The sequence below is a fragment of the Dama dama genome, chromosome 12 (assembly GCF_033118175.1).
Source record: "Dama dama isolate Ldn47 chromosome 12, ASM3311817v1, whole genome shotgun sequence".
Lineage (NCBI taxonomy): Eukaryota > Metazoa > Chordata > Mammalia > Artiodactyla > Cervidae > Dama > Dama dama.
Genome location: NC_083692.1, coordinates 41,222,145 through 41,489,893, shown reverse-complemented (window position 1 = coordinate 41,489,893; position 267,749 = coordinate 41,222,145). Strand labels below are relative to the sequence as shown.

Below are 267,749 nucleotides of genomic sequence, written 5' to 3'. Positions count from 1 at the left end.
AAAGGAAATTGCTATTAAGGATGGAGAAGACAATGGCAACCCACTCCAGTGCTCTTGCCTGGAAACTCCCATGGACAGAGGATCCTGGTAGGCGGCAGTCCATGGGGTCGCTAAGAGTCGGACACCACTGAGCGACTTCACTTTCACTTTTCACTTTCATGCATTGGAGAAGGAAATGGCAACCCACTCCAGTGTTCTTGCCTGGAGAATCCCAGGGACGTCGGAGCCTGGTGGGCTGCCGTCTATGGGGTCGCACAGAGTCGGACACGACTGAAGCGACTTAGCAGCAGCAGCAGCAGCAGCAGCTATTAAGGAACTGTGGCCAAGCATCTACTGTTTTGTCAAACAGAGTTTAACAGTTTTCCTTATTGTCAGACTTTTTAGAGCTTCTAATATCCTAACATATTTTGACTCTCCATAAAGGGAAAGATTTATTATAATGTCAGGCAGCAGTTCCTCAACATGTTGGACCATGAAACACAGAATTCTCCAAATTTACTTGGGCATAGAGTGTTTTCTCTGTGGAAAAACTATGAATATCCTGGGAAACCAGTTTTTCATGTAATGTGCATCAAAACATGCTGCTTACGCAACGAAGGTCCAGGAAGATGGGACACAAGGGACACTTGGACTGTTCTAACTCAGAGGTTCTCAACCAGGAGTGATTATTTCTCCAGGGGACATTTAGCAGTGTCTCAAAATATTTTTTATTGTAACAAATGGAAAGGGTGCTACTGGCATCTCATGGGACAAGACCAGAGAGGCTGCTAAGCATCTTACAATGAACCAGACAGCACCCCTCAACTATCAACAATGCCAAGGTTGAAAAGCTGGACTGACTTAATATCAGGATGTTTGATTAGTCCTGAATGGGTTCAGGGCCCCAAGCAGGCTCACACAGTGCAATCCATGCTCTTGATTTCTGTTTCTGGCACAGGTTTAAACATTCTCTAATGTTCCAGAGTGAACTTATCCAGACACATCCAGATCCTCTGGATAAAACAGGCCCTTCTCCCCCACATCCCCTGGGGAAAAGGATGAGGAGAGTTCATCCGGAGCTTCCAATCACATGCCAGTGCCTCCTCCCACGAGTCCAATTTATTTTCTCCCGTCACATGGGGAGGCGTGTGAGAAGCAAGAGGACAGGGAGGTACCTCTGGGAAGGGCTGCTGAGTGAATGCTCCAAGAAAAGCATGAGTCAAGTGCTTACCGAAGGCCTGGGGAATGAACCGGTTTTACCCTAACCACACAATGGACTCAAGCAAGAGTGGTGAAGACAACACTGTAAAGTGGAATCCAGCTGCCTGCCCTGGTGAGCGGCGTTCCAGAGCAGAGGCATTGAAGCCTCTGCTTGTTACTCTAACCTCTTCTCAGGGAACAGCTGCCCAGACCATGCCCCTTGGGCAGATGCAGGGAAATGCTTGAGCAGCGTTTGTATTCCTAGACAGGAGTGTATATGTATGTTAATTGTTCAGTCATGTCCAACTCCTTGCGACCCTGTGGACTATAGCCTGGCCAGGCTCCTCTGTTCATGGGATTCTCCAGGCAAAAATACTGGAGTAGGTTGCCATTTCATTCTCCGGGGGATCTTCCCTACCCATGGACTGAACCCAGGTCTCCCCACTTTGCAGGCTGATTCTTTACTGTCTGAGCCATGGAGCATAAAACTCCTACCTACACTGGATTACTCTCTTCTTTAAGTCATATCTGGGTTTGCCTAGGAGTGAGGAGATCCCTGGATTCATTTTAAAACCAAGACCATCCTGGCTAATCTAAGGAGAGTTGGTCTACTATTATGCATAGACATAGGGAGACTTATTAAGTCACAAAAAGAGGGCCCTTTATTATATCTAATTGAATTAATGAAGTATTGATGATTATGTGGCTATGACTGAGTTAGATGCCTTGATAGATACCTTGATTGATCACGGTAGTCCTGACCCACACATGGTTGTGTATTGAGAGTGTGTAACTGGTTTGCTTGGAACTCAAAACATTTTCCCAAAGAAATCACATTAAAGTGTTGGTTATACTTCCAAGCGAAATGAAATGGTAGGTACCCCACCCCCGGCAGGAAACAAAGCTGTTGGAAATGCAGTGGTTTATCTACCTGGGCAGACACTGCTGCTGTGATTTCCCCTTGTTTCTGGGAGAAAGTGCCTATCACTCAGGATAATAGGTACACAGTCACAGTTTCCTGATCTTCCTGACTCAGGGACCAAACCGGGGTCTCCTGCATTAAAGGCAGATTCTTTACCCTCTGAGCCACCAAGGAATCCCCCTCCTAACACATGCAAATGAGTACACACATGCATGCCCACATGCCCACATGTATGCATGTGTTCTATTTCTTTTCTTTTTTCAGTGAAACCAAAATTAGTGAGCTCTGATTGTAGGAGAAAATTGTCAGTTGTGTGAATATCAGTACTCCACCCATTCCTTTAAAAATGTTTTGAGCAATAATAGATTACAAAAGTTTTCAGTTAAAATAATGGTTGCTAATTTTATTGACTGAAGTATAGTTGATTTACCTTGTTGTGTTAATTTCTCCTGTATATCAAAGTGACTCAGTTATATACATATATACATTCTTTTTTATATTCTTTTCCATTATGGTTTATCCCAGGAGACTGGATATAGTTTCCTGTGCCATACAGTAGGACTTGGTTGTTTATCTATTCTAAATGTAAGGCAGTAGTTTGCAAATAGTAACCCTGAATTCCTTGTGTGTCCCTCTCCTTTTCCCCACTCCCCCGCCACAACCACAGGTCTGTTCTCTGTGTCTGTGAGTCTGTTTCTGTCTTGTAGATAGGTTCATTTGTGCTATATTTTAGATTCCACATATAAGTGATATCATATGGTAGTTGTCTTTCTCTTTCTGACTTATTTCACTTAGTATGATAACCTCTAACTGCATCCTTGTTGCTGCAAATGGCATTATTCATTCTTTTTTATAGCTGAATAATATTCTATTATTATTATCATCTTCTTTATTGATTTATCAGTCGATGGACATTTAGGTTGCTTCCATGTCTTGGCTGTTGTGAATAGTGCCACTACGAGCATGTATCTTTTAAATTATAGTTTTGTCTGGATATATGTCCAAGTGTGGGATTTCTGGATCATGTATGTGGTCTGTTTCTTACTCAAACTCCCACCCCAGTGGGACAGTGTGAGAATCAAGGTTTCTTCTGCTGGGGTGTTCAGATCTCAGGTAAACATATCTCCTATCCTTCAGATACTGATGACTGTGATGGAAAGCCAGCAGACTCCCTAGAGACTGTCAAAGAGAAACACGGGGCTGACAGCCTGTGACTGGGGACATTGTGAACTGAACCCAAGGCAGAGTTTCCAGGATATAGGATCTTTGATATGAAGAGAACCAAAGAGATTCTTGCCCCTCCATCCTTTGCCTTAAAAACTAAGAAAAACCCTGGGGGTGTCCCCTACTCACAATTCTACTTTTGAAAAATAAATTCTCCAAGGAATGCTTTGTTTTCTGACCAAAATAGCTAGGCTTGCTGAGTTGGGAGTGATGGAACTCCTGAGACAGAGATTGCCAAACTTCACTGCCCCCACAACACCACAGACCCTGCAGCTTCCCTGCAGCTGGATCTCCTCTACATGGAAAATAGCAAGAGGGCAGCACCACCAACCACCATCAGCCTCTACCAATTATCACCGTACTTACCTCTACCAGTTGCAGAGGGGGCTGCCTTGCTCCTGGCCATTTTCTTACCTCTGTAAATGTTCTTAAGCCTCAAGAGCTGTGAGACCACGTCCTGTGGGTGTGTGATGGTGATAGAGGGGGAAATACAAAGGCTTTGCTGAAAGATTTCATTCTGGTGTTTCATGTTATTCTGGCCACAGATGTCTACTGGACTATTTAAATCTCTTTTCTAACCTGGAAATGCCAATTAATTCTCTCAAGGCCATGCTGCTTTTTGCAAGGGCCTCAGGTGTCCAGAGCGGGTAGATGTGCTCTGGATATTCAATTATTATATTAGTAATGCATGGAGTATGTTGAGTGGTTCACATGTTACAAAATGCTCTTTTAAGACTTTCTTAGACTCCTGTAGCCTCAAAAGCCTGGGCCATCTTTCCCCAGCACTGTCCCAGCCCTGACACCTGCCCCAACTCAGCTACTGGTGTTGACATTTCAGCAGTTTAACTCACCAGATAGATGCTTTCTCCTTCCCATCAACCTTGATTCTCTTTTTCTCAGATTTCCACTTCCTTCCCTTGTTCTCTTCTTCCTCTCCCTCACCACCCCCCCATCGTTGGTTGGCATATAGCAAGCTCTGCTTTTCTATCTGCAACAAATATTTTCTGATTGCTAAGCCCTCTAATTAGGTCCTAATGATACAACAGTGAATAGACAGAACTGATCCCTGCCCTCCAGGTGTCTTCAGTTTAGTGGTTCCTTTACTGCCAGACTGACCAGGGTCACCAGGGCTGCAGCATCTTGCCTCCCCTTTATTCACAGAACTTAGGGCTGGGAGGGATTCCTTCACCACCACCCTCATTTTATTTTACACAGACACACACACTCACGTACATACACATGTGAGTGTTCTTTCTCTTTTTTATTTCTTCTAGGTCCTTATTAAACATTTCTTGCATCTTCTCAATCTTTGTCTCCAGGCTATTTATCTTTCTCAGTCTTTCAGTCTTTCCTCCTTTCCACTGTTTAGATTTTTTCCTAATAAATCCCATATGTTTTTAGGGGGAAAAAAAAATACTTGTTTGACCCTGTGAGGACAATAGCACAGCTATTCCTGTACTCATCTAATGGAGGAGGAAACTGAAAATAAATTTGATTACTATTCAGATTTATCCAGTGGCAGAGATGAGGTTAGAACCAGGGTCTCCTGGGTTCAGTATCTTTTCACCAAAAATAAAGTAGTCTTTTGAAATATTCTAATTGTCTTTAACAAGAATACTAGAGTGGGCTGCCATTTCCTTCTCCAGGGGATCTTCCTGACCCAAGGATTGAACCCGCGTCTCTTGCATTGGCAGACAGATTCTTTTCCACTGAGCCACCAGGGAAACCCCTTTAACTAGACACATCATTCAAAATAAAAAAGTGCACAGTGAAAAATAAGAATATTCCCTGCTTATCAGCTGTTTCCACCCTCCAAATGCAACTTCCTGGAGATACAGCCTTCCGGAGCTAAACTAGGCACATGCCAGCAATGTATATGGGTATGTAAATACATAGTGTGTGTAAACATAAATGAAGGACTGCTTTTATTCGCTAAATGTGTTTTCCACCTCTGCATGTGCACTGCCTTCCATAAGCATCAGTTAGGCTCATATGGCTGGGAGGAATTACATGCACACGCTCTGGAGTCAGGCGGATCTAGGGCAGAAGTGGCACTGATCATGTTCATGTTACATAAGATTTCCATGAGCTTCCATGTTTTCATCTGACAAATGTACATAATAACACATAGGTGAGGCTGCATCTGTAACGTGTTCAGAACATAATACATGTGCTTGATAAATGATGGCTGTTTCCTATGTGCCTACTTTGTGCAGAGCTGTGCTGGTACAGGAGAAAGGAGATGAGTAAGGTAAGATGTTGGCCCTTGAAATCCTTATTATTTAAAATAGGGGAAAGGAGATCTAATAAGCAAACAAATTATATAGCAGAATGAATGGAAGCACTCAATCAATGTAAAGGATAAGAGCATAGACTCCTCTAGATTCAGAATTCTGGGGTTCAAATCCCATTTTAAACAAGTTATCTTTCCCTGAGCTTTTTTGTCTACAAAACAGAAGTAATAGAGTTGGAAGGATTAAGTAAAATAATGCATTTAAAACAGTGTCTGGCACATGATGGACATTCAATAGTGATTTTAATAGTTATAGTACCTAATTCTACATATGAATAAATGCCATAATAGAAATATCTACCACAATAGGTGCCAAGGTAGCAAGGGGAGAAGGCAGCATTACGATGAAATGAGAACCACGACTTCAACCCCTCCACTGGGACTCCCACCTGCCGGGCCCTGTTGCTGGCATTTCACCTGCATCCTCACACTTGAAGCTCACAGCCTCCCTGTGAGCATGGCCTTAACCCCTGTTCATAGAAGGAAACCAAGGCAGAGGCAGAAATGGCCACTTCACTCTCATCCTCCTCATACCACTGGGATCCCCAAATAAGAAAGTCACTAAGACTAAGACATCAGGGACCGAGGGCATTTCCTGGATGGCATCTCTCCTTGCTCTCCAGCCATGCATTGGGTCCTGCTGTGGCGTGGGACTGAAGCAGGAATGAGGTGACTGTTCTGCATGAGGGACCAAGCGCCAAATCTTGAGGCATACCCATGGCCACTCACAGCTGTGATAGACGAAAATGTGCCAGACCTGGGACCCACCCAGCTCAGGAAAATTGGGATTCCATCTACGCCTGCTCTTGCCTCCCCAACATCTAAGTTTCAAGTGGAGATTGGAGGGAAGAGGGGGAGAGACAGAGACGAGGAGCAGAGATGGGAGTAATTGGGCATCTTATTAAAGGAGGGGGAAGCAATCCAAGGGAGTCCTTTCAAGGGGCTCCCTGGGCCACTGCTGTGATGAGTGCCAGTTGTGAGCAGCACCAGCATGGCTCGCACGGAGGTGGCCCAGGGGGGTGCCGAGTTGGCAAAATATCAGAGTCTAGTTTCTGTTGCTATCATCACTGTTGTTAATGTTATCATGTAATCATTTATATGACACCTTTTAGTTTATGAAGTACTTTAAAATTTAATTTTGGCTGTACTGGGTCTTTGTTGCTGTGCATGGGCTTTCTCTAGTTGCAGTGAGTGGGGGCTACTCTGATAGCAGTCACAGGCTTCTCATTGTGGTTGTGGAGCATGGGCTCTAGAGCGAGGGCTTCAGTAGTTGCAGTGCTTAGTTGCCTCATGGCATGTTGAATATTCCCAGATCAGGGATGGAACCCGTGCCCCTGCATTAGCAGGCAAATTCCCAACTACTGGACCACCATGGGTATAAAAGTCCTACTCAGCACTTTTGTACCCATAATTTAAATTTATTTCAAACATGCTTGTAATGTTTATGTACAGTTGGGGTATGTGGGTGTGGGGAGGCTGGGAATGGCTCTTTACCACTGCTGACTCCTCACTCTTCTGTTTTCTACCTTCTACAGTAGACTGGGAAGGTATTATTAGCCTAGTTTGAGCAAAAAGGACAATCAGGCTGTGAACATTTAAGTGTCTTGCCCAAGGTCACAGAGCTTATATGTGGCCAAGTCAGGGGGTTGATCGATAGAGTTCTTGTGGTAACATGCTGTGATGCTCCATGTTGATACCCTATGAGACCCTGCACAGATTCTGCCCTGTACCAAAGAGCCTCTTGGTGCTACATTCTTTACCAGCTTAGACTAGCTTGTGTCCCACAGCCTACTAGGCCTGAGGGAATAAGATTCTCATTGGCATATCTGAAATCTTCTAATGTGTTCTAGGGACACTTCCCTTACCTAGGTTTTGGCACCTCTTTTGGGCTCAATTGTGTTTCCCCCATACTCATATAGTAAAGCCCTAACCCCCAGTGTGGCTATATTTGGAGATAGGACTTTAAAGGGATAATAAAGTTTAATGTGAACCTAAGGGTAGAGTCCTAACCTGATAGGATACACTTCAGTCACTAAGTCACTTCAGTCATGTCCCACTTTTTTCGACCCTATGGACTGTAGCCTGCCAGGATCCTCTGTCCATGGGATTCTCCAGGCAAGAATACTGGAGTGGGTTGCTGTGCCCTCTTCTAGGGCATCTTCCCGATCCAGGGATTGAACTCAAGTCTTTTATGTCTCCTGCATTGGCAGGTGGGTTCTTTACCACTCGCGCCACCTGGGAAGCCCCAATTTGATTGGATAGGTGTCCTTATAAGAAGATGAAATACCAGCATGCTCTGTCTCCACACATGCACAAAAGAAAGGCCACATCAGGACACAGTGAGAAGACAGCTATCTGAAAGTCAGGAAGAGACCTCTCGCCAGGAATCAACCCTGCCAGCACCTTGATTTTGGGCTTATAGGCTCCAGAACTATGAGTCTGGTGTTTAAGCCACCAGTCTGTGGTATTTTGTTACGGCAGTCTGAGCACTGTGCGCTCTAATACAGCTCCCATGACCTACTCTCTACCTTCCCCCTTCACCTTAAGGCTTGGCGTTTATGTGATTTACATAAGTAATCTCCTAGCATTTTCCCCATTATTGTGTAAACTCTTTTGTCTCTTTTTTCCTCACCTTCTAAACCCAAATCCTTCAGATTAGACTAACTCAACTGTCCTCCATTATTCTGTTTCTTATCAGAAAAAGCTTTTCTTGGCCCAGTAGGTATTTTCTTTATAAGACACTAGATCTCTTTTCTTCTCTGATTCTCTTACAGTTGCCCATGACTTATTCAGTGTTGGTAGAACCATACGTACAGATGTAGAAACCTATGATCTGGAGGCTTGGCTCTGCCGTCTTCTGGCAGAGGGCCTCGATCAAGTTTCAGGAGTGCTAGAGTAAATGAATGAGTGTACTTGAACAAGATGCACCAGTTGGAAAGTGCTAGTCAAATGCACAGTGCTGTTGTAGTTGATGGTGGAGGTGGAGGTGAAGGTGTGGTTGAAGTGAACTGCTTGGAGGAGTGCCCTCACTGATTTACCCATGGACAGGCCATCTTTGAGGAGCTTTACGAAAAGCATCCCTGTGAAACTCTGAAAGAGCATTGCTGATGTTCACAGAAGGGCAGTGTTAATTTTCACAAAAACTTTCAAGAGAAATTTCTAGAGAAATAGCTTGTGATCCTGAGAAGCAGGTTTGTTTTCATCAGTGAATACCAGGAATCGTGAAAATGATCATGTTTCCCCCTTTGCCTGGGCTGCTTGGAAACTAGGGATTAAATTGACAGCCTGTTTCTAGAAAGTTTACTTGCCCCTCTGTCAAACATTTTATATATTAATACTATCACCCCTGCTGTTACCTTGATCTCCTTGTTTGTTCTCCTCACTTGGTTCTTCAGTGTATTTATTTCACAAGTTAATGGATGAACATATTTTTTAAAAGACTGAAAGAACTCAGTATTACAAAGAGCAGGACTTAAAAGTATTCATTTATTATTTTATGTAGTAAAATATAGTGTAGTAATTTTATATTTGTGTAAGCAGCCTCAAATTCATTTGGAACAATATTAGGAATACTCAGATTTTAAAAAACAAATGAAGAAAAAAAAACTTCATTCGAAAGTTGACTACCATGCTAGGTACATTTGCGTAGGCTTTCTCTTTTAATTCTAACAGTAAGTGAGCAGCTAGGCTAAGAATGAAACTCAGGTCTGAGATTTATAGTTTGTGTGTCAGCTCATTTATTCATTATTTTGCTGTTGTTTTTAACTATCTCACCTCTCCAGAGCAAAAGGTAAAATTACAAAATTGAGGTACAACTAGAGATAGATATATATAGAGAGAGAATGTGTGTGAGTGTGTGTGTGTGTGTGTGTGTGTGTGTGTGTGTGTGTGTGTTGGGGGCTGGAGGAGTTCGTGAATTGCTCTATGTTACACTTACTCCTCACTCTGCTTCAACCCCCTGAAATCATTCAGGAATTTGTCCAAAAGCCTTTTTTTTCTGCCTTAAGTGCCAACAGAGACCTGGAGCAAGACAGCTGAACTTGTGCTAGTTCCAGGCGAAATACAGCAAAGGCCAGGTGGAAGCACGGTAGCCTTTAACCTCTGGCCATTGACCTTCCGCTGTTGATCAACAGGCGGCAGCTATCAGGCCAGAGCACAGGGGTGTCCGCTCTCTTTTGGGAAGAAGCAATAGCAGCGTCTATACTGCTGACAGCTAGTTAGGGTCTGGTGAAAAGAAATCTGTTCACCACCTATTCCTGCTCTCCCCACCCCAACACAGGCAAATTCTTACTGCTCTGTAACATGTTTGTGGGCCCCTTCAGAGTCACTGGTTCCAGTAATTCACACTGGCCTTCCTCTTCTTCCTTGGCCCTGGTCAGAGGATGCAGCTATTGACACAAATACTGACTGATCCCCCAACTAGCAGGCAAGCACATTGCTATTTTCATCTGAATTTCCAGCATCTTGGAGAAAGAGCTTGGCCATTCCTATCACCAGATCCCCGAGGAGGGAGGAGAGCCTGGAGGCTCCTTCTGTAACCTTCCTTTGACTTGGACTCAAAAGACAAAGGTGAACTTGAGTGCCGTTGGGACACAGCTTCCCTTTATGCCGCCACCAGGCCCCGGGGCGGCCTCCTCTCCAGCACTGAGGCCCTTTTGTCCCGACGGGGCGCCCACGGCCTGACTGCCCACACTGTTCAAGCGCACTTTCAGCTCCCTCTCCCCCTCCCCCGTGGGCCGCTGTGCCTGGAGAGGGGCTTTTGAGTTTTGGGAATGCACACTGGCCCTTTTCTTCTCTGGGCGCCTGCAGCTTTGATGCTGCGCGCCTGGCAGCCTGGCGCTCCGCTGCTCTTTTTCAGGGAGGCCGTGCGAAAGCGCGCACAGGGCGCTCCTCGCCCCGGGTTTCCCGGGAGAGGCGCACAGACCCCGGCACCACCCGCGGAAGCGGCCTGGGAGGAGCCCCGCCCCGTGCCAGAGTTCATATGGGAAGCTGATCACTCAGCTCTCTTTCCAGAACTTGTACACAGACATCCTCATTGACCCAACTCATTCTCTCTGTGATCTTAAATTTCTTTCACTCTATTATTAAAAATTTCCAAACGTGCAGAGAAGCTGAATAATACAGTGGATACACAATACCCATTACCTAGAGTCTGCAAGTAGCATTTTGTATGGAAGGGTTTAGCTATAAGGGCTATCACTGCCCTATGGGGGTGTGTGTGTGTATAGAAACTCAAATACCACCACCTCTGTTAAATTATGGCACATTTGCATAATGGTGTGCATGTGTGTTCAGGCGAGTGGAACTTGTTGCCACCCCATGGACGGCAGCCCGCCAGGCTTCTCTGTCCATGGGATTATCCCTGGCAAGAGTACTGGAGTGGGTTGCCATTTCCTTTTCCAGGGGATCTTATCTTCCCCACCCAGGGATCAAACTCCTGTCTCCTTCAGCTCCTTCATTAGCAGGCATATTGTTTTACCACTGAGCCACGTGGGAAGGCGGTTGCATAATGGTACCACACAGCAGTTAACATAACATTGTACATTTAGTGACATGGAAAAATGTAGGGTTCTTGTTAAATGGGGAAAAAAAAGCGGTAGGAAATTTTATGCACAATATTATGTTATTTTTGAAAAAATGTGAGTAGGGAAACTACCCTGAGGTTATATATTACAATATTAGCAAGATTGCATCTGAATTATTATATGAATGAATTTGATTTTCATCTCTGGCTTGTTTTTATTTTTTTCAATGAAGTACTTCTATGTAAGGTGAGAAAATGGATTTAAAACATGTATGGTCAGCTCAAGAGGCTGACATGGCTCCCTTTCCAGCAACATTTATAGTTAACAGGAGTCCTGGGCTGCTCCATCTCCTATGCAAATCCAGCTTCATCTCTTGTCCTGGCCATTTAGAGCTCTACCAGTCCTACCCAGGTTCCCAAATATGGGCACCAGGCCCTCTTTCCCTTCACTGTCCCCACTTTTCTGCAGCAATCTAGATTAGTCCCTTTCATCACAGACTCGTCAGACAGGGAATTTCTCAGCCACTGAAGAATAGAGTCCTAACATGCCATTCACTTCTTGCCCCCTCCCCCCTCCTTCTCACACCCCAGCCCTGGAAGATGAAATTCCTCTTCTTTAAGAGAAGGCCAGGGCCTAATCCAGGGGCTCTATGCTGCCTGTGGGCCCCAAGTTCTTTCTTTGTGAGAGACCTGGTCCCAGTTAGACACCCAGGAGAGGCACTGCTTTAGTGTGGGTTCTTCAGGAAACTTTAGTACCAGCTGGATAATATTTTCATCACCATACAAAAAATGGTGCTTTCAGAGACAACAGCAATAAGAGCTCTCTTTGTACACATAGTTTTAGTTTAGTTATTTTTAGTTCACAAAGTAAATTCAAATAATTTTATAGTGGTTCCCAGAGCACCATCAAAAATCATTTGGAGATGGACAGAGTTGCCAACTTTTATTTTATTTTGTCATGTAAAACCATTTAAAATCTACCATTTTTTTATCATCATTACTTCAGAATAGAAAAGACATTTTACCGCACACAAAAAATAGAACAAGCTTGAATAAATAAATAAACCCAGGATTTAAATTTGACTTCATAAAATCCTTACTATATAAGATACACCTCTCCATCTATATACATTTAATATTATTACTATTTCTTTATAAACTGCAAAAGCTTTTTCACAAACACAGGCTTAGGAACCAACATTTGGGAACCATTTTTCCATTGTGTTTGATGCATATGATCAATTACTTGCAAGTGAGGAAACTGAGTTTCAGAGATTATCTGCTCATAAGTGGTTGAATGAAGACTCAAATTCAAGTCTTTTTGATCCAGAAAGAGCAATTTTCTCCTCTTCCAGATTGTGTCTGTGTAACCAGGCTGCCTTTGTGGTTATTCCAGGAAATAGTTGACAGAAAATATCCCTGATTTGCTTTTTCAAAGCCTTGGCTAGACTTGGGTCACCAGAGTAAACTCAGTGGATCAAATTTTATCTTCGATCCAAAAATAGCTCATCGGATGGTTAATACCGTCCTTAGCCTTTCAGAGAAGTTCCTCCCTAATTTCATTATTTGCTTTACCAGCAAAACTATCCTTACAGTTGGTTTCAAGGATAGGAACACATATTAGACTTCTAAACTACCTGTATGCATCTACTAACTGATGCCTGAAGACCTTCAAGTTTGCTTACTTACATTGATGTGTTTGAAAAACAGATCATTAAAAACTTGGGAATAGAGTAAAAAAAAAAAAAAAAGTGAACAGTATATCCTTTTAATATTATAGAGAAGCCTTGTTTAACAGACTTAACCAAGAATTATTCAATAGTCGAGGGAATGTAGCTGTGTGACTTGGCTTTTTACTATTAATTAAGGGCTGAGACTCAAGTTACATGTTAACTTGTAGGCCTTGTCTAGAATAGAGGCAAATAATTTTTGTCCAGTAGAAAAGATAACCCCAAAGGTTATGGTTTTATGGTCCTGTAGAACATTAACAAGTTTTGTCCCTAACTTGGCAGACTTAGTTCATTACACCTTTCCCACTAGACTATACAAACTCCTATTCTTCCAATCCCCATTTGAAACAACCTTACCATACAGTTAGTTCCATCCCTCAGTTTTATTCAGTTTAACAAACCACAAAAAATTTATTTAAAGGCAGTTACCATCAATACCACTTGAAAATAGTATCAATTATTTTCCTCAGTGTGAATGAGAACAAATTTGGAGGGTCTGAGGAGGCTGAGGGAGAGGTTACCTGACGGGAAGGGGAGATTAGCTAAACTTGTTAGGACAGTTGCACCAGAATACCTTCATTTTTTCACATAGTTCCTTTCTCCTTAAGCATGGCCAGGAGAATGGCATCCTAGAAACAGAATTTACAAGGAATAATGACTGGAGAAGAGGTTGAAAATTTAGTTAGGGCTAGCCATGCTGAGGAACTAGAGTTTTATCATATATATCATGAGTCATTAAAGGTTTAAATCCAGGAACTGATATGATCATATTTTTGAACTAGAAAGATAATTTGGTAAGAGTATATTGGATGTGTGGAGGGAGAGTCTCAATGAGAGATGACCATGGTTTGACCTGTAGGTGAATACAGGTGAATGGAAAGTTGAGTATAAAATCAAATGGATGCATTGGAGAAGGAAATGGCAACCCACTCCAGTATTCTTGCCTGGAGAATCCCAGGGACAGAGGAGCCTGGTGGGCTGCCGTCTATGGGATTGCACAGAGTCAGACATGACTGAAGCAACTTAGCAGCAGCAGCAGCATTCCAATCTCTATAAGAGTTTTCCACACTTTGTTATGATCCACACAGTTAAAGGCTTTAGTGTAGTTTATGAAACAGAGGTAGATGTTTTTCTGGAATTCCCTTGCTTTCTCTATGATCCAGCAAATTTTGGGAATTTGATCTCTGGTTCCTCTGCCTTTTCTAAACCCAGTTTGAACATCTGGAAGTTCTCAGTTCACATAATACAGAAGCCTAGCTTGGAGGATTTTGAGCATAACTTTACTAGCATGGGAGATGAAAGCAATTGTCCAGTAGTTTGAACATTCTTTAGTACTGCCTTTCTTGGGAATTGGTATTGAAGATTGAGCTTTTTCAGTCCTGTGGCCACTGCTGAGTTTTCCAAATTTGCTGGCATATTGAGTGCAGCACTTTAATAACATCATCTTTTAAGATTTGAAATAGCTCAACTGGAATTCCATCACCTCCACTAGCTTTATTGGCAGCAGTGCTTCCTAAGGCCCACTTGACTTCACACTCCAGAAGGCCTGTCTCTGGGTCAGTGACCACACCATCGTGGTTATCTGGGTCATTAAGGTCTTTTTTGTACAGTTGTTCTGTGTATTCTTTTCATCTCTTCTTGATCTCTTCTGCTTCTATTAGGTCTTTACTGTTTTTGTCCTTTATTGTGACCATCTTTGGATGAAATGTTCCTTTGGTATTTCCAATTTTCTTGAAGAGATCTCTAGTCTTACCCTAGGATTACATTTTGTCAGAACTCTCCACTATGACCCGTCCTTCTTGGGTGGCCCGACATGGCATGGCTCATAGTTTCATTGAGTTACACAAGCCCCTTTGCCACTACAAGGCAGTGATCCACAAAGGGGAAATACTTCCATATGTATCTTTAAAAGATGAGGACTTTTGGGGGGGCATAATTTAGGGAAAATTTTAAGATGTTCTAGATCAGAACGTATGGGCTCAATATCTACTCAGCCTTGCTATTGTTTAGTACAGCTTCTACCTTGGACCTCTGTTCTAATAATAATATGTGTCTGTCCAGCCCTTCGCAACGCTATGGACTGTAGCCTGCCAGGCTCCTCTGTCTGTGGGATTCTCCAGGCAAGAATACTAGAGTGGGTTGCCATTTCCTCCTGCAGGGAATTTTCCTGACCCAGGGGATCAAACCCATATCTCCTGCATTGGTATGCTGGCTCTCTACCATTGAGCCACCTGGGAAGCCCCATCTCACAATGATAGCCTGCAGTTTGTCACACACCCATTGAGACCTTACAGTAATGCAGTGTATGTGATAGACCTTATCTTCCTTATACAGATAAAGAGAAATTGAAGCTCAGAGAGGTGAAGTAACTTGCCCATATTTCTAATAGTAGTCCACTCAAAGAAATCTAGACTTTTAAAATCATTCTTCCAGCCATTGCCTGCTGCCCAGTCTGAAATCCACTCCATATTTTGTATTTGCTACAGTAGCACTCCACTCCTGGTATCAAAATCTGTATTAGTTTTCTACTGCTGCTACAACAAATGACCACCAACTTGGCTTAAACAACAGAAATTTACTATCATACTAGTCTACACATTAGAGTAGAGATCTGCCATAGGTCTCACCAGGCTGAAATCAAAGTGTTGGCAGGGCTGCGTTCCTCTCTGGAGGCTTTGGGAAAGCATTCAGTTTTGCTTTTTGTTTTTGCTTATTTGGGTTGTTAGAATTCAGTTCTTTGCAGCTGTTAATTCTAATATTCCTATTTCATTGCTGGTTGTCAACTGAGGGCCCTTCCTAGCTTCCTTGACTCATGGCCAGCCTTCTTCTTAAAAGCCAGTAACATCAGGTTGAGTCCGTCTCATGCTTCAAATCTCTCCTTCTTTTTGTTTTAAATTTCCCAGCTCTTACCGTAGCTGGGAAGGGTTCTTTGCATTTGAAAGCCTCATGAGCTTAGATTGGGCCCACCAAGATAATTACCCCATCTCATGATCTGTAATCTTAATCATATTCTGTGATGTGATTTAGAGTAGGATATATATATTTGGTCTAAAACTTATAGAATTCCTTGGGCTTTCCCTGGCTATCCAGTGGTTAGGATGCCACACCTCCAATGCAGAAGATGAAAGTTCAATCCCTGGTAAGGGAACCAAGATCCCACATGCTGTGCCGCGTAGTCAAAAATAAATAAATCCTATAGAATTTCCTAAGTGATAAGAGCAGCAAAGCTCTCTTTTGTCACATTGATGTGGTGACTTTTGGAAAGTACCTCATTAAAGCGGTAGAGGTTTGGAACTTTAAGTTCCAGTCCTCAACCTCTGGGGAGGAGGGAAGGTCTGGAAGTTGAACAGATTGCCAGTGACCAATGATGTAATCAAGCATGTCTATGTAAAGAAGCCCCCATAAGAACCCAAAAGAATGGGGTTCTGAGAGCTTCCAGACTGGTGAACACCTGGAGATTTTGAAAGAGCGGTGCACTCAAAGACAGTATGGAAGCGCCATGCCCTTTCCCCACACCTTGCCCTATATATCTCTTCAATATGGTTGTTCCTGAGTTATGTCCTTTCATAATTAACCAGTTATCTAGTAAGTAAAATGTTTCTTTGAGTTCTTTGAGCTGCTCTAACAAATTAATCAAACCCAAGAAGGAAGTTGTTGGGACCCTCAGTCTTTAGCTGATCAGTCAGAAGCACAGGTAGCAACTTAGGCTTGGGATTGCCATCTGAAGTGAATGGCAGTCTTGTGGGGACTGAGCCCATAACCTATGGAATCTAATGCTATATCTGGATAGATAGTGTCAGAATTGAGTTGAATTGTAGGATACCTAGCTGGTGTTGCCAAGAGTTGCTTGGTGGTGTAGGGGAAGCACAGCTCCTGCACGTACTGGAATCTGGTCATTAGACCACCTTTTACATTTGCAAAGTTTCTTTTATCATGTTTCCTATATTAGGAAGTAGATATCTTTTGGGGTCTTTAGTCTGCCTACCATATTGTCAGCATCCCTATTTGAACCCAGTTTGGTCTGACTACATTCAGACTTTCTTCACCAGACACCATAGTCATTTCATAATGACCTAGAGGCTCTGTTTATTGTGTACCCTTGTTCTTGCCACTGTATTTGTATCAGTGCTTTGGGCTGTAAGTAACAGGTACCAACTAACCAAGAGCTGCTTGAGTTGCTTAAACCAGTAAAGGTTTATTTTTCTCACATAATGACATATTTAGAGATGATTACTATTCTTTTTACAGTGATTCAATAATGCAGTGATGTCAAGTCCATAGGCTTGATAACTTGGCTGATCTTTCCTTCATGATTGCAAAATGGCTGCCATAGCTCCAGACAGTGCATCCACATTCAAGACAGGAAGATGTAGGAAAACGGAGGGGAGGCTCCAGTTCTCTCGGCCCCTTTTATTAGGAAATCAGATGTTTCCTCAGAAGCCCCCATAAAACTTTCATTACATCTGACAGACCAGAATTGTGTCACATGCTCTCACCCCCTGCCATTGCAAGGAAGCCTGAGAAAATGAGTATTTAGTTTTTCCTAGTGGAGATGGGCAAAGGAAAATAGGATTGGAATGAAGTTCAGATTAGCCAACTTATAATGCCAAAATTTCAGTTGGTCTAGGACCCTGTCCTTGGCTCTCTTTTGCCAATCCACAATTCAAATTGGTATCCTGCTCCTGGGTCAGACACCTCCTGATGACTGACCACCTGGCCAATACTCACTCACTCCTTGTAAGATATCCCTGACCCCAATTAACCAGTTAATACCGCCATCTGGGTACGTCTCCTGTTACTGCCTGCTGCTGGCCCTGGAAGCACCTGGCTGCCTTTCAGAGGCCTAGAGACTCCACCAGTCCCTTTGGCTACGTACAGACAAGTTTCTATTCTGAAAGCACCTGTTTTTAAATGAGTCATTTTAAAACTTTGTGTGAGTGCACATATGTGCAACATGGTACACATTCATGCAGAAAAAAGGGGAAAATGGGCCACATTGACCAAAGACATTTTAATTCTATGGTAGCTTTAAATTCCATCTAGGTAGAATTTCAAATGGGTATATCTTTCCTTTTCTCCTTTGCCTTTAGCTTCTCTTTTTTTCTCAGCTATTTGTAAGGCCTCCTCAGACAGCCATTTTGCCTTTCTACATTTCTTTTTCTTGGGAATGGACTTGATCACTGCCTCTTGTACAATGTCATGAACCTCTGGTCATAGTTCTTCAGGCACTTTATCAGATCGAATCCCTTGAATCTACACCCATTTGAATGCAGGGTTCCAAAGAATAGCAAGGACAGATAAGAAAGCCTTCCTTAGTGATCAATGCAAAGAAATGGAGGAAAATAATAGAATGGGAAAGACTAGAGATCTCTTCAAGAAAATTAGAGATACCAAGGGAACATTTCATTCAAAGATGGGTTCAATAAAGGACAGAAATGGTATGGACCTAAAAGAAACAGAAGATATTAAGAAGAGGTGGCAAGAGTACACAGAAGAACTATACAAAAATGATCTTCACAGCCCAGATAATCATGATGGTGTGATTACTCACCTAGAGCCAGACATCCGGGAATGCGAAGTCAAGTGGGCCTTAGGAAGCATCACTATGAACAAAGCTAGTGGAGGTGATGGAATTCCAGTTGAGCTATTTCAAGTCCTAAAAGATGATGCTGTGAATGTGTTGCACTCAATATGCCAGCAAATTTGGAAAAGTCAGCAGTGGCCACAGGGCTGGAAAAGGTCAGTTTTCATTCCAATCCCAAAGAAAGACAATGCTAAAGAACACTCAAACTACTGCACAATTTCACTCATCTCACACACTAGTAAAGTAATGCTCAAAATTCTCCAAGCCAGGCTCCAACAGTATGTGAACCGTGATCTTCCAGATGTTCAAGCTGGATTTAGAAAAGGCAGAGGAACCAGAGATCAAATTGCCAACATCCAATGGATCATCAGAAAAGCAAGACAATTCCAGAAAAACATCTATTTCTGCTTTATTGACTATGCCAAAGCCTTTGACTGTGTGGATCACAACAAACCATGGAAAATTCTGGAAAAGATGGGAATACCAGACCACCTGACCTGCCTCCTGAGAAATGTGTATGCAGGTCAGGAAGCACCAGTTAAAATTGCACATGGAACAACAGACTGTTTCAAAATTGGGAAAGGAGTATGTCAAAGCTATATATTGTCACATTGCTTATTTAACTTACATGCAGAGTACATAATACAAAATGCCAAGCTAGATGAAGCACAAGCTGGAATCAAGATTGCTGGGAGAAATATCAATAACCTCAGATATGCAGATGACACCACCCTTATGGCAGAAAGTGAAGAAGAACTAAAGAGGCTCTTGATGAAAGTGAAAGAGGAGAGTGAAAAAGTTGGCTTAAAATTCAGCATTCAGAAAACTAAGATCATGGCATCTGGTCCCATCACTTAATGGCAAATAGATGGGGAGACAGTGGAAACAGTGTCAGACTTTGTTTTTCTGGGCTCCAAAATTACTGCAGATGGTGACTGCAGCCATGAAATTAAAAGGTGCTTGCTCCTTGGAAGAAAAGTTATGACCAACCTAGGCAGCATATTAAAAAGCAGAGACCTTACTTGGCCAACAAAGGTCTGTCTAGTCAAAGCTATGGTTTTTCCAGTAGTCATGTACGGATATGAGAGTTAGACTATAAAGAAAGCCGAGCACTGAAGAATTGATGCTTTTGGACTGTGGTGTTGGAGAAGACTCTTGAAAGTCTCTTGGACTGCAAGGAGATCCAACCAGTCCATCCTAAAGGAAATCAGTCCTGAATATTCATTGGAAGGACTGATGCTGAAGCTGAAACTCCAATATTTGGGCCACCTGATGCAAAGAATGGACTCATTGGAAAAGGACTCATTTCCCTGATGCTGGGAAAGATTGAAGGTGGGAGGAGAAAGGGATGACAGAGAATGAGATGGTTGGATGGCATCACTGACTCAATGGACATGAGTTTGTGTAAGCTCCGGGAGTTGATTATGGACAGGGAAGCCTGACGTGTTGCATTCCATGGGGTTGCAAAGAGTCGGACACAACTGAGCGACTGAACTGAGGTAGAAATTCTTTTGAAAATATTACTATAGCAGAGAAACTATTTTCTATCACAATATCTATTATCTTCTCCTTCCCCAGTAACAGACTTTGATTTTATGTGTAGCAGCCATGTACCCAGACAAATGACTTCTTCATTCTCAGATAAAGAAGACTTATTTTCTCTTACAGCTAGTTACAACCATGTGACTCAGTTCTGGCTAATGTGATGTAAGTGGAAACATTGTATTGGGCTTCCAGGACCTTTCTTTAAAGAGAATGGGCCTTCTTGGTCCTTTCATCCATTTCACTGCCTGGAGTAGAGGTGAAATAGCTGGAGCTCTATCTGCCAGTTTAAACTATGAGGAAAAGAGATATACTTTAAGGATGGCTGAGAGCTGACACTGTCCTTGGACTTCCTACCTCCAGGGAAATAAATTTTTTTGTTCAAGCCTCTCTTATTTAGGATTTTTGTGTTATTTGCAGCTGAACCTGACCCTAAGTAACTCATCTACTTTTTGTCTACATGATGTCTAACTCTACATGGCGCTTTCATGTATATTATCCCATTTTCAACAGATAGGAGGATATCCATTTTCCTGTTTCTAGGTGGTCCTGATTCCAGGAGAGTCAGTGAGGGCCAACAGCAACCATTAGAGAGCTGTTTACCTACCCAGGTTGAAGACTATGGGAAAACTGGAAATATTGGGTTCAGCAGGTAAAAAGAAGATGTTGTTTTCAGAGTTAATGACAACTCTAGGGGAAACTCTGCCTCCATTTTTTGAAGCTAGGCTCTGATTGTTGGAAACCGAAGGCTTTTTCACTACCTCACTTCCTCATCTTTAAAATAGCATTGGTCTCTGCCAAGAACTTTGAATATAAATATTGTCTTGTGGAAATTTTTTTTCTAAAGTAGAGCTTCACCAATGTTTTCATTTCTCACTGATTGGCTGTTGGACTCATCCTTAGTGAAAATTCTTCAGGAGTAGGTATTGCCCAAAGACAGCTCTTCAGGAGTACATCTGCTTTGTGATAGACATGGTATCCATGGCTGGATTAAGAGTCCTAGTGCTCTGATGCCACCTGCTGCACTTCATGCCAAGGTAGCAATTGGTCCAGGATCTCCCACAGTTATTTCTGTCTTGTTCGATTTCCACCTTCCTCTACTCTCTAGCATGTCCTTCCTCTACCCCAGCTCCCACATTGGGTTCTCTTCCAAAGTTGGGCAGGCATTTTTGCCCAGGTCCCCTTCTCCCTCACTCCTCTAAGAAACCCTAGCAGGACCTGGCTAATTCTATCATGGCCCACCCTGACCCAGCACTTCCTTGAAACTGCCTGTTATACACAAGGAACCCAGCCTGGGCAGGCTGTCCCTTCAGGTGACATTTTGATTCACAGCAAGGCACCCTTGGAAGGGGTGAGTTGCGTGTGTCTCAAAGCAGAGGCGGCATCCACAGTGGTCTAAGCAGAACCTTGCTTTCCAAGGGTGGTGATGAGAGGGGTTAATGGACTCTGATGGTTTAATGACAATCATCATTTTCTCGTCTATTATTCATATTTTCACTCCTGGCAGTCCTGTGAGGTATTTTGTGTGAATTTTACAGATATGCTCTGCGAAGAGGAGAGGGGAGCAAACACTGACAGTGAGCGCCAGGCCTGAGTTAGGGTGTTGCACACACTGGCTGCCGTCACAGCAGGGGAAGGCAGGCGGCTGTCATGAGTCAGCACTTGGTTCCACGGGAGACCCACTGCGGGGCCTGCACAAGCCAATAAATCAGAGCAGCTTACTTATAAACTAGGAACCTTGACTGTGTCTTCTGCAGCACAGAGATGACAGGCCTAGGATCTAGGGTTGGGCTCACTGGCGCCCTGGGAGGCAGCGGAGTACAGTGGCTGCAGCACAGGCTCTGCAGCCAGGCAGAGCTGCTGGAGGGAGCCTGGCATCATTGCTCAACAGTCAGGGGACCTTGGCCAAGTCACTGAACTTGCTCTGATCCCATATTCCACATCTGTAAGGCGGTGATGAAAACAGTGCCGGTCTTCAAAAGTTGTAATGATTGAATGTGAAGGAAGGTAAACTGTCTTTTTGTTCCGTATTTCTTTGGTCTCATTAATATTATTTTCATTGTTACTAATCGAAGAGGATGTTCTGACATCCTGGGAAAAAGGAAGTTATCTGCTTTGCCCACCCACCCACCTGGAATGGGGATCTACTCAGTTAATGAACCTGCTCTGAGGTTGTTGGGGCAGTTTTTCAGCTTCTGCCTTTGGGCTGAAAGCTGCCTGGCTGGGCTGGCTGAGCCTCTAAGGCCATTCCCCACTCCCCAGTTGCAGATCTGGTTTCTTTCACCCTCATGAAAGGCCCAGGCAGAGATGACTATGAAAGCCAAGATTTCCAGGGTCCTCAGGGGCAGAGAAGCAGACCACAGAGGCCATGGCTGTTTTCTTACCTTACCTGGTCCCACCCGGTGCCCCTCCCTCCTCACCCTTTCTGGGACTCATTCCTGAAGGACAGGGACTGGTCTGAGCCCCCGGCCAGAACAATGCCTGCCTGGGTGAGCAGGCTCTCCTGGGGTACCCCGTCCTCAAGGCATGGAGTGAAAATCGCTCAGTCATGTCCAAAGCTATGAGACCCCATGGACTAATACATAATACAGTCTATGGAGTTCTCCAGGCCAGAATGCTAGAGTGGGTAGCCTTTTCCTTCTCCAGGGTATCTTCCCAACCCAGGGATTGAACCCAGGTATTGACCCCAGGGATCGAACCTAGGCATGAAGACCTCAGCAAAGATTCACATCAGCCTGGTGGGCTCCTATTGTTCCTTCCTTGTCCAGGCCCATGTGAATGTTAGGACATAGTTTCTTTGAACTGTGCTGGCTTCCTCAACTTCTCCTGTGCTGTGCTTAGCTGCTCAGTCATGTCCGACTCTTTGTGACCCTATGGGCTAGAGCCCGTCAGGCTCCTCTGTCCATGGGGATTCTCAGGCAAGAACACCAGAGTGAGTTGCCATGCCCTCCGACCCAGGGATTGAACCCAGGTCTCCCACATTGCAGGTGGATTCTTTACTGAGTCACCAGAGAAGCACAAGAATGCTGGAGTGGGTAGCCTATCCCTCCTCCAGGGGATCTTCCCAAGCCAGGAATCAGACCCGGGTCTCCTGCATTGCAGGCAGATTCTTAACCAGCTGAGCTTCCAGGGAAGCCCCAACTTCTCCGACTTTGTGCTAATTTTTCTTTCTAGTTGCCTAGGATGGTGTAGACTCTACTCTGTAGGGAGTAAGAATACCAGCTTCAGAGGCAGGTAACCCAGGTTCAAATGGCCTTTCTTTACACTGCCAGTCATATACTTGGTGAGGCAGGCAGTGTGTGTGGCGCATGGTGCCAAGTGCCCTACAGGGATTATCTCGTGAGCCCGTATAGCATCTCCATTAGGCAGCTGTTCCTGACAGATGAGGGCATTCAGGCACAGAGAGGTAAAGTAACTTTCTCAAGGCAGCATAGCATGGGATTTGTAACAACTAGGAGGGAACCCTTGGGAGAGAAGAAAAGAGGTGAGGTGGAAAGAAAAAGGAAGTTTGCTTTTACGATTTTGCTCAGAGCCTGTCTCCTCAGCCCCAAGGATGTGGAGTCCAACTGGCTTAGTCACTCCCCTCAGTTTTGTCAGGAGGAGGTCTGATGGCAGAGAGAGGAGGTCACTGAACATTGATGGGAAAATTTATGAAGATGCAAAAAGGCCTTCCCAAGGAAAAACCATTCTAACAGGTTTGGCAGACAGGATGTGAAAAGGTGCAGAATTTCTGGGGCGAGCCAGGGGGAGGGGAGCAGGAAGTCAGCGAGGATGCATTTTTAGCTGGTCAGGAGTAACCATTTAATTCTGTGTTTGGATCTCAAGGGAGTTGAGGCCATCAGAGTCATAAATACACATGAGCCTAATGCAGTTTTGCGGGCAGTAAAACAGTGAAGGTGGTGTCCCTGACTCCAGGGGCAGCCGATTTGTTTTAATTTTTGAATTAATGAGCAATTTCAGATGCAAGAGCCTTGGCCCGCCAAGAAATGTAACTTTCAGCTGAGATTTTCTTCTCTCTTCTGCTATGGGCTTTCCACATCCTCTGTGTCTCAGCACTTTCCTCTTCTCCATTCCAGAAAGAACCTGCATTTCCCCTTCTCAGCTCCTTTCCTGGATTGGTGTGTGCTAAGTCTCTTGCAGTTGTCATCATGTCTTCAGAATGCATTTGATAGGTACCGGAAGTTGCACCAGAGGGAGATGGAATCAGCAATCAATAAAAAAAGAACTATGTTTCTAAGAAGAATGCATCACGGGCTTCCCATAGGAGTTGTGTACTATATGTTCTAATATCTGTGGAACAATGGATCTAATTTTTAGTTCTTCTGCTTGGCTTTCCCAGCCATCTCAGCAAAAAAAGAAAATGGACATTTTAACCTGCTGCCCAGCTTACTGATGACTTATACTAAAGATTGCTTTACCCTTTAACCCCTTCATTGTTATCACAGAATAAAATCTCTCCCTTCTCTTCCTCCAGCTTTATTTCTCCTGGCTACTAGTTTAGTATATTTATGGTGCATGAGTCATCAAGCTGCCCTTTGATTGGATAAAAACCAAGCACCCCTGAGACCATCAGTCAATTACAGCTATTCTCAGCTTCATTCACAGATTTATTAGCTTGCACACACAGAGAGAAATTCATTCAGCAAAGTTCATTCATAAAAATTTCAACACGCTGCGTATCATCCTGCACATTTCAGCCTTCTGTTGCAGAGAGGCTTCTGAAAGCTCTGAGAGGAGTCGGAGAGGGAGGGAAGCTCCGAGCCAGGGTGGGCAGGCTGGGAGGGGATCTGAGGAACACGGAAGGACCACAAGTCAGAGAAATAATGCGGAGGAGCGCCTGTCACTAGTACTGCTGGCTTGAGGCCCAGATGGGATGCAAGACAAGATCTTCCAAGAGAGGGCAGCCATCAGGAGAAACGAACTCAGACAGAAGGGCCTTTGGCTCATATAGACATTTCCTTTTTTCCTTTTTTTTAAATGAACAATCGCTGGAACAAATAAAGGGTTAATAGGCCAGACATTGCCCCGCCCTGTGGGAACCGGAGGGAGCAGGTTTGAAAGTTCCTGTGTGCAGAAGGGAGGATGGGGGTGGGGGGCGCTAAATATTTCTGCAAGGCTCCCGCACCGCCAGCGACGCGGCGGGACCGGCTGGCTGGTTCTCCGCCCGGTTCCGTGCCCAAGAGTAGGAGGTGAGCGATCCTCGCCGCCGCGAGGCGGGGTCCAAGCTTTCCCAGCAAGGAATCCCCGGCGAGAACACCGGGTGCTGCCGCTGGGCCACAGACGGGACCGAAATCAGCTGGGTAGGCGTTTTCCCCTGGGCTGTTACCTTCGAGGACCGGGAGCCGAGGCAGGCGAGCGCGAGAGCGGAGTTGGAGAGGTGGCTGCCGCAAGTTGCACGGGGCATTGAGGCATTTGTTTTCCGTTCCGTTTATCTAGCAGACGGCGAGGCGATTTATGCAACAGTATCCTGTTTCAGCACTGCCAAGGCTATGCGAGAACGCGGTCAGGACAGCCTGGCAGGACTCGTGCTATATGTAGGACTCTTCGGGCACCCCGGGATGCTGCACAGGGCCAAGTACAGCCGCTTTCGGAATGAGTCCATCACGTCCTTGGACGAAGGCAGCCCGGGAAGCTCGACCGGGAGCAAGGGCTCGCCGCAGCCTCCTTACCCCGCCCTGGCACCTCACCTGCCCGCTGAAGATGCTGCCTTGGCGTCCCAGGAGAGCCCCACCCCATTGTGCACCTTGATCCCTCGCATGGCCAGCGTAAAGCTGGCCAACCCAGCCACCTTGCTGAGTCTGAAAAACTTTTGTTTGGGTACCAAAGACGTACCTCGACTCAAGCTCCAGGAAAGCCAGGACCCGGCTCCCAGCAGCCCGGCTGCCCCTGAAACCAGTCTCAATAGGGCCATGCCAGCACCTCCGCCTCAGCGGGACCCCCTGGGGCACAGGGCGACCTCTTTAACTCCTGACGCCTGCCCACTTCCCGGCCCTGGGGAACCAACCCCCCGGAACAGACAGGACAGACACTTTCTGCAGCACCTGTTGGGGCTGGGCATGAACTACTATGTGAGGGTAAGTCTATTTCCCTCTCTGCACTCCTTCTGCAAGGGGCATATTCTCTGCTTTCTGAAAGGGGCTGCGCATTATGCGGCCGAGTTTTAGGTTTGGATAAGTCATCATGGGGCTTCTCAGGTGGTGCTAGTGATAAAGAACCCACCTACCAATGCAGGAGACCTAAAAGACATGGGTTCAGATCCCTGGGTAGGGAAGATCCCCTGGAGGAGAGCTTGGCAACCCACTCTAGTGTTCTCGCCTAGAGAATCCTATGGACAGAGGAGCCTGGCAGGCTACAGTCCATGCATAGGGTCCCAAAGAGTCAGACATGACTGAAGCAGACTTAGCATGCAAGCACATAAGACATTGTGTAGCTGGAGGGGGTGGAGAAGGGAAGGTGGTCTTATATCAAATATCTGGCCTTTATCAGAGTCACACAACTTTTGGTTCAAGGGCATGAACTGGTGCTACATGTTAGTGTAGGTAGTTGCCAGGGGTAGGGGCAACCTCTCATAAAGAAAGCTGAGATGTCTGTGCTGGACTGAGCATTCTGTACAAGAAGAGTCAAGAATTTCAAATCTAATTAGTGATTAAGACTCAGTAAATTATACTGGCCATTGTGTTTCAGTAGAGATTTTTGTGCTGGAGGAATACATAGTGTATAAGGGACCGGAACTGTTTTTAAAAATCTAATTCAGCATTTAACAAACACTTCTCCAAACATGGCTGAGTCTCTAGTCTTGTGTTAGGAGGTAGCCTTAGGTCTTTGGTGCACACTTTTTTGGTCTTTATTGCCTACGCTGTGGCCATGGGGCCTTGTCCATGAGCCATGTGCAAAATCAAGGTCCTTATTGGCCTTGCAGCTGCCCTTTTCCATTTCATATCTGAGTAAAAGAAGATTTGGCTTCTGTTCTTCTAGAGCTCACAGTTTCAATCAGGGAAACCAACAAATACAGGTGAAATAATAAGAGAACAATATTTAGCAACATATATCTGGTGTGAGATGCTGAGGGAATTCAGGAAAAGGGGAAGGTTGTTGTGGTCAGGGATTCATTCATAGGGGAACCCTCAGGGGAAGGTGAATCTTGGAAGAGCTATCAGATCTTTATTGGCAGAAAGCAGGAGATTCCTGGCAGGGCAAGAACTGGAGCAAAGTCCAAAGGCAGATATCACTGTGGTTACTGCAGGGGAGCATCATGCTGGGCTTAACTGAAAAGAGGGAATGCTGGAGGGTAGCTGGTGGTAGAGAGCGTGGCTGGCACATAGTTGATGCTCAAACAAATATGAGTAAAATAAGGCAAATCGCAGACAGATCTCGGGTAGCTTGGGGAGGAGGGGGCAGCTGACCCAAGCTCTTAATGCCAAATAGGGAGTTTGTAACAGTCTGACTGGCAAACAGGAACCCTCATAGGTTTATAAATCAACTACAACCTGATGAAGGTGGTTTCAAAAAGACCAATCTGTGAATTTATTTGTGAAGCAGGGAAAAATTAGCAATTGGGAGGTCAATAAGAAAGATACTCTAATTTAGGCACCAGGGGTGGTAACATGGATTAATGTGAAGATGAGAGAAAATAGACGAACATGAGTCTTTGTGAAAAGAACCTCAACAGTCTTGAATGACTGAGCAGATCATTTCAGATCACCATACAAATAACAGACAGGTGAACACTTACTAAGCAGCGAGTAGACTGCTGAGCATGTTTATTGCTATTTATAGTGGCTGTGGATGATTATTGATAGAGTTGTGAGGAATGAAAGATAACTTCAGATGTAAGCCTCCCAATGGGATTAGCGATGTCAGTGATAGAGTGAGTTGGGAACAGGGTCACATTATGTTTAAAGTAATGATATCTAAGTGGTTCTAATTTGTAGGTAGCCATTGTGTAAGACTAGCACTCTGGTGAGTAGTCTGATCTGAAGGTAGACATTTGAGAGATAGCCCAATAACTGTATCACACACAGACAATTAAGATCTCAAAGAAAGTAAAACAATGAATGCTGAAAGGGTTGCAGGGAAAGCAGACTAGGGGCAGCCTTGGTGAATTGATAACAAAAACCTCCAAGGAAGATAAATTTATAGGACACTCAGCTCTTACCCTCCCTCACAGTGACACAGCTCATCATGGAAACAGTTTCATGTATCTACTAAAAGTTTGTGGGTACTTCTTACTGGTCAAGCTTAAGCATCCTCCAGGCTCTAGTGGGAGAATGTGATTCTCCTACGCCATGCTCGGCGCCTGCCTTTCCATCACCTGGACATCCTCTGTCTTCTGCTTTGCCTTTCCTTCCCTCTTGTACTTCCTTCCACCTCCCCACACCCATACACATGTACAATTTCTAATGTGGACAAGTTGCTGTGTGATCTCCATTTCCCTGGGGAGTGTCTCCACTGGCATTTTAGATTTTTAATGAGGATGCCATCTGTCTTTTTCCTGGTGATGACGATGGATCCTAGGAAAAGTGCTGACCTCATGATCTATGTGAGTCACACTATGTTGCCAATAGACAGTGACATGAAACACCAGTGGACACCTCTTTTAGGAAGTCAAATATACATGGAAAACCCTAATTTATTAACTTTTATAAAACCCTAGCTTTGAAAGATGGAAGGAACTCAAAATTTATCAAGCTCAATGCCTCCATGAGGAAACTGAAGACTAGAGAAGTGATTTCTTTTTTACGGCCACACAGGTGAGTCAAAAGAAGAGTTAGCAGCAGAATCCAGTTGCCCTGTGTGTGCCAGTCTTTGCTTCTTTCACCACCGGTTTTCATCCTGGTTGAGATTCTGCTCAGAATTCTTTTAGATGTGATGTGCACTCATTTTAAAAGATGAAATGCCAACCTGTTAATTTATAGTGAAAATTATTGTGTCAAGGAAAACCAAAATTGCGATTTCATCTGTAGAAAAATGTGCATAGGAAGAGTTAAATCAAAGGCTTCTTGATGATGATGAAAACAGAGTAGAGAAGTGAGAGAGATATTCTTTTTTGAAGAATTTATTTTATGATGATAACACTTGTTTATAAATTTCATGTGTACAACTTTACATTTCTACTTCTGTATACACTACAATGTGCTCACCACCAACAGTTTAGTTTCCATCTTTCACCATAGAGTTGACCCTTTTACAAAGCTGTTTCACCCCTGCCCCTTCCCCTCTGATAACCTCTACTATATCCTCTGTATCTACATGTTCTTTTGCTTTATTTATTTTGGTTTTTATATTCCACATATGAATGAAATTATATGGTATTTGCCTTCTCTGTCTGACTTATTTCACTTAGCATAATACTCTTAAGGTCCATCCATATTGTTGCAATTCTTTTTTATGGCTAATATTCCATTGTGTGTGTGTGTGTGTATGTGTGTGTATATGCATGCTAAGTTGCTTCAGTCATATCTAACTCTTTGTGACCCTATGGACTGTAGCCCAACAGGCTCTCCTGTCCATGGAGATTCTCTGGGCAAGAATACTAGAGTGGGTTGCTGTGCCCTCCTCCAGGGGATCTTCCTGACCCAGGGAATGAGCTTACATCTGTCTCCTGCATTGGCAGGAGGGTTCTTTACCACTGGCACTACTGGGAAGCCATGTGTGTATATATGTATATATTTCACATCTTCTTTATCTGCTCATCCATTGATGGGCACTTAGGTTGTTTCTATACCTTGGCTAATGTAAATAGTGCTGTGATGAGCATAGCAGTGCATGTATCTTTTTGAGTTAGTGTTTTGAATTCTTTGGATAAATACCCAGAAGTGGCATTATTGGATTGTATAGTAGTTCTGTTTTTAAATTTTTGAGGAACCTCCTTACTGTTTTCGATTGTGACTGTACCAATTTACATTTCCCGCTAACATTGTATGAGAGTTCCCTTTTCTCTACATCTTCACCAACACTGTTTGTTTCCTTTTTGATAATAGCCATTCTAAGAGCTGTGCAGTAATAAGAGAGATTCTTGATGGCTAGTGGACATAGGGGCAACTCTTTTCGGCAGGCAAAAGACAGCCACATATTCTACGTTCTTATCCACATCATGTGAGTGCTCCTCTCCTTGCCCAAATCTGTTTTATTCATTCTCTTATCTGTTGAGAAAATATGTACTGTAGACTAAATGTGTGACGAACTATTCCAGGCCTTAGGGACACATAAGTGAATTACGAGACCAGATCTGAACCCTCATGGAACTTACATTCCAGTGAGGGAAGCTGAGTCATGATTGAATAAACAAGTAAATATGTATGTATAAGTAAATATAATATGTCATGTGTAGTAAGTGCCAGGGAACATTAAAGCAGGGGAAGTAAGAAAGGCAGTTAGTTGACTGGAGATGGAGGATATTGTATTCTTTTTTGTATAAAAATGGCATAGTTAGAGCTCCTTTTAATCTTGTTGTCTTATGTCTTTTATCTTCATAATAAGTACTTAATTTGCCATCTACTCTAAGTTAAAGTTGACTTTAGGTTAGATATTCTTTTAAAAATGACTCTGTTTTTGGTGTTATGATATAAAATCAGTTATACAGCTGAGAATACTTTATGAATCCCAAGAAACTGTTTTTGAGTAACTTTCGTTCAAGCTCAGACCTTAAACTGCCTGAAGGTTTCTCAAGAAAAGTGGGCTAGCAAACCATTCTTTGAGAGATACCAAATTAGAAATGGACAGTCAGCCAGGGTCTGAGCAAAGTAGTGAGGTGGGTGAGGTCTGTTAAACGTGGCCACATGGTGACTTGTGTTCCCACCATAATATTACATTTCAGTTTTTTATGAGGTCTTTCCAATTCACTTTGTCTAGCAACAAACATTCATGGGGAGGTCTCCCAGGTGCCCAAGATGGTCTGTATATGGTGAGCATGGAAAATATGCAACATGACCAGTGCTCTCATGTGTAAAATGAGAGACTTGATCTCAATGACCTTGAAGGTCCCTATCACCAGCATTTTTCTTCTTCTTCCAGTCTTATTGAGATATAATTGACATATAGTACTATAAGGTTAAGGTGTACAGCATACTGCATCTGACTTATCTACATCATGAAATGATTACCATAATAAGTTTACTGAACATTCATCATCTCATATATTAATGGATACAAAAGAAAAGAAAAAGAAAAAATATTTCTTTGTGATGAGAAGTCTTAGGATTTACTCTCTCAGCAACTTTCATATATAATGTACAGCAGTCCCAACACCAGCATTTACAGGCACTAACACTCCTTTCTCCATGTGGGAGATATTTAAATATTAGTTTCCTTTCCCATATCCAGTTCCCAGATTGCCTACAACTTAGTTCAGAGACTAAATAAATCAGAGGCAAAGAAACTAACCCAGATAGAACTGCCACAGGTTAGCACAGTAGTTCTCACAATAAAACACGGAGTTAGGCTGTTTTCTCAGGGTGAGGACATGGAGACTCAAAGAGTGTATTGTCTATCCTACACTTTACAATGTAAGTAAATAGCAGACTGAAGATTCAAATCCAGGTTTATCTCACTCCAGTGCTCTTCTTCCCACCCTCTCCGCTTACCTCCAAGCAAGTCAGGCAGTCCTGCAGGTTCGTAAATGGAGTAACACAGATGAAGGACCATAATGGGCAGGAGAACTTTTTATAGGACGAACCCGTAGAACTTGCCTGCTTGCATTCATTTGCATGATTTCAGTCTCCTCACTTCAGCTTCACCCAATGCAACCATTTCCACAGACGGTATTAGTATCCTAGTGCTGTTGTAACAAGTATCACAAACCAAATGGCTTACAACCACAGACATTTATTCTCTCTCAGTTCTGGAGGCTAGAAGTCTGAAATCAAGCTATCTGCAGGGCCATGATCCCTCGAAGGCTCTAGGAGAGACTCCTTCGATGCCTCTTCTAGTTTCCGGTGGCTGCTAGCAATCTTTGACATTACTTGGCTTGTAGAGGCATCACTCTTGTCTCTGCCTCCATCTTCATGTGTCTTTCTCTCCTGTGTGTCTAAGGACACCAGTCATTGGATTAAGGCTCTCACTAAGCCATTATGGCTTCATCTTAACTTGATTGTATCTGTGAAGACTCAACTTTCTTTTTCTTTTTCTTTTTTTTACATTTCAGTGGGTTTTGTCATACACTGATATGAATCAGCCATAGATTTACACGTATTCCCCATCCCGATCCCCCCTCCCACCTCCCTCTCCACCCGATTCCTCTGGGTCTTCCCAGTGCACCAGGCCCGAGCACTTGTCTCATGCATCCCACCTGGGCTGGTGATCTGTTTCACCATAGATAATATACATGCTGTTCTTTTGAAATATCCCACCCTCACATTCTCCCACAGAGTTCAAAAGTCTGTTCTGTATTTCTGTGTCTCTTTTTCTGTTTTGCATATAGGGTTGTCGTTACCATCTTTCTAAATTCCATATATATGTGTTAGTATGCTGTAATGTTCTTTATCTTTCTGGCTTACTTCACTCTGTATAAGGGGCTCCAGTTTCATCCATCTCATTAGGATTGGTTCAAATGAATTCTTTTTAACGGCTGAGTAATATTCCATGGTGTATATGTACCACCATTCATCTGCTGATGGACATCTAGGCTGCTTCCATGTCCTGGCTATTATAAACAGTGCTGCAATGAACATTGGGGTGCACGTGTCTCTTTCAGATCTGGTTTCCTCAGTGTGTATGCCCAGAAGTGGGATTGCTGGGTCATATGGCAGTTCTATTTCCAGTTTTTTAGGAAATCTCCACACTGTTTTCCATAGCGGCTGTACTAGTTTGCATTCCCACCAACAGTGTAAGAGGGTTCCCTTTTCTCCACACCCTCTCCAGCATTTATTGCTTGTAGACTTTTGGATAGCAGCCATCCTGACTGGCGTGTAATCGTACCTCATTGTGGTTTTGATTTGCATTTCTCTAATAATGAGTGATGTTGAGCATCTTTTCATGTGTTTGTTAGCCATCTGTATGTCTTCTTTGGAGAAATGTCTGTTTAGTTCTTTGGCCCATTTTTTGCTTGGGTCATTTATTTTTCTGGAATTGAGCTGCAGGAGTTGCTTGTATATTTTTGAGATTAATCCTTTGTCTGTTTCTTCATTTGCTATTATTTTCTCCCAATCTGAGGGCTGTCTTTTCACCTTACTTATAGTTTCCTTTGTAGTGCAAAAGCTTTTAAGTTTCATTAGGTCCCATTTGTTTAGTTTTGCTTTTATTTCCAATATTCTGGGAGGTGGGTCATAGAGGATCTTGCTGTGATTTATGTCAGAGAGTGTTTTGCCTATGTTCTCCTCTAGGAGTTTTATAGTTTCTGGTCTTACATTTAGATCTTTAATCCATTTTGAGTTTATTTTTGTGTATGGTGTTAGAAAGTGTTCTAGTTTCATTCTTTTACAAGTGGTTGACCAGTTTTCCCAGCACCACTTGTTAAAGAGGTTGTCTTTTTTCCATTGTATATCCTTGCCTCCTTTGTCAAAGATAAGTTGTCCATAGGTTCGTGGATTTATCTCTGGGCTTTCTATTCTGTTCCATTGATCTGTATTTCTGTCTTTGTGCCAGTACCATACTGTCTTGATGACTGTGGCTTTGTAGTAGAGTCTGAAGTCAGGCAGGTTGATTCCTCCAGTTCCATTCTTCTTTCTCAAGATTACTTTGGCTATTCGAGGTTTTTTGTATTTCCATACAAACTGTGAAAGTCTTTGGTCTAGTTCTGTGAAAAATACCGTTGGTAGCTTGATAGAGATTGCACTGAATCTATAGACTGCTTTGGGTAGAATAGCCATTTTGACAATATTGATTCTTCCAATCCATGAACACGGTATGTTTCTCCATCTGTTTGTGTCCTCTTTGATTTCTTTCATCAGTGTTTTATAGTTTTCTATGTATAGGTCTTTTGTTTCTTTAGGTAGATATACTCCTAAGTATTTTATTCTTTTTGTTGCAATGGTGAATGGTATTGTTTCCTTAATTTCTCTTTCTGTTTTTTCATTGTTAGTATATAGGAATGCAAGGGATTTCTGTGTGTTAATTTTATATCCTGCAACTTTACTATATTCATTGATTAGCTCTAGTAACTTTCTGGTAGAGTCTTTAGGGTTTTCTATGTAGAGGATCATGTCATCTGCAAACAGTGAGAGTTTCACTTCTTCTTTTCCTATCTGGATTCCTTTTACTTCTTTTTCTGCTCTGATTGCTGTGGCCAAAACTTCCAACACTATGTTGAATAGTAGTGGTGAGAGTGGGCACCCTTGTCTTGTTCCTGATTTCAGGGGAAATGCTTTCAATTTTTCACCATTGAGGGTGATGCTTGCTGTGCGTTTGTCATATATAGCTTTTATTATGTTGAGGTATGTTCCTTCTATTCCTGCTTTTTGGAGAGTTTTAATCATAAATGAGTGTTGAATTTTGTCAAAGGCTTTCTCTGCATCTATTGAGAGAATCATATGGTTTTTATCTTTCAATTTGTTAATGTGGTGTATTACATTTATTGATTTGCAGATATTAAAGAATCCTTGCATTCCTGGGATAAAGCCCACTTGGTCATGGTGTATGATTTTTTTAATATGCTGTTGGATTCTGTTTGCTAGAATTTTGTTAAGGATTTTTGCATCTATGTTCATCAGTGATATTGGCCTGTAGTTTTCTTTTTTTGTGGCATCTTTGTCTGGTTTTGGAATTAGGATGATGGTGGCCTCATAGAATGAGTTTGGAAGCTTACCTTCCTCTGCAATTTTCTGGAAGAGTTTGAGTAAGATAGGTGTTAGCTCTTCTCTAAATTTTTGGTAGAATTCAGCTGTGAAGCCATCTGGTCCTGGGCTTTTGTTTGCTGGAAGATTTTTGATTACAGTTTCGATTTCCTTGCTTGTGATGGGTCTGTTAAGATCTTCTATTTCTTCCTGGTTCAGTTTTGGTAAGTTATACTTTTCTAAGAATTTGTCCATTTCATCCAAGTTGTCCATTTTATTGGCATAGAGCTGCTGGTAGTAGTCTCTTATGATCCTTTGTATTTCAGTGTTGTCTGTTGTGATCTCTCCATTTTCATTTCTAATTTTGTTAATTTGGTTCTTCTCTCTTTGTTTCTTAATGAGTCTTGCTAATGGTTTGTCAATTTTGTTTATTTTTTCAAAAAACCAGCTTTTAGCTTTGTTGATTTTTGCTATGGTCTCTTTAGTTTCTTTTGCATTTATTTCTGCCCTGTTTTTAAGATTTCTTTCCTTCTGCTAACCCTGGGGTTCTTCATTTCTTCCTTCTCTAATTGCTTTAGGTGTAGAGTTAGGTTATTTATTTGGTTTTTTTCTTGTTTCTTGATGTAAGCCTGTAATGCTATGAACCTTCCCCTTAGCACTGCTTTTACAGTGTCCCATAGGTTTTGGGTTGTTGTGTTTTCATTTTCATTCATTTCTATACATATTTTTATTTCTTTTTTGATTTCTTCTATGATTTGTTGGTTATTCAGAAGCGTGTTATTTAGCCTCCATATGTTTGAATTTTTAACAATTTTTTTCCTGTAATTGAGATCTAATCTTACTGCACTGTGGTCAGAAAAGATGACTGGAATGATTTCAATTTTTTTGAATTTTCCAAGACCAGATTTATGGCCCAGGATGTGATCTATTCTGGAGAAGGTTCCGTGTGCACTTGAGAAAAAGGTGAAGTTGATTGTTTTGGGGTGAAATGTCCTATAGATATCAATGAGGTCTAGCTGGTCCATTGTGTCATTGAAGGTTTGTGTTTCCTTGTTAATTTTCTGTTTAGTTGATCTATCCATAGTTGTGAGTGGGGTATTAAAGTCTCCCACTATTATTGTGTTACTATTAATTTCCTCTTTCATACTCGTTAGTGTTTGCCGTACATATTGCGGTGCTCCTATGTTGGGTGCATATATATTTATAATTGTTATATCTTCTTCTTGGATTGATCCTTTGATCATTATAGACTCAACTTTCAAGTAAGGCCACATTCATAGGTTTTGGGGGTTAAGACTTTAACTTATCTTTTTGAGCTATGCAATTCAACCCATAACAGTTCCGCAAAACATTTATTGCAGTGTGTTTGCCCACAGAAACTTTCTTGCCTGTTGGGCTCATCAGTTTTGGGTGCAAACACGATCTTTTTACTTCCTTTGTAAATCTCTTGGTATGTTCTCACATCCATCTTCCCTTTTCTAATGTTGTATCTTAATACTGAGGCTGTAGACTAGTACTGCCTATTGTCTACACTAGATGTGGTCCATGGTACTATGATGTTCCGTCTGCCCCAACTGTCTTTTCTATGGGAGAGCACTGGTCTAGGAATTGTGAGGTCTAGGTTAAAGTAGTGGCTCTGACACTAGCCAGCTGTGTGACCTGGGATGAGTCATTTCACTTCTTTATGTTCTTATATTTGAGACAAAAGTGAACAGAATGCTATCTATGATCCTAAGACCCCATGTACCCGCTCCCATTGTCTGAAATCTTCGATTAGCATCTCTTTTCTGAAGGAAGTAACTTTTCACACCTTTGTCTCAATAGAAAGGAGACAGAATGCCCTTAGCACCCTCTTGCTAACCCTGAGCTGGCTTCACCAGTAAAGCAGAAACCTTGCACTAGCGTGGGTACAGGTGGTCAACATTTTAGAGAGATGATGAGAGAGGAGTCAGGTGGAACAGTATCCAAGTATGGGATTCCAGGGAGGAGTAGAGGGCGGGCAGGTCCAGGAGGCAGGCCAGTGTGAATGACGGTGGCCAGTACTGTGCTCACTTCGGCAGCACATATACTAGATGGTGCTTTGCTTACTTGGTCTAGCCAGCGGGGCCATGCTGGAGCTTGGCATCCAATCCAAGGTCTATAGGAGTACCAGGAGTTTACCCTTCTCTGTTTTCTCTGGGAAAATGTAATAAAAGAAAAAGGCCCTGCCACATACATCAGCAGTCTAATAACTAACCTTGAAAGTGGAAGATTTCTAACCCTGGGGAACCCTTGAAGAGACTATCCAACGGTTTATGCAAAATTGTGGGACTTTGGTTATGTGGGTTAGTGGTGTGTGCACAGCTAATGGAAGTGGCTTTCGGCCTCTGCTGTTTCCCCCTTTTTTTTTTTTTTTTGGAGTTATTGTTGGATAAAAGAGACATCATACAGGTGGGAGGAAATAATTCCAGCTAAAACTGACTCTTTGGCAATGAGGGTATTATATTTTCTTACTGTTTCTTTCTTGAAGTGGATGTAGATCTGGATTCTGCTAGAACTTAGGAAAATCCTGGCATAGTTGATCCATTGTTCCTGTTCTCTTTAAAACTGCACATATCTCTTGATCTGACCAGTCCTTGCTCACCTCTGACCGCTAGAGCCTTAGTTGGAAGATGGTGTTTCAGAGATCACCATATCCAAAACTTTCATTTTGCAGTTGAGGAAAGAGGCTCAGAGATGTGAAATGACTTGCCCCAGGTCACACAGCAACTTAGTGGTAGAACCCAGACAAGAACTGCCAGTTCCGTCTGTGCTGTGCTTAGTCACCCAGTTGTGTTCGACTCTTTGCGACCCCAAGGACTGCAGCCCACCAGACTCCTCTGTCCATGGGGGTTTTCCTCGCAAGGATACTGGAGTGGGTTGCCATGCCCACCTCCAGGGGGATCTTCCCAACTCAGGGATCGAACCCAGGTCTCCTGCATTGCAGGTGGATTCTTTACCATCTGAGTCACTAGGGAAGCACAGTTCTATCTACGAAACTCTTTTTTTTTTTTTTTAAATTGAAGTACAGTTGATTTACAGTGTCATCTTAACTTGAGGTGTACAACACAGTGATCTACATATATATATTATTTTTCAAATTAGTTTCTCTTATCATTTATTATAAAATAATGAGTGTAGTCACTCTGTATATAGTAGGTCCTTGTTGGTTATCTATTTTATATATAGTAGTGAATATGTCCAACATTCTATTTTCTGCCCCTATCTTGCCTCACCTTCCCTCACTCCCCAAACTAAATGTGCTATGCCAAACATATCCACATGACTGAAATATTGAATACATGTCTTTTTTAAAGACCAGAATAAAAATGTTTTTCTGACAGGAAAACAGCCTTTAGAAAGCAATGAGAAAGAAAAGGAGATCAAGGAAGAGTGGAAAGGAGCCCAAAATGCATTGGCTTTGCCAGTTTTACCCTTTTGTTTATGGAGGTCCCTGTGGGTGGCAACGTGTCCATGTTGGACCAGGACTTGTACAACATGCATGGACTGACCTTATTTCATTCATCTTCTAAAACCCTTTGAGGTCATTTCACATATGTGGCTTTTCCTCTCACTTCCATTTTCATGTTACTTTAAAGCCAGTACCATACTTTGTCATCACATGGGTTGGATGGAAGCATCCCTGTTTCCCAGTGTGACAGTCCCATCATAAGGAGAGTGGTCTAGAAGATACACAGGGCTCAGGGGGCAAGGCCATGTCACAGTGTCTTCCTCAGAGCAGGGGTATGAGGTAGTTGGCGTCTCTTCCCCTCTCCTAAGAGTTATAAGCTTTGGATCTCAGGGTGGTCTGGTCAGATTTGCAATGAAGTATCAAAATCATGGTGACCAAAAGATGCAGGCCTCAATGTTGTGCGCAAGTAGCCACTACATTAAAAGGTTGCATCTGAAACAGAGTTTTCTGAAAGGATATTTGGGAAAGTCAAGAGGCCTCAAAGAGCTGGACTTCTGAAAACATTTGTTGAGGGGCATCATATGAGAATTTATTGATAGCATAGCAATGATGATAAGGAAGTATAAATTTGCAACCATAAACTCAGATGTACAAGTTCAGTTCAGTCACTCGGTCATGTCCGACTCTTTGTGACTCCATGGACTGCAGCACGCCAGGCTTCCCTGTCCATCACCAACTCCCGGGGCTTACTCAAACTCATTTCCGTCGAGTCAGTGATGCCATCCAACCATCTCATCCTCTGTCGTCCCCTTCTTCTCCTGCCAGTCTTTTCCAGCATCAGGGTCTTTTCCAATGAGTCAGCTCTTTGCATCAGGTGACCAAAGTATTGGCGTTTCAGTTTCAACATCAGTCCTTCCAATGAACACCCAGGACTGATCTCCTTTAGGATGGACTGGTTGGATCCCCTTGCAGTCTAAGGGACTCTCAAGAGTCTTCTCCAACACCACAGTTCAAAAGCATCAATTCTTCTGCACTCAGCTTTCTTTATAGTCCAACTCTCACATCCATACATGACCACTGGAAAAACCATAGCCTTGACTAGACGGACCTTTGTTGGCAAAGTAATATCTCTGCTTTTTAATATGCTGTCTAGGTTGGTCATAACTTTCCTTCCAAGGAGATGATTGAGGGAGGACACAGAACAAGGGCAGGAAGAAGAGGGCAGACATTTAGGACTGGGGAAAGATGGAATGAAGTTGAAGGAGCCGTTCCTGTTTGGCAGGGCAGACACTGGCAGCCAAGGATTCTGAAGGAATATGAGGCTGGAGGCAGTTCTTGGGAGGAATTGGAAATCATGTGGCCTGTGGGAGGTTCATGGGATTGAGAGAGGGAGGGAGGGAGGGAAAAGAAGGCAGAGTACAGGCAGTACCTACCCAGAAAAGAATCTGGAACACAGAGGTCATAAACCAACAGTTTAGTGACATATTTTGTCTGGTCAAATTAGAAAAAAAAAATTTTGATCAGTACCAACATTTTAAAAACCAAGAAGGTTCATATAAAACTCTGGATTTTTCTGGCTTCTTAGAAGAGCTGACAGCACTAGGCTGGCCATCCCACATGTTAACATGTTAACAGATGACTAAGTGGGCACTGATCCACTGTCCCACTCAGTTTCACTCACTTCCATCACCTGTCTGTCCGAGTCCCCAGCCACCCACCCCTCCCCTGCAAGGTGGCTGAGTTTACATAACCACCTGTGACTTTGTCTTTTATTTTCCACTTCGGAATACCTGGGAGAGAAGCTGAGAATGTCCTCTTCCTGGGCACCATAGTGGGGCTTCTTTCTTTTATGCAGTGGGACGGAGTATTGGGAATGGGTGAGACCCAGGAAACTGGGATGTGGCCTTCTCCACTCAGAGGGTCTCTTCCCATCCTAACAGAGTTGCAGAGTTTTCAAGAGTAGTGGGGCTCCAGGACTAGTGCAGGCCATTCCTATTTTGTGAAAATGTGTCAGGCAAAGTTGGTTTGTGTTATCAGTTCTTTGGGATGATGAATTTTCCCAGAGAAATAATGTCGAAGGTTGCTAAAGCTTTCTCATATGGTTGGGGAGAGGATTAAGTGGAAAAAAATTATGTATAAAGCTTAGCACAGAGCTTGTCACATGGTAAGTCTCAGGTCAGGGGAGAAGAATGAACTTTCAAAGTTCTAGGAGTGCCTTTGGGCAAAAAAAAAAAAAAAAAGAAATAGACTAGCTTCGATTTTGGTGTTTTTAACATTCCCTTTGGCATCCTTTCCCCTGGCCAGCACTGCCACCCTGGTAGAACTTTCTTCCCTAAGCCTTTCCCTATGGTACTCACCAGGGCAGGCCTGCCCTCTTCTCTAAAGTTGCCTACTATTTCTTTACTAGTCAGCATTCCTCTTCCTTCAGTACAGCAGAGGGAAAAGCATTTGCCTTTGGAAAAATATTTATTACTTCATCGAATCTTCATTGTAGTAGTTCTCAAAGTTTGCCAAGCATCAACTATAACAATTGAAAATACTAGTTAAAAGTGAAAATTTTGACCTTACCCCTCACCCTCCCCGTCCCCCCACCCCCACCCCACCCTGGTCATCCTGAATTTGCTGGTTCAGAATCCCTGAGGCGGGGCCCCAGAAATCTGCATTTTAAACAACCCCCGCTATGACCAGAGGAGGAAATGGCAACCCACTCTGGTATTCCTGCCTGGGAAATCTGATGGACAGAGGAGCCTGGTGGGCTATGGTTCATGAGGTCAAAAAGAGTCGGACACGACTGAGGGCCAGAACACCAACACACACACCCCCTATGATATTCTGATGCACAGAAAATTTGGGAACCTCTGCTGAGTCCAGCTGTGCAGTGGCTCTAAGTCAGGGATGATTTTGCTACTAAGGGAACATTTGGCAAAGCCTAGAGACATAACAGGGGAAGAGGAGGGGAAGTACTGGCTTTTAGAGACTAGAGGCCAGGGATGTGGCTAAACACCCTACAGTGCTCAGGACAGCGCCCCCATTACAGAATTCTCAGGCCCAACATGTCATTAATACTAAGGCTGAAAAATCCTGAGTCACAGGGACAGTCCATGGGCTGTGCATTTGGAGGTAATTGTGAATAAAAGAATCAACATCTGATTCAGCATTTGACTCCTAAAAATCTAACCCAAGTAACTTCTAACTTTCTCAGGCCTTCTCCTTTATCCTCTCTCTCTCTTTTTAAAAAAAATATTTATTTATTTATTTATGTGGCTGTGCTGGGCCTTAATTGCAGTATGCATGGTCTTTGATCTTCATTGCAACATGTGGGATCTAGTTCCCTTATCAGGGATAGAATCCAGGGCCCCCTTCATTGGGAGCACACAGTCTTAACCACTGGACCACCATGAAAGTCCCTCTTTTAGTGTCTCTTAAATCCACAGATTCTCTAAAACTATAGTTCACTTTCACCTCCACCCAAATAATACTGCTGTGGCTTCCATATCAGGATCTCAGATGGTGGGTATGAGAGTGAGGGCCCTTTGTTGTTATGAGTCAGTTGTACATCAGATATGTCCACACTGGCAGAAGAACTGACCTTTACTCAGGTGCTTTCTGGGCTCAATGGCATTTTTACACTGACTTGGTATCCTAACCAGGGTTTTCTACCATTACTGATACCTTCATTTCTATAGGGAAATGCCTTCAGAAGTTAAAGATAACTTACAAGTAGATTTTAAGAACAGAGCCTGTCTTGGGTTGGAAACTTCCTTTTGTTAGAGGGAAAGAACTGCTAGAAAGCAAGCAGCTTGAGCAGAAACCATGTGTGCTATAACCCCAGAAATTAGATTTTTCCCCTCAATGTCATCAGAGAATAATTTATGTGAATCATTCTTTGGGGAATGGTGAAATGTATAATTCAAACCTTTTTTTTTTTTTACCTAGTGCCAACTCTGGGACCTTGAAAGGCATTGTCCCTCCATGTCCTCTCTTCTCAGCATGACTCCTTTAACCCTGGACACAAGGCTCAGACTGATACATTGACTACAAAGTACTGTTTCATAGTGAGTTAAGTGATCCAAGGTCACAGAGCTCATCAACTGCTGAGCAGGGACTGTAATTCAGGTTTCCCTACTCCCAGGCCAGGGCTCTTTTCACTACCTTTTGTGAATAAGATGTAATCTTGCATGAGGTGGTTACAGAAAGGAAAGGAGAACAAAGATGTCCACACAAATTCCTGTAATATATGGCAGTGCTTAATAGATGACACCAAAGTGACACAAGCAAACTGTATGGGAATTCAGGGAGGAAAGGGGACTCCTTCCATTTGAGATGATTGTAGAAAACAGGGTTTCTGAGTCTTGAAAATGGATGGAGTTTCTATAGGCAGAGATGGAGGAAGAGCATTCTAGGCAAAGAGCGTGACAGGATGAGGCATGGAGGTGGGAAAGTGGAGGATATATTTTGAGGAACAGAGAGTACAGTTGGACTTAGTTGGATGATGTGTTAGGTATGTGCTAGAGATCAGAGCATGGGCTGGTGCTATAACAAAGTTGTGTTGTATCTGAGAAGTTGGGTTTTCCAACAGAAAACTGTTGAATAATTTTTGAATAGGGGAATTACAAACTTGGAGGTATGTTTTAGAAAGATTACATGGGCTGCAGTGCTCAAAGAGGACCCAGAAGAAGGGAGGCTGGAGAACAGGAGCCCAGGTGAGAAGTGGGTTGGGAATAAAGGCAGTGGCAATAGAAATAAGGAAAGATGTGAGACCCACTCAATAACGACAGGAGTAGGAAGGAAAGGTCTGGGCATCAGGGGTGAATTCCATTTAGCATGTGCTGCCTTCAAGATGACCTCAAAGCATCCAGGTGGAAATCTCCAGAAGAAAATAGGATAGTTAGGTCTGAGGAGAGGGTCTGTTGTTGTTGGCATCAAAGCCCAGGGAATGGACAAGACTACCAAAAAGTGTAGAGCAGAGAGATAAGAGTTGGGGGCATGCCACATTGAAGTCCTCTGTGGAGGAGGAGGAAGAACAGGCCTTGATGAGCAGGATAGAGAGATGACAGGGTCCTCTAGGGAGAGAGGGGAGAGAGTTGCAAGGAGAGAGAGGTTGGATAAAGGAGTATCAAACCCATAGAAGATTCAAGGAAGATGAGAACTGAGAACGAGTCATGGGTTTGGCCTTTTATCTTCTTACTCCCTGTCTCCACTAAGATATTCACATTCAACTGCTGCAAACCAAGCTTAGAGTTGGATGCTCCAAACCTCCACTCTCTCCCCTTGCCTTCTCAGGAAGTAGCATCTCCCACTTTCCAAGTCAGGACCACACACTGTGTCATACTGTACCCAGCCTTCAGTTATTGAGTCCAGTCAATTCCACCTGTAGGATGTTTCTCGTGCACCTCCATTTTTCTCCACCTCCACTGCATTTTCTAAGGAGGATGCTCTACTAGGCAGCATTTTCAAACTTAATGATCGGCTTCTTATGGAACTATTTCATGAAACACACTTTGTGAAACTCTGTAACAGTAGCTTTCAATTGAAATTAGGAGATGAATCATCATAATATGAGATATATACTTATAGAAAATAGGTACTTCAGGGTACTGGACTCTTAGAGGCAGACAACTTCTATTTGGGTAGTCAGAGAAGGCTCCCAGGGGAGATGGCATTTAAAATGGTCCCTAAGGTTGGATAGAAATCTAACCATGGGGATTATTTTTTAAAAAGGATATTCCAGATGGAGGGGACATAGATGAGGAAATATAGGTTATGTATGAGAGAGAGCACTGATTTCAGTTTGGCTAAAGTAGAGACTGCTTTGGAAAAAAAATCAGTGGATAGTAAAATTTGAGCCAGATTATATACAGCAGGCCTTAAATATCAGGCTAAAGAGTTTAGATGTTTAAGCAGAGGCATGAGGATTCATTTGTGCTAGAGAAGGGAGTGAATGGAGGTGGGGAAGCCCTTTCAAAGTTTATTGCAGAGCTAATCAAGGTGAGAAGTATCTATATGAGGGTCTTGGTAGAGGGAGTGAAGTAAAGAAACACTGGTAGAGACACTGTGGAAGAAACATTTGATGAAGAGGCAGAGAGGAAGGACAGATTCCAGCCCAACATTTTACCTCTAAAATTTTAAGGTAAAGGCTTAGGGTGAGATGGGAGGACATGCCAATAAAAGACATGGGGGATCACAGAAGGAGAAGCAGAGTTGGAAGGTGAGAGGTTTCATTGCTGACATGTGGAGTCATCTCTCCACATGTCATCATTGAAGTCAGGGAGAGTCATCTAGACAAGAGGGAGGTGTCCTGCTGGCAGGCAGAGTTGAGGGGAGGGTTAGTCAAGCTAAACACTTGAGTGTTCTTATCTGACAACTGTCTGGGTAAAGCAGAGAGATTTCAGGTAATTTTTGAGGGTGGTAAAGAATGAAGTGTTTTTTAATGTTATGTGGTAGAAGGCTTCTTTTCTGATGAAATGTTTCGTATACTGTATACTTTTGACCCTTAAGTTAATATATTTTAGCATATGTGCTGCCGAAGTGAGCACTTAAGTTAAAATTATATAAATATGCTTTTGTGTTATTGAATCAAGGCCTTTTCTCTGTTTTATACATACAATGCTTAATATCCCCTTTCGCCATTCTTGCATAAATTCTACTAGCAGTTTATCATCTGCATTCCCTCTTTCAATTTCTTTAGAGTGTGATGAGTTCTCAGACACATCTTCAAAGCAGTCTGAGTACAGAATCAGTTTCATTTTTTAAAATATCCTTTCAAGTTGACTTATACACATTTAATTTAACGTGATTTTAAAAAATCAACTTACCTTCGTAAAGTCTTTCCAAAATTTTGATGTAATTCTTAGAGAAATTATAACCTTTTAAAAAGAATCCACACTGATTTTTATTTTGTTCAATATCTACTTGTTGCTGTTGTTTTTTAGTTGCTAAGTCATGTCCTATTCTTTGTGACCTCATGGACTGTAGTGCTCCAGGCTCCTCTGTCCTCTGCTGTCTCCCAGAGTTTGCTCAGATTCATGCCCATCTATTCTGTGATTCTATCTACTATACTTGGATGATGTGATTTCAATAGCAATGACAGCTGCCATATGCAAGTGTGGCACAAATACAGTGGGATTCTTGGTGAGTTCACAATTCAAATGGTGGCAGCAGATGTAGACATTCCAGTAACCTGCTGGCTGCAGCAAGTTGGTGAAGTGGTAGCCAGTTAACAGAGTTTTATTGTAGTATTGTGTGTTAACAGTGCAGCAACTTGGTTTGTTGTTACGTCTCAAGATCCCTAATTTTTTGTTGTCACATGGAAATGCTTTGTTGCATAGTTGTAATCAATGAGCATGTTTTCCATTCTGCTTTTTTTCCTACTAAACTTGACAACATTATCTTGCCCTTGAAGAGCAGGCAGAAGGGAGACCTCACTTCCCTGCACTGTTTCAGCTTGCGGTCCTCTGTCCCTCAGCTTCTCTCCTCACTTGCTCAGTTGCTTCCCCAAGTCGGCTTCTCTCAGCTCCAGGGGATCCTGGTCTGCAGTCTAGGGACAAGTACCTCCATGTAGTCTGTAACTGGGGATGCTGAGATCATCAAGATAGACCATTTCCCCAAGGGAAGTAAGAGAGGCTTAACTAATACTAGTCACTTTGCAACAACTCAACCCGGTGTGTGGGGGCATGTCTGTCGATGTGAGCATGTATGTTGTTTTGGAAGGCAAAACCCGGGGATTTTCTCTGAATATTTCTATTAGAAAAAAACATTGGGATTACATAAATTCTGGTGTGCATTTTTGGCTGGCAGTTGGTTCATTCTTAGTATATAGACTAGCTTATTTAGGGCTAGAAAGGATAACATCATTTTAGGCTCTTGGTTTCTCTTTGATCATTCAGCTTTGCCTTAGCTTCTAGAAGTCAAAACTGATCATATGTGATTACCTTTGAATGGATTAGAGAAGGTGTGGACTTGGGGGTGATATCCTGGGCAGGCAGGATCCCCTCCCTCCTACCCACTGACCAGAATGACTTTTCTGGGGAGCACTTCGAGGCCTGGTATTTCAGCCAGGAATGGAACCTGTGGGGTGGGATGGAGGAGAACCCTGGACCAAAGACTTGAGTATTTTTATGTTGGTTTTCTTTTGGTTTTCTGAAAGGATGTTAAAGATGCTATTCAGGTGCTCTCTCCGGCAGCACATATACTAAAATTGGAAAGATGATATTCAAGCTAAATGAAGAGATATTTGGAAATTTTTTTATTTGAACATAAAATATCTTGGAAGTACTAAAAGTTTGAAATAAATGCCTAAAACTTTTCAAGGTAGTACATCCACCCCCACTGCTGACTCCCCATCACCACACATTGTGGATGGACAGCTCATGGGAGCTCACACATGCCTGGCTGCATAATGCTGGACTCTTAGAACCTGTCTGAGTTATTTCAAGTATCTCTTCTTAATCCCTTCAGATACAGAGATGAGTTAAAAAAATATGTTAACCCATCTGGAGTAGCTCTAAGCTGTTCACTCCAAAACAAAGAAATCCTTCTTCAGCACCAGATCTTAACATTTTTCTCCCCACCCCCCAACCCCCACAAATTGCAATTTGATTTTAAGCAAGGGAGAGGTGGGATCTTAGGTCTTATTTATTTATGTATTTATTTGGATATGCTGGGTCTTAGTTGTGGCATGCAGGATCTTTGATCTTTAGTTGCAGCATGCAAACTCAGTTGAGAATCTTTAGTTGTAGCTTGTGAACTCAGTCTCAGGATATGTGATCTAGTTCCCTGACCAGGGATCAAACCTGGGCTCCCTGCACTGGCAGCTTGGAGTCTTAGTCGTTGGACCACCAGGGAAGTTTCAGATCTTACATTCTTTCTGTTTTACAACAAACAGTCATAGGTTCCAAAATTCTGAGAAAATAAAGACTAAGACTTCAAACACTGCATCACTGTGCCTGGTCCAGTGATAGGAATGCTCTGTGGAGGGAATATTCAGAATGTACTGCACAGAGGGCAAAAAAAGAGGAGTGGATGGAGCCCTGCAGCAAACCCCAGCGTGATGCAAGTACAAGAGATTCTGGATTGAGGGGTGTGGTGAATTTCCAAATCTCTCTACAGAAAAGAATCGGATTTTCTAACTAGGCTGTCAGCTATGAAGGGAAGGAGCAAGAGGAGGAGGAAAGGAAAGGGGGAGGAGAAGGAAACAGAAGGATGAGGTGGGATGTGGGCAGTGACTGTGGGAGGCCCCTGGTCCTGGCAGGGAGTGAGTATTGATCTTGGAGGCCTCCAGGAAGCGTAATATGCATACTCACGGTTAATATATTTATTTATGATTTATACCCTGCTGACTTCCAGAACGGTTTAAGGTGGCTCACCTGCTAGTGAGCTAATGCTTCCTACACACACTGAGCAACCCTGAAAAATGAAAGGGCAGAAACTCGGGTGAGTCATCAGCCAACTGTTTAAGTGAGCTGTGAGCTAAGAGGGAGGCTGTTCCTTCTGAATGAGGTGCCCACGATGCTGTCAACACTACTGGTAGGAATCCTGATAAGTCAGGCTCATTTAGTTGACATCACCAGGAAATCACTGAACTTCTCAGATTACTGAAGCTTCTCCCTTTAGAAGTCAGTCTTTTAGAACTTGAAATATTTTATATGGAAACTTCTGTCTAATGAAGATTATACGCTTCTTTCTCTTCAGAGATGCTTGGTGGCTGATTGAAAAAAATTTTTTGAGAAGGAAGTGCCAGACTTTTTCCCTCTAGATCTATGTTTGATTTTTTAATAACAGTTTCATTGAGATATAATTCACGTCATGAAATTCACTTTTTAAGTATACAATTCCATAGTTTTTCATATTAATATATTCTCAGAACTATGCAATCATAACCATTGTCTGGTTTTAGAACATTTTTATCACTCCAGAAAGAAGCCACGTACCCATTAGCACTCATTCCCCATCACACTCTCCAGCCCCTAGCAGCTGCTAGTCTACTTTCTGTCTTCTGTATTTGCCTGTTCTGGAAATGTCATATAAATAGCACCACACAATACATGGCCCTTTGTGTCTGGCTTCTTTCCCCTAGCATAGTATCTTCAAGATTCATCCATGTTGTAGCTTGTATCAGTACTTCATTCCTATTTTTGGCTGAGTAACATTCCATTGTGTGGATAAACTACATTTTATTGATCTGTTCATTAGTTGATAGATATTTGGGCTATTTCCACTTTTTGGTTTTTATCACTAATGCTGCAGCGAGCATTCATGTATAAGGTTTTATGCAGATGTGTGTGTTCAGCTTTTTTGGCTCTGTATCTGTGAGTGGATACAGATTAGAATGTAACCTAACTTTTCTTCTGGTGGAAACAGAGCTCTCATCGTGGTCCTGTGCTGGGACCGTTGGACATGGGTCAGCTCCTCTCGGCTGCTGCCCCTGACCTCGGATGTGGAGTAGCTCCTCTCGGGCGCTGCCCCTGACCTCGGACGTAGGGCTGAGAGGAGCTGCCCCACGTCCAAGGTAAGGAGCAGTGGCTGCGCTTTGCTGGAGCAGCCATGAAGAGAAACCCCACGTCCAAGTAAGAGAAACCCAAGTAAGACGGTAGGCGCTGAGAGAGGGCATCAGAGGGCAGACAGACTGAAACCTCAATCACAGACAACTAGCCAATCTGATCACACAGACCACAGCCTTCTTTAACTCAATGAAACTAAGCCATGCCGTGTGGGGTCACCCAAGACGGATGGTTCATGTTGGAAAGGTCTGACAGAATGTGGTCCACTGGAGAAGGGAATGGCAAACCGCTTCAGTATTCTTTTGAGAACCCATGACAGTATGAAAAGGCAAAAAGATAGGACACTGAAAGATGAACTCCCCAGGTCAGTAGGTGCCCAATATGCTGCTGGAGATCAGTGGAGAAATAACTCCAGAAAGAATGAAGGGATGGAGGCAAAGCAAAAACAACATCCAGTTGTGGATGGGACTGGTGATAGAAGCAAGGTCCGATGCTGTAAAGAGCAATATTGCATAGGAACCTGGAATGTTAGGTCAATGAATCAAGGCAAATTGGAAGTGGTCAAACAGGAGATGACAAGAGTGAACATTGACATTCTAGGAATCAGCGAACTAAGATGGACTGGAATGGGTGAATTTAACTCAGATGACCCTTATATCTACTACTGAGGCAGGAATCCCTTAGAAGAAATGGAATAGCCATTATAGTCAACAAAAGAGTCTGAAATGCAGTACTTGGATGCAATCTCAAAAACAACAGAATGATCTCTGTTCGTTTCCAAGGCAAACCATTCAATATCATGGTAATCCAAGTCTATGCCCCGACCAGTAACGTTGAAGAAGCTAAAGTTGAACAGTTCTATGAAGACCTACAAGACCTTCTAGAACTAATACTCAAAAAAAATGTCATTTTCATTATAGGGGACTGGAATGCAAAAGTAGGAAGTCAAGAAAGACCTGGAGTAACAGGCAAATTTGGCCTTAGAACAGAATGAAGCAGGGCAAAGGCTAATAGAGTTCTGCCAAGAGAACACACTGGTCATGGCAAACACCCTTTTCCAACAACACAAGAGAAGACTCTACACATGGACATCACCAGATGATCGACATTGAAATCAGATTGATTATATTCTTTGCAGCCAAAGATGAAGAAGCTCTATATAGTTAGCAAAAACAAGACCAGGAACTGACTGTGGCTTAGATCATGAACTCCTTATTGCCAAATACAGACTGAAATTGAAAAAAGTGGAGAAAACCACTAGACCATTCAGGTATGACCTAAATCAAATCCCTTATGACTATACAGTGGAAGTGAGAAATAGATTTAAGGGACTAGATCTGATAGACAGAGTGCCTGATGAACTATGGGCGGAGGTTTGTGACACTGTACAGGAGACAGGGAGCAAGACCATCCCCAAGAAAAAGAAATGCAAAAAAGCAAAATGGCTGTCTGAGGAGGTCTTACAAATAGCTGTGAAAAGAAGGAAAGCAAAAAGCAAAGGAGAAGAGGAAAGATATACCCATTTGAATGCAGAGTTCCAGAGAACAGCAAGGACAGATAAGAAAGCCTTCCTCAGTGGTCAATGCAAAGAAGTAGAGGAAAACAATAGAATGGGAAAGACTAGAGATCTCTTCTAGAAAATTAGAGATAGCAAGGGAACATTTCATGTGAAGATGGGCTCAATAAAGGACATAAATGGTTGAAACCTAACAGAAGCAGAAGATATTAAGAAGAGGTGGCAAGAATACACAGAAGAACTGTACAAAAAAGATCTTCACAACCCAGATAACCACAATGGTGTGACCACTCACTTAGAGCCAGACATCTTGGAATGCGAAATCAAATGGGCCTTAGGAAGCATCACTATGAACAAAGCTAGTGGAGGTGATGGAATTCCAGTTGAGCTATTTCAAATCCTGAAAGATGATGCTATGAAAGTGCTACACTAAATATGACAGCAAATTTGGAAAACTCAGCAGTGGCCACAGGACTGGAAAAGGTCAGTTTTCATTCTAATCCCCAAAAAAGTCAATGCCAAAGAATGCTCAAACTACTGCAAAATTGCACTCATCTCACACGCTAGTAAAGTAATGCTCAAAATTCTCCAAGCCAGGCTTCATCAATTCGTGAACTTCCAGATGTTCAAGCTGGTTTTGCAAAAGGCAGAGGAACCAGAGATCAAATTGCCAACATCCGCTGGATCTTCGAAAAAGCAAGAGAATTCCAGAAAAACATCTATTTCTGCTATGTTGACTAAGCCAAAGCCTTTGGCTGTGTGGATCACAATAAACTGTGGAAAATTCTGAAAGAGATGGGAATACCAGGCCACCTGACCTGCCTCTTGAGAAACCTGTATGCAGGTCAGGAAGCAACAGTTAGAACTGGACATGGAACAACAGGCTGGTTCCAAGTAGAAAAAGGAGTACGTCAAGGCTGTATGTTGTCACCCTGCTTATTTAACTTATATGCAGAGTACATCATGAGAAACGCTGGGCTGGAAGAAGCAGAAGCTGGAATCAAGATTGCCAGGAGAAATATCAATAACCTCAGAGATGCAGATGACACCACCCTTATGGCAGAAAGTGAAGAGGAACTAAAAAGCCTCTTGATGAAAGTGAAAGAGGAGAGTGAAAAAGCTGGCTTAAAACTCAGCATTCAGAAAACTAAGATCATGGCATCAGGTCCCATCACTTCATGGCAAATAGATGGGGAAACAGTGGAAACAGTGGCTGACTTTATTTTTCTGGGATCCAAAATCACAGCAGATGGTGATTGCAGCCATGAAATTAAAAGACGCTTACTGCTTGGAAGGAAAGTTATGACCAACCTAGACAGCATATTAAAAGGCAGAGACATTACTTTGTCAACAAATGTCCATCTAGTCAAGGCTATGGTTTTTCCAGTGGTCATGTATGGATGTGAGAGTTGGACTATAAAGAAAACTGAGCTCTGAAGAATTGTTGCTTTTGAACTGTGGTGTTGGAGAAGACTTTTGAGAGTCCCTTGGGCTGCAAGGAGATCCAACCAGTCCATCCTAAAGGAGATCAGTCCTGGGTGTTGATTGGAAGGACTGATGTTGAAGCTGAAACTCCAAGACTTTGGCCACCTGATGTGAAGAGTTGACGCATTTGAAAAGACCCTGATCCTGGGAGGGATTGGGAGCAGGAGGAGAAGGGGACAATAGAGGGTGAGATGGTTGGATGGTATCACCGACTCAGTGGACATGGGTTTGGGTGGACTCTGGGAGTTGGTGATGGACAGGGAGGCCTGGCGTGCTGCGGTTCATGGGTCGCAAAGAGTTGGACATGACCGAGTGACTGAACTGAACTGTGCTGGGAACAAGGGCCTCAGAAGTTAATGAATGTGATGTGTTGGTTGTCTTGAACTCCAAGTCCCCATATGGCTGAGCTTTGAAAATTTGTATGTCTTTTTTTCTTTTTCTTTTACAATTTTTCAGATTCTTTCACTTAGTCAGCTGTCACTCTTTGCTTTTGATGATGAGCCTGTTTCCAGAACCCAAAACTTCAGTGTGGGTTTTTGAGCTCCTGAGAAGGCCACCTTTTACAAGTATATCTAAATCAAGAGTTGAGGGACTCTGAGAATAAGGGGGCCATGGAGCAGATTCAAATCTAATTTCAATACCTGCAGCTATATCCAGTCATTTCATAGCTTGGAGGATAGCTACTGCAACCTATCCACAGATCTGTAATTATAAGATTTAAATGTTGTTTGTTATAAGCCACAACGTTTTAGAGTGGTTTGTTAACAACATTATTGAGGCAATGTGTTTTTGTGTGTGTGTTCAGTCATGTCTGACTCTTTGTGACCCCATGGATTGCAGCTGCTAGGCTCCTCAGTCCATGGAATTTTCAGACAAGATACTGGAGTGAGTTGCCATTTTCTTTTCAGGGGATCTTCCTGACCCAAGGATTGAGCTTCTGTCTCCTTCATCTCCTATATTGGCAGGTGGATTCTTTTACCACCAAGCCACTTGAGAAGCCCCATTGATGTAACAGCTGACAAATATAGCTACTGTGAAGTAATTAAAAATCATATTTTGGATTTTTTTTAATAATTTGAGACACAGGTTATAATATAATGCTAAATTGAAATTATGGTATAATTATAAAATTATAATATAATTGAATTTATGAGATAATGTTAACTGAAAATCTCAGGATAGAAAGTTATTTTTAAAATGGCATTGAAAATATTTGTATACAGTATATACATTGTCAAAAGGAATAAAGTAACCAACATGTTAATAATGACCATTTCTGGTTGATATAGTTATGCTCAATTTTAGCTTTTTATTGTCTGTCTTGAAATAGGAGCTCAATTAATATTGGCTAAATAAAATTTGAATAAATAAATTTCCACATTAAAAAAAGGAGAGTAAACAGGCTCTGAGTAAAGGATTGAGGTGCTTTCCTAAGAGAAAAACACAAACATAAACTTTAGTGTTAACTTAATTTTAAAACATCTCTCTGGGCATTTACTTCTGTATTCTCAGCCATGTTTAGGACATTTACAGTTGTCAAGGAGGAGACTTTCATTTAAAGTGTTATTGTAAAGGCTCTGCCTTTTGGTAATAGGAATTAAAATGTTACTTTTGCTGGTATATAGGAAAATTTATTTAAGGACTCCTGAACTGATTCTAGTCCTAAACCTTTTCACAGAGCTCTCATTCGGTAGGAAGGGACCCTCAGAGGAGCCCTGACTCCTTGGCTGCCATTTGCAAAGCACAGGTTAAGAGGCCTCTGTATCACTTTGGATTAGGTTGTCACAAAGGCTCAAATAACTAGAGCTTAAACAGAACAGAAATTTACTTCTTTGCTCATGTGAAAAAAGTCCATTAGTAGGTAGACGAGAGCTACATAGTGGTCCCACAACCATCAGTAACCTAGGCTCCTTCCATCTGTGTGTCTGTCCATCTTTTAGCACGTGGCTGTCATCCTCAGACTCACTCATCGCAGTATGGCCACTAGAGTAGCCTCTATCATGTCCATTTTCTAGGCAGCAGGAAGAAGGAAGGGCAAGGACAAAAATGGTGCACCCCCAGTCTGAGTTAGCCCATTTTAAGTAGCTTTCCTGAAGTCTTGCCCGATGACATTCTCTTATATCTCACTGGCCGCCTCGCTTCAAGCGAAGCTGGGAAATGCTAGTTTTAAAGCTGGATATATTCAGGGTTCTGCTAGTATGGAAGAAAGAAGGAAAGGAAAAGGAGGGGAAAGATATAAGCAGGCCATCCAGAGTCTCTGCCCTGGCCTCCTAGGAGCTCATGGTTTAGGACAGACAAGACAAAGGCAGGTCATCACACAGTGTTACTCACAGAGCTTTACAGTGGTCTGTCCCTGGATCACTTCAAAGTGTGTAGATTGTTGAAAAGGACGATTTTTGGTAATGGTTAAACTGGCTATCTCATTTCTTCAGTGGGAGGATTAGAGGACTTTCTGGAGGATGCAGGATTTCAGAAGGATGTTAAAGAAAACAAGGCTATGAGCAGAGATCCTCTTTGGGTGTTTTGGGAGTGACTGGTCTAGAGCCATCTGTGCAATGTCACCCTCTCTTCTTGGTTTCTGTTTGTGTCCTCATGAGTGCTGTTGGTCAGGGTGTTCAGGGCCATGGTTAGAGGTTCAGAGTATAGTTAGCTGCCGGGGAAGGAAAGAAGCTTCTTGATTTCCATGAGAATCTCAAACCTGAACTAGACTCCCGTTATTAGCTATTATTGATTGACTTCTCTCTGCCCCTAGAATCTTGCTTCCTGTTCCCTCTTTTTGAGTACTTACAATGGACTATATATTCTTGTAGAAAGTCATTACTCAATTTAACAACCGATAGTACTAATGATCTATCTCATGCTAATGGACTTTAAAGGATAGTGCAGCTCTTCCTGTTTTCTTTCTCCTCAACTAAAAATGCTGAGTTTTGTGTTTTCTTTTTTTTTTTTAAAGATACATGCTGTAAAATAAGCAAATTGAATCTGAAAGTCTATTTGAGTTTCTTTCTGAAAGTGTCACTTTAAGTAATCTAAAGGCATTATTTGAGTCTGATTCACAAATCTGTCTTGGAATTCATTGGGAACTTAATGTCAGATAGAGTGAACGGGTTAGCAAATGTCTATACTTGTTTAGAGCTTTGTGACATTCTAGGACCTCATTCAAGTCACTTATTAGGAACAAATAGTCTTTTCCAGTGCAAAGGTTTTATGAGTCTAGGGTATTTATTTATTTGGCTGTGCTGGGTCTTAGTTGTAGCATGCAGGATCTTTTTAGTTGCAGCATGTGAACTCCTGGTTGTGGCATGTGGGATCTAGTTTTCCAACCCTGGATCGAACCAGAGTCTCTTGCTTTGCAAGCTCAGGGTCTTAGCCACTGGACCACCGGGGAAGTCCCTTAGGGTTTTATTTTTTTCAAATATTGACTTGATCCAATCACAATGTTTATTCTGTTTATTCTGAAACAACCCTGTGGTTGCTGAAGTGGTAGGATAATGCTACTGTCCACTGTTAACAGCGTTTCTACTTACCCAAACTTAGGCTCGGTCATGATTATTTAAAAGAATATTTAAGAATCTCCAAATACTATCCAAACATATTAAAAGGCAAAATGTTTCTTCCAGCTTTGAAAGCTATTTAATTTGGGTACTTGGGAGAATTTGATTCATTATTTAAAGAATTGCTTTGAATCTGGCCTTACGTATTTGCTGAGTGGTTTCCACTTCTGTCTCCTGGGGACTGTGAGCTCACTATTCTCTCCCCTCCTGTTGCCATCAACCTTTCTGTCATAGGAACATAAGCATGCTCAAATCTGTTCCATCCTTAAAGTAACCTCTTCCTTTAGCTTATCTTTCCTCTTTTGTTAAAATATCAAGTTCTCAAAACAAAAATAAACTACAAAAGCGCTCTGCTCACTGGTTTACTTCCTCACCTCTGAATCACATGCTAACTGTCCTACTCTCTGACTTCTGCTCTTCTACTTTACTGATATTGGTCCAAACATCAACTAAAGCCAACAGTTAAAACTAATAGTTGCCAAATTCCAGTGGATATGTTCCAGCCTCTGGCCTGTTGGTCCTCTCAACAGGCCTCAACAGGCCTCATCGGCCCTGAATTCAGTTAATGATCTCTTCCTCTGTGAAACTGTGTCCTCAGTGTCCACCATGTCATACTCTTCTGGCTGTCCTTGTACATTTCTGACTTTCATTTTGTGTCTTTAGTGACTTTCCTCTGCCTGTGCTTTACATTCAGAGTGACATCAGATAAACCACTTTATTCTTTTTAATCCATGAAAAGTAGAGGGGTTGAAATGGATAATCTCTAAATTCCTTTCAAGCCAGTATCCTTTTAGTCATATTATCAGGAGTTAGACTTCACTGAAACACTCTTGTGTTTCATGTACAAAGACGTGTAATGAGAGATGATTAACATTTGGGCTGCAGTTTTGCAAAGGCATATTGTTGGCTGCTTCTTTTTCGGAGAAATCATGAATGCTAAAAACTAGTACGGCATCATTCAGCAGTTTATCACCGAGTGGGAGACTGACTAATGTGGTTTGTGGTTTCAGCATAACTGAACAACTGACCATTCATGTAGGACTTCAGTGCTGTGACTATGAGGAAGGGTGGCGTGAGGGAGGTTCTTTGGCCACCATGGCCTTCAAACATGACCACACACTGGGCATGGGTACAGTCTTAGAGAGCTGGAAACCACTGTTGTACAGATGTTCCTACTGTGGCCATTGTGTTTGACTAAACATGGCGACTGATGACAACAATGTTGGCTTTTTCCAATTGGCCTTTTCCAGTAACATTTAATTAAATGGTACCTAGTTTTTAATAGTAATTTAGTTATGTATATTACTACCCAAGATTTCAGATTATGTGTCGAGGGCAGGATTCAATATGATAGATGGGTAAAAATTTAAGGATATTTGATGGCTGCATCAAATAGGGGGAAGGGTGCAGATACTTTTGCGGGGTAGAGAAAAATGAATAAGAGAGAGAGTTTGATAGGGTTGCTAAAGTTTGTCTACCTTGTGGTAGTATTTGCAGATGCTCTCATTTGTGAGTGTACAGTGTTCCTTCAATAAGTGTTTAATTTTACAATAAAACTCTGTGTCCTGAGTACTCAAGGCTGAGTCGTATTTGTGTGATTTGGGAGTAAGGGTTATACTTTAATTTTCTGAGGTGCTCAGAACTGAGAAATAAGGACATTAAAATCCAAAGATGTAGCATTTTAAGTGGATTATGGGTTGGCAGGAGAGACCATCTAATAACACCATCATTATTAGATTAAGTTCTTAATTAGGCAAGGATACAAATATATTGATAGGTCATCCACTAAGCCATTCTGCAAAGATGTTGCCTTGGCGATAACAGTAACCAAATTAAGGCCATAGCCAACAAGATGGTGGACATGTTGGACCATTGATACAGTGGACAGGGACCTACATCATTTACTGAGTATAAACCCAGAGTACCCTGTTAGCTTCTGTGCCAGGGCCCATCCCTGTGCTGCCCTGAATGGGAGGCACAGGGCTGCTGCCCCTTGGCACCCCTGAATGGGAGCCTTAGAATACCAGATGGGCACCCAGTGGCAGGCCTGGTAATTATATTAGCTGTATCTGTACAGTGATGGTGCTGGCATTTTGCCTCACCTTTCAGAGCAAAGGACATCCAGCAACACTCTCCTGGGAAGCAGATTAACTTCTGTGAGTCACTGCTTTTCCATCTCATTTATGATTCATGACCTGGGCTATATTTTTAGCTTGTATTTATTTGGGTCTGTGAAGTGGGCTGGTCAGAAGTGTTGTTTGGGAATTTATGGAAGCATGAGGAGAAACTGACATCACACTTAACTTTTGTTGTTGTTGTTCAGTCCCTCAGTCATGTCCGACTCTTTGCGACCCCATGGACTGCAGCACTCCAGGCTTCCCTGTCCATCTCCATATCCCGGAGCTTGCTCAAACTCATGCCCATCGTGTCTGTGATGCCATCCAACCATCTCATCCTCTGTCATCCCCTTCTCCTCTTGCCTTCCATCTTTCCCAGCATCAGGGTCTTTTCCAATGAGTCGGTTCTTCGCATCAGGTGGCCAAAGTATTGAAGTTTCAGCTTCAGCATCAGTCCTTCCAATGAATATTCCGGACTGATTTCCTTTAGGATTGACTGGTTTGATCTCCTTGCAGTCCAAGGCACTCTCAAGAGTCTTCTCCAATACCACAGTTCAAAAATATCAATTCTTTGGCATTCAGCTTTCTTTATAAAGTTCAACCTCACATCCATACTTCCCTGGTGGCTCAGATTGTAAAGCATCTGTCTACACTGTGGGGGGCCCCAGGTTCAATCCCTGGGTCGGGAAGATCCTCTGGAGAAGGAAATGGCAACCCACTCCAGTACTCTTGCCTCCCATGGATGGAGGAGCCTGGTAGGCTACTCCATCAATGGGATTTCAAAGAGTTGGACATGACTGAGCGACTTCACTTTACTCACATCCATACATGATTACTGGAAAAACCATAGCTTTGACTGGATGGACCTTTGTTGGCAAAGTAATGTTTCTGCTTTTTAATACACTGTCTGGGATTGTCATAGCTTTTCTTCCAAGGAGCAAGTGTCTTTTAATTTCATGACTGCAGTCACCATCTGCAGTGATTTTGGAGCCTAAGAAAATTAAGTCTGTCACACTTAGTCTTGGGTGGCTTGAAACTTGGTTATAATCATCAGACATTCTGTGACCATTTATCGAGAGCCTACTGCATCCCATGTATTATATGGGACTCTAAGAATACCAGGTAAATGGACCCAGTTGTTAGCCACCAAGAGCGTATTGAGTTATGCAGGCAGACAGTGAACTAGATAACTAATATACTATAGTTACACCTATCTACACCTCCAGACATATCTCTGGACTTTAGTCATATTGAATGCTTTTGAAGCACCTCTTATTCTTCCCCTTTCTCTCTTGCACATGCTCTACCTGTTGCCTGGAACTCCCATTCCAATCCTCTCCTTAGTTGCCCATCATGACTCACACCAACATCTCTTCTAAAAAATCTTCCCTGATTCCCTGAGGCTGGGTTGGAGCCCCTCCTACACACTCCCATAGCACGTTACATCCTAGTGTTTATCACACTCTATAAAAGAGTGCTCTTAATTGAGGTCCCTTCATAGTAGTTGAGGCTTATTCATCACCTTCCCCAACTAGGAGGCAAATGGAACTGAAGAGGAGGGTGAGGAACACTGTCATCCCAGGATAGTCACTGCCTTTTACTGAGCCCTTCTCATGCTCTGTCACTATGCTGAGCACCACACCTGCATCACCTTATTTGAGCCTCATAATAACCTTATGTAACAGTAAGTTATTGGCCCTATTTTATAGATGAAGAAACTGAGGCCTTAGATGCAAGTTATTTGCTCACAGTGTCACAGCTAGTACATGCAAAGCTGAGTTTCAGACCTGGCCTGCCTGATTCCCAGAGCCCATGCTCCTAGACTCTGTGGTCTGTTCCTTTTTCCCTTTCATGGTTACCATAAAGGTCAGGGTAGACTAAGTCATTCTATGGTAATAAGCAATCCAAGCATCTCAGCAGCTGAGTCAAGTTAAAAAAAAGGTTTATTTGTCTCTAATATCATGTGTCTGCAGCAAAGTGGCTCGGGTCTCTTACTGTGTGTTCTCCCTCAGAACCTGGGTTAAGGGAGGCTCTGTCTCTGTGCCTCCCTAATTGAAAGAGAGGAAATTTGAAAAAAAAAAATCACTCCCAAAGGAATAGTCTGCTTGCATACATTCACTAAAGCAGGAGCTGCACCAGCTTCAAAGGGGCAAGAGAAGTGCCATCCTACTTTGGGGTGGGCAGGTGAAAATTGGAAATACTCATGGAAATGCACTAACAGCTGTCATATAAACAAAGAAAAGAGTGGAAGGAAGGAAGGAAGTATAAAATGAAAGCAAAAGGGCATGATAGTGTTTGGAAAAATGAGGACCTTCCAGGGAGTAGGATGAAGCTTGCCTTTTTAAACACAGATCTCTAGTTAAATGGCTGTTGGGATCAGTTATTCAGTTTGTTCTTCCTGTAAGCAGCATTACTAAGGCTGCTTCTCTTCTAAACATATTAATGCCTTGACACAACTTGGGATTTCACTGGATCCATCAGCAAAGAGTAGTCAATTGCTATTTCAAAGGCAATATAATCTGAGTAGGGCCAGTATTTCAGTTCTCATTTTCATTAATGGGGACCAGTCCACCAAAATAGAGACCTTCTTTAAGAACAACAGAAAATAGCATTCTTGAATTCCTAGGATTATACTTACACAATGATAAAACTTTCTTAAAAGTTTCTTAGAAGTCTGGGTTTGGGGCATTTGCTCTATCCCCCATGGGGACTCAGCATGAGGCTATTGGTTGCAGCTTTTGAATCTCGACAGTATTACAATTGAATATAAGATAAGAGGTCCCCAAGGAGTTTCTGCCAAGAGCACATTAAGAATATTTTTTATGGAGATTTCACCTTTGTATGATGCAATTTTTGTTCCTCCAAAACATAAAGGATGATCAACTGTGTGGAACTGACTGTTTTAGGTGGTGGTTGCAGCAATAACTCTTGAGTTCCTATAAGTTATTATAGAATATAAAAACACCTGTCACCTACAAAAGATGCCTGTCTTTCTCACTCTTTCTCTTCATGCAGCAACAAGAATAATACCTATATATTAAAAAGAGAAAAGTATTTTAAGTGTTTATACATATATTGTTCTTGTTGTTCGGTCGCTAAGCTGTGTCTGACTCTTTGCGACCCCATGGACTGCAGCATGCCAGGCCCCTCTGTCCTCCACCATTTCCTGGAGTTTGCTTAAACTTATATCCACTGTGTTGGTAAAGCTATCTCCTTATCTCATCCTCTGCCACCACCCCCTTCTTTTGCCTTCAATCCTTCCAGGCATCAGGGTCTTTTCTAATGGGTTGGTTCTTTGCATCAGGTGGCCAAACTATTGGAGCTTCAGCTTTAGCATCAGTCCTTCCATTGAATATTCAGGGTTGATTTCCTTTAGGATTGACTGGTTTAATCTCCTTGCAGTCCCAAGGACTCTCAAGAGTCTTCTCCAACACCATAGTTTGAAAGTGTCAATTCTTCGCTGCTCAGCCTTCTGCAGGTGAATAGAAGAGAGATACAATGCAGTATCTTCAGTCCAGATGTTTTCAGATCCCTGAATTCATTTTCACTTTGCAAATGTCCCTGGACTCTACCCAGGTGGAGCATGGGTCACTGCAGGGAAGTAAGCATCACAGGGAGCCTTCTCTTACCTGATGCAGGTACTGTGGGGGAACTGCTATCAGCAGATGCCTCATCAATAGGATGAAGCACATCCGACTTCTTACACTAGTGATCAAAATCACTGTGCAGTAGCTTGTTATCTTTTATAGATGTAGGGCTTTGAGACTCAACGTCTCCAGGTCAGGGAGATGATGTGGAACAGCATAGCTTTAAGCAGCAAAAGATCTGTGTTCTCTCTGAACCAGCCCTGTGACGCTTGAGCAGAAGGCCGAACCCCTAAGAATCAATTTCTCATGTGTAAAAGGGGTATTATATACCTGTTCAGGTTCTGTGACCGTTTCTCACAGTTTTACTGTGAGGATCCAATGAGATAACACTTGTGAAAAGAGGCAGTGTAAGTCACTGTTCATACAAAGGCACATGATCACATAGGATGTGATTTACCTGGCTGTGCCCAGCAGCAGAGAGTCATGTCTCCCAAGAAATGAGTATAAAGTTATTCCTAGGGGGAGGTCAGAGCCCTCCAAATGCTCTCAGTGTGGTTTTGCCTCAGGGATGACCTCAAGCAGAGTGACTGTGTCTGTGCTCAGGTCTGTAGGCAGATATGAAACCACTCTCAGTTAAAAAAAATGCCCATGTGTAAGGGATTTTCAATGTGAGTAGGACTGTTGGTATGAGATACTGCACAGTTGCCTGGTGTGATATACAGATGGTTGTCATACTTTCCTTGCCCACAGACAAACAGTACTGTTTTTCAGATGAATTGAAAGTTTTCTTTTGATGCTTGTAGGCAGTTTATATCCTAAAATATTGGAGTGTCAACAAAGTGCCAACCAGACCAAGATCTTTACTGTTTACCTGGGCTTCTGGCCCTCAAGACTTTTTGTCTGAAGGATCCAGGTTGCCTATTGTCAAAGAGAAATGCTGCTTCTGAATAAACTTAAAAATGCCCTTATTAATTCTAAAAATCTCCAGGAGATTATGTTTAAGATGTTGTCAGTTCTGCTTGCCTTAGTGGGACTAGGAATGGAATTTTGAAATATAGGTGCCTCTTCATTTGCTGCTGGGGAAGGCATCTACTTAGGAGGGGAAGAGCGTCTATGAGATCTGGGCCAGAGTGATAGGGTTAGCTCCCTTCACAGCCCTGCTTTGCCTTGGACAGGAACCCTGCACATAGAACCCTGGAGAACCTTTCCTTCTTTAGGAAGGACCAGCAGAGCACACAACTTACTTTAGAAGATTCCATCTTTGTAAATATTAAGGACTCAGAAATTCCCTAGTTGCAAAGATCCCAGTGGGAATGAGTGATCAAATTCAGATTTTCAGGCTTTTGAACCTGGAGCAGGAGTTTTCATCAGGGTAGATGTTTGGATTTTAAAGATCTGTTCAGTTTAATCAACTGAAGTTTACTTTGAGGGACTACTGTATACCAGAGAGTATTCTAGTTGTTGGGGATAGAGCAGTCTTGTTGTCTGCTACTAATCTTCTAGTGGGGGAGACAGACTATCAACAAACATTGTTATAAGCAGTAAATACTCTGAAGAAAAGCAAATACGAGAGGACAGAGAGTGGTGGAGAGCAAGAAGGTGTCAGCAGCCCTGTGCTCTTGGTGGGAAGTTTCAAAGGTGCTGTAAGATCATCTTAAGAAATCAGTCATGTCTGACTCTTTGAGACCCCATGGTCTATACAGTCCATGGAATTCTCCAGGTCAGAATAATGGAGTGGGTAGCCTTTCCCTTCTCCAGGGGATCTTCCAAACCCAGGGATCGAACCCAGGTCTCCCACATTGCAGGCAGATTCTTTACCAGCTGAGCCACAAGGGAAGCCCAAGAATACTGGAGTGGGTAGCCTATCCCTTCTCCAGCAGATCTTCCTGACCCAGGAATCAAACCAGGGTCTCCTGAATTGCAGGTGGTTTCTTTACCAACTGAATTATGGAGGGAAGCCCATCTAAGAAAAGGCAGTGTTAATAGATTCTCAGACGAAAAACAAACTTATGGTTCCCAAAGGGGAAAGGGTTGGGGGAGATCAATTGGGAGTATGGAAATAATTGCTACACGTCACTCTATATAAAGTAGATAAATAAGGATTTACTGTGTAGCATAGGGAAGTAACTATATTCAATATCATGATATCATGTAATAACCAATAATGGAAAAGAATCTGAAGCTGTATACCTGAAACTAGCAGAATATTGTGAATCAACCATAGTTCAATTTTTTAAAAAGAAGAAGAAAGGCAGTGTTTGCTAGGACCACTTGTGCCTCTCCCCTTGAGGCCTGTCTCACCGAATTCCCTCTAAACTTGCTCCTCATTCCAGAGGCAGAGTCCCCTCCCCAGCGTCCACCTGCCCCAGGTTTGCTTGGATTGGTGCTGCACTACGTGGGGAAGGACTTTCCACTCCCTTCTCACATGACACACACCCAACTCAAACCCGGCGTAAGGAAGGCTTTGACCAGCTTTACTTCAGGATTGTTTTAACTGGAAATGCACCCCTTTAAGAAAGAACACATTACAGATAGTCCAGTTTGGATGCAGGTTATTTTGAGACTTCCTGAACATTATTTCTTGGCTCCTTCATTCAAATAAATCATTTATTACCCTGTAAGAGGTGCTGGGGATAGTGATGACTAAGACTCACTCCCTGCCCTTGAGAAGCGCACAGTTTAGCAGTGGGCAGACATAGACATTTAAATAGATAAATAGCAGCATCACTGGGTGAGTGCAACCTTCGGGTGTGACCAAGATATTCTGGGAGTCCAAAGGAAGAGCAATGAACTCTGCCTCAAGGGTGCTGAAGATTTCAAATACCTATAATGATCTGAAGCATTATTCATAGATGGATTATTCATCCATTCGCATATATTTCCTGAATAGTTTATATCAGGATCACACACTGCCTGCAGATATTCTTTGTTTGGCCTATTGTTGTTATTGCTTGATAATAATTCTATTGAGATATAATAATATTTCATATAATCCACCCATATAAAGTATACAATTCAATGGATTTTAGTATATTCACAGAGTTGTGCAATCACCACCAATATTAGAACATTCTTATCAACTCCCAAATCAACTCTGTAACCTGTAGCCCTCACACCCCACCCCCGCAAACCTTCCAACCTTCCTTTCTAGCTCTATAGATTTATGTATTCCAGTTATTTCATATAAATGGAATCACACAGTATGTGGTCTTTTGTAACTGCATTCTTTCCCTTAGAAAAATATTTTCAAAGTTCATCCATGTTGTACCATTTATCAACATTTCATTTCCTTTTTATTGCCAAACACAAGTCCATGGCATGATGTACCACTTTTTATTGATCTGTTCATCATTTTGATGGATATTCAGGTTGTTTCTACTTTTTGTTATTATGGCTAGTGCTGCTGTGAACATTTGAGTGAATGTTTATGTGTGGACCTATGTTTTCACTTTTCATGAGTGAATATCTAGGAGTGGAATTTTTGGACCTTATGGTAGTTCTAAGTTTAAGTTTCTGAGAAACTGCCAAGCTGTTTTCCCTTGTGTCTTTACCATTTTATATTCTCACTACCAGTGTATGAGGGTTCCAGTTTCTCCATATCTTTGCCAACACTTGCTATTTTCAGTTTGTTTGTTTGTTTAAGTTATAGCCATTCCAAAGAGTGTGAAGTGGTATCTCATTGTGGTTTTGATGTGCATTTCCTTAGTGATGAATGACACTGAGCAGTTTTTCCTGTGCTTACTGGCCATTTGTATATCTTATTTTGAGAAACGTCTATTTGGATCATTTGTCCATTTAAAAATTGTGTAGCTTGTCTTGTTACTATTGTGTTGTAAGTATTCTTTATGTATTATAGATGCAAGTCCCTTATCAGATAAATCATTTGCAAACAGGTTCTCCCATTCTGTGGGTGATCTTTTCATTTTCTTGATAGTGTCCCTTGAAGTACGAAAGTATTTGATTTTTATAAGATTCAATTTATATATCTTTTTCTTTGGTTGCTTGTCCTTTTGGTGTCATAGCCAAGGTTATGATAATTTTTGCCTATTTTCTTTAAAGAGTGTTATCATTTTAATTCCCATGTGTAGATCTTAGATCCATTTTTGAGTTTATTTTTGCATATGATGTGGAATAGAGATCTGATTTCATTCTTTTGTATGTTATTTCATTCTGTAATATCCAACTGCTCCAGCACTGTTTGTTGAAAACACTGTTCTTTCCCCACTTAAATTGTTTTGGTGCCCTCGTCAAAATTCGATTGGTGGGCACGACTGGAGTGACTGAGCACATGAAGGTTTGTTTTTGGACTGTCAATTATATTTCACTGATCTATGTCTTTCCTTATGTAATTACCACACCTATTTTGATTGTACAACTGTGTCGGGAGTTTTGAAATTGGGACATGTGAGTTCTCCAACTTTTGTCTTGTTCAACATTGTGTTGGCTATTCTGGGTCTCTTGAATTCCAATGTGAGTTTTAGGATCAGCTTGTCAATTTCTGCAAAGAAGCCATCTGGTATTTTGCCAGGAATTGAGTCAATAGATCAGTTCAAGGAGTATTGCTATCTTAACATGAAGTTCTGATCCATGAACTTGGAATGTCTTTCCAATTATTTTGGTCGTCTTAAATTTCTTTCAACAATACTTTATAGTTTTCAAAGTCTGAATTTTGCATTTATTTTGTTAAATTTATTCATAAATATTTTGTTGTTTTTAATTCTATTAATAATGTAATTTTTAAAATTTAATTTCTGGATTGTTCATCGTGACCTGTTGGTTTTAAAATTTAGGAAAATTCATAAATAAAGTCTTATTTCTGACTTCTCTTGAAAAATGAGATCTGGTTTCCTAAATGGTAACAAGGGGCTAGAGTGAGTAGCTTGGGTTTTGTCTTTCTTGTAGTCTGTATAGTTCCAGATTTGCCTGTATCTGGTTACTTTCTTCTGTCTGGATCCATTTACTCATTAATATCTTAATTATTAAGCACTGAGCTTTTGACCTTCATGATTATTCTTTTTGAAAATTAAGTTAGATGAGATATAGTTTGAAAAAAGGATATGATCTAAACCTTTAATATAATTATTTTTATATACACATCCTATCTTTTCTTATAAGTTGTTCAAGCTGCATTTTACTCATTCATCTCAGGAGCATTGGTAAGCTCGGCTCAATACTGAAGATACAAAGAAGAAACAGACACCATTCCTATTCCAAAAGAGGTACAGGCACACTGGCCAAAAAAGCCATATGGACAATTAATATTTTATAAAAGGTCTTCTGGATGTCCGTACAGTGTGCGGAGGAGGGTCCAGAGAAGGGAGTGGTCAGACTGAAGGTAAGAAAGGAGAAAAAGGTCTTCCCTGATGACTCATGGTAAAGAATCTGCTTGCCAGTGCAGGAAACTTTGATCCCTGGTCTAGGAGGATCCTGTGTGCCATGGAGCGTCTAGGCCCTGTACCACAACTATTGAGCCTGTGCCTAGAGCCTCCAAACTACAGCTATTAATCCCATGCCCCGCAACTACTGAAGCCTGCGTACCTTTGAGCCCGTGTTCTGCAGTAAGACACGCCACTGCAATGAAAAGTGGCCCCTGTTCGCTGCAACTAGAGAAAAGCCTGAGCAACAACAAAGGCTCAGCAGAGCCATAAGTAAATAAATAAATAAAATTTAAAAAAGAAAGGAGGGAAAGAGGAGAGGTTTCATGGAAGTAACTTTTTTTTTTTTTAATTTTTTTATTAGTTGGAGGCTAATTACTTCACAACATTTCAGTGGGTTTTGTCATACATTGATATGAATCAGCCATGGATTTACACGTCTTCCCCATCCCAATCCCCGCTCCCACCTCCCTCTCCACCCGATTCCTCTCGAAACATCCCACCCTCGCCTTCTCCCACAGAGTTCAAAAGTCTGTTCTGTATTTCTGTGTCTCTTTTTCTGTTTTGCATATAGGGTTATCGTTACCATCTTTCTAAATTCCATATATATGTGTTAGTATGCTGTAATGTTCTTTGTCTTTCTGGCTTACTTCACTCTGTATAAGGGGCTCCAGCTTCATCCATCTCATTAGGACTGGTTCAAATGAATTCTTTTTAATGGCTGAGTAATATTCCATGGTGTATATGTACCACAGCTTCCTTATCCATTCATCTGCTGATGGGCATCTAGATTGCTTCCATGTCCTGGCTATTATAAACAGTGCTGCGATGAACATTGGGGTGCACGTGTCTCTTTCAGATCTGGTTTCCTCAGTGTGTATGCCCAGAAGTGGGATTGCTGGGTCATATGGCAGTTCTATTTCCAGTTTTTTAAGAAATCTCCACACTGTTTTTCATAGCGGCTGTACTAGTTTGCATTCCCACCAACAGTGTAAGAGGGTTCCCTTTTCTCCACACCCTCTCCAGCATTTATTGCTTGTAGACTTTTGGATAGCAGAAATGCAAATCAAAACCACAATGAGGTACCATTACACGGAAGTAACTTTTGAATGATGATAGTTAGGGACCTTGTCCATTAAGCTAAGAAAGTAAGATCTCTTCCTGAAGACTGATGTTTTCTCCAAAGTGTAATTCTTGGACCTGCTGTAGCAGAATCCATGAGTCCTTAATAAAACACATTCTCCTGGACCAACTGAAGCAGAATTTTTCAGAACCCCAGAAATCTGTTTTTAAAAATCTTCCATTTAAGTTTCCTTGGTAATTCTGAAGTTCTCTAAAGTTTGAGAAGCTCTGCTTTAAGAAGGTGGGGGATCTATGAGAGTTTCAAGTGGGAATGAGATGTGATAGGGTGGAGTGATATCATGGTACATCTGCATTTCAGTAAGGTGCTGGCTACACTGGGAAAGGCAGATTCAGAGGGTGGGACACCAGAGACTCCTTCTTAGAGGGGGTTGTGTTCTAAATTCATCACTAGGGTGAAAATCAGGTGGAATAAAGAATACACTGGGAAATCTCTGAAATCTCTATAACACCTGTCCACCTAGGCTCAGTTCAGAGTCAATGGCTTCATCTCTGTTTGAATTTGCAGAGACGTCCCTTTTCCCTGGGGCAGAAGTCACATCTAGTTTGAGTAGTAGAGTTGGGGGCTGAGGGGCTGAGTAAAGGGACTGATCTTTTACTTTCTGCAGGTCAGGTTGATACAGTAGTTGAACTGAGTAAATTAAACATTCACATGTTGGGAGTCCACTCTATTGCAATTGAGAGACAGAGTGTGCCTAAACTAGAGCCGATTCAAGAGATGACTAAATTGATGGAATTTGGCCCCTGGTTGGATGAGGGGTTTGAAAGAAAGGGAAGAGCATGCGAACCAGAGGCTGGAACAGGTCACTGGAGTGGACAAGATCATTGGTTTGCCCAGGGAGTTTCAATAGAGTCTTGAGACTAGAAGCTACTGTAGTGAGTTGAAGCATGAATTGAAAGTAAGGAAGTGGAGACAGTGTCTCAAGGTTGTCCTTTTCCCACTTCCCCTGTTTTTAATGGGAAAGATTAGATGTTATTTAGAGGTGACAGAGAAATCCTGCAATGTCTTTAGGCCATGTTGGTGGCTTCTACCATCTAGCACAAGGGCAGGCACATTCTAAGGAAGGGAAAATACCATTGAGAAACAAGAGATTTAACCTTACTTGGTAATTAATTGTGATTCCAAGAGGTTAAGTGGTAGACTTTTATTTAATTTTTAAACTCTAAAATAATACCACTTACTTATTTTTTCAAACACACACAATACAAAAATGTAAAGTAAAAAGTAAAAGTTTCCCTCTCTCCCATTCCCAGAGGTAATATGTATCCTTCAGACATTCTGAGGATATAAGAATATATGTCCTTTTTCTTTAGATCTTTGAAGGTCATCATTCTGTAAGAGTCAGGATGAAAAGTTCCCACAAGCCAGCTCTCATTCCTGGTCTCTGAAAACCCCAGTAATAATTTCTTCTCTGGAATGCAAAGTCCAAGATACACAGGGCATGAATAGACTGTTCACCTCTCCCTAGAAACAAGTGGTTGAAGCTCAGACAGTACAAAAATATTATGACTGCCCTGGGGCAAGAAGGGAGTGCGTGAGCCGGGATCTAGGTGAGCCATCTGTCAGGTGCTGAATGGAAAGGTTGTCTGAGCGCTGTCACATTGTTACCACCCCTGATACCTTTAATAAAGGTCTTCAGTGTCCTCTCCCCATCACAGGGTCAGGTATTAGGGCGTGTCTTCTGTCTCGGGTGCCACATCCTGCTGGCCCCGGAAGAGCTTGGATCCATGCCTACTCTTACCACGGGGCCCCCAGGTGGGTCACCTTCGTTCCCACCTGGGAAGACCAAAGGAGGAGGCAGAGGGGGCAGCTGGATGACCTCCTCTCTTTTCGATTTTCCTGTCCCACAAGGCTCACACACAGGTTCCCAGAAATGAACTGCAGCCTCCAGAATAAGCCCTGATTCAGTCTCACTGAATAAGTGAAACTGAGCCAGCCACTTCCCATTAATAGGGCTTAATTTCTTCATCTATTAAATGGAATTAACCATGACTAACCTCATAGAGAGAAAAGATAAATCATCTCTTTCATGGTTGTCCTATCCTCATGGGGCTGTGTTTCTTGAGAACAGAGACTGTGTCTTTGCAGACCTACACTTAATACATGAATGAGAGGTAGGGTTAGTTTATACTGAAATCAACAAACTAAACTCCTCCTCCCTGAGGCCTGGACATCCAGCCACTGTCCGCTCGTTCAGTCAGGTACCTAAACAAAGATACAGTCTTTTCATGCACCGTGCCCTCCCTGTTTCTTCACAGCAATGGTTTCAGAGTGAAATGGACTGAGTGAGTCAATGGGAAGACCAGGTGCATCTGGGCTTCAGAGTCATTGTGGAAAGAAAATCGGGCATTGATTTTCTCCCTTCACATTGCCCTGAGTGCCTTCCACCTCACATGCCCGGGGTGGATGGGGAATGTGCTCATTGTCACGATCATCTCGGACTGTGACTCACGTTTCCCGCAGCGAGGCCGGCAGAAGGTGTGCCATTGCTGACAGACAAGTATGTGAAGCAAAACAGAGGTTTCAGTGAAGGGGAGGGTTTTGGAAACAACTCCTGGGGCTGCCTTAGAAGGAAGGGACTGAGGTGGTTATCGCCATGAAGTGGGATTAAAAACAAAACCTTACATTTATATGCAACTATGGATAAAATAGATAACTAGTGAGAACCTACTGTATAGCACAGGGGACTTCATTCAGTGCTCTGTGGTGAGCTAAATGGGAAGGAAATCCAAAAAAGAGGGGGTAGATGTGTATGTATAGCTGGCTCACTTTACTGCACAGAAGAAGCTACTACAACTTTGTAGAGCAACTAAACTCCAGTTAAAAATGAAGCACAAAGCTTGGAAGCTTCCCTCTCTCCCTGTCCTCCTCTCCTGCTCTCCACTAAAAACCTCTTCCCTTGTTAACCCGAATCCCACGGTCGGTGACTCACGTCACTGGGCTGAGAACTGCCCCGTTTGACACCCTCCCTCCCTGAGCTGTTGAGCCTCAGAGCATCTCGGCCCCAGCTTACATCCTTGCCTCTTTTCCCCCTCCCATCAGCTTTATCGCTCAGGGTTTTCCCCACCCCTGGAACACCTGGGGAGTCAGGCCCTTTCTCCCCTCCTTCCTCTCAAGTCTCTTTCTGTGACCTCATTCTACTATACTCCTTCCTCATTCTCCAGGATGGAGAGAACAGTCAGAAATTCACCTCCCTCTGCGCATTTTAAACTACTGTTGGAGCTGAAGTGTAGAAGCCTCTTTCACTCTTTCATCCAGTATTTATTGGGTACCTTCTGTCCCAGGCACTGCCCTGGGTGTTGGGAATGCCATGGTGATCATGGTCCTTGCTCTTATGATTTTACAGTCAAGGGAATGAAGACAGGTAATAAGCAAGTTAACAAGTAAACTTGATTATTAGTCAGTGGCATGATGACAAATGGGGGGCTGTGATGAAGGGTGCTAGGGAGGGTCTCTGAGGCAATGACATTTGAATTAAAACCTGAAGGATAAAAAGGAGTCAGTCTTACAGAGCAGTGGGGAGGATCTAGGCAGAGCTAGCAATGGAACAGCTCGTGCAAAGGCCCTGTGTTTGGAAAGAGGTGGCTGTATTTGAGGAACAGAAGGAAGGCCAGGGTGGCAGAGAAGTGCACAGGAGCAGGGTCACAGAGCCAGAAAACACAGGGCTTAGGTGTCAGTGCTCGAGCTCCCACGAAGAGTGTGAGGAACAGGAATCTGGCTGAGAATGGCCGGGCAATTGTCTTGACCAGACAACTCTCCCCTACACGAGACTCTAGACAACACTTGGTATACTGACCTACTCTTGGGATGTGAAATGTACAAATTTGCTGAGCAATGCTCCAAGAGTGTCTGGGGAGGCACCCCCAGCTCCCGCCATCTTTCCACAAGCAGGAGGCTGGAAGGCTTCCAGGGGAAAACTAAACAGGAAGCAGATCATTTCCATGGAGCCGACAGATCACTTTCAATCAGACCACTTGGCTCTCATTGCATTTCCGAGCTCATTCTCAGAGAAACACTCTCCCTCATCAACTGAGGCTCTGCTAAGAGGATTACTCCCACTGCCTCACCAGGCAGAGCTACACGGGTGACTACTAAGCCTGCCTCCCGAGGCTCAATGCCTCTCCATGATTCCAGAATCCAGTTTTTAACTCTCAACTTGCTGTTTCCTGGATACCCCACCAGCGTCGTTCAGTGAACAGGTCCCAGATCACCTCATCTTCCCCTCTCCTGGCTTTCTTGTTTCTGTTAATGGAATCACTGTTCCCCATGCTACCCTGGCTGGAAACGTCTGAGTCATCCTTGACTCATCCCTCTTATTCTCTAGATCAAATCAACTGCTGGATCGTGTAGTATCTATTTCCGAGATGTCACTTGAATATGTCCCCTCCTTCCCACCATCCTCCTCGGGGTGAGCTTTTGTTACTTCTCAACAGGAGCATCCTCACTTACTCCCTTGCTATTAACCCACCTTCATACTGCTGCTGACATTAGGCTCCTCAAACACAGAGTAATCCCGCCGCTCTTTCCACCAGCCTAACACGGCTCCCGCTTTTGCCACATTAAATATAACTAACTGTCTTTTAGCTTTATGAGCCTGAGTGCCTTTTCCAATACTCCAGGTTCAAGCTAGATTTACTCCTTCCTGCTGTAGGACTTGACTTTTTCTTTCCTTGAATCCTCTGAACAAATGAGGTTACAAAAAGTAGGATCTTCTTATGTTACTAAGCTTTGGGTTTATCTGCATTTATATGCCTATTTTATTTCCCTAGAATACTTGATATTTCTGTATTATTTGTCTCACATCTAGTTTTGCTTCCTCTAATTTTTGAGCATACATGTGTAAAATGCGCTGCTCTTAGAACACCTTAGGAAATAATTAAATAATTAAACTCTCACAACAGTTGTATCCCTATGTTTCTAATGGCAAAACTGAGATGCAGAGAAGTTGAGTAACTTGCTGAAGTTCCATAACTAATAACTGGCAGAGCCAGGATTCCAGTTCACACAGGCTGGCCCCAGAGCCCAAGCTCTCATATCCCTGAGCTCACATTTGTCAGGGATGACAGCCGTTTTCCTGAAACCATGTTAATAGTTTGGATTTAGCTGATGTTTCATAACTGAATTGAAGCTTAAGGTATGTGTCCACTAATGGTCAGAAATATCAATGGTAGGCTGAATGTGCAAATGTAATTTGGTATCAGGAACTGATACTGGTGTTTCCCAGGGAATCACCTCTGAAGCTGAGAACTATTTTTGTGCCATTTTTCCTACTTGTTCTTTTTTTTTTTCCCTCTTATTCCAGTACATGGGCTGTATTGAAGTGCTGCAATCAATGAGGTCACTGGATTTTGGAATGAGAACCCAAGTTACAAGGTAAGAGAACAAAAATCTGACAAGCTTGGAGGACTATAGTCTAAAGTCACAAGAGTTTCTCCCTGCAGGAGTTTCATGCAAGGCTTCAAAGGTTTTTATTTGTAAGGCTGGAAGGTAGAACAAAGCCCAGTGACCTTGTGAGTGGTTCTGACTCATCATGTGAAGGATTTCTCAATTGTGCAGCAGAGCATCTGCATTTCATATGAGAACTGATAAGATGATGCGGTCAGAGAAATAGCTGCTTTCCCAGATACTAGAAGTATTTAAAATAATATCTAGAAATAGGACATTACAGGATCTCAGACCTGTTGAAGAAGTCTCTGAAAGTAACAGGAAAAAACTTTTCAAATCAGTAAGCCCAAGCTCGTCCCATTTATGGCATCCCTGACACAAGAAGCTGTCTATTCCTTGTCTGGGTCTCTCTCCTCCATGTACAGTGAGCTGGATGGAAGAGTTGAACCCATGGAGCCTTACCCAGAGTGGCCCCAGGAAGCTTAGGGAAAGAACCAGTGTCATTATTACACAGAGTGCAAGCCAGAAGCAGAAGCAGAAACACAAGGTGTGGTTCTTTAAGGCCACATTTAAAGCATGCGTGGAAAGGGGGTAACTGAATGCTGAGACTGGTAACTGGGAAAACCATGAGGTGAGGGGCATGAAGTGAGAAGACTGGATTGATATGAATCAATATGATTCAGAATGAAGACTGGGGCATCTGTGGCGTGTGGTGCCAATGTGCAGTCCTCAGTGACTGTCTGCTTCCATGGTTGCTGGTCACCATTTCCATTATGAAGAGAGGATAACTTTTCTAGATGCTCATCCCATGGAATTCGAGGTCTGGAAAAATAGTCCTCTTAACCAAAAGGTTTGGGGAAAGGAATCATATGCTGTTTAGGAGAGTCACAGTATTAAAGACCCTGAGAAGTCCTGTGCTGTAGTTTAAAAAGTGTTAACTTCATTAAGATTCTCTAAATTTATTTGGCTCCATAGTTCTTTTTTTATTTAACATAAATAAACACTCCATGTATCTTTGGGGTTCCATGAAATGTACTTTAAGAAAGGCCATTGTGGACTTTCTTGTTTACAATGCATTCAAATCTATCTTTTCAAACTTCTCACTGATCTTTGGTACTCCCTCAGGAATTAAACAGATGAAGTCTGATTCTTCCCCACTCATCCACTCTGTATTCTTGGTGCCTATTTCAGTTCTTGGCACCTGGAAGAGGCTCAATGGATATTTATGGAATAAATGCATGGCTCCCCCTGACTACTTTCCAGGATTTGGAAATGGCTATATTTTCCCTTTTCTTTTACGGTATCAGACCCTTCAAATATCCTTTAAGTAAGGATATCCTTTAAGTAAGAGGTTTCTGGATTACTTCCTACCGTTTTAACCCTAATTTGGGCACATTTCGGGTTTTATTTCATTCTGATGATGCTTAATCTGGAGAAGGCCCTTCCTCCAATCCTGAGGAAGTTACAGATGGGAGGAAGAGGGTCACTACCCCCAGAAGCTTGGTCTAGGGGCACAGTACGAAGGAATGCCACTGTCCATACCTGAGGATGACTGTTTTTCTGTTCTTTCCCTCATACATTCATTCATTGACTTATTCTCCTTCACTGAAATATTTATGGAGTGTTCATTAAGTGCCTAAAACTTTTCAAGAATTAAGGACACAGGCATCTCTGATCTTTTAGAACTTACATCATAGCTGGGGAAACAAACTATGGCAAGGAAGCAAATAAATATACAATATACTTTCAGGAAGTAATTAGTGCCATTACTATAATAATGAAGCAGGGTAAGAGGATAGAGATGTATGGGGTGGGCTTTTAATTTCTTTTTCTAGTTATAAATATACTGTATATTTATTTAGAACACTTAGAACATACAGATAAATATGAAAAAGAAAGTCACTCATAATCTCACCTGGAAATAATGTCTACTAGCATTTTCTGCTTTGGAATACCCTTCTGATGTCTTCTTTCTTACATGGGCTTACAATGATTTTTGCAGACAATCTGAAGAATATTTGCTACTATTTCTGCCATGTTGACTGTTTTTCCTGTTTATAAATATTCACAAGCATTTTTAAATTGTGGCAGAATATGTATAAAATAAAATTTACCATCTTAACAAGTTTTAAGTACACAGTTCAATGGTATTAAGTAAGTTCATGTTGTTGTGCAACTGTCACCATCCTTCTCTAGAAGTTTTTCATCTTCTCAAATTGAAACTTTGTACATTAGATAATAATCCTTCATTCTCTCCTCCCCCAGCCCTGGCAACCACAGTTCTACTTTCTATCTCTATGAATACGACTGCTATGGGTACCTCAGATAGATATAGATAGAGTTATACACCAGTTTGTGACTGGTGTATTTCACTTAGCTTAATGTCTTCAAGGTTTAGAACTAGGTCAAACAATATAAATATTTTGAAGGCTTTAGATACCTATTGCTAGGTTGTTCTGCAGAAGAAATGTAATAGTTGGTATCCTTCCTCCCTGTCACATATCTGTTTTTTTGTTACTATCTTTTATTTTTATTGTATTTAAATTTTTTAAATTTTATATTGGAGTATAGTTGACTAACAATGTTGTATTAGTTTCAAGTGTACAGCCAAGTGATTTAGTTACACATATATCTATTCTTTTTCAGATCTTTTTCCCATATAGTTTATTATAGAGAACTGAGGCGAGTTCTCTGTTGATTATTTTATATATACCAGTGTGTGTACGTTAATCCCAACCTCCTAATTTCTATCTTTATAAATATTTATGAATTTGTAAGTCTATATTTTCCTATTGTTTAATAAATGGCAAAAGACTATTTTTTCTCTGCCATGAAGATGCAGTTTATGAATAATATATAGATCCAAGGGAAGGTGGCTGGCATAGTATCTGGATATTATTTCTTGTAGATGTGTCAATAATTCCTTGTAGATTCTGACATTGTAGATTGTGTTTTAGGCAGATTTGTGGAAGCTTGAAAGTGGCTCACTTTCCATAAAACCTTTAGTTTCCACCTTACTTTACAAATATTTACTCTTTCCTTCTCTCAATTTTTTCTTTATCTCCTCTCCTTTCTTCTTTCTACTTACATATATTTTCACATTCAGCCACTGTTTAAGTTGCTTTATTATCAATTGTCTTGGATGCTACTAATGCATAACTGTTGACTCAGGTTCAAATTGTTTAAAATTTCAATGTCACATAGTCACTGATTTTCATTTAGCTCATAATCCTACTTAATCTAAGAAAAAAAAGTTCAGTGGGCCAGGTAGAATTCTAAAAGGAAGAACTTCCTTTTGTGTGACCACAGCTGTGTCTGTGTGCTTCGTTGCTCAGTCATGTCCAACTCTTTGTGACCCCATGGACTGCAGTCCACCAGGCTCCTCTGTCCATGGGATTTTCCAGGCAAGAATACTGGAGTGGGTTGCCATTCTCCTCCAGGGTGTCTTCCCCACCCAAGGATAGAACCCTGGTCTCCTGCATTGCAGGCGGATTCTTTCCTGTCTGAGCCATGCCCACAGCTATCTCCCGACGTTTACCATCAAGCAGAAGATTAATCAGGTGTGGATGCTGAAAAACTGGTGTAGCTCATTGCTGCTCTGGATACAAACAGACGTATTCAGCCTGATGTCCTATCCATGTCAATTCATCTTCCCATCTCTATACTAGCTGGTACACTGTTCCAGTTAATAGAGAGACAGCAGTATGAAGTTCTGGACAGTAAAGGAGGATCCATGGTTAACAAACAACAGTTGGGTCAGCAGTGGAAACAGAAGAGAAAAATGGAGTCAATTCTTATCTTTAAGAGGGATCTTTCTACCAATTGTTTGGGGGTTGAATTCACAGGACCTCTGGAACATAGAAAATACTCACAGAAGAGAAAAAGAGAAAGAAAGACAAGGAGGCCATGTACTGTGTTGGCAGTTCCGGATTATACTCTTTTCAAAGCTCTTAGCAGACTTCTCTGACTTCTGATTTAGTCGCTGGGGAGCCCTTCCAATGGCTTTTACTATTGTTCCTCCACAAATTCTCACCCAGACATTTAACCACTTGACTGATTCAGGACCAGATCTTAATTTTTAGTAATCTAGTGTTTATGCAAAAGGGCAAAGGAGGAGGTTTTTCCTAATAGAAAAGAGAAAGAAGATGATTAGGAAAACAAAGACTCAACAGTGATAGTTTGTCTTCAAGATGTCTGGAAAACAATGTCAAAAGGAAATAAGAGAAGGGGAAAATGAAAACCTTACTAAGGATGACATAGTCATTCCTCTCTTTAATAAAAATGTTCTCATCATAATTTTTATTTTGGGGTGAGGGATTCAAAAATATTAGTAGGATTGTCTCATTTAATCTCCAATAAAAACTCTCATTCTAGGAATTTCCCTGGTGGTCCAGTGGCTAGGACTCTACGCTTTGACTGAAGAGGGCTTGGGTTCAATCCCTGGTCTGGGAACTAAGATCCCACCTGTCGCATGGCATAGCTTGCTGCCCCCTCCACCAAAAAAGAAAAAAAAAACACAAAAAACCTTTCATTCTACTAATGAGGAAATGAAATTTAGATTAAGTAAGTTGCCCAAAGTCATACAATGAATAGGCATAAAGGTGGAACTTTAGGCTAGCACTATAAGAATCAAGAAACTTTGCTCTTTGCTGCTATTTAATATATCATGATAGTTACATAGTATTTTCCCCTTTAATTTACTTAATGTAGAGAAATTCATTAATGTGGAACAATCATTGAATTCCTGCTATAAACTCTTCTTAATTTTCATACCATCATAGGTAGTAGTTACGTACACATTGTTAATATTTTATTTCAAATTTTTGCATCCTTATAATAAGTGAGTTTTCTTTTTGAACTATACTCATGAAGTTTTGGTTTCAGGAATAGGTTAGACTAATAAGAATGATTTTGGAATGTTTCCATATTTTCTGTGCACTGCAGCACTTTAAACAATATTGGAATTATCCACTACTTAAAAAGTCTTTGGTACTAGCCCAAACAACTCTCTGGACCTGTTAGAGTTTTACCTCCATTGTCAAATCTTCTTTTTTTTTTTTTATTAGTCTTTTCAAATTTTTTTTCTTTGGTAAAATAATTTGGATAACTTTACCTTAAAAGTTGGGTATTTTATTTAGATTTTTCAAATTTATCACAAAGTGTTGGCCACAGTATTTGTATCTAATTTTTAAATAGCCTCTATATGTGTGATTATCCTTTCTTCTACATTTCTAATCTGTATGTGATCTTTTAAAATCAGATTTGCCAGAGGTTTGCTTATACTATTGCTCTTTTGAAATAACCAGGTTTGGCTTTATTATTCAAATCTACTTGATTTTTTGTTTTCTAATTCATTTATTTCCCTTCTATCTTTAGTATATCTTTCCTCCTTTTTGTTTTAAGTCTATTTTATGCCGTTCTTTCTTTAATTTCTTAAGATTATTCTTTCATAATTTCTTTATTTTTATTTTTTATCCAGTTTTACCAAGATATAATTGACATATAACAGTGTGTAAGTTTAAGATGTACAACAAAATGATTTTATTTATATATATCATGAAATAATTATCAATAAATTTAGTGAACACCATCATCTCATAGAAATACAAGGTTGGTTAAAGAAACAGAAAAACATCTTTTTCCTTGCCATGAGAACTCTTAGGATTTACTCTCTTAACAACTTCCGTATATAATGTATGACAGTGTTATTTATCATATTGTACATTACTTCCCAAGTACTTATTTATCAACTGAAAGGTTGATACCTTTCAAAGGTTTATGCTTTTTGACTGCCTTCATCCAATTCTCCTTTCCTCCACTTCTGGCCTTTGGTAATGACAAGTCTGATTTTTTTAAATGAGTTTTTGTTTGTTTTGGCAGTATAATTGACCTACAACATTATGTTAATTCCTGGTGTATGCCAGGATAACATAGTGTTGTATAACATAGTGATTTGGTATTTCTATACATTTCAAAATGATCACCATGATAAGTCTAATGACTATTTATCGTGATTTTTTAAACAAAGATAAACAAAACAAACAAAACAAAAACCCCTAATTTGATCTGAAGCGCACAGACACACAAAAAATTATCTCACAAAAACCTAAAGCCCACTCCCTCCCTTGTATAAGCATTCACATCATGCAAAGAAGAAAAAAAATCTTCCCTCCCCCACCCTCTAAGGATGCCTTCTTCTTTGTGTCTAGTTGAGAACCTGCCTCTGATATGGAAGAAGGAATAAATTATACGTCAGGGTAAACCCAATAAGTGAAGCTGGCGGAACAGGGCTTGGTTTTCAACCCTGAAGATCAGAACTTCGTAGGGAACATGGAGGGACTATTTAGTTCATCCCCACGGGACGTAATTTATCCCAAGGGCAGGGCACACTGCTGGTGGGAGGGCCCTCCAGATCACTGTCTTACTGCACTGTCCTCCTGTATTTATTGCTTTATATATGTAAATCATACTTGGCAATAAATTCAGCCAGGCTAAGTGCAAAGCACCCAGCACAGGATCTGTCCATGCCAGGCTCCAGGAGAGCTGGGAAACAGTGGTTCGTGGTGGGTTTTTGCCTCATTCCTGTGATGGCCATCCCTGGGGGAAGGAAAAGGAGCTGTTAGAGGAAGGGTGCTGAGTGCTTCCTTTTGGGGTCCTGTCTCTGATTCATTTTCTCTAGCTGATCATAAGGGGTTTATTTATCTGCCACATTCCATTCCATGGGGTAGAAGACCCAGAGTAGTATTTTTTGGAACTACTGTCAACAGTAAGCAGGCTATAATGAGTGATTGGTACTAAGTAAGGCAGCAAGGAAGTAGAGATCATAATTCAGAGGATGTTGTAATTGGACTAATTTCCTGTTTCTAATGTTATTGCTCCTGAGCACTGATTCTGCAAATTTAATTCACTGTCTTAAAATTTTGATTCTTTGGCTTCAGCAGGACATTAAAGGCACTTCTTCAGAGATAAATGCATACTTGTGTGTGTGTGTGTGTGTGTGTGTGTGTGAGCAACCATTACATGCAAAGCAGAGCCAAAATGCAGCTGAAATGAACATTTACTTGTGCGTGAGGTTTGTAAGAAATGTGAATGTCAGGGGGAGAGTATTCTGTAGAGGTCAAATATCTGAATGTTGGGTGGCTAAACTGAGATATCTGCTTGTTTAAAGACAGGATGGGATTTATTTAATTTTCCTGAGGAATGTATGAATGAGATTGATTATAGCCATGCATGGATAAGCGTGTGTATGTCTGTGTAAAATTTGGAGTTATTTCCAGCATCTGGTGTGTGGGTTTGTGTTGACTTGTGAGGAGACCATGCAGTGAGGAGTGGGACTGCAGCCCACATGGCACTCAAAGTAAAGACTCCAGAGCGGGGATAAAGGGTTTATTAATGTGCCAGACCAGGGCACACCCCCCAGTGAAGACATTTACCGAGAGCAGTGGCAAGGAGAAAAACATCAAGAGTGTTAAAGTTTTAGTTCATAGTGGTCATGCTAAGAATTAAAAACAAGCACTTACCGGAACAGGATGTACATGGTTGGATAAAGCAAGTTTCATTGTTCATTGGTCAGAAAGGAATGTGAAGACCTCAGCAAGGGTCTGGGTTCCCAGGGTCAAGATTTATGACCTTTATCAGCTGGTGAGACCAGTTACAATGATACATGACAGTCAAATCCTCCTTGGCAGGCACTGATGTAAGTGGAAGTACTTCCTGTCACACAGGTGTAGACATCAGGAAACCCTCGTGGAGGTTTCGTGTGGTGTGTGTGTGAATGTGTGGACGATGACAACTTCTGCTAGTTTCAAGCTGTGCTGACCCCGCTTCCTCACAGCCTCTTTAGGACTGAGGTCTCGCTTCTCAGATATCTGAGATGAAATAGCCAGTTACATCCCTTTCAGAAATCTTCAAAGATACAGTAATTTTTAAAAATGTTTGCAAGCAATTGAGAAGGCTTCTGATAGGATGACAGAGTCAATACACAGAGAGAGGGTGTGAAAGTCAAGGGCTCCTTTTGTTCACAGTCATTAGCACAATGTCACATGCAGGTGCAGTTTGAGCACACGTAGGACCAAGAAATACAGTTACTAAGGCAACTCACAGAATGGAGTGGAAAAATATTTTTTAAATCAGATCTCTGATAAGGAATTAATATTCAGAATATATAAAGAACTCCTACAATTCAACAGCAGGAAACCAAACAGCCCTATGAAAAACTGGGCAAAGGACTTGAATAGACATTTCTCTAAAGAAGACACACGAATAGACAATAAGCACGAGAAGATGCTTAACACCACTAATCATTAGGGAAATGTAATAAAAACCACCATGAAATAGTACTTCACACTCATTAGAATGGTCGTTATTTAGAAGAAAACCCCAAAACAACAACAAAAAAAACCCAGAAATTAAGTGTTGACAAGGTTGCTAGAGGTTGAAACTCTTGTGCATTGCTGGTGGTGATGTAAAATGATGCAGCTGCTGTGGAAAACAATATGGCAGTTCCTAAAAAATTAAAAATAAAATTATCTTATGATCGAACAATTCCACTTCTGTGTATATATTTAAAAGAATTGAAAGCATGTACTCAGATGTTTGTACACCTATGCTCATAGCGGCATTATTCACGAACTCATAAGATGAAAGCAACCCAAGTATCTGTTGATGGATGAATGGATAAACAAAACATGATATATAACATGGTATATACATACAATGGAATATTAGCCTTTAAAAAGAAGGAAATCCTACAGGTTTTGATGACCTGGATGCAACTGGAGGGCATTATGCTAAGTGAAATAAGTCAGAGAAAGATAAATACTGCATGATATCACTTATGTGTGGAAACTTTTTATATAAAGTCCAACTCATAGCAACAGAGAGTAGAATGGTGGTTACCAAAGGATGGGGCATCGTGGGGCTGGGAAATGTAGAGCTATTGGTTAAGGAGAATAAGCTTTTGTTTTAAGATGATTAAGGCCTTTATGATCTAATGTATAGCATAGTGACTATAGCATACTAATGCAGTGACTAATACTGCATTGTATAATACAATTTAAATTTTCTAACAGAGTAGATGTTAAGCATTCTCACCAAAAAAAAGAGGTAAATATGTGAGCTGATGGATGTGCTCATTAACTTGATTGTGGGAATTCTTTCACAATATACACAGCTATCAAACTATCACATTGTATACTTTAAATGTATTATGATTTTATTTTTCAACTATATCTCAATGAAGCTGCAAAAAAGTAAATTTTTACACATGCTACAGCATGAATAAACCTTGTGTTAGTCCATTCAGGCTTCTGTAACAAAATACTACAGATAGGGTAGCTTATCAACAACAGATGTTTATTTCTAACAGCTCTGGAGATTGGATGTCTGAGATCAAGGTGCCAACATGGTGGGGTGAGGCCCTTTTTCTGGATGGCAGAATGATCATATCCTTCCTTGCAGAAGGGCTTAGGGAGTTCTGTATAAGAGCATTATCCTCCATCATGAGGGCCCCACCTTCATGACCTAATTGATTCCCAAAGGCCCCAATTACTAGTAGTATCACCTTTGGGTGTTAGGATTTCAACATAGACATTTTGGGGAGATAGAAACATTCAGCCTACTGCCAAGCTTGAGGATATTGTTCTAAGGAAAAGACACAAAAAGACAAATCCAAAGACAAAGACAAAAAAGTAGTCTGATTTCCCTTGTATGAAGTGCCTAGAGTGGTCAGATCTAGAGACAGAAAGGAGATTGGTAGTTGCCAGGGGTTAGAGGGGAAGGGGATTTAGTGCTTCATGGGTACAGAGTTTTAGTTTGGAAAGGTGAAAAAGTTCTAGAGACGAGTGGTGCTGATGATGGCATGACAATGTGAATGTACTTAATGCCACTTAAAAATTATTAAAATGGTAAATTTTATGTATGTGTACTGTATGTGTGTTTTACAACAATTTTTAAAAAGTGTTGGTTACTAGATGAGTTATATTTTTGAAGTATTCTAGGTTGTCTAAGTTTATTTTGCTGAAAGTGTGCAAAGCCAGTAAGAGAAGGACGGCTGAAGTGTCAAGGCCTGTCTCTAGCAGGTCCGGCAGCTGAGATACTGCGGGGAAGAGTGCATGTAGTCTATTATAATTTCTTGGAGCCCAACCAGAAACTATGCCGGCCAAGAGGGCTGCTGCAGGACACGAGGTGAAAGTAGTTAACAGTAGCTGATATTTGTTTCACTTGCACAGAGCTTTTACGTCCTTGCTCTCTTATGAAGCACGTGGCCACCCTGAGAGGAAGGTACTGTAATTCCCCATTTTGAGCAGGGGATGCTGAGGCTCAGAGAAGTTTTTGTGACCATCTCCAGACCACACAGCTATTTCCCTGAGCTCAAACCCAGGAACTCTTACACCAAAGCCTGTCCCTATAGAACTTAATGTTTCCTAGTGACATTGCTTTAGTTTGAAGCTAAGAAACTGCTCTTATAACTGTGGATAGACTAAGATGATGGGGGACAGTGCAGGCAGTAAATGCAGGCCTGACTCATCTTTTAAAAATCACTTCTAAGTGAGGAAACAACTCAGCTATGACCATCTCCACTGCTGATGTCAGGCCTCTGGGACATCTGATTTCTAACATGCTTTTTCACTATATTTCTCTGATTATAAAAACTAAGACTGGCTTATTGTGGGAATTGAGAAATAGGGTAAAATTAAAGAAAAAATAAACAAATCGCTGGAGGTAACTAGTAGTAGCAGTTTGGTGTAAGATTTTTCCAGTCATTTGTTTGAAAGCTAAGGCGAGATTAGATAGCATGTATTAATTTGTAACATGCTTTTATCATCTAATGTACACATTTTCTAGGTCATTATGTATGAATAGTACTTGCTTTGACCTGAGCTTTAAGGTGTAAGAAATAATTTTAAGTACATCTCCTTGCCATGGGTATATTTATTAAGAGTCTTTGGCTTTAAGTAGCAGAAAGTAACTCTGCCTAGGTAAGCCAAAAGGGGAATTTCCTGAAAGGATATTGAGGCAGCTCATGGAATCTGAGACGTGAACAATCAAACAGGTAAGAAAGATAGAGTCGGGACTGCTGAGCCATCAGCAGCAGGGCTGCAGGGATTCCCCACCTCTGGTTTTCTCAGTTCCAAATGTCAAATTCTCAGGTAGGATGGTGGCTGGGGCCCAATGCTGGGCCAGTCAGCCTTGGCCAGGACAGAGTCGCATTGTGGCAGTATGATAGTTCCGTAACACGCCAGTATTGTGCTTGTGTATGTGCTAAGTTGTTTCAGTCGTGTCCAACTCTGTGCGACCCTGTGGACTGCAGCCTGCCTGGCTTCTCTGTCCATGGAATTCTCCAAGCAAGAATACGGAGTGGATTGCCATGCCCTTCTCCAGCTCTCGTATATTGGGAAGGGCAATTACTGGGAGGAGGAAAAAGTAGCTTGTAAAATGGCAGTAGTAAATGTAGTAAAAAATAGATTCCTACCTCAAAGGGAAAAGAAGACAATAGATCAATTTCTTTGAATACCTTAAGAAAAAAAGATTGGGCATGTTTAAATCATCCCCCAAATACTCCACTAAAATTTAAGGTTTTCAGAATTGTTAATCAAAATGTTTTTATTAATTTTTGAACATAATTCAATTGACCTGTATGTTGATGCAGTGTTTGGGTATTTCAAGAAACATTGAGGCTACATGTGTAGGTATTGTGTATTTTATGTAGTTTTTATGGGATGCAGGGCATTATTCTAGTGTTTTAGGTATTTGCAGAGGTTTATAAAATGGTCATTAGTTTTGTTAATTCTCTTTACACTATCTATCCTTTGTCAGGAATGAAACTTCCAATTATAATGTTTTTTCCATGGAAAATATCCATTTTATGAAATTGTTTCTAAAAATATGTTGCAGCTGAAATCAGAACCTGCTAATTTATCCATATGAATCTACAGAAGCTTACAGATGTGCATATATTATCATATGAACACATATGCACTCTTCCACTAACAGGCAGTATACACATTTTCACTGATGTAAGTGAGACTAGTTAGCTGTCTGTCCATATCTAAGTATGGATTTTAGTGGATGGCCTCAAGTGTTTGAGGAGAAACAGATTAATTTAGAGCTTAAAATGCATGAATGTAAAAAAAAAAAATGCATGAATGTTAAAGTGTATGCATTTGGGGGCAACCTCAGTATTTTTAGCTTCAATTGCTGAATGAAATAACTTTCCGGTGATTTTTTTTTTCCTCAAGCCTTCTTTACTGTGAAGAGCCAGTTGAGAATGTATTCTGGTATCTCCCTTTTTGGCCCTTTTTGGTTTCCTGTAAAAGTCAGTACTGAATGTTTGTAATACCCCAAGCATATTCCAGTATATTCTGTGTAATTGTCACCAGGACCAAGAAACTGGGTTTCTAATTTTGATTTTGATGGATACAGTGGTCATTTCCTGGTCTGAATAATTTAACAATGCAAGTAGAATAGGCCTTTGTACCATTGCTCCTGGAAACACCAGTGCTGTGGTTGCATAGGAGCCTCCTGAGAAAGCTTAGCGTGGGCCTCAGAGTGTGTCTGGCTAAGAAGGGATTGGGTCCCTATCCTTTTCCAGTGGGGCAGTCAATCACAAGGGCTCCATCATCCATCGTCTTTGGGCCTTGAGATTCTCCCTGAAAGCCTAGTGTATGGAATTTGGCCTGGATTCAAGATACCATATATCCAGAAAAATCAAAGATACAGTTGCTTTTAGGAAGTGAGCTAGATGGAAAGCACTAAAAGTTCATTAAAAAGTAATCTCAGCCTGACTTTTCTTTGATAAAAAGAAGGCTTTGTGGTCAAAGGAAATGCTAGACACTTGGCAGTCTTTCCACCTGCCAATCAGACTTGTTCCATTTCTTATCAGGATTCTCCTTAGGAAAACTGTGAAATGCCTAATGGAACAAATGCAGGTTCTGACCCATTTACTTAAATATGGGTTGGAACTTATGAGAGCTGCACCTCCTCTAGGAAAATGTGCATTTGCATGCATGTTTGAACAAAAAAGGATATTTCACTATTAGCTGTGACAATGCAGATTTTTAAAAAGGAAAGATATCTTCTAGTTAAGTGTTTGTGCCAAAGTAAAGGGGCATAATTCTGGCAGCAACTCATTAGCAGGACTTATGGATCTAGAAACAAATGCTGAGATGGAGTTAAATGCAAATTTAACTGGGAGAATTCATAAGATCAACACATAGGGGAGTGAGGATTTCAGGTCTGGACGTGGTGGCAGACCTGAATAGTGATGCTATCAGTGATAGCATCTCAACAAATAGTGATGCTATCTCAACAGAGCCCTCAGCATATCTCCTGGATGCAGAGACCAGGCCTTTGAACACCGTACTGATTTGTCATGTCATGTCATGTCATTTGTCATGCCTCTTGGGAGGGACATGTTTATGGGCAAGGTAGCTAAAGGAGAAGACAAGTTCTGGGTAAGGAACTCGGCTGTGAGACATGAGCAGTGAACATTCCCACAACCAAGGTAATGAGTACTTCTGTTCTGAAGGGGGATCTGGGTTGTACAAGGAGACAAGGATCATACTTTGTTTCAGAGCCATAGAGCTGTCTAAACATTTACATACTGAACATTCAGAATGTCCAAGGCAGCCCACTAGGTGCCATGGAGGCATCTAAAGAAAATCAAATAGGCATTCTGCCTTTATAGAAACTTGGACTATCTGTTGCTGTATGTATAACAGACATAATTGGGCCTCTTCTACAACATGTTTTCTGTATAATTCCAGTTATAACCAGAGAGTATGCTGTTGGGTACTAGACATTGTCAAAAGCAGTTTAGACCCAGTTCTCAAAGCAGATAGACATTTTAAGGATAAAGCAAGAATTATGGACACCATTTTTTGAGGCATTGTTCAAAGCACTATCATTATTCCCACTTTATAAATTTAAGAAACTGAGACTTAGAAAGCTTTAAAAATGTGTTCAATGTCACAGAGATTATAAGAGACTGTTAAATTTTGAATTCTGGCTGTTGATTGCAGAGCTCACTCAACCAGCCTTTTTTTTTTAAATTATCATAGAAGAGTTGTAGATAAATTAGAATCCTCCACTCCCCCCCCCCGCCCCCGTTAACATTTATAATAATTTTGCACTTTTGTTTATTTATGTATCTCCCCCAAGCACTTTGTTCTGTGTCATGTACAAGATATCATGTCACTTAATGAAACTTAGTTGATATTAAAAGAAGGATTTCGGTTCCCCTCTCCTTTCAGTTGAATGCTGGTAAGAGAGACAAAGAATGGAAGGTGGTAATTAACAGTATGTAAAAGCAGTTCCATAATCTTTATGTTTATATAGTAGAAAACTCATCTCATAAAACCCAGCTACCTGTACCAACCTACTGAGCAAGACCGAGGCTAAGTACGTATAAACAATCTGTCTGTGACGATTAAAAGATTGTGTTTTAATAGGTTTTCTGCCACATACAAGCTAATAGCTGATTGTGATTCCATGGCCTCTTCCATTCATTTCTGGTTAGCTCCAGAAGAAGGCTCAGCAAACCACCTGCTACCTGATTTTGATTTTGCCATATTTTGAGCCAAGAATGGTTTTTGACTTTTTAGAAATGATTGGGGTAGGGGATCAAAAGAAGAATATTTTGTGACTTGTGGAAGTTATATGGAATTCACATTTGTGTCCGTTTAAGTGTTTTTGGCACTCAAGCATGCCCATTCACTTACGTGTTGTCTGTAGCTGCTTTTTCAGCAGCAACTGCAGGGCTGTGTTGTTGTGGCAGTCTATATGTCTCACAAAGCCTAGCAGTTTTTACTCTCTGGCCCTGGACAAAAAAAGGCATGCTGATTACTGCTATGAAGAGATTCTCAACCTAACTCAGCTCTATTGGAAACACTTGAGGGAGCTTTTAAAACTCCCAATCCTCAAGTCCACCCTCACCCACTAAATCAGACTGTCTGGAGATGAGACCCAGTCATCAGGATTTGTTAAAGCTCCCCTGTGTTTCCCCAGTGTGCAGCCAAGGCTGCGAACCACTGCCTAGAACATGAATACATTTCGAGGGGCAGATGGACTAGACCTCTCAACATCCAGGCTGCCAGATAGGGGAGAGAATGCGGGTCACTTATCACCACCCATGTGTGCAGGGGATCATGGGAACAAAGATATTCAGGGTCTTCAGATACCCTCTGATGAAAGCCTTTCCCGTGAGAAGAGTAGAGATACAGAGGACAGAGGGGAGAGGAGGAGATTATACTAAATATCTATCCTAGCACATTGACTCACTAAATTGGATACAAATTTCCCCCCAAATGGAACATAATTAAATGCGTAGCCTTCCCCACCATAGCTGCCTGGAGCAAGTGACTTAATTCCTTACTGTCCACTAACACAGCCGTCTGGGTGAAGCTGCAGAGCACCGAACCAGTCACCCTGCTCAGTGAGTTCAAGTAGAAGTTCTAGTCTACTGTGTGGTCCTTGAACTGATCTGCTTTAGAATCACCCGGGAGGCTGTTAACCTGCAGACCTGTGAAATCAAAATCCCAAGAACAGTCCCAGAAATCTGCATTTTTAACCAGCAAGACAGTTAATTCTTAAGAACTTGGAAGTTTGATCACCACTTACCTAAATGGTTATCTCAGTGAATTCTTAGCTGATATGCAGGCCAAAGTTGTCCCACCAGTGGACCCAACTGGCTAGGCCAGTTACTGATTCCTTCTAGAGGCACACACACACATTTTTGAAAAATGGACTTGCCAGATAAAATCTATAGTATATATACCAAACAGCCCATAAAACACTGAGAGTTATTTTTTTAAACAGTGCTGGGAGTTGTACACTCATGTTATCCATTACGGTCTTGCTCAACATTATAGATACCTCTATGGCAAACTGTTTCAAGTATCTTAAATGGCACCAAATTTTTCTTTTATGAAGATAAGCCTGTTTTTGGAAGTAGATAAGCATCATTTGGAATGAAATACGATGAGTAAAGTGGGTGATTATGTTGAATCTGTTTTGTTTTTTTTAAATTCATTAAAAAAAATTCTTAGGTGACCACGCTATATGATCAGTGTACTCTTTAACTTCAAAAAACATGCCTTAATAATAATTTAGACTATTTTGTCTAAAACAGGATGGTTTTAGTTTATTCCAAAGTAAAGGAGGACAGTCTTTTGGATTTACCAATTCCAGTGTGTGTTGTGTGAAATCAGCCCCATATCTCATTTTGTATTTGAAAGTGTATAAACCACATTGCATTTTGAAACATGTGCTTCTTTTACGAGAAATCATTGTGGGGATAGAAGAAGATCAGCACTTCATTTCTGTTTACTGGGGGGAGACTTGCAGGGGAGGTGCCACCATGGAGACGGGATGGTCTTTCAACTTCATTAAAGTACAATTCATGGGTTAACCTTTGCATCAGAGCCAAAGGGCAGAATCACAGAATAGACAGAACAACCTGTGTTCTGTGGTGGCTTGGGCTGGGTAGAATTGCAAATGTACTTTATAATCAGATTTTGAATAGAATTCAGGTTGAACAGAATGGTGAGATAAGTCCTAAAAGGGGCAGTCCTAAAAGGTTTGCTTTGACCATCCTGGGACCCAAAGTGCCTGCTTCCAAAATGAAAGGATATATTTTATGGGCAGCATCAACCGTCCCAGAGTGCGTGGGCAATGCCCTTGATAATAACACAAAGGGAGTTTGAAGTTTTCCATTTTCTGCTGGTCTAGGGCCATTGACTGCACTCATTGTGTGCTTATCACCATGGAGTCAGGCTCATGTTCTAAAGTGTCCTGTCTGAGACTTGCATATATTCTTGGAGGTCTTTAATTTCACCAAGCTGAACAAAATTGAACGCATAGATCACTGAGCTTTGATGTTCTGAAGGTAAAGATTTCAAAAAAGCAGGTACTAGTTTCCCTAGAACAATTGGAACAACATAAAACTAACCTGATGTGGAGTCTGAGTTACAGTCCTCACATTCATCAATAGGAAGGTGGTTTGAGACATTCAGGTGACAACTTGTCCCTTCACATTATTAACTGATTCATTTAAAGATTCATGTTGGAAATGAAAAGTAAGGGAAAATCCCTTGTGACTTTGTTCTACTTACACATTTTTGAATTCCTTTTTTGGAAAGGCTTTTTCGGGGAATAAAAGTTATTCTCATTTCCATTGGTTTGGACAAAAAGGAACTCTGTGTGTGTGTGTGTGTGTGTGTGTGTGTGTGTGTTGGGAGATGGGGAGAGTTGCCTTTAACTACTTTCCTGGGCCGTTTGCCTGGTTTCATGTGACACATTTTCTGGTTTTCCTATTTACTGAAGAACTGCCTTTTGACATTCACTAGAAACAATCTGTCCCACAGGCTCCCACCCTCCCTTAAACGCTCCACTTTGTCTTGGATTAGGATATTGGCTTCCAAATTAAAAAAACAAAAACAAAAACAAAAATACACAATGATTGGGCAACATTGCTTTCAGAGGAGCTTAACTGTTTAAGGGTTAAAGACATGGAAAAATTATAACCTAAGTACTGTAGTGGCCAGGGGTTGATGAAGAAAGGTAGCTTTGTTTGGGTGATGTTTGGGCTCTGTTAAAACAGACAAAATATCTTTTTTCGGTCTTATGGCGTAGGCAGGATTTTATATGCTTAAAAGCAAATCTTCAACTGCATTCTCATTCTCTTACATCAGCCTGCTTCTCCCCTTCCCTCTCATGTGGCAAAACAATAAACAAAGTGACCACTGTTGGTTCTCTGGGTCTCTCTCTCTCTCTTTCTAGTACAGGCTCCCAGGATGGAAATCTTTAGCCATTTAAACTCTGAAAAGTCCTGCTCCTCTAAGAGAGGACGTTTGCTGAATGTTTGCTTGCTGGAGAGTGTCCCATGGTTGTCAGCTTCCAAGGGGTTATGCAGAAATGCAGGCTGCTTAGGCAGCTGGGGTGGTGGCACCCTCATCCTGGGAGGAATCCCTGCCTCGGGATCTCTGTTTTCTTTTTCCTCAGCATGTGTAAAGTCAGCGCTTTAGATTGCAGGGAGTGGCAAGAACGCCAGAAAAGCATTGAAAGTACTATTTGTTCTGGAAAATGTTACAGTTAATCTCTTGGTCCCAGTCTAAGGGGAAGAAAAGATCTTTGAGAAGAAAGGCAACGAAAAGCAAGCACATATGTGCCTTCTCTGACTGGGGTTTCAGATTTGTTAATACTGATGTAAGCAAAGAAAACAGTTTGAGTGGTTTAAAGCAGTGGTTTTTAACCTGTGTTCTGTGGGTTCCCAAGAGGCCCACAGATGGTTTTCCAGTGGTGATACTGAGGGGCGAGAGTTGGGGAGTTGGACCCTCTAAAATTGAATAGAAATATTTGCGCAAATAGGCCTTTGTTGGAGAGAGATCTCTTAATCCTCTTTAGTCTAAAGTAAAAAAAAAAATTAATTATTTTTGGCAGTTCTTTTTTTCTATTATGATAAAATCACATAACATAAAACTTATCATCGTGATTACCATTTTAAAGTGTATTGTTCAGTGGTATTAAGTACATTCACACTGATGTACAGCTATCATCACCATCCATTCCCCTAATTCTTTTCATCTTGTAAATCTAAAGCTCTGTCTCTATTAAACAATAACTCCCCGTTCTCCCCCAGCCCCTGGCAATCACCATTCTCCTTTCCATGATTTTGACTACTGCAAGTAAGTGAAATCATGCAGTATCTGCCTATTTGTGACTATCTTATTTAACTTCTCATAATACCCTCAACATTCATCATGTTGTAGCATGTGTCAGAATTTCCTTTCTTTGTAAGCCTGAATAATATTCCATTGTATGTATGTACCACATTTTGCTTATCCATTCATCTGTCGATGGATACTTGGGTTGTTTCCATGGTTTAGCTATTGTGAATAATGCTATGAATGTGGGTGTACAGTATAACTATTTTTTTAAAAGCAAGTTCATAAGCACAAGTTTCCCCTTTTTTCTTTTGAGTTGTATATTAAGAGATTTTCAGAATCTGTGAAATGTCTGGTGTCTCAGCTGACTTTAAAGTTCTGAGTGAGTGTGCTTTGCACACACGTGTGTTCTTCCCCCGAGGGCCAGGCTCTGGATGCTGTTATTATCCCTAAGGAGATAATAAGCCAGTGTATAGAAAACAAAGGGCTGGGACATCAAGGGACTGGGACATCCTCATGAGCCTTCTCCAGAGCTGACTGCCATCACTTTGCCTCATTCCCTTGGCGGGTTACCATAGCCATACTGCATAAAGGAACCCCTTTCTATGTTGGGGAGCGAGCAGAGGAAGGGCCAATATATTTCTCCTCCTAGTCCCCAAAGCCTAGAACTCCCCCCTTTTCATGAACCTGGCAATATGGTGCCTCCAACGGTGAGTCTGCGTTTCTAAGTCAGACTTGGATTTGAATTCTGTCTCTCCCACTATCTGCTGAATTATTTAGAGGCAGTTATTAACATTCTTTTGAACTTTAATTTCCTCATTTGTAAAATGGGGATAAAATACTTACCTTGAAATAATATTATTAAGACTAAATGAGATGATGTCCATAAGGTGCTTAGAGCTGAACCTGACATATAAATAGGATGCCTCTTCATTAAAACTTGAACTCGCTGCTAGAAATCTAAAGATAGAGATTTCTAATGTGAAAACATTGCTAAATCTTGGCAAGAGTTTTTTCTTTGTGAAACTTTGGAGAGTGAAAATCAGCAAGTCTACCAAATAAACTGAAAAGAAAAATCTGGTCTTAGTGACTATGAAGATGGAGGCATTAAAGGGTAAGCTGGGAGGGGAACAATGAGAAATAAAGGTCTGTTATTACCTGTAACATGAACACTCTCTGACCTCTGCAGTTGTTGGCAAAAGAGAGACAGGCTGTGTCACTCCATAGGGACGTGCCCTCACATTGCCACAAAACAGGAGCAAAACTCCTGCTGAGGAACTAACTTGCATTCTTTTGAATATTTTAAAAGATTATAATCAACTGAACGATGAAGAAAAACAAAACACTGTTTGTTTACACCTAAACATCAATAGAATGTAAAACAGGAAACAGCAAATCACACACATTAAAAAAAAAACCTCTAAACCAAGTTACTATTTAATGCTTTTTCTATGTCCCTGTTTATACAGGATTAATTTTATATAGCTGCTACCAATGTGCATATGCTATTCCAAGTTCTTTTTTCCCACTAATTTATATAGATTCCCTCCATATTTCTATAGTCCTAATATTTAACATTGCAAGTGGCAATATTTATGTTGATTTGTTTTATGTTGGGTTTTTTTTTTACTCTAAAATGAATGTTTCTTTTACATAACTACTCAATGCTGTTTGAATAAAAATTCCTCTTTCCTTGTCAAAAACTCTGATAAGTATTATGACATTTGTCATCTTTTATATTAATACTAAGTAAGGCCATCAGCGGTGGATAAATATACCTGAAGTGGGATTATTCCCTTTTTTCTGTCAATACTGGCTTTGTAGTTTTCTTTCTGTGTGTGAAATTAATGAGAGGGGAGCAAGTATCTTACAGTTGTTTCAGTTTTTAGTTTTAAAATTATACTGAATGTTAACATTTTCCTGTTTTTAAAACCGAATTATTTCTAACCCCTTTCATGTAAATTACCTAATCAGGAAGTTGGCAAATCATGGTCCTTGGTTGAATATGGCCAGCTACCTGTTTTTAGAAATAAAGTTATTGGAATAGCTGTGTTCATCTGTTTGCATGTTGTCTATTGCTGCTGTTGATGGCTGAGTTCAGTAGTTGCAACAGAACAAAGTCTAAAATGTTTACTATCTGGCTTTATTCAGAAAACATTTTCAGACTCTAATCCCATCTCTTAGCTCTTACTCATTCTTGTTTCTACCAAACTTTGTGCTCCTGCAATATCAAAGTACTGTAGCTCTTTATAATACTGTATTATAATATATATAATAATATAGTACTGTATAATTCTTTGTATTTGAGTATCTTTACACATGCTCTTCCCTCTGTCTGAATTTTCCCAACTCCACCCTGCCAGGAAGGCTCACCCTTCCAAACTCTTCTTGAGGGGTGCTCATCCTATAAAGTATTCCCTTTATCCAAAATCACAACTTTACTTTTTGTTAGACGTTATTGACAGTTGGAATGAGAATCAAGAAAACAGTGCCTGGGAAAGCACTTCATAAAACTTATAAAAGTTACTACTTCTGATAATAGCTGTTGTTATACTTGGCAACATCAGTGTCCACTTTTGTTTATACTTTTATTTCAACCCATTTACAGGGAGCTTTTTAGACCAAAGTACCCCAACTGGCTCTCATGGAGTACAGGATCTAAGATAAGAACACCTTTCCCATAATCCTTCTTTGTTAAATACCAACAACAAGGATGCCAGGTCTAGTTATTTAGGCAATGCTGTAGGCTGATTCAGATCAATTAGATGTGTCTCATCAATTACTGACTAACATTAAGATAACTCAAACCATCAGCCCGCCAACCAAACAAAAGAGCCCAGCTCTCAGAGTTGTCTTGCTTGACTCCAGAGAACAAGGTTGGAATCCTGGAGAAAGAATAAATATGCTAAATCAAAAAGCTGCTTTATCCATTTGTTGCAGATAATTATGTTGAGTACATAGCTCTGCACTACTACATGTATAGAGCTATATATAGATCTCTATTTTTTGTCTACCTAATGCATATTTATTTTTAATGGATCTGCACTCCTTTCTCTGCATCTCCCTTCCTTTGAAAATCAAAACATCTCATAGAAAATATTTTCATGAAATCTAATATATATAAAAACTGTAATAATGTGTGTGTGTACTAATTTAATGATGATGTCCAGTGGATCCGGAAGGAGCTTAGAGATTTCCATTTGCTTTGTGAAAAGTTTAATATGTGTGTTGAAAGCCACAGGCGAAGGTTCAGATTACGCCAAGTGAAAGCTCGGGTGGTTCTGAATGCTGAGTCCCAGAGACAAAAGCTCTTAGTTATAACTGCATTTCTGGAGAGGAGGGCGCCAGTGCATTCACCACTTCCATTAAGGAGCAACTACCTCTTTTAGTGGTGCTTTTCTCTCAGGAAGTGCAATATATAGTAAGGGAAGAAAAATAAGCAAAGGAGGAAATTTGCTATTGATTTTCTTTTCTTCTGTGAAATTACATGAAAGCTCAATGGCTTGTAGCAGTAACTTAGTCAATAAGGTTCCATTTGAGACCACCTTGAAGTTTAATTCTCTCCCAATCCTTTTAAACTTCTCTAGTGTTGGATTCTTTTGTATTTAATTGTTTTTAGTGATGAGATGCTATGAAGCTTTTTATTCACAACACCACAGGGGATTTTGCTAAAGATAAAACTGTGAAATATTCCTAGACGGTAAAGTCCCATCTATCCTTTTTGGTTAGAAATCAACAGTGCTGAAAACCAACCTTGAAAACCCAAGGGAAATAGACAATGAAGGTGAATATAGGACATAAAGTAATTTTTCAGTATTAGAGAGTTGCTGGATCTTCTTGGATTTAAGCTGTGGTGAGAATAAGCTCAGTGCTCTCCTGTGGAGTGGAGGAGGCCCTTTATGTCAGACTCACCATTATCTGAGTGTACATTTTGGTCATAACAACTTGCTAACGTTTACTGAACATTTACTATGTACTTGATAATTTGCTGAGTCTTTATATGGTTTCTGTTCTATAGGGAAGCAATAAGTCGCCTGTGTGAAGCTGTCCCTGGTGCAAATGGAGCTATTAAAAAGCGAAAGGTAAATAAATAATGGTGTGGGTTTTTTGTTTTATATTTCCCTAACTATGGGAAAGAAAGATAATATTGAAATAGTTGTTTGTTCATTCCACCACATGACCCAAGGTCCAGAATAGGCTTGATTAGCTGGCATGCTATCTGAGATGCACTCAAAGTTGCTCTTCTCCTTCAAATTTTCTGACTTGCTAGATATTGTCTGAAATGGTGATGCCTGGAGGGACAGAGTGGAGAAAGCACCTCAGTCTTGCCAAGTTAGAAAAAATCTGGTTGCAGGGCTGGGTCTTTATTTACCTTTGAGCATGGCATCTCATCTCTGAAAGAAACTTCATTTTTGTTTCTGTAAAGTTAAGTTGTTGACAAAATGACCAGTTTGGGTACCTTCCAATTTCAATATGTTATAATGTATGTATTCTGCATCTTAACAATTAGGCTTTTAAGACTCCATGGCCTGTTTTCAAATGGAAACATGGGTGCTGGTAGCAGTAAGATAGTAAATGGGTAGAAGGAGCTTTTTAATGCTGAGAGAAAGCACAAGCAAGACTCGATATTAGACTTGGATTTAAACCCTGTCTCTGCCCCTAGTAATTGTGTGACCTTGAACAAGTCATTTCACCTTTTGGATCCTTGGCTTCCTCATCTATAAAATGGGAGAAAATAGCACATACTTTATAGAGCTAGGTAAGAATTAAATGAAGTGATGTGTATATCACAGTGCCTAACATGGTGTCTGAGTTACATTAAGCTTTCAATGATAATGGTAGGTAGTATTATTGTATTAGCACATTACCGACCAGGAATTTTTGCAGAAAGGAATGCCTGCGGCCAGTGATTTGTTATGTGACTGAATAATGAAACACTCTGGTCAATCATGTTTGGGTAACAAAAGATGTATTAATACGTCTCTGCCAATTATGTATTAAGTTATTAAACCTAGAATAGTTGCTTCGAAGTGCAAAGGAGAGATTCAAAGTCTCTTAAGATAGCTGTATTAGTTATAGAACTGTAGATTGTTTAAGAGAGGAAGGATTTTTAGAGATCTCCCAAGAAAAACCCTCTCACTTTGCTATCTTCTAAACTATGGCTCAAAGAGACTTGCCTTGAGTTACTAGAATGATCAAGGTCAGTGCCAACTGTCAAAGCCAGGTTTTCAGTCTCAGCTTAGTGCTCTATTACCATACCACTCTGTCTTTCTCTCTTTTTTTTTTTTGGCCACCCCACAAGGCATTTGGGGTCCTAGTTCCCAGACCAGGGATCAATCACATGCCCCTTGCCTTGGAAGCATGGAGTCTTATCCACTGGATCATTAGGGAAATCCACGCCTCGTATTTTTATCATTGCTCATTATTTCTTAAGGCTGAATCCATTGTCATTCACCCAGAGTGACTCAAGTGAGCCACCATAGTACAGGAAACTTTGATGAATGGCCCTTGAATTCTATTAGAACTACCATTAGTAGTTTCTTTGACAGAACCCATGATCTGTGTATAGCCTCTAACCTCCTCCTGCCACTCATAACCTCCTCAAATAGGAGGTTGTGACTGGATGATCCCAACAGTCTTATTCACTTAAGACTTTCTCATTTCAGGATTAGTGGGAGTCCACACTGGAAAACAAAATAAAGCAAACCAGGCTATCATCTTTCCAGAAGGGAAACATGTAAAGAAAAAAGAGAAATTATTGAGTTAATTCCTCAATAGCTAGATTTGTACATTATGTGCATGTGCACTCAGTTGTGGCCAACTTTTTGCAATCCTGTGGAGTGTAGCCCGCCAGGCTCCTCTGTCCATGGGATTTCCCAGGCAAGAATACTGGAGTGCGTTGCCATTTCCTACTCCTGAGGATTTATTGAGTACTTAATACATGCCAGGTGCTCTTCTATGCACTTTATATTTTTAATATTCTTTTTCTTCACAATTTGAAAAATTATGTTAAAGTACACATAACATTTACCATTGTAACCATTTCTAAGTGTATAGTTCAGTGAATACATTCATATTGTTGCTCAATCATCACCCCGGTCTATCTGTATTACTCTCTTTTTTTTTTAAGAAAGAAAATCATTTATTTGAATAACAGAATATATTTAGAATTGTTTGCTTCTAAAAAAGCCCATTTTCCCCAAGCCTTCACTTTGTAATTTCATATTCAGCAATTAAGTTATTTTACACAATCTAGTTAAACAATTTAATGGGAATAAGCCCATAACTCTTTTTTTATCTTGTAAAACAAAGTCTATACCCATTAAACAGTAAATTTCCATCCCTCCCCCTCTCCAGCCCCTGGCAACCACCATTCTACTTTCTGTCTCTATGATTATGACTACTCTAATTATCTCATATAAGTGGAATCATGCAGTGTCATATTGTGATAGGCTTATTTCACATTACCTCACATAATGTCCTCATGGTACGTCCATGCTGTAGCGTATGTCAAAATTTCCCTCCTAATTAAGACTGAATAATGCTTCATTGTATGTATATATCACATTTTGCTTATCCATTTATCTGTTAATGGACACTTCGGTTACTTCCATGTTTTAATGATTGTGAATAATGCTGCTATGAACATGGATGTACAAATATCTCTTTAAGTCCTTGCTTTCAGTTCTTTTGGATATATAATAAGAAGCAGAATTGCTAGCTGCTGCTGCTGCTGCTAAGTTGCTTCAGTTGTGTCCAACTCTGTGCGACCTCATAGATGGTAGCCCACCAGGCTCCCCCGTGCCTGGGATTCTCCAGGCAAGAACACTGGAGTGGGGTGCCATTCCCTTCTCCAATGCATGAAAGTGAAAAGCGAAAGTGAAGTCGCTCAGTCGTGTCCAACTCTTCGAGACCCCATGGACCGCGAAGCCTACCAGGCTCCTCGGTCCATGGGATTTTCCAGGCAAGAGTACTGGAGAGAATTGCTGGATCATATGGTAACTCTAGTTTTAGTTTTTTGAGGAGCTGCTACCCTCAATAAGCTGTTGTACCATTGTACATTTCTACTAATAGTGCACAAGGGTTTCAATTTCTTCACATCCTTGCCAGCACTTGTTATTTTCTCTTCCTTCCTACCCTCCCTTCCTTCCTTCTTTCCCTTCCTTCTCCCTCCCTCCTTCCTCTCCTCTATTGCTCCCTCCCCTTTCTTTCTTGCTTGCTTTCTTGTATTCCTTACATCCTTCCTTCTTTCCCTTCCTTCTCCCTCCCTCCCTCCTCTCATCTATCCCTCCCTCCCTCCCCTTTTTTTCTTGCTTTCTTTCTTGTCTTCCTTCCTTCCAACTAGTTATAGGTCTACCCAGATTTTCTATTTCTTTGTGATTTAGACTTTGTAGGTTTTATGTTTCTAGAAATTTGTCCATTTCATCTCAGTAATCCGATGTGTTGACATACAGTTATTCATGGTATTCCCTTACAGTCCTTTTACTTCCACAGAATTGGCAGGATAGTCCTCTCTTTCATTTCTGATCTTTCTAATTTGTCTTCTCTTTTTTCTTTTCTTAACTTATTTAGCTAAAGGTTTGCCAGTTTGGTTGATCTTTTTGAAGAACCAACTTTTGGTTTCTTTGCTTTTCCGTATTGATTTTCTAGTCTCTATATCGTTTATCTCTGCTCTAATCTTTGTTATTTCTTGCCTTCTGCCAACTTTGGGTTTAATCTATAAACTTTTTTGATTTCTTTAAATTGTAAATTTAGATTGGTTTAAAATTTTTTGTTGAAGTGTAGCTGAAATACAATATTGTGTTTGTTTCAGCTGTACAGCACAGTAATTCAGTTATACATGTGTGTGTATATTTATATTTCTCCTTCAGATTCTCTTCCCTTATAGATTATTGCAAGATATTGAGTATAGTTTCCTGTGCTTTAAACAGTAGATCCTTGTTGGTTATCTATTTTATAGATAGTAGTATATATGTTACTCCAAATCTCCTAATTTGTCCCTCCTCCCACTCCCTAAGTTAGGTTGTTGATTTGAGATCTTTCTTTCTTAGTGTGTGTTTATACCTATAAATTATAATTTATAATATTATATTATAGTTATAAAAGCACTGCTTTCCCTGTGTTTCATAAGTTTTGGCATGTTGTGTTTTTTGTACTCTTTTAATCATCACAAAAAACCCTAAGCAGCAACTTTTTCTCTTTTTTTTAGATTTGTGGTATTCAAAATGACTTGTGAGCTCAGTTAATCCAAACTCTCACGGGAGTTCCTTTTATATAAAGCATGCCCCTACTCCCAGCACTTGGGGAGAAGGGAATGTATGAGAAAAGGTCTGAGGGCACAGAATTCACTACTTACTCAAGAATTTTGCTGCATTTCAATTAAAAAAAAGTTTATATTAAAAAAGCATTCCATCTCACTTGATTTATTTAAAGTAAAATAGAAAGGAAGCGTGTAGGCTTTGTCCCATGTTTAACATGTAAAAGAAATAAATATTCCTTCTGTAACAAAATCTGTAACTTAGAATGTTGTTTTATTATTTTTAAAGCCTCCAGCTAAGTTCCTATCAACAGTTCTTGGCAAAAGTAATCTTCAGTTTTCGGGAATGAATATAAAACTGACCATCTCAACATGCAGTCTCACACTGATGAATCTTGACAACCAACAGGTAAGATTATGAGTGTCATTTATAGTTTAACATATCTTCTGTTTTTCTAGAACAGTCTGGGCATAATAAAAAGAATAAAGTTTCAGACAGTGTGCCTAAAACTTAATAAGACATGGGGGAAAATATCTGCCAAGGATTTATGTGTAACAGTAATTAGAACAACAGTATTATTAAGCCATCACTGGGATATTTAACTGCCTAATACTTGCCCCTACTTAACTGGCTTTGTTAATAAGGCACCAAGAACATAGTAAATACCATTTGGAATATACTCAAACCAGTCATTTATTATTCTCCACCACCCTGCCCCAAAGAGAAAGCAATTCCTTCATCAGACCTCACAGACTGTGTGTTGGACTGGGGATGCAGATGAAGGACAGAAGGGTAATGTTAGGGCCAGTGTTCTAGCTAACCAAAATTTAAGCAGAAAACATTTTCTTCCAACCCTTAAGATTGAAAAGCCTTCTTGAATGTTATTGTATAAACAACTTTTTCATCTTTGATGATTTATGATGCTATGGTGTGGCCGAGTTCTCATTGTAAATGTTCTTTCTTAAAAAACAGCATTGCTGAAGCAGATATAAAAGATACACAGTCACTGGGCTAAATGTATACTTTAAACTAGGACATCCTTTGACTTTTTATTTTTTAAATTAAATTCCTTTATGTATGCTAGACTCTAATTTTTCCTTGTCTAATATGTAACGAGTTGAATTTCTTAGTATTTAAGGTTTTACTCTATGGAGTGCTGTTGTTCAGGGACTCATTGAAGGTTCAGTGTGCACTTGGCACTGAAAAAACACTAAGAGGCTTTGATGTCACATACAGGTAGAAAGCCTGATTCGTCACTAACAAGCAAGTTATCTTCCCACTCAATTCTTATCATCAGTGAAATGAGTTCTTATTCATAGAGCTTCTAAGAAGATCTGTTTAGCAACAGAATGTGTCTGTGGGGTTACTTAGAGGATTAAGTAAGATCATGGCTATAAATCACACAGCACAGTGCCCTTACATGGTACCTATTATTATTTTTTACTCAAACATTCTTCCTTGAGGCCTTTTCATATACTCAGTACTGAGCAGGGAAAGCATATTGTAATACATAAAATTATAAAATAGTCAGTAACATATAAGTACAGTTGTAAACATTTGTATTTCTATTTTCTAGCCAAAAAATTCACTTGTGGTTTTGAGGTTTGCTTTACTTTTTAAATTCAAAAGCAGAATAAAATAACATTGCTTACGCAGTAGTATAAAACACCACAGAGGAAAATGTTTAATATGAAATAGTTTAAAATGGATTAATTGGGTCATAATTGGTTATCTAAGAGAGGCGTACCATTGGTACCTGACAACAGGACATTTGGGGCTGTCCTTGGAAGATGCAGCCTGTTTGGGTGGAAGGCAAAACATTCAGTCTTTCAGGTGCTTTGTCCTCAAGACATTTGTGGATGTAAAATTTGTTTTTAGTTTTCACTCATGTGAATGGTACCAGCTCTGGTACCATTGCTTTTCGTTGTATATGATTTCATTGAGTATAGGGTTGTGTTGTGTATGGTGGGGGCATAAGTTATTCTCAAAATCTCCTTTCCCTCCGCTACTGTTTTCCAGGCCACTGCAGTTAGAGCTGGTACAATACACCCATAATCTTTTAGGCAAATAGAAGGAGGGACACTGGGCACACGTGGCTTCCACCACCAGTGGTTACAGCAGAGGTGCTTTGAGGAGTGGCTTCCATCGTTTCTACAGTGCTGGTGTGGAATGAGCTGTGTTCAGCCCACTGCCAGAGTGGGGACCAAAGTTGGGATCTCACTGATACCAGGCCCAGGGGCTGATTTTTAAAAATAGTTTTGAACTATTTTGAAGACCTGGAGAGAATAGCTACAGGGGGTGGGTGGAGTTGGGGGTGTGTAAAAAAGATGTGCCACTCTGGATGCTTAAACTCAAGAAGCTTTATAGATCCATTAAAAGGGCAGCTAAAATGTCCCAGGGATAAAGGCAGCAGAAAAGTGACCATCTGGATGTAGCATGAGAAAATGATTTATTAAATTTTCCTTAAAGAAAAATATCCTTTGAAGTTCTGAGATAAATACAAATGCCACCCTCCCCCCCCCCCCCCCAATTCTAAGATATACTTTGGACTAAAATAAACAGCTTCAAATTTATAGATACATTTATACATGACAGAACACTTATGGGTCAGATGGTTCACGTTTATCTTCCGTCACTGAGAACATCAAGAATGTAACCATTTGCTCCCAGAAAATGTCTCACAGAACCTCAGAGGCAGAAAATAAGATTAAACACAGAAACACGCAATGCTTACAATTTTTAAAACTTAACATATTTTGAAATGGGAAAAAACATTTTGGAAAAGCAAGTTACAGGGTTTTTTTTTTAAGTCCTTGTTTTAAAAATTCAAGCAGTGAACTTCTTTGACATACTTTAATAAGGTTTTTTTTTTCCTTTGATAAGGTTTTAAGAAGAAATGTCAGTCTCAGTAGCTCCCATTCTATTTCTTTACTCATTTCTATGCGCCTATCACTGACTCCTTAACAGCTATTGAAACTGAGAAGGGTAATAGATAACAAGGTAAAACAGGCAGAAAATGGAGAAATCTTTTATCTCCAGGAGAGGCAATTCAAATACTAGAGGCCAGGTAGGTAATGCAAACTGTCTGGGTTCATGAAAACACAATGGTGCAAACGGTGATAGATGATGAGTGCCACTTGTCCTCCACAAGTGGGGAGAAAAGCTGGGGAACATTGCAAACAGAATACTTCCCCTGCGTAAGGGCCAATCCCATATGACTATAGATCAAGGGCTGCCAGATCTTCCTCTACTTTTGGGGGGAAAAAGATGGAAATCTGGGAGTTTTACTGCTCTCTATGAATTATGACATGTTGGTCTTTAAGAAATTAAAATTATAAGCATGAGCCAAACAAAATAGATCTGTGTCCTCAAAGGGAGCCAGAATGGGACATCTGATAGAAGCAAACATTTACATAAGTATGGATAGACCTAGAAAGCGCTCCACAAATCACACTACACTCAGAAGTTTAACTTCTCTCTTCCCCATTCCTCATCTCCACCTCTCCCTACATCAGACAGGCTTAGAATTTCCCCAGAGCTCCTTTCTTTAGTTTACTTATTTATATAGATGTATATATCTTCATTTGAAGAAGGAAATGGCAACCCACTCCAGTATTCTTGCCTGGAGAATCCCAGGGACAGAGGAGCCTGGCGGGCTGTGACTTATGGGGTCACACAGACTCGGACACAACTGAAGTGACTTAGCAGCAGCATATATCTTCATTAAATTCTCACAATTTATAAGGTTCATTCAAGTATTCTTATTTTCAATTCAGGACCCCGAGGCAGAGATTAATCTCTTGTTACAGAGCTAGTAAGCACTGGAGCCTAGGTTCAAATTAGGTAGGCTTGGTTTCAGTCTGTGGTAACTGTAATGTTTAAAAATGTTACCCTTCTCTACTTTCAGTAAATATTAACAAGTATTAATGTCAGCGGTCTCTTAAGTTACTGCCTATTTTTAAGATTAACAAACCATCAAGAGTGAGTTATAGTCTTGGTCTTTCTCTAAATGAGCCTTCAAACCTAACAGGGAGTAGTTTTCTTTCCTCTTGCTCTTGCTCCCTACTCAATTTCTAAGAGAAATAAGAGTAACACTTGTAGTTTGCAGCTATGTTTTTTTCTGAACCTATTTCCTGGCATCTTATCTGGAGATAAATGGAACTAGTCAATTCATATATATTGGTACTTTTCTTTGTCCAGAGTCCTATTAATTCACATCATACAAGCAGTTATCTATCCGCAGACTTGTACTGCATCTATAAGCTGTTTGAAAATGCAAAGAAGTGAGCAGTGGGAGACCAGTAGGATTAAGATGTAAGTGCCAGTGTTTAACCTCCTTTTTAGTCTTCCCCCATCTATCGCTCCTCTCCCGGCCAAGCTAGTGTCTGAATTATGATCATCCTTGTCAGCCCTGTACTATACAGAAAAGAAGCCCCCTCCCTAAAAGAGAGGATGACTGCAACATAAGTAAGGCTCTGAGTTGTCCTGTTATATTGGATGTATCCTTTACTGCCATAATGCAGCAAAAACATCTGGTACCTTTTTACTGATCTTAAGACATGCTAGTATACTCAGTTTCACTGGGCACAGCCTTCTAATTATATTATTCACATAGAACTTCAGCATCTTACTAACCACTAACCCCTGTGAGATGCTTACTGATTTGGCAGGTTTTCCCAGCTTGGCAAATTCTCTTATAGGAATTTACTAAGTTTAATTTACACCAATTAATTTGTAATCCGGTATTTGAAGTTGGAGCACTTTCCCTTATAAAGTCATTAAATTTAAATCATAAAATGGTTGCAATCATACAATCAAACAATATAGCAAATAAAAAGAATTAGAGAAAGTATGTATACAATTAGCCAAACAAAATACAGAGAACAAGAAATCTTTATTATCTTGAATGCTGGTGCATAACTAAAAACAAGCTTAATTAGAGGAGGAGACAGAGGGAAACTTCAGATACTGAGGTGGATTTCTGGGCAGATTTAAAACTTTTAAGGGTTGTTCATAGTGTCTTTTTTTAGATGCAGGGCTTTCCTTTTACTGGACAATGTTCACTTAAGGGTTCTTACATTATGAAGTTCAACCAGGGTCTTTTGCCTGTAAAGTTAAATGAAAAAAGAGAGCAAGTGAAACAGAAAATTCGCTAGTATATGCTGATGTTTGAAAGAGTTTGTGTTCTTTGTACTTTCACGTATATTTTACAGTCTAAATTTGAAACTTTATTAAGGACGTCTTAAGTTTTCACTTTTAAAAATGTTCACGGCAATGAATTTTCTTGAATTAAAGGTTACAGTAGCTTTAAAAATGATCAAGATACATGTACAAACAAAATCTCAGTTGTTCTTGGAAACACGTTTTAAGATACAGCACACAAAACACATACTTCTTTTGGGGCTAGATTATCCTCTGAGATACTGAAGAATACTCAGTAGAAGATTTATTTTACGCCAAAAATTTAGCCATTGATAACCACAGCTCGGATAGATCACAAAGCTTAATCTTTAAAGTTTTCTCAATATGCTTTCAGTCCAAATAACTCAAAGACATCTTATGTCCTAAGGTGGATAAATCAGTTACTTTTTCTCATACAATCATCATCAGTAGGCTCTTGTACTGGCAGTCTGTCTTGGTCATAACTTATTCTTGCAAAGCCATTCCTTACAGTGAAACATGAAAGATTATCTTTCTCAATGCAAGGAAATTACTCTGAATAAACAACAAAGTCAAAGCCATAAGTGTCTCTGGACATTCTTGAAAACAGGTTTCAACAGTACTAAGATACTTTTCTTTAACAATTTTCTTCCTTTTTCATAACTGTGCAGTCACTACCTTATTCTACTCTGCAAAAAAAAAAAAAAAAAAATTTTTTTTTTGGGGGAAGATTTTCATTGGCACAGAACTGTTTGGAATGAACCCAAATGGCAGTGGAATGTTGGGTCTCTCCTCAAGCAGCTTCCTCCTCTCTCAACAGCATTTAACTACTCTCTGTCAATGATCTCATCACAGCCGAGTTCTTCGGTCAGACGATTGACAACCATAAGTGAAAAAAGCTCTTCGATAAAAGCCAATTGATCAAACGGGGTCTTCTCATAATGCATCTGAAACCCGCCATCCAGAGCTGCTTCTCTGGCTCTGGAGGTTCTCAGAAACATCTTGTTGGCTTCTTCAAGGGCCGCTGATACTCTGTAGCCCGCACCACTGAGCGGCTCCTCTTCCGGATAGTCATAATCGTCCTCCCAGTCATCGAATTCCTCGCCCTCGTCCTCGCTCTCGAAATCAGGGCCCGCGATCTGGCCTGGCTGCTCCCCAGGGCTGGGCCGGCTAGCGAGGCCTCGGGGCCCCTGTGGCTCCGCCATTGGCTGGGCAGCCTCCTCCTCCATTGGGCCTTCCTCCTCCAGTTGTGGCGGGGCCCCGGCGCGGGAGGGGTTCGGGGACAGCTCCCGGCTCCCGCCGCCTACCTCCATATGCGGAAGATCACTCTCACCAGGAATCACATCCATCTGCAGATCGTTGCTTTCCTCATAAAGCTCGGACAGCTCGTGCATTTCAGACATAGTGCCAGCAGCTCGACCTCCCCAGAACTCGTTCGTTTTCCACAAGCTCGGAGCTACGCGGGCGTGCGGTTGTGCGCTTGCGCAAGCGCCGTGCGCTTGCGTGACCTCGTGCGTGTGCGCGACCCCCAAACACCGCCTCCCGCTCAGAGTGCTGCTCTGGGTTGGCCACTGGTAGTGCCCCCCATCCCCCTCTGGGGAACATTCCCAGCGCTAGGTGGTCTGCGCTCCGTGCGTTCGAGTTTCAGACCTAGGGCTGTGCATTGCTTGGCTTCCCCCTTACCTAACCGTTCTGCTGCTTATGATGCTATAAACTTGCAAATACTCTATATGCCTTCTGTAAGACCCCTTACAGACCCCTTACAGAAGGTGGGAAAGATTGAGGGCGAGAGGAGAAGGGGACGACAGAGGATGAGATGGTTGAATGGCATCACCGACTCAATGGACATGAGTTCGAGTAAACCCCGGGAATTGGTGATGGACAGGGAGGCCTGGCGTGCTGCAGTCCGTGGGGTCGCAAAGAGTCGGACCTGACTGAGCGACTGAACTGAAGACCTCTTAATCTTCCTCCCCTCTCGCCCCTCTCCTTTCTCGCCATCCTCTTTCTGCTGCTTCTCTTTCTTCCATCCGCAGGCAGTCGCATCTGCTCCAGGGTTTTAACTAATTTTATCTCTGCTCTAATGACCGCTAAATCTGCACCTGAAAACCACACGGTGTTCTTAACAATATATCAGCATATCAACTCATCCATCCCTCTCTTCTGTTTTTCTCGTTTAAAAAATGTTAAATTCACAAATAAGCATATTATCGGTGTTCTTTAAAAAATATGCAGAGAATAAATACTTGGGCCCGTTTTTTCCCCGCAGGAGGTGTGTGTTTACACTTAATTTTGTGTGTTTAAAATCTTTTTCCGTGCATTTATATGAATCTTTTAAGTCCTCATGGAAAAATCTTAATTTTTTTACATGTCTTATGTAATTGCATTCAACTTATAAAAAAGCAAAAAACCCCTAGATCTTATAGATTAAGCTGTTAGTATACATAGACATGTTTTCATAGAATTCTGTTTGTATAGCTATGCTGTAGTTGACCTAACTATGCATAAAGAATATCTCAAAATTTTTCCTTTTTTTTTTTTTGTATTGTATGGGTAAATGCATATCTACATGTGCCAATACTTCTCGCTAGTAAAAACCTAGAAGTGGAAAGGTGGAATTACAGGGTATGCATAGTTTAGTTTTAATAAAAGTCAAATTCCTCTGAAAGTTATTGTACAAATTTAAGCACTATGCAGTGGTGCTCAAGAATATCCACACCCCTGCTACACATGATTTTGTTGAACTTTAACAACTTCATCAATTTAATGGTGTCTTGTTTTATTTTTTATGGCCTTGATTTTTTTTGCAGGTTATCTTTCAATATGTTTATTGAACATTTGTATTACTTTTGAAAATTAAATGATCTTATTTTGGGTTTACTTTTTTTTTTCTTATTGATGTAGGAATTTTTTATAAACTTTATGTGAAAACTTTGTTTCACTTGTTGCAAATATATTCTCTTTGCCTGCTGTTTCTTGTTTTGGAGATCTTATACAAAAGTTTTAAAATGAGCTTTCACAAGTCAAATTTAAAAGTTTCTTTCCTGTATGTCTTTTTTTTTTAAAATTAGGATGGATTTGCCTACCTCAGAGAACTTAAGCATAATCTTTTATCTGTCTTTTAATGTCTATATGGCTCTTTTGTGGTTCAAACATTTATTTATAAATATCATGAAGACAGGATTTATTTTTATATTTTTTCGTATATGGAGCTGATTCAGCTGACTCCACTAATTTAATCACGTGTCCTTGTGTCTGCTGTTTGGTGCCACATTTATCATAGGCTAAAAGAGCACAGAAGTGTCAGTCCTTTTTTAGTCTTTGTAGTCTGAATTTCTATAGTTTTATAATACGTCTTAATAATAAGGAAAATCTTTTCTCTTTGTTCTTTAAAAAATTGCCTTAATTCTTCTTGCGCATTTATTCTTCCAGTGTGAATTTTAGAAGTAGTTTTAAAAGTTCCCTGAATGGCACTGATGGAATTTTTATTGGAATTGCATGAATTTATAAATTAATTTCAGGGAGAATTGACATCTTTATAATATTATCTTCTCATCCATAAAGGTGATATATGTCTTTCTGCGTGTTCATGTGTTATTTATACTCTTCACTGAAGTTTTCCGAAAAGTTTTGTGTGATTTTTATTAGGTTCTCTTGTAAAATATACCTCTCCCCTCTTCCCCACACAGTGTCAGATTGGCTGTTCCTGGTGTACGGGAATGATGTTGATCTCTGTATATTGATTTTGTTTTTAGTAATCATTTTAAACTGAAATATAAATATAGGAAACAAATATAGAATAGTGCACAAATTGTAAGTGTATAGCTTGATTATCACAAAATGAATTTGTTTGTTTTAACTACTACCCAGATCAAGGAACATCATTTGCAGGATCCCAGAAAACCACTTGTTTTCCTTTGCCCCCAAAGTCACTACTATTGTGACTTCAAACAGAATGAAGTAATTTTGCCTGGTTTTGAACTTGATATAAATTCAGCTATGCAGTATACAGTCTTTATGTCTGGCTTCTTTTGCCCAAGAAATATGTTGTTGCTGTGTAGTAGTCCCATGTTTAAATATCACAGTGATCATCATTGGGATTGTTTCCAGTTTGGGGCTATTATGAGCAAGGCAGTGATTATCTTTCTTGAGATCTTTTGGTATATCTATTTATACAGTTCTTTTGGATATACATCTAAGAGTAGAACTGTTAGATTCTGTTACACAAATTTGAAGGCAGGATTAGTCAATTGGTACATAGTTGATTTAATGAATCTTTAAAAGAGTATGACAAATAGGTCTCTGCAAATTGGTCATTACACTGTCGTTTCCAAATAAAGGAAGCCTGGAATCTCAAGTAAAAGAGACAATCTTAGCTAACTTATTCAGTTTACTTGGATAGTCTTACTTCATATTGAAACTCTTAATGTTAGCACCTTAGTAAGAATGGTGGCAAATGACTGAAACTCAAGTCAGAGTAACTTATATAAAAATAAATAAATAAACTAGAAAAAAATACATAAAAAAAAATAAAGGGAGGGGGGAAATATATTGGTTGAAGTGATGAAACAAATGTTACCCCCTGCCTTTTTACTGTTTTTGACTCTCAGCTTTGATTTTTTTCCAGAGAAAAATAATTTTCTAGCAGACTTTTCCCTCATGACAGCAAAAGATGACTCCTAGAAGCTTTGGGCTTATACTAAGATATTAAATGACAGGGAGAGATGCATTTTCTCCTATTCTCCTCATTTCCTCCTCAGATGTTGATTGTCTTTGCTGTGTCTAGGTGGATGGTTTTCTGATTGGCTAGGCCTGGACCATTTGTCTAGCTGCAAGGGGAGGGGGCAGTAATATGCAGGAAGATCAGACCCACCTGAGCCTCCTGATCTAAATAAGATTATTATAGAACTTGGATGGAGTGGTTTCCAAAGGGATGTTGAGCAGGCAAAATCAAAACAAACAAGTGTATGTACATTACTGTTAGATGGTATATAATTAGGTATAATTAATTTGTAGCATCATATGTCTTTAATTTGTGTTTTGCAGATTATTGCAAATCATCATATGCAGTCTATTTCTTTTGCTTCTGGAGGGGATCCGGTAAGTATGAATTCATTAAAGTTCTTTTTTTATAAGAGTTAAAAGAAATTTCTATGTAAAGCATGTTAACCACTACCTGTCTTTTCCAAATATCTTATTACAGTTTGTGAATAGCCATATGTAGCAGGCAGCGAAAAATGTGGGTTCTGGCAAAATATTTCCTGTCGCTGATTTTGTAAATACTTAGATTAGTGGATAAACTAATGATACTCCATTGTGTTACTAGCCATGGAGTTATCATCTGAGAAGCTTCTTGCAGATGACATCAAATTCATAAAAACAAGTATATTATACATCTGTTGACGGTCCTCCCTCAGAATTCTTTTCAACATAGAGTGCCAGGCAGATCCTCCTAATCAGTTGGATTTGGCACATGAGGGGAAGCCTATTTGCCATTCTGGCCAGCAGCCAAGGCAACTAAGTCTAATCCGAAATGAGCAACTACGTTTTCAGAAACTCATGCAGGGAATGTTGAGTTGGGGAGAGAAAACCTATTGTTCCAACTAAGAGGCCACGTGATGCTCAATTCTCATGAATTGTGCAGGTCTGAGTCCGTGCTCTCCCTCTAAGCGTTCTCTGCAGAGTAGAGGGTCATTCCCAGACCACCAACTACATCATTTCTAGGTCAGAGCAAAAGGAGATGGGTGTTGAAATGAGGAAGCCTGTGACTGACCAAGAAACACATCTGTTTAAACCGAGGGAGCAAGAGAAAGATTTTGTTCCTCTGTGACATTATGACTTTTTTTTTGTACCTACAAATGTGCAGGGATTTTACCTGATCTTACACCCAGTCAAAAATCTGCATATAACTTATTCCCAGCTCCTCTCTATCCACCCTCCATCTAACCTTCTGATCTGACCACAGCAGCAACACCAAGGGCTATGTTTGGTAGCAGAGAGCGTCAGCTTCCAGCCTGAAAAGGCCAGCACTGTCACTTCTCTTCCTAACCCTCTATAACTTGACCATCCATGAAGGAACTTGAACACTTTTGTAAAGCAATGTAAAGAGTTCTGTAAGAGCTGTGGGAAAAATAATTGTTGCCATTTGCCTTAAATTTCCCTTTTCAAGTTTCAAGAGTCGCTGTCATTTTAAAATTGGTACGAAAATCCTCAGTTACCCTAGACATGCCCTGCATGGCATCCATCATAGTTCTCCAGAATCCTAATTCTTTTTAGACTGTCTTTATGTGCCTTTATTTCTTTAAACCAGCCAAAGCACTGCCGCTACCAAAGATAGTAAAGAATTTGTGGCTACCGTGGAAAAGTTTGTACCTACTGAATTGAGGGGCACCTCTATGTTTTCTACAGGTGGAGAGAAAACTTGCTTATTTTACATAGAAAACTGGGGTGGCCAGAGCCTTGGCATTAGAGGTTCCCCCAATTGAATTTTACCCTCAGGTCAGGAAGGCAATATGGTGGAGTGCCAGGCTCTGGAGTCAAGTAGACTTGAGTTAACTTACAGTCTCTCTAAGTTTTAGGGTCCTCTTCTGTAAAATGGGAAATGACCTCCCCTTGCCTCAAAGTGTTGTGAGAATTAAGTGCAATGGTGCATGTAAACTGCTAGCATAGTGCCTGGCACAGAGTGATAAGAGATAACTGTCACCAGTATTGCTAATACATGTCTATATTTCCTTAGGACACTGTCTGAGATAATTTACAGCTTCACGGCTAATTGAGTCCAAGGGTTTGGAAGCTACAAGTTTCCATGACCTAATGTGGTACCTTCTTCCTACCAGATTCCCTCCAAAGTTTCAAAAATACTGGGTGTTCCTTCTCACCTCTTGACCTTGCTCACCCTCACCTTTACTCCCTTCTCAGAAACAATTTACTTGTCTCCCTTCAGTCGGCCCTGAAGACAGTTCTTGGTAATGCTTTTGTATCTGTATATACTTTCTCCGTCTCAAGAATGCATTATGAGTATGAGAAAATTAAATATACTTCTTATATTTCCTCCCATTGTTTGTGCTTTTAACATTCTTTAAATTCTCCCAAATATTTACAGTTATGGAATTTTAAGAGATTCTTTTGAACATGAGGAAACTGAGGCCTGGAAATATAAGAAGTGTATTTAATTTTCTCATGCTCACAATGCATTCTTGAGACCTCTTTCCCATCAACTAAGACAGCAGACAGCATTGTGCACATCATACCACCTCTTCAACTTTAAAATGGGCAGCCAAGCCCTCACAGTTGTGTCTTTGCTTCTAAATTATATAACATAAAGCTCATTGGCATGACCTTATTTTTATATAAAATATTTCAAATCTTTTGTCTTTTTGTATAAGAGAGATTTACTTAGGTATGTGTTATTTTTTAAAATAACTGAAGGCAAGTTATACTGACCCTGAGATCTGTTTCCTGTATGATTCATTGTGGGTTATTAAGTGATTGTCCTTGAGGGTATTACAAACATGGACTTTTATTTCCTGCCAGTTGATTTCATCTTCCCTCTAGAGAGTCATACTTCTAATCTGCAAGTGGTATTGTGTGTATTTTTTTCTGAGAACTGAGATAACAAAAAGCATCTTTAATTATTAAAATCTTATCATTCATCAGCATACTGTTTTCAGTAAAAGTCAAAATTACCAAGTAGCTTTTTGTTTGTTTTCACAAAGCCAGCAACACATCTCTCTTTTTTAAACATAAGTTGAAATGGTGCTGTTATATCTTCTTTTATAGTGTCTTCTTTTAAAGTGTCTTTATTTTTATACAGTTATTAAAGGTAAATTTCATTTACAGTTATTATAAAATATTGGCTATATTCCCTGTGTTATACAATACATCCTCAAGCCTATTTAAACCCAATAGTTTGTACCTCCTCTCCCCCTTCCCTATATTGTCTCCTGCTCTGGTTACCACTAGTTTGGAGTGCATCTTTTGGAATTCCTTAGGATTTTCATGGGTTCTCTATTTCAAAAATGATCTCTTCTTTCTATATATTGATCAAATAAATGCCTTTTATTTTTGCTATATTATTCCTTAAGTTGCACTGCATAAAAGCAAGCTAACCACCACAAAACCATGTCTCTGTAATCAGCTTTTTTTCTGATCTACATGGTATCTGTTTGGACAACTGGGAAATCATGTTTCACATCCTAGTTTATGACATAAACTTTGTGATTACATAAGCCCTGGTATTTCAACTTTAACACAGGAGAGTAATAGTCCCTAACCATTTTAAAAGAATATTTGTCCTAACACAGTCCCTACCTACATTCTCTTTTATTCTTAGTGATATTGTCTGCCTCTAAATTTTTAATCTTCAGATTATCTCCCCAAGGGGCAGAGAATGTAGACTCCACAATTGTTGAGTATATATTATGTATTTGTTTATGTTTCCTCCTAGGATGCTTTCCTTTGCTCTTTAAACAGAAACCTTAGCATCAGTCTTTGCCTGAATATCATACCCTAAATGTACTCTTTTATCTTTTACCAGTACAATCCGTTCATTTTAAATGCAATCATTTTCCCTTTTTTTATAGGATACTACAGACTATGTTGCCTACGTAGCTAAAGATCCAGTTAATCAACGAGGTATGGAAAGCAACTTCTAGATTTTCTTAAGAGTTGATATATACCAACTTTTGAAAGTAACAAGCAATTATTTTCAATATGTAAAGTGATGAGTATCACTAGAGTATATTGGGGGTCTAGAAATATTATGTAAATATGTGTTTGAAATAAATAGCCCTGTCAACAGAGCAAAGGAGAAAAAATTAGAGGTGGGCTTTAAATCCTTTCAACCAAAAGTCTTGTCATCTATTTACATAAATGAAAGGGAAGCTGTTTCAGTAAGGATAGATGGGCTGGCTGCCACATCCCCAGTGGACAAATGAATTGCACACAAGACCCAAATCAGTGAGGTCATGGGCCTGTAGTTGCCTTGACAAGTGTGTGCACGTGTGTGTTTATAGGTGTTAAGCCTGTGCCTTGCTGTTCAAGAGCCTGGCATGTCACTCTGAGTGTCTGGCTTTTTTCTCATCTTTTAGGTCTCAGTTTTAATATCTTTTCTTCAAAAAGACCTTCTTTGACTGATAGCATCTGCCGTCTCCAGTAGTATATGCCACTCTGCTGGGTTATAATACTTTGTTTCTCTTCTGTTGACACTTACCCTACATTTTTATCATTTTAGTTACTCACTTGTTTATGTGTTTAGTGTCTGTCCTTTCTACTAAAAGCTACTGGAGGGCAGGAACTTGTTTCTCTTACTGTTGTTTCCCAAGCACTCATCACAATGCCTTGCACGTGGTGATGATCAGTAACTCTTTTTGTTGAATGACAGAGTGAATGGAAGGGTGAGTTGATGAGTTGTCTCATCCCAGGATTTAGTAAGATTGCCTAAGAAACCACCTGCCAGCCACATTTTGTGTCAAGGGCCTGAAGTTAGGCCATTTGGCCTCTGTAGACAGACATGCTGAGTGTTGCTTCTCATCCCTGACTCTGAGATATTCACTCATTTTAGTGAAGAGTGTTAGGTTGCGCCCCCCTTAACTAGAGCCTGTTAGTTCAGCAGTACCCTTTGTCACCTCAGGGCGGAGTTTGCCGCCAAACATTCATTAAGTATGTATGGAGTGGAATTTGGAGATTCAAAGAGTTATAAAAACATGAGGCAAAAATGCATGTGGTGTACTGGTGAGCAGGGCTTCCCTGGTGGCTCAGTGGTAAAGAATCTGCCTGCCAAAGCAAGAAATGCAGGTTCAATCCCTGGGAAGATGCCTTGGAGAAGGAAATGGCAATCTACTCCCAATACTTCATTATTCTTGCCTGGGAAATCCCATGGACAGTGGTTGGCAGGCTACAGTCCATGGAGTCACAAAAGAGTTGGACATGACTTAACAACTAAGTGACAACGACAAATACTGGGAAGCAGGTGAATAAACACTTAATAGGATGCAGATTGTGTGTGAAGGGGGAAAAAAGTCAAAAAAGGACATCTAGAGGGCAGATAGGAGAGAGCTAATAAGTAGAGACAATCTTATGAGCAGATGGGTGGAGAAAGCAGTTTACAAAGCAGAGATTTAGGAAGGTTCATTTGGCAGCAGGCTGCAGTGGATGGATTCAGGGAGGGGGCAGGTCCATTTGGAAACTATCATAATTGTCAAAAATGAAACTGTGAGGACCACCTGCTGGCACAGTACCCAGCACAGAGTAGATGCTCAGTAAATGTGGCCCAAGAGAGCATTGCTTGATGAAATCGAAAGAAGAACGGGTTGTAAATACTGTGCAATACTCCTTTAAAGTAGACTCTAAACTACATAATAAAGAATGGATATTACTCAAAGAGTAGACGGGAGAGACAGGAACTAGTGAAGGAAGGGGAGTAGGAATGGAACACAACAAAGATACCAAAGAGTAACCTGTTTTAATCAAGCCTGAGCTTCCCTCAAGTTGTTGTTGTTCAGTCACTAAGTTGTGTCTGATTCTTTGTGACCCCCTGGATTTAGCTCACTAGGCTCCTCTGTCCATGGGATTTCCCAGGCAAGAAGAATACTGGAGTGGGTTGTCATTCCTTTCCCCAGGGGATCTTCCCAACCCAGGGATTGAACCTGTGTCTCCTGCATTGGCAGGCAGATTCTTTACCACTGAAGCCCTCCCTAAAGAATGGAAGTAGGCTATTTTTGGGAAGGTCTCTGAACAACAAATCCCTTTCTTTTAACCTGAAAAGGACAGGGTGAAAGGAAGAACAAATAGACCAGGAACTCTAGATACTTAGTAACTTTGCCATCAGTCACTGAATATCTCAGGCATGTCATTGCTCTTCAGCAGAAGGGGTTCAAAGATTATGCTTGTTACGGAGGGTAATGGCCTAGGATCCACATGCTTGCCGATCTCCTCACTTGCTTAAGTGAAATAAAGCAGAGAGAATGCAATGCAACTCATTCACTTTGAAGTCTGATGCCTGAGTTGCTAGAGCTGAGCTGCTCGAAGGAATTCAGGGGGATCCTGGCTCGAGGATTCTGCAAAGGCTTTTATGAGAACTGTTGACTGAGCTCATGGATGGATTTCAGAGTAAGAAGAGAATGGACTCAGAAACTCTTCATATGGAGGTTTCAGTGTTTTCTTTCTTTAGTCCCAGCCCAGGTATAAAAAATAAGAAATATGCTGGAGTCAGACAGGCTGGACAGGAATCATAATTCTTCCCCCATCACACTGTAGTCCTCAGCCAAGTTGTTTCACATCCTAAACTTCAGTTTCTTTCTTTCTTTTTTATGTTAAAAATTATTTTTAATTGGGGAAAATAACTTTACAATGTTGTATTGGTCTGTGCTGTGCAACAGCACATCAGCCATAATTACACGTACATTACCTCCCTCTGAACCTTCCTCCGCTCTCCTCATCCCACCCCTCCTAGGTAGTAACAACATCTACTTGCTAATGTTGTTGAGAGGAGTAACAGGTAATACCGAGAAAGCACGATTTCCTTTCCTGTCTTCTCATCTTTCTGTCTTCTTAGGGAAGCAGGTCTGTCTGGTAGCTAGATGACTTAGAAACATAATGTGATTTTCTTGGGCAAAAAAGTTAGTATCTCCTCATCATGTTCTGCTCCTTTTCTTGTCCCCTGGCCCCTTCTCTTATGTACCTTCTCTGCGAGAAGCCGTTCTGTTCACAGCATACCCACTGTTTGCACACCCCTCAAGTGTTAAATCCTTTCCCCTCACCTGTGCCTCTGGACTTTAGTTTCTGCACAGAGGTACTGACACAGCTCTTGAGTCCACAGATAATTATTAATTACATACTAATACACAAGAGGCTGAGATAATCGTTGTAGAAGAAAAATTATAACTGGCCACCCTGGGCTCCTCATCACAGGGGAGAGAAACAGAGCCTGTCCGATGTGCAGCAGAAGAGGGGCGCACGGGCACAGTGCCTGGAGCCTGCAGCTGCTCAGGGAGGCTCTGTGCACTAAGTGAATTCAGGCACCAGTGGAAGGAGCTCAGGGCTGTGGGTTTGGGTGGTGGGCAAAGGTGGGCTGCAGCGAAAGCGAAGAGTAGAAGTAGGCTGAGAGGGAAGAAACTGTCAAGGCTCAGAAGGCCAGCCAAAAGGTTACTGGGGGCTGTTGAAGATTTTGAGCTTTATAAAGAATTATTCTGGTTTCCACCATTCTACTAAAATTATAAAATAACTTTTCTGGCCTTTCCATCTATAAAGGTGATATTGAGGGCAGGAAAGTGGTCTGGAATTGTGGAGTTCAGTTTGGAGGACATCTCACTGACCCTGGGCAGGGCTGATGATGCTCTAAACTACATGTGCAGGAGAAGGGACAGTCTGGACAAAATTGTGAAGTAATAGTTGTTGGGAGCTATTTAGATAAGGGCATTGATAAAGAAATAGCAATCAGGTGGTCTCGAGGACTTAATCAGATATTGTATTTGATGCAAGTATCTCAATGCCTGGCTCATTATAAGTATGCAATAAACAATAGTCATTATTATTATTATTGTCCTGAGTGATTTGAAGTGGCTTGCCAGTAAAAAAAAACAGGCATTTTTACAAATAGGAAAAACAATCCAATAGAGAAAGAAGAACAAAAAAAAGTTATCGTTTATTTTGTGCTCACCACCTGCTAGACATTGTCAGGAGTACTTTCTGCATGGTCTCCTTTCATCGTCACAACAGTCCTATGAAGTAGATATTAATGTCACTGCTTTTTTAAAGAAGCAAGCTCTGGAATTGAAAAGGTAGTTTTACTAAACTCACCCAGCCAGTAAGCACCTGGACTAACTTCAAGTCTGGAGCACACACAAAAGGAGATTACCGGGCACCAAGAAGCATAAAAGAAAAGCAAAAAACTTACTAGCAATCAAAGAAACACAAATTATAAATAGATACCATATTTGTCTTTTATAAAAAGGTAAAATGTGATTTGGAGTTGTAGTATCTCCTGAATACTTCTGGTAGGAGTGTAGATCCAAATGTTTCAGAAAGCATACTGAAAATTTGCATCAAAACTTTAAAAAGTGTAAACACTTATTAAAAAGAACTTTCTTTATTTCTGGCTGTGCTAGGTCTTTGTTGCTTGCATGCAGGCGTTTCTCTGGTTGCCTCGAGCTGGGGCTACTCTTCGCTGGGGTGTGCAAGCTACTCCTTGTGGAGGCGTCTCTTGTTGCAGAGCGTGGGCTGTAGCACGCTCGGACTTCAGTATTTGCAGCGTGTGCACTCCGTGGTTGTGGCTCCCTGGCTCTGGAGTCCAGGCTCAACAGTTGTGGTGCACAGGCTTAGTTGCTCCGCAGCATGTGGGATCTTTCCGGATCAGGGATCGAACCGGTGTCTCCTGCATTGGCAGGCAGATTCTTTACTACTGAGCCATCAGTGAAGCCTGTGTAAACAGTTTTGAATCAGCGATTTCACTTCTAAGGAAATGAGACATGTACAAAGATTAAGCAATAAAGATCACTGGAGGCTCAGCAGGAAAGAATCCGCCTGCAGTGCGGGAGAGGCGGGAGACGTGGGTTCAATCTCTGGGTCCAGAAGATCCCCTGGAAGAGGGCATAGTACCCCTTCAGTATTCTTGCCTGTAGAATCCCATGGACAGAGGAGTCTGGCGGGCTGCAGTCCGTAGGGGCACCAAGAGTCTGATACGACTGAGCACACGTGAGCGCGTCACGTAAGAAAAGGAAAATTCAGTATTTGTAAATAGCAAATTATTTAAATGAATCCATAGGCTGTTCTACCATGCAGCAATTAATATTATTAAGTACAAAAAGCAGATTATGAACCAATGTGATTGGTATGATCCCAGATAATTTTTTGAAAAAAAAAATTATAAAGACATATGTCAAAATGTTAATAGTATGCAGATATGCCTGGTTAGTGAGATTTATGTAATTTCTTTTCCTTGGTGTCTGTTTTCTAAAACTCCCTATAATGAATGTTTATTGCATTTGTAAAAGAAAAAGAATGTTCTAAATCCTTGATTAAAAAAAAAATAGTGAAACCAGAAAGACAATGTTATAAAATTACCTAGTTAATTTGGCTCTTCCCGGGGCAAATGTTCAGTTGAGAGGAGAAACCTGAAGGTTTGTGGGGGCTGGGGAGAGGTTTCAGGTTTGGAGAAGCTGCAGCTTCTTAGTCCTAAAAGTGAGCAAGATGTCTGAAAGTAGAACCCAGAAAGAGGAGGGCTGAGGTCTCAGGGAATGGGAGAAAACCGAGAGATCAGTATCGACTAAGATGGAGGAAGAACACATTTCTCTAGGAGAAGATACCCGGGAATGTCTCAGACTGAAAAGGAGTTCAGGGGAATGGAGGTGGAAAATGCCATTCAGTCCAGCAATTGACAGGCTGCTGGTCACTGTGGGAACCACAGTGTCAGTGGATGGGTCACGGAAGCAGTCAGACCTCAGGGATGAGGAGAGCCTGGCTGACAGGCAGAGGAGCCCGGGCCGCATGCTAATTATCCCGAACGTTCCCACAGTCTCCCCTCTGCTTGATTCACTTTTAGAATTAGTGCCTTCAACTCAGGGAAGCTACCACTTTTTCCATCTTGGCTAGGACTTGTTAGTGAACTCCTTATTTTATAAAAGGCCTCTTCTGTGGAAAAGGTGAGCCCCCCAGTAAGAGTGTTTTGAGTTTACCTAATGACCAATACAGCTTACCCCTGTAATTGCTATAAATGAAGAATCGCTTCACTTCTTACTCCAAATGTGTGCAGTGCAGGACAGCTTGAATATTTTCTCTGAATCTAGTCTGTGAAGAGGTCCCAGTTTACCTGGACTACCTGGATATAGGCATGTCGTGGTCCTCTCTATAAAGAAAGCAAAAAACAAAACAAAACCACAAAAAGAACCCTGTAACACCAATTTAAATTAACCCAGTTATGTTATTTATGTTTATGGCTGTAAAATACATGTGCTGCTGTCCTGGCGACATTGATAAACTGTGGTCCGACAGCTGGCTAGTTGCATCAGACCGATTTCTTCCTAAGGGCTGGTAGACTCTATGCTTCAGTCCCACAGCGCCATCTGGTGGGTGACCTGAGAAGCTGCACTTTTGAATTTCTAGTTTTCCCATAAAAACCAAAAACCAAAAGCAAATGAACAACAAAAGCAAAACTGGTCTGTTTAAGCATAAAGCATTAAAGAAAGGTCTGTTATTCTTTAAGAATTGTTCTCAGCCCCTTGTCCATGACTATCCAGTTAGGAAACCAAATGAAAAAGAAGAATATGAATCTAAGATTCTTTTACATCTTACTTAATAGAGTACCTGATACTCAAGAATAGAATTGTAGGTCTGTTCACAGACAGAACATTCTTTTCATTTCACAATGAAGAGAACCCAAGTCTGTGTCTAATTCAGACATAGAGGTCAAAGCTCGGGCCCCCCACATCACTGGAAAGTCAAATTGTTTTGGGGAGAATTGGGATTTTCTATTATATGCTTGTTTTTCTTCCTTCTCATTAGCTAAAGATTGAGAAATTCTTGACCAAGCTGGTGCTTATCTGAGTTTTTGGAGATGGGTCTAGCAATGGGAATTGGGCATATTTGTATGTGATTCAAAACCCATTCCTGTCTAGGTCATGACCAACCTAAAAAAGAACAAAGAGCATTTTCACAGAGCATCACGTAAGTGGCAACAAAAGCACCACCAAAATGTGTGTGCTCCTGAAAGTGGCGAGGCTGCACAGGACACTTGCACGGGGCCAGGCATCGTGTCCAGCTGTTCCTTTCCTGGAGATAGGCACCACGGTTTTTTCTTCTCTTCCTGTTTAATCTTTAAAAAATAATATGACAGTAACACGGTTATCCAAAGGAAAGTGAAAAATCGTGTTGGTAAGCATCAGCCCAGGAAAAGGACCAAAGCTTCAAGTATCAGAAAAGTTGAGAGAAATAAAACGAGAAGTGGTAGAGGACAGTTGGTGGGTTTGGGTCATTCATTCGTTCCCATATGCCCATGTGCCTTGCCTTGTTTCTCAGAGAATTTAAAGTACTATAATCAAGGGAGGATAGGATTTCTGTAAAGCAGGAAGGGACTTCAGAGATCATGCAGTGCCCTGTCTTGGCAGGTGAGGGCCTGGGTGTAGCATACCTTATTCACATAGACTGTGGTATAATTGGCCATTGAACTGGGATCTGCATCTTATCACAGAGTTCTTTCAGCCATTGTTGTTTTCTCATCCCTCTCATGGGAGATAAACTTTGGTTTTTCTTATTTATCTATTTTATTTATAGTTGAATTTCCCACCTCTCCCACTATCTTTTCCATCTTTATCTCAAGACATCTTGTTTATCCTAAGAGAAAGTAAGATTACATAAATTGTTTCCATTTTGATTTTTTAAAATATTTGTTTTTAATTGTTGATGATTGCTGTATAATATTGGTTTGATTTCCAGCCTTGACTTCATTTTTAAGTTGACCAGGAATTTATGAGATGAAAAAAATAATTCAAGTGAGTTACCTTTTTTTTACCATAGTGTAGCACAACTATTTTTGGGCTCAACCAAAGGACACGTGTCCAAGGGCACTTTATAGGTTTAAGGATGTGAAGCCTAACCAGGAAGGAGGAGACCATTTTCACAAATGACCCAAGTGGTCATTTGTACCACTCAGTGGTCATGAAACCTTCCCCGTGACAGGGGCTCACTGCCAGTCTCACTTCAGTAGAACTGAAGATGATTTCTCACAGCAGAGTTATGAGTGTGATTCAGAGAAATCAACATTAATTGATTCAACACATACTTTTAAAACACCTTCAGTGCATTAGTCACTGTGTAAAGCTAGTGTAGAGAAAAAAGGGGGGCAATATACAATGGCAATCTGAAAATAGACCAAACATTTTCCTTTGGTAAGAAGGCTATTAATTTATAGACATTATTAATCAGGCTTTCAAAACTATAATTAGCTCCTAAGTCTATTTCAAGATCCAGGTTGCTTCTTGAAAGGGGCAACCTTACAAGAAGTGACCAATAACCCTTTGGGAGATTTGATACCTTAGCATCATTTGATTTAGTAATACCATCCCCTGCCTACACACACACACAAACCTCCCTTCCAAAAGTTCAGAGACATAAATTCCTTAAGTAAATGTCCAGCTAATTCTGAAATGAGAATTGTCTGATATTCCTTGAGATGATTATCAACATAAAGCTAGGAAACCATTGTAGGTTCTACCATAACCTACTGTTATAGGCTCTGCAAATCCAGTTAGGCGTGAATGAATTTTGTGAATGTGTTAGTTGCTCAATTGTGTCTGACTCTTTGCGACCCCATGGACTGTAGCCTGCTAGGCTCCTCTGTCCATGGGATTCTCCAGGCAAGAATACCGGAGTGGGTTTCCATTTCCTTCTCCAGGGGATCTTCCTGACCCAGGGATTGAACCTGGGTCTCCTGCATTACAGGCCGATTCTTCACTATCTGAGGCACCAGGGCTTGATTGAATTTTATTTTACTTTAAATACATATAAAATCCTTCTCACGACTACTCAGAGCCTAAAAACATGCCTTCATCACAATAGGTATCCTCCTTTCTTCAGGTATGTATCCCTTTTAGTAAAATGTTCCAGTATTGTTCCCACAGTCCCACCATTTCACAGCTTCCTTTTTATTTAATCTAATTCCCTAGGCACCCACTTAAGCCTTTCCTGTTCTCAGAAAATAGCTGACAGTTTTTACAACATTCTTGTATATTGAAAAATTGTCAAGCTTTTCCCTCATTCCTCAATTCTTCAGGCTATACAGACCAATGTAATTTTGAAAATCTCATGAAACTTATTACCGTATTTTAAGTCATCCTTGTGATTTTAAGCCATCCTTATGAAACTTCAGATTCAGTTCAGTCATATATTAAGGCCCTGAGCACAACACCATTCTCTCATCAAGGCAACCGACATTCCATGTGATGGGGAGATTAATTTATGGTCCCCTGAACACAAGCTCTGGCTTTAACTTAGCAGTAGCAGATTTGCTAATTCGCCTGTTCTGTCAGCTGCCCCCTCCACAATTTATTTCTTTAATTTGCTAGTGATAGCTAGCCCTTTCTAGTAACAGCTTTTTAGAGAAAGTATCTACAAAAATTTTAATATCCTCTGATAATATCAGTCTTCATGAAATCTTGATTTGGTGCTTATTGGAGATAGTAGGATTTCAAAGACAGGGATTCCCACACCATCACTGATTTTGAGTAGTAATGACAGGGCAAAGGGCTGGCTAGAGGAAAGGGTAGTCTAAAGCCCCTGTCTTTACCAGTAGCTCTTCCCCATTTGTGAGGGGTGCATGTAGAAAGTTATTTTGTTTTCAGTCATCCGTAGAGTACCACGTAAAGACAATGCGGCAGACATCATCTTGTCAGGTTGTTGCCCTAAAATCATCTTCTGTATTGAATTCTAGAGCTAACACAGAACATGAATCACATTATTAGTCAAGATCGGTCTGCCTTTATTAAAGTGTGAGCCCCAAATACCTGCCTTAAGACTGAAATTTATAAGTGTTTTGAAGTATCTCGTCGTAAAATGTGAATGTTTCTTCTCTTTGATGCATATGTAATATGAAGTATGCGATTTCAGAGCTGCAGAAAACTTGGAAACCTACTTCCTTTTATTTACCAGTTCATGTTCTGGAAGTATTTCAACTTTATGAAATCTTCTCTTACTGAAAATTTATTGTAATTTTTTGGTATGTCCTCTTGCAGCCTGCCACATACTGGAATGCCGCAATGGAATGGCCCAAGACGTCATAAGTACCATAGGACAGGCTTTTGAACTCCGGTTTAAACAGTATTTGAAAAATCCTTCTTTGAATCCTTCTTGTGAAAGGTCAGCCAGGAATTCTATAATTATTTGACTTAACCATACTTTGTTTTGTTTTAAAATTAATATGGAATTTAAAATGGACTAATGAAATTAGTAATTTTTTATTTACCAATAGATACAGTTTCCATACAAACTAATAGTGACATTTTTACTCTTCTTCCTTTCTTATTTGTCTAGATATTTCCTCTTGCTTTGTAATAGAATTAAAGGAAACACTAAAAGTAAGAATGGGTTGACCTTGTTTCTCTGATGTTATACAGAGCTCTGCATTAATTAGATAGTGTCATAAAATGAGCAAGAAGAAATTTCTCAGGTTTGTTTCAACCCCAGATCCCTTGCATATCAGTTAAAATAATTAAGAAAGAAGAAAATCCTAAGAATCAAATGTGTGTCGCAGGAACTCCTGTTTGCTGGTGGGTAGTGCAGATAGCTCAGCTCCAGCCAGGCCGAGGGGTAGAGCACGGCATGACTCTGTCTGCACCACAGAAAGTCCACAGTGAAAGCTGAAACCTTTCAGGCCTGTCAGACTCCACCACGTGTGGAATGCACTGAGGTCCCTGGGTGGCAGAATTCATACCCAAGAAATAAAATTCTTGGACACTTGTAAATGCATTTCTGGAAACCACCCCCCCCCCCCCCAATTTATCGTTTCATGTATCAACAAACACCAGACTTGGAGATCTCCTCTCAGAGGTGGTTTAGCATGGCAAAGAAGAGGGGCTACCAGCAGGCCTTGATGCTGAATGTTTTCTAGGGTGGCTCTTGGATTTTAGTGTTGTCTTTTCATTGACATGTAATGAACCCAACAAAGCTGTGGGTTGTCAGTGAAGTCAACGCAGTCCAAATGGACTTGATTTATTTTTTTCTCATAAGAAACTTTGACTGATTCCAGTTTGGAAGAAAAATCTGTGTTTTTTTTTTTTTTTTGCCCTATTTCTTAAAAACAATGCATGTTTACATGAATCTATCCGCTTGCCACATATGGTTCTAATATTTCTTTATGAATCACATATACTCCAGATTTGTGCAGACAAGATAGCTGGCCATAGCTCTTGTATTTTTTTTTTTCATCTTCATAAACTGAAGTTTTCATCTTCCATTTATGGTAAACTGAGCCAGGCCCTCTGCTCAGTATCTAAATTTTCTTTGAGCAAAAGCATTTCCAAAATGCTATAGTGAAAGTGGGCTGAAGAATTTAAGGAAAACTTTGTATTTTTATTCGATTGACAAAAACAACTTACATTCAGGAAGTTAGTGTGTGTATATATATATATATGTATGTATGTATATGTACATATTTTATCACTGAGAGGAGACGTGAAAGCATCACCCATGGCACTTTTTGTTGGCTTACCCCACTTTGATTGTCTACAGAAAGCTAAACAATTCAACCATCTGGTTGCTTCTATCCAGATGTTTGACATCACCTAAACACAGCTATACTCGTAAAGCATGAAAAGTTTCTCAGGATGATTTGCATGGTTCTGATCTCTCTGCATCCCCTACAGCATATGAATTCCCACCCAGCCTCTTGGGGATCCTTTTTTCTCTTACAGCGAGGAGGTGCCTGTTGATGGCCCTGCTGAGGAGAGTGAAGATCATGAGTATTATAATGAAATCCCGGGGAAGCAGCCGCCTGCAGGTGGTGTTTCAGATGTGCGGATCAAAGTTCAAGCCACAGAACAAATGGCTTACTGCCCCATACGGTGTGAAAAACTGTGCTATTTGGTAAGTAATATCGCAATAATACAATATTGCTATTGTAGCTAACATTGCAGTTCTGTCCTATCACTGAGCTTAATTTGAGGACTTCCAAATGCTAGTTTACAGAAGATATCATCTTCCTCAATACAGAGCCAGAGAACGAATCATTGTCGGAGCCTGTGCTAAGTAACTTTTACTCCTAATCCCCCAGCCTCATCCTCAGCAAGTGACCTCACATCTTACTTCTCTGGAAAGACTAGGACGGTCCAACATGTAATCCTCAACTTCATCCTTCTCTGTCTCCCATGTGTTTCTGTGTCCTCCTTGGTTCTCTTCCTTAGCTACTGTCTCCACAGCTAATCCTTCCCCTGAGCTCCCAACCCTGTTCCCTCCACCAACACTGTGCTCTTGTTCTGTCCATCAACCTGTATTTCCATTGTTATTTTTTTCTCTGTATACCAGTTCTTTCTCTTCTGTCTGCAGATAAACTTGGACTCCCCCAACCCATCTAATAATATCCCACCTCCCTGTCATCTTCCTTTCATCCACAGACTTGTAGAAAACACTGTATTCCTGCATTCACATCCACACTACACTTCCAAAATCTGAATTCTGCTTGACAGCTTGATAGAAATTTCTTTTACAGAGCTCACCAGTGGTTTTTTGGTTGTTTGGTTGTCAGTGTAATGGCTAAATCTATTTCCTTCAGTATTTTGAATCTGTTTATAGCATGTGATACCTGTTGGCTTTCTCTTCTTTTTTTAGACCTCTTCTTTTAGCTTCTAAAACATTTCCATGTCATTCATTCTGCATCTTTAGTTGCTGCTTTTCTTTCTTTTTCTTGTTTTCTAAAATTTTATTATGAATATATTCAAACATAGAAAAAAGTTGAAAGAATTACACATGAATACTCACCACCTAGATTCTATAATTATAATTTTACTCTATTTGCCCTGTCATCCTATGTAGCTATCATCCATCAATCCTTGTTTTTGATGCATTTCGGAGGAAGTTGCATCTTATCTTTTTTTGATCTTGTTTTCTTGTATATCCACCCCTGTGAAACCAAGCATCTGCTTTACTGCCATGGACTCCCTTTCTAATGCTCTGCGCTTGGCCCTGGTTTTTCCTCTGACATGCCACCTGTGTACAGACTCCACCAGCTTCTTTGTCTTTAGCCATACCTGCCTTTCCAGCTGTGATTAAACTCAGCATTTTACCTTGACTCCAAGCCAGATTCCTTTCCTGATGTGCTCAAGTTTATTAATGGCATTCTTATTTTTTCACTAATCTACAGTTTTTGGTTTTCTCACACTTCAGGCCATATATCAACTCAGTCTTTAAGACCTAGGATCCTACCATGAAAATATCTTGAATCTACTCAGCCTATATCTTTCCTATTGCAGCTTTCTAAGTTCTGGTCCAGATTTGCTCAGGTGACCCTGAAGGCCCGTTCTCTGTCTCCGGTTTCATTCCCTTAAACCCTCCTGCATGGTACTGATAGATTAATCTTTCTAAAGCATAGATAGTGCCCTTCTCAAAGGTGTCAGTGGATCCCATACTGTTACTGAAGAGAGATGTGTATATGGATAATCGAAGCCTTTGATAGCATGAGATTTTTCGAGGATGAAAAGTGAATCTGGCACACACCTCAATAGATTAGGGCTCCAATCTGCCAACTCACAGTTAGATAGAAGTTTGCTAAATGGCCAGTGTTTGTACAAGTGTCCTGGAAATCACCCTTTCTGGCTGAGCTTGGATTGAGTCCTGGAATGTGACCTCCCAAGCAGAAGCAATAACCCTCAGGGTATAGACCTTACGGTTTTGACCCCCCATACCCTAATCAGACCCACCTCTGCAGCTCCAAAACAATTCACTGGGAAAGGAGGCTATACTTCCCATTTAAAATATCAACTTCTTTTTCTCACTTTATCTCACTTCCTCTGTCAGAAAGTGGTGTTTTCTACTAAATTGTGCTGGGAGTTTTATGTGTCTTTTGCACGTTTATGAACTTACACTATGTTTGTAAATGTTTCACAATTTGTTGTTCGCACAGCCTGGAAACTCCAAGTGCAGCAGCATGTATGAGAACTGTCTGGAACAAAGCAGGGCCATAGGTAGGTACAATTGCACTTCCCTATCTGCCGCACTTCTTATTCCTTTTACGTTATGTGATCGTGTGTGGCCCTTGCTCTTTCATGGGAAAGTCAGGTGTATATAACCAAACACTCTGAGAAGCCTTCCCACCCTCTGAAAAGGTCAGGATGCCGTGTGCGTCAGTGAGAAAGCCGTGGTTCTCGCTTGCTCCTGTGTGCTCTTCCACACTACAGTTCTGCTTTATGGAGCCTTTCACTGCTTTGAATATCATGAAAGCTCTCTCACCGGAAAGGTGATTTCTCTACTCACAACTCAAGGGAGTTCCACTTCAAAGACTATCAGACAGTAAGCTAATATGAAAATTGATGCTTGTCAAATCCATTAGGATTAAGAGAAAAGCTTTATTTCTGCTTGGCAAAGGGAACAAAAAGAGATCTGAAATGTGAGAGTCCCAATTAGAAGTTCATACGCCCCATACTTGCCAGGGCATTAAATGTCTTATTACTACATATGATAATTGGCGTTGGGCACAACTCTTCCACAACACGATTGTAGGGCATAGACTATCACGTTGGAAATGTATTTTCATTAAAACATTCTACTGCTAGTCATTTTATTCTTATAAATTGTTAAAAGTATTTCTTTGGGAAGGAAAGTTTTGCAGCTTTAGAGTAGAAGATAATTGGACATTATAAATAATACAGTGGAGGATAGAGCTGGATAACTACGCTTAAGGACTCAAATTAGCAGCAGCTTGCCAACTAGAAGGTAGTCTCTTACTTCCATGGACATTTTCATATTTCTTATAGAATTTTTTCAATGTAATCCATTAATTTTATTATTTCTTGTACAGTAGGGATACTTGAGGATTTTAGTACCGCTATGATCACCACTTTCCTCTACCCTGCAAAATAAACGGAGTTATGAACTGAGATAGTATTTTAAATTTTTAAAAACATGATTCTTTCTGATGGAAATTAAAATTCCATGCCATTCTTTAAGCTTAAAATTCTGAATGCATTCTTAATAATAAAAAAGCAAATTAAATTAGTATCAAGTGTAAATGTATTTTTAAACCTGTGTTCTCTAGGCGCTGCAATTCCTTTGTTCTTTCCTTTTTTCCTTTACTCTGGAAATTCCTAACCTAGGATTTAATAGTCAGGAGCATACCACATGTGCTTTTTACTGTTGCATCCATTTTCTACCTGTGCTGAAGCTCACTTTGAGATAGCTCCGTGTCCTATTTTATCTCATTCTGTGTTCTTCATTTATCCAACAATGCACTCAGTGATCATCAGGACCTCTGTGGGTCAGGCATTGAGCTAGTGCTAGGGGTGGAGACACAACTGGCTTTCCTGAAGTTTGCAGTATAGCCAGAGGGCATACCTTAAACCAGTGCTTGCAAATATGATGAGCATTTCAAAGCCCAGGATACTGCAGGAACAAATAACAGGGAAATGTAACTTGATCTGGAGGACTAGAGAGGGTCTCCCTGTGGAAGTGACAACCAGACAAGACCTGAGAGGGTGAGTGGGGGCCCAGAAAGGGCGCGGGAGAGGGAGCAGGAGGGAAAGGAGGGTATAAATGAATACTGAAATTCCTGTGTGCCAGGACCACTTCCGTGATCACTGCAGGGAGAGAGTACAGGGGAGCCAGAGGTAAGTTTTGGATCTGGGACAGAGTCCTGTGGAACTCCAGAATGTTTCTCCCTGCTCTTCCCAGCTCATCTCCCTTCTCTCCATCATGTAGTTGTCATGGCACGCTCTTCTGACCTCAGCCACCTGGCTTCTAGGGGAACTCACTGAGTGAAAATCCTCAACCTTTCTAGAATGATGTTGAATGTGCTAAATCACAACTCTACCATCAGAAAAAAAAGGGGCAAGGCTTCCTTTCTTTTGTTTCCCTCAAAAGCTCTCACCTTGACTTTTATTTTATACTTTTGAAGTATCGTTCTCCCTAGAGCAATGCTATTTCAACTTTAATCAAGATTTTTCTTTTTGTAAGTATATCCTTGTCATATAATCTGTTGTTTCTGTTTATCTTGGTTTTATGTCTCCTTTAAATCAACAAACAATGTAACCCCTTATTCTTTCATGCTTTATACATGCCCTAATCTATTACCAGATCGAAACTCAGGAACAGACTTTTGTAATAAACACTTATTCGGAGCCTGGAACCTATTTTTCCATAGAATTAATTTTAGCCATGATGGCTGTCTCCTGGACAAGTGACCATGTTCTGCTATTTTGGTTTCCTATGCTAAAGCTTGAGTATGTATTTTGTAATGACCAATACAACAATAGGAAATTCTGTTGTAAGCATCTGTTCTTTAGTTATACTCTGATTGTGGAAGTAGTCTATGACTGATCCCAGCTTCAGTACACTGTCTTCCTTTTTGGTGGCCCTAAGGTAACAGTTCATAGCTGGGAACCTTTCAGAATCTTGGGGAGGTGACAGATGGTGTTTATAGTTTGGAAAAAACCCTCCTAAATATCCTCTTCACCTGAAAAGCACTGAGCTACTGCATTGTTTTCTTAGAAAAGCAGGTTCTAACTCCCGGTGGGAACCAGAGTACTGTCACTCCATTTCCCTAGACCTTAGCCACTCAGCCCATGGAGGGATCGAGGGACTCAACCCCTGCTTCGGGGACCATGACAGGTATCAGTCCCTCCTATTGTGGCAGTAAGGACTTTCCTAACCAGATAGCCTTTTCATCCGCAGACACCCAGAAATCAGGGGTTCCTATCTTAGGGCCTGCCTATGGTGACTTGGGCATGTGTTTAAAAGTGATCTGAAATTCATGACCAGTCTCTTAATTAAGAGGAGTTGCCAAAATAGCAAATAGACAGTTTTTATGGCTTTTCCCAGAGATTAATACGTAAGCATTTGAGAGACACCTATTCAAATATTTTAAATAAATTTTGGCTTTTTAATTCAAATATATTTATTTATTAAAATATTGACCCGAAATTTGAATTCTGGTGTATAATAAGTACTGCAGTAGGCTTCTTGTTGTTGAAGGAGTTAATTATATTATTGCCAGATGTATAAAAGATCCCTGTCCTTAATAATAAATTCCCTTGTGGAAAAAAATAATTAACAAAATAGCATACTGTTTCCCTAGCCTTCAAGTTAAAATGAAAATATTGATATTTTTAATCAAAAAGATGTTAAATTCCCACAAACCCTAAGGGCTTTCACTTTAAAACTTTGGTACCTCCAGTATACACACTATGTATGTATTTATTTTCTGCCACAAATCTTCTCTTTGGCAGATTGGATAGTTTCTCAGAGTAATACTTGGCACAAAGAACTTTGGAATGCATAATGCCTGGCATGTGTAGTTAAGCTCTCATCAACCACACACTTTACCCTAGGAAGATTTTAAATTTGGGCATGAGGTGAGTTTTTTTAAAATTTAAGACCACTTTGCTGACTTAGATATAATGGTGCATTTGAAAAACAGGAATGGTGGTTTTTAAGAGAGACTATATAGACATTGGTGCTTTTGTGTAAGCCTGTGGGATGGTAAACTTAATGTGTTCAGCTCATGCCAGTGCTCTCTGAGGGGCGGGGGCGGATGAGTCAGCGCCCTATGCTACAGGTTAACTTGAGGTTTTCAGGATGTGGTAGGGTCACATTTGCTAAGAAAGAGAAACTGGGTAGACATTCAGTCATCTGTTCATTCAGCTGACAGACAGTTTTCTTTTGACCTGCTTCATACCAGACATTGATAATGAAGAAGATACATGGATAAATGGGTTCTAGTCTCTACTCGGGACTCAAGGAATTTGCAGTCTTAAGGGGAAGACAGAGAAGGAAACAGAGACCTACAGTTTATTATGGAGTAGCACCTTACCCAGCTTGGGATGGGGACAGGGAGGGAGGAATGTGGAAGGCTTCCTGGAAGAGTGGGATTCAGAACAGAATCTTAAAGGATAAAGAGGAGTTAGGTCAAGAAACGGGTGGCAAGATGTTACGGCCGGATATAAACATTGCGTGCAGAGGCCCAGCATCAGTGAATAAACACATAGCTGAGCAGGGAGAGGAACGCCTGCTGCAAGGGGGGACCGTGCTCAGTGAGGGGCTCACGCACATCCTTTAGTTTAATCTTCATAATGTATTTTAAATCCAGCATCCCTATTTTACAGATATGAAAACTGATGTTTAGAGAGGTTAAGAAACTTGCCCTGGGTCGCACAAATAGTAAGAGCGGCCACTGGGATGATCTGAACCCAGGTCCATGTCAATTTAGAAGCAGACCTTTTACACTTTTGATCACATTCCACTTTCAGTAAATTTCTATGAGCAGCCACTCCTAAGTAGATATTAATTCAATTATGCGTAAGTTCTCTATACTAACATATTATGCATGTAATATAAAATACACAACAGAAAATTTCAGTTAGAGTTAGCAACAGACATTTAAAAAAAAATCTTGCTAATTGCAGTGGCTGAATACTATCTTTAAATAATTCTCTCAAGGCCCAGTGTACATCTGGAGCATTACTGATGAAACAGATATAAATCCACATTTTAGTCTTGATAATTTTAACTGTTAGAAAAGCCAAAATTCTGATCTAATTAGATTATTCTTGTTCATAAACTTATAATGTAGCTAAGGAGGTGCTTTTATTCAGTAAAAGAATGATCTTCAACCCTTGATTTCCTTGCAGTAATCTTTTAGCTACTTGTGAAAGTGTGCTTGTGAAAGTATTTTAGCTATTTGTGAAAGTAAGTTTAGTTTAAACCGGATCACCTAATTTATAAATCCACTTAACTAAGCAAGTAGAAACATTCATATGTTGCCAAAGGCAACAGAGAAACAAGGTGTCCCATTGCCCCTTCCTCTGTTAAATCCCACTCCTCCCTCAGAATATCCCAAGTATGGATAAGACATGGGACAGGGTGACGCGTAAGGACTGGACAGACAGGAACAAAGGAGGATCAGGTAGTAGGGCTTTAGTCTTGACTGGACTTCCCCTATTTGTTGTGTTCTTAGGCTTCCATACTTGTGTATGAGAATCATAGCACTATTCACTAAGATGCAAAATCCAGTTGGTCCCCTGAAGGGATCTAATTGGCTGGAAGGACTGATGTTGTTTAAGTGAGACAGTGGAGTCTTAATGTTGCTACTCTAGGTGCAGCCTCACGGGAATGTTGTATACATATGACCAGAGCTGTAAATGTACTTGTTTGAACAGAAAAGCAAGAACATTCTATCCTGGCATTCTCAGGACAGGACCAGTAGAGTGGTACAAATTACTTCATGCCATCAGGTAGTGAAATATGGTTCAATTATCCATTCATTCAATAACTATTTGTTGATGTCATAGTGTGTGCCAGGCATGTGCTAGAGGCAAGGGCTGCAGCTGTGAAGCAGACAGACAGGATCTCTGTCTTCATGGAACATGCAATCTAGAGGCAGTACAGATTTTAAGAAATATAATAACAGAATAGAGTTAATTACTCTTGTGATACGGGCTTCAGAGGAAAGCAGAGAGACATAGTCTATAGTCTGAGAAGGTCAGGGAACGCTCTCTTGAGAAAGACATGTTTAAACTGACCTCACCTAAGGATGAGGGTGATGGAGAAGGAGAGGGAAGGGCATGTCAGAGAAGATGGCCTTATGGTGGGGATTATTTTGCAGGAAGGCCAGTGTGAGCAGGGGCAGAAATAGGAGGACTAGAGTGCTAGGGAAGTTGGGCACCCTGGAGCAGGGTCTGGCTTGTTGAAGAGTCTGAGTTGTATCCCAAGAGCAGTGGGAAGCAGTGAATGTGTTTTTAAACTTCTGAGAAATAGGATCAGATTTTCAGTTGTAAAAAGATCATTTTGGCCACAAGTATTAAATAGGATGGAGGGGGAAAAGTGGAGTAAGGGAAAGGAGGATGTAACCTGAGGGGCGGGCGAGTTCTTTCCATTAGATGACAGAATGAACAGCAGCAGCTGGTGCAGGGCTGCGCTTGGTGAAACAAAATTTGGCAAAGAGAGAAGAAAGACTTCTCACAGTTAATTATTTAAAATTAAGTAATGAGTCTTTTGAAGAGCTGTTTAAATAAATAGTAAATATTCAAGTTCCATATGATATGTGCGGTTTTCTTGGTTCCAGGTCTACAACTCTGAGCAGCGTCATTTGTGGGTTTGTGCTGTTAGCTGGAAAGTCAGCTCCCTTCCCATCCCACCCCCCATGCTTATCCCCCTGGCTGTTTCTCCTTCACATTTTCCTGGTTTGTCTGCTGTCTGCTGCTGAAGCAAAGGGTCAGCTGAGGGACAAGCGGGGAGGGGCAAGGAGGCCCAGCAGGGATGTTTTCCCTCAAAGACTGGTTGTTATTTTATTTTTACAGGTCAAATCTCCAGGTTAATATTCATTCCTTGCATGGCATGGGTGTGGCTTTTCCCTTCCTGTCAGTGCTGGACTCAGCCATGATTTTATTTATTGTTTACAAAGCAAAAGCACCATACAATGATCTTTACTCACTACAGGTAATGCACATGAGAGAGGGGTGCAGTCCCAGCGAGAGGTGTCATTGATGAAGCACTCGTGTCGGGTGGATCTTTTTGATGACCCCGGCTACATCAATACACAGGTTCTTCGAAGCACGCTTGGCTCTGCTGGAAATCAAAGCTCACCTCACCCACTGGGAAGCCCATGGCACCAGGAAAGTAAGTGGCTGCTCTTTGCCTGTATTAGTTTCCTGTGCTGCTGTAACAAATTACCATTAAACTGGGTGACTTAGAATCGGAGAGGTGTGTTCTGTCACAGTGACGGAGGCCGGAAGTCCTCAATCAAGATGGCGGCTGGGTTGGCTCGGCTCATCCTGTGGCTCTGGAGGAGAATTGGTTTGATGCCCGTCTCCTAGCGTCTGGTGGTGTTCCTTGTCTTGAGACGTGCCACTCCCATCTCTGCTTCAGTCTTCATTGGCTTTACCCCCATGTCTCAAGGCTCGCTTTCCTTTCTCTTACAGGACAGCACCTTTCCCTTATAGGTGGGCCAGAAATCCAGGAAGATCTCATCTGGTGATCCTTAAATTAATTACATCTGCAAGGACCCCTTTTGCAAATTAGGTCACATTTGCAGGTACCAGGAGTCAGGACTTGAGCATATCTTTTGGGTGCCACTATTTAGTTGACTGTCTCTCATTTTTATTTTATTTTTTTTATTTTTTCTCATTTTTAAAATGCTGTTTCCTTAGCCTCATTTTTCAGGGAGTTAAAAGAATTCTTTTTTATCTCAATCCCTCCCTCATCACAGTTAATATAGGTTAGAACTTTGTAAAGATGTTATGGATTTCAATGTTTGAGAATTTTGATTTTGAATCATCTTTTCAAACACTTTGAATCGACTCTCAGTTTTTGCTTTCTGCTGTGTGCTTTTCCTGAGGGAAGGATTGTCAAAGCCAAGAGATCATGTTTGTTTGCATGAGGAACAATGGCCTCTATTTCAGTTCTGTTTAGTGATGATGTTAATTTTATTCATTGCAAAAACCTTTAGTAAGTCATCTGTATAGCGCTAAAAAGCACTAAAAAGTTGGCTTAGAGCACTAAAAATTTGGCTTAAAGCTCAACATTCAGAAAACTAAGATCATGGCATCTGGTCCCATCACTTCATGGCAAATAGATGGGGAAACAATGGAAACAGTGTCAGACTTTATTTTTCTGGGTTCCAAAATCACTGCAGATGGTGATTGCAGCCATGAAATTAAAAGACGCTTACTCCTTGGAAGGAAAGCTATAACCAACCTAGACAGCATATTTAAAAGCTGAGACATTACTTTGCCAACAAAGGTCCGTCTAGTCAAGGTTATGGTTTTTCCAGTGGTCATGTGTGGATGTGAGAGTTGGACTGTGAAGAAAGCTGAGTGCCGAAGAATTGATGCTTTTGAACTATGGTGTTAGCGAAGGCTCTTGAGAGTCCCTTGGACTGCAAGAAGATCCAACCAGTCCATGCTAAAGGAGATCAGTCCTGACTATTCATTGGAAGGACTGATGCTGAAGCTGAAACTCCAATACTTTGGCCACCTGATGTGAAGAACTAACTCACTGGAAAAGACCCTGATCCTGGGAGGTGTTGGGGCAGGAGGAGAAGGGGACTACAGTGATGAGATGGCTGGATGGCATCACCGGCTCAATGGACATGAGTTTGGGTGGACTCTGGGAGTTGGTGATGGACAGGGAGGCCTGGTGTGCTGCGATTCATGGGGTTGCAAAGGGTTGGCCACGACTGAGCTGAACTGAAATGATAGCACTAAAATAAGATGACGTTTTTCTTCAACTGTATACTACGAGTTAAATACAGTAAGACAAACATCATTTTCCTGCCAGATTGCTTCCAGGGATAAGTCTATAAAGAGGAGCATAAATAAATAAAAGCAAAACAAGTCAAAAGCCTATAATCAGCTGAAAAATAACAACAACAAAAAAAAAAGCTTTTCATAAAACTGAAGCTTATTGGACTCAGAGATTAACTTGGTGTCAAATTTGGCTCACTCCAAAGATGGAGAACCAGTCACTGAGAAAGTTCTTTCACTAGCCCAGGAAGTAGCTCTAGTCTGCCAAGGATAACTTTTCAGCTAATGTGGCTGCAATAACAGAATGGAATTTGAAAGGAAATTTTGCTGAGGCTGGACTTCACAAGACCACCTTAACTCTCTAGAATGAGACAAAGGTTTTCGTTACCATCCAGGTGGCAAGTGAGCTATCTTTTTGCAAATTTTCCAAGATCACTCTTGGCAGTGAAAGAACCCATTTGGGTTCTCTGGAAGCAGACTCTTTTGAGATGGAGGTGGACATGCAGGATCTTTATTGGGATCAGTACAGGAACGGAGGGGAAGAAAGCAGGCTTGGGCAGAGGGAGATGTGCAGCAATGAGGCAGGCCTGACAAAACCTCAGCCAACCGTACGGAGAGGATGGGGGTCCCTGCAGTGCTCTTCCATGTTGGGCCCAAGGGCAGGGCCTTTTAGCCTCACTTATCTCAGTCTTTGGCTGTGGGCCCATGAGGGAGGGCAGGCCATGGGGCAAACAGCTCTCTTCAGCTGAGGGAGACCCTGAAGGGATCTGGGGTACTTGGGGTACTTGGTCCTTCCTTGAAGGGGGATCTGGGTAGTGTATCTCCATGTCCACCACAGAGGGCATCTTGTGCCATGGATGATGGGATATGCGATGAATTCAGCTTTCTGCAGTAAATTTAACTGTTTAATGTTGAGTAGCCTGTATGGATAACGTAACACATATTAGAGGGACAGTGTTTTTATTTTTGTCCACACCCCATGGCTTGTGGAACTTCCCTGACCAGGGATCAAACCTGTGCCCCTTGCATTGGAAGGGTAGAGGTTTAACCCACTGCACCCCCAGGGAAGTCCTGTGAGAGGGACTGTGTTTGAAAAAAGTTTTAGGACCTAAGGTTTTGAAAGTAACTTTATAAGAGCATACACTCAGTAGCTTCCATTTCATGGATTTATCAAAGCAACAGTGTTTTATTAGAAAATACGTTTAGTGAGTGGTCCAAATTAGGTGATCTGGGATATTCCATAATTTACAACTCAAGCAAAGAAACTTGGCCTTTTTCATAGGCAGTTCAATAATTTGAAGTCCTCCTGGACTTCTTGCTACCTTCTTGAGGTTAATTTCTTGAGGTTAATTTCAGTGTATCATCACTCCCTCAAAAAAAAAAAATTTAACTCCAAAAGTATAAATAATGTTGATTTAAGAAAATCTAGTAAGATGGAGTGGGCCTTCCTTGGTAGCTCAGTTGATAAAGAATCTTCCTACAGTGCAGGAGACCTGAGTTCAATCCCTGGATTGGGAAGAGCTCCTAGAGAAGTAAATGGCAATGCACTCCAGTATTATTGCCTGGAAAATCCCATGGACAGAGGAGCCTGGCGGGCTACAGTCCGTGGCGTCACAAGAGTTGGACATGAATTAACGACTAAACCACCACCACAGTAAGATGGAGTAAGGATAACTTTATACATAATTTTGTGCAGAATGTCTGAAATACACCTTTTAACATTTCCTCTATGTTCCCTCCTGTTTCTTTCCTTCCTTCCTCAAAAATTCTCTTTAGCTTCTTTAGGCATACTTAGCCTTCCTTGCCCAGACTAGTTCACTAAAACAAAACAAAAACAAATCCAGAGACAAGAACCTATTATATCTTAAAAATGCCTTCGGGGCTCCTCAATTCATCCTGTCATACTGCTATTAGAAAAGCTCTAACATAATCTTTATTCTGATCAAATAGGGCAGAAGGAAATCATTTGTAGTAAAACTGTTTATTTTTTATTGTTTTCAGTCTTGGCTGCCATAAGAAAAAATCACCCTTAAATACTATACTGTAAAAAGGACTGAAGTTTATTTATTTTACCCAGTAGCCCCAAAGGTAAATGGTAGAGGACTGGTAGAACAGCTTTGCCAATCTCGACACTGGCTTCCATCTCTGGTCTAAGAATTTCACTTTGGTCTGAGTTCCTCTATCTTTAGTCTAAGAGCTCAGACTCTCGCCATCACATCTGTATTCAACCAGTGGGAAGTAAAGAAAGGACATCACCCAGAAGTGGCAGACATCATTTATTCCTAACCTGCCATTGGCAGAACTTAGACATGGGGCCATACCTAGCTTCATGTTACTCTAGCTGGGTGGCCATGTGCTCAGCTAAAAACAAGGAATTCCATAATGTAATGAAGGGAGAATAGATACTGATACACAATTAACTGTCCCTGCCACAGCATACCTTTCTGCCGTTCAAATATCCATGAGCTCTTATTTTCACATAGAATGTTTGACCTTGCAAATACAGCAAATAATTACAGTATCCTGCCTAAAGTCTGTGACATGTGGGTGATGGTGAAGTCCTCTCAGTTAAGACTGGATGGGGATCCTATTTGCCAAGTTGTCTGCCTCCTTCCACATCCAAAATTAAGGAATAAGAGGAATAAGAATAGCTGCAATAAAAACCCACATTCACAGAAGGGAAGCAAATAAAACACACAGCAGTCACTGGTCCATTAAAAAAAAAAAAGGTTGCTTCAGTCATGTCCAGCTCTTTGTGACCCTCTGGACCTGTAGCCCACCAGATTCCTCTGTCCATGGGATTCTCCAGGCAAGAATACTGGAGTGGGTTGCCATGCCCTTCTCCAGGTGATCTTCCCAACCCAGGGATCAAACCCTGGTCTCCTGCATTGCAGAGAGAGTCCTGGTAGCTCAGACAGTAAATCACTGGTCCATAGTGATTACCAAATCCTGCCAGGCAATAATTGTGAAGACTCCCTGAGCTAGAAGTGGAGAAGTAGCTTTGCTTGGACTGATTCAGCATTATAGAAAGAATCCCTATGTCCACTGTCATCTGGGTTGTTGCTGCTATTATTCTTCTCATGTCCATCTAAAGTAGATGTGGGATAAAGTGCCTTTCTTGGGGTTTCACCACTTGTGCAGTTTATTTCCTATTGATGTGGACTTGAGAGATTGGAGACTGCAATCTCCAATTGGGCAAAAAGCCATATACTAAAAGGGCCTGTGATTTCTTTTGCAACATAACTTCCTTAAAAACTTAGTAGGATTTCATTCAGTCCGAGTCAATTCCACATGAAATTTCTCGTAATATTCCTTCATTGTCCTTTTATTGCCTGAAGGATGCCTTCTCTCTTTCCTGTTATTTGTAATTTCTGTGTGCTTTTTTTCTTGATCAGTTTTGAGATTTATTAATTTAATTGTTCTTTCCAAAGGAATCAGGTTTTATTTTTTTTTATTATTGTTTTCTGTTTTGTTGACTTGCATTTTTATCTTTATTATATCTTCCTTCTACTCTTTTAAAATTTTCTCCTCTTTATCTAGCTTGTACTATGTTTTCTTCTATTGCCTTTGTAGTTTTATTTCCAAATAAATTATTTATTTCACCTAAACTTTATATTTTCTATGAGATATAGGGATCTCGCTTAATTTTATCTAAGTGATCTAATTTTCCAAACTACATTAACTAAATAATTTTCTTTTTCTCATGCCAGTCTCCATTTTACTAGATTCCTCCTATGTATGGGAATCTCTTTCTGGGCCTTTATTCTTTTTACATTGGCCCACTTGTTGTTTACCAGTATATTGATTACTATGTATGAATTACTGTGGCTTTGTAATATATCTTAATAGACATGTAGTTTTTCCTTTGTGTTACATACTGTAAGATAATACCTTTTTTACCATTTCCCCCATCCCTCACTCTCTGCTTCTGGCAGTCATTAATCTGTTTTCTCTTTCTGTGAGTTCTGTTTTTTGGGATTTCACATGTAAGTCAGATCACATAGTGTCTGTCTTTCTCTGTGTTATTTCATTTAGCATAATGCCTTCAAGGTCTATCCTTGTTGCAGTTGGCAAGACTTCCTTCTGTTTTATGGCTGAATAATGTCCCACTGTGTATTTATTTCATCTGTTTATCTGTCAGTGGAATACTTAAGATTATTTCCATGCCTTGGATATTGTAAATAATGCTGCAGTGCACATGGGGATATAGATATCTCTTTGAGATAATGATTTCATTTCCTTTATATATACACCAAAAAGTAGAATTGCTAGATCATATGGCAGTTTTGTTTTTTTTTTAATTGTTTTTGAAGAACTTCCAAACTCTTTTCCATATGGCTGCATCAGTTTGCATTCATTCTCACCAACAGTGCACAAGGGTTCTCTTTTGTCATCAACACTTATCTCTTGTCTTTTTGATGATAGCCATTCTAACCAGTGTGAGGTGATATTTCATTGTGGTTTTGATTTGCATATTCTTAGCGATTAGTGATATCGAGCACCTTTACATGTACCTGGTGGCTATTGGTGTGTTTTCTTTGGAAAGATGTCTATTCAGTTTCTCTGCCCATTTTTAAATCAGCTTGTTTACTTTTTGATGTTGAGTTGCATGTGTTCATATATTTTGGATATTAATTCATCAGATAGATGATTTGCAAATATTTTTTCCATTTTGTAGGTTGCCTTTTCTTTGATGGTTTCCTTTACTGTGCAGACTTTTGGTCTGAAGTAGTTCCACTTGTTTGTTTTTGCTTTTGTTGCCCTTGTTTTTGGTGTCAAACCCAGACACCATTGCCAAGATTGATGTCAAGGAGCTTACCCCTTGTTTTCTTCTTAGAGTTTTATGTTCAAGTCTTTAGTTCATTTTTCTCTTTTTTACTTTTTAAATTATGAAAGTATGATAACACATTTACAGGAGAAAGATTTTTCATTGGAGTTTCAATATCAAACTCTCAAAAATTAACAGAATGAATATACAGAAAAGTAGAAGGATATGGTAGGCCTGAAAAGCACCATGAACCAATTCAACATAATTAAGATTTATATAATTTTCACAAAACAGCAGGATACAAATTCTATTTAAGTTATCATAGAGTATGAACTAGGAGACACTGGAACATATCCAGGGACATAGAACTAGGTGCAAAATTCTTTAATCCATTTTGAGTTGATTATTGTGAATGGTACAAGATGGGCATCCAGTTTCATTCTTTTGCGTGTGGTTGTCCAGTTTTCCCGCACCATTATTGAAGAAACTATCCTGTCCCTGTTGTGTGTTCTTGGCTCTTTCATTGGAAATTAATTGACCTGGTATGTATAGATTGATTTCTTGTCTCTCTGTTTTGTCCCATTGATCTATGTGTCTGTTTTTATGCCAGTACCATACTATCTTGACTACTATGTTGTTAGTGTTAGCTGCTCAGTCGTGTTTGACTCTCTGTGACCCCGTGGACTGTAGCCTGTCAGGCTCCTCTGTCTATGGGATTCTCCAGGCATGAATACTGGAGTGGGTTGCCATTCCCTTCTCCAGGGGATCTTCCAACTTTGTAATATAGTTTGAAATCAGGACACATGATGCCTTTGGCTTTATCCATCTTTCACAAGATTGCTTTGGTTATTTGAGATCTTTTGTGGTTCCCTACAAATTTGGGGAATTGTATGTTCTTCTTGTGTGAAAAATCCCATTAAAATTTTGATAAGGATTCTGTTGAATTTGTAGATTGCTTTGGGTAATATGAACATTTAAAAAATATTTTTCTAACTCATGAGCCCAGAATTTCTTTCCATTTGTTGGTGTCTTCAGTTTTTTTCATCAATGTCATAGTTTTCAGTGTACAGATCTTTCACTTCCTTGGTTAAATTTATTCTTAAGTATCTTTTTTTTTAGACATTATTGTAAATGGGGTTGTTTTCCTAATTTCTCTATATAATAGTTTATTGTATAGTGTATAGTTCAGTTCAGTCGCTCTGTCGTGTCCGACTCTTTGTGACCCCATGAATCACAGCACGCCAGGCTTCCATGTCCATCACCAACTCCTGGAGTTTACCCAAACCCATATCCATTGAGTCGGTGATGCCATCCAGCCATCTCATCCTCTGTCGTCTCCTTCTGCTCCTGCCTTCAATCTTTCCCATCATTGGGGTCCTTTCAAATGAGTCAGCTCTTTGCATCATGTGGCCAAAGTATTGGAGTTTTGGCTTCAACATCAGTCCTTCCAATGAATACCCAGTATTGATCTCCTTTAGGATGGACTGGTTGGATCTCCTTGCAGTCCAAGGGACTCTCAAGAGTCTTCTCCAACACCACAGTTCAAAAGCATCCATTCTTCGGTACTCAGCTTTCTTTATAGCCCAACTCTTACATCCATACACGACTATTGGAAAAACCATAGCCTTGACTAGATGGACCTGTGTTGGCAAAGTAATGTCTCTGCTTTTTAATATGCTGTCTAGGTTGGTCATAACTTTCCTTCCAATGAGTAAGCGTCTTTTAATTTCATGGCTGCAATCACCATCTACGGTGATTTTGGAGCCCCCCAAAATAAAGTCAGCCACTGTTTCTACTGTTTCCCCATCTATTTCCCATGAAGTGATGGGACCAGATGCCATGATCTTGGTTTTCTGAATGTTGAGCTTTAAGCCAGCTTTTTCACTCTCCTCTTTCAATTTCATCAAGAGGCTCTTTAGTTCTTCTTCACTTTCTGCCATAAGGGTGGTGTCATCTGCATATCTGAGGTTATTGATATTTCTCCCAGGAATCTTGATTCCAATTTGTGCTTCTTCCAGCCCAGTGTTTCTCATGATGTACTCTGCATATAAGTTAAATAAGCACAGTGACAATATGCAGCCTTGATATACTCCTTTTCCTATTTGGAACCAGTCTGTTGTTCCATGTCCAGTTCTAACCTGCATACAGGTTTCTCAAGAGGCAGGTCAGGTGGTCTGGTATTCCCATCTCTTTCAGAATTTTCCACAGTTTATTGTGATCCACAGAGTCAAAGGCTTTGTCATAGTCGATAAAGCAGAAATAGATGTTTTTCTGGAACTCTCTTGCTTTTTCAATGATCCAGCGGATATTGGCAGTTTGATCTCTGGTTCCTTTTAGTGTATAGAAATGAAACTAATTTTTGTGTATTAATTTGTATCCTGTAATTTTACTGAATTTGTTTATTCTAGTAGTTTTATTTCTGGTGGAGTTTTTATTGTTTTCTGTATATAATGTCACCTGCAAATAAGAGTTTTACGTCTTCCTTTCTGATTTGGATGTATTTTTTTTCTTGCCTGATTGCTCTGGTTAGGATGTCCAATACTATGTAGAATAAAAGTAGTGAGAATGGGCATCCTTGTTCCTGATCTTACAGGAAAAGCTTTGAGCTTTTTACCGTTAAGCATGATATTAGCTATGGACTTATCATATATGGCCTTTACTATGTTGATGCACGTTGCCTCTATACTGAGTTTTTTGTCTTTTGAGTTTGTTGAGAGTTTTTTATCAGAATGGATATTAAATTTTGTCAAATGCCTTTTCTGCCTCTATTGAGGTGATCATATGGTTTTTATCTTTCATTTTGTTAATGTGGTGTGTCACATTGATTTGTGGATGTTGAACTCTCCTTATACCTGAATTAAATCCCACTTGATTGTTTTAATTTATTGTTGAATTTATTGTTGATTTTGGTGGGTTAGTATTTCGTTGAGGATACATGTATATTCATCAGTGATATTCGCCTGTAATTTTCTGTTCTTGTGGTGTCCTTGTTTGGTTTTGGTATTAAGGATAATGCTGGCCTCATAAAATGAGTTTGGAAATGTCCCCTCCTATTTTTTGGATGGGATTGAGAAAAATTGACATTAATTACTCTTTAAATGTTTGGTAGAATTCACTAGTGAAGCCATCTGGTTGTGGACTTTTTTGTTGGATGGTTTTGATTAGTTGTTCAATTTTCTTGCTAGTAATTCCTCTGTTCAAATTTTTTATTTCTTCATGATTCAGGCTTGATGGGTTGTATGTTTTTAGGAATCTATCCATTTTTTTCTAAGTTATCCATTTTGTTGGCATATAATTGTTTAGAGTAGTCTCTTATGATCCTTTGTATTTAAGTGGTATCACTTTTATCCTTTTTCTTTTATAACTTTTAGAAAAGTTATATTTTTAACAAATGTTTGGATGATTGAAACTGTAATAATTTGGGAAACTATGTTAGGAAAATAATGTCCATATCCCCAGGCTGACCCATGATCTATTGCCTCTTTTCAAGATGATATAATGTCTGTTTTTCTTTTGTTTTGTTTTGTCCTTGTCCGAGAGCACTCCACAACCTCAGAATAAACCAAAGCCATCATGCACTAAGATGTGTGTGCCTAGACACACTCTTTATGCATCTCCCTCACACTCACATAACACTTTATCTGTTGCTTATACAAACAAGCAGACAGCTACTCATCAGAAGTTCTCTATTATGCCTGAAAGCAGGCAATGCTAAGGCCAACTACGAGTATTATTCATCAAATCTGGACACATTCCTTCAGCCTTTTTTCTGCTAACAATTGATAGAGCCTGATTGTTTGTAGAGAAGAATATCTTTAGCCATTAGATAAAGACTAAAGACATTTTCAAAAATATATATTTGTGAATACTGTGTTGAAATTGTGATATAGAGAGAGATGTTCTTAAATAGGGAAAAACCTATAATGTATTAACAGGAGACTGGATTATGTCCACAGGGCACTTGTCTTGTGTAACTTGTAAAACTTAAAGTCAAGAGGATTTCTCATTTGTGAGAGCCTTGCATAAGGACATATAAATATTCCTTTGCGTTTATAAAGAGAAATCTAGCTTCTATGCAAAAGATCCTTTGCACTTAAAAAGACAAAATCTGATTTCTGTGGTTATTTTCCTAGTAAATTTACTATATTAAACATACAACTTTTGGGAATCCCCTGGAAGCCCAGTGGTTAGGACTCTGCCCTTCCACTGCAGGGGCGTGGGTTTGATTATGGTCAGGGAACTAAGATCCTACATGCTGTGCAGTGTGGCCAAAAAAATAAACAGACAATTTTTATCTGGATTCAGACCTAAGAATTTTGTGTTATTGCTTCTGGAGATGTATATCATCCTGATGACCTTGCTATCTACTTAGGGACCTTTGTAGAGTGGTTGGACCAGTTTTGAAAATGAAAAGATTTTCTCACCTAAACCAAGGGTCTTAGAGTGTGGTGATTAAGAACCTGGGCTCTGATGATAGATCTCGTTTCAAATCCCAGATCTACAACATATTAGCAGTGTGACTTTGGGCAAGTCATTTAATCTTTTTAAAGATCCATTTCCTTCCTGTCTAATTTTGAGGATAATCCATGTAAAGCATTGAGCAGTATCTATCATACTCAATAAATGGGAACTACGTAATAATTGTTATTACTGTGAGTACCAATAATACTGTAACGGGCTACCTGAATGTACCTTCTTAATCCCCAGGGCTCTCAACTTTGGATAGCATTTATTCTTGCCTCAGGCCATACTTCTCTGGTGTTTTACCTTCTTCTACTTGATCAATTCTGCTTCATCCAGGGAGGTGAATTACAAAAACAGCGGAGTGGTCATTTAATAGGAATGCTGTGAGCTTTAGCATAGCTTTAAAGCTTTTGGACAGAAGCATCTCAGAAACACATTGGTAATTTGGGTTAAAAGAAAAAGCTAGATGCTAAAAGTGGGCATAGCACAAGTTACTGTAGGCATTTTCAAAGCATCTGGGAGTGTTTTAGAAGTTATCTATAATCCAGGTACAGCTTAAACCTCTTTCTCCTTAACCTACAGCCCTTGGGACATAAAGTGCCTCTCTCTGCATTATGAAAGCAGTTCTCATGGGTCAGTTCCATTTCTCATTTGAAAGGAAAACTCCTGCACCTGGGCAAGCCTTTCCCTGTAACAGAAGCCAAAGGCAATGTTTGGATCTACCATTAAATTAGAGCCCGTTGGAAGTTCTGGAAACAAAAACCCCAATTGTTCTAGAAATAGCACTATTTAAAAAGTACCTGGCACACAGTAGGGCCTCAAGTTATATTTTCTGAATGAATGAATGACTGAATGAAAGGATGGATGAGGAGGTAACTTGGTGGTATCTCTGTTTTTTGACTTCAGAGGCACCAGAAACTGTTCAGCCAGGTGCCACGGCCCAGCCTGCCAGCTCACATTCTTTGCCGCACATTAAGCAGCAGCTGCGGAATGAAGACTGCTACCACGGCAAGCTGAGCAGGAAAGCGGCAGAGAGCCTTTTGGTGAAGGATGGGGACTTTTTAGTTCGAGAGAGTGCAACGTCTCCTGGCCAGTATGTGCTGAGTGGGCTACAGGGAGGCCAGGCAAAACATCTTCTCCTGGTGGATCCTGAAGGCAAGGTATCATTGACCCACACTACAGTTTCACAGACTTGTGACTCAGGTTACCTTGAGTGATAGGTCTAAAACCTGATACTGAGGAATGTTTAAGGTTAAGGGTTTACGTTGTCTTGAACCCTCCAGCTGGAGCAGGAAGTGGTAAGTAGAGGCTAGTGGAGGAGTTTGAGTGGGAGTCACCCTAGAGGATCACTTAAAGGGCAGCCTCTTTCTGCCCTTCTTAATGCAATTCAGTGAATTAAATGAATACCTACTGCATAGAAGTACAGGGATTCACAGTTAACTTGCTGAGTATCACACAGAGACTTTACTTTCAGGGTGCTTGTAATTTCATAAAACAGATGCTTAAATAATTAAGGATGAATAGCGTAAGAATGGTTCAGCCAAAGCATTATGGTGTTTCTCAGGATAGAGGGGGTGCTCTGGTTGAGGCTGACTGAAAAGGCTATTTTGCAGGATCTGACATGTATGATGAAGCTTGAAAGAGGCCAGACATTTTCAAGGTGGACATTGGGAGCATAGGGATGGAGTCACAGGAGCAAAGAGAGCAGTACAATAGTGTTAAACCAGAAGAGGCAGGGCTAGAGCAGAGCGTGCCTGTAGACAGAAATGAGCCAGTTCAGAAAGATTAACAAAATAGTAAGTCCTTCTCTATAAAAAATTACTTCAAACACAAATGGATTAAACTTTCCAAACGAAAGATGCAGAATAGCTGGATGCATAACTGAATAGACAAGATCCAACTATATGTATGCTATTTATAGGAGACTCACTTTAGATTTAAGGTCACATTTAGGCTGAAAGTGAAAAGGATGGATAACGATATGTCATGCTAACCCAAAGACAGCAGAGGTGGTCATACGTTTATGACGCAAACATGTATACGAACGGGGACATGATAGAATGTATCAGAAAGTAATATGGCAAAGAAGTTGGTTGCAAATTTGGATTAGGTGACAAGTGTTTACCATTTTCCTGACTGGGAATGACAGTTTCTTTAAAAAGATAATTGGGAATGAGGAAATAGTTTACTAAAGGATACAGAATTGAAAAGTACCTTTACTTTTCTTTGTTCAGCCAGTTATCCCATTCAAGGATATGTCTGTTTTTACCCTGTGGTTGTTTATCCCTTTCAGAAGAACTGTTATGATTTTGCCTAAATACATTTGTATTTCCTTTTCAAGGTGAGGACCAAGGATCATGTATTTGATAATGTTGGCCACCTTATCAGATATCACATGGATAATAGTTTGCCAATCATCTCTTCTGGAAGTGAAGTAAGCCTTAAACAACCAGTGAGAAAAGATAATAATCCAGGACTTTTGCATTCCAACAAATGACCGTTTGGAAGTACCATCACACTGATGCTTCAGGAAAGTTCATTTTGTATTAGGACACAAAGATAATTCAAATTTGGTTTCTAGGTACATTAGAGCACAAACTGTGAAGCGTATCTTTCTGAGACCATCATGGACTAGGTCCTTTATAAAACAAAGAGCTAACAAAAATTGATCTTCAGAGAGTGAAAATCAGAGAGGGGAAGAGGATGTGTCCATTTGAAAAGAAATTATACATATGCACGGATGTCACTTTGTAAGGCCATATTGTGTTGATAACAAGCTAAAAGCACAATTAAAATTTTACATGCTAAAGACAACTTGAATGAACTGCTGGGGCAGTGGTACGTGCCTTTCAACTTGATAATTTGGGGACATTTTCATATTGGGGAAATAAGTTCCAAATGGTTTCATATTCTATAACTATAGAACCATTTGCCAAAAGAGTTTTTCCTTGTTATAAAAATAAGAAGCAATTTGCTTAATAGTCACTGACTTTATTTTCTATTTAGCAGCACTTTCACTGCAATGTTAAAATAAATTTGACTTTGAATTTGGACTGTGTCTATGCCAGTGGAATCAAATGAAAGGCCACTGAAAGCACTGGTCTGTTTCATTGGCCTGTCCCATTTGCTAGTTAAATGGTTGGAGCCCAGCTTCTTTGGCCTAGTATTTCTCAATCTTTGCTATTTGGACTGTTTGCATGTAACATATGACAAGCTAAAGAAGCCAAATGTATCAGTCATTTCTGGTTTCATTGCATTTCTCCCTCCTTCCCCCTGCCCCTCACTCCCCTGACTTCCAAAAGAGCTCATGAGTGCATGGATTTAAAAAATTGACAAACCAGTTCTTCATGGTCAGTCTCCATATTGGTTTTATTCTTATTTAAAGTGCTGAATTTATTTTAAAGTATGGGGAAATATCCCCTTGATTGCGGTGACTGACTCATAGTCCCTCATCTACATGTATCCTTAGCACCTTTTCTAGATATGACCAGACAAAATGTACCAGGGAGAAAACACTGAATGAGAAAGTTGAAAGGTTTGCCACATGTTGGCACGCTTGGTAAACTGATGAGGTAATGAACCATTGTGTAGGTTAAAGCACTGGACTTGGTCTCAGTATGACCTTGAGCAAATTGCTGAATCTGTCTGGACTCCAGATTCCTTGTCTATAAAATGAGGGAGCTGGACTAGGTATATTCAGAGGTCCATTTTAGCCCTAACATAATATGAGTTTATAAAAATCAAATTTTCCCTTTATTGGGGGTTAATGTTGATAACCAGTCTGTATGATTAATCTGGAAACCAGTTTTTTCCTTTAGTCTGTGTCTGTACTCACTGAGTTCGTCATTCAGATAGCAGAGATCTGCAGCCTTTCAGTTAAAAACATTGGAACTTTGGAAAAATGTAAGTATTGGTGGTAGAAGTAGATTTGGTTATTTTGAGTAGCAGAAAACAGCTTTGCATATAGAGATATGGCCACTACTTTAGAATTTTTTTTATCATGAGTTATCTAGACAATTGCCTTAATTCCACTTCACTTTGGCTATGTAGATAAATCTTTGCAATTGTGAAATATTTGCTAAATTTTAAATAAAATATGAGAAACTTCTTTTGGATAGAAATCATCAGAAATCAAGCACACTGAACTCTAATTATGTGAAGGTTTATGCTTTTATTTTACTTACACTGTCATTGGCTTCTTCAATATATCGTTTTCTTTTTTACAACTAGAAAATAATGTATTTTTCCTCAATTTTGCATACATCATAATTCTTGATTATTTGTCCTTGTAAAGGGGATCAGCATGGGTATAAATCAGCGAAATTTATGGCTGATCTAATTACCTTAACAGGGTTATGGTCTCATTCTGGTTGAGCAGAGTGATAACTTGGTTGGGTGGCAGGAAAGAGTTCTTGATGCGAAGAGTATGACTGATGTGAGCAGTACACGTAGCTGATCAGTATTTGACTGTAATGGTATAAATAGTTAAATGGGTAAATACCGCGCTTACAGCAACAGGCACAGTTAAAAGAAAATGAAACAACAAAAGAAGTTTGATTGCATGCTATTTTAATGTCACATTCTTATCTTCATCTGTCTTAAAGCAGAAATCCATTTGCGTATAAAATATCTGTAAACAACTTTTCAAAAAAATAAATGATTATTGATTTATGACAATTGACAGAATATGTCTGATGCTTGGGATTTGGAAAATTTATCATTTATAGAATGTGTCAAGGACCTGACAGGAAACAGATGGCTCACTTAAATTGGGTAACTGGAGAAAAGTTTAATAAAGGGACTATTTACAAAGGTCTGGGCAGAGTATGGGAAACCGCAAGGGAGGAGGCAGTGCTCTTCAGCCAGTGGAGGAGTAAGGGGAGGGAGCAGTAACAGAATCTGGAGAGAGAGTCCTGTGAAAGGGCTGCCTCTTAGGAGCTGTGGCCTACAGATCAGGGGCTTTTAACCAGCCCTGGGGACTCCACTGGGAGGAGGCTAAGGGGCATTATACTCTGTGGGCAAAGGATAGCCTTTCAGCAAATGATGCTGGAGCAGCGGTACATCTGTAGGCATAAGAAAGAAGCTCACACTTTATGTAAGTATTCACTCATATGGATTATGGACTTAACTGTAACATGTAAAACCATGATAACTTTTAGGAGAAAAGAACACAGAGGAAAATCTTGAGGATATGAGTCCTTAGACATGATCCATTAAAGGGAAAACTGTTATGTTGCACTTCATCAAAAGTACAAATTTCTGCTCTCTGAAAGTTCTGTTAAGAGGATAAAGGACAAGCTATGGACTGGGAGGAAATATTTTCAAACCACATATCTAGAATACATAAAACTCAAAAAAAGTCAACAGTAAAAATCCTAATTAGAAAATGGGCAAAAAAATGCATAGATATTTCACTGAAGATACACAGATGACAAGAAGCATGTGAAGTTGCCTTATTTCAGTTGGGCTTATTCACACGCTAGCAATGTCATGCTCAAAGCTAGGTTTCAGCAGTACATGAATTTAGAACTTCCAGATGTACCTTAGCTAGTAGGGAAATGCAAGTTAAAATCACAATGAGATCTTATTACACACATAACAAAATGAGTAAGTGAAAAATAATGACAACACCGTGTTGGCTAGGATGAAAAGAAAGTAGATCACGTGTGCATTCCTGGTGAGAATGTAAAATAGTACAGCCACTTTGGAAAGCAGTTTGGTAGTTTATTAAAAAACTAAACATGGAACTTACATTCAACCCAATAAATTGTACTCCATGGCATTGGTCATACAGAAATAAAAACTTATGGTCCCACAAAAATTTGTACAGGAACATTCATATTAGCTTTGTTTTTAATGACCTACAACTGGAAAAGTCCCAGATGGTAGGACTTTACACAACTGTAAAGTTGTGTAAATATTACACAAACTGTCATCCATGGAACAATACTCAGTAGTGAAAAGGAATGAGATACACATAACCACTTAGATGATCTGTAGAGATTTAGGCAGAGCAAGAAAAAACTAATCCCCAAAAGTTAAGTACCATAGAGTTACATTTACCTAACATTCTTGAAATGTTTTTATAAAAGTATAGAAAGGGAGTCAGTAGAAGAGAGGGAAGTAGACACAGTTGCAAAAGGCAACAAGGACATGAGGGGTCCTTGTATGATGGAATTGTTTTGAATCTTGACTGTAACAGTGTGGCTATCTTGGCTGTCTTATTATACTACTGTTTTGTGAGATATTATTATTGGTGGAAGCTGGATAAAGCTTATAGGAGATCTCCCTGTATTATTTCTTACAATTTCATATGACTCTATGATTTTCTCAAAATAAAAAGTTTAAGTTAAAAAAAAAAATAGTTTGGGAGTAAAAGATATGGCAAGAGATTGTAGGAAGATTGCCACTTTAACCCTTGACCCATTCACTGAATATACTGAATCCACAGAACATAGTGGTTGGATCATCTTGGTAGTCCTAGGTCCCATGATTCTAGTACTGGGAGGGGTCATTTGGCTGAGCTGCATGAGACCACCTCCATTTCCTACTCAAATGTAAATGTTTGGTATCTTCTCCAGAGACACATTAATAAGATCAGAGAATGGCAGACATGGACTGTCCAGAACCCCTCAGATCTGCTGAGCCATTTCTGTTGTGTTTTGCTCCTAACTGCCTGCACAAGTGACTCTGTTCCTTCTAAGGACAACCTCAGGCGAGGCGAGCTGCTTTGGGTTACCCAGAGCCAGAAGTGCTTCTGGGCTTCCTCTTCCCTTACCTGGTGCAGGAGCAGAAAAACTCAGCCCATTACCCCACCCTGATTACACGCTAGAGCTCCCTAGGGGGTCAGGCTGGGGCAAGCACTGCTCCTGAGAGCACACCCCTGCCTGGCTTCTTCCCCTGCCCTGTCCAGCTTCCTCAGTCCCTAACCACTTTCTCTGGGAAGCCCTTCCTTAGTAAATCATTTGCACTCAAATTTTCATCCCAACCTAACCTAAGATAGAATATCAAATAACTTTAAGTTTGTATCCCATTACTGGACAATAATATCTAAGTGCTCAAATACATTAACATTTTTAATAAATCCTATGATTTCTTCTAAATGGTATCATTATGTTGCATTTTGTTAATATCCATTGAACATGTTATGTAGATGCCTACATAAGACACCATTTTTATAATCTTGTTTTCGTACTTCTTTTCAATCTACAAGTTCTGAGTGGGCACAAAACTCGGGGGAACACTGTTCAAACTCTATATGACCCAAGCTTGCTCAAGTCAAGATATTTTAAGGTTCAGATGATCACAGAACCAAGGAAAAGATGACCTGTCAGGCTTCACAAAGTGCAGGAACCAGGCAGATCTATGGCTCTGAGTGGCAGAAATTCATGATCGTCAGTTTTGAGTTTGCACTATATACGTGACACAGTTATGGAAGTGATATATTTCCCGTAAGATACAGAAAGTGTAATAAAAATCTGCTTCTCTTCTGTAGGGTTACAAACCTGACTCAGTTTCATGGAGTTTTATTTCTGTTGTCTGGGAAGGAAATATGATTGGCTCAGCTTGGGTCTGGTGCTCACCTTTGACCCAGTCAGGTATGGCCAGGTCTTGGAGTGGTGGGGAGGTAATAGTGGCTGAGAGCAGGCGTAGATTCCGTGATAAGCTGCTTAATAAGGAACGATTAATGGATGCTCAAAAAATACTCTTGAATATATAATACTACAAATAAAAATCTGATATTCCTCAAATAACCCTGTTGAATAGTGTTTCTACATTTTAGAAGCTCTTTCACACAATCTTATTTCATCCTTGTTACAATTCTGCAAAGTAGATATTATCACTTCTATTTTCAAATAAGACCTTTGAGGCACAGAAGGATTAAATAGTGAACAAAAGCTAGTAGGTAGGAGAGCTGAAACTTGAACTTGGATCTTTAAGTTCAGTGCTCTTTTGAGGATAGTACTCCTTATTATGGGATGACCTGATAGCTCTGACACCAAAGAGAAGGTAGGAAATAGGAAGGAATGATGGCTTAGCTGCACCTTCCTAAATGATCTGAATCAGAGGGACCACATCACAACAGTCATTTCCCCTTGAAATGTAAAGGAGTTTGGTAGAGTTCCTCCCAGCTCACAGGTGTGTCAGAATGCAAGGCATTTGACCCAACATTTGACCCAAAACAGCCAACATTCTATAAATAATCTTTGAACCATTCAAGGCCCCTGGAATTTTTTTCTCTCTTTCTTCGTGTTTGTCTTTATTACCCCAGAATGCCTCTGTGTGCTTGTGTTTCTCTGGACATGTTAAATGCATTCCTTGTGCATTACCACACCTTAACTCTGTAGCATGCCTTTTTTATTTGTCCACACTTTACACTCTTCTTTTGGCTATCTTATTTCAGCCTATTTCTCCAGTCTTACCTTTAAATACAAGAATCTTTTATTTGTACTGACTACTGGGAGTTGGTGATGGACAGGGAGGCCTGGCGTGTTGTGGCTCATGGGGTTGCAAAGACTCGGACGTGACTGAGCGACCGAACTGAACTGAACTTAACCCTTCCTATTGCAACCACTCTTGCTAATCAGCTTGCCTGTTAACTCTTCCTCTTATTCCAGGAACTTTCCCTGAGAGATCCTTCCTTATATGCTTACTTTTCCCCAGATTAGTACTATCTACTCATATTGCATGTAGTAAACTACTTTTTTTGTGTGTTATCACTGGTCTTTTTATATAAGCATCTTGCACCTCAGAGTATGGAGGGGGGCTGGGGTCATGCCTCCCACTTTATATTCAAGCACATAGACCAGGAATTAAACATGATAGACAGTCAGGAAAATAGTGTTGATTATAATACATCCATGCGCGTGTCCATGCTAAGTTGCCTCATTTGTGTCTGACTCTGTGTGACCCTTTGGACTACAGCCCACCAGTCTCCTCTGTCCGTGGGGTTTTCTAGGCAGGAAATTGGAGTGGGTTGCCATGCCCTCCTTCAGGGGATCTTCCTGACCCAGGGATCCAACCTTCATCTCTTAATGACTCTGGCATTGGCAGGCGGGTTCTTTACCACCAGCTTTACCAGTTAACCCAGTTCTTTACCAGTTCTTTACCACTTGGGAAGCCCATAATATGTCCATAACTCCACTCAAATCCATTTTTAGAGGCAAGGAGCTCTGACTTATTCTTTGTTTTTCATCTTTTGTAATTTAAGTGCTTAAGTTTCACTTTTATATATAGTGATGAGATCTGAATTTCGAGATAAAGGAGTTGGATTCAAATTCTGTCTCTGTTTCACATGAACTGTGTAACCTTGAACAAGTCACTTAATTATTATTTTTTTGGTCAGTTTCTTCTACTGTTAGTGAAGTGAAATTGCTCAGTCGTGTCCGACTCTTTGCGACCCCATGGACTAGCCTACCAGGCTCCTCCATCCATGGGATTCTCCAGGCAAGAATACTGGAGTGGGTTGCCATTTCCTTCTCCTCTTCTACTGTTAAACAGTATCCTAAAACCTGTACTAGCCCCTCACAGGATTGTTGTGAGGAAAAATGAGTTAGTGTCTGTAAAGGAAGTTACCAGTGCGTAAAGCGCTACGTAAGGGATAAAAAACACTGTCCCTTCATGTGCTTCCTCTCCCTTAACATCTTTTTTTTTTTCCTTCCACCTAAGAAACAGCTATTTATGGATAGGGATCCCTTAGCATTCTTGCTGTAACATTTCATCTTAACCCTTAACTTGGGACATTACAAGCACCTTGCTGATGGACTGTGGTGAGACACGGAAAGCCCATAAGCCTAGTTCTTACACACCTTGGCTCAGATTTCGACAACTGCCATTTACCTGAATGCCTTTTATTTGCTTTTTCTGAAACAAAAAGCCTTCATTTTACTTGTTCATTCATTTACTCATTAATCAAATTTGTTTTGATTGCGGGGCCACAAAGCAAATAGTGCCTTTAGATATTGTTGGACTTAGTGAAACAATCACATAGCAACTGACTATATTAGATATTAAGGATTATAGTAAGAGATGTACACTGTGTCCAGGGTGGAGAAAGATCATTTCTACCAAGGAAGGGAAGCATGTGTCATGAAAGACTTCAGAGGAGTTACTCCTCTATCTTGAAGATTGAGTGGGGGGGGAAGTGGGCAACTCAGTAGAGGTGAAAGAAATAAGCAAAACAATACCACTCTGGGAATCAGGGGCAGCCTGACCAGAGATTTCATTCACCTGTTGCTATGGGTTAAGTACCTATTATGTGCCAGACCCTTATGCTTGGGTTACAGGGGTCAGTATAGGCATCCAGGGGTGGGATGGTGGAGGTAGCCAGAGGCAGCTAGTCAGGTTATGAGCAACCTTTAACAGTCCTTTTACTCCATACTAGTATATATGGGAAAGGGTTAAAAGGATGTGTGAATCTGCTGCTACTAGCTCCCTCCTTGATAATTCACTGGAACCATTTACCCCAGGAGGTTAGACATAGTAGAGAGCTTTACTGCACACTGGGCTGCATGGTCTTAAAAGAACAGGTTAAGAATTGAAAGAGACATGTGTACCCTAATGTTCATCACAGCACTGTTTACAACAGCTAGGACATAGAAGCAACCTAGATGTCCATAGGCAGACGAATGGATAAGAAAGCAGTGGTATATATACACAATGGAATATTACTCAGCTATTAGAAAGAACACATCTGAATCAGTTCTAATGAGGTGGATGAAACTGGAGCCTATTATACAGAGTGAAGTCAGAAAGAAAAACACTAATACAGTATATTAACGCATATATATGGAATTTAGAAAGATGGTAACAATGACCCTATATGTGAGACAGCAAAAGAGACCCAGATGTAAAGAACAGACTTTTGGACTCTGTGGGAGAAGACGAGGGTGGGATGATTGGAGAGAATAGCATTGAAACATGTGTATTACCATATGTGAATAGGTTGCCAGTCCAGGTTCCATGGATGAGACAGGGTGCACTGGGATGACCCTGAGGGATGGGATGGGGAGGGAGGTGGGGGATGGGGTTCAGGATGGGGAACACATGTACACCCATGGCTGATTCATGTCAATGTATGGCAAAAACCACTACAATATTGTAAGGTAATTAGCCTCCAATTAAATAAATTAAAAAAAAAGAAAACAGGTTAACAGGGATACCTGGCGTGCTGCAGAGTCAGACATGACTTGGCGACTGAACAACAATATCTAAGTGACAAGAACATTCACACTCGAGGAAATTCAGGTAGTAAATAAACGTGGAAAATATGTCATTTCATCAGGAAAGAAACACACATTCAAACAAGGCGGGACCTAGTAAGCAAGAAGACTCAGGCTGTTAAGGTGATGGGGAAGCAGGCACCCATCACCTTAGTGAATCGGGTAAAGGCGAAAAATCTCTTAAGGTTGAGGAAAGTGAGGGATTCTGTGTGTTGCAACTGAGAACTGGAATTCAGGCGTGGGGAGCGTAGTGGGCGCGGGACACTGCACCAGATGGTGAAGTGAGGGGCAAGGAGTTAGGGCGAGACCGGTTTCTCGGCGCGAGTGAAGACCAGGTGCTTGGGCGTCTCTAAGTAACTGATAAGCCCGCCCTCTCTAGAGTCAACACTTTCATAATTGGCTCGGGAATTCACCAATAGGTACACAGGAGGAACTTCCCGCCACCTCTGGCGCCCGCTTTTAAACAGCCGTGTAGTGTTTGCAACTGCGGGCGGACTTCTCAATCTAGCTTGAAAAAGGCGGAGACTTCCGCTTCTATGCCCCGCCCCGAGCCGGCATAGCCCCGCCCACCATGCCCGCGTCTAGACTGCAATTGAAGGAGGCGGCTGCTCCTCAATGGCCTCGGGGCTCAGTGGGTTCGGTTGTGAGTAGGAAGACGCTAGCGGGTTAGAGCCGGGGTGAGGTATTTGCTAGAAGGTGGTGTTCCTCGGGAGCTTGAGTGTCACCGCTGTGACAGCATCCGTGGCCTCCGGTGAGTTTCGCTTCCTGGCTGGGTTTGGGGCTGGGATAGGAGGAGGTCCGGGGTCCTTGGGGTCCTGGTTGAGGCTCCCCGGAGGACTGATCTCCTCCCTCCCCAGATCCCGGGGTGGTGGATTGCTTGCGGGTGGCGGGGCTCTGCCTTTGACTTTGAAGTGTTAGCCAGATCTCAGGTTCCTACTTAGGAGTGACGTTTGGGAAGCATCCTCGCCTCCTCCAGACTGCTAGGGTAACCCTGAGACCCTGCCCTGGGGACACCCGCCGTGGTTACCCGGCGTTGTGCCTGGCTCACAGTGGGTGCTCTCTACACGTGTGTTGACCGAGTGCAGGTGACCTGGCAGCCCAAGTCAGCAGCCCCAGGCATCTTGGGCTCCGTGGTCCTTCGGTCTCGCGGTACCTGTTTGTTGTGCCATAGTTGAAGCCAAACGGAGTTCCTTGGTAAGGACTTGGCTTATTCTTCGTTCAGCCTGTGGGTCCCTACTCTCAGCATCCTCTGGGCACCCTGAATGCATTTGTTCAAGCTGTTGTTCTTAGTACTGATCACAGGTTATTGTCATTTGCCTTCATGTCTGTTTTTTTTCCTTACACCAATTCCTGATGAACTTTGTGATCTTGAACAGTGATTGCAAGTAATTGCTGAATGAATAAAACAGGCCTCCTAAGCCCAGTATGTTGCAAGTCTGAAACAGACTAATGTTCTCTGGCTGTTTCCATTCTTGAAAGGAAGCTAGCATATAAGCAAGTAAGTAGCATTTCCTTCCCCTTAGGGCACTTAAAAACCACTTTTGTGGCACTTAGCCTTTTCTATCTTACAGCCATGAACTTGAGTCTGATTTAACCTGAATTTTGGCATATTCTTCAGATGCTGAGACAATGTATATGCACTTCCTACATGTGAATGCACTCAACTAAATGAGTTGAAATTGAAGCCGTAAGAAAAGTACAAGAAATAAAGACAGAAAGTGCCAGAGTAACTAAGTTCATGAAGCAACAGGATTGGGGGAGCATCTTGAAGAAAGTGTTATTTTTATCCCAGAAAAAGTTGCATTATTTGAAGGACAGTTTCACACACAGGGCACACTCACCTTTTCTCAGATAGACTGAATGCTGTCGGTTTGTTTAACATCTTTTGTAGCTGGCAGACTTGTATTCATCAGTAACATGTTACATAAAAAACAAAACTAAAATGTATTGATTGACACACAGTATAGGGCACTTTACATACGCAAATCTTGTGGATCCTCATAGCCAGTCTTTGAAATAGTACAGTTTTTGTTAAATAAAACCCTATTTTATTAATGAAGAAATGGAACCAGTTGTGCAAGTTTGCACAGCTGATAAGCAGGCGAGCCAAAACCTAGCCCCTGGTTGTTTGAATGAGTGCCCTCTTTCTAAACCACTTACAGCCATGCTGTGTCCTTTAAGATCTATTTCTAATCTAAAGCCTTTCTTTCTGTGAAACTTCTTTCAGCCTTCTTTTCTTCTTCAGTTCAGTACAGTTGCTCAGTCTGTCCAGCTCTTTGCGATCCATGAATCACAGCACGCCAGGCTTCTCTGTCCATCACCAACTCCCGGAGTTTACTCAAACACATGTCCATCGAGTTGGTGATGCCATCCAGCCATCTCATCCTCTGTCGTCCCCTTCTCCTCCTGACCCCCAATCCCTCCCAGGATCAGGGTCTTTTCCAATGAGTCAACTCTTTGCATGAGGTGGCCAAAGTATTGGAGTTTCAGCTTCAGCGTCAGTCCTTCCGATCAACACCAAGGACTGATCTCCTTTAGGATGGACTGGTTGGATCTCCTTGCAGTCCAAGGGACTCTCAAGAGTCTTCTCCAACACCACAGTTCAAAAGCATCAATTCTTTGATTCTCAGCTTTCTTTATGGTCCAACTCTCACATCCATACATGACCACTGGAAAAACCATAGCCTTGACTAGATGGACCTTTGTTGGCACAGTAATGTCTCTGCTTTTTAGCAACTATATTCCAGTAAAAATGAAAAAAAAAAGTACAAAAAGTTACTTGTAAAACAAAAATAAATATTGGTTGGGTGCCTCACTTGTGCAAAGTGTGGAAGAGATACATTTTAATAATTCTGCCTTTAGAGTGCCTATAAGATGAGGCAAAAACAATGCTGCTTTTGCTTTTTAATATTTCATGCAATTAAACATCCGTTGATCTTTGTCATTGCAAGGAGGGGAAAGAAAACAACCAGGGACAACAAAATGAGTACTAAGTGGGACATATGACAGAACAGTCTTGGTAATAGTTTCAGAAAAGAAGTTATCTAAGAAGAAAGTATTAAGTAGCTTGCTACTAAAAAAAAAGTACTGTTCACTTACTCTGCATCTTGATTTTTTAAAATGATTAATGTATAGAGAAATATTTCATTATTTTTATTAGTGACACACTGTTGCCAAATTTATTCAGAAGTACTTTTACTAGGGCAAATGCTCTTTTGATATATTGATAGTTTTCAAGATGGTGTCCCCAATTCACACTTTTCATCAGCAATTCATGAGGATGCCTGTTTCCTATAAAATAGCCACCACTAGGTGTTATCGAAGTTTTCCAATTTAGTGGTTGAGTGTCATATTTCATCAGTTGTCCGTTTTAAACTGAGTTGTCTGATTTCTTTTTTGTCTGTGCTGGGTCTTCGTTGCTATGCACGGACTTTCTCTAGTTGCGGGGGCTCCTCTTGTTGCAGAGCGCAGGCTTCAGTAGTTGTGGCACATGGGTTTAGTTGCTTGGCAGCAAGTGGGATCTTCCTGGACCCGGGATTGAACCCATGTGCCCTGCATGGGCAGGCAGATCCTTATCCCCTGTTACCACCAGGGAAGTCCTTTTTCTCATTTCTTTGTGAGAATTGTATTTTGGTAGTTTGTCTTACATTTTGCAAGTATTTTTCTCATTATTATTATATCTTTGTGTGTGTATATATATATATATATATATATATACACACACACACACACATATATATATGTATATGGGGTTTTTTTTTGTTTTTTTTTTTTCTGGTTAAGTTTCTGTCAAGTTTTTCCTTTTTATGGCTTCTGAATTTATTATCTTGCTATTTTTTTTTAAAGCAACTTCTTTTATTGTTCTGAATATTAACTCCTCTGGTAGAAGTAATTAGTATATGTTTAATATGCAGAAGAAACACATTAGCTTTTATTTTACATTTTAATTAAAACACTAATTATCTTTTTAGTAAGTTTTTTTTAATGCCTAAGTAAGTTTATCAAATATACTTTTATGCCTAAAACAGTTTCTTATGGTCTCTGACAGTTTGCGCTTTTCAGAAGGAAAGCTAATTTGTACCTTTTCTTCCCCAGTGGAGAGAGATTTTGTTCTTTCAGATAGTTTCAAAAATTTCTTCTTTATGATATGGTTTGGATTTAAAACACCATTCAAAAAAAGACAGTTGTGTCTTTTACATTTTCTCCACTTGGAAAGACCTTGTAGAATTCACTGTTATCTATTACTGTTCGAGAAAAAGTAGTTTTTTTTTTAAAAATAGCTATATTTAGCAACAGGCTCTTGTAAATCTCAATGTTCTTTTTCAGTATTCAACAGGAGTTGATGGCAGGTTAGTGAAGGGCAAAAAAAAAACTAAAAAAACAAAACCCTCTCTCCTTTTACCTAGTAAAAGAGAAGTTAATCCAAATTTTGTATTCTGGCTTTAAGTATAAAATTCAGGAAAAGGTGGAAAATATCATAAAAATTAGAAGCAGGAAAGATTATATCTCTCTGGACAATTCAGTCTTTAAGGTCCAGCTTAACTGCATTTCTTTTAAGGTGCCAGGATCTAAAGGGGGTTGTACTTTTCATTGTGTATTATCTATACTATTTCATTATCTGTTATCTATAATATTTCTACTGTCTTTAGTGAACTTGATGTTCACCTGAAGTAGTGAAAAATCCCTAGAGACATGAGCTTGTGTACATGTTTTCCCCTCACCGCTTCAGCTACATTCTAGCCTCTTCTCCGTATTCAGGTCTCCATCTTCTGCTGGTATACAGAGGGTTCCTGGAGCCGCTGAGGGAGACCAGGTTGAGATTCCCCACGTGTCTCTCTTCCCTCTCAGTGAAGAAGGGTGCGTGTCCCTTCCTCCATGGTGCCCTGGCACAGGAGCAGGTCTAGTCTAAGAAGCAGAGGCTGGAAGGGTTTGTTGACGTGAGGAGTTTGAATTCCTAAAGTTGAAATGAATGGGGTGGTTGTAGGGACCAGAGAGGAGAGGAGTAAAGAAGTTGAACCACAAATTAGAGCTTGGCCAAGAGACACAATTCAGTCCTTGAAAAACAAACAAAATTTGACTTATGGGAATTATCACTGTTGAAATTTGTATTTGTGTTCATCTGTAAAATCATATTTCATCTATTCTAATATGCACATTTTCTTTTCACGTTTTTTTTAAAGGCTGCTCCCCACGGCTGACAGGATCTTAGTTCCTTGACCAGGAATTGAACCTGGGTCACAGCAGTGGAAGCACTGAGTCCTCACCCCTGGACTGCCAGGGAGTCCCCTTCTTTTCACATTTTAGCATCTGCAAAGTTGGACGTCGTTTTAAAATTAATGATTTGTCGTAATTTAATTGGCCACATCTTTTGCTTAGCAGTACAAATGAAGCTGTGTCATACAATCAAGGGCACCTTTAATCCGATGAAGTGGAACAGCTTTTGCTGTAGAGCTACATAAAAGTAGCTTACATGGCTTACATAAAAGTTTGTGATCTTAGTCCTCGACTGTTAACAGGCAGGAGCTAAGTTCTTCATGGTAAAATGTATTTGGATTGCCGGGTCTGTGCTTCTCATTTCACTGTCAGTTTAATGACAGTTTAGAGCCTGAAAAGTGCAGTCCATGAGCTGTGACCCAGGCTCACATCAAAGCGCTTTTCACTGGCACACACAGGAGTGGACTGAATCGAGGGCAGTGTTAGGCCGTGTAATTGATGACGCCTGCCTGCTTTTTTGTCAGGATGCTTTGGAGCTTTGAAATTCTGGGTAGGTTCTGTGGACTGTCAGGATCCCTAAATATTGTTTAAACCATCAGCCGTCTTTTGACCATAAGTACTTGAAAACCCATCTCCTGCTGCCACAGCAGTGAGCATTCTCCAGGGAACACTTGCTGTTGCTTTTGGACAGTGGTATAGCTTCACATCCTTCACTCATGTTTTTCCTGAGTACTTTTTGCTAGAACCTGATTTGATCAAGCTTAAGAGCAGGACATTTAACATATTTTTGTTGTGTGCACTGTGGAGTTTGCCAGGTTGTAAATGTTTTTTGGGTAGCCATCATTAACACAGTATATAGTGGCTCTCTTTCTGAAAAACATGACATTTGTATTGGTGATATTCAAAAGATGAAATAACAACTTCCCTGGTGGTCCACTGGTTAAGATTCCATGCTCCCACTGCAGGGGGCTCGGGTTCGATCCCTGGTCAGGGAGCTAGATCCCACGTGCCACAGCTAGCACAGCCAAATAAATATTTAAAAAAGAATGAAACAAATTGTGGTGGATGCTACCCGTGTCATATTTAATACATCAAATTAGAAACTTTGAGTGTATTCTTAAAATTTTTCTGTTTGGGCATGTTTGTGGTTTATTATTATTTTTGTGTGTGGACAAAAATCTTACTATTTTGAGTTATGCTTTCCAGACCAGAAGAAAGGTCTAGTCATAGGTTTATTAGCTTTTGGCATTTTTTCATCTTTTTATGAATTTCTGTTATAATACCTATTTTCTGTGAATCATGGTTTAATTTGTAAGAACTCTCTTTATAGTGATATTTGGAATGCTGATCACTTGTCATGTGTGAGTTACATATAGCTTCTCCCCGGCTGCACCTGTCTTTTTGTGTACGACATCTCATGTAGTTTGCTCTACAGTAGTTTTTGTGGGCTGTTTAAAAACTAAGCATCTTTTTGTTCCTGCAGGAGGACCATGTCACTAGACTTTGGCAGTGTGGCCCTGCAGACGCAAAATGAAGACGAAGAATTTGACAAAGAAGACTATGAAAGGGAGAAAGAGGTAAGTTATTCAGAAGAAGAATTCTAAACCCGATCTTAAACAATTTTATATTCTAACCAAAATTATATCATTTTGTGTCATTTCAAAGGTCTTTTCCCCTACCCTGAAACTTGATCGGCATTTTAAATGGTAGATGAGTGGAAGGCTTCCTTTTTTTGAGACAAGAATAAAACACAACTGTGTATGATGCCATCAGTTAAATGGTTAGATTCTTTAAGATCTTTTCATTTAGGAGGTAGTGGTTGATCTTGGAGGCAGAGATGTACTTGCATGGGCAAGTCAGCAAGATTCTTTGCCTCAGGTATTCCACATGCTAGTGGAGGCAGATGATAAACAAGCGAACAAAGTAATTTGTGTGAGTGATAATTTAGCACTGATAAATGATAGGGAAACAAAATATAGTGATATTAAGGCAACCGGCTGGGAACTGGTTGGGGAAGGTCCCTTGGAGGAGGAAATGTTTGAGCTGAGCCTTGAGTCATAAGATGAAGCAGAGATACTGAAGCCCAAAAGGAGTACTCTAGGCCAAGATATAAGTGTTAAGCCTGGAAATTGAGAAGAGAAACCTCCATATCTGTAAAATAGCCAGAAGGCTGTGGTGTTGGGATTGTATGAGCAAGGGGTTAGTGGTGAGGCAGGTGAAGAGGTGCCAGATCATGGGATGTCATGGGAAGATGTTTGTATTTTTTTCTAGGAGTGGTGGGAAGCCAGTGGAGGATTTTAAGCAGGGAAGTGATGTCCGATTATATATTTGAAAGATCTTTCTGAATGCTCTGTTGGGCGAATAGATTTAAGGAGAAAAGGAGTAAGTGTGTTTAGTGGAATTCTTGGCCCAGTAGTAATAGTAGCAGCCGGTGGGAATCAGTTTGATTGTGATGATTGTTTTTAGTTTGAGTCAGATTTCTTGATTGACTACAATAACAGGTTTTTTTTTCACTGAATGTTGATATGACCCATTTTCTTTCTTTCTTTCACATGTTTTTTAAAATTTTTTATTCATTATAGTTGACTTACAATGTTGTGTTAGTTTCAGGTGTACGGCAAAGTGATTCGTTTCTCTTTTTAGATACTTAGATTCTTTTTTAGATTCTTTTTTCATTGTAGGTTATTATAAGATATTGAATATAGTGTGTTATTCAAGAGGCCCCTGTTTTGTTATTGCTTTTACATATAGTAGTGTATATATGTTAATCCCAAACTCCTCATTTATTCCTCTTCACCTTTCCCCTTTGGTAAATATAAGTTTGTTTTCTATGTCTGTGGGTCTATTTCTGTTTTGTAAATTCCTTTGTGTCATTTTTTTAGCTTCCACATATAAGCAATATTATGTTTGTCTTTTACCATCTGACTTGCTTCACTTAGTATGATAATCTCTAGGTCCATTCATGTTGTTGCAAATGGCATTGTTTCATTTTTTTTTATGACCAATATTCCATTGTGTATATATACCATTGTGTAAATCTTCTTTAACCATTCATCTGTCAGTGGACACTTAGATTGCTTCCATGATATGACCCATTTCCCAATATGTAAAATAATAATTTTTAGTAGTTACCATGGACCATTTGTATTAATCGGAAGCAATGAATGGGGTCAGTTGCCCGCATGGCTGGCAATAGCATTGCCAGCCTAATAGCATTAGGGTAGAGACGAAGCTGGCGGCTTGGTGGATTTTGTCTATAGACATGTATTGTTTGTTTGCACAGTGTTTTTGAAAAATTGAATCTAAATTTAAAGATTGGAAAATTTTATGCAGCAGTCCAGAGTATCTGGCCTGTCTTGAAATAGGCTGCATGTGGCCTGTGTCTGCACATAGTCGTAGGTGGGCTGGAGCTGAGCAGTGGCTCTCCCATTCCAGCTGGCCATGGTGCCCCCACACAAAACAAAACAAAACATGGACTTGTGCCCTTGAACCCACTAGCTTCACTCTTGTAAATTCTCTGCCAAGTCACTGAGGGCATTGGAGTTTGTGACCCTTGCCAGGGTTTCCAGATTTTGATAGGGGCCTTCACAACGATTGTCGTGGCAGAGATGGGGTTGAGGGTTTTCTGTTACTTTTTAAACTCACAGCATGAGGTTTTCATGACCGTGATGGCCTTGGGTAGTTCACTGGAATTTAGCTACTGGGATTCTTGAGAGGATCAGTTTGAGTAATTATTATACTAGACTTTAAAGAAGAGAAAAAATAATCCTGACAGGTGATTTTTTTCATCAGAAATGGTGGGTAGGGTATTAGAACTTACTACCAGGTGTGTTGTGTGGTGAAAGTTTTAAACGCTGTATTGATTAAGGAGACAGTTAATTCTAGATGACATAGAAGATAGCCACTGGGATCATTCTTTGATAGATTATGTGCTGGAGTAGGGAATTTCAAGAGGAAAAGATGATCTTAAGAGGTTAAGTATTTGAGAGTGATTGTTTCTAGCACAGTAGAAGAAAATAGCTAGTTAACTTTGACTCTAACTTGATTACTATGGATAATAAATGTTATCCATATGTTAATAAATGTTAAATGTTATCCAGATGTTAATAAAAAGTGTTTCATATTTATTAATAAATATTTTACCTTTTTAAAAAATAGCTGCTAGGGAAGAAGTGAGATCAGAGGTTAGAATTTCAGCAATAAAATTCACAATTTTTGTAAAAATTTAGCCATATATATATTTTGTCATTAGTTGGTCAGTTCAGTCGCTCATCCATGTCCAACTCTTTGTGACCCCATGGACTGCAGTACGCCAGGCTTTCCTGTCTATCTCCAGCTCCCAGAGCCTACTCAAACTCATGTCCATTGTGTAGGTAATGCCATCCAGCCATATCATCCTCTGTCGTCCCCTTCTCCTCCTGCCCTCAATCTTTCCCAGCATCAGGGTCTTTTCCAGTGAGTCAGTTCTTTGCATCAGGTGGCCAAAGTATTGAAGTTTCAGCTTTACCATCAGTCCTTCCAATGAATATTCAGGACTGATCTCCTTTAGGATGGACTGGTTGGATCTCCTTGCAGTCCAAGGGACTCTCAAGAGTCTTCTCTAACACCACAATTCAAAAGCATCCGTTCTTCGGCACTCAGCTTTCTTTATGGTCCAACTCTCACATCCATACATGAGTACTTGGAAAACCATAACTTTGACTAGACGGACCTTTGCTGGTGAAGTAATGTTTCTGCTTTTTAATATGCCCTCTAGGTTTGTCATAGCTTTTCTTCCAAGGAGTAAGTGTCTTTTAATTTCATGGCTGCAGTCACCATCTTCAGTGATTTTGGAGCCCCCCAAAATAAAGTCTGTTACTGTTCCTATTGTTTCCCCATCTATTTGCCATCAAGTGATGGGACCAGATGCCATGATCTTAGTTTTCTGAATGTTGGGTTTTAAGCCAGCTTTTTCACTCTCCTCTTTCACTTTAATTAAGAGGCTCTTTAGTTCTTTGCTTTCTGCCATAAGGGTGGTGTCATCTGCATATCTGCTGCTGCTAAGTCGCTTCAGTTGTGTCCGACTCTATGCGACCCCATAGATGGCAGCCCACCACGCTCCCCCGTCCCGGGGATTCTCCAGGCAGGAACACGAGTGGGTTCTGCGTATCTGATGTTATTGATATTTCTCCCGGCAATCTTGATTCCAGCTTTGTCATGGCGAGTTAAGAAATAATAAATCACCTGATCAAACCTAAATTCATTTTCATATCTAGAAACCTTTCCACCTTCTCAGTCTCCCTGACCCTACAGTAGCAGAATAGTTTAAAGTCTTAAGAAGTTAAAAAAAGAAAATAATCTTTTCATGCCTGCCTGGTTGGGATTGCTTTGGGATTGCCAGGCAGATTAGAGTGTTAGTAGTGGGCTTCCCAGGGCTGCCTGCCAATGCAGGATATGCAGGTTGGATCCCTGGGTTAGGAAGATTCCCTGGAGGGGGAAATGGCAATCCACTCCAGTGTCCTTGCCTGGAAAATCCCATGGACAGAGGAGCCTGGTGGGCTACAGTCCATGAGGCTGCGAGGAGTCAGGTGTGGCTGAGCAGCACACACACACATGGCTAATGCACATTGCTTTCTCTACTTAATGAATCACTTTGTATTCAGTTCATTTGTGTAGGGGGATTGCTTACATTCCCAAAGATGTCCCAAGTAGGCCATATCTGTCTCATGGGCCACTTTGCTAAGGATTTGTGAGATTTCCCTCTCTGTAAATGGCACAATAACCACTTAGAGATTCTGACCGTCTCATATGAATGGCCAGTTGCTGATACAACATGCTTTACCAAGCTGTTTGGTTTTGACACTTTGGGATCAGCTGGGATTTTTGTCCACACTTGCCCATAAGTCAGTGAATAAGTCATAGTCAACTTCCAGCCTCCATGCCATCCTAATTAGCACCTCTACAGTGATGATCTGGACTTTTCTGTTTCTATTCCCTCCCTTGTTTGCATGGAAGAGTAAATGGAGAAAGTGCATTTAATCTTTGGAAAAGGAAAGAGTTTAGTAAAGTGATTTCAGTATTCAGAGGACAGTTGGACCAGTGAAATCTCAAGACACAGACCACCACAGATAGACCCATATTTTGAAAAAAAAAAAAAGAAATACTCCAAGAATTTTTCAGAAAAGTAAAGCACTATAATCATCTCTAAATCGCCAAAGTTCTGAATGGTATATTAGCAAAAGTTTGGCCATTGTGTTCCAAGGCATAGCAGACAAGTGTATAACCCACAGCCTCACCAGGCTTTCACTGGAAACTCCACCTCTTATACAGTGAACAGAGTGGATTGGAGTACAGGCGAGGGAGGGTGAGAATATGATGGAGCTATGCTGTCATGTCAGTTAATACTCATATCATTCTTTCCTCACAACTTATTGGAGTTCATTACTTTGAGAACTACCGATGTAGTTGTCCTTCTTGCTACTAAGTAGACCTCATTCAAAGTATTCTAGGCAAACTTTTACATGTAAAGCTTGTCCAGAGAAGAGGAATTCAAAAACTCTTTCCTTAACTCATTCATAATGTAACATAGTATCTCTGACTCAACTGACATGTGTTTGAGCAACCTCTGGGAGATACTGGGAAGACAGGGAAGCCTGGAGCGCTGCAGTTCGTGAGGTCACGAAGAGTCAGTCACAACTTAGCTGACTGAACACGACAACAACAATGTTCAGTTCAGTCGCTCAGTCGTGTCCGACTCTCCAATCCCACGGACTGCAGCATGCCAGGCCTCCCTGTCTCTCACCAACTCCTGGAGCCTACTCAAACTCATGCCCATTGAGTCAGTGATGCCATCCAACCATTTCATCCTCTGTCGTCCCCTTCTCCTCCCACCTTCAATCTTTCCCAGCATCAGGGTCTTTTCAGATGAGTCAGTTCTTCACATCAGATGGCCAAAGTATTGGAGCTTCAGCTTTAGCATTAGTCCTTCCAATGACTATTCAGGATTGATTTCTTTTAGGATTGACTGGTTTGATCTCCTTTTGCAGTCCAAGGGACTCTCAAGAGTCTTCTTCAACACCACAGTTTAAAAGCATTACTTCTTCAGCACTCAGCTTTCTTTGTGGTTCAACTCTCACATCCATACATGATACTGGAAAAACCATAGCTTTGGCTAGATGGACCTTTGTTGGCAAAGTAATGTCTCTGCTTTTTAGTATGTTGTCTAGGTTTGTCATAGCTTTTCTTCCAAGTGGCAAGCATCTTTTAATTTCATGGCTGCAATCATCATCTACAGTGATTTTGGAGCCCCTCAAAATAAAGTCTGTTACTGTTCCCATTGTTTCCCCATCTATTTGCCATGAAGTGATGGGACTGGATGCCATGATCTTCATTTTCTGAATGTTGAGTTTTAAGCCAACTTTTTCACTCTCCTCTTTCACTTTCATCAAGAGGCTCTTAGTTCTTCTTCGCTTTCTGCCATAAGGCTGGTGTCATCTGTGTATCTGAGGTTATTGATATTTCTTCCGGCAGTCTTGATTTCAGCTTGTGCTTCATCCAGCCTGGCATTTCGCATGATGTACTCTGCATATAAGTTAAATAAGCAGTTAATATAAGTTAATTAAACAACAAATGTAACAATGTGATTTTACAAAACATTTTCCACCTAAAGTCACTATGTAATTTCATCATGGAATATTACAGAGATATAGTTGTTGCTGTTGTTGTCATTGTGGTTGCTGAAAGCCCCAAAGTTACTGGTAAAGCCACATGTGCTTTAAGGTAGATTGTCATTTTGCTGGAGCCGGCGTGTACTTTCTGCACTGTCACCAGAAGTAGTTCTTTGATTATTGTTTGGTTTTCCTATGGCTCAGTGGTAGAGAATCCGCCTGCTGTGCAGGAGACGTGCGTTCAATCCCTGGGTTGGGAAGATCCCTTGGGGAAGGGAATGGCAACCCACTGCAGTATTCTTGCCTGGAGAATCCCCCGGACAGAGGAGCCTGGCGGGCCACAGTCCGTGGGGTTGCAAACGGTCAGACACAACTGAGTGACTGTCACTCACAGATGTACTGTCACTCACACATGTATGTATTTTGGAGCCTGTGGTTTGGAGTAGAAGGAATTAGTAATCTGGGCTTATCAAGATAATACTTGCTGATTATCGTTCACTTCAGTTCAGTTCAGTCACTCAGTCGTGTCTGACTCTTTGCGACCCCATGAATCTCAGCACGCCAGGCCTCCCTGTCCATCACCAACTCCCGGAGTTTACTCAAACTCATGTCCATCGAGTCGGTGATGCCATCCAGCCAAATCATCCTCTGTTGTCCCCTTCTCCTCCTGACCCCAATCCTTTCCAGCATCAGGGTCTTTTCTAATGCGTCAACTCTTCACATGAGGTGGCCAAAGTACTGGAGTTTCAGCTTCAGCATCAGTCCTTCCAATGAATAGTCAGGACTGATCTCATTCAGTATGGACTGGTTGGATCTCCTTGCAGTTCAAGGGACTCACAAGAGCCTTCTTCAATACCACAGTTCAAAAGCATCAATTCTTCAGTGCTCAGCTCTCTTTATAGTCCAAGTCTCACATCCATACATGATTACTGGAAAAACCATAGCCTTGACTAGACGGACCTTTGTTGGCAAAGTAATGTCTCTGCTTTTAAATATGCTGTCTAGGTTGGTCATAACTTTCCTTCCAAGGAGTAAGCGTCTTTTAATTTCATGGCTGCAATCACCATCTGCAGTGATTTTGGAGTCTAGAAAAATAAAGTCTGACACTGTTTCCATTGTTTCCCCATCTATTTGCCATGAAGTGATGGGACCAGATGCCATGATCTTAGTTTTCTGAATGTTGAGCTTTAAGCCAGCTTTTTCACTCTCCTTCACTTTCATCAAGAGGGTTTTCATCAAGAGAAGGTTTCTCTTCACTTTCTGCCATAAGGATGGTATTGTCTGCATATCTGAGGTTATTGCCAATTCTTCTGGCAATCTTGATTCCAGCTTGTGCTTCTTCCAGCCCAGCGTTTCTCATGATGTACTCTGCATATAAGTTAAATAAGCAGGGTGACAGTATGCAGCCTTGACATACTCCTTTTCCTATTTGGAACCACTGTGTTGTTCCATGTCCAGTTCTAACTGTTGCTTCCTGACCTGCATACAGGTTTCTCAAGAGGCAGGTCAGGAGGTCTGGTATTGCCATCTCTTTCAGAATTTTCCACAGTTCATTGTGATCCACACAGTCAAAGGCCTTGGCATAGTCAATAAAGCAGAAATAGATGTTTTTCTGGAACTCTCTTGCTTTTTTGATGATCCAGCGGATGTTGGCAATTTGATCTCTGGTTCTTCTGCCTTTTCTAAAACCAGCTTGAACATCAGGATGTTCACGGTTCATGTATTGCTGAAGCCTGGGTTGGAGAATTTTGAGCATTGCTTTAGTAGTGTGTGAGATGAGTGCAATTGTGTGGTAGTTTGAGCATTCTTTGGCATTGCCTTTCTTTGGGATTGGAATGAAAACTGACCTTTTCCAGTCCTGTGGCCACTGCTGGTTTTCCAAATTTGCTGGCATATTGAATACAGCACTTTCACAGCATCATCTTTTAGGATTTGAAATAGCTCATCTGGAATTCCATCACTTCCACTTAGTGATGATGTATTCAAAACCTGAAAAATGATCTTGAGTAGAAAGATAAGAGGTTTGAGTAGCAGATGGCAGACTGAAACTTGTACCTGGGAATACAGATTTGAATCCCTCTTAGTTTTTATACTGGTACTTCTCTAGGAGAATAGTAAGCTCAATTGAGCTCGGAATGATGTAGTTTAAAGACTGTTTCCATCGCAAAGCCTTTCTTCTACTTTTAACTGCCTTGTTTGATTACTTATGGGTACATTTTTGATATGTTGTCTCCACTAGGGGGAGTTGTAAAGCTAGCATTTGTTTGCATTTTATATTCTTTATTTAGTGAAATTTTCTTGTCATCACCTAAGTAAAGCAAAGAAACAAATAGTGGAGTGTTCATATTGTATTTTTTTGTTGTTGTTGTTCATATTACATTTTGTTTTCCTTTAGCAATTTCTTATACTTTATCTGGGACTTTCCTGGTGACTCAGTGGTAAAGAATCTGCCTGCCAATGCAGGAGACCTGGATTCTGTCCCTGGGTCGGGAAGATCCCCTGGAGAAGGAAATGGCAACCCACTCAGTAGGAGTGCCTGGGAAACCCCATGGACAGAGGAGCCTGGCAGGCTGCAGTCCACGGTGTCACAAAAGAGTCAGACATGACTTAGCGACTAGACAACAACAAATACTTTATCTAGATGGTGTCTTTGAAATGTTTCCCATAATATATAGGTATTTTTCAGGAACTGTCACAATGGGAACAAAAACACTGAACTCTGGCTGACTGACACTTACTTGTATACAAACAGGTAGGACTATGTCTTCCAGTGGCCAACTGAATGTCATGTGGAAGAAGATCGGAGTGGGAATGGAGAGATTCAGGTTCCCCTGCTGGCCCAGGGGCTGTAACTCCTGCTTTCGTGGGCATGCCCCTCACCTGCTCTCGGCCTCATTGTGGTCACCTTTAGCAGGAGAGATTTGGCTTGGAGGTTCTCCATTGTTCCTTCCAGACCTAAAGTTTTATTTGTCACTTGCAATGTCGCTGATATTTGTCTAATAAATATTGCCGTGTTTCTTTTACAGATATGTGGCAATCTGGGCAAAGTCTTCCCCTTTAAGATTATAAAATTTGTTTTACCTAATGGAAAGGATTTAAAAAAATTTTTTGCATGTAGTGTAATTCATGGACTAAAGGTCTAGCTGCCAAGTTATTTGGCCCTTTGTCAGTCCCATATTGGGCCTTTTCAGGGATGTTTTTATTAATAACTTGGCTCTGGGGCTAAGATCAAGATTCTACTTAGTGTGTATCCATGAAAGCATTATTTCACAATTCATATTTTAAAATATCAGAATCGGTTCATCAGTGTACTTGTTGGGCAACTGGTTTAGAAGGCAGATGAATGCTGTCCACTCCATTTGCTGCTGTCCTCTGGGGAGAAGATATATTATCTGCTTTGTAATCTGAGAACTCTTGCTTTCATGAATATCAAGGATTATAGACTCTGAAGACAGTCTGTTTACTTAATTTAAGCTGAAGAATCTTAAGAAAAGGTTTACATGTTCCTTGTTTTACATTCCCCTTGAACTAGGCTTTTTGGCTGTTCTATGTAGATTATTGTAAAAGTGTTTTGTTGCTAAAGTTCTTTGAGTAAAATGCCCTCAAATAATTTTTTTTCTTTATTTTTTCAGGAACAAACACACAAGCTAGTAAAGGGAGAGGATTTTATAGACTAGTTTAAAATGCATTTCATAGGGGTCTTAGCAATGCAAATTATCTTTTCCTAGGGAAAGTGTCTCTTTAATTATTAAACTCAGTTGATAACTCAATCATATCCTAAGAGGATTGCATTTGCAACCAAAAGACAGTTATTACTTCCAAATTTGGAACTCATAAGGGGAATTAGTTCTTGCTGTTTATAAGGATTATTATCTTTGTTCTTGAATCTGTATTTGGTAATTGGGTGGATCTTTAATGAGGAAATTCTGTAGTTTCTAAAATTTTCTATTTGGTAACATGCATAAGTTGATATGATAATTTTGTGTTTTATGGCACAAGGTTCAAAAGCAAAATCTATTTGACAGTTGTATAAGGAGGGTACCCTTTGATCCCAGGAATGGAAGCAGGTGGTATTTTGTTCCTGAATGGCCTTCTTGGGAAGCTCATTTAACCTCTCTCTGTCCTCAAAGTTATGGAGCCAAGGAATATAGCCCAGCTATGACAAAGATCTTGAGAAATTTTTTGATGTGAATGAAATGATTTAAAAATGTTAGTACATTTTGTAAAATATTTTATAAAACACTAAATACAGTAGGGATGTTTTGCTACTTGACAAGTTTACTTATGGATCCAGAAGCATTTTGAGGAACTTAATTGCTTATGCTCAAATTAATTTTCCTCCATGGATGCCAGTTTTGTTAATTTTGTGGTGTTGCAAAGAAAACTATAAGAACTGCTTAATTATTGTGTAACTTTTTCTATCTTTATGGGAGGAGGTGGAAATTGTACTGTTTAGATGTTCCTATTAAGGTTTTTCTGAATTATAATGCTGTGTACTTGAACCTCACTGAAGATTTAGAAGAAAATGTTTTTTCCTTAGAGGAGTCCTTATTTGATTTAGGTATAAAACATTTATTTTGATTTTACTCCCTGTGTAATGTGTGGGTATAGTCTTTTTCCTTAAAGTTCTCATAGGTGCTTTTTTTTCTCTTTGTGAATTTTGTCTTTGTAAAATCACTTTGCCACCTTTCTCTTGAGTCCCATTTTTGAGTCCTATATTGAGTCTTTTGAGTCCTATATTGATGTGTTCTGTTTTAGTGTTTGTTATTCTTTATATCTTTAGGTCAACTCTGATATGGATAATTCACAAAATGATTTTTCAGTTACCTATGTGAGCAGGTGGCCGATAAGTCAAGGTGCTGGTTGTTAATATCAGTTTCATCAAGATAACTTTTTATTGGAATAGAATATTTTTCTCTTGCTTCATTTTTGGAGAAACCAATGTATTGAGAACACCTTCGAACAAACAGTCCACTCAATGTTAGAAATATGTTTGTGGGTGAAGAAGTGTCCCCCTTCCCCACCTCACATACCCCATTCCATTCCCAAGTTTGACTTCACCAAAACTCTGTTAACAGTTGGGGCATTCTTTTCAGACATTTCTTAGGATAGTTTTATTTAACTTTTACCATATGCATTTTAAGAACATCTTTTAAATTATAAATGTAATACTCAGATATGTTTTATAGCTACACTGCATTTCTTTCATTCTAATGGCAGAGAAATAGGGGAAAAAACCTTCCATAGACCAAGAAACATCTCATTTTTTTCTTCCGGATTTTTATAGAGTAATATCTTCAAAATTGATTTATTACATAATTTTATGGGATTGATTTATATACTGTGGAGGAACTCGGTTACTTTACTAATAATGTAACTCGTGCTTAGGTTTAAAGAGAAGTCATTATAAGCAGTCCTTTGACCCTTTAGTAACATAATGTTTGAATCTTCTGATTATTACAAATTTTAAGTCGTTATATTGGGATTTGAAGACATTTACAGATATTGAAATTCAGCAAATTAGACAATTCATTTGTCTCTTTGTCACAGTTTGTCTTGAAACTTGAGTGAATTTATCTAGTTGTTATAAGGCTAAAGATGTGATTTTTCTGGAAAAAAATTGGAGAGCAAAATCATATGCTTTAATGTCAGTTTTAGTTATACTTTTGAGAGCACTGTATCCATAAAAACCTGAGTCTTATAGCCTTCTTTCCACTCAACTGTTTATAAGAGCCAAGCATTGTGTATCTTTTCATCATTGGAATTGGATGGCTCTCTAGTAATTAGTCACTCCCCAAGAGGTTTCCATTGTATTATTGGAGCTTCTAAGGGCTTCCAAGGCCACCTGCTGCTGCTGCTGTTATCACCACCTGAGTACAGTGCATCTGGCCACTCAGATTCCCTGGAGGGTGTCTGATTGCCAAGTCCTCCAGGTCTGATTACTGGTAGAACAGGATTCTGAGACTCAGATCTGCCCCCCCGGATAACATGATACAGTGATCGTGCCATTATTATGACCTGCTGTGTTTGCTTAAAGAAGTTTTAGAAGCTTTCCTGCTGTATGTGTACCTGAATCTAAGACCTCTAGAAAAAGATAAAGCCTTCCAATATAAATCCTGATATTTATGTGTTCCCCTTCCCCCAAGTGAACTGACAAACGTAATTCCTGTGGAATTTGAGACCTTTATTACATAGAGAAATTAGGAAATTCTTTGACTTCTACAGTCAAAATCACTGGTGCCAAGGCAACTTTGGTTTGGCATCTTGGGTCTGAGCCAGTGTTGTATTGACGCTGACCTTTCTGTCTCAGTTGCAGCAGTTACTCACAGACCTGCCTCACGATATGCTGGATGATGACCTGTCTTCCCCCGAGCTTCACTATTCGGACTGCAGCGAGGACGGCAGAGAGGAAGAGTAAGGACCTGAAACCCCTTGCGTTTGTATATCACAATGCTTTGAGTTTTTTTCTTTAGATACCTTGCAGGCAATAATAACAGATATGATTGTGAAATTGTAGACTACTACTTAATCCTTTAGGTAAAATTTGGAGGGCACCCATGTTAAAATCTTGAGGTTCTCTGTGGTGTCTCTGTCCAAATAGATGATAGGCTCTAATTTAAAATACTGATTTTTCTCAAGCACACATCATTCTGAGCAATTGGAGATGAACTGGACTGAGCATCAAGTGCTGCCTAAACCTCCAAATGTAAATGTAAGTATCTGGCACCAACTTGACTTTGAGGGTGGGAATAGATCTTAGTACTTTTCTCTTACTCTTGTTATCTAATAGGCCTATAATGAGATTCGGGATATATGTATTGGAGAGAAAAGTGGCAATGGCTGGGAAGAGAATCAAAGCAGAACTGAAGACCAGCATCCTGTCTACCATCCTGAAGGAGGTGGAGATGAAGGTGGAAGTGGTTATAGTCCTCCGAGTAAATATGAACAGACTGATTTGTATCACCTTCCTGAAAACTTTAGGCCATATACCAACAGTCAGAAGCAGGAATTTAATAGCCAACCAACCAATGTAATTACATTTTCAGATACTCAAAGGAATCATTTTCAGGTATTGTAAAAACTTGACTTTCAAGAAATTTGTGCATGTGTGTACACATATTTGCTGTGTGTGTGTGATTAAGAAATGTTTGTGAAAAGTGCAGTAGTAACATTTAAGTACACATAATGCTGAGGGTGCATTTATTCAGTCTCATGCTGAATTAGTCGTGCAGTTTTCTGTTTACAGTCTAATTAAATCATCTTAAATGAGAATTTTAAAATAGAGACTTCGTGGAAATAATTAAACATTAAAAGTTAAGAATAGCCACCTTTGTCTACTGAGGCTTCTGGCTTCTACCATTAACCCTGCTCTGGTGAGAAGCTACGTTCAGGTACCCTGATAGAGTTTAAAAGTGGTTAATCACTACATGACACCAATCAGTTACCTTGATCATCTAGCTCATCACCCTTATCACACATTTTGTGTCAAATACTTCAAAGCCAATTATCTGTTGTGATGATACAGCAGTAGATAGGGTGAATGTTAAGGAAAGAAATACCTTCCCCCTCTGCCTCTGGAGAGTTTGATGAATAAGACCTTAGGATACAGTTAGCTGCTTCTTAGATTTTCTCAATGACCATGAATGCCTCATTTCACTAATAGATATTCTGTGTTACCTGATGACAGGATAATTTTTTGGTCATTTTAAGGTGGTCATTTCCCCTTACTTCCCCTTACTTACTATTTCTCCTTACTTCCCTTACTTCTCTATAAAATATTATTCATCCCACAAAAGTTACTGAGTATTTATTACATATGAGTCATTGTATTACATGTTATTACATAGATGTGTTTTCACGATGTTGGTATCATCTAAATTATTCTTAAATGTTTATATACAATCTCACTGGAATTCTTGAATGTTATTTATGGAAATGGCTCTATTATATGCTCAGAAGTACAACTAAAATGTGTGAAATTACATATTTCAGGCTTTCTATGAACTTTGTTAAGTAACAGTAAGTGCTGTTTTTAAGTGGAGATGTATATATAAAATTTGTAATTGTACCACCATTAAGTGTTATAACAAGTTGTCTAATTCAGATAATTTTTGAAGAAAAGAGCAAATCCTAATCATCAATTTTGTCTCTCACCTTGTAATAGCAATTTGGAATGTCCCAAGGTCCTAGTTGTCAAGCTTTGGAATCATATAAAGTGACGTATAAACCTTTTCAGTCTTCTGCCCAGAATAATGGCTCACCAGCCCAGGACATTGCAGAAAGTGATACATTTGAAGGTCTGCAACAGCAATTTTTAGGAGCTAATGAAAGTAGGTATCAAGTTTAAATTTCTTCACTGCCTATTTGGAGAACTTTGAGTGCTTGGAGCATGTTCAAGAATTATGATTTTAAGTAAGATAATGAAATTTTTTGAAAAGAGTTCAATTTTAAAAGATATATCCTGAAGTTTGAATAAGCTGACATGAAGTCCAGAATTGACTTCAAATATCACGTTGTTGGGGGGTAAGTTTGTGTGTGGATGTAGATAAAGTGAGAAGGGCTATGAGTTCACAATTGTTGAATCTAGGTGATGGTTTCATGGGGTTTATTGTACTCTTTTCTCTACCTTCTTATATATTTGAAATTTCCCTTAATGAAAAATTAAAAGAAATTTTCTCAGCTGTATATTTCAGTCATTCTATTTGGTTAAGACTTAATTAGCTTCATATAGCATATCTTTCTTAACAGAAGTCTAAATTGGAAAATGAAATGTAGTTTTCTTTTCAATCTTAGATTTTTTTCACTACATAGAAATATAATTTAGTAAGTCAACCATTATCTTAATTTTTTTGTTTGTTTTTAGAGTTTTATGTAATGGACAACTTTGATATAAATGACTGTATACTCAGAATTAAAACTAGACTTACATCTCAGGTTTAGTCCTGTGACACTTGCTAAAAAGTTTTCTTTTGAAAAGTATATGTATCAGTAAAAGTGCTACTAGGGAATTTTGAGGAGATCCGAACATTCAAAACTAAAAACCAAACTTGACTAATCTGAATCTTTGTTTTCATACATCCAACTTTTGTCATCCTTCTCTCTGGCATGTGAAGTAACTTCTAGCTATTGCTGAAGAGCCAGTTCACATTCTAGAATGTGAACACAGGTGTTGTCTTTGTATTACATTTAAGAAGTGGGGGAAAAGTCATATCAGGTATTCTGGGTTTCCTGGGCTGCATGCACTACAGAGAGAACTGAGCCCTAGTGCCCTAACTTCATGGTGCTGCTTCCATCTTAAGCTTAGGCTATAGATAGTGTCAAGGAACACCTTTTCCCCCAGCGAGCTGGCAGCAAATATGTGGGCAGCCTCTCTCTGTTCCTAAGGTTTTGTGGAATGAAGAGATGAGGAGGTGGACAGTGTGTGTGGCATAACTCTTTTGGGGTTAAGTAAATAGACATCACAACGGTGGCCTGACACCTTGATGTTATTCTTTCAGTTCTGCTGTGTTTGGTTACATTTATATTGCCTGGTCATTTTGTACATATCGCTTTCATCACTTCCTTAACAATCTGCATTTTTATCCAGTTGATTCATTTTTTGTTAGTTACACATTTGCCTAAATTTGACATCTGAAAGTTAATTAACTTAGTGGGAGTGCTGGATTTAGTGATTATAGGTTCTTAGTAACAGTAGTTTAAAAAAATTAGTTTGAAGAGAGGTGGCTTGTAGATTGTGTTTATTCCTGGATTAGCCATGTTCTAAGGCCCAAGAGAAGTTTGACTTGTAACAGAATTTTCAGCCTTCAGTTGGAGGTTTCAACCATCTCTCTTTTTAAAAAGAAGATTGTTTTATTTGTTAGCAAATAGTAGCATTGTTCTTATAGGAAAATATTCGTCATTGTGTAGTTGAAAGATTATCCTGCTTCTGTGAATCACTTTTTTCTTTTTCTCCCCCAGTGATTTTTAAGTGGTCCTTAAAATGACTTTAATTCTGAAAGAAGACCTCAAAAATTTTTTATTAATCTATTCTTTAATTTGTTAATCTAGCAGTTATTTGCCAGTATAAATGATTTCATTCTTGCTTAAAATAAAATATTTTGAGAAGGATGTCAAGAAATTTTCTTTGAATATGGTTTTATAGAAGTCGATGTACTTTTATTTTTCAACTTAATGAGAGCTTGGAGCTCTATTCAATTGTTATTGGTATATACTTATTTTTCATTAGCTTGAATGGTAGTGATTCAGAGGTATACATTAACTAGTGACTTTTCAGACTTTCCTGGCAGTGACCATAGTAAGAAGTATGTTTTTTTTTTGCATTGTGATGAGGTCTACAATATTTATATAAATATTGTATAAATAAGTTTTACATAGTAATACTTATTTATGCTACATGATACACTGATCGTATTCTGTCTTGTTATTACCAAACCAAAATTTGGATCTTCTTGCCTGCTTGTAATAAAGTCAATCTAACCAACACCTGGTTGTGGTGAAGGGAAAAGTGTGAAAGTATGTCACTGAGTCGTGTCTGACTGTAGTCCGCCTGACTCCTCTGTCCATGGAATTCTCCAGGCAAGAATACTGGAGTGGGTTGTCATTCCCTTTTCCAGGGGATCCTCCCACCTCAGGGCTTGAACCCAGGTCTTCTGCATTGCAGGCAGGTTCTTTACTGAGCCATCAGGGAAGTGCAGCATTTATGATAAGGTTCAGTAAGAGAAGTCCTGGACAGCTGATGCTTAAAAAGCTCAAACTCCTTAAATGGCCCTTTACACGCTGCACTTGCCTTCACTACAACTAGGTGTCAGTAGATTGGCTTTACTGTGTGAGGGTGAGCAGACCCAAGTTTTTGGCTCAGTAACATTGTTTATTAAAAATGCTAGTCACAATCTCCTGAATTGATTTCATGATACCCTAAGTTGTATTTGCAGTTTGGTAAAACATTGCCCGAAATGACCACAAATTTATATTTTGATATGCTTTTATCTAATAAATTGTCTTTAATTCCCAAGCAGACTCTGCAGAAAATATGCAGATTATTCAACTTCAGGTTCTTAACAAAGCTAAAGAGAGACAACTGGACAATTTAGTTGAAAAGTTAAACGAAAGTGAACGTCAAATTAGATATCTGAATCATCAGCTTCTGATAACCAAAGGTGAGAAAACAGCTGTTGAGTGCTGTTGTGTTTGAGGTTCATAGAGCTAGATAGCTTGTTTCCAGTAACCTCATTTTAAATATGAAGCGTAGAGATTTGATGCACTTGATGAAGGGCTCACGATGAATCAGTCAGAACAAAACAAAAATCCAGGACTTTTGACACATTGCCTTGGACTCCTTTCCAGAACATACATTTTGAGGTCCTCATTTTTTTCCCCTTTTTTCTATTCTATTAGACTAATAGAATCAGTGAACATTATAGAAATATGCTGATAGCATTCCATCTTAAGAAGCTATCGATTCCTTATGTAGTTTACCTTGGATAAAGTATTCCAGTTCCCAGAGAGACTTGTGTTTAGTGTGCAGTACGTTTTCTGAGCCTATGAAATTAGCATAACATTTCAATCCAAGTGAGAGTTAGTGATCCTGAACTGCTTTGAGAGTGCCAAGGAGAAAATGTGGTCATCTCTGGGAGAAGCAGAATGTAAACACAGATTTCAGATTATAATTGCTCACTCTTTATGCTTTCTGTAGTTTCGGTCAGTGTTGAACTCTCATTTGTAGAATAATTTTGTGACTGAACTCCAGCTTATTTCAAACTTAATTGATAGTGAAAAGATCTTTTGTAATGCTCATGAAATTTATTTTGAGAGAAGAACTTGTGAACTGTTACAGTAAAGTATGTGGGAAGAATTAAAGACTAGGTGAATTTAAGAGGTCATTGAGAGTATGTATAAAAAATAATTTTTCCTCAGATTGTTTCTTTGATCAGCAGGCGCTTGTCATATCTATGTAGCTTCTCAAGTAACAGATATTGAAATGATTTTTTAGGGGATCTTTTGGTCCCTAAAGGGATACAATAAGATTTTTGAAGAGAGTGGTTGCTGTTCTGTAAAAAAAAAATTTTTTGATGTCACTCGCATTCTTTTTTTGAAGCTTTTCTGACTTTTTCCAAATCAAGTGAAGTTCATTATCTGAACTGAATTAAATGCAGCAACATTTATATGTGATAAAGTTCTCATGTTTGATAGATTATGGCAATTAAGGATCCCTCTGCAGTAACATATTACTTATATAAAATTTTTTAATATTCTAGATGAAAAGGATGGTTTGGCCCTCAGCCTTCGAGAATCACAGAAACTCTTTCAAAATGGAAAAGAAAGAGAAATACAGCTTGAAGCACAAATAAAAGCACTGGAGACCCAAATACAAGCATTAAAAGTCAATGAAGAACAGGTAAATATTTGATCTTCATTATTTATGGCAAAAAGTTGTTGATTACAATGAAATGTTAGTTGCTTAATGTTTCGTATTGTGGGACTAAATTTAGAAAAACTTTGAAGTTTACACATTCTTCTCCCATAAGTCAGTCTACATTTCTTTCCCTTTCTGTGGAGGAATGGATCTCCCATTCACCTAGTCATCTATCCACCAGAAATCTGGAGGAGAGCTCAGCTTCGGTGTTCCTTTGTCTAGTCAGCCACCACGTTGTGTTGAGCCTCCTCTTTTCTGCCCACACGTCCCTAGTTCAGTATGTTATCATCTTCTGCAGAAGTCTTTTATGTAGTCTCTAATCTTTTACCCCTTCTCTTCTTTCATCTGGCCATCTGAGTAATCTTTCTGAAGCACATTCTAGTTATGTCTTTCCCTTACTTAAAGTCTTTCAATGACCCTGCTTTACTTGCGGGATGAAATAGGGTGTCAGGATGACCATCTGATCCTTGCCTTTCTCTTTCTCACTTTTTTTTTTCCCCCCAGTTTTATTTATTTATTTATTTTTTTACTTTACAGTATTGTATTGGTTTTGCCATACATTGACACGAATCCGCCGTGGGTGCACATGTGTCCCCATCCTGAACCCCCCCGCCCCACCTCCCTCCCCATCCCATCCCTCTGGGTCATCCCGGTGCACCAGCCCTGAGTACCCTGTCCCATGCATCGAACCTGGACTGGCGATTCGTTTCACATATGATAATTTACATGTTTCAATGCCATTCTCCCGTATCATCCCACTCTCGCCCTCTCCCACAGAGTCCAAAAGACTGTTCTATACATCTGTGTCTCTTGCTGTCTCACATACAGGGTTATTGTTACCATCTTTCTAAATTCCATATATATGTGTTAGTATACTATATTGGTGTTTTTCTTTCTGGCTTACTTCACTCTGTATAATAGGCTCCAGTTTCATCCACCTCATTAGAACTGATTCTAATGTATTTTTTTAATGGCTGAGTAATATTCCACTGTGTATATGTACCACAGCTTTCTTATCCATTTGTCTGCTGATGGGCATCTAGGTTCTTCTCTCACTCTTAAACTCAGTAGCCTGTCTGTTTTTATGTACTCATTGTGCTGTCTCCTATCACTGGAATGCCCTCTCCTCAGCACATTGCTATTTGATTAACAAGCCCCTGCTCAAGGCTTTTCTTTTCCTGAGTCTTCCCGTTTTCTTCCTCAAGTCAGATGTTCACATCTGCTATAACAGACCTAGAATAATCTTGAAGGCCAGAAGGGGTTGCCCTCGTCTTAGTAACCTCATCACATAAGCCTAGAGCCTGATACATTATAGGTGATCAGTACATGGTGAGTGAGTTATGGTGTTCAAAATTGACCTAATCTCTGAATTTTTTTTTCTTACATATTTCTCTCTTCCTGCTCTGATACTGTCACAAGTATAGTTTTATTTTGTGTTTTGAAATCTGATAAACAAGGGCTACCCTTACAATTCTTAAAATATTTAGTAGCTCTTTTTTACACTTTTCCTTCTAGACCTTGCAAATCAACTTCCCATGCTTTATAAAGTCTTGTTGGGATTTTGATTAGTGAAGCATTGTGTTTACCATTTTATGGATGGTTAACCAAGTCTTGGCGAGGTCACATTACTTTTCCAGGATTACAAAGCTGGTTACTGACAAAGCATCAGAAACTAAATTTTCTGACCCCAACAGACTAGCCTTTGAAGTGGTGGCACATTCTTTGATTAATGAGAAGGGTGGCCATTTGATCATGGGAAATAGTCACAAGTCATTGGTAGCCACGCCTGGCAGTGAATGATTCTTGTGAGTAATGCTGTTTTGGTGGTTACAAACAAAAGTGACTTGGTTCTAGATGAGATTAGTGGCTAGTTCTGAGGATGGAAGAGTTTAAACAATGTTGTCTCAAAAAAAAATAAAATAAAATAAACAATGTTGTCTCATGTCTGGTTCATTTTCAGCCTTCAGTTCTTAGCTAAAAACAGAGAGGACTTCTCATCAGCCTTACATCTAAAGTAGTCTATTGCTTCTCACTCCCACTCCCCTCTATGGTGCCATATTTTATCACTCTATTTTAAAGCCGTCTGAAATTATCTCATCTGTTTACTTATTATTGTCTGTCCCTTTTCACCAGAAAGTAATAAGACTTTAGGCCTTGGCTCTCTTGTCATCCTGTCCTTAAGTGCTTGGAACCCTGCCTGGCACAAAGTGTCCACATCATTTACTGAACAAATGATGAATGTCTTAAGTAGTTTAAGTGGTATTGGGATAAATAGGCAATCTCTGGAATAGAATGAAGAAGCGACCTCATTTGAAATTTTTCATTTTTATGTGTAATATAGACTATCATTATTTAAAATTTTTTGAAAAATGATAGTTATTAAAGAGTGGCTTTTATGTCATAATCTACATAATCTTTTAGTAATCTTTTTATAAGTTAGAACTTGCATTTATAAAAAATAAAATAGTTTAAAATTAAATAAATTTAAAAAGGCAACAGAACCACCAGGTACATTAATTTTCTATTGCTGCTTTAACAGATCCCCACAGGCTTAGTGGCTTAAAACAGCAAAATTTATTACCTTACAGACAGAAAGTCAGAAGTCTGGCATGGCTTTCATTGGGCTAAAATCAAGGTGTCAGTAGAGCTCTGTTGCTTTCTGGAGATCCAGGGGAGAATCTCCTTTTTTGCTTTTTCCAGTTTCTAGAGGCCCCCTGCATTCCTTGGAGTATGGTCCATTTCCATTTTCAGAGCTAGCAGTCACAATTCTGACTTTTTTTGCCCCAGTTTTCCTCATTAAAGGACCCTTCTGGATACAGTGGGTCCGCCCTGGTAATACAGGACGGTCTCCTTATTTGAGGTCATCTGGTTTGCAACTTTAATCCACTCACAACCTTAATTTCCCATTGTAATGTTACAGAACTATTCACAGGTTTCAGGAATTAGAACATGGGCATCTTGTGGGAGTTGTCAGTAAACCTGCTACACAATTACTTCTCCATAACCATACAGTTACAGTTTAAAAAGCTTCCTTTTTAGTATGTGACCACTGAGAAGGTTCATCAATCTTTCCAGCAGCAGTTGTCTTTAACCTCCCTTCTACCTCCCTCTCCATCCCACCTCTCATGTCTGATTCATGCTGCTCTTTGGCAGAAACCAACACAATTCTATAAAGCAATTATCTTTCAATTAAAAAATAAATAAATTTTTTAAAAAGTCGTCATTTTCCCATGACCTAACAGTTGGACTTCCCTCCAGCACTTGGAGCACAGAGCGATGCAAACAGCACTGAGATGGGTGTATAAGCAGCAGACTCCTTGCCTGGAACCCACATTGCCATCATGTTGTGCAAAATCTTCTCTCTCTTTCCTCAGACACTTCCAGACTCTTTTTCCTTGTGAATAATAATCCCAGCAACCACGGGCCTGGTGGATCCCAGCTAGGGAACTAGAGCCACCACGGGGAGACCTTTCTTCTCTTTGTTCTTGTTCTTGTTGTTTAGTCACTCAGTCATGTCTGACTCTTTGCACCCCCGTGGACTGTAGCCCGCCAGGCTCCTCTGTCCATGGGATTCTCCAAGCAAGAATGCTGGAGTGGGTTGCCATTTCCTACTCCAGGGGATCTTCCCCACCCAGGGGTTGAACCCCACGTCTCTTGTGTCTCCTTCATTGGCAGTGGGTTCTTTACTACTGAGAAGCCCCTACTTTCATTTAGTTAAGCGAGGTTGAGTTTTAGAATTAAAATTCATGAAGATAGCACAGAGTCAGAATACTGTAAATGTGTATCCTGTGTGCATTTTCTAGATGATTAAAAAGTCGAGAACTACTGAGCTGGCCCTGGACAGCCTGAAGCAGCAGCTGTTGGACTTGCATCATTCGGAATCACTCCAGCGCACGAGGGAGCAGCACGAGAGCATCGTGATGGGCCTCACAAAGAAGCATGAGGAGCAAGTGCTGTCCTTACAGAGGAAGTGGGATGCTGCCCTTGCTGCACTGAGGGAACAGGTTGGAGTGATTTCAAATAGCAACTGTTAGAAACAAGTAAAGTCATGACTGACGTCTTGCGGTTCATCATAGAGAAATGCTGGGTGTTTGCAGTAGGTATTTGAGTATGAGTAAAATTTAAAAGCCCGAAGAGTTTTATCTGTGGATATGCCCCGAGGGCATACTTTTGGAAATCCTTCCTCTGGTAGGACTGGTTAGTGCTTTCTCACTTCTCATGTTACTACTTCTTCATTTGTCGAATATTTATGCATATTGTTCATATGTCTTAGAAGATTCCAAACTGAAAAGAAGGAGTGTTTTAGGAGCTGGCCTGGAATTGAGTGGTTGTCCTTGGAGATTAACCAGGAGAAGACCTTTCTTGGGTCTCCCAGTGTTTGGTTATTAACTTGTCAGTAAATATTGTCTAGAAATGATTCTTGGGAGAAGAGTTGACTTTGAGACTAGTGTAATAAATAGGGAAGAGATTCTGATCTGAAATCATTTAGATATGAAACTTGAGCATGTTTCACAGTTTTTATTTAGCTTTGCCCCAAAGGGAATAAAATGTTGTAACCCAGGTAGTGGGTTTGCTTGTGCTCCAAAACCCCAGGTAATCAGTTGAATGAATAAAATTTCAGGGATTGTCTTTCTCAATGTAATTTCAGAATTAATTTAACCCAAGGAAAGAAGAGAAGAATGTTAAGATGAGAAGATCTAGAAAATCCCTCCCCATTTAAAATTCACACTGATTTGGGTTGTTTTTTCTTATTTGTACAGCTGACTATAAATTTTTCCATAATTTAGGTTGAGTATTATAAAACTGCATTATTGGCAATAATAATTGTTTGTATATCATTTCATTTTATTTTACTTTTATATGTGTTTATATGAATTTTTATTGGATTTATTTTCCCATATAGATTTTTTTAAGATTCTTTTTATGTAGAAAAATACTGTGAATTTGATCAGTGTGAAGGATAAGTAGAGGGTGGGGAAAGACAAAGACTTTGACAAATTATTAAAGTCTAGAAAAAAAGGTAAAAAAAGAATAATTATTAAAGTCTACTTTCTGTAATATTAAAACATATAGAATTTGAGATATGGTTTTATTAAGCGTGGCTCTGTTTGGGTAGCAGCGTGAAAGCTGCTGTGGAGAGTGGTGCATTCTCCAATGATGAGAGGAGTCAGTATCCGTGGCTTTTCCATGCTGGGTTGGGGATCTCTCTGTTCTCTCCTGACAGGCACACTCACTCAGGGGCAGCCTGGGAGCAGTTCCTAGTGTGTTTCAACCCCTGTACTTGTTCCATTCACTTTTCTCACCTCTTCCGACCCCTCAGCCAAAGAATCCTAGACTAGAACACAGAACAGAGTCTTCATTCTGTGCTGACTGGGCTTCGGATGCCTGAACCATACAGTGAAAGTGTTGATTAAGGTCTTGTCTGCTGTTACATTCTGTCAGTGATTTTTCTTTTTTCTTTTATTTAAAACAGAGAAGAGCATAGCACTGATGTCAGCTTCTGCGTATTGTTCCATAACTGCTTTGCAAAGTGGTGATTCCGAAGTGCCCGGTGTTTTTTTCTTTCTGGGAATGCTTTTTTTTTTTGGTATCCCTTTTATGCTCTCCATTTGCTATCATTTGACTCAGCAGTATTTTTAATAAAAGGCAGTTGGTATTATCTCAGAATCCAAGCCGAGAGTCCTAATTGGAAAAAGTGCTGTAAAGATCAGCCAAGAGCCAGGGAGTTGGCTGCCTGTAATCAGGAAAATGCATGAGTGTGTTCTATAGAGTGTGATTTAGATTTTCTTACCATAACTGGTAACCATACGTACATATTGCCCCTTGTCCTCTTTTTTTTTTTTTTTTAAATAGAAAAGTTATTGAAGAGGAGCAAAATCTTTCCCTTTCTGATAAGCCTTTTCCTGCTCCACTCCACTCTGCAGGTTACAAAGAAGAATAAAACAACTCTTGAGAAAGAGTAGCATGGAATTAACTAGGTGATGTAGCAGATGAACAAGTTTGCTAATGTCTGGGTTCTTAGTGGCTTGCACATAGTCACACAACTGTGTACCTAAGTACATGCCAGTGTTACCTGAGTAGATGATCACACATTGTATGATTTGTGAGTGACAGAGATTGTTTACCTGACATCTTCTAAAGCAGTCCATGACTAGGCTCCAGGGAGCTCTTGAATCTCTGAAATTGTGGGTGTGATTTTCTCTTGGGTGTCAGTATATGCAGTTTTCTTTGAGAAGACCCATGAGCTTATTCAGATTTTTCAAGAGGTTCAGACCTCCCCCTTGCAAAAATTTGAAAATCACTGCTTTGTGAAAAACTTGCTCTTGGAGGGAAAGGACTGTACTTGTAAAATAATCATATTATTTCATTTGTTCAGCAAAGTTTTACTGAAAACAGCTAAACATCAGGATGTAAAGAAAGTTTACATAGATTTAAATCTATTTTGAAAGACAAAACTCAATGCAGAAGCTACCTAATTCCACATGATGGGAGGAGTAGCAATCCATCATATAATCGTGTTTATATGTGTTTTAATTTTTGTGTAACTCATGTATTTTGAGAAATACATGGCATGTAAAATTGTGTTACTAATTTAATATTTTCCTTAAGTCATCAGCTTTTCTGGTAGAAGGGATTGTAGACACACTCAATGTGTAGCCGTTCTTGTTATTTTGGCTGAGTTACCCTTGAGTTTTGTGTGTGTGTGTGTGTGTGTGTGTGTGTGTGTGTGTGTGTGTGTGTGTGACAGAGAAGATGAGAAGAAATGAGCTCTTGCAGCTCATAATGTTCCTTTACTGACAGGATGCTTATAGCATGCTATCTCTGAGGTGCTTTCCTTCCAGGTGTCTCCTTTCTCTTCCATTCACAGAAGTGTCATATCCTGAGATCTCTGTTCAGGTGTCTGAACTGACTTCTACTTCTTCCTGATACCGGTTGACATCTCTGATTAGCTCCTCGGTGGTTTAAATCTTTCTTCATTCTGGTCTTCTTGAAATCTTCAGCTTCTGTTGAAGTCATGGACTTTGGTTTCTATGTTATGACCTTCAGCTGATCTATCTTCTAATCTTTTATATGTATTTAAGCACTTCCTATTGACTGAGAGACTCCAGCAGACCTGTGTGCATGTGGCTTAATTTTTTTTTTCCTTTGTGCACTACAAATCTGTTCAATTCTATTTCATCTTGTAGGTTCAGCTATTGTCTCTTTATGACTGCAGTTGTCTCATTCAGTCTTCAAAGACATCTGCCTCTGTCAATCTTGAACTGAGTGTTCTCACTTAAGCTAATTGCGGAAAAGATAGAACCATTTATTTTTGTTTTGTTTCTTGGTGTTTAAACTGCATAGTTTTATGAGTATGATATGTTTTCCTGAACTTGTCAACAGGAAACAGCATGGCTTAATTGATTGTTGCCTAAGGCCCCCACCTTTGCCCCCTGCATTCTGCCATGTGCTTTTTGGGGATCTTAGGTCCCTGACCAGGGATTGAACCAGAGTCCTGGCAGTGAAAGCCCAGAATCCTAACCACCAGGCCACTTGGGGGACTCTTAATTAGATTGCTGCATATAGTCAAATTATTTCCATGGTCTGCCTCTTTATTATAATAGTTTTCATAATTACCTTTTCTTGAACTCTTTTGGGCCAGTTCTCAGTGTCTGGTAAAAGCTATCGTGACCTTCCCAGCACATAAATGCGACTTGTCTCCCCACCTCTTCTTGCTCACACATTCACATTGTCATGAATATTAGCTCATCCGTTGTGTTTGCCTTGTTACTTTGGTGCTTTAGAACCAAACTGGCCTGGGAATCAGCAGCAGTGTGCCAAGAGGTTTGCACTGTTGAATAAACATGGACCAGGTTCCAGAAGCTTCATTTTGCTCAAAAATTTGGTAGAAAAACGTTAAAGCAAACGTGACACATTATGAAATAGAATACAAAATGCTCATGAATTTTTAAGCTAACAGGGAACTTCAGAGTCTCTCTGTTCTGCTTAAGGCGAGTGTTAGTATCCCTATGAGGTGATATATTTTCTATTTGTAACCGTAAGGCATTATTAGGCTTTAGATTACGGTAAAATCAGGCCCCAAATGCCTTCTCTCTGTCTCAAAGTCCTTTCTTGATATGCCTCTTACTATTTATTTTCTTCAGGCTTTTTCAGGTAACTTCAGCCAATCACCTTGATTTACTTATGTGCCTCTTACATGCTCTGCTGTTTGCCTGGAATTCAGCCTGTGTCACCCTTCCTGAATGAGAGAGATGATGATTTCTTCTACCTGGCTTTGGGATTCCCATGGCTCATTACTTCCAAACACAGTTTCTTTTTGTAGACATTTGAATATATTATATACCTGCTCTAGATTCTCTGTATAGCCCCATGTAATTACATACATGCACACATTTATCCTGTTTTTCTTTGTCATTTTTCAAATGTCTTTTGTAGCATTCACTATGTATAAGGCACTATATAGGCACCTTCAAAGAGACTGTTAAGAGAAAAAAGACATATACAAGATGGAAAAACATGAGAGAAACAGATCAAGTTTAAAACCAGTTCAGAAGAGGGAGGGCTACTTTTTGGCTATTCAGAATAGAGTAAGTTTCCATGTGTTTTGTCTGTATTCTTGCTGACTTGGGACACAGATTCCATGGTTCAAGGTGGTTTGCCTACTGTGTAACACAATTATACTGAGAGAGTAAAATGCAAATAGGGATGTAATACATTTCCTTTGGCTTGAACAAAATCCAATTTTATAATAACAGTGTCTTAGGTATACAGAGCAGAGAGAGACTTTAGAAGCCATCAGATTCAAATTCAACCGAAAGGAGAAACAGACTGAGCAGTTGGTGACTGACCAGTTTGTTCTCCTTACTCAAACTTGTGCACTTGACCTTGTAAAAGAGGTGATCCTGTCAGGTAATGATTTTATATTTGACTTAAAATCCAAAGATGTAAGGTCATAATTATCAGTTTAATATACAATAACTTGCTTATGAAAAGGACTTCTTGGATGCTTTTTCTGTTTAGGAAGATATCTGCTGTCATTTGAAAGATCAGGTTAAGCAACTGGAAAGGAATCAAGAAGCAACCAGATTAGAAAAGACTGAGATCATTAACAGATTGACAAGAAGCCTGGAGGAGAGTCAGAAGCAGTGTGCCAACCTGCTGCACTCAGGTGGGTGTCTGTGTGGGTGCTGGCTCCCCAGAAGGCTGGGAGAAACTGTGGAGCCAGCATAGTAGGATCCATGAATTACTATAAAAATCCAGAAAATAACAGAAAAGTTCATCGGGGACAGAATTTTTTCTTAACATTGTTACTGGTGTATGTCTATGAAGATGTGGTGTATTTTCATTAGATAATTGGGGAAATCCAGAGAAGTATAAAGTAGAAAATAAAAATAACCAATAATCCTACTATGCAGAGACAACGGTTAATGTTGTTCACAAGTGAACATGTATAGACAGTTCCCTGCTTCTGTACCTAGTGTGTTTTAAAACAAATCCAAGCTGAATGTGCAAAGATTGAATAATTTAGACAACCGGTACAATGTCTGAAGAGTGGGTTATTCAGAAGTTGAAGTCTGTCTAAATGTGTGTGTGTGTTCTGGTGGGGACAAAATTCGCATCATACTCCATTTAGGTCATTTAAGTTTTGTGTCCTTTGTTCCACATGGTATTACTTACTGAGCCTTTTTGGTTGCCGTTAAAGTCTTTGAAAATATGATTTTCTTTAGTTGCCTAATACTCCATCATTACTTTGCTTAGCCATTTCTTAGATGCTCATTTTCTTCTGAGGAAACCCAATAAAGTCCTTTTTAAATGGGAACATTTTAACCATTTAAAATATTAGGTTACTGGACTTTCAAGAGTACAGTCCTAGTTTGCTTCTAATACGTGTGGAGGTGGGAGTGGTGGAAATAAAAGCACTCAGAAAGAAGCTAAAGGCAGCAAGATGTGGTTTTCTTATTGGAAGGTAGAAATAGAATGGGTTCTAAAGAATTTTTACTTTGGTGATCTGTGAGCTAGAATGTTCTGCTCCTATTAAAGGACTTGTGGAGTGTTAAGGTCTGTAGACATGGCTGGTTTAATTCATGGCAAGGTCACAGTAGCCCATGTCTTCAACTCCCCGAGGACCTTTGGGCAGCAGTACTAAATCTTGAAAATGTCAGCACCACACATATGCTTTCTGGGTCCCACCGGCTATAACCTCAGTGGATGCAAGTTCTTCTGTATGTCATAGGTGGTTTGTTCCATTACATCTGACGTATTCTGTGGTTCTTTCTCCCACAGGCTCAGTACAGGAGGTGGCTCAACTCCAGCTCCAGCTGCAGCAAGCACAAAAGGCACATGCTATGAGTGAAAACATGAGCAAGGCTTTGCAAGTGAGTGTTGCCACTAGGAAGAAACTTTCTGGGTAACTGAATTAGGTGATGGTTACATCACCTTTTTGAACCTTGGATTTCTCTGTGTATGGTGGTTGGACCATCTCCAATCCGGCCCACAGGAGTCACTCACAACCTTACCCACACAGCTGGGTAGGCAAGCCCTGGTCTGCCCACCTGTGGAGCAAGGGACCATCCCTTCCTTCACATGGCACGTCCTTTCATCTTGGGGAGTGTCCCAGAGATAGGTTTATCTACAGGTGTGGGAAACCTACAGTTCAACTTCAGTCCTCACACCCTCCTCCAGTACCAGTTATGTTTTCCACTGGAGGAAGTGTTCAGTATTCCCTCCCCTGGAAAGATGTATAGTATTTTGTGCCTTTTCACCACTGGCAGACTAAACCAGTCTCCTCTGTCCCCTACTCTTAGGCAACATGCACTGCCACCAGCTTCTCAGCTCAAGGGAGGCTTTTTGTGGAGGACGGAATGTCAGTGAGGGAGGTGTGAGAGAGGTGTTTACATCTGCTTTCTCATTCACTTTATTTGTTCATTCAGTTTACTTGAAAACCTTGATATGTACTGGCCTTTACATTTTTAATGCATGCCAAAAAATGTATTTGAAGTAGCATTTCTGCCTTCTGTTGATCATTAAAATGAACTTTGAAGAATAGAAAGAATGACTGATTCCTTCTTATAAAAAAATGAAAATGACTTTCAATAATTTTGTGTTTTAGGAAGAATTAAAAGAACTAAAAGATGAAATTTCTCTGTATGAATCTGCTGCAAAACTAGGAATACTTCCAAGTGACTCAGAAGGAGAATTAAATATAGAACTAACTGAATCATATGTTGATTTGGGTATTAAGAAAGTCAACTGGAAAAAATCCAAAGTTAAAAGGTATGGAGAAAATACTTTACTATAGAAGAATTCACATTAATAATATTGATGGTGCATAATAAGCAAGAGGCACCAGGCATGAAATGATGAACTGCCTAGGGGTTCCTTAGTGCAAATCAGTTTATTTTAGTAACTTCTAATGAATTGCCAATGTCAGAAATCAAAATGAACAGAAACCTCAAGTGTTGCTAATTGTACTGTCTTAATACCAATAGGCACGTCAGTTCCAATAAGGTAAAAATAATTTACTTAAAATATACAAGTTAAATTCTACTACTTAAATTATGTATCTGTTTTATTAAGGCAAGAGCATATTATTTTTATTATGTTAAAACTGTGTGTTGAAAGCAGCCATTTATCAATGGTATATGAGAAAATGAGCATTGATTTTCCCTAGGAACCTTACTGTGACCTTATTTATTTATTTATGGCTACACTGGGTCTTCGTTGCTGTGCAAAGCCTTTCTCTAGTTGTGGCATTCGGGGGCTACTCTCTAGTTGCGGTGCATGGGCTTCTCATTGTGATGGCTTCTCTTGTTGTGGAGCATGGCGCTGTGGGGCACATGGGCTTTAGTAGTTGTGGGGCCCAGAGTCAGTTGCCCTGTAGCATGTGGAATCCTCCCTGATCAGAGATCGAACCCATGTCCCCTGCATTAGCAGGTGGATTCTTAATCACTGGACCACCAGGGAAGTCCCTGTGACCTTACTTTTAAAATAGGGATTCTGTCTTTTATGCTTAATACAGATATTTTAATGCTGCTTATTTAGCACATATATTTTTAGGAATCTCATGGAAGGGTGTGCGTCATTGTCCCTGCTGGGCCTAGCGGGGAAGGGAGTGGTCATGGTAGAAGAGGGAGCACATTTAGATATCATGAAACACTTAAAAGATAAACGCAGGGAAGGATGTATAGTTTGAAGCATTTGCTATTTGGAAGGGACTATTTAAGGCTCTCGGAGTGGAGTACAGAAGATGAAAGAGACACTCTCCCCACAGGGAGTTTATATTTTGTCTGATGAAGAGAGGGAGACATACTTGTAAGCCACCAAGTGCTGTGTGCTAAATGCAGTGCTTAACAAACAAAGGGGGTATTTAGCCATTTCTTCTTCTGGCCTGGGATAAAGATGAAAGATAGGCTTATTTGGAAGAGATTGCATTCAGGCTGAGGAAAGCCTTTCTTGAATGCATTCTTTTTTTTTTTTTTTTTCTTGAATGCATTCTTAAATGAAGCCACCACCATCCCATTTATACTTTAAGACTGAGTTTGCCATCTTTAGTGTTTAGTGAAAGTGTTTACTACCTGGTGTGTTTCAAGTATCATGCAACTAAATACAAACATATGAATCCTCTGAAAAGTTTGTTCCACGGTAAGTTTTAGAACTTACTTATTTTAGTGCTGTGATTCCATTTTCAAAACAACCAAGTGAGATGCAGTAAATTAAGATCTCAGTCAGGTGATGCTGTGGAACACAGTGTTACGTTAGTTGAGTTAGGTTCCACTTATCTGGAAGTCAGTCTTTAGAGACTCTCATCTCAACAGAGCACAACTACAATCCAGACAGACGCCAAGAAGCAAATAGCAGACCTGGATTATGTGATGTATTTGTTAGAAGCCATCTTGGAGCTCGTACCCCAGGGCCATATTGACTTAGATTTGTTGGTACCCCGTGTGTGCATGTGGGTGCATGGTAAGTTGCTTCAGTTGTGTCTGACTCTTTGCGACCCCATGGACTATAGCCCGCCAGGCTCCTCTATCCGTGAGTTACCTGATTTCCTAAGTGACTGCGGAGTAAATGGGTCAGGGAGCTGGGAGAGGTGCTGCCAGGACTTCAGCCGGCCAGCTCAGTCTCAGCAAGGAGAGAGCGACAGGAAGCCACAGTGCCGAGCGGCCACGCCGCGGGATAAGCAGCTTTTGAACATCTAGGCCTGTTCTGACCCACATCAGAGTGTCCACAATTGTGATCCTGAGTTATCAAAGGAAGCCTTCAGCTTTGGTTAGTTAATTATAAGCAAAAGAGGATGAATGCGCTTTAAACAGATTTACATAAAAATTTAAAGTTAAAATGTAGTCATCTGGAAAATTGACTGCTGTGAATGGCTCATTTCCTGTTAATGCTGGATTAATTCTCAGGGGCTAGTGGAAAAAGCCCAGTCTTTAGATCCAGAATTGTTTTGAATCATAGCTTTGCTGTTTATTACTAACTTTCTGACCTTGGGCAAGTTTCTTGACTTTTCTGAGCCTATTTTCTTATCAGGCAAGAGTATAGCATATCCCTTGGGGGCTTAAAATAGATAGAATATAAAGGGCCTCATGTCATAAATTCTAGCACATACTAGGCATTTAATCAGTGGTAGCTGTTACTATTATTATTTAAGAGAGACTTGGCTAAAATATACCATTGATAAGATTTTATATTAATCTTTTTTCTTAGAGTGTAATTCTTTACAATGTTGTGTTTCTGCTCTACAACAAAGTGAATCAGTTATATGTATACATATATCCCCTCCCTCTTGAATCTCCTTTCCCTTAATCAGCTTTTTATTGGACCCATTTTATAAAAAGTCTTTGATCCTCATTTAAATCTTGGGGAAAGCACGGGAGACATATTATTTTAGAGTTGGGAAAACCGGAGCTCAAAAGAGCGAACTCCTTAGCCCGAGAAGACAGACGCTTAGCCACAGAACTAGTACTTCAACCCAAAACTTGACTGTCATGTATATCTGTTGGTTCGTATTTGCGAGACAGTCAAACCTGTTTGCTCTAAACTTCATTCTTCTATGTTGTTTTAAAAAGAGGATTAAAGATTTAGTTTCTGCCAAAAAAGATATCTCTGCAACTTATTACTTTACTTTATCCCCTAATTAGTCTGGGAATTGGGTAAATAATACATGTATGTATGTGTGTGTGTGTATATATATATATGTAGGTTTATCTTTTGATGTAGAGTTATTCCATCTTGCCATTTACTAAAATATATTTACTTTGCCCTTTCTATTTAGTAATCATTACCCAGATCCTACAGTAATTTAAAGCACATCCCTGTGTTGTAGACACACATTCTGGGAAACAAACTCACTCAGAAGGATGATGCAGATAGAGGAGTGCAGTTTATTACACCGGCGGGCCCAAGGCAGAGTCTCCTCTTAGCCAAGGACCCCGACCAGTTTTTGTGAAACCCTTATATACCCTAAGTGTACGTGCCCAAACCCACCTCCCCAAATTCCCTGAAACTAGTCTGAACAAAGGAAAAGAAAGATACAATCAAAGATAACCTGTGATTCATATGCCTTAGGCCTAGGTAGTTAACAGTGAACAATTATCAATAGGCCTGTGGTCATACCCCAATAAGCATAATAGAATTCATAATTCTGTTCGGTTACACAGACAATTAGGGGTCTTTTAGGTGACTGAGGGTCTAGGTACGAGCCCTGGGGCTCTTCCATCCGGGGGGCCTGGTTTCCAGTTGGTATGTCCTTTCCATGGGCATAGAGCTCAAAGTCCACAGTCCGGCCGAAGATGGAGTCCTGCTTTCAAGATGGAGCCTGTTCTGTCTGTTTCTTCCTTCACCTGTGGATAATAAACTTGAGACATCATATGGCTATCATACCAAATGGAATGCCAGTGTTAAACCAGGAAAGTGAGGGATAACTAACACAGGTGGTTTGTCATTGGGGCTCAGGAAGATGTTCAGTGAAGTGCAGGGTAAGTGAAGACATTATCTTACAATCATCCCTCCTGTCATTGGCTACATGGGTCAGGAGGTAAAGAATATGCCTACCAGTGAGGATATACTACGTTGCAGGTTTGATCCCTGGGTTGGGAAGATCCCCTGCAGGAGGAAATGGCAACTCATTCCAGTATTCTTGCCTGGAAAAATCCCAAGGACAGAGTAGCCAGGTGGGCTGCAGTCCATCGGGTTGCAAAGAGGTGGACACGACTGAACACGCACTTAGTTACTTACTATCCCTCCCACCAGCGCTTTAATGGATAAGAATTTAGCTTTGTTGTTGTTCAGTCATTTTGAGGAAAAAGTAAAAGTATTCTTAGTTCAAAGTGGGAAGAGGTACAAGAGAGATTAGATTTGTACCTTTTCTCTGCTGAATCATGTTTCTTAGAACAAAAGGAAGCAACACTTTGCCAATGTCAAGAATTTTAGTTCTTTGTTGACTTCAGCTCCTTTCAAATCACTGACCCAAATATTAGCGGCTCCAAGCTTTTATTCCCGACTACCATCTCCCTCAAGCTACTGCTTAGTAAACGTTAAGGGTTTAGCCCAGTGCTGTATTTCACATTGATGGAATTGGAGTAGCTATATCTGCATGCAGCCTGCAGACAGCTTCCTCTCTTCCTTATTGTAGTTGGCTGTGAAGCTCAAATAATAAACATTTAACAAGTGGAAAGCCTTTCTCCTCCGGTCTTCTCAGCAGGCTTCATCAGGGACAGTTTATTTGGATTGAGGGGAACCGCCCTCCCCAGGGCTCACTAGTGAGCCTAATACAGAGCTGGTCACCACTGCTGGCTTTTCCCTTTTGGGAAAGGAGAGAAAATTATTTTAGCTAGCACTTTCTCTGCTCTCTGACTTGGCTCCCTCTAGGAGTACATGGTGTGCTATTTCAGTGGTTAGTGTTTAGTAAGAAAAGAAGCATAATTTGTTAAGGGCTTGAAAGTTAGTTCACCGTGTCATATAGCACTGGAAGATGCATTGCAATATGTTTTATATTTCTTACATAAATTATATTTATCTCATATTTATATAGAAATGGTTTAGGTTGGTGAGATCTACACACACACACATATTTACACTATATATAATACATATTTTAAAAGTTGTGTATATTGATAAATATGTAGTACATTGCCAAGAGCTCCTTTTGTAACATTAAAAAACCCCTAATATTTTGTTCATCCTCTCTCTTTCTGTATACGTATATGTATGTATATACACAATATGCATATATATGTGTGTATATATTTAATGTTTCATTTGGAATCATCTGAAACTGAAAAATTAGAGAAATTATATTAATCTGGATACTATTCTTTTTCCTTTTTCTTAGAAACAGATTTTAATTTTTTAGAACAATTTTAGATTTATAAATTAACATAGTACAAAGAATTAACCCATATTCTGCATCCGTTTTTCCCTATTAACATTTTACAACAGCATGGTACAACTCTTGAACTAATACTGATGAATTATTATTAACGAATATCCATAGTTTATTTAGGTGTCCTTCGTTTTTACCTGGTGTTCTTTTTTGTTTCAAGATCACATCTAGGATACCCCCTTATAGTTAGGAGTCATTTTCCCCTAGGTTCCTCCTGACTTTCCTCGTTTTTGAGGACCTTGACAGTTTGAGAAATGCTGGTCAAGTGTTTTTAGAAAGGAAGACCCTCCTGGAATTTGAAGTTTTTCTCATGGGTTTTGTGGAGGAAGACTGCAGAGATGAGGTTCCATTTTTATCACATCGCTTTAAGGGTACATACTATCAGCTTTTTATTTCTTCTCAAATGTAGCTTTCTTCTTTTTTATGGAAACACTGGAAGTTACCAGTTAAAAGCAGCCATAATCTTACTTCCCCTTCCAGGAAGAAAACTACTATTAACATTTTGGTATATAACTTGCACGTTTTCTATTTTGTAGGTTTCTAAAGGATAAAATACTATTGAATATACTACTTTAATATGTGTCTTTTAACTTGGTACATTCTGAAATCCTTAGATATCTGTAAATATTGTTGTAAATACTTATCAGTGGATATGTGGAACTATATTTTAGTTAGGAATACACTTTAAAAATTTTGTTAACCATAATTAATACATTATTATAACTAAAAGCATACTTGTAGTCTGGTCTTTATTCACATCTTTGGTTTATTTCCTTAGATGTGGGTGAATAATCTTGTCAAAGAGCATGCGTGTTTGATGATTTTAATAGGTGTTATTAGTCATATCATGATAGTACCTATTTCTCTGTACCCTAGCCATTGTTGAAGGTTATCACTTTTCCTGTTTAAAAATTTTACGTAGTTAGATCCATCACTTTTCCCTTTTGATTTCTTGATGATATTTTTCTAGTATTTTTTATAACTTTGCTTTTTAAACCTTTTAAAATTGTAAAATATAACACATAAAAGTGTATGAAATATAAGTGTCCAGCTTAATGTATGATTTTAAAATGAATTCCCATGGAACTATCATCAAGGTCAAGAAATAAAACATTGCCAGCCTGTATTCCCCTTTCTAGTCATAACGTTGAGCTTACTACTGTCTTAACTCTTAAATTATTTTGATTTTCTTGTTATCTTTTAAAAGCTAGTTATTCTTGCCTAAACTCTATGTTAGATTCACCTTCATTTAGAGAGAACTCATATATCAGGTGGTTTTTATTTTTTCCTCTTTTCTATAGCTTTATTGAGATATACAGTTGACCCTTGAGCAACATGGGTTTGAACTGCAGAAGTCCGCTTATATGTGGATTTTTAAAATAAACATAGTATGTGTACTTTTATTTTACAGGTGGTGGAGGAGGAGGCCAGCACCCCCAATCCTCCACGTTGTTCAAGGGTCAGCTATATTTCCAGGATCATAAAATTGACCCATTTGGAGTGTACACAGTTCAGTGTGTTTAGTTGTCCATCTGTTACCACAACCTAATTTTAAAACATTTCAGCTTTCCCCATAAGAAGTCCAGTGCTTACTCCCAGTCATTCCCTGTCATCCTGTCTGTCTTCACTGTGCTCTACTTAGTTGCTCAGTCGTGTCCACTCTGCCACCCCAGGGACCGTAGCACGTCTGGCTCTGCCCTTGGGGATTCCCCAGGCAGGAATACTGGAGTGGGTTGCCATGCTCTCCCCCAGGGGATCTTCCCAACCCAAGGATCAAACCCAGGTCTCCTGCATTGCAGGTGGATTCTTTATCATCTACCAGGGAAGCCCAAGAATATCAGAGTGGGTACCTATCCCTTCGCCAGGGGAACTTCCCCACTCAGGAATCCACCTGGGATCTTCTGCATTGCAGGTGGATTCTTTACCAGCAGCTCAGGCAAATACTAATTTTCTTTCTACCTCTATGGATTTTCCTATTCTGTATATTTCACTTTAATAGATTTATATAATATGTGGTTAGCTTTTTTTTTTGATTGGCTTCTTTCACTTGGCACATAATGCTTTCAAGGTTCATCCATGTTGTAGCATGTATCACTACTTCAGTCCATTTTATAGCCAAGTAATATTCCGAATATATTCTAAACAAGTAATATTGTACAAATATAGCACAGTTTGCTTGTTTATTCATCAGCTAATGGACATTTATTTGGATCATTTTACTTTTTGGCTATTATGAATAATGCTGCAAATTTTTGAGTGGACATGTTTTCAGCTTTCTTAGATGGTTTATATGGCAACTTTATGCTTAGCATTTCGAAAAATGGTCAGTTTTCTGAAGTGGCTGCACTGTTTTACATTGTCACTGACAATGATTGAGGGTTTCAGTTTCTTTATATCTTCATCAGCACTTGTTATTTTCTATTTAAGAAACTATAGTTTCCTGGTGGATATGGAATAGTTTCTTATCATGGTGATTTGCTAATGATGTGGTTTTTACTTGATGGCTAATCATGTTGAACATTTTTTCATGTGTTGATTGGCCATTTGTGTTTTTTTCTTTGGAGAAATGTCTATTCACATCTTTTGCCCATTTTAAAATTGGGTTGTCTTTTTACTGTTTAGTTTTAACAGCTATTTATATATCCTGAATTTAAGTCCCTTGTCAGATACATGCTTTGCCTATATTTTTTCCTATTCAGTGAGCTGTCTTTTCTGTTTCTTGATAGCATGCTTTGAAGCATGAAAGCCTTTAATTTTATGAAGGTTAACTTATGTATTTTTTTCCTTTGGTTGCCTGTACTTTTCTAAGAAACCATTCTCTAATCCGAGATTCCGAAGTTTTATACCTGTTTTCTTCTAAGAGTATTATCTCTTATATTATGTCTTGAAATCCATTTTGAATTAATTTTTTGCATATGATATGAGGTAGGGGTCTAACTTTATTCTTTTGCATGTAGATATCCAGTTGTTTTGTACCATTTGTTGAAAAGACTATTTTTCACTAAATTGTTTTGTCATGCTTGTCAAAAAATGAATTGATTGTGAATGTGAGAGTTTATTTCTGAGCTCTCAGTTTTATCTCATTGAGCTATGTATCTTTATTTACTAGATTGCCATATCTTTGTAGTAACTTTTGAAATTGGAAAGTGTGAGTCTTCCAACTTTGTTCTTCCTTTTCAAGATTTCTTTGGCTAATCTGAGTCTCTTGCAATTCCATATGAATTTTATGATCAGTTTGTCAATTTCTGCAAAGAAATTAGGCAAGATTGTGGTAGGGATTGTATGGAATCTGTAGAACAATTTGGAGGAATATTGCCATCTTAATAATATTGTGTCCAGATCCCTGAACACTGGATGTTTTTCCATTTATTTTGATCTTCTTTTATTTCTTTCAGTGTATTGGTCATACACGTTTATAATTTTGTGGTTTTCAGTGTATTAGTCATGCTTTTGTTAAACTTACTCCACTGTTTTATTCTCTTGGCTATTCTTTTTGCTGGATTGTTTTCTCTTATTTATTTTTCTGACCTCAGCACGTAGCTTGGAGGATTTTAGTTCCCCAACCAGGGATCAAACCTGTGCCCCCTACAATGGAAGCATGGAGTCCTAACCACTAGACCCACCAGGGAATTCCTTGGATTGTTTTCTTAAATTTATTTTCAGGCAGTTCACTACTAGTGTATAGAAATACAATTGATGTTATATTGATCTTGTGTCCTGCCACATTGCTTAACTTGCTAGTTATAATTAGTTCAAATAGTTTTTTTAGTGAACTCCTTAGGATCTTTTATAGTTAAGATCATGTCACCTGAAAATAGACATATTTCTTTCTTTCCAATGCCTTTTATTTCTTTCTCGTGACTAATTGCTCTAGCTAGAAACTCTAGTAACAGTGTTGACAGAAGTGGCAAAAGTAGACATCCTTGTCTTGCTTCTGATTTTACATGGAAGTATTTAGCCATTCTCCATTAAGCATGGAATCTAGCTGTGGGTTTTCTGTAGATATAGGTTTTCTTTAGATTTTTCTTTCACCAACATTTTGTTTGTGAGATTTACATTACATCATAGCTGTAGCTACATTACAAGTAGCTATAGCTCTTTCATTTACATATATAAATATATGTGTGTGTAGCTTTCATTTGTATGAATATTCCACAGTTTATTTTCCTTTCTACCATTCATAGATTCTTAATATTATTTTCTGGTGCAATGTACATACATTTCAGTTGGGTATATACTTAGAAGTGAAATTTCTTGTAGTACATGTGTTTCAATTTTAACAGATAATGCCAAAATCTTTTCCAAATTAGTTGTACCAATTTACCTCACCACAAGAAGTGTATGAAAATTGTAGTTGTGCTTTGTCTTCTTGGTAACACTTGATATTGTCATTAATGTGTAGTGTTACTTTATTTTGATCTTTATTTGCATTATCCCAGATTACTAGTGAGATTGACTTCTATTTAAGAAAATATGTCTATTGTGTTTATTGATGGCTTGGGTGTAGGGGGGTGTGTGTGTGAAGAGGGACTTGCTTGTGTCCCTTCTCAGTTTTTACTTGATTTTTTTGTGTGTGCATGTGTTCTGTTGATTTATAGGAGTTTTTTGTTTTTTAATATCTGTTCTAGATAGGCATTCTTTGGTTATGTGTATTGCAAATATCTTTTTTCACTTTGGGCTTGTCTTTTTATCCTTTTCATGTATCTCTTGATGAATGGAAGTTCTTAAACATCAGTCAAAAATTTCCATCTTCATGGTTAGTACTTTTTATAGTCCCTTTAAGAAAAATCTTTCCTTATTTCAGGGTCATGAAGTTATTCTTTTATGCTGCTTTCTGAAAGCTTTGTTGCTTTGCTTTATACTTTAGTTTTGCCATCTACCTGGAACTGCTGTTCTTGTTGGGGTTTTTCTGACTATTCTTGCTTGTTTACACTTCCGTGTGAACTTCCATGTTTAACTTGTTCTGTTCCAGGAAAAAAAAAATCCTGATAATATTTTCACTAGGGTCATGTTAGATATATATATATGTAATGTATATATGTAATGTATATATATGTATCTAATGTATATATATATACATTAGATATACATATACATTAGAGATATATATATACACATTACATTAGATATATATATCTATACATGTGTATATATATATATATGTATAGATATATATATCTATACATGTATATACATATACATTAGATATATATACATTAGATATATATATACACTAGGTATATATATCTAATGTATATATGTAATGTATGTATATATGTATCTAATGTATATATATATACATTAACCCAGGGAGAACTGATATCTTTAGGATGTTGAATTTACTTATTCAAGAATGTAGCATGTCTTTTCATTTGCTTAAATCTGTTTGTCTTTTAAGAGTATTTTGAAGTTTTTCACATTTAGATTTTGCAAAATTCTTGTTAAATTGATGCCTAGATATTTTATTTGCAATAGTGAATGGCATGTTCTTTTCCATTATTTCTTCTGAGTATTGTGTGTATATATGATTTCTGTATTTTAGCTTATAACCTGTTGCATTCTAATTCTCTTCATAGTAGTTTTTCCATTAGATTTAAGATTTTTTAGATATAATTGTATCATCTGCCAATGGAGATAGTCTTACTTCTTCCTTTTCACTTATGCTCCAAATTGCTTTCCCTTTAAACTTAAAGTTCCTGTATTTTATTTAGACATTAGTAGTATAAATGCTCTTTCCCAAAGTGGTTTTACCATTTTGCATTCCCAGAAGAAATGTCTTAGAGAGTTTCAGTTGTTCTCTGTCATTGTTAAAACTTGATAGCCAGTCTTTTAAGATCTGAGCACTTCTAGTGTGTGTGTAGTGATATCTCATTGTGGTTTTAATTTGTATTTCTCTAATGACTAATAATGTTAAGCATCTTTTGATGTGGTTTGCTTCCTCTTTTCTTGCCACACTTAACTGCCATTTGTGTACGTTGTTTGGTGTATGTATATGGACTGGCGTGCTGTAGTCCATGGGGTCATGAAGAGCCGGACATGACTTGGCTGCTGAACAACAATATGTTGTTTGGTCTTCATATATTTCAGGATACAAGCCCTTTGTCAGATATATGTGTTGTGAGTGTTTTCCTCCCCTCTCTGGTTTATCTTACCATTTTCTTATGTTATCTTTTGAAGAGCAAAAGTTTTTTTATAAACTCAAATTTATTTCTTATTTACATTTCATGGTTTTTGTACAGTTCATGAGTTATTGTAACTCAGTGTTAACAAAATTTTTCTGTTATGATTTTAGAAATTTGATAGTTTTGGCTCTTACATTTACATCTGTGATCCATTATGAGTTAATTTTTTAGTATAGTGTGAGGGAAAATTTGATTTTTTTTATTCCAATAAATCCAATTGATCTAATTCCATTTGTCAGAAAAACTTTTCTTTCCCAATTGACTTGCCTTGATATATTTAATAATCAGTTGACTGTATGTTTGTGGGCCTGTTTCTGTACTCTCCATTCTGTTCCAGTGATCATTTTGGAGGGAGCAGTCTTGATAATGTAACTTTATAGTCTTGAAATGGGCTGAACAAATCCTTCAACTTCGTTGTTTTCAAAATTGTTTTGGCTACTCTAAGTACTTTGCATTTCAAAGTAAATTTTTATGATTAGCTTGTCAACTAATATAGAATTTGCCCTTTGGACAAATATGAAACTTAAATTTCAAATTTTGAAATGTGTTGAATTTATAGATCAGTTTTGGGAGAATTGACATCTTAAGAAATTGCCACTTGTCACTTACACTTCCGTAAAGCTGAGGGAATTAAAGAAATTGAGTCTTTCAGTTTCTGAATATGTGTGCTATACTGCTCTGTTTATCTAGGTCTTCTTCCATTTCTCTCAGTTATGTTTTGTAGATTTTATTAAATGTTTGTTTATTTCGTGGTGCAGGAGTCTTAATTGTGGCATGCAGGATCTTGAGTTGTGACATGTGGGGTTTAGTTCCCTGACCGAGAATTGAAACTTCGCCCCCTGGACTGGGAGCTCTGAGTCTTAGCCACTGGACCACCAGGGAAGTCCCAGTGTTTAGTAGTTTTCAGTGTAGAGATTTCCCTTTAGCTGAAGAATTTCCTTTGGCATTTGTTCTAGAGCATGTCTGCAAATTCTTAGTTTCCTTATATGGAAATGTTGTTATATTTGGTGATTATGGAATTCTGGATCAACTGTTCTTTTATTTCAGCACTTTAAAGGTATGCTCTCCCACTGTCTTCTGGCCTTGGTAGTTCCTGAATAGAAATCTATTGTTATTTGAATCGATTTTTGAATCGTTATTTGAATGTGTAGTTTTTTTCTCCTGCAGTTTTTAAGATTTTTTTTTCTTTTTCTTTTTTCAGTACTTTCATTATGATGTGTCTAAGTGTGTTTTTCTTTTAGTTTATCTCATTTGCGGTTCACTGAGCTTCTTGAAAATGTAAATTATGTCTTTTACCAAATTTGTGAAAATGTTGACTATTATTTCTTCAAATACTTTTTCTGCCCCTATTGCTTTCTCTCTCCTTCTGGTCCTCCAATTACATATAATGTTAAATCTTTTTATGTTGTCCCACAGTTCTCTGAGACACTGTTCATTTTTTTTTTCCACATTAGATAATTGCTATTGAACTGTTTTCAAGTCCACTCACTCTCTCCTCTGTCATTTCTATTCTGTTGAGCCTGTCAGTTCCTTTTTTTTTTTTTTAACTTTTAGTTATTGTATTTTTTAATGATAAAATTTTTGTTTGGTTCTTTTAATGTTTTTATGCTCTGTTGAAAATTCCTATTTTTTCATTCATTTCAAGTATGTTTTCTTTACTCATAAAGGCTAGATATTTGCCGCTTTAAACTTTTAAAACTCTCTGTAATATTTCTAGCATTTGGGTTTTCCTTGTTAGTTTTATACTGAGTAAATTTAGATTGTATACTAGACACTGGTTATTTTGTTGTTTAGAGACTTGTATGGGTGTTTCAAATCTTCATTTATTTTTCTGAGCCTTTGCCACACTGGTTTGAATCTGTCCTGTGTATGTAGTTAGTCAGTTTGAGACTTGTGTGTTTCAAATTTCAGAGAGAGTCTCCAAATCTTTGCTGATTTGATGCATGCAGTCTGTTCTTTGCATGCATAGTTCAGGGCTTAGACTAAGGCTTGCTTATACACAGAATCCAGAATTCCTTCCTCTGGTCATCCCCTCAGGAATCTTCCTGCACTCTTACTTCATCATTGGCTTAAGCAATTGGGTGTTGATATAACTTATAATGGCTTTCATGTTTTTTGTGCTTGAGATTCATTGAGCTTCTAGGTTTTAGGGGGTTTTAATTTTCATCAGATAGAAAAATTGTGGTTATTATTTTTTCAAATATTTTTTCTATCAGCCTCCCCACTCTTCTGGGACTTTAACTATAGTTAGGTTAGAAAATTTAATATACTCTGTGTATTTCTGGTCTTCTTTCTCTTCGTGTTTAAGTTTGCTATGTCTTTATGTCCATGGATCTTTTCGTATGCTGTATTAAATATGCTGTTAATTTCATCTAGTAGGTATATTTTTTCAGATATTTTTATTTTTTGTCTCTGTAAGTCCAATTTGGGGCATAAAGTCTTCCATTTCCCTCCTCATTGTTTTTGTGTCCCTCCCCCCCCACCTCCTTGAGCATATGGCATATACTTAATTAATTCTACTCTCTGTCATCCCTGGTCATTTTCTCCTGGTTACAGTTCATATTTTCTTTCCTGCTTTATTCACATTTAGTAAATTTTGATTGGATGCTGGACATTCTGAATTGTATGCTTTAGATTTTGGACTTCATTGCATAAAAAAAAAAATACTGTTATTCTTTTTCTGTGACATACTAAAGTTACCTGGAATTCATTTGATCCTTTCAAGGCTTCTTTGTAGCCTTCATTAGATCAGATTTAGAACAAACAGCTTAATCTGGGGCTAATTTGGCCTTATTACTAAGGCAGTATTTGATGCTGTGTGACTTAGGAAGTCTCTCCACTATGGTTCATTGAAATACAAAATATTGCCAGCCCTGCTCTTTTGCTGTGGCTTTCCCTGCCTCGCCCCCATCTTGAGGTAATTTTCTCACATATACCACAGGTCTCCAGAGCCCTTTCTCTGTGTAGCTACCTTCCTCACAGTATTTTGCTCCCCAGATTCTAGCCATTTTGGTTTTCCCACACTGAATTCTGCAACTCGGTGAGATTGCAGAGAGCGGACTCCCTGGGTTTCCCCTTCCTAAGCTGCATACTGGAAACTCTCCAGGGAGAAAGCTGCAGCCATTATAGGGCTAACCTTGCTTTACTTTTCTCAAGCATCACTACACTATGCTGCTTGGTGTCCGATGTTTGAGCACTACCATTTCATTTATTTTATTTAGTTTTCTAGCTTTTTTAAAGACAGAAAGAGAAGACTGGTCCTTTTAATCCATTATGGCAAGGAACAGAAATACTCATTCCAATTTTAAAATTTATTGACCAACTACAGTGGGGATTAAATTAGCATGGCATTTATTTGTGTTGTTTTTTTTTTTCTTTCCAGTTGTTCAGATATCCACCCAGACTTGTGTTTTAATAAAAGACAGAAATTGTTGATGAGGATAACTAGTGTTTTACTATTCATTTCCTCTTTATTTTCACATTGTTTCTCTTGGGGTCATGAAGGACATGTATATATAGCATGCAATTTATCAAAAGGAAAAATGCATGCTCTGCTGAAGTTCATATGGTTGAACTTCTTGCAGTGAGGCAGCAGGACTATGCTTAAGAATGGTCTTCCTGTGAATGAACTTATTTTTTATATAGGGATGTATCAAAGGCAATAACCTGTGTATGACAAAGCTTAAAATTGTTTTTGAAATACGAGTATATAGTTGGATGGGTTGCAAAGCATGGTTACCACTACAGTTAGTTGCTTTTAAGGAATAGTCATGCTTGATTTGTTATTGGATTTAACCTTAAATATGATCATTTTTCCATTAGCATTGTACAACCAGAAGGCCCAGGTGAAACGCTTTCTAAAGAGGAGGTCATCTTGAAGCTGAAAGCAGAGGTGCAGCGTTTGCTGGATAGCAACTCTGTGAAGCGTCATCTGGTGTCTCAGTTACAAAACGAGCTCAAAAACTCTCATAAGAAAATTGAAGATCTCCAAGTGGAGAAGGATGAAAAAAGCATTGAGGTAGAATTTGTAAAGCTGTAAAGCTGTTTTTCAAGACTTCAAAAAGAAAAGTCTTACAGTTTTCACATTTAAATTAAACCTTTGTCTTTCAGGCATTCATTTGACTTTTTTATATGTAAAGTTAATTAATTTCTGACTGTGCTAGATCTACTTTGCTACACACGGGCTTTCTCTGGTTGCAGAAAATAGGGAATGCTCTTTAGCTAATTACGGTGCCCAGGCTTCTCATTATGGTGATTTCTCTTGTTTCAGAGTGCAGGCTCAGTAGTTGTGGCTCTCAGGCTTAGTTGCCCCTTGGCATGTGGAATCCTCCCAGAGTAGGGATTGAACCCACGTCCCCTGCATTGGCAGACAGATTCCCAACGACTGGACCACCAGGGAAGTCCATAAATGAAGTTTAAAGAAGGAAATGCCACTTAAAGGAATACTTTCTGGTTACTCTTGGCACCTAGTAAATGAGATGCCTAATTAGGTAAAATTCCATAACCACAAATCCGGTGAAGCATTCTTTATAACAGGGTATCTGCATTTCCTCAAGATTGGCTTGTTCCAGTAGTGCTTTAACATCTAGTTAGACTCTCCACAATGAAATGCCCTAGCAATTTGTCTGATATTTCCCTGGCCCATGTTCTTAAAAGAAGTCATTCTACAATGAAAAAAAAAAAATTAATTGTATGGTGGTGTTAGAGGTGGGAAAGGCTTGTCAGAGTCCTTGAAACCCACCTTTATATCTTTATAAAGTGAGTTAGTGTGCTTACTTTATAGATAAGGTAAATGAAACGGGAGGAATTTGTGACCCTTCTGGGCTTAGAGTGAGTCTTTGGGTGAATTGAGACTAAAACATTGGACTAATGAATAGGTCAAGGTTATTTCTCTAAGATCATGCTATCAGAGGTCTTTAGGGATTGACCCTAAATCCCTAGCTCTTTCAACAGCTGCCTTTTTCACCCTTCTCAATTTCTAAATCCCAGCTCACCTCTATTCCCATTGGAAAGAAAGATCTAGAAGCTAAGAGGAGAGGGAAGGTAATATATGAGTGTAGGTAGGTGGGACTTGCCTGGTGGTCCAGTGTTCAAGACTCTGTGCTTCTGCAGAAGGCGTGGGTACAATCCCTGGCCAGAGAACTTAAGATCCTCTGTGGTGTGTGGTGAGCCAAAAAAAAAAAAGGATGTAGGTAGTATATTCCTTTTCCTCATGGATGGAAATAATATTTTACTTCCTACTTTGGTACTGTTTTATCTCTTGATCCTTTAAGCTAGGAGTTGTAGTCATTGAAACAGTGCTATTAAAGCAAAGTGTGCAAGATGTTCTCTGGTGCTTATTATTGTGGAATTTTAATCGTGCCTAGTTTGCTTTCCAGAAATAATAGTGTGCTCTCACTGTGAAAGCCCTGCCCAGTTTGGTTCTTTCTTTTGAGTAACTATATTTGATGAGCACATTGATTTCAATATTAATAAGCAAATGAGAAACGGGCGACTGTGCTTCCCCACAGCACATTTAACATCTTTAAACCAAGCTTTTTTAACTGTTTCCATGTGTTTTTTATAAAGAATGGAAATGAAAATTTGTGTTCGGTTAGAGTTGATTAGTTTAATAAGCATTTTAGTATGAGTGTGCTAAGAGTAGGAGCCTGATTTGGGGTCTGAACCTTAGCTCTGGTGTCTTGTTGCTTTCTCTTTTCCATATTGAAATCCCTAGTTGGCTTTTGCTGTACAGATACACTTTCACATGTGTGGCAATGGCTGGTGGCCATTCCTTGTGTTGTTTTTAACCTTTCCGTTGGCCTCCACACTCTACAGTCTGTTTTTATCAGTAGATTGGAGGGAGCCATCTCATCTTTGAATATCTTTTTTTTTTTTTTTTGCCAGGTAGCCTTCTGCCATAGTGATTTCTCAGCAGTCTACATTTGGTTTTTCTTAAAGTGAGACTGAATTCGGTCCTTGATGCTTATGGCTATTCTGCTTCAACTTAACTATATAGGAATCTCTTGAGAGTATTGTCTTGATAATTCTGTGAGTGTTTGCTCAGTAAATATTTATTGAATTATTACATATGTTGACCCATTTTCTAGATGGGAAAGAGGGAGAGGAGATAGTAATTTAATGGACAGGTCGGTTTTTAAAATAAGCACTCAAGTTCTCAGTCATCTCATTAGCAGATGAATGCCTTCAAATTTGGCCTTTGCCTCCTGTTTCTCTCATCTTTTTCTAATGAAGCTCCCTATTTAGTCTGTAAAGTCAGAAAGCAGGGTTGGGGAGGTATGTGGATGAAAAGAAAATCATTCAGTTTAGTTTTTTGTTTTTTTTTAAAGCTACTTTATGCAAGGTCTAATGGGATTCAGTGATGAAAGAAACAATGGCTGTTCTATGAAGGAACTTCGATTCTAGAATATTGCTATCCAGTGGAAATATAATAATGCCATATATATAACTTAAAATCTCTAGTGGTCCCATTACAGTAAAATAGGTGAAATTGATTTTAATAATTTGTTTAACCTAGTATATATAAAATATTATCTTATCAATATGTGATCAATATAAAATTATTAATAAGAGTTTTTTGTGTGTGTGTGTGCTCTGCCCTTGAAATCTGGCATGTATTTTCTGCTTACTGCATGTTTCTATTTGGACAAGTCACATTTCATGTGCTCAACAGCCATACGTGGTTACTGGCTACCATAGTCAATACTACGGATCTGTAAGAAGATGGACGTGTATGACTTTGTGTAATAAGGATGATACTAATTACAGAGTGCTATGAGAAGGAATAACTAACTGATCTTCGGGGTGGCGTGGGGTACTAAGGTAGCCCTAGTGAAGCCTGTGAGGGAACTTTTGATCTTTGTCCTCAAGGATAAACCCAGGGGAGAAGGTGGAAAGGGACATTTCAGCCTTGAGCGGACGTATGTAAAAGGATGTAGCAAATAAGCTAGAAGTTCATATTATATAAACTTTAGTCTTTCTGAAATCTTTTTTATTTTTTTTATTTTTTATTTTTTTTTTTATTAGTTGGAGGCCAATCACTTCACAACATTTCAGTGGGTTTTGTCATACATTGATACGAATCAGCCATGGATTTACACGTATTCCCCATCCCGATCCCCCCTCCCACCTCCCTCTCCACCTGATTCCTCTGGGTCTTCCCAGTGCACCAGCCCCGAGCACTTGTCTCATGCATCCCACCTGGGCTGGTGATCTGTTTCACCATAGATAGTATACATGCTGTGCTTTTGAAATATCCCACCCTCCCCTTCTCCCACAGAGTTCAAAAGTCTGTTCTGTACATCTGTGTCTCTTTTTCTGTTTTGCATATAGGGTTATCGTTACCATCTTTCTAAATTCCATGTATATGTGTTAGTATGCTGTAATGTTCTTTATCTTTCTGGCTTACTTCACTCTGTATAAGGGGCTCCAGCTGCAGCTAAATTCATTAAATGTCTTGTTTTTTTTTTTTTTAAATTGTGGCTGCACTGGGTCTTTGTGGGGTGCCAACTTTCTCTGGTTGCTCTTGAGCGCGTGGGCTCAGGAGGTGCAGCAGGTGGGTTTCGTTGCTCTGCAGCATGTGAGATCTTAGTTCCCTGACCAGGGATCGCACCCAAGTCCCCTGCACTGAAAGGCAAGCCCTGGACCACTAGGACAGTGCCTCTATCGATTTTTTAGAAAGAACGATCATAGCTGGCATCAAATCCGGAGCTTAATGAAATGATGTTGAAGTTTTGTGCTTGCTAAGAGAAAGAACACAATAATTTAAACTTCCCTGGATGTCTTTTTAAAGAGAACTGGGCCATCAGAATCCTCCTTTAAAGCCTTTATGTATTAAGAAGGGCAACAAAAATATTTCCTATATAATCTTTTTTGACAGATTTCTTTCATAGATGTTTTAAAGGTATTGATATATTTATTTCTTTATAAATGCCTTTAGTATGTTTTATATCCATTTCTATTCATCTTATATAGAACAATTTAAAGTTACTGCAGAGTTTTTTTTTTTTTTTGCTTTTATGACATATAACTGTTCATAGCAGTGCTGCTTTATGACATTTCCAGGATAATATGTGATGAAACTGGGGAGTCTGCCCATATATAGCACTGTGCAGTGATTAGGAGTGGGTCAAATACTATGCTGTTCATTTCAGTTGAACAACTGGGCCATTAAGGTAGAATGTGGCAAAGGCTGTAGGAAAACCAGACTGGCTTACTAGCAGGCAGGGACCACATCGACACTGAATTTTTTGTAAGCTTAAGAAATAAAACACAGAACCCTTTCTGTGTGTGATACTTAATAGAGATCGTTACCTTACCACAAGCTGTGGTTAAAGCCATACTCTGATTCGAAGGGACTTGATAGGCAATGTTCAGTAGCCAACTCAGAAGGGTCCTGGCTAGAATTTTTTGAGACATAGAAATTAGGAAGATAGTATAAGAGTTGGTATATTACATTTCTTGTGTTTTTGAAGATAATGCCTTCTGTATTCCAGCTTTAGAGAGAGAAATTTTGTGGCGACATTCAAATGGTCCTTTTCTTTTGAAAGACATTCTTGAGTTTTGTGCCAACAATTACTGCAAGTACCAAGTCCCAGTGTGCCTGCAGTGTGAAAATATGTCAAAATTTAGTGCAGTAACTAGCCATGAAGATTGTTTTTTCAGGGTAGCAGTATGATGTTACTTTCATTCTAAGTAATAGAAACTCACTTATAGGGAAGGAAGCACAAATGAATGTCATAAACCTTAAAAAGTAGAGGCCATGTTAAAAAAAAAAAAAGCCATTCTAATAAGTCAACAAAATCCTTTAAAGTCTCATTAATACCCCGAAGTCTGGAAAGCTAACAGAGTAGATATTCTTATCTCCTCTTTCCTATGACTGGGACAGGAGCAGTGACTTCTGGGACATGATGACAGGTGAACCAGCAAAGCCAGCAACTAGAGCAGTCTCCCTCTGAAGGAAATGAAGACTAAATGGGAAAAAGGAGCCAAAGCCTTGGGGTTCTGTCACCCCACATAGAATGAGATACATATACCTCTTTTTTCCCCAGTTAGTGGAATGAACTTTGGTATAGATAGATTTTAAACATTGAAGAAGAGGCCTCAGAGTTTAGGTAAATAATAAAATCAATAGGTCAATTAGGGTAGATATTAAAAAAAAAAAACTTTGACCTCTTCAATGAACAAATAACTTATAAAAATGGATAAAATAATACTCAGGTAGTAAGAGGAACCTTACTATATATATATATATATATACACTAACCTTATATATATATATATATATATATAACCTTACTAACCTATATATATCTGGGAAGATGAAGAACAAGTGAACAATGAAGGCATGTAAGAGGTTGCTCTCTGATGGTGACACAAGAAATGCAAATAAAAAAAATTTTGGAGACCCTTTCCCTCATCAAACAGAATAATCATTCAGTCACTGGCCATTGGCAGCAAAGAGAGCTGGACAGACTCTTGTACTACCTGACGGTATACATGTGTACCAACTTTCTGGAAACAGTTTACCGAAGTCTGTCATGAATTCCTATTGAATAAAATGTATGAATTAATATTGACTAAATATGCTAAGCCTAATGGGTGAGAGTGTGATGAAAAATAGAATGTTTCCATAGTCACAAGTGTCTCTGAATAATATACTTACTATTCATTGCAAAATAGTAACTTTATAGTGGAGGTGCCTGCAGACAGGGTCTTTGACCTTCATCAGTTAGTTGATCATCACCAGTGATGAGGCATATTGATGTCATATGTCTCCTCAGAAGTGTTCACATCACTTCTTTGGTATTCATGCCAAAAATGCATAACGTTTTAAATTATTAAATTTAATAATGAAGTAACATCAGAAAAGCTCAAATTGATGGACAGCCTACAAAATAAACGATTAGTACAAGTACTCTTCAAAAATTTCATGGATTTGAAAGACAAAGACTGAAAAAAACTGTCCCAGATTGGAGGAGGCTAATAAGATGTGACAACTAAATGCAATGTAGAGTTGTAGGTTGCATCCTGAACCAGAAAAAGACATTTAGAAGAAAATTGGAAAATTCTGTATAAGGTGTGTAGATTGGGTAATAGTATTGCATCCTAGTTAATTTACTGGTATTGATAATTGTACTCTGGTTATTTGTACTGTTTTTGTACTTTCTTTGTAAGTATGACATTGTTTCAAAACCAGTGCTTAAAAATTTTTAAAAACATGAAAAACTTTTGATTTCTCTTTAACATTTAGACTAAAACAGATACCTCAGAAAAACCAACTAATCAGATATGGCCTGACTCTTCTGACATGATTGTCAAAGATGAACTACTGCAGCTTAAAAATGAAATTCAAGTTTTACAGCAACAAAATCAGGTGATTAAAAAACTTTCCTCTATTTTATGAGAAATCTCATGACCTCATTAAAAAATAGAGAGGTACTATGACACAAAGGTACTAGTGGACAAGTACATTAGCAGGTAACTAGGATTGCAGTTATTTCCTTTTACTACTGGTCATGTGGTAGTATTTTCATTGGAAGTTAAGTTAGTGTAATTCCAGCTTCCTGTCTGCATAATTGCACGGCTTTTGGAGGTATTCTTTGCTCCTTAGTCAGCTCTTGACCAAAAAGTAAAACCTTGCTTATTTGTATGGTTGGGAAGATTATTGTATTCTAAGACTTGTTAGAAAGCATCAGTTAGCCAGTTCTTCACTGATTGAATGCTTTTATACAAGTTTTTAATGTTTACTCCAATCAGAAAGCTACTTGATAAGCCTATACTCTTACAAGGCCTGAAGAGACTTTTATAGAATTATGAAAATGATATTATGTCAAATAATGTTATAACGAAAGAGAAAAGGGACAGAGGATATCAGAAAATAAGATTAGACTAGTCAATAAAGGTGTTTATTTCCTCTAAATGCTTTATTCTTTTGTATCCAGGAACTTAAAGAAACTGAAGAAAAACTGAGAAATACAAATCAAGACTTATGCAATCAAATGAGACAAATGGTACAAGATTTTGACCGTGATAAACAAGAAGCTGTTGATAGGTGAGGTACAGACAGAGGCCTCCCTTCTCCCATCTCCTATTCTCTCTCCCTTACACACCCCCCTCCAAAAGATTCAAGTAAAATGATGGGGGTGAACCCTCCCCATTGAGATCATAAATTGGAGAAGATGAGTCCCTGGCTTCTCAAATTAGAATTTGGAACTCACTTTCCATAGACATAATGTTATGTAGTGGGTTGAATTCTATAGAATCATCCAAACTGTAGTTCATTGAAACAGTAGAGCTTAATGGCTTAACTATTTTTTTTTTATAAGAGAAATTTGTGGGAGGAAATAATGTCTTCTAAATACAGAGTCATAAACTTGGAAACAGACTTTTGGAACATAACTTACGTGTGAGTTGGGTGCTTTAGTATTTGCGTTTAATATAGATAACTTAGAATTTTGGAACCACACCCTCTGTTATTTCAATTATTTTTTTATAAACAAGTTCTAAACACAGACTGTTATACTCTGTGTTAAGGACTAGGGCATTCACACATCTAGGTTTATAATTTTTCTCTAGAAACATTTGTAGAAAGAAAATGTTGAAGATTCTCATAAGATCATCTATTGAAAGTTAACTATTACCACTTTTGGTTGGGGAAGACCAATCTGATCTTAATTGCGCTTTGCATTCGTAGGGAAGGAATGGGAAGGAAGGGAGGGAAACCAGTTCATCTCACTGTTTCTGGTAATGCTGGGCACTGCCTTAGATTCCGCTGTCTGTCATCTGTCTCTAGGTCTGAGAGGACTTACCAGCAGCACCATGAAGCCATGAAAGCCCAAATACGGGAAAGCCTGTTAGCAAAGCACGCTTTGGAGAAACAGCAACTCTTTGAGGTTTATGAGGCGACTCGCTTACAACTTAGGTGAGAATGCAAGTCTTGCTGCCCTTGAAAGTGTAGAGAGAGCTTTCTCTTATTCCATCATTTAGAGGAAAATTGTTCATTCTGCAGCCTTACATTTAGTTGCTGGTTTTGTATATCCAAGGTCTGACTTAGATAAGGTGAATAAGGAGATGGCGGCTGTGCAGGAATGTTACCTGGAAGTGTGCCGAGAGAAAGATAACCTAGAAGCGACTCTCAGGAAGAGCATGGAAAAAGAGCAACAGGCACAGGAGAAGAAGGTACAGAACAAGTTCATGTTGTGCTCACATCATTGCTCTTTGAAACCAGTGCACTCATTCTCTTGTGGAACAGGGAAGACTTCTGTAGAAGGCTCTTTACGTTTGACTGATTGACACGAATTCAGCTCACAAAGTTCAGTAAACATTGAAATGATTATTAAAGCCCTAGTAGAAAATGGCAGATCCATAGGAGAAAGTGATTCTTCCTTGTAGATTTCTAAGAGACCAAAGAGAGTTCTATAAAAATAAGGGAGGTGGACCCGAGTCACTTTGAGTCTGAAGCCCAGGGATCCTTGTTTTGTGTGTGTGTGTTTGCTGCTCAGGTGGTTACTCCCAGCCCTGTGAGCACTGCACGAAGTATCCCCCTCAGAGACCTTTTTCTCTGACCCATTTCTCTCAGGACGTAAGCATCCATTTGTGCTGGGGAAAAGGGCAGGAATTTGAACTATGGTATTGTGATACAGGAGGTGATGATGTGGGGCTATGGAGAGGAAGGTCAGTTTAAGTGTGACCTCTGTCCAGGGAGGTCTTGTCATTCAGGGAAGCTGAAGGGGCTACAATGTCCTCTGTACTCCTGCCTGAATCTTCCAAGTTGCCCTTGGCGAGTGTCCAGGAGTCAAATCACTTAAAAGCAGTTGCCCCTCCTGTCTTCTTCCCTATCCTGACCTGAGCCTCATCCAGACACCCAGCCATCTCTCCCTTTCCCTTGAGACCAGGCTGCAGCCCACAGTCTGAAAGCCACCTGCATCAAAATTAGAAAATATTTTTAAAGTCTTGAGGAAATGTTTTTAACAGAGATTTCTGAATAAGTTATAGTAAAGCGTGGCGATTGCTACCGCCAGACTTGAAAAGAATGGCAAGGAGCAGGTAAGGAAGTCCAGTTCATTTAATATTTTGATAATTTTTGAACAGGTTAATATGGTAGAAAAACATGCCCTGTATACATACCATCTAGTGAAAAAAGAACTAAGGGGAGATGTTTTAGTTTGTGCTCATGAAATAAAAGCTAGAAAGTGTCTTAAATTACCTAGAAATTAAAGACTTAGCTCAGTAATGTTTAAAAAAATTAAAATAGGGAGAAGATCTAGTGTGATTGTTTTCTTTCTTTCTTCCTTTAAATATATAAATTGGCAAGAATATAAGAGCATTTCTCTCAAAGAGGTCATTCTTTTTAGAAGTATATCTCCTAATACTTTGAAAAGAATCAATTTGGCTGTAAAATTTCACCCCCCATAATCGATCAGTTGCAATTAATAGCTGGTACTAACTGGTATTTTGGCTTATGAATTCTTGTGCACTGGGGCAAGAAGGAAAGTTAAAACTATTTCGGCCTTCCAAGAAAACCTACAAGTTAGACTTTTTTTCTTTAAAAGTTTTAAATTGCCATACAATAAAATTGATTCTTATTCATTTGATGTCCATGTGTGGACTGAAACAGAACAGTCTCATCATCCTAAAAAATTCCTCTGCTCTATCTGCTTGTAGTTATACCCATCCCTCACTTAAAGGGCCAGTGTACTTAAGAGCAGTTAAAGTTTTAATTCCTTTCTTCTCTGGATATTCTTTAGTTTTTTTATTTAGGTTTATATAAGTCCTTTACAAGGCTTAGTAGCCTTCATGAGCCAGTCAGAATAGAACTCCTTTACATTTATGAGACTTTAATTTTTTCGTATCCTCCAGAACTAGACAAAGATATGTATTTACATACCAGTGTACTTTCCTAGGACTTGTTTCACATTCACACAATGGGAGAATCTTACTAACTTGAGCAAGCTAGGGAGCTGTTAGGGTAGTCCTTCTGCACAGGACGTCAGTCGTTTTCCCTGCAGTTGGTCTCCGGGTCAAGAGCTTTGCTTGGATACAAAATGTATATGACAGGCAATGCTGTGAGTCCCCAGTTGTATTTCCTCTTTTCATATGTCATCTTTCTGAAACACTTGTTGAATCAGGCTGCAGGTTAAGTCCAAGTTCAATTCCAGCCTTTAAAGCTTCTATTAACAGATGTTAACCCGGCTTGTTCATATACACTGGAAGCTTCAAACTGGGTAGTAATCAATAAAGGCTTTGAATCTGTGAGCTTCCCTCGTGGCTCAGACAGTAAGGAATCTGCCTGCAGTGTGGGAGACCTGGGTTTGATCCCTGGGTTCAGAAGATTCCCCTGGAGAAGGAAATGGCAGCTCACCCCAGTATTCTTGCCCAAAGAATTCCACAGACAGAGGAGCCTGGTGGGCTACAGTTCCTGGGGTCGCAAAGAGTTGCACACAACTGAGTGTGCACACACAGATACACATGAGTCTGTAGACGAGGAAAAGGTGACTGATGCTGCCCTGCGTAATGCCATTCCTACGCACAAGCTAAGGCTTGTTTATACAGTTGTAATCCATGTTAAATCAGTCCTTAGAAGTTGGATTTTTTTGACTGTCAGAGGCATGCAAAACAAGTTTCAACATTTTAAAACTATCCAAGTATTCCTTCCCTTGAATGATAAAACTTTTTGAATTAAATATTCCTGTAGTATGTTCAAATGACAGATTCCTGTGACCAATAAATTTGCTTTTCTTCTGTAGAGTTGGAAGCAAGGTTTTCCTCACTGTGGTGGATTGCAGAAACGGCCACACTTTCTTCTTATCCCTGAATGTGGGTCTCTTTGCAGTGTGGCTTTGTAGCTGTTCTCAGTTATAGATAGTCTGTTTCTCTTCCCTTGAATCTGACCTTGGCCAAATGACTGACTTTGGCTAATGGGATATTAGTAAAAATTATGTAAAAGGACACTTCAAAAGCATTTATGTGTTGGTCCTTGGAAGCTTGATACTCTTAGGAACACTTTGTCCAAGCACCATGTGAAGGATCTGGAATAACCTGCTTGATGATGAGACATGTGACCAAGTCACTGTGTCAGCCTGGTGACGTTGAACAAACCACCAGGCATGTGAGTGTTGCCGTCTTAGACCACTGTAGCCCCAGTTGTCTGCAGAGATGAGCTGAGTAGGCTCAGGCTATCACCACCACCCAGCTGATGCACAGAATCATGGGAAATAATAGATGCTTGTTGTTGTCTCTGTATTGCCTGGTTTATTATGTAGTTAAGAAGCTAATATACTCACACATATAGACACACAGAAAATTAGTAGCAATTTTCTTCTGTGTGTCAAAAGGAAATGCAGATACATATAGAAACAACTCCTAAAGGAAAGGCACACACAGATAAGATAGTTTGGGGATTTGTTCTATAGTCAAAACAAAAATAACAGTGATATATGATCTATGATGTGACAACGGACAATTTTCCTGACCATGTGGATGAGATAGTCCTATTACAACTTCAGTCCCCATGATGTAACTGAAGAAATGGGTCTCTCAGTCCCTAGGAGGTTTTCCAGAACCATACAACCCTCAGCAAACATAGATAACATCTTCTTGGCATGTACCAGTGGTGGAAAGGACTCAGATAGCAATTAAGACAGAAATAAACAAGGTCGGCTGTGAACCAGAAAAAAATCGGGACAACCATATAGTCATGAGTCAAATATAATGCCGAAGAATCAGAATAAAAGATCTGTTGCCAAGTATTAGGTATGTGAGGTGTGCTTCCTTGGTATTGTAGTCTGTGGTCTTCAATGTGTTTCTTCTCATAGCATCTTGGTGGGACTTCCAAAAGACCCATTTGAAAAAACTTTCAAACAAATGGTCATAGATAATTTTGATCCCTGAGTAGAGTTTTATTAGGGTTTTCAGACCAATTGTGTTCCTAGAATAGAAAATATTATAGGAATAGTTCAAATTATTAAATTTTAACTGACGCTTGACAGTTCTTATTTGATAATGCTTTAGCTAGTTTTGGTAAGGTTTTGTCTTTGATAATGAAAAAAGTGCTAATCTGAATTTGTTGAAGGATGCATAACTTTTAGAATAGAGCAGTAAGAGACTTCCCTAGAGTTTCAGTGATGAAGATTCCATGCTTCCACTGTAGGGAGTGCAGTTTTAATCCCTGATTTGAGGAACTAAGATTTGTGCCCTGCCCGCCCCTCCCCCCCCCCCCAAAAAAAAAATAGAGTAATAACTTTGGGCTTCTCTCAGAATACAGATCTTTTCAGAAATGTAAGTTTTCCTGGGCTGTGATACCTCACATGTCCCGTGATGGCTGGGCTGTAAACATAAATGTCAGTTTCACTTTTAAAAAAGGATATTTGGTCTTCTGGGACTATTTATGTATTAGATGTATTTATTGTGCTAGATGCCTTTTCTTTTAATGTATCCAACTGTAAATTTCTTATCCAAATATGTGAGATGTAGGCAAGTTTTTACAAGACAACTTATTCAACTGATTGAGTTAGCATATAGGAAGTTCACTTGTCTCTGTTGCTGTTTTCTATTACATGCATATGAATATTTTATAAATTTGACTTGGAGAATATTAGTGTCATATGAGATACTTATTTGAATTTTGTTTAAAGAGACAGCTATTGGAGGAAAGAGAAGAGTATGTAAGGAAACTACAGGTGGAACTTGAAGAAAAGTACCAAGATACCCTTGTGATGGAAAAGGACAAGTGGCTGAAAGAACACGAAAGTAATATTAAACAGCAGGTTGAAAATGAAGTGATATTAGCAAAAGAACACTGGGATAAGGAACAGAAAGAGGTGTGGGTTAAAATTTCTTTCTAGTCGCTATGTTTTAAAAATGTATAGTATTAACTGTTGAGAGAGAGCTCTTCCTGAACTGACATTATTTTTAATAGCCAAGTACATATCCAGTATTCTTGCCTGGAGAATCTCATGAACAGAGGAGCCTGGCGGCCTGTAATCCATGGGGTCGCAAAGAGTTGGACATGACTGAGAAACTAACATACACACACACACACACACAGACATATATAATCATTCATTTTATGTCTTTGAATTGGGCTGTTTGCAGTTTACACGTTTTATTTTTTAAAACTTCCCACCCCTTAGTTCTTTAGCCTAATTCAGGAAATGTGTTTTGAGGGGTACTTTTTAAATTTTTCAAATGAAACAACAATCAAATTTCATATTGTGAAATGATTCTGATAATTTGAGACCAATATAATTAACAAATACTTAACATACACTGTGGATTAGAAGATAGAAGTAATGATTGGGTAGACTTGGAGGTACAAAACTTCTATTAACCTCTGTAGCAAATGAGGTTAAGAAATGCTCATAGTTTCCAAGAAAATGAAGAACCAAATTGTGATCTTAAAAACTTAGTTGAAAGTGAAATAAGTTCTCAAACTTGTTTAAACTAGCTTCTTTTGTCCTTGCTATTGCTATTAATTCGGGTTGGGGCTACCTCAAAATGAAATCGTAAACCATTGTCCTGTCTTTTGACCTTCCTACTCATCTCCCATCCCTTCCCTCAAATTTCATCAGTCAAGTGCTGGCACCTGAAATTCCTTCACTAGTCATTTTTTAATATAAAAATACATTCTGGAGTGTATCTAGCCATGTATCTATAAATATATAGATGGCACAAAACAAATGTCCTATTTTTAAATTACTGCAAATTGTTTTTTAGTTGGATTTTTTAGCCAGTTATTTACTAGGTGGAAGAGTGAGACAGCTATAATGCTTTTGTGAGAATGTCGGGAAAGGATAAATCAAAAAAGGCCACTTAGGGTAGCTCTTTTGAGAGAAGCAATGCAGCCAGCAGCTGTGGTAGCCAGGGAAGTAATCTGAAAACCCTGGATACCCAGGAGGTGGGAAACAAAAAAGGAAAAGCAAATTTTGCTATTTCACAGTTTTGCCCACTACTAATTATGTTTGGGTCCATCCTACTACACTGCTGAAAGTCATATCATTAAGACATTATTCCAGTAATGCCCTCCTCTTGAATGCACAGCTGACTCAGTGCAATTTAATATGACAAACAAGATTCTAATGTGTTCAAGTAAGTCAGACTATTTTTTAAATTGTTCAATTTTAGGTTCATTAATTATACTTACCCCATGCCTGCTCTGAGGAAACTCTGATATTGATGGAAAATCACATATTCATAGCAGAGATTTTCTTCATTTTTTTTTCTTTTTTTAAAATCATACCATCATTGTAGTGGCAATGTGAAAGTTTCCATCTTGAGAGCAAGGTAACCTGATCTTTTACAACATACTTAAATCTCCCATGTGATTTGTGTCCCATAGATAAAGTCAAAGAGTAACTTTGAGGATTTCTGTGAGGATATGTTCTCATTGACATTTCAAAACCTCACGTGATTACTGCAGCAATGTTAGATGGTTCTCAAACCATCTGTGGTTGCTTTTTTGGCTACCTATTAATTCTAGTTTTTGCTTATTTGAATATTTTTCTCTTCATGTGATTTTTCTTCTGAAAACAGATAAAACAAGAACTGATTCAACAGCTTGAAAAGGAGTGGCAGTCTAAACTGGATCAAACTATAAAGGCAATGAAAAAGAAGACCTCAGATTGTTGCAGCCAAACTGACCAAGAAACCACCATTGATGTTATTTCCAAGAAAGAGATGGCAATCATGATAGAAGAAAAGAAGCGAAAGATCCAGCAAAATTTAGAGCAAGAGAAGGAAACAGCCATCAAGGGGAACTTGAAGAAACTTGAGTTTGAACTGGAACTCAAATACTGTGAAAATATTGCCAAACAGGTAATAGGCAGGTTTACTATAGCACAATTATTGGAACTGCCTACTAATGAAAACCTGTTAAGTGCTACCATTGAACTTGTTCATAACTTTATATTTAAATATTTTGTGCACCCTAGGGTAGAGTAACAATCTTATGTCCTAAAATTTTCACTATATTTTTGTCACAAAACTATCAACTCTCAATTTTTCTCTATATTCTTTCAGTGTACAAAATGTGTGCTCCTCTGAGTTGGTCTAAATATTAAGATGACTGAGGTTAATGATGATGGTTTGACATCTGAATGAAGCATAATTTACTTATGTATCTTTCGTATCTAACTTTATAGAAAATATTTTGCTAAAGTAGTTACAGATATGTAAGCTTAAAGTGAATAAGATATTTAACAATATTTGTGTTGAGACTTGAATCTGGAAGCCTACCTTTTAAATGCGACTTTGTCTATAAATCCTGTGGCCAGAAAGGGTATCATCACCTCCCCTTGGAAGCACACAAAAAGGTAGCTCCTTTTTAAGTGGGGCCTGTTACTTGCTTCCAAGAAAGGTCAGACAGAGAAAAGCATAGCTCTGTGTTAATAGAATAAAGCTGTTATTATTTTGTCAATATTGTTTATTACAGTGATGCTTAAATTTCTTGTTCTTAGGATGTCTTTACAATTTTAAAAACTGAAGACTTGAAACAGCTTTTGCTATGTTGGTTGTATAATTTCTTTTTACTGTATTGGAAAAAAACTGCAAGAAAACTTTAAAAAATAAGAGTCTTCATGCATATTTGCCTTTGGCTTCAGGGAAGTGACACATTATATAGCATGTAGCCTCTGGAGAACTGTACTATTTACACATGAAAGAATGGGAGTAAAAAAGATAAAGGAGGTCCAAATATTTTGAAAATAATTTTTACCTAACAAACCACCTGACAAGGTTTCTAGCCCTCAGAGGTCCTCGGACCTTAATATAATATTATTTATTATATATTTTAAAATTTTAGATCAGTTAATGTAAAGTCTTAAGATAATATCTGAAGTAAAATTTTAAAAAAATACATACTCGGCTTTTGATAAATACTTGTTCTGCCTATCTGATAAATTGTTATTCATGATTTTACAAGGGATACTGAAAGTATGGAAGCATAGGCAAGTATATGTAATTTTATTAAGGGTATTTTCAGCCAGTTAAAAAAATAATTTTCTCAGCTGTTTAAGTTTTGAACAGAGTTAATAAAGTGTTTTATTGGCAAAGGGACATATTTAAGGGTGCTGGTTCGGTATTTATATAATTACAGATCTTGTGAAGAAAAACAAAAAGCCGTATGTTGTAGAAAGGAAATGTTTGCAGTAACTTATGAAGGAATGTAAATTTCTGTAGGAGCTTTATCTTTTCCCCATGTTTTTAACTTTCTAGAATTTACCTATAAATTTATTTAGCATCTTAGTGACAAATTCAGCCCCTTACATCAACCCTGCTTTTGTGTGTATGTATGGTCATATGTATATCTTGATATTTTGAACAAGGAAATAGGAAAGATTATTTAATAAATGATCCGTGGTAACCCATAATGGATTTACAACCAGATCACTCTCATAATTCGAGGCTTATATTTTTGCTTGACTTGAAGTATCCCCCTTACTTTATAGTCACAGATTCATCCTTGACAGCAAGAAAAATTGTCGAGTATAAGGCTCTAAACTGTGTTGGTGCATTTGCCTGTGTGCACATGTTGATACGTCAGGCACAAGGACTGAGAAGGTGGTGGGTATACTGACTGAACAGAGGCCGACGCCGAGCAAGCTTCCTGCATTTCTTCTTTTTCACCCTGAGATAAATAGGAGTTTGTTGGAAGTGGCAATTTCTATGATTTTCTATTAATGGTGGTTGTGGTGGTGGTGGTTTAGTCACTAAGTTGTGTCTGACTCTTTGCAACTCTATGGACTGTAGCCCACCAGGCTTCTCTGTCCTTCGGGTTTCCCAAGCAAGAATACCGGAGTGGGTTGCCATTTCCTTCTCAAGGGATCTTCCCTACTCAGGGATCGAACCCTGATATCCTGCATTGCAGGTGGATTCTTTTTCAGGTGGATTCTTTACTGACTGAGCCACCAGGGAAGCTATTTCTATTAATTGTAGTGGCCATTAAACATGTATAGCTTTCTGCTTCCTGTTTTGGCATTTGCATGGGCCAGTATGGAACATTTAGAACAGAAGGATTAAATTCACTGCTGGGGATAAGGGCTGGGAGGTACTTGAAATCAGTTTAACTACTCCAGTGCGAAACAGCATAAAATGCATAGGAAATCATAGAGGCTTCCTGCAAATGGGATCTTTCTGAAATTGTATACCTTACTTTACCTCCCCATCTCTCGCCATTGCTCTCCTGAAGGTAGAAGCAGCTGTGCAGAATGCTCGTCATCGGTGGCTGGAAGAACTGCCAGAGCTCGCAGAATATAAAGCACTTGTAAGAGCAGAACAGAAGAAGTGGGAGGAGCTACAGGAGCAGTCAGTGGCCAAACGGGTAAGAGCTCTCCTGGGAAGAACCTTCAGGAGGACCTCGTCTCGGTCCCAGGAACTCCTACCTGCTCACAGCCTTGTGGAAGGATTACATGCAATAGTGCCTATATAAGCTTAGCTCAGGACCCAACTAGTGGGATCTGTTTTCATCAGTATCATGTATTTGAGGGGAAGAGAATGTGTCTCAGAGTCAATGAAACTCTCACAATCTGGAACCTTACCCATGGAACAAAATCTTTTTCTACTGTGCTGTATTTTTAGGAGAATCAGAGAGCAGTTAGCTATCTGATATCCCTCCACATGTATAACTGTTGTTTTATGTGCTGTGTCAGTAGTCTTACACTTCCCTTGGTAAATAATCAGCACTTCTTTCCAGAGATGTCATGTTGCTTGACTAGAAGCATCAGGTATTACAACCATTTGTATTCTCCCAACTTACTTTATTAGTATAAACCAATTCTAGTCAGAATACCAATAAACTGAACTTAGTTTTGAAATTTGACACAATAATTTGAAAATTTATTTGGAAAACTGAAAGGGCTAAGAAATTTAAAATATTCTGGAAAAGAAGTAGTAGTCCAGCCCTAACACTTAATAGAATGTGTTGGAAAGCAACAGTTCAGACAGTGTTGAGTCACAAAAATAGAATTCTTTTTCATTCAGTACTATAGAGACATTGAAGATATGTCCAACAATGAATAAGAACTTACTTGTTTCAAAACATGGAATGAGGAATTATTCTACATTAAGCAGTCTTATGATAGCCAGACAGCACTTTGGAAAAATTGTTTTCCCACCCCAAACATCACAGTAAACTCTAGGTTGATTCAGAAATTAAGCATTTTAAAATGAAAGTATAGGAAAATTAAAAGAAATCGAATATTTCAGATTTGCATCATAATTCGGTAGTGAAGCAACAGGCACATTAGCAAAGACAGAGAAATAGGATAAAATATGTACACCATTTAAAACATTTTTGTTTATGTAATAACATTAAAAGAGGGGATAATAAAAATAAGGGAAGTAAGTGAATCAAATAGAACCATTATATGTGATAAGAAAAACAATACAGATTTATGAGAAACAATCTATGGATAAGTACCCCAAATATATGAACATACAGTCTTCATGAGAAGTCCACAAATAGCAAACTTAAGGTGCTATTTTATGCCGTGTGTTTATATCCTCTCTTAATTGTAATATGCAAGATATAATAGATTGAAGTTTCAAGCATATATTACTCTCCTGTTGTCACAACAATTTTGGAAAATAATGTGTGTAGTAGACATTGTAAATGAGTCATATGTTGTATTAATAGTCTTATATTCCACAAATTACTTAAGGAATAATTCAGCGTAAGTAAAAAAAAAAAATCTGTTTCAATATTTTTCTCAAGTTATGTGGTGGTACATGGATGATCATTATAATATTCTCTGTATGTTTTTAGTTGTTCAGTTGCTAAGTTATGTCCGACTCTTTACAACCCCATGGACTGCACACGCCAGCCTTCCCTGTCATTCACTATCTCCCAAAGTCAACTCAGATTCATGTCCATTGTGTTGATGATGCCATCCAACCATCTCATCCTCTGTCACCCCCTTCTCCTCCTGCCCTCAATCTTTCCCAGCAACAGGGTCTTTTCCAATGAGTTGATATTTCAAAAGGAAATTTAAGAGGTAGAGAGAAAGAGGAAACTCTATGATGATGTACATATGTCTCTTAGAGTTCAGAAGTTAAGAATAATAAGTTGATCTTTCTGTAAGAACACAGAGTCCTGATTGAATATATGTGAATGTAGAAATACAGAAGCAAGAGGACCGTGTGTTGCTTCTCAAACTTTCAACAGGCATGAGAATCACGTGGAGGAGTTGTTAGAGCAGATTCCTGGGCTTTGCTCCTAGAGATGCTGATTAGATGGGTCTGGAGTGAGTTAACATGTTGTAAATCCTTCCTCCAAGCCAATGAGGTAGGCAAGAGCGTTTTTCAGCACTGGCCGAGAAGTTCTTGTAAGATTAGAGAGATCCATCAAAATCTGGAAATTTAAAGCTAGTTTCCAGAATCCAAAATTAGTCAAGTTGTTTCCTCAACTTTGCTGCACATTTGAAAAACTCGAGAATCTTTAAAAATTGCTGCTGCCTGGCTCCCACCCCTAGGCTTTATGTTTTAATTGGTACAGGGTGTGGCCTGGGTATCAGTCAGGAATTTTAAGAGCTCCTCAGGTGATTCTAATGTGCAGCAATGTCAGGAAGCTCTAAATCAATTAATGCTGCCAAATTCTCCTGTAAAACTTTCTATGAGAGGTTGTATAGTTTTGGTGAGGTTGGACGGGTCACCCAATTTCCCTGGGACCTGACCCCTCTACCCTAGTTACCTGTTGATCATTTCCAGGCATCCACTGTGACATGCCCTGTTTTCCTTCTTGGGAAAGGAAACATGTTTCACATGGCTACTGAATTATTTTACTGGTGGTAAAAGAATTTTGCTATGAATTCCTTTGTAAAGCTCATCTTAGATAGTGGGTTCCTTTAGTAAACTTAAAGAATGATTCAAAATTTTTGACTTATATCCAACTGTTTAGGAACACATTTTATTGAGTAAAGATACATAACATGCCTAGGAATCTATATAGTTGAAGATAATTTGCTATAATTATGTAATAGCTAAGAATTAAGGAAGCCAACCCTTCATCTCCATAGCCACAGTGTATATATGGTATTGATTCATAATGGTCACCACCATCTAGGCCAGACCAATTCTTCTTTTGCATTTGTTGTCCCTGTGGCTTCTCCGATTTAGTCCAGGGAGTATTAGAAATGAAAGGAACTTGAGGTTATCATCTAATCTGCTTGTTATGTAGAAGACAGTGTAAAACAGATAAAGAAATTTTCTAAGCCTGTGCAGCCAAGAGTAACAGTAAATACATAATATTTTCTGAGTCTTATTGTTTGCTATGCTCTGGACTAAGTGCTTTAAATGGATTACTTATTTTTGTCATTTAATCTTAAAAAATCTTAAATAATTTTTTGCTTATTTAAATAATTTAATTAAAAAATCAATTATCAGATGGGCATTGTAATTATCTCCAGATTATAGATGAGGAAATTGAGGATCAAAGAAGTTGAGGAGTGGGAAGTTGTTAATTTCAGCAGTTTATCTCCAGAGCCTGTATTATATGAGGCTGCCTCTGTAGTCCAAGTCAGGATTTGAGCTAGAGCTCAGGATTTTTAATCCCCTGTTAATTTTTGCTTGTGTTCTATTGATGCATATGATCTACTTGTCCTGTTATTCTGTTACAAAGAAAAATTAGATTAATGAAAAAATGACTTTTCTGTTTGATATTTTATGAACTGATTTAAGCAGTAGAATTGCATTAAAATACATTATGTTTGCCAGCAAGTTATTGTTCAGGTAAGTGTTACATTCCTAAAAATAGTAAGATTTCCGTATGAGGCTGCTTTTTGCTTCACATAAAAGATGGGTGGCTTAGATTTGAGATAGCATCTGTGTTAAAATACAAATTTTTTCTCTAAAATTAATTTCAGATAATTATGTAACTGTATATTTTTTGGTCACTTTAAATTTCTAGTTATCCATATAGAAATGGATGTTTTATATTTTAATTTTGTTTAATTTTTATTTTTAAATTTTATTTATTTTTGTCTTACATAAGACAAAATATTAGATGATTTAAAATGAGGGCAAAGATCCTCACATTGAGTGTTATTATATTTTAGGACCAACTAATGTCTTACCTAAATTTACTTTTTCTCTTTAATTTTGATTTTAAATCTCTTGTTTGACAAGTTCAAAGATTAACCCAAACAGTAACTTTAATTTTTTTTTATTGATGGAAAGAATCATAAAAAGTTTTTATTATATATTGTTTTACTCTTTAGATATTGTTTGCTGTTTCTGAAGCTAAAGAGAAATGGAAAAGCGAGGTTGCAAATATGAAGAAAAATGTCACACCTGGAAAGGAAATGGAAGAGAAGATTCATTCTCTGCAGAGAGAGCTTGAGTTAAAGAATGAGGAACTCCCCGTGGTTGTCAGGGCTGAGCTGGCAAAGGCCCGGAGTGAGTGGAACAAAGAAAAGCAAGAAGAAATCCACAGAATTCAAGAACAAAATGAGCAAGATTACCGGCAATTTTTAGATGACCATCGAAATAAAATTAATGAGGTGCTTGCTGCAGCTAAGGAAGACTTTCTGAAGCAAAAAGCTGAACTACTTCTTCAGAAGGAGACAGAATTACAGACGTGTCTAGACCAGAGCCGCAGAGAATGGACTATGCAGGAAGCCAGGCGGATCCAACTGGAAATCCATCAGCATGAGGAAGACATCCTGACTGTCTTGGAGTTTCTCTTAAAGGACACCCTGAAGGAGCAAGCCAGTGGTTCAGAGAGTAAGCCCCTTTTGGAACTCTTGTCGACTTGTTCTTCGAAATGGATGTCTGTGCAATGTTTTGAAAAACTAAAGGCCTGCATACAGAAAGCATTTCAAGATACACTCTCCTTACTGATAGAAACTATCGACTCAGACTGGGGGAAGGTATGTTCCTGATAAGTGAAAAGAGCTATGATTCAGTGTCATGTATGATTATTGAAGTTGCATTTGGTATTTCTTCCTTTTTTCATTCTCCAGTTTAATAGATGTGAGACTTGTGTTTTTACTAGTGGTTTAAAAAATCTTTAGCAAATTCAAAGGATTGCAATATATATTTTTTTGCCCCCAAAACTTTGCTCCTTCATAGTGCCACAAATATGAGCAGAGCTTTTATCTTCTAGATATCTTTTTTTCCCTAAAAAAACAAAACAAAACCCATGCTGTTCTTTGTAAGGACCTCAGATTTCAGAAATGGAATAACTTTCATTCCTATTTTTGGGGGGCATGACAACTTTAAGAAACATGCATCGTATTAAACTAGAACTTCTAAAGAGTTTGAAAGCCTACTGCTCACCCTTGAATTTATATCTCGTGCAGGCAAAAAAAACACTGAGTCCAGAGAATATTGTTTTAGAAATAAACAAGTAGAGGTACGGTTTAATCACATAAAACTCTGAGGCAGAGTTTTGTTGGTGTACTTTGTATGTGCATGTAGAATGGATTAGTTGTATTCTTCTCATTGTATAAGTATTCTCTGACACCAGCTTTTAGTTTGTGTGGAAGATCTGATAAAACCAAAGTCTTGCTGCCTTATCGTTAAATACATTAGATATACATGAAAATTCCAGAATGGTATTCTAGCCATTGTGAGCAGCCAATGTTAACATTTGGTATTTGAGGTAGAAAAAAATGCCAATATTGTAAGTTTTGTCTGATAGAAGAGTTGAAACATGAGTTAAGATTCATTAAAATATTGTGATTAAAGATTTTCAAGGCCAGGATTGAGCATTTGGTATTAATACCTACTGGAAAGAATTATAGGCTACAAAAAAGAAAATCTGAGTTCTAATCCCATACTTAGTGATGTCTAGTTTATTACTTTGGGTAGTCATAAATTATAGTTGCTCATCTGAAAAATAAAATACAAATCCCTGGTCTAATTCCTTGGATTTTGGTAGGATAAAAATGACACAGCTTGGTCTTTCTGCATCTTGCATTTGAAACAATACAGAATTGTAGAGCCAAAGGAACCTGAAAGATCAGTCTATCCCATCCCAATTCAACCCAGTTGCTATTTTTATTCTTAATTTCACAAAGATGTTACTGCCTAATAGTTACTTTTAGTGTAAAATTCACTGGGCAAGACCAATTCCCATGATTAAAATACTTCATTGAGAATTTTTGGATAAAGTATATAATTAAGAAAAATTATTTATGGCAACTTAAAGGGTATGAAGTGATGGGAAGATCATGTTATATGCTTTCGAGTTTGCTTCCCTGAAGCAAACTTTTGTCTGCTGTAAAAGTCAAGAAACGCACAACACCATTCTCCTAATGTTAGCATAGAATCAACCCGGGGGTCTTTTTATAGGGCTTATAGTTGTGCAGGCTTCCCAGCTGGCACAGCAGTAAAGAATCTGCCTGCCAATGCTGAAGACACAAGAGATGGGGATTTGATCCCTGGATCAGGAAGATCCCTTGGACAAGGAAATGACAACCCACTCCAGTATTTTTGTGTGGAAAATTCCATAGACAGAGGAGTCTGGCGTGCTACACAGTCCATGGGGTCACAAAGAGTCAGACATGACTGAGCGACTGAGCACACATAGTTGTGCAAGCAGGATAAGGCCCTCTGTATGACTTTATGTGTCTTACACGTATATGGAGACAAATTCACATAATTTGGCTCAGAACTTAGACTTTTGCAGCTTAGGTTGAGTGGGATCAGATTCCATTCTCAGGAAAAGGGTGACTCTGAAATGTCTCATTTGGCATTTGTTACAGAAATTTGTCACAGAAGAGTAGTACTCAGCCTTCTGCTGTCTTAGAGCTAACTCTGCTCAGGACCTTGAGATAAAGCAGTGATTAAAAAGCAGTGATTATAAATTTGTGATATAAGTGCCGTAAATGTGAAGAGCTGTGATTTATAATTAATTAAATTTCTGGTTTTTTGAACTTCTCATGAAACTTAAGACTGGAAAAAAGTGATCAGTATATATAAAACAAGTCCTCACTAAAATTACTTAAATGTCAAGATTTAATTAAAAAATTTTTTTTCAGCTTTATTACACTGTAATTGACAAATAAAATTGTAAGATGTTTAAAGTATATATCATGGTGATTTGATACACATATACATTGTAAAAAGGTCTTCCCAGGTAGCACAGTGGTAAAGCATCTGCCTGCCAATGTAAGATGCAAGAGATTTGGGTTCAATCCCTGGGTGGATTCCACCATTTAGTTAATTAACACATTCATCACCTCACCTATTTACTGTACTTTTTTGTTGGTGAGAACAAATAAGTTTAGATTATCAAGATTTTAAATGGCCAAGTTGCAATGAATTAAAAATAGTTTCCAATAAAACGAATGCCTTATCAAACATGTTATTTATATTTATATATAAGTATATTAATACAGCAGTTCATAATGATGAAAAGAAAAGAGAAATAGCAATTGGAACACAATTTTTAAACAAATTTAAGGATGTGTTGTCTTACCACCAATGTCAAGTTAAAACTAAGACAAAAAGATTGCTACTTTTTTTGCCATCTTGGCTTTTTTTCCAGTTCTGAGCAGAAATTGGAAACATTAGCTGCCTGGGATCATTTTTTATTACTCCTTTGGTCTCAACCTCATAGCGTCTTGATTGCCTGGAGTTTGCAGTCTTTGTACCTATTGACCTCTGCTTCTGTTGGGCTACATGGGTAGTTTTCCTGACAGTGATTCAAAATCAAGGCTTCCAGAATTAAGCATATATAAAGTATTTTAAGTAATTAAACAAGACAGCTTTCTCAAGATCATCTGGTCTGTTTGGGATTCACTAGTTGTCCAAAATTGGAAAATATATTGTCTTAAAAAAATGTCCCAACATTAATGAGTTAGTAGCCGTGTTGCCAGAACAGAAAGTAGAATGCAGAAAGTGTTCAATAAATACTAGTGAGGAAATGGTCTTGTACAAGATTTTCACTTAGGTGAGCCTCAGTTTCTCTCCTTAACATTAGAATTGAACGGTCTTTCCTTGTCAACAAATGACAACATAAAGTATTTAGATACCTAGCATACTATGTAAGTTTCAAAGATATTTATTGTTGTTACTTTCAATTCATGGAAGGCATAAGCTTAGTATTGTAAATTTCTAATGAATTTGCCCCCTGTTGCAGTGAAAATGTTTCGGATTTCCAAGAACAATTCTGATTGCTCATGTCAGTCCTGTGGGTTGATCACATAAACTCTTAAAATATCTTAAAAGTGCAAACGATATCTCTATCTGTCCCATAGCTAGTCTACCAGTCCTCTGTTGGATTATGGTCTCATTTGGAACATACAGTCATAGGAGTCTAGCTGATAGTAATGACAGTATTCACATAAAACCCTAAGAAAAATGTTGATAGTTTAGGCCAGATTTTTTTAAGGCTGTGTTTTCTTTTTATATTTTTAATATTAACATTTTAATTAGAGTTTTAATAGGCATTAACTATGAAGATAATCTGTTTCAGAGAATTATGACCAAGATCTATAAGGATCCTGCCACGGGCAGAGGAGACCCTGGAGTCCAGGCGATGCTTCCTGCGCCTACGTCTGGACACCATGCTCTGCCTTTGGCGGCTGTACAAGAAGCAGAAGCTGGTAATGGGATTCTGTTCCTACTTGTCTTTGCAATATCCGTAATTCCAGTTCCCACAGGTTGCTCTGAGGATAAAAGGAAATCAAAGATGTGCACGGTTTTCATGAGTGAACAAATGGGTGATATGATGCTACTTTATGTGTATCCTCTCCCTAGGTTCATTTTATATTAGAAGACAGGGTTGCTGTAGGCCCTCATATTTCCTCCCTTTTCATGGTGTTCTCTCCATTCATAAGTGACTCGTATTATAAAGGTAATAATGAAAATTTTAGTAGAGCGGTCATCTTTTCATTCCCTGGCTTTGTTGAGAAATCAGAGGTTACACATAAGAGAATTGCCAAATCACTGAGACTTTTCTATTCAGGTTACTGAAGCTTATTTCAGCTATTTTTGATAGAAATCTTTCTGAAGTGTACTAAGTGTTTCCTGCTGTATTTGGGGTTTTCTTCAGGTGGGGGGCAGTGTTTTTTTCTCTTCGTCTCTACCACCTGGCACATAGTGAATGGCACATAGTTTTTGTTCCTTGAATATCTGATGAATTAATAATTTGACTTAGTGACTTAGAGTTGTTAGTTTGAAAAGAATTGCACCGTGCTGCAGCCCCTTGAGGTATTCAGAGCTCACTGGGGAATATGGGCATATACTGTCCATTTACTGGGATTTTGAACTAGGAACTGCCATTCTTCTTGTAAGTTCCAGTCCTCTTAGGACATCCACCCCTTGTAACCTGCTCCCTTCCCCCACCTACAAACTTATACATATTTTTTCTGTTTCTTGTTTGCTGTCTCCGTTGTAACCTGGAAAAGAACTAAGGCTTGCCAGAGGAAATCATGTACAAAGTGAATAACCTTAGTTTCCACACTCTCAAATTCAGTAGGCATATTACCAGAGTCCTAGAGAACATCTGCCTTTTCTAAGACATCAGTTGACTGTTATTTCTCTCATCGTCTGACCAGAGACCCTCTTCCCTTACCTCTAGGTTCTAGATGGTTGCAAATATCTTTTTGCCAATTAAGTAAATACTAATTTAACAATTAGCAGGGTAATACTATCCTAATTTGTATTTTGTTTCCTACTTTTTCAATGTTACTTTATGTCTGTTGTTATATTTAGAATAACTTGAAAGTTACTTCCTAATTTGTGAAATGCATAGAAATGAGTTTTAGATATCATTTGGCTTTGGGAGGTCCAGTCAATATGAAAGAAATCAGTTTTGACTTACGACAAATCAGACTATAGAAGGATTTACATTCTTTCTTTAATCTTTTTTTTCCCTAAAAACAAGCACATTAACATCAGAAAGGGTTGAATAATCCAAAACATTTACTATGTGATCAAGACCCTCACAGTCCTACTACCAGAGAGTACCTCTGTTAGTAGTGTGGTTATATTCTCTTAAGATTTTATCATTTTAAAAACTAATTTAAATATTAATTATGAAATAATTGATACATGCAAAAAATATGTGTAACGCACAGGTAAGTTATCAACCCAACAACCAGCAACCCACTATTTGACTTAGGAGGTACATCACCAGTACTGTTGAAGATGCCCGTGTTTCATCATCATTCCATCCCTGTAACTTCCCCACCAACTGAGATAATAAATATTCTGACATAAAAAAAAAATTTCCTTGCTTTTCTTTATGTTTTGACCAAATATAGGTATCCTCAAAAAGCTATTGCTTTCATTTGTCTTTTAACATTAAAAAAATGGTTTAATACTTGTTTTAGTCTTTGTAACTTGTTTTTTTTCCACTTAATATTGAGCTTCTAAAATTTGTTAATGTACATGGCTCTGGTTCATTCATTTTCATTGTTGTATAGTATTCTGTTGTATGAATATAGTATAATTTATCTATTTTCTTGTCGATGGGCATTTGGCCTGGTTTCCAGTTTTACAAAACAGTACCTTCAATGAAGTGTGTAAGTGCCATGTATGGTGATGTTTCATTAATCCTTTGATGTTTGTAAACATAAATGATACCATTTGAAAGAAACTGAAAAGTAAGAGAGCTAAGAATAATTTTGCTGGACCAATGTTTTTACATCAACATTTTAGATACTGGCCTCTGAGCCTGTGCCAATTTGTATTCCTACTTCATTGTATCAGTTATATTAATAGTGATAATCTGTCATTTTTGTATATTATTTAAATTTTATAAACTTTGTATGTTACTAGTAGCCATAGCTATTCCTTATTGTATACTTGCTCTATGCCAGGTTCTGTGCCAGACAATATTTGTAGGTTTATACCTCCTGACAGTTTTATATCTTTTTTTTTTTTAATTTGGAGATAATGTCAAATCTTACAGAAAAGTTGCAAAAATAAAAATAGTTGCAAAGATCACTCATATACCCTTTACCTAGATACACTTAGTGATAACATATTACCCCATTTGTGTTCCTCCGTGTGTACATGTCTGTGAACATTTCATTTCTTTCTGAACCTTTCAAGGATAGGTTATATACATTATAGGACTTCCCTGTTGGCTCAGATGGTAAAGCGTCTGCCTACAGTGTGGGAGACCTGGGTTCAATCCCTGGGTTGGGAAGATCTCCTAGAGAAGGACATGGCAACCCACTGCAGTATTCTTGCCTGGAAAATCCCATGGATGGAGGAGCCTGTTAGGCTACAGTCCATGGGGTTGCAAAAAGTTGGACACGACTGAGCAACTTCACTTTCACTTTCACTATATACATTATGCCCTTTTACCCCCAAATACGTCAGTGTGTATTTTCCCAAAATAGGGATTTTTCTTATATACTTTAGTATAGTAAATTTAACATTAGATGAAAATCTGTGTTACATAGTTTTATCAATTTGCTCTTTGTATTCTAATTTTGTCAATTGATCTGATAAAGTCTTTATAGCATTTTTTCCCCTTATGGTACTGCAGTCTGTCTGGGGTCACGTATTATGTTTAGATGTTACGTCTCATTAATCTCTTTTAATCTGGGGTATTTCTATGGCCTCTTTTTGCCTTTTATGACATTGATATTTTCGAGAGAGATATTCTTCACTCTCCCCAACACCTGTCAACCCCTGGCCTTTAATAGAACTTTCCTCATTTTGAGTTTGTCTGGTGTTTCTTCATGATTTGTCATGGATTGTGTTTTCTTAGTTGGACCACTGCACAAGTGGTGTGATACCACACCTGGAAATGTGTAATGTTCATATTTCTTTTTGTCCAGTTTCTTCACTGTATAATTACTGTGTTTTATTTTCTCCCTCACAACTAATTAGAAATCTGTGGGGAGATACTTTCAACACCATAAAAGTGTCCTTCTCCTAGCAAAATATTCTAGTCTCATCTTGAATGTACCCTGCCTCAGTACTGGAGTCAGCCATTTCTTGAAGAACCCTGGCTCCTTTTAGTGGACAATTGTATTCGATACTAAGATCTGAGCATTGTGTTTCAGAGCAGTTTTTAAAATAGATGATATTATTCAATTTTCCATATTAGGAAACTGAGTCTCAGAGGTTAAGTAATGCAACAGCTGGTAAACTAAATAGTGAAAACAGGATTTAAATTCAAGTCTCTTTTTCTTAAGCATCATACTTTTTTCAGTTAGACTAAAGCCTTTAGTCATGTCATCTGGTTTCCTTCCTTCTCATAGTCTAAATTGATATAAAAGTGTGCTATCATTTAATTTTTGCAGATAAGAAAAAGATCCTTGAAATTAAAGATTCATGCTGTGGACACTGCTTCCAAGAACTTGAAAATGCAAAGCAGGAATGTCAAGATCTGAAAAGAAAACTGGAGAAATGCTGTAGGCATCTTCAGCATTTAGAAAGGAAGCACAAAGCTGTAGTGGAAAAAATCGGAGGTTAGCATTTGAAGTAACACTGCTACAAGTGTAAATCTCCTTGATCCTGGTTGGAATGTTCAAATGGGACATTTTAGTTAATGGAAACACTGATTATCTTTGGGAATTACTATATACTAATTTGGATCTTATTTTTATTAGGCAAATAGTTATTACTGAACTTAGTCCTTCTTTTTTTGATTGAATAGCTTTTGAGTGTGTGTCAAGCAGTGTTCTAGGCACTGGGGGTACAGCTGTGAAGACATCAGACAAAATTCCACTTCTGATGTAGATGTACAGGACTCTGTTCTCTTGCTTCAAGAAGCTTATCATTAAAGGAAGAGAACTGAAAACATTAATGAGTAATTGCAGCTCTGGGAAGCTGGCAGTACGTTCATGTAAACTAGGAAGAAAGGATGTTAGTTGAATCTTCCTCCTATTAAAGTTAAGGAAGGCTTGACTAAGCCTTGAAAGATGAATGTGTTTGCCAAAGAGAATGGCATTCCAGGCAGAGGGAAGAGACATGAACCAAGACGTCTGGGTCTGATGTGGCCTCCTCTCTCCATCTGTTCTTCACAGTGCTGTTGGGGAGTTGTCTAAACGGCCCGTCTTCTTCCTTTCCCTATTGCCCTCTTGAAGAAGGGAGCTATTGGGCTCACAAGGCTGCTCCCTCTTACCTTTCACAGGGTGTTGACTTACACCCTGTGCTCTATATTCTTTATCTTTGAAATATTTCAGATGCCCGAGCTGGTCAGGAATTTTCTTTTATAATATTGTCATTCTGTCCTATGCTTTGCCCTCTCATTCTTGTTTTGGCCCTACTCTTGCCCATCCTTTACAATTCAATTGAGAGGATATCTTGTCTGCAGAGCCTTGATTTTTGCCAGTGTGGGCTAGATGGGCTGCTTCCGTGTGGCCTCAGGACATTTGTCTCCTCCTCTGGTAACATTCTGTATCTCACTTTTTGATTACTTGCCCAACATCTTTTTAACCTACAAATTTGTTGAGATGGTATCTCATTTATCCTTATAGTCTGGTACCCGTTATATACAAGACAGTAATAAATGCTTGATGAAGGAAGGACTGAATGCAAGGGTCCCAAACAATGTTTCATCCAGACCCAGGCGGGTAGGTTCACTTTTTTCCTCCATCCACCTCTGTCATTTGCTTGGACAACAGTCATCTCTTTGTGCTTCCAGTCTTGCTTCCAGTCCATTCTCCATAAGGAAGCTAGAGCGGCCTTTTAGAAAAGTAAATCTGACTGTGACACTCTGTTGTTTAAAGCGCCTCAGTAGCTTGTCTGGCCCTCGGTGTAAAACAAAATTTGACATAATTTAAGAAGCCCTTCCTGATCCCACTTCTGCCAGCCTTTCAGGCTCATGTCCTGCCCAGCCCTCTTATCTTCTCACAGAGCTGTGGCAGGGATTTCACTGACTTTCTGGGCCTTTGTGCACCTCTTCACTTACCAACAGCATCTGTCTCCCCATCCTGGTCACAATGCCTGGCTAACACCTATTCGTCAACCCCCTGGCACATGATTTCCCTATAGAGGCTTTCCTAAGCACCCCAGACTTGGCTAGTTTCTTCTGTTAGACATTTCCCACTGCTCCTATGAGTTTTGTAACATTTGTCATACTTGTGATTATTTGATGTCTGTATTCTCCTTTGGAGTGTGGTGGTGACAAGGATTAAATCCTGTCCCAGCCTTAGCATAGTACCTGGCATCATAGCACACTCGGTAAACATTTTTGCCCGAGTAGCCACCTACTCCCATTACTGCTTCCTAAGTCTGTTAAAGATAGGTCATAATTGCTTTAAGGCTGAGAAAGTATTTTAGCAATTTTGAGATAAAAATTTTAACAACTGCATTTCCCATGGTGATTGCTTAGGTCTTTAACAGAGGCTGGAGAGCAAGTAAATTTGTCCAACTGTGGTGGTAAATTTCTCCTCCTGTGGAGGAGGCTGTTGTAAAATTTGATGAAAATCAAGAAATTTGTTTTATATAATAAAATGATAAGGGCAGTAGGTTGTGCTTATTTACAGATAATAATATTTAGCACTGTACATTATGATCATACAATAGTTATTCTACATAGTGTTTTTTGAGGCTGATTACTTCTGTAATTTGTGGACTTAGAAATAATCCAAGAAAGTTGGTAGTTGGCTCAAAACAGCAAGCTAATAAAAGAGGTCAGGGTCAGCATTTAAGCCATTTGATAATTTCAGTGTTTGTGTTAATGTAAATCTGCTAGTTGATAAAATTTTTGCTATTTCGGTTGCTTTATTGTTTCTTAAATTCCATTTTCCACTGTCATGGTAGCATTTATTGAAAAGTAATGGAGTAAGAGTGAGTGGATTAGAAATATACAAGCTGTATACATCACTGGGAGAACAGAATGATTTATTCCCCAACTTGTAGGGTGTGTTGAAAGGCTGGAATAGTAGGAAACAAGGGGTGCCATTTTCATATTTATTAAACATTGTTATTGCCAGACCTTGTATAAGGTGCTGTGCATTTACTATTTTATTTCCATTATAATCGTCAAGGTCGATAACACTATCCGCATTTTACACATTAAAAAAACTCAGTTTCAGAAAGATTAGTTTGCCTAAGCTCATCCAGTGGGTAAGAAGGCCTTAAACTTGTGTCTCTCTGAAATTTATGCTTTGTCCTCTGTGCCACAGGGACTCCATCAGTCTCCTTATCTTGTTTTTAAAAGTTCAAAGAGTTGAAGATCTTATGTTATTTTTGAAAATGGCACCTACTTAAGCTTAACTTTTTTCTCTTAATTTTGTATTGAGGTGCTTGTTCAATGATCAATTTATACGAGCATAGACTGCATACCAGGGTCCATGAGGGACATGGAATTAGGAAACCTGTATTTCTAAATAAAGCCTTCCATCTAACTGGAAGGCAAACCACATGCATATAAAGCAATTAGAGATTTATTACAGGACAGTCTGTAACCCAAAATGATTTGAAAATGGGATACAGATTTAAAGTACTGAGAATATAGAACAGTAGGTGGTCAGATTTGGGTTTCACAGGGAACGACTGGAAATTTGGCAGTCTCCTCTATGAACATTTGTGCTGGTAATTTAAGGGAAAGAGAGAAAAAGAGATTGACCAATATACTATACACTTTCTTTTTTAGAAGAGAATACTAAAGTCGTTGAAGAATTAATAGAAGAAAACAATGACATGAAGAATAAATTAGAAGAATTGAGAACACTTTGTAAAACATTACCACCAAGGTAGACGTTTACTATTTCAAAGAAACTGTTTATTTCTGAGTCTCTTCACTTTTTAAAAAAAATAACAGTCCTATCAATATTATCATACCAAGAATGTAAATTACTGTTATTGTTGCATAGCAAAAAGGTATAAAAAAAAAAAAAAAGATCTTTTAAAACCCTATTCCCAGAAGATACTCTTTTTTTTGATAGGTATGGTCCCGTTGCTATTTGTTGTTTTGGGTTTGCGTTTATACAGAAAGGTTGTATGAACCCAGAAGATACTCTTTATTTAAAGTCTTTGGTTTGGGAAGATCTGCTGGAGAAGGGAGAGGCTTACCCACTCCAGTATTCTTGGGCTTCTCTGGTGGCTCAGCTGATAAAGAATCTGCCTGCAATATGGGAGACCTGGCTTTGATCCCTGGTTGGGGAAATCTCTTGGAGAAGGGAACGGCTACCTACTCCAGTATTCTGGCCTGGAGAATTCCATGGAGTGTATATCCAAGGGGTCACAAAGAGACATGACTGACTTTCACTTTCACTTTTATACAAACACAACATGTGCACATGTTTTAAAAATTGAGATTATTATATAAGCTACTTTGTGGCCTTTTATTAGTATTATAAACCTTTCCCCCATGTCATTAGATATACTTTTATAATGTACTCTTCAGTAACTGTATAGGTTTTCATCATGTGGATTTATTGTGATATAAGTAACCATAACACTTAAGTTTGCCTTTTTCTCCTAAATAATTATAGTAGAATCCTCAGATGTGTATTTTTAAGCACACAGCTTGTTTTACTAGAATATATATTTATGTATATATATTTAAAAAATTATATATGCATATTTTTCAAATTATGTTTTTCACTTAATCTCTGTATTTTTTTAGGTCACTGTCAGAAGGAGCTATTGAAAATGCCTGCCTGCCATGCAATGAGGTGGCCTTGGAAGAACTTCGCGGGCAATACATTAAAGCTGTAAAAAAGATTAAGCGTAAGTCTCTAAAGAGATTCCTAAGGTTTCAAGGTGGTTTGGGTCTTTTTTGTAACTAATAGTAGTAATTTGGGGGAATTTTCTGAACTACCTTAATCTGAGATATTATATTACCTGTTTTTAGAAGAGATCATTGATAGCTTTTCTAAATTATGTCATAATAGGTGATTTTACCCAAGTAAATTTGGGGTTTGCCACCAAAATTTTGGAAGTGGCACAAGGATAGAGGTATTTTTATATTGTTAATTATCCTGGGGTTTTTTTGGACTAAAATATATGTGTATATATATTTTAAAGTATAATTGACATGTATCACTATATTAGTTTCAGGCCTGTAACATAATTGATTCGGTGTTTGTTTATGCTGTGAAGTGATCTCCACAATAAGTCTAGTTTCCCCATCACCATACAAAGTTACAAAATATACAATAGTTCCCTCTTATCTGTGATTTTACTTTCATGGTTTCAGTTACCTGTGGTCTACTGTAGTCCAAAAACATGAAATGGAAAACTGCATAAATAGTAAGTTTTAAATTGCAGGCCATTTTGAGTAGCATGATGAAATCTCAGCCATCATGCTGTCTGCCTCTGGAAGTGAATCACCCCTTTGTCAGCATATTCTGCCTGTTGGTCACTTAGTACCCACCTTGGTTATTGGACCCACTATCACTATGTCGTAGTGGTTGTGTTCATAACCCTTCTTTTACCTAATAAAGGCCGCAAAGTGCAAGAATAGGGATGTTAGCAATTCGTATATGTCAAAGAGAAGCTGTAAAGTGCTTCCTTTAAGTAAAATGGTAAAAGTTCTCGACTTAATAAGGAAAGAAAAAATTATATGGTGAGGTTGCTGAGATCTACAGTAAGGACAGATCTTCTGCCCACAAAATGGTGAAGAAAGAAAGCAATTCATGATAGTTTTGCTGTCACACCTCAAACTGCAAAATTTACAGATACAGTGGATGATAAGTGCTTAGTTAAAATGAAAAAGACATTAAATATGCACAATAAGATATTTAGAGAGAGATCACATTCACATAATTTTATTAAATTGTTAAAATTTCTCTCTTACTAATTGCTGTTGTTAATCTCTTACTGTGCCTAATTTATAAATTAAATGTTAAGAAGGTGATGTATGTATCAGAAAAAATGTATATATAGGGTTCAGTACGTGGTTTCAAGCATCCATTAAGGGTCTTGGGATGTATTCCCCAGGGATAAGAGGGGACTGCTGTAAGGTATTCTTCACTATAGTCACCTGTGCTGTACTTCCTCATCCTCATGACTTTGTACTTATTGACCCTCTGCCCCATTTTGCCCACTGTTCAACCCTTTCCCCTCTGGCAACCACTAGTCTGTTCTCTGTTCATTTGCCTTTTTCTTTTTTAAAGATTCCACATATAAATGAAATCATACAGTATTTGTCTTTCTCTGACAGTTCACTTAGCATAATGTCCTCAAGATCCACCCAGGTTGTCACAAATGGCAAGATTTTGTTGTTTTTTATGGCTGAGTAGTATCATTGTATGTCTAGAACACCTTCTTTATCCATTCATCCACTGATGGATGCTTAGGTTGTTTGGATAGCTTGGCTATTGTACATGATGCTGCAGTGAACATTGGCACACATAGATCTTTCTGAATTAGTGTTTTCACTTTCTTTTGATAAATATCCAGAAGTGAAATTGCTGGATTATGTGGTAGTACTATTTTTCATTTTTTGAGGAACCTCCATACTGTTTGAGTATGTTTGAGGAACCTCCATAGTGGCTATGCCAATCTACATTCCCATCACCAATTCATAGGGTTTCTCTTTTCCTCCACATGCTCACTAACACATCTTGGTCTTTTGATAATAGCCATTCTAACAGCTGTGAGGTGATACCTCATTGTGATTTTGACTTGCATTTCCATGATGATTAGTGATGTTGAGCATATACTTATTGGTCATCTCTATGTTTTGTTTGGAAATCTATTCCTCTGACCATTTTTTAATCAGGTTGTTTATTTCTTGTTGATGCTGAGTTGTGTGAGTTCTTTATATATATATTGGAAATTAATTCCTTATTAGATATATAATTTGCAAATATCTTCTCTCATTTATTTAATAGGTTGCCTTTTTATTTTTTTGATGGTTTCCTTTGCTGTGCAGAAGCATTGTAGTTTGATGTAGTCTCATTTATTTATTTTTGCTTAGATTGCCACTGCTTTTGGAGTTGGGTCTAAAAAAAAAATCACTGAGACCAGTGTCAATGAGTTTACTGCCAATATTTTCTTCTAGGAGTTTTATGGTTTTCTGGTCTTACAGTCAAGCCCCTAATCCATTTTGAGTTGATTTTGTATATGTTATAAGAAAGTGGCACACTCTGATTCTTTTGCATGTGGCTGTCCAGTTTTTCCATTACCATTTTTTGAAGAGATTGTCCTTTCCCCATCATATATTCTTGCCTTCTTTGTTGTAAATTAATCAACCACGTGTGGGTGCGTTTGTTTCTGGACTCTATATTTTGTTCCATTGACCTCTTTGTTTTTATGTCAATACCACACTGTTTTTATCCTTCGTTTTGTTAATGTGTGGTATATTGCACTGATTGACTTGTGAATATTGAACAGTCCTTGCATCCCTGGGTTAAATCCCACTTGATCATGGTGTATGCTCCCTTTAGTGTATTGCCCAATTTGATTTGTTAGTATTTTGAAGATTTTTGTGTCTGTGTTCATCAGTGATATTGGCCTGTAACTTTTTTTTTTTTTTTTGGTGGTGTTCTTGTTTAGTTTGGCATCAGGGTAATGCTGGCTTCATAAGATGTGTTTGGGAATATCCCCTTCTCTGTTTTTTTTTTACAAGAATTTGAGGAGGGTAGATATTATATCTTCTTTGAATGGTTGGTAGAATTTACTAGTGAAGCCATCTGGTCCTGGGTTTTCTTAGTGAGTCTAGCTAAAGGTTCATCAGCTTTCTTTTTTCAAAGAACCGGGTATTAGTTTTATTGATCTTTTCTCAGTTTTGTTGTTGTTGTTTTTCTTTTAAGTAAATCTTGTTTTTTTCCCTCTCTCTTCTTTCATTAAAAAATTTTTTTACTGAAGTATAGTTGATTTACAGCATTGTGTTAGCTTCTGGTGTACAGCCAAGGGACTCATCTATATGTGCATATATAATATATATTATACATAATATGTATATTATTTTCCATTATGATTTATTATGTGATATTGAATATAGTTCCTTCTGATATACAGTAGAACTTTGTTATTTATCCCTTTTTTATGTATTAGTCTGTATCTGCTAATCACAACCTCCTAATTTATCCCTACTCCACCTCCTTTCCCCTTTGGTAGCCATAAATTTGTTATCTATGTCTGTGAATCTGTTCTGGGTAGTTTTTTTTGGTGGTACCATGTGGATTATAGGATCTTAGTTCAGTGACCAGGGATCCAGTCTATGCCCCTTGAAGTGGAAGTGTGGAGTCCTAAGCACTAGACTGTCAGGGAATTCCCTTTTCTGATTTGCAAATAAGTTCATTTGTATCATATTTTAGATTCCACATATAAGTGATATCATATGGTATTTGTCTTTCTCTTTCTTTCTTCACTTAGAATGATAATCTCTAGGTCCATCCATGTTGCTGCAAATGGCATTATTTCATTGTTTTCTATGGCTGAGTAGTATTCCTGTATACCACAGCTTTTTCCGTTCATCCATCAATGAACATTTAGTTTGCTTCTGTATCTTGGCTATTGTAAATAATGCTGCTATGAACATTGGGGATGCACGTATCTTTTTGAATTAGAGTTTTCACTAGATATATACCCAGAAGTGGTACTGCTAGATTGTATGGTGACTCTAATTTTAGTTTTTTGAGGAACTTCCATTATGTTTTTCATAGTGGCTGTACCAATTTACATTCCCACCAACAATGTAGGAGGGATTCCTTTTTCTACACCATCTCCATCTTTTGTTTTTTTGTAAACTTTTTAATGATGGCCTTTCTCACTAGTGTGAGGTGATACCTCACTGTAGTTTTGATTTACACTTCTCTAATAATTAGAGATGTTGAACATCTTTTCATGTGCCTGTTGGCCATCTGTATGTCTTCTTTGACGAAATGTTTATTTAGGTCTTCTGCCCATTTTTTATCATGGACTTTTTCTATTTTTTTTATGTCTCTAATTTATTTTTGTTCTCGTTTTTATTATTTTCTTCCTTCTACTAACTTTGTCCCTTCTTTTTTCTTCTTTTTCTAGTTCCTTTAAGTGTAAAGTTAGATTGTTTAACATTGTTTCCCAAGGTAGGCCTGTATTGCTATGAACTTCTCTTTTAAAACTGCTTTTGCTATATCCAGTATATTTTGGTATGTTTTATTGATTTTTTCATTTATCTTTAGGTTTATTTTTTATTCCTTTGATTCATTGGTTATTTAGTAACATGATGTTAAGTCTCCACATATTCGTGCTTTTTCCAGTTTCCTTTTTTGATTTTTAATTTCATACCATTGTGATTGGAAAAGATACTTGATTGGTTTCAATTTTTTAAAGGTGCATTGAGACTTGTGGCCTAACATGTGCTATATCCTGGAGAATGTTGTATGTGCACTTGAAGAAAATGTGTATTCTCCTGTTTTAGAGTAAAATAGTCTCTACATATCTTTTAAGTTCATCTAGGCTACTGTATTGTTTAATGCCAGTGTTTCTCTATTTATTTTCTGCCTAGATGAGCTACCCATTGATGTAAACGGGGTATTAAATCCCCCTATTATTATTGTATCACTGTTGATTTCTCCTTGTAGGTCTGATCATACTGTTTTATATATCTTGGTGCTCCTATATTGGGTGAATAAATTTTAACAAATGTTATTTATATCTTCTTGTTGGGTTGATCCCTTTATCATTTTCTAATGTCCATCTTTGTCTTTTATTACAGTCTTTGTTTTAACGTCTTTTTTATTTGATATAAGTGTAGCTGCTTCAGCTTTCTTTTGCTTTCTATTTGCATGAAATATTGATCCATTCCTTCACTTTAGCCTTTATATATCCTTACATCTGAAGTGAGTCTCTTTAACATTTCTTGTATTTCCTGTTTATTTTTTGTTTAAGTTCCCTCTACGTTCATCCATTCTTATTGATGAACATCTTTATGACCATTAGTTTGAACTCTTTATCAGGTAAGTTACTGACCTCCATTTCATTAAGGTTTTTTTCTGGGGTTTGTCTGGTTCTTTTATTTGGAACATAGTTCTGTTTCTTCATTTTGCTTAACTCTCTATGTGTTTAATTCTATGTATTATGTGAAATAGGAGAGCTACCTCTCCCAGTCTTGAAGGGGTGGTCACAGGAAGACTAGGGTGTGTTTAGGGTGCTGTGTCCTGGGGGCTGTAGATTGCCAAGAATGGTCTCTTCAGTTTCATTCGTGTGGGGCCCAGAAACACAAGCCTTCTAGTCCCCAAGGCCAGGTGTTCAAGGGATGTCCCCTACTTGGACTGTGCACACCTGCTGGGTTTGGTGTGTCAGGACAACCAGGGAATGCAGACGTGGGACAAATGGCTGTAGCACAGCAGAGGAAGAGTGCAAAAATGGTGCCTGTAAGGGCCAGCACTTGTAAGGTAGAAGTCGGGTTCCCAAATGGCTCCCGCGAGCACCTCTGATCCTAGGAGAGTTCTGACAGATTCTGCCCTTCTGACGGATGCTTCAAGGTGAGCAAGTGCATCTCCTTCACATAAGGTCTAGGCATGTATCATGCTGTTGTTTTTGCACTGGGTTCCCGACTTGAGCGAGTCTCTGAATGGGTCCTATAAGAATGGAATCTCCGTTTGCTACAGCACTTTGTGTCTCTTGGATGTAAACCAAACCTTTTTGGTTTCCAAAACCAGATGTTTTGGAGGCTCATCTCTCTGGTTCACGTCCCAAGAGTTGGGGCATCTGATGTGGGTTCAAACCCCTTGCACCTCAGGGAGAAGCTTTGTTTTTGTGCTATTATTCCTAATTGTGAGATGCCATGTGCAAGGTGAAGGTTTTGACAAGACTGTTATCTACCTCTGCTACTCACCTTGATATGTCTGCTTTGCTGTGGGTGACTCTTCTGCTAGTTCTCAGGTCATTTTCAGGGACAGTTGTTCCATATGTGGCTATAGATGTGGTATGTCCATGGGAGGAGGTGAATTCAGGATTTCCTATAATACCATCTTGAACTGCTTTCAGAATTTTTCTTCTTGGACACTAATATTAACCTAAAAATTTTATAATCAAACAACTTAAATCACTAGTCCCCCCAAACATGCCATATGAGTTTTAAATGAGTTATTATTTTCCTCCATAAGCTTTTAAAGACCATAGAAAATTAATGTTACTAGGAATTGTTCTGTGGTTTCTCATTATTTTCATAATGGATTATGTCATACATGTAAATTTGTTTATCAAGACCTTTGTGGTACTAGGTGGTGTAATATATCCTACAGAATTATTTATGTGGTTTGTTTTCCTAGTAGAAAACCTCCCAGTTTTTAACTGTAGTATTACATAGTTAGTATATATATCTCAGAACAATACCAGTGTTTATGTATGAGATATGTATATTTGCCTCCTAAAGCTTGCACTCATTTTAAACAAAATGAGTGGGAGATGTCTCAAGTTTCAAATATAATTGGTAGATCATCAAAATCATGCTGTAGATGCTTTGAAAATGCCACTTAGTATAAAGAATATGCTTCTTTGTTGTTGCTGTTCTAACAGAATCCATGTTACTAGAAAGAAATTAACTTTTTGTTAATAATTAATCAAAAAGTGAAATTTTAAGCGTCCTTTTTCATCTTAATGTGATAACTTGTTGTGTATTTACATGTATTATATTTTAGAAATTGGTTGGATATTTTGTATTGACATGTACTCCATTAAAATTTTTCCCACTTGAAATAATGAAAAATAGTCTTCCACTTAGCATTTTTGCATAGAATGTGTAATTTCTGGGAAGAGCTTACTGATAGAATGGGATTCCTTTATGAATTAGACTCCTTAATTTAATAGGAATGGTGATATTCAACCAGTAGGATGTAGCCCTGGATTTAGGACAAAATGTTAATCTTAAAGAGTGGTTCAGTTGAGTTCAGTTCAGTTCAGTTCAGTCGCTTAGTTGTGTCCGACTCTTTGCAACCCCGTGGACTGCAGCATGCCAGGCTTCTCTGTCCATCACCACCTCCTGGAATTTACTCAGACTCATGTCCATTGAATTGATGATGCCATCCAACCATCTCATCCTCTGTCATCCCCTTCTCTTCCTGCCTTCAGTCTTTCCCAGCATCAGGGTCTTTTCTAATGAGTCAGTTCTTTGCATCAGGTGGCCAAAGTATTGGAGCTTCAGCATCAGTCCTTCCAATGATGTTCAGGACTGATTTCCTTTAGGATGGACTGGTTGGATCTCCTTGTTGTCCAAGGGACTCTCAAGAGTCTTCTCTAATACCACAGTTTGAAAGCATCAGTTCTTCGGTGTGGTAGTCCCAATCAAAGCACATTGAGTTAAAGATAAAAGGAAGACTTGAAAGCTGTGAACTGTTTTTAAGTGAAAATTTCAGGAGGCACCGTGAGTCTCAAATCTCTCCCTGCAATAGCATTTTGTATACTTCTCATGGATTCTAGTATTATATTTAGTTGGATATTCATAAGTGCTATGGAAAAAATTGAAGAAACAATGAAACATGGGTTTTTAGAGCACAAGTAAACAGAAGGCTGTGAATCTCTCCAGCTTATATTGCCTCCTTTCTCTGTGTCTACTTCTCTCTTCCTTGCTGCCTCACCCTTTCAGTATATTTCTTTTTCTCTTGTCTTAACTTGACATGTAATTGAAATGCATAAATTTCTGTGCCTCATATTAATGATAATTTCTTGTCTCAGTGTTTAAAATATGACAGTTTCCGTAGGGGATATCCTGTGTTTCTCTGACCATATTTGTGTTCTGTCATCTTTCTAAGTGGACTTTTAGATTACTTCTCCTATTAGTCTACTAAAATGGTGACCGAAATATTCCATTTTAATGATGGTGTTAAGCTATAATATTTAAGCTAAATCTCCAGTTACTTCATCTCCCAGAAAATTGGTCTGAAGTCTGCCTCTCTTATTTTGAAAAAACTGCCAATAAACATGCATTTTGTGGGGATTCCCCCCGCCCCCAGGTGATATGCTTCGTTATATTCAGGAGAGTAAGGAAAGAGCTGCAGAAATGGTAAAAGCAGAGGTATTGCGAGAACGTCAAGAAACCGCCCGAAAGATGCGCAAATATTATTTGATTTGCCTCCAGCAGATTTTGCAGGATGATGGGAAGGAGGAAGGGTAAGTTCTGTCTAAACAATGTGTCCTGAGAGTACCAGGACAGCATTTTGTCATTTTGTAATAAGCATTTTCCTTAGCCACAGAATTAACTGTATCTACACGATGAGTAGAGGGTTAAGAGAGGCTTAATGTCTGTGCTACTCTTAATGGTGGCAGAGCATATAGGAAAACAGAAATCCTGGGGCTAAGGAAACTCATTTTCTTCCTCTACACTCTATTAATTCTATTTTCTGGAATTCCCCACAGGGCTGAGAAGAAGATCATCAATGCTGCTAGCAAGCTTGCTATGATGGCAAAATTGCTGGAAACACCTATTTCTAATAGATCCCAGAGCAAAACTACACAGTCAGGTATGTGAAAATGAGTTACTTGAAAGATTTTTCTCTCTCTTTCTTTTAGATATTTAATATTTTTAGTAGGAAAATGGGGAATGTAAGGAGTGAGAGCTAATTTATCAAATTATATGCATATTTTACTTAAACTGGAAAAACAGTATAGTTTCCAGTTCAAGTAGGCAGACTGAGCTTGCCCATCGGCTTCATTTTGCTGCTTCTATCCCTAGAAAGGATAGAAAGGATTTTAAGTGACAATATAGAAAGAGAGAAAGAAGAAATTATAACTCAGCTTTTAAAAGTTATAATTGCTAGATCAGAGGCTGTGAGAAATCCCTGAAAGAAGATTGAAGATGGAAACCTCAGTTCAGAGCTCCCAGAAGATGACAGTTACAAGTGGGAGCAATAGGGAAACTGTTCTACACAGGATGGTGGTGGTATATTCCAGAAGTAGGAAGCCTAGGGGATACCATTGGGGTAATTGGTATTCCAGAGCAACCAAAACCAGGTGGGGGCACTGTCTTTATTTCTGCCTACTTCCCTTTCTGAACCTCAGTATTAAGCTGGGTGAGAGCAACAGAAACAGTCTGGGGACAGGGCAGTACTCTAGTTGGCTGCCCACACCAAGGAGAAACTGAGAGCTCACATGCCCAGAATATCAGCAATTAGGTCTTTCTACTCTGCTGCTCATTCATTTTCACTCCACTTGCAACTGCTTTAAACAACCAGCAGATACTGTGCTCAAGACATCTAAAAGATATGCATTCAACTGAGAATTACTATATATTTATAGAAAGCAGCACCATGAAAAAAGAAACCAAACTTAGAGCAAGACATAGCAAAAAAAGCAAAAAAAAAAAAAAAAAAATCCTCAAAACAGAGCTTACACCTGTAGAAATAGAATTAAGAACAAACAACAGGATGTGAGAATGTTAGAAAAATACAGTATCCTCAGAAACATGAAAGAGGATATTGTAGAGGAAACTAACAATATTCTAAAATTTATATTATTTTCAAGGAGAAGATACAGATACTTATAACTCTGTAGCTTGCTGTAAAGATACAAGTTTAAGTATGTGTATAAAAATTTAAGGCTAACACGTGGGGAAACTAAGCCTATGCACCAAACTGCTGAGCATGTACTCTCGAGCCTGTGAGCTTCAACTCCTGGGCCCAAATGCCAAAACTACGAAGCCCATGCACTCTAGAGTCTATGCGTCACAACTGCTGAAGCTTGTGTGTCCTAAGCCTGTGCTTTGCAATAAGAGAAGCTACTTCAGTGAGAAGTCCTCACACCCCAACTAGAGTGTAACCCCTGCTCAGTGCAGCTACAGAAAGCTTGTGCATAGCACTGAAGACCCAGCATAGCCAAAAATAAATTTAAAAAGAAAAAGAATTAAGGCTAACTAATAGAGAATTATTACATGGACATCACCAGATGGTCAACACTGAAATCAGATTGATTATATTCTTTGCAGCCAAAGATGGAGAAGCTCTATACAGTGAGCAAAAACAAGACCGGGAGCTGACTGCGACTCAGATCATGAACTCCTTATTGCCAAATTCAGACTTAAATTGAAGAAAGTAGGGAAAACCAATAGACCATTCAGGTATGACCTAAATCAAATCCCTTATGACTATACAGTGGAAGTGACAAATAGATTTAAGGGACTAGATATGATAGACAGAGAGCCTGATGAACTATGGACGGAGGTTCGTGACATTGTACAGGAGACAGGGATCAAGACCATCCCCATGGAAAAGAAATGCAAAAAGGCAAAATGGTTGTCTGAGGAGGCCTTACAAATAGCTGTGAAAAGAAGAGAAGCCAAAAGCAAAGGAGAAAAGGAAAGATATTCCCATTTGAATTCAGAGTTCCAAAGAATAGCAAGGAGAGATAAGAAAGTCTTCCTTAGGGATCAGTGCAAAGAAATAGAGGAAAACAACAGAATGAGAAAGACTAGAGATCTCATCAAGAAGATTAGAGATACCAAGGGAACATTTCATGCAAAGATGGGTTTGATAAAGGACAGAAATGGTATGGACCTAACAGAAGCAGAAGATATTAAGAAGAGATGGCAAGAATACACAGAAGAACTGTACAAAAAAGATCTTCATGACCCAGATAATCATGATGGTGTGATCACTCACCTAGAGCCAGACATCCTGGAATGTGAATTCAAGTGGGCCTTAGGAAACATCACTGTGAACAAAGCTAGTGGATGTGATGGAATTCCAGTTGAGCTGTTTCAAATCCTAAAAGATGATACTGTGAAAGTGCTGCACTCAATATGCCAGCAAATTTGGAAAAGTCAGCAGTGGCCACAGGACTGGAAAAGGTCAGTTTTCATTCCAATCCCAAAGAAAGGCAATGCCAGAGAACGCTCAAACTACCACACAATTGCACACTCATCTCACACGCCAGTAAAGTAATGCTCAAAATTCTCCAAACCAGGCTAGAGCAATATGTTAACAATGAACTTCTAGATGTTCAAGCTGGTTTTAGAAAAGACAGAGGAACCAGAGATCAAATCGCCAACATCCACTGGATGATCGAACAAGCAAGAGAGTTCCAGAAAAACATCCATTTCTGCTTTATTGACTATGCCAAAGCCTTTGACTGTGTGGCTCACAATAAACTGGAAAATTCTGACCGAGATGGGAATACCAGACCACCTGACCTGCCTCTTGAGAAACCTATATGCAGATCAGGAAGCAACAGTTAGAACTGGACATGGACCAACAGACTGGTTCCAAATAGGAAAAGGAGTACGTCAAGGCTGTATATTGTCACCCTGCTTATTTAACTTATATGCAGAGTACATCATGAGAAACGCTGGACTGAAAGAAGCACAAGCTGGAATCAAGATGCTGCGAGAACTCTCAATAACCTCAGATATGCAGATGACACCACCCTTATGGCAGAAAGTGAAGAGGAACTAAAAAGCCTCTTGATGAAAGTGAAAGAGGAGAGTGAAAACGTTGGCTTAAAGCTCAACGTTCAGAAAACTAAGATCATGGAATCTGGTCCCATCATTTCATGGCAAATAGATGGGGAGACAGTGGAAACAGTGGCTGACTTTATTTTGGGGGGCTCCAAAATCACCGCAGATGGTGATTGCAGCCATGAAATTAAAAGACGCTTACTCCTTGGAAGGAAAGTTATGACCAACCTAGACAGCATATTAAAAAGCAGAGACGTTACTTTGCCAACAAAGGTCTGTCTAGTCAAGGCTATGGTTTTTCCAGTGGTCATGTATGGATGTGAGAGTTGGACCGTGAAGAAAGCTGAGTGCCAAAAATTTGATGCTTTTGAACTGTGGTGTTGGAGAAGACTCTTGAGAGTCCCTTGGACTGCAAGGAGATCCAACCAGTCCATCCTAAAGGAGAGCAGTCCTAAGTGTTCATTGGAAGGACTGATGCTGAAACTGAAACTCCAATACTTTGTCCACCTCGTGCGAAGAGTTGACTCATTGGAGAAGACCCTGATGCTGGGAGGTATTGGAGGCAGGAGGAGAAGGGGACAACAGAGGATGAGATGGCTGGATGGCATCACCGACTTGATGGACATGGGTTTGAGTAAACTCCGGGAGTTTGTGATGGACAGTGAGGCCTGGAGTGCTGTGATTCATGGGGTTGCAAAGAGTCAGACACAACTGAACGACTGAACTGAACTGAATAGAGAATTAGAATATATAACTTTCAAAGTAGTAAGGGTAAAACTTGGAAGAAAACGTTTTCAATCTAATACTCTATAAAGGAAAAATACATCTGGAAAGCATAGGTAAATTGATAATAATAGTAGATTGAAACAGCTGTCACACTAAACATGAATTGCTTAAACCCAGTAACAAAAGAGCATAATTTTCAAACAGTTTTAAAAATTCTAGACGTATGTTATTTCAGATAAGACCATCATCAGCAATTCAAAATCCAGGGCTAGAGAGTGATATACCAAGCAATGTAGATTGATATTAGATAAATTATAGAGTTAAATACAGTATTAGGTAAATGTGAGTTAGCATTAAACTGACCAAAGTGAAAGTTCATAATGATAAAAGGTACAGCTTCCCAAGAAGCTACAAATGAGAAGCTTTCCCAAAGTTCAGTTGAACTTCGGGAAAGCAAGAAGCAAAGATTGTTCAGGAATTCCTGAGTTGAATGTTGGTAAACATTCTTCAAATAGAAGCACAAAGATTATTTGTGTAAATAATGGAATGGTGATGTGAACCTTGGCTATAAAGGGGCAATGGCATATAACATGAAAAGTTTTCTGGATTTGGTCTAATGTTCCCAGCAGTTGCAAATCCTTTATATGGATTTTAGGGGCCATAGTACCCAACTCTGACATATGATGCCTCTGATTCTATGCATTGTGGAGTTCTGCCTCTGATCAGATTTAGTGCCTTAGCTAATTAAATCAGAAACTATTTTAGCTTTGAAAGAATGTGTTGTGTGTGTGTCTTGAATTGCAGTGGGGGGTCCTTCCACCAGATTTTCTTCATCAGAAACTTGATACTTGACATCAGAGCAAGTTGGAAATGTTGCAGTTGGCTGTTGAAATGCTGTACCACCTATTGCATAAAATAATAGATCAGCTGGATAATAATAATAGATTTCAATTGCAAAATTACTCAGCTTTATCATATATATATATATGAGATTTTAAAATGTTCAGTATTGATGTATTTTCTTTGAAAATGATAAAATATATATGCGTTGCTTGGAAATATATAAAAACATGTTTTTTCCCCCCTCCTCTTTCAGTGTTAATTTTCTGCTAATTCTGTTTTCCCCTAATTTTGTGTTCCCTTGTACATAGGAGTATTGCCTCTGACTTCAGAGAGGCTGACTGGAGTTGAAAAATTAAAAAGAAACGATGTGAATCAGAATATACCATGTCACATGGAAAGCAAATCAAACAGTCTGAAAACTATCCCCAGAAGTATGTGCGACCAGGTTCCTAAGAGGAGGGCTGCCTGTAACCTACGAAGGCAATTAGAGGATGAAGAGCCTGGGGACGGGAAGCCCAGGTGTTCCAGAGAGTCGCACCTGGACTTTCAGTTCAGGGATAACAGTCACAAACATGTAGACGTTTTGCCAAGGAGTATTTCTCCTGAGTTTGTGCCTTGCGAAGATGAAAGAAGCTTTGGTTTACACAAGAAGAAAGACCTCGTTGGTGATCCTGACTCTGAATCACTCCAGCACTCAAACGCACACCTATTCCTTGGAACCTTCGGAAATAAACCTTCATCTCGATATACCCCTGATCTTTCTGAGTCTGAATCCACACACATTACTTTTCGAAGTCCTAATGAAAGACTTGGTTTAAAAGTATATAAATGTAATCCACTAATGGAAAGTGAAAACGCTGCATCTGAGAAAAGTCCAAGTTTGGGTGTTAAGGAAATTCCCGTAAAGGATGGAGGAGACCTGAGTGACTCTTCAGGCTGGCGTTCCAACACTGCCAGTCTACCCTATAGCAGTCATGAGCTGTCATTTTTGCACGGTGGGCCGCAAGACACTCTGGATTCGCTTGTTGAATCTGTGAATTTCAAACAGTTTTCAGCAGCCAGCTGTCTTTCAGACTCAGAGAAAAACATGATTCGTCAGCCTACGAAATGTCAGAGTGGTCATGCTCCAGACCTGTCAGAAGAAATCACATATTCCCAGCCAGGGAAGAGCAGCATGACTCTTGGATACCCACCTCATCATAAAGCTGATACATTAAAGTCAGAATTCAAAGAACTGAGCAGTACAGTACCCCCTACCATGTGTCTGCTGCCTTCGAGAAAATTAATCGCTCCTCTGTCTAGCCAGCAAGATAGTGGCTTCGATAGCCCATTTGTCAATCTAGACTGATTGTTGTACAATATCTGAGAAGAATCATTACTATATTGACAAGAAAACTGAAGGGAAGACTTGAAACTGAAATATTTGTGGGCCCTACATATTTTGAGATGTTTTAGTAACATCTGACTATCATATAAGTAAAGTATTCTCATAAAATTACTTGAGATATTAATGTTGCCTTCATCTTCCAAAGACTTTGGTGGTGTGTGTGTAATCTGCTTTTGGTGTGGTGCTTGTATTTGGTTGCTAAACCATCTGTTTTTATACCTATAAATTAGCTCTCTGTGCAGTTTTAAATTATTTAAATAAACTTGCATATGGTCTATAGAATTGTTATGAATTGTTTTTTAATTCGCAATGTAGAAATGTTATGTTGGCATATTTGAAATTCATCCAGAAAAATATATCAATTTTGGTTTGTTATGTATGATCAGCCAGATTTAATTTTTGAAGCTAGCCATGTTTAATGAGTCTGTATATTTGCTCTGCACATAGTTTACCTGGAAATATCTGCTCAAAATTTTGATCCTGCTTTCAGTTACTGGAAATGAAGTATTACAAGCATTGCCACAAACTATGTACCTGTATCCTCACTTCATTATTTCAAAATTAGCTTGAATTTTTTTTTTTTAGTTGGCATTTGTGTTATTTTAGATCTCCTGTGACATGCAGAGACTTTGTCTCTCTTATGGTTTCACAGTCTTTCCTTTATCTGAAGCATTCCTTTTTAAAAATGGAAATAATCTTTGTCACACAGCCCCAAATTTTAAACTATTAGATTTTTATTTTCATTTATAGTGCAGAATTGGCTAACTTATTGATGCTGTGGTTGACGGTTACATTCTAAACCATGAAGAAATGAATGAATGCTTGAATATGGTTGCATTTTGTTTTTAATTCCTAGACATGGGTATTAAAGTATTAGATATTTGCATATTTCCTGAAAATGCCATAGCTTTCACTCATCTGTCACCCCAAATGTATTATGCACTGTATTTGTGGGTTTATCCTGTATATTTGGCTTCCCAGATGGCTCAGTGGTAAAGAGCTTGCCTGCCCAACGATCCCTGGTTCGGGAAGATTTCCTGGAAGAGGAAATGGCAGCCCACTCCAGTATTCTTACCTGGGAAATCCCGTGGACAGAGGAGCCTGGGGGGCTACAGTCCTTGAGGTTACAGAGACAGACATGACTGAGTGATGGATGCTAACAAACTGATTTTTCCTGCAGGCTAACTTTTATGATGGTTGGATGGGTGGCAAGGTGCATCATCGTCCTGCTGATAACCATCTCTAAAAGCAAGAACCTAGAAGTAAACCTCTTAGGAGTTGGAAAGTTCTGTCAACTGGTGACCAGATATAGATAAACCTAAATATTAGCACTGATTTCAGTGCTTGAGTTAACATGAGGTTGGAGAAAGGAACACGCCGCCATCTCTTCAAAATCTTATTTGTATTTCTGAAGATACAGTGCCTTTTCTCCAACAATTAGGGTGTCATTTCTCACTCGAGGAAAACTAAACCAGCTAAATTTATCTTCCACATGGATCTTGTTGGTTCTTAATTATTTTGAGTCCTGGATATTACCAAACTGAGAATCAAGCTCATTGTTTTCCTAATTTTTCATCTTTGTGTGTTTGTTTTAAATCCTATTTTAACCCTTAGCATCAAGGCTAAAAGTAGAAATCTTCTTGCTCCTTTTGTGGTATCCTTAATCTATTTTTGGTATCCATAATTTCAAGAGGATTAGGTTACTTTATTTCATACACCTTATGCATAACCACCAAGAAAGGTATACACTAGTTAGTGTATACATGAAGGGACCATACAGCTAAACTACCACAGTTTAAACCTGTCTGAAGGGTGATGTCAGAACAAAGAGAAGAGAGGAGCCCCATAAATGTTATTGTCACATAGATCTCACTTCATCACGGTTTTAATCTTTTTATATGTTTCTGCATTTCATTTGTTAACGTCACGTTAGGGACTTTCATATGCCTGCTCACAGGAGATACTAATCTCTAGTTTTCTTGTCATACCTGTCTTGCTTTGATGAAAACGTAATACTGGTCCTGTAGAATGAGTTGAGAAGTTCCCCTGCCTCTATTTTATGAAAGAATTTGTGTAGGATTGCTGTAATTTATTTGTTGTTGGATAGAATTTACTGGATAAAGCCATCTAGCTTGGGCTTTTTGTGTGTGTGTGGTAGGAAGGGACGGCAGGTTTTTAAGTAATGATTCTCTTTTTCTTATTATAGAGCTTTAGATTTTCTGTTTCTTCCTTAGTCTTGGGTGAAATAAGGGACATTAATTACCAACCCTTCAGAATTAGAATGATTATAAGAGAATATGACAAGCAACTTTATATGAACAAATTGGACAGCTTAGGCAAAATGAAACCTTTTCTAATATAGGTACTTAAACTTCTGAATTTCCCCTAAGCACTATATAAGGCATACTTATAAATTTTGACATGTTGTGTTTTTGTTTTCATTTAGTTCAAAATACTTTCTAGTTGCCCCTGTGATTTCTTTTTGGACCTATGTATTATTTAGAAATGTATCACTTACATTTGAGATTTATCTTTTGGGCCTAGCATATGACCTAGCCTGGAGAATGTTTCACATGCATCTGAAAAGAATACATATTCTCCTCTCATTTGATAGAGTGTTAAAAAATATGTTAGGTCAAATTGGTTGATAATATTGTTCAGATCTGCTATAACCTTGCTGATTTTTGGTCTGCTTGTTCTGTTAGTTATTAACACTGGGACATTTTCAACTATAATTATTAATTTGTCTATTTCTCCTTTTGATTCTCCGATACTTGCTTCTATCAGTGAGACAAGTATGCCAACAACAAACTCTCTCCCGTTTTTATTTTGTACTTTATTTCAAATTCATTTTAGAAGGATAGCATTTGATGGATTTAGGATTCTCTGTTGGCATTTCCCCACCCCTGCCCCAGGCCCTTTGATTATGTCATTCCACTGCCTTAATGGCCACCATATGTTTGCTGAAAAGTTAGCTGTGAATCTTGTTGTTCATGTATTCTGAACTGGCTTTAGGTACATATATCTTAATATGTTTGTTACATAAAAGGTGCTAACCTTTAATCATTATAAAATCTCTTTTTATCTAGTAATATTTCTTAGAGTTCATTTTTAAGATACTACTACAGTCATTCCAGCTCTCTTATGATTATTATTTGCATGCCACATCTTTTTTTGTCCTTTCTTTTTTAACCTATTTATGTCTTGATTTCAAATGGGTCTCTGAAAGACACCACATTGTTGGATCTTGCTTTTTTACACAGTCACTATTTGCTTTTGGATTGGAGATTTTTAGTCTGTTTAATAAAATTATGATTGGACTTACTACATTTGCCATTTTACTTTTGGCTGTCTCTATTATTCACTTGCTGTTTCTCTCCTGTGATATGTGTCTTTTTTTCCCACATCTTATGCCTTTTTTATTACTGAGTTGCTTGTTTCAGTTCAGTTCAGTTGCTCACTTATGTCCGACCCTTTGTGACCCCATGGACTGCCGCACGCCAGGCTTCCCAGCCTGTCTCCAATTCTCGGAGCTTGGTCAAACTCATGTTCATTGAGTCGGTGATGCCATCCAACCATCTTATTGTCTGTCATCCTCTTCTCCTCATACCCTCAGTCTTTCCCAGCATTGGGATCTTTTCTAGTGATTCAGTTCATTGCATCAGGTGGCCAAGATATTGGAGTTACAGCTTCAGCACCAGTCCTTCCAATAAATATTCAGGACTGATCTCCTTTAGGATGGACTGGTTGGATCTCCTTGCAGTCCAAGGGACTCTCCAGAGTCTTCTCCAACACCACAGTTCAAAAGCATCAGTTCTTTGGTACTCAGCTTTATAGTCCAACTCTCGCATCCTTATATGACTACTGGAAAAACCATAACTTTGACAAGATGGACCTTTGTCAGCAAGGTAATGTCTCTGCTTTTTAATATGCTATCTACTTTGTCATTGCTTTTCTTCCAAGGAGCAAGGGTCCTTTAATGTCATGGCTGCAGTCACCATCTGCAGTGATTTTGGAGCCCAAGAAAATAAAGTCTGTCACTGTTTCCATTGTTTCCTCATCTATTTGCATGAAGTGATGGGACTGGATGCCATGATCTTCGTTTTTTGAATGTTGAGTTTTAAGTGAGTTTTTTCACTCTCCTCTTTAACTTTCATCAAGAGGCTCTTCAGTTCCTCTTCACTTTCTGCTGTAAGGGTGGTGTCATCTGTATGTCTGAGGTTATTGATATTTCTCCCAGCAATCTTTTCTTTTTTTTTTTTTAACTTGGAAAAACTTTTTTTTTTCATTTATTAGTTGGAGGCTAATTACTTTACAATATTGTGGTGGCTTCTGTCATACATTGACATGAATCAGCCATGGATTTACATGTATTCCCCATCCCGATCCCCCCTCCCACCTCCCTCTCCACCCGATTCCTCTGGGTCTTCCCAGTGCACCAGGCTCGAGCACTTGTCTCATGCATCCCACCTGGGCTGGTGATCTGTTTCACAATAGATAATATACATGTTTCGATGCTGTTCTCTCGAAACATCCCACCCTCGCCTTCTCCCACAGAGTCCAAAATTCTGTTCTGTACATCTGTGTCTCTTTTTCTGTTTTGCATATAGGGTTATCATTACCATCTTTCTAAATTCCATATATATGCGTTAGTATACTGTATTGGTCTTTATCTTTCTGGCTTACTTCACTCTGTATGATGGGCTCCAGTTTCATCCATCTCATTAGAACTGATTCAAATGGATTCTTTTTAATGGCTGAGTAATATTCCTTAATGTATATGTACCACAGCTTTCTTATTCATTCGTGTGCCTATGGACATCTAGGTTGCTTCCATGTCCTGGCTATTATAAACAGTGCTGTGATGAACACTGGGGTACACGTGTCTCTTTCAGATCTGGTTTCCTCGGTGTGTATGCCCAGGAGTGGGATTGCTGGGTCATATGGCAGTTCTATTTCCAGTTTTTTAAGGAATCTCCACACTGTTCTTCATAGTGGTTGTACTAGTTTGCATTCCCACCAACAATGTAAGAGGGTTCCCTTTCCTCCACACCCTCTCCAGCATTTATTGCTTGTAGACTTTTGGATAGCAGCCATTCTGACTGGTGTGTAATGGTACCTCATTGAGGTTTTGATTTGCATTTCTCTGATGATCAGTGATGTCGAGCATCTTTTCATGTGTTTGTTAGCCATCTGTATGTCTTCTTTGGAGAAATGTCTGTTTAGATCTTTGGCCCATTTTTTGATTGGGTCATTTATTCTTCTGGAATTGAGCTGCAGGAGTTGCTTGTATATTTTTGAGATTAATTCTTTGTCAGTTGCTTCATTTTCTATTATTTTCTCCCATTCTGAAGGCTGTCTTTTCGCCTTGCTTTAGTTTCCTTTGTTGTGCAAAAGCTTTTAAGTTTCATTAGGTCCCATTTGTTTAGTTTTGCTTTTATTTCCAATATTCTGGGAGGTGGGTCATAGAGGATCTTGCTGTGATTTATGTCGGAGAGTGTTTTGCCTATGTTCTCCTCTAGGAGTTTTATAGTTTCTGGTCTTACATTTAGATCTTTAATCCATTTTGAGTTTATTTTTGTGTATGGTGTTAGAAAGTGTTCTAGTTTCATTCTTCTACAAGTGGTTGACCAGTTTCCCCAGCACCACTTGTTAAAGAGGTTGTCTTTTTCCATTGTATATCCTTGCCTCCTTTGTCAAAGATAAGGTGTCCGTAGGTATGTGGATTTATCTCTGGGCTTTCTATTCTGTTCCATTGATCTATATTTCTGTCTTTGTGCCAGTACCATACTGTCTTGACTGTGGCTTTGTGGTAGAGCCTGAAGTCAGGCAGGTTGATTCCTCCAGTTCCATTCTTCTTTCTCAAGATTGCTTTGGCTATCCGAGGCTTTTTGTATTTCCATACAAATTGTGAAATTATTTGTTCTAGTTCTGTGAAGAATACCGTTGGTAGCTTGATAGGGATTGCATTGAATCTATAGACTGCTTTGGGTAGTATAGCCATTTTCACAATATTGATTCTTCCAATCCATGAACATGGTATATTTCTCCATCTGTTTGTGTCCTCTTTGATTTCTTTCATCAGTGTTTTATAGTTTTCTTTGTATAGGTCTTTTGTTTCTTTAGGTAGATATACTCCTAAGCATTTTATTCTTTTTGTTGCAATGGTGAATGGGATTGTTTCCTTAATTTCTCTTTCTGTTTTCTCATTGTTAGTGTATGGGAATGCAAGGGATTTCTGTGTGTTAATTTTATATCCTGCAACTTTACTATATTCATTGATTAGCTCTGGTAATTTTCTGGTAGAGTCTTTAGGGTTTTCTATGTAGAGGATCATGTCATCTGCAAACAGTGAGAGTTTCACTTCTTCTTTTCCTATCTGGATTCCTTTTATTTCTTTGACTCAATTGTTTTTTATATTGAATGGTATTATGAGCTGTTTCTGTGTTTTGGGTATTATTTGTATCATTTGTTGTATCATTTGCAAATATTTTCTCCAATTCTATAGGATTTTTTGTTTTGGTTTGTTTTCTTTTACTGTGCAAAAGCTTCTAAGTTTTTTTTTTTATTAATTAATTTATTTTAATAGGAGGCTTATTATTTTACAGTATTGTAGTGGTTTTTGCCATACATTGACATGAATCAGCCATGGGTGTACATGTGTTCCCCATCCCGATCCCCCCTCCCACCTCCCTCCCCATCCCATCCCTCAGGGTCATCCCAGTGCACCAGCCCTGAGCACCCTGTCTCATGCATCAAACCTGGACTGGTGATCTATTCCACATATGATAATATACATGTTTCAATGCTATTCTCTCAAATCATCTCACTCTCGCCTTCTCCCTCAGAGTCCAAAAGTCTGTTCTTTACATCTGTGTCTCTTTTGCTGTCTCGCATATAGGGTCATCATTACCATCTTTCTAAATTCCATATGTATGTGTCAATATACTGTATTGGTGTTTTTCTTTCTGACTTACTTCACTCTGTATAATAGGCTCCAGTTTCATCCACCTCATTAGAACTGATTCAAATGCATTCTTTTTAATAGCCAAGTAATATTCCATTGTGTATATGTACCACAGCTTTCTTATCCATTCGTCTGCCTATGGACATCTAGATTGCTTCCATGTCCTAGCTATTGTAAACAGTGCTGCCATGAACATTGGGGTACATGAATCTCTTTCAATTCTGGTTTCCTCGGTGTGTATTCCCAACAGTGGGATTGCTGGGTCGTATGGCAGTTCTATTTCCAGTTTTTAAAGGAATCTTTACACTCTTCTCCGTAGTGGTTGTACTAGTTTGCATTCCCACCAACAATGTAAGAGGGTTCCCTTTTCTTTGCACCCTCTCCAGCATTTATTGCTTGTAGACTTTTTTATAGCAGTCATTCTGACTGGCATGAGATAGTACCTCATTGTGATTTTGATTAGCATTTCTCTGATAATGAGTGATGTTGAGCATCTTTTCATGTGTTTGTTAGCCATCTGTATGTCTTCTTTGGAGAAATGTCTGTTTAGTTCTTTGGCCCATTTTTCGATTGGGTCATTTATTTTTCTGGAATTGAGCTGCAGGAGTTGCTTGTATATTTTTGAGATTAATCCTTTGTCTGTTTCTTCATTTGCTATTATTTTCTCCCAATCTGAGGGCTGTCTTTTCACCTTACTTATAGTTTCCTTTGTAGTGCAAAAGCTTTTAAGTTTCATTAGGTCCCATTTGTTTAGTTTTGCTTTTATTTCCAATATTCTGGGAGGTGGGTCATAGAGGATCTTGCTGTGATTTATGTCGGAGAGTGTTTTGCCTATGTTCTCCTCTAGGAGTTTTATAGTTTCTGGTCTTACATTTAGATCTTTAATCCATTTTGAGTTTATTTTTGTGTATGGTGTTAGAAAGTGTTCTTGTTTCATTCTTTTACAAGTGGTTGACCAGTTTTCCCAACACCACTTGTTTAAGAGATTATCTTTTCTCCATTTATATTCTTGCCTCCTTTGTCATAGATAAGGTGTCCATAGGTGTGTGGGTTTATCTCTGGGCTTTCTATTTTGTTCCGTTGATCTATATTTCTGTCTTTGTGCCAGTACCATAGTGTCTTGATGACTGTAAAAGCTTCTAAGTTTGATTAGGTCTCATTTGTTTCTTTTTGTTTTTATTTCTTTTGCCTTGGAAAACTGATCTAACAAAATATTGCTATGATTTATGTCAAAGTGTTTTGCCTGTGTTCTCTTCTAGGAGTTTTGTGGTACCATAGCTTAATTTAGGTCTTTCAACCATTTTGAATTTATTTTTGTATTTGGTGTGAGGGAGCATTTTCATTTCAGTAATGGACATGTAGCAGTCCAAGTTTTCCCAACACCACTTGAAGAGACTGTCTTTTCTCCATTATTTATTTTTGCCTCTTTTGTCATACAGTAATTGACCTTAGTTACATGGGTTTATTTATGGGCTCTGTATTCTGTTCATTGATCTATATGTCTGTTCTTGTGCCAGTATGACACTCTTTTGATTACTTTAGCTTTGTAGCATATTCCAAAGTCTAGAAGGGCTATGCCTCCATCTTTGTTCTTTTTCTTCATATTTGCTTTGGCAGTTCTAGGACTTTTGTGTCTTCATTTGAATTTTAGGATTATTTGTTCTCATTCTGTGAAAAAATGTCCTTGGTATTTTGATAGGGATTCCATTAAATCTGTAGATTGCATTGAGTAATATGTCCATTTTAGCAATATTCTTCCAATTCAAGAACATGGGGTATCTTTCCATTTCTTTGAATTAGCTTCAGTTTCTTTAACGTTTTATAGTTTTCAGGATATAGGTCTTTCACCTCCTTGGTTAAGGTTATTCCTAGGTTGTTTTTTATGTGGTTTTACACAGTGTTTTTTCTTTCCTCTTTCTGATATAGTGTTATTAGTGTATAAAAATACAACAGATTTATGTGTATTAATCTTGTATCCTACAACCATGTTGAATTCATTTATCAGTTTTAATCTCCAACTTTGGGGTCCTCTATATAGAGTATCATGTTATCTGCATATAGTGACAGTTTTACCTCTCTCTTCCAATCTGGATACATTTTATCTCTTTTTCTTGTCTGATTTCTTTTGCTAGGACTTTCAATACTGTGTTAAACAGGAGTGGTGAAAGTGGGCATCCTGTATTGTTCCTGAATTTAGCAGGAAGCCTTTCAGTTTTTCACTGTAGAGTAGGACTTTTTGGGTAAATGAAGTTGAAGCTTAGAGAAGTTAAATAATTTGTTCAAGGTTAACACAGTTAACACATGGCACAGCCAGAAGTCACACCCAGTTCTCTGTCTTTTTTTTAAATAAACTTTTCACTTAAATTAGTTTTAGATTCACAAAAAGGTTGCAAAGATAGTACAGAGTCTGTATACCTCCCACCCAGATTCCTCTTTTTTTTTTTTTTTTTTTTTTTTAATTTTTAGTTATTTATCTGTTTGGCTGTGCTGAGTCTTTGTTGCTTTGCGGGGGCTTTCTCTGGTTGTGGTGAGCAGAGGCTACTCTTTGTTGTGGTGCGTGGGCTTCTCGTTGCGGTGTCTTCCCGTGTTGCAGAGCCCAGGCTCTAGGTGCATGGTCTTTAGTAGTTGCAGTTCACAGGCTCTAGAGTACAGGCTCAGTAATTGTGGCATACCGGCCAAGGCATGTGGAATCTTCCTGAAACAGGGATGGAACCCACGTCCCCCGCATTGGCAGGATTCTTATCCACTGCACCACCAGTGAAGTCCTCTCCAATTGTTAATAGCCTCCAGAATGATGTATTTGCCACAACTAAGGAACCAATTTCATCTAGCTTATTTCCCCCCTTTAATGTTTTACTCCAGAGTTCATGGTCTTAATCCCTATACTGTCTTTATTTGACTTGGTTTCTGGCTTCCCCGATGGTTCAGCAGGAAAAGAATCTGCCTGCAATGCAGGAGACACAGGAGATGCGGTGATCCCTTGGTTAGGATCCCCTCGAGGAGGAAATGGCAACCCACTCCAGTATTTTTGCCTGAAAAATCCCATGGACAGAGAGAGAAGCCTGGCAGGCTACAGTCCAAAGGGTCTCAAAAAGTCAGACATGACTAAATGACTACAAAGCACGCATGGGTGAATTAGAATTCATTTTAAAAAGGAGTTCTTTCCTCTCCTTCCGCTGTTCTGCCCATGCTCCCATGAAAGAAAATGAGTTCAGCAGGCTTCTCCACATGTAAAATTTGTTTAACTTGCTTTCTTGGTAGGACATGGGAAAAAAAATAGGTCTTTAATGGAGGTTTATGGATTAGGGCATTCTATGGAGGTTATGTTGCAATTCCGAATTTACCAACACAACTGGAAAACCCATAATACAATAGAACCATCTTTTGTAATATTAAAATCCAACCAGTAGTGATTCATCTAAAAATGAAAAGACATTTAGAAATTTCCTAGCAGTAAATATGCCATTCTAAAACTTCTTGATATCATTATAACATTTTTTCTTAAGGACCAGAACAGGAAATTAATTAGAAATCAAAATGGTAAGTGCCATTAAAGAGAAACTTCTTTATTTTTAAAAGTAACATAAATGGAATGGCCTTTTTCCATAAAGTTTGGGAATCATATGAAAATTTTGTGATCGAATTAAATCTTGTGCTCTTAAAAATGTTGTCTAATGAGTAAATTGAATAGAACTAACAAAATATGTGGTTTTAAAAATTGTTTTGTTTTGGTTCAGACACAGTCCCTGTCTGAAGGATTTTGTTTTCTCACAACAAATTTGACCTGGCAATTTTATTGATCATGTTGTATACATTATGAACTGGACCAAATTTTGCTTCCTGTTGTCTGACCTTATGAACCATAGAAATGCAGTTCATTTATAAGAACTTAGGGTGAACCCAGTTATTGCATTGTCACAGTGGCCCTATAGATACTAATGGTTTTATTGGCTGCCAATACATGTTTCTGGAAATTTTTTTAAAAATGTACAGTTTCACAGTTTTGCTCTACAGAAACTCCAAGACTGATTATTCATCAAAGTTACTTTGATTTTTGAATGCTCAAGTATTCCCATGAATGAATTCAAATTTCTGTTTTAATTGGCCAGAAGTTTTTCAGGATTCTTACCTGCTGGGTTTCTTAAGGCTTGGCTCATGTATAAACACAGAAAAATAGCATATGCCTTTGCGGTACCTATTAATATAATGGGCCAGCTGGCGAGGGCCACTTTCTAGATATCTTACCTACTGAAAGCAAATTATCATCTTCCAGTTGCCTCCTGAATAAATGTGGTAGGAAGTTCACTTTTAAAGGTCTTTTCCATGGAGCAAATCAAATTGTTAACATGTATTTGCCCAGTCTGAAGCAAAAGTGAGTACCAGTAGAAATTCCCAACTTGCTCAAAATCAAAACATGTAAGATTAACCAGAGGCTTCCTTAGGAGAAATGAAAAGTTCTATTTTTCTTGGAAGAAGTCTTCAGAGATTATAGATCCAAACACACATGGGTATGAGCAGCATAAGATTTTAAAAAGACCTCGAAAAATGAAAATGTC

At 39.4% G+C, this 267,749-nt stretch overlaps 3 protein-coding genes across 11 annotated transcripts; 2 read left to right on the top strand and 1 right to left on the bottom strand.

Annotated features, from left to right (window-relative positions):
• Nucleotides 1-25,180: 25,180 nt before the first annotated feature.
• On the top strand, nt 25,181-149,660 carry SHC4 (SHC adaptor protein 4). Its single transcript, XM_061157101.1, has 13 exons — nt 25,181-25,298; nt 25,435-26,072; nt 72,713-72,783; nt 95,476-95,539; nt 100,004-100,123; nt 109,919-109,972; nt 113,455-113,506; nt 123,595-123,718; nt 125,272-125,443; nt 127,476-127,536; nt 134,000-134,179; nt 145,943-146,196; nt 147,378-149,660. The coding sequence occupies exons 2-13, from the start codon at nt 25,488-25,490 to the stop codon at nt 147,531-147,533; spliced, it is 1,893 nt and encodes a 630-aa protein (XP_061013084.1). The 5' UTR covers nt 25,181-25,298; nt 25,435-25,487; the 3' UTR covers nt 147,534-149,660.
• On the bottom strand, nt 104,591-106,360 carry EID1 (EP300 interacting inhibitor of differentiation 1). Its single transcript, XM_061157100.1, has one exon. It carries the CDS (start codon nt 106,276-106,278, stop codon nt 105,703-105,705), a length of 576 nt encoding a protein of 191 aa, XP_061013083.1. The 5' UTR covers nt 106,279-106,360; the 3' UTR covers nt 104,591-105,702.
• Nucleotides 149,661-156,848: 7,188 nt separating the features above from the next.
• On the top strand, nt 156,849-256,494 carry CEP152 (centrosomal protein 152). 9 transcript variants are annotated; one of them, XM_061157096.1, is made up of 29 exons: nt 156,849-157,009; nt 162,956-163,049; nt 175,429-175,532; nt 175,758-175,830; nt 175,909-176,187; nt 177,283-177,448; nt 180,131-180,274; nt 181,373-181,512; nt 185,334-185,534; nt 190,552-190,699; nt 191,815-191,906; nt 192,641-192,804; nt 207,919-208,114; nt 214,349-214,471; nt 215,040-215,149; nt 215,891-216,019; nt 216,141-216,276; nt 220,731-220,916; nt 222,628-222,909; nt 225,281-225,412; nt 229,305-229,955; nt 233,510-233,639; nt 237,300-237,467; nt 240,602-240,701; nt 241,577-241,680; nt 249,837-249,993; nt 250,240-250,343; nt 251,804-251,935; nt 255,148-255,281. In XM_061157096.1, the coding sequence occupies exons 2-28, from the start codon at nt 162,963-162,965 to the stop codon at nt 251,902-251,904; spliced, it is 4,407 nt and encodes a 1,468-aa protein (XP_061013079.1). In that variant the 5' UTR covers nt 156,849-157,009; nt 162,956-162,962; the 3' UTR covers nt 251,905-251,935; nt 255,148-255,281. The 9 variants fall into 9 exon arrangements, with proteins under 9 accessions (XP_061013079.1, XP_061013074.1, XP_061013075.1 ...); XM_061157091.1 differs by lacking the exon at nt 251,804-251,935 and having other exon boundaries at nt 180,134-180,274; nt 255,148-256,494; XM_061157092.1 differs by lacking the exon at nt 251,804-251,935 and having other exon boundaries at nt 220,737-220,916; nt 255,148-256,494.
• Nucleotides 256,495-267,749: the final 11,255 nt, after the last annotated feature.

Bases quoted from the DNA above. Each gene is read 5' to 3' on its own strand.
- SHC4 (XM_061157101.1), top strand. From the start codon at position 25,488: ATGCGAGAACGCGGTCAGGACAGCCTGGCAGGACTCGTGCTATATGTA. The intron at 72,784-95,475 runs GTAAGAGAACAA...TCTGTTCTATAG, and splicing joins ATGAGAACCCAAGTTACAAG to GGAAGCAATAAGTCGCCTGT. The intron at 100,124-109,918 runs GTAAGATTATGA...TGTGTTTTGCAG, and splicing joins TGAATCTTGACAACCAACAG to ATTATTGCAAATCATCATAT.
- EID1 (XM_061157100.1), bottom strand. From the start codon at position 106,278: ATGTCTGAAATGCACGAGCTGTCCGAGCTTTATGAGGAAAGCAACGAT.
- CEP152 (XM_061157090.1), top strand. From the start codon at position 162,963: ATGTCACTAGACTTTGGCAGTGTGGCCCTGCAGACGCAAAATGAAGAC. The intron at 175,533-175,757 runs GTAAGGACCTGA...ATTTTTCTCAAG, and splicing joins GAGGACGGCAGAGAGGAAGA to CACACATCATTCTGAGCAAT. The intron at 222,910-225,280 runs GTAATAGGCAGG...GCTCTCCTGAAG, and splicing joins GTGAAAATATTGCCAAACAG to GTAGAAGCAGCTGTGCAGAA.